The sequence below is a fragment of the Brienomyrus brachyistius genome, chromosome 15 (genome assembly GCF_023856365.1).
Source record: "Brienomyrus brachyistius isolate T26 chromosome 15, BBRACH_0.4, whole genome shotgun sequence".
Taxonomy (NCBI): Eukaryota; Metazoa; Chordata; class Actinopteri; order Osteoglossiformes; family Mormyridae; genus Brienomyrus; species Brienomyrus brachyistius.
The window spans coordinates 18,100,103-18,388,460 of NC_064547.1; the positions used below are offsets into that span (position 1 = coordinate 18,100,103).

General features: G+C 46.8%; 7 protein-coding genes and 1 long non-coding RNA gene across 14 annotated transcripts; 4 read left to right on the forward strand and 4 right to left on the reverse strand.

Moving 5' to 3' along the window:
- Positions 1-387: 387 nt before the first annotated feature.
- Positions 388-5,353, forward strand: akr1a1b (aldo-keto reductase family 1, member A1b (aldehyde reductase)). 2 transcript variants are annotated; one of them, XM_048976672.1, is made up of 10 exons: positions 388-550; positions 633-688; positions 1,509-1,595; positions 2,451-2,567; positions 2,787-2,938; positions 3,088-3,283; positions 3,920-4,119; positions 4,393-4,465; positions 4,647-4,733; positions 5,144-5,353. In XM_048976672.1, the coding sequence occupies exons 1-10, from the start codon at positions 403-405 to the stop codon at positions 5,207-5,209; spliced, it is 1,182 nt and encodes a 393-aa protein (XP_048832629.1). In that variant the 5' UTR covers positions 388-402; the 3' UTR covers positions 5,210-5,353. The 2 variants fall into 2 exon arrangements, with proteins under 2 accessions (XP_048832629.1, XP_048832630.1); XM_048976673.1 differs by lacking the exon at positions 633-688 and having other exon boundaries at positions 447-550.
- A 291-nt stretch (positions 5,354-5,644) lies between these two features.
- LOC125708832 (nuclear autoantigenic sperm protein-like) lies at positions 5,645-11,024 on the forward strand. Of its 3 annotated transcripts, none has more exons than XM_048976669.1 (14): positions 5,645-5,783; positions 6,270-6,311; positions 6,515-6,628; positions 6,856-6,936; positions 7,012-7,121; positions 8,112-8,432; positions 8,754-8,800; positions 8,907-8,980; positions 9,277-9,350; positions 9,489-9,677; positions 9,800-9,969; positions 10,061-10,120; positions 10,213-10,275; positions 10,858-11,024. In XM_048976669.1, exons 1-14 carry the CDS (start codon positions 5,746-5,748, stop codon positions 10,882-10,884), a joined length of 1,410 nt encoding a protein of 469 aa, XP_048832626.1. In that variant the 5' UTR covers positions 5,645-5,745; the 3' UTR covers positions 10,885-11,024. The 3 variants fall into 3 exon arrangements, with proteins under 3 accessions (XP_048832626.1, XP_048832627.1, XP_048832628.1); XM_048976670.1 differs by having other exon boundaries at positions 6,521-6,628; XM_048976671.1 differs by lacking the exon at positions 8,112-8,432.
- A 4,642-nt stretch (positions 11,025-15,666) lies between these two features.
- On the reverse strand, positions 15,667-26,651 carry LOC125708801 (vasculin-like protein 1). 4 transcript variants are annotated; one of them, XM_048976620.1, is made up of 12 exons: positions 26,536-26,651; positions 21,133-22,259; positions 20,799-20,913; positions 20,258-20,366; positions 19,654-19,991; positions 19,287-19,362; positions 19,003-19,199; positions 18,699-18,839; positions 18,200-18,358; positions 17,990-18,114; positions 17,791-17,893; positions 15,667-17,611 (listed from the first exon to the last, which is right to left on the reverse strand). In XM_048976620.1, the coding sequence occupies exons 3-12, from the start codon at positions 20,856-20,858 to the stop codon at positions 17,456-17,458; spliced, it is 1,464 nt and encodes a 487-aa protein (XP_048832577.1). In that variant the 5' UTR covers positions 20,859-20,913; positions 21,133-22,259; positions 26,536-26,651; the 3' UTR covers positions 15,667-17,455. The 4 variants fall into 4 exon arrangements, with proteins under 4 accessions (XP_048832577.1, XP_048832576.1, XP_048832575.1 ...); XM_048976619.1 differs by having other exon boundaries at positions 26,358-26,574; XM_048976618.1 differs by having other exon boundaries at positions 26,301-26,574.
- An 825-nt stretch (positions 26,652-27,476) lies between these two features.
- LOC125708802 (riboflavin-binding protein-like) lies at positions 27,477-31,288 on the reverse strand. The gene is made up of 6 exons (XM_048976622.1): positions 31,135-31,288; positions 30,490-30,635; positions 29,919-30,015; positions 29,423-29,551; positions 29,225-29,333; positions 27,477-27,928 (listed from the first exon to the last, which is right to left on the reverse strand). The coding sequence occupies exons 1-6, from the start codon at positions 31,164-31,166 to the stop codon at positions 27,707-27,709; spliced, it is 735 nt and encodes a 244-aa protein (XP_048832579.1). The 5' UTR covers positions 31,167-31,288; the 3' UTR covers positions 27,477-27,706.
- A 3,856-nt stretch (positions 31,289-35,144) lies between these two features.
- On the forward strand, positions 35,145-129,641 carry mast2 (microtubule associated serine/threonine kinase 2). Its single transcript, XM_048977594.1, is given in 31 exon segments — positions 35,145-35,975; positions 54,845-54,992; positions 55,749-55,891; positions 89,922-89,953; positions 104,094-104,185; positions 108,911-108,986; positions 109,581-109,601; positions 110,746-110,824; positions 111,266-111,420; positions 113,958-114,033; positions 114,241-114,450; positions 116,459-116,560; positions 117,233-117,365; positions 117,845-117,912; positions 117,998-118,092; positions 118,215-118,423; positions 118,570-118,708; positions 119,218-119,350; positions 119,435-119,600; positions 119,731-119,832; positions 119,945-120,067; positions 120,144-120,253; positions 120,436-120,590; positions 121,250-121,340; positions 121,342-121,561; positions 121,959-122,177; positions 122,530-122,756; positions 124,270-124,392; positions 124,486-124,622; positions 124,708-124,898; positions 125,093-129,641. Coding segments are annotated over 31 exon segments (5,760 nt in total). The 5' UTR covers positions 35,145-35,897; the 3' UTR covers positions 127,000-129,641.
- Positions 129,642-140,676: 11,035 nt separating this feature from the next.
- On the forward strand, positions 140,677-143,397 carry LOC125709324 (uncharacterized). The gene is made up of 3 exons (XR_007382677.1): positions 140,677-140,770; positions 143,059-143,139; positions 143,263-143,397. It is a non-coding gene; the product is annotated as an uncharacterized LOC125709324 (long non-coding RNA).
- An 18,898-nt stretch (positions 143,398-162,295) lies between these two features.
- Positions 162,296-230,665, reverse strand: LOC125709303 (phosphatidylinositol 3-kinase regulatory subunit gamma-like). Its single transcript, XM_048977603.1, is given in 16 exon segments — positions 162,296-162,536; positions 163,178-163,348; positions 163,750-163,824; positions 164,797-164,876; positions 164,878-164,974; positions 165,125-165,267; positions 165,452-165,577; positions 165,897-166,077; positions 166,186-166,284; positions 168,306-168,325; positions 168,327-168,418; positions 213,068-213,153; positions 214,255-214,450; positions 217,032-217,163; positions 229,836-229,913; positions 230,546-230,665. Coding segments are annotated over 16 exon segments (1,854 nt in total). The 5' UTR covers positions 230,625-230,665; the 3' UTR covers positions 162,296-162,337.
- A 12,260-nt stretch (positions 230,666-242,925) lies between these two features.
- On the reverse strand, positions 242,926-258,975 carry LOC125709359 (phosphatidylinositol 3-kinase regulatory subunit alpha-like). Its single transcript, XM_048977683.1, has 3 exons — positions 258,797-258,975; positions 257,587-258,412; positions 242,926-243,113 (listed from the first exon to the last, which is right to left on the reverse strand). Exons 2-3 carry the CDS (start codon positions 257,891-257,893, stop codon positions 242,926-242,928), a joined length of 495 nt encoding a protein of 164 aa, XP_048833640.1. The 5' UTR covers positions 257,894-258,412; positions 258,797-258,975.
- Positions 258,976-288,358: the final 29,383 nt, after the last annotated feature.

Sequence of the window (288,358 nt, forward strand, 5' to 3'; positions counted from 1 at the left end):
TTGTAATTCATGAATCTGACTGTAATATGTCTGGTTTTGAAGTTAAATAGCTCATGATTTTTTTGTTACCATGACAGTGACCTGGATAAGCCAAGATTGGATGGCTCCATAACACGTTACGTATACTTGATGCGCCCGTAACAAGTGTAAGTGAGGCTGTCACAATTTATCTCTCATGGCGCAATCTAATCCCTCTTTTTTATATTGATTGTCTGATAAGTGTATTCTCAGACACATGCATTGATACATTAAAAAAAAAAGTTTCGGGACGAAGTAACTGTGTGAATGAACAGACAGTAAAATAAACAAGTTTTTCCAACGACCTGCCTGGCGCTTATTTTCGTTCGTTCGCTACTAGTAAAGAAATAAAGTCAACAAGGACAACGTAGGAGAGCCTAAATAATGTGCAGATATAAAAATGCTGATACTTGTAGAATAGCCGGAAACGGAAATGGGGACGGAAAGCTCGGGTTTTCAAAAGCGCTTTCCCATTTTCAGACCGTCTCCTCGCTGGACGTTACGTTGTATGTTCGCAGCTCCAGGACAGTGAGTAAGTGCCGCATATTATTTCTTTAATAAATGACGACGGCTCTGAAGTGTATTTGCCAACTGAAACATAGTTACATCCGCAGTGCTGCGGTCTCTTTGGACTCGCACTTTTGTTTTTCGTCCTGTTCTTATAAGGCAGGTAAGTGAAGGATGTTGCTACGACGTTAAAACATGCAATTAAACGTAAGCCATGTTGTATCGGTGAAAGTGCTTTTCGGCTGTCAGTGGACGATGGGCTGATCAGTTTATAGAAACCAGGGCCAAAATATGCTTTTTAAACTCAACTAAAACTGAGACACCACCTCGTTTTCATATTTACACCCCTCTGCAAGTGTTTGTCATGCTACCGAGTGCTACATGCTGCCTCTTGAATACTGTGATTAAACGACTAATGACAATATTGTGCATTTCTGGGAGGTGGTTGCGTCTTGTGTATTATATGTATAATTTTCCGTGGGAGAATGATAAATACGACGCTGTTCAGATCCTTCTCGATATATCTTCCGGATTGGGGAAGTCAGCTGACACTCAGCAGTGTACACTTTCCATGAACCCTTTGCAACCACATTACTGCAGATCATAACTCTAATTACGTTGTCTAAAGGGTTCTCTTAAAGTATTTTTCACTCTTAGGAATTTTAAAAAGGAGATACTCATATAACTAATGAATACAACCTCTTAAGCCTGATTTTAAATAGAGATTAATATTTGAAATGGTTACGCCAAGTGTACGCAAAAATCATTGTGGGTAATATGCTTCTCTCTATGATTCACAAGAGAGAAGAGTATTTGACACCGAAGCACCGTGAAACTGTAATTTCACTTAACATTTTCAAACACCCTGCAAGTCTAACATTAGACTATAACCTCAGAATGATGCCGGTGTAATTTGAGAATGTAAAGTATCGGTAATAACGCAGGTGCTGTATTCGTTATTTTTTTTTTCTGTAATGAACCAGGCCAGAATGAATGACTTTGCCGTACTTCGCACGGGAAAGAAGATGCCGCTTCTTGGCCTGGGAACATGGAAAAGTGAACCAGGGAAGGTGGGCAGATTTAACCCTGATTACTGCGGGCGGGTAGCCATTTGTTGACATGTGATTGCTGACATGTGTTTGGTTTGCAAAGGATGTGTTTGGTTTGCAAACATTCTAATGGCCTGCTTGTTATAGCTCTTTGATAATGATGTACTATACTCCGCTAACAGTGCAGAGGTTGTTGGTTCAAATCCAGGGAACTGCCATAAAATGGTAACCTTTCCCTGCTGTAATTCAAAGTCATTTTGAATAAAAGCAATAGATGAATGAGTAAAAATGCATTAGTAATATTTCTTTAATTTTAAATACTGAACTCTCTCAGCTGATTATACTTTTTTATGGTTGATGCATTTAAATGACAGTCTTGACTAAAACAGACAGTATGGAGAATTTTATGTTGTATAAATATCTTTCGTAGTGCCGGAAGGCGTAATATTATTGTGCTTTTTTCCAAGTGCATTTTATATGTGATTGAATGACTGTTCGAATGACTACAGTGAAAGAAAGTATAGTCATGTTGTGTAATCTGACATCTTAATATGACTCATTGGGGCTGTTGTCATCTACGGTCATAATATGAATGCACATTTATTGTATATTGTACATATATTGTGTGTGTCTGTGTTTTTAAGACCCTTGTTATAGCCATAGTCCCGTATAAGCAATTATGGTGAAATAAAGGGCACTGCAGTAACCTCTGTGTTTCAGATATGTGGGAAGCCCAGGAGTATTTAATTTTCTGCAAAGTCAGTGTGAAAAAGAGCAGTGGCATTCATCGAAATGTACACTAATGAACCTCGCAGAATAGTGTTGGTGCTCACACAGTGGAATCCCCCCCAGACTGACTGCCTGTGTCTGTTGCAGGTGAAGCAGGCTGTGGTCTGGGCCCTGCAGGCTGGCTATCGCCACATAGATTGCGCTTCCATCTATGGTAATGAGGTAGAGGTTGGCCAGGCCTTGGAGGAGATGCTGGGGTCACAGGTACGCCGAAATATGTGGTTAAAGACCAGCAATTTTTTGTTCTTGTTTTAGGTATTTTACTTCCTTTTTGTGGGTATGGGGTACTTCATGTGTTCCGTAACTTATAAATATCGGTGGTCAGAGTGAGGATTAGGGTTTTGCTCATTGAAATGAATGGACGACAAAGATATGGATAGCTAATGTGTGTGTGTGTGTGTGTATCAATGTGTGACTGCATAGGGACTGAAACGGGAGGAGGTCTTCGTAACCTCAAAGCTCTGGAACACTCAGCACCACCCTGAGGATGTGGAACCAGCCTTGTTGAAGACCCTGAAGGAACTGCAGCTGGAATACCTTGATCTGTATCTCATCCACTGGCCATATGCTTTCCAGTACGTACCTGCAACTGGTGCTGAGACTCTTAATGCAGTAGGCAGTGTATATGTCATATGGAAAAGTGTTGAATATACGCACTGAGGAGCTTTGTGTGTATTTTACACTTGAGTAGTCCGGGATAGAGGATGCTGTTTCTGTCTTTCAGACGGGGTGGTGCTCTGTTTCCTAAGAAAGAGGATGGCACCATACTTTATGATGACATCGACTACAAACTGACGTGGGCGGCCATGGAGGGCTTGGTGGAGAAGGGGCTCGTGAAAGCTATCGGCCTCTCCAACTTCAACAGCCGGCAAATTGACGACATTCTTTCCGTTGCCAAAATCAAGCCGGCTGTGCTGCAGGTGAGGAGAGTACGGTGGTGTTCGTGTGTCTTCACGCGTAAACTCAACCTGCAGCGTGACAGTGATGAATAAGCTATCATGGAGCTTTTTAATGTAGACGCCAACGTTCTTCACTTAAACTGTAGGTATAGAAGGTCAACTCGTCTGGTGTATTGGGTACAGATTGGGCTTTGTGCCTTCAGATGCTAGTGCTAGCAGGTTAATACGTCATACCACCACATAATATTATAATTATACGTGAAACGTCTAAGTAGTCTGGTGGCAAGGACAAAAGGATTGGAGAGGGGACTTGTGCCTGAAATTGGTTTAAAAGCATTAGCTTTTTGATGTTGCTATTTATTTCAAATAATTCCATAAACATATATTGCTGCAGCTTCTAGTTTTATGTCTGCGTTGATGTTTTTTTTGAGTACTTTTGTTTTGCTTTGTGCTGTCTAATACTACTATATGTTACATGTTGCTAACTGGGTGGCGTGAGTAAGAATTCCTATGTCCTGATGTAAGAAGGCAAGTCAGGATGATCTAGGTCAGGGGCGGGGAACCTGATCCACGGAGAGCTGCTGTGGGTGATCTAGGTGCTGATCTAGGTGTTGGCTCTGTAACATGAAGCTCCGTGTGATGTCTCCTCTGGTGCAGGTGGAGAGCCACCCATACCTGGCACAGCCACAGCTGCTGGAGCACTGCCAGAAGCGCAGTCTGGTGATGACGGCATACAGCCCATTAGGGTCTCCAGACCGGGCATGGAAACACCCGGAGGAACCTGTACTTCTTGATGAGCCCGTGCTGGCAGAACTGGCTCAGAAGTATAATAAATCCCCTGCACAAATCATACTCCGGTAAGCACCAAGCTCTACAAACATGATCGCACCACATGGTTCTTAGTGGACAGCAAAGTAAGAATTTCATTTGCACAGAGAAATGCACTTTTCTACTGTACATATGACAATAAACGCTTTTGAATCTTGAAGCGCACAAAGGGAATGAAAACTAGGGAATGTTTATGTCCGGTGCTTGTAACATGATCAGTGTTTCATACAGCATTAACTTCCGTCGCATAGATTCCACAAACAACGTTTGTGTGTGTGTGTGTGTGTTTTTGTTTCTTTTAGGTGGCAGACCCAGAGAGGAGTGGTAACAATTCCCAAGAGTGTGACAGAGTCTCGCATTAAAGAGAACATACAGGTACTGGGATTACTGTCAATGCTGATAAGAGGCTAATAAGCCCAGCAATCTTTACCTGGTTTAGCCTGTTTGATGCCTAGTACTCAGCAGTGCTGGTCAATCCATCGGGTGACACAGACAACATATGCCAAGTCAGGAGCTTGATCCGGGTATCTAATGTGATTTATATGTCTGTGGCCAGGTATTTGATTTTATCTTGGAAGCAGAAGAGATGGACAAAGTGTCAGGCCTGAATAGAGGCTGGCGCTACATTGTGCCAACTATAACTGTGAGTACATTCAGGGCACTGTGCACATTACTGCCCTGATTTTTGAACCAATGGCTGATGATTTTGCATGTTTTTCCAAAGTAAATGTCTCGTAAATTTGAATGAGGATTGTTGTCATTTCCAATGATGAAATTTAGTTTTCAGGCAAATGTAAATTGAGACTGATAATAAGTACATGTATAAATAAGTATGCATATTAAACATAACACATAAGCTAAATTTAAAAAGTACTAAGTAATGAACCCTTCCACCGGCAGAAAAAGAGGCAAATTTTAAAAAGTTCTATGTGTGATCTTTGTCTATAGATCACAAGATGATGTAACACTGTAGTTTATTAAGCACTTTCATATTCAGTTTATTTATAACTGCAGTTACGGGTGGTGTGATTTAAGCTGGACTTTTCCTCATAGGTCAATGGAGAGCTCGTTCCCAGGGATGCTGGACACCCTCACTACCCTTTCAGTGAGCCCTACTGACCTCCGCTCATGTTATATCATATTTTGTACAACTTCTGCAGACTCCTCAGCCTTACACCCTACGCTGACTGGAGTGAACCCCGTTCTCAAAGTGTGCATTAAGTTGAATGTTGTGTGTTTATTAATAAATTGAAAGATGAGAAAGATGTTTGTCATTGTGTGTGAATAATGAGTTTCAGTACAGCACATATGCAGCCCTGCCAGTTCCTCCTGATTATGCGCCCCTGATTTAAAATTGTAAAGTCGAAATGAAAATCAATACAACTGTAGGGGCGACACAGCGCCACGTGCCCAGGGTGTGCCAGGTCTTACTAAGGCGAAAGCGTGGTCACGAGGGTTTGGCAGAGCGCGGGAACGGCCGAGGGGAGGGCGCAAGGTCACCGGAAGTGAGGTCGCTTCCGTATTTAATGGCGCCAAAATGCGAAAAAGTAAGTGCCAGGGGTGATTCAGGGATGTAATACAGAACGGCTTGCTGATTGTGGCTAAGTGTGAAACGTACAATTTCCACGAATAACGAGCAATAAGTTAGCGTTATCATGCCAGAAGACGCCCCAGCTACTTCCAGCCCTGAAAGGTAAAATCGACTTTATACACCTTCAGTTTTTTAGACTTTGTAGTAACGATGCCGCTGTCCAACATGTTATACCATAGACAGTTACGTGTGTAGGTTCTTTTGGCACCTCTTAATAATTTTAAATATACTTGCGGAGCTGCTTTCTGTTTCGCAATAACTAACATTAGTGCTCAGTCGGCATGTTGGAATGTTCCAGTCGTACGTCCGGGCGGCCGCCACGAGTGTTCGGCTTTGAGCTACTTTCTGAATGAATGAGCGTGTTTTATCGCTCAAGTTCACACTTACGCCTGTTCTGTTTTGGAGCTTTTGTCTGAAAGTAACAGCTAGTTACTTTCAGGTTAACACTACTAACGAGCGGTTTCTCAAAAGGTTTGCTGGTCTTTGGGCCCCCCTTTTAAACGGCAAGATATGATATTGCGGTGATGGCCCCGTTTTAACTACTGTTTGGGATTAGTCCGCGGTGTGTAACTGCACGTTTTCCTCCAGCATGGACGAAAAGCCGTGTTCATCCAGCCATGCGGCCGACAGGTGAGCTTGGCTGCTGCTCCTTTTCTACGATTTCTGGTTTGGTTATTGTGGGTTTTTTTTAGGAAGAAAAATCGCAGTGTGGCCGGTGGGTGGCTGCAAACTGCGCCCACATTAAGGCCATTTTCATTGAAAGGTATTTGCATGCTGCGGTTGGTATTTATGCAGCTTAACCTCAGTGTGTTTGAAGCTAAACCTCTTTGAAGCTGCAGCGATGTCACGGAGGAGGCGAAGAAGCTGCTCGGCGCGGGGAACCGACACCTGGTTATGGGGGACGTGGTGTCGGCCGTCAGTGTCTTTCAGGAGGCCTGTGCCATGCTGTGAGTATGGATGGAGGTATCCACCTTTGCAATGGCAAAAGCAGAAGCGTGTCTGATGGCGATGACCCACATCGTGGTGCCGGTTTGGTTACGTGGCTCCAGCCGCTGTTCGCTTAAGGCTGTAGGTTGAACTGAATCTGTCCAGCTGCTGTAGTAAACATTACTTGACCTCTTGCATTTAGCGCCAGTTTATGTATATGAATAATAACGTATCTTGCTTTTCTTAGTGCTGAGAAATACGGGGACACAGCTGATGAATGTGGTGAAGCCTTCTTTCTTTGTGGGAAGGCTTTGCTAGAGCTGGCCAGGTGAGAGATGAATCATTTTTGGGGTGTGCTTGTTCTTAAATGATTGGGTGGTGACGTTGGTTTGTATGTGTTCAGGATTGAGAATACAGTTCTAGGAAACGCACTGGAAGGTGTTCCTGAAGAGGATGGTGATGAAGGGGATAAGATTGACAGCAGCAGAATTGAGAGCGCTGACAACCTGGCCGGTCAGTACCCAGTGTCTCAGCTCGCCTCCTTTGGATTCTGGGAATAACATCTTCGGCAGTTCATATGGTTTCTATGTCATTGTTCCAAAAGCAATAGACTTTGTAGTTCTGGGTGCTGTGTGAAGCCACAGGCTAGTTGTGTATTTATGGTGAGTAAATTTAGTCCAATATCAGTTTTTGTCTATTGTCCGAGAATAATTTCTGCTAATTTTAACCTTAATGTTGTGTTTTTATGCATTTATGCCTGGGTACTTTGCTTTAAAATCAGAAATTTAAGAATCTTGGAATTTTGAGGATATGCATAATATACCTTTAGTGTTCATCTCGTCTTGATGGTGACTTTTTACATGAGGGACATATTTGAAGTCTTAAGTTTGAAGTATGTGGGTCGCAGGGCAAAGACACGGTTGCTCTTGGTATCTTATGGAAGTGTGGTGTTCAGAAGGAGATGTTAATGGCTTGTAGGGTGTGAAGTTTAGTGCAATTTCAGTACTGCAGGGAAATGGATTTTTTTATTAACTGCAAATATGCAGTTGGGGGGCTGTTTTAAGGCAATGGATCTGACATGTCTGAAATTCTGTGTTTAGCGCAAATTACCTTGGTTCAGTGTAACTGATGATGGACCTGCTCTCTGGTGTTGGCGTAATTTTATTTGGAAACCATGCCATTCCCAAACTGTGGATTTTGACTGTAACCAACGTTTAGCATAATGTTCTCCGTGTTGAACAACTACTTATGAATTTAAGTTCTGTCTGTCAAGAAATGTGTTAATTTCATTGTGCATTCCAAACCAAGAATGTGACCAAACAGCTCATGACAAATGTGCTTTGGCTTTTGTATAGAACTACGGCTCTCCCAAGGGGAATGAAACCAGTTAGCTAACCATGTGGCACATTTGGAATATCTTGATTCCCTGCCCCACCCTAGATGTTAAGAGCTGTGCCATGGGTCTTATACCGAGTGTTTGCTCCCTCTTTTACGGCTGGCCAGAGAGCACCCGGAATGAGCTCCGTGTTCTTGTGTATGATGCAATGGCTGAGAAAGACAGAACTGAAGGGAAAACTGAGCCTGAAGAGCAGGGAGTAGATGCTGCTGCAGAGGAAAGAACAGCAGAGAGCACTGCGAATGGCATGGAGGAGGGGGGTGTGTCCCGCGGGCTGGGTGAGAAGACTGAAAGTGGAGTAGTTGGCACTGAAGGGCAGAATCTAAAACGAAGTGAGGTCAGTGGTGTGGAGGTGGCGACTTCGTCAGAGGGAGCGGAAGAGGAGGAAGAGGAGGAGGAAGAGGAGGAGGAAGAGGAGGAGGCTCAAGGTATCTGTTTCATCCAAGCATGGAAGACACTACTGTGGATGGTGGCACCTCCTGGTAGCTGAATGTTTACTACACTCACGGTGTTTGTGGGACGTCTCTTGCAGTCTTGACAGGAATTTTCTTTCTGTGGTTTTATCTGCACATTTTGGGATGTTTGCTGCATCAGTGGTGCAAGTCTGCTACACAAGGTCAAGTGTTTGGGTTTTGACTCGTCCGGCATCGTAGACTCATCTGATTCACAGATTTTGGTAGGAACTACAGCAGCATAGGAGCATGTCTTCGATTTTATTGTGTGTAAGGAATGCTTTAATGGCTTTTCAGAGGAGGATGAGGATGGTGATGAAGAGGGGAGCACAGCTGATACCAAGGTAAGACTGATTTGGGAACATGATCGGCTTCCCTGCCAGTCCCCCTGTTAAATCAAGGTCGTGTGTGTGTGTGTGTGTGTTACATCGTACTATTCCTCTTCTGCAGGAAAGTGAGGAGGAGGTTGGAAACTTGCAGCTGGCGTGGGAAATGCTGGAGGTGGCCAAGGTGATCTACAGAAGGTAGTGTGAGTGCTGTTGCCACTGAAGTGGTGTGACTGGTTTTGTATGCATTTCAGACACAGAATGAGTCTCTCAAACTTGGCTCTCCAGTGATGAGTTTAGTTGTAAACAATAGGAAACTACGAATGTGTTGTGTTTTGGGGGGGGGGGTTTCTTTTCCCCTTCCCTTCCATCGTTCACCTTGACTACAAAAGCATGTACGACATGATTTGGCTTTTGATTATAGAAATCGTACTTCCTGAAATTCTTCCTATTGCTAAATGATCAGTGTTGAGTCCCTTTTTTTCTGCATAAAGGAAGCAGGACAAAGAGGACCAGCTGATGGCTGCACAGGCCTATCTGAAGCTGGGGGAAGTTGGAGTAGAATCAGGTAAAGTTTGTGTTGGTGGTCGGGCTAATCTATCTACCATATTGTAGATCTAGAGCACTATCTGATCGAGCTGCACTCCATCACAGACTTGCTGCCTATAACCGTCTGGCCATGACCGGTGGTGCCTGCTTCCCTTAGGTAACTATTCCCAGGCCCTGCAGGATTTCCAGCAGTGCCTGGAGCTGCAGCTGAAGTACCTGCCTCCGCACAGCCGCCTGCTGGCTGAGACGCACTATCAGCTGGGCGTGACCTTCGGCTATGCCTGCCAGTACCCTCAAGCTGTGCAGCACTTCAGCAGTTCCATAAAGGTCATCGAGAGTCGCATGGGTGAGGAAGCTCGCCGGGGAGCAGGTGTCTCCCAGCTACCCGAGTAAATCGGGGTGCTTTTGTCAGATGTAAACGATCTGAAGCCTGTTCTTCCGGCTTGTCATTGTGTTTGGGGTCCGCAGCTTTGCTACAGGAGGTCATTGACAAGGCTGAAGGGGCTGATGGGGCAGAAGAGAAGGAGGAAATGGAGGAGCTCATTCAGCTGCTGCCTGATATCAAGGAGAAGATTGAGGATGCCCAAGAGAGCCAGAGAAGTGGGGGAGTAGCATCTGAAGTCATTCACCAGACTCTGGTGAGTTCGAGGTGCTCTGTGACGCCCCTTGTATTCACGATTCATGTTGCCCTCAGCTTCTGAGTCACATTGGAAACCACATCTTCTACAGACAGGGGCTTCATCAGGACTCTCCAGCAGTAGTGGTGCTTCCTCCTCTCTAGGGAGTAAGGTAACTAATCTCTTTGGGATCCCCTTCCCTGTAAGTCTTGTGCTCTGATAAAATGGGGCCCATTCATATTACTGTACCCCCCCCCTCCCCAGGAGCCTTCAGATGGGGCTAATGCCAAGCCTGTTTCTGACATCTCCCACCTAGTCAGGAAGAAGGTACGTTCCGGCCCAGTCTGAGTCATTGGTCTGGTTTGATACCTTTTAGAGCACTATGGTACGTTGTGGAGCTTTGCCTACTGATGCAAGTCTAATCTGACTAGCAAATCTGCGTGGTTTTGCCTTTTACTCATTTACAGTTTGCGGTTCTCTTGCTCGAAATGGTGGTGCTGTAGCTGTCTGGTTTCAGTACACGTGGATGAGGTTTGGTTAGAAACCCATCTGTCTTCCTGGTTTATGTTCTGCACAGAGAAAGTCAGGGCAGTGCTGGCTTAGAGACAAACCGGAAACCAGTTAGAATAGCATAGTCCAGGAGAGGTGCGGCGGGACGACGATTGATGGGGTGGGCTGCTCATTCCCTTTAGGAACGGGTAGCCGGCAGCAAGTGCTGTGGTTTTCTCTGCGCCTCCTTGGATCCTCTCCAAAGAGCGCGTGACTCCTCAATACGTGCACGTGACTGACTGTGTGGGGAGCGGAGAGGGTTGGTGTGACCTCCTCGGTGCTGTGGGCTGAGGACGGAGCTGTTTGAAAGTGCAAGATCAAGGCGCTGATTTGCTCCATTTTTTTTTTTTGTTCTTCCAGCCAGAGAAACCGGCCGCCACTGTGTAAGCTACAGTGTGACGCTTCCACTGAGGACCACAGGATTCACTACCTACGTGACGTCTTCCCGCTTTAAGCACTTATTGTAAATAACATGCTTTTCAGTTATTGATTTTGTACTCTTTTTTTGAATAAAGGGTTTTTGCAGAGCTTTGTCTTTCCTGTAATCGATGTTGTACTGGGTCTCCTGTGGTCTTCGGGATTTACAGGGTGTTCGTGGGTCATTAGTCTTAACATGTCTTGCATAAAGTTGAACCGATTTAACGCTGGAGTCATTTAAGCTTATGTTCTAAGGGGAGGGGTGGCATGCTGGGGACAGTGGACCTCCACCCTCTTACTGAAGAATGGGCTGCGGATGTTGCTGTTTACATCGATCGCTGTAGAAACATCTGGGCCCACTGTAAGAGCACAGCCGTACAGGAGGAGACACTTACCACAAGTGAATAAATGACTCCTTCACTGCTACAGTCCCGAATCCAAAGGCTTTGATCTGTGTCATAGATAAGGTTTATTGTAGCATGTAGTTTTCCTGAGTCCGTCCGATAGGTCTGCCTGTCTGTTACATGAGCCACCATGCTCTCTGCACTCACTCGTGGTGGTTGAGGATGTACCCACTGACCTCGCTGATGGGGACGGCGACTGGCAGGAAGTGGGCACCATCAACACAGAGGTCCAAACCGTCGCCTGCCAGAAAGGACTCGGCAGGAGATGTAAAGTTCAAGTTAAGCCAGTTTAAATCAGGCGCCCTGTCCTGAGACATTGGACGTCCAGGAGTTTAGTAACTAAAATATTACCCTAATGTAAATTTGGACTGTCAGGTGGTTTCTTAGGAATGGTTTGAGGGAAAAAAAAACTGCGTTACAGTAAGTTTCTTCACGTCAAAGGACTCAAGTCCCATGGAACCAGGCAATCTCAGGCTACTTCTGTATATATGTACCTGAATTTCCTACTTTTTGATGAATTTTGTTTGAATCTGTTTTTGGGCACATTCTGTATTTTGCCTTTGCAGCTATTTGATCACTTTTCCTCTTGCCAACTGTGGCGAGCTGTCCTGAATACGAACAGGTGATTGGTCGAGTACAAGTCATTGCTGTGAATGCAAACAGATGATTGGTCAATCATGGTAAAACTTACTGAGGCCGTGACAGAGAGGGACATACCAAGGCTGTGAGGGCGATGGCAGGTGGCACCGGCACAGTCACATGACAGCAGGGGGTGGTTCTGTCACATTTACCCAGAAACGCAGGACGAGTGAGCCTGACCGCTTCCCAATTCTACAGACATCCGGGCAGTTTGTCCGCTCGAGACAAACCTCTGAGGCACCATCACCGCCTCCACATGAGTAACGGGAATCTGAGGGAAAAGGAAGTCGCCCCCCACTGAAAAATACTGAATCAACAACAGCGGCAGTTTGCTTACTGACAAATGAGTCACAATGTACAAAAAAATCACATGACATGAGGTGAAGTTTGTTTAGGCCAATCGGGCAACGCAACCACCCAAAGTGGAAAGGAAGGGAATTTTTTCTCACATTCAACCACAGGGTTGTACTAGCTGTGACTGTTCAGAACAGCTCATCCCATCGTAATATCGTAGTCCAATCAGCATCAAGCCATGTCCCGTGGAGCACCAGCCCTTCACTCTTACATCACTCTTTAGGCATTTTCTTCAAACTGCAGGATCTGAGGAAGCCAGCGATCTTGTCACATTCACCGGCAACATAGCTGAGGTTAACTAAGTTCAGAGCAACTCAATCGTGTCATTAAGAAAGATACCATTCAGTCATTGTATAATCAGGCCCGACTAGCAGCTGGAGACTCAGGACCCCCTAGACCAAAATTAAGCTTCATGCAAGTATCTACTAAGGGGGAGGCATCATTTAACTGGGGATACATGAAGAGCTGGTATGGTGGGAAATGTGGCCAGAAGGCTGCAATGAGGCTAATACCTCATTCTGCTACCCCTGCATTCTACATATAGATATAGATCGTAGATATAGAATGCTATAGTCTCATATTTTTGTTCTTAGCAAATAGGAAACATAGCATACTAGAAGCATAGCTCTTCTAGTATAGTCCATATTCTTATAACCCTTCACAACTTATTCAAAACTATCTTTCTGCACACGATTTACTGAGCGACGTGTAGCTTAAGGTGAGATCTTTGTGTTATGGACATCTAGTGGTGACTGGTGGTATTGCGGTATGTGACGTGACCACGGGCAATGCAATGTGACATCTGTCTAGTTAGGTAGCTGTTAATTTACCCACTGAAAGGGTCAACTTAGCCATCATTATTATGTGAAGGTGGAGCACAGCACCATGGAGCCTCTGTACGTCAGCACCTGACCTGACCAGAAGGAGGCAGCAGTGTGAGCTTCTTCTCATTCTGATCTTATTCTGCACTGGAGGGTAGAGGTGCCCTATATCTCTCTAGTGAGGTAGAGTCAGGTGTTGGGTTAGTGCTCTGCCCTGGGGCCAGCCCAATCCTTTCTGGAGCCCTAAGTGGAATTAGGGCTTCGGCGCCCCCTGGTGGTTCTTGGGCCCTAAGCAGCCGCTTTGTTTTCTTCAGTCGTGGGATGCCCATTAGTTTCACCTCTCTCTATTTACCCAAATAAGGGGGACATTGTTGTGTCCTGTTGCACTTTGACCCCCAGCAACCTAAATGATAGATAACCCAGAAACACCTTCCTGAAATATGTCCCATATCCTGGTGGGGGTCACAGGGAACCCTGGAGCCAATCACAGGCAGCACAGGCCACAAGGCGGGGGCACACCCTGGACGGGACAGCACACCCTCACAAGGTGATTTAGAGACACCAATTGGTCTAACTGCATGTCTTTGGACTGTGAGAGGGAACCGGAAACCCGCACAATGGGGGGAGGAGATGCCAACCCCAGATCCATGGAGCAGGGGTGGGATTCAAAGCCTGAACCGGGAGCTAAGGCAACAGTGCCACCCATAGAGCCTGTGAATGAGAGGCATTATTTCAGCAAGCTTAATATTATGGAATTATTCATTAAAATACACCTTTAAGCAACAAAAATATTTCAACTTTGCTGTGACCTGATTTGGGCAGAGAGGAGGCTGTTTCCAGGGGAAATACGGTCTAGGGCGACAAGAATTTCTCTCGACATGTTTTCAGGAGAGGTTGGATTTGATGGATCCTGATTCCTTCCGGCTTATTAATGTAAGAATCGGCCATTCTTCGTCAGCGTTCCTCATCTTCCTTTCCCCGCCTCAGCCCCTCATCCTCCATGGTTCTCACTCCTCCTGGTCCTCTAGCGCCTCCTCTTACCTCCCTTCGTGCTCCTGCAGCTGCAGAATCATCTCTCATTAACATGAGATCACTATGTAAATAGCACTTAGTTTGTGGTAAAAAAAAATACGTAAGTAATAGTGTAATACTATATTATTTGTGCCCCATCAAGTTGATACCAAGGGAACATACTGAAAAGACCGATTCAGACTATTAAAACCAGTTTATGTTCTAGAAAGCTGGCAGAAATACGGCTGTATTCCTTAACTCTGCATGTGTCCTAGGTCTCTGCTTCTCCCTTCACCCTGGATCAGCCAATTTCGGGGCCGAAGCAAATTTTGATTAACCTAGTTGTCATTTGTCATCTACCTTCCCATTCTGACAGGCTGATCAGATGGGGCCCCCTGGTGGCCGCCGGGCCCTAAGCAGCCACCTAAGAAGGTCTCTAATGCTGTGACCAGCCCTGCCTCACCCTCCCTCCGGTGCTCTAGCTGGCTGTTTAGAACTTTGAATGCCCATGACTCCTTAATGCTCAGCGGAGCCATGATTTGAGAAACGTCCAACATCCAGTATCTCATAGGGTCACATAAACACTGGTGGTGACCCCACTTACCTCTGGACAATGTATTTATTTCACCCGACATCCTAAGCTTGCAAAACTTAGAGAAACAGAATACGCTGTTTGGTTCTACTTGCAAATATCCATGTTGATCTTTTTGAAAAGCCACATGAAATCTGATAGCACAGAGCAGGTAGTGCATACATGATGGCAGAAACAGTAGCTAATGAATGGAATTTGAGTATTTCCTGAGGGCTATGGGCTGGCAGGAGTATTCCTGCATCCATTTAATTTCAATCGCGATCAGACTTTAACTGAACTGTCCACCGTAATTAAATCGGGTGTTTGTGTCCTGATGTCTCCCTTTTCCCCTTTGCGCTCCTGTTTATATTCAGTACTGTCGGACGGCGCCTCTACGGGGCTTCGGCCGCTGCATAATGGGCCACTGTGTTTGCGCAAGAACCCGAAAACTTCGCTACATTGTGGCCAGCGGGGATCCCCCGACTTCTCCATTAGTCAGACTCTCGGGGGACAAAGCGCGACACGTTCCCGAATTAGATCATTCACAACCTACCGTATAAAATAGCCTATTTCGAAAGTGCGGGAATGAATGCGGGACTGCAAAAGTGTGATGAGCGCTGAGAGGGGAATGATTAAAGGTGGTGCTTTAATCTAAGGAATATTTACTGTCTAGACAACAAAAAATTATAAATGAACCGGCCCTCTCATAGAACTCGTCATTTGTTGGTTTACGGTCACCGTGCCAGTAACCTATGGAGGCCATTAACTACAAACCACAGCACTTGGCAGGAACAATGAGCGTGTTCCGGAGTGAACTAGTTACCTTACTTATCCTTCCGATCTCTCGTGGTATTTGTATCGTTGCCGTATAAACGCATGCGCCGACATGAAACAAAGCAACAGGTAGATTAGACGTGGGGAAAAAATATACAGAAAAGCACATCAACACGTGTTTGGCAAACCGATGCAAAATATTTATTACAATTTATTTTAGATGCAGTAGTACGTTTTTTTTTACTTCTTAAATGTATAATTCCATACATGGCAACCTTTTGCTTTTCAAATCTGTAAATAATGTTATGAAAATAATCTTAATCTTCGAAGTCTTTTTAAAATTTTCAATATCTTACAATCCACCCTGAATATCAAGGCTGCAGAAACAGAACAAATGCAAAAACTGATTTTTTTAACAGCTGTAACAAAACAAACAAAAAAAAAATTTAAAAGAAACTTAGGTTTGCGATAAAGCCTTTTACATCTTGTGAGAAATCAAAGTACAAAATGAAACTGGCAATTAGCATAATTTAAAACAGCAGTCCCTCAATAACAATGATACATTGGAAGAAAAAAAAAAAGATTAGCATTGAGCTGCACTTTTAATCTTAGCAGCTGGAATTATTTTGACTCTGACGAGCATTAAGAGTCTACAACATCTTATTATTGTTGTGGTTTGTCGAAACGGCGCGACAGAAGCCAGTGGAGTGCCGGAGGAAATCAGGCGAGAGGAAGCCACTACGGTCACGGGCGGATCCCCATTCGCTCGGGTAAAGATCAGTCCGCAATGAGGAAGTGTTACTGCAGATCACATTCAACATCACAGACTCATTTGGACAGTGTTATAACGCGTGTAGTCTCTCTCTTTGGTTTTATAAGTCAAAAATTAAATTTTAAATTATTTATTATATCCACATCATTTCCAAACTGAAGGATTCAGGAATTTTTTTAGAACTGCTAGTAGCAGCATTTCAAGAAATTTCACCAGTTCCTAAAAGGATACATTCAAAATACACACACAGTTTTCTCCTTGCAGTGATCTCACTCAATGACCCCCCCCCCCCACTGCTCCACTACCACCAGGGCCTCCCTGCTGCTTAGCAGAACCTGCCAACAGGCCAGATTTAATGACTGGTCATCACAGTAATGATTGTTAGGCTACAGAACGAGAGATCAACTGCAGAATCTCAGTTACTTTCAGGAACCTGGAAATTCACAAAATGGCTGAATAAGAGCAGAGAACCTCTTGTTAAATGGGCAGCAAAAAGTACCCAAACACCCAAACACGTCACAAAGCAGTTTTATGATGAAAACCGAATAACAAAACAGGACTGAACGCAGCCTCAAGTAAATACCTGGCAGGCAAACAGACAGCAAAAATTCTCATTCGTTAGCTGCCATACTGTACGGAACAGCATGATGTGGGGTGGGGGTGGCCCTGCCATTGATTACCACAGCCAGAAACATCCTTAGGCAGTGACGTGTCTGAAACGAGTACCACAGGGCAGCAACGTCAATATATTAATAAATCAAAAGTATGATTGTGCATCTGGTCACAGGCACTAGGAAGTTTTTCCCCAAAATAAAAATAAAAGATGCAGGAGCCAGATACTGCGGCCAACGTTTCGGTTCTTGGGGATCCCACATCATTCGTGTTTATTTGTCACATGACTTATGTTTCAGTTGTACGGGAGCTTACGTCTGCGGCCGTTTTCCAAATAAGAAAAAGAAAAAAAAAAAAAACTCATTAAGCAGAAGTACGGAACTACTGAAAGCAAAAGTAAAGGATGAACAGCTACACAAGCTGGTATTCTGTTTTTCTTTGCTGAGATATGATTGGATTTCCCTTGTGTGAAGGGCGGGGGGGGGGGGGGGGGGAGACACGCGCGCACCCACACACTCGTGCACGCATGCGCACACAAATGCAGATTGTGTACTAAACGGAGGAGGCGCCGCCCGGAGCTCCGTCAGGTGTCGTCGTCAGAAGTCTGGCTGCTGCTGGTCTCCGACTCCGAGCTCTCGGTTAAGCCGGCATTTCTGGGACTCTTCCAGGGACAGAAGGACAGGGAAGGGGCCACGGGCTTCACCAGCGCCCCGTTCTTCTCCAGGCCGTTCCTCTTCAGCTGCAGGAGGATGGAGCCCACCGTGCGGTTAGGATGTGAGAACGAGGAATGGAGAACTACAGAATGAACTGTCAACATGCTCCTGGCTGAAAATTTTAAAACCCACAGTTTGCTTCTAAAAATACCAAACCTGCTGCCTTCCACTTATAACAAACCATGAAAAAAAACATTCCCTTTACCTGCTCTGTTCTAGCCTTAAATTCCTTTAGTTCTTCCTCAGTCAGGGGCTGGAAGTTGTCATCATTCTCTGGGTACTCCTGCCAGCCCATAGCCTTCAATAACCTGCCAAGAGCATCAGGGGGAGTCACAGTGAGAAGAAATTACGTCAGAGAGGGTTCCTAAGCCCCAGAGATGTGCAGAGGCGTTGAAGTGGCTTACCTGTGCTCCGCTTCCAGAGAGCTGGACAGGTGCTCTGTGTCCGAGTCGCTGAAGGAGTGAGCGATTCCATTCTCCTGGCAGAACTCTTCGCTCTGCTCCTTGGGCTCTGGAGTTCCACCGTCACTCTGGAAAAGGGGGGCAGGATGAGCATCCGGGTGTGTGTGCGTGTTTGATTCATCCTCAAATGTAACTTGGCTGCAGCGCACTCACCTCTGCAGAGACTCCAGGACCATAGCAGGTGGCCTCTTCTCCGTTCGACTCGTCCTTCAACGCTCGCAAGAACTCACTCTTGCGGTCGGTGCCGCCGCGTCGCATCAGCTTGAGGCGTGAGGGGGTGCTGTCTGCCAGGGGTGTGATGCTGGAGGGAGGCTGCGGGGGGGGTGCAATGGCACATGAAAAGGGCCCCCATGCCATACACACTCTGACAGAACCTGGTGGGTACCAACCTGCACTGTATTTACCAAGCTTTTTTGCACAGTACTCTCATATATTCTTTAGAATCAATGCCTTTTATTTTATTAATGATTTTCCTTTACATGTTTGTCTATTTTCACTCTTTGTTTACTTCCTGTTTGTGTTACTGGATGGAGAAATTTCCCATTCAATAAAGTTCTACCATAATTTACCCATCAGACCCCAGAAGTTAGATGTGCCTCCCTCACACAGTCTGTTTATTATTAACATACAAGATCTTCTCTAAGGGGTTCACCTCCTTGGTTGCTGTATGGACCGGGGTGCTGACTGGGGTCATGGGTTTGGTCACAAGGACAGGGCTAGTGAAGGCAGAGTCCCGGCCTGAGAAATGTAAACCCGATTTGGTGTCTCTTCCATTGGGTTTCCATGGGCCAGTCTGTATGTATGAAGGGGTAGATTGAAGGACATTACAAGAGAAGCCACCAACCTACATAGCCATTCCTACCAGCCTCAGTCACACCAATGCGTGCTTGTGTTCTCTGACTGCAGTGTCAGCCACATCCAGAGGGAGGCGAACTATTCATCCGTGCAGGTCTCACCTTGCTAGGGGCTGCTGCTGGTTTGGGAACCAGGGTCTTGTAAACGCTCTGGGTTGCACCGGGAGCCTTGGAGCCGTTGACAGGAAAGGGTCCGGTGCTGGCGAACCCGGCGGAGAAGGCTGCGCCAGGGTCCTCCTTCGAAACCTTCTTAATGACCAGCATCTTGGAGACCGTCTGCTTGGCGCTGGGCGGGTTCTCTGCAGAGGGAGCCGGGTCCGTCATCACGGGGCACATGGCTCTTATCGGAGAACCACAGGGGCTCGGACGACAGACGAGGCACTAACCCCAGACTCCTGAGGGTGTCCCCGGCACGCGGGCCTGGCTCGTCTGCTTTCCGGCAGCTTCAGGATTCAGGGAGGGCTGCCAGAACAAAGAGTCACAGCTCATTTAAACTGACACAGAAGCCAGATCAGTGCCAGTATCTGCACCTGCGAAATGTTTGATTCGTATATTTATGCCCACGTGACTTACGAAATGCACCTCAATCAACAATCTTACGCCACCTGCTGCCAAACCAGCCTACATAATAACAATAATAATAATACAAAATCACCCATACATAGGTAACCCATAGCTTCTTCAAGAGAATGTGCAGTAAAATATCAGCTTTCAGCTGCTCTTTAAATCTGACGGATGTTTCACATTACTCACAAAGTCTTCCTCGACAAACTTCAGTCTGTCCTCCTTGTTCTCCTCATCTGAGACCTTCTCCTGGATGGAGTTGCCCTTGCGGGGGTTGAAGTTGCCATTGCGTTGCCGGTGTCCAGCAGCACGGTCTCTGTCCCGGTCCCGGTCCCTGTCCCGGTCCCCTCCTCCTCGTTTAGGGTGCCGGCCATGGTGGTGGTGATGAGACACAGACGCCTCCTGGGGCCACGCCGCCCCCTGCCAGACGGAGGCCGACGCGCCAGCCAGTCCGCTCTGACTGCCCTTCGACACACCGGAGTCCACAGAGTCGTGGCGCAGGAGTGACGGTTGGTGCCACCCATCACCTGCGAACCAGGGACAGCCAATGACCATCTAAAAACCCCCAACATCTGAGCTTCCAAAGACAAACCCACGTCCAAACAAAACATGGAGCTCCTATCTAAGCTGTCAAACATACAAAGGTAATCTGAGAGTTTCATAATGCAAGAGCTAATTTCAGGCACATTAGCAGTCAGACATATGGAAGGCCCAGTTTAAAGTTCATGAGGAACCAGGTTGTGAAACCAGCCCACAGACTGAGGCCTTCACAGGGACGCCACCCCGGACTGACCCGCCGTAGCCTTCAGTGGGTCGTTGTTGAAGAAGCCGTCAGAGGAGTTGTGGCGACGCCGACTGACTCGGTGCCTCCCATCTCCACGGCCGAGGGGCTCCCCATGTTTCTGAAACCGGGATGGAGGGGAGGGGCAGGTAAACTCAGGAGGGGCTACTTCGATATGCAAATCCCACTCAAGCGGCCCGCAGTCCCGGAGAGCCCAGTTTGCAGGTTGGCTACATTTTCTGTCCCACACAGCACCTCTTTAGGTACTTGGAGGTACTGTCATCAATGCAACCAGGAACCCAATGTGATTAACAAAAGCCTTAAGCAATGACGACCCTTGTGGCAAATTACAGCACTCAAAACTCACTGAAATATTACATAAACAACTTTCTGTATTGTTTAAATCAGCTTCTTCCAGTGCATAGAAGGAATATACATTTCTTTCCTTTGGAACGTCCCCTGGCCCAACCAACCAACCAACAGGCCATTTCCTTGTGAAACGTGGGGGTGCCCTCCCCCCCACCCAAACATTGTCCCCATCCATATGCCTCACCTTGGCTGATTGGGGCGTAGAAAAATTAAGCCAGGAAGGAACAAAGTCATGCTGCGCCATTTAGGTCCAGTGTCTCCAGTCAGACGATCGAGGCGTCAAACCTCATGGCCAGAATCTGGAAGTATGTGAAACAACAGAGGTTTTCCCACCGCTGGAGAAAAAGTTTTTTTACTACTTCAACTGTAGCTTATGGGCATCTGTTCAGCTGCCGAGGCTTGGACACTATCAGGCACCTTTATGCTGAAAATGTGGATGACAAGTCAGAGGGCGCCATTCCTTTGGGATCTGAACGGCACGTTTTCCGAAGTGCGTCAGAGCAGGACAGCCGTCTTACCCAGAGTTCCGGGCTCTGAGGTTCAGGGGCGTCCTCTTCCTTGTTCCCGGTCAGGTATCACGGGTCCAGCTGAGGTCCCAAAAGCAGGGGCCGCCGGGGCCCCAGCAAAATGCAGTGGCACGCACTGCGGTCCACGAGTGAGCAGTCTGTGGCGGCCAGCAGAAGGTAGGGGGTGCTGGACCGTCAACTGGATGACAGAGTCTTGCGTCTCGGGGCACAGTGTAGCAGTGGTGGGTGGGGGAGGGGACGAGGGGCGTGAAAACGGGATGAATGGCAGCCCTGCACAAAACGGCTGCTCAAAATGCCATTAGCGCTGGGTCTCCCGCTAAACCCTGACAGAAAAAGACTGCACTGTGCTTTGCTATATTCCTGGGCAACAGCAGAAATGGGACCACTGTATGATACGGCCCGCGGTGTCTGAGGGCACTGCTGCCCTCTAGTGCCCGTGGCAGGGAGCTGAAGCTCTGACAGCCGCACAGTGTGCTAGCTCTGAAGGCGTGACACTCTTTCACCGACTCATTTTAATCTCTGCCACCACACATGCAGAGGAAAAAAAAAAAATGAAAAAGAAAAAGGGGGAGGGGAGAAACCACTTACCCACTTGACAGAAACCACCGGAAAAAAAAACCTTCATTCACCTCATTTAAAAAAGTTGTGAAGCTGATGCGGGGCGAATGTGGGGAGCTACTTCCAGTCACATGGCAGCATCAGAAACACAAACTTAAGGCAATTACATCGTTCAGGGAACGTTTCCGGTTTAATGCAGAGGAAGCCTGAGTTATTTCATATCCAAAGACTGCGCTGGGCTGTAGTTATGCCAGGGACCAGCTGCTTTTAAAATGGTACAGGCAGAGCAAATGGTACATAACACAACAGACCCCTCAGGCCAATAGCAAATACTATACTTTGAAAAAAAGTTTAGTAGTTAGGAAAAGCACACTCGGCTGACCCTTCATATTGCTGCTCAAAGTAGCGGTTTACATCGAAAGTACAGGGGATAGTGTGAGCTGGGCACTATAATGCAAGGTTGGTTTCTTCAGAATAAATCTCGTCTTTAAAGAAAGAAATAATCCACTCTTCTCCAAAGCATTTTCACGGATGATTCACACCTGATTATGGCGAGATCCCTAGAAACAAAAAAAAAAGGAGGGGGGGGGGGGGGGTCAACAACACAAGCCTCAATGTAAAAAACAAAAAAAAACAAAACAAAATCACAAGAAAAAAAAAAACTGCTTGCTTTTTTTTTTTTTTTTTTTAAATCAAAATCAAAAGGCAGAGATCCCCCGACTCACAGGATAAGTACAGATCCATTGATCACACCAAAACCAAAATGGAAGGCTTAAAAAAAAACCCCACTAGTAAACCAATTCCCCTAACATACACCATTGTTATGAGTTTGCTGCATATTTGTAATAGACAATTATGTAAAATCCCTAGTTTATAAACAGAAAGCAACTCAGGAAGGCGGGGAAACTTGGGACAGATACCCATATGTAATGTCATGACTGTCCAGCAAAAAGCAATATGATCATTATAACAGTCACCTTGCTGACGGCTGTAGTAATGCTGCTTAGCATCTGCAACTCTTTATCAGCAAAACCACGTCACATGTGACGCTGCAAGTTACATAACACCATCAGTGGGATTTCAAAAAAGCTGACTGGCAGGTGTCTGATGAGACCTAATACTCCAAAATAAATTTCTCCAATCATGTCTGCAAGCCTTCACAACCGATTCAACTTGGCTACATCAGGCTCCTAAGTTTTGTTGAGATCATAATTAGATTATTGTCCACACATATTTGTCAATCAATCATAACTGCACAGGCCTATGCAACACCAGGACAAAATGCTGCAAACCCTCTAAACGTAGCGTCTGTGAAAATAATGTGTCAGCACAAATCTTCCATTATGTCATCCACAGTTTGGGTGACAGTCTCCTAATCAATCTTCTATTTCCCTCCCCTGCCGGAACTTCTTGTTTTCCACCTGCTACTAAGCCAGAAGACGGCCCCATGCCCTCCGGACCACATCCCCTCTCTGGCTCTCCAGATAACTCCCCCCCAACCCACCCCTTGTATCCTGCTGCACATCACCTTTGCTCAATGCCTTCCTGTGTGTTGGCCACATTTAATTTAACTTCTAAACACGTATATTCTAGGGCTGTGCAGTATTGCACAATGTAACATCGTGATTATAGGGCGCATGTGCAATAATAACCAGGGTATCTAATAATTAACACTTCTCCGGATGCCGTCGTTTCGGTACTGTATGGACGTTTACTTACGCCTGCAATTTGGTAAGCAGATTAGTAGCACGCCTAAAATATTGAGAGGCATATTGCGACGCCCAAAAGTTAGTTATCGGTATAAATTCAGTGTCTTCATTTAATACACGTATCTGACTTTACAGTAGTACCACATTCTTCAGTGCTACTTCAGCATTTATGCTTCCATGATTTACCAAAACAGTAGCATGCAGCATGTTCTGCTAACTGAATTTAATAAACCATAAACATACGGCTAATTTATACAGTTTACTAACTTTTTGGCATCACAATACGCCTCCCGTTAATATTTTGGATGTAGTACTAACCTGTTTTCCAAATTGTGGGCATAAGCAAACCTCTGTATAGTACTGAAAAGGTGGCGCCCACACAACCGTTTAACCTACTATCTAAAGCCCTTATGATTACTGTGAATGCGCGATATAATCAAGATTAAATCAAAATGTGATATCGTGCAGCCCTACTATATTCTTCAAATCCTTCCAGCAAGGCCTTCTCACCCAGCAATGTCTAGAGCTACTGCCCTTGATAGAAAGAGTGGTGGCAGACATGGAGTGGGCTGCTTTTCATGCGATGAGATAATGACCCTTATTAAGGTCATTATTACAACGGTGACATCATGCACTAAGGCAGCTAACAAAACCAGTAGGGATGTCTCTCTCAAGGACAGGAACAGTTACCCTCGGCCACTTTGCTGTCATAATGATCCTTGTTGCGTTTGATGATTCATGCACTTGGGAGGTTAAAGAACACTAAAAAGAACACAAGTTGAAATCCAAGTATATACACAGTGAGTGCCGACCGTCACCTACATAACTTACACCTCTACTTCCTCACGCATTTCTTTTACTCATAGATTTCTCTGTCTAGACGTCCACCTGTTAAAGATCTATCTTCAGGCAAGTCAGCACCTTGATTTATGTATCACTGCAAAGAATGCAATTTTCAAACTAAAAATCTGAGAATCATCACCAAGTGACAAACCCCATTTCTCCAAGTGAACAGAAGTGATTAAGAGTATACATGGCTATTGACAAGCCTATTCCACAGCTCCCATTTCGCCTACTTCAGCTGCTGGTTGATGGTCCTTTCCACCACCACACTTCCAGCTATATCTGCCGCCCATGCAACCGAAGGCAGCTAATCACCAAGTTTTCAGCCTCTCAAAGTGACTCCCTCCCTCGCCTTACGCTGAATGAATACTGCTGCTTCAATCATATTTAAACTACGAGCCAAAAGTATTTTCCTACTGCAGATAATGCCTTAGAAATTATCGGCATTTTATCCACCATCTGCCTATAACAAATTTAATCCTTTAGAGTTAGCAACTGTCAGACATGAAAATGTAATTAATATAGATACAATTGTATATTCTATACAATTATATATTATGATGTTGCCGCCCATGGAATCCCTCATGAAGGTGGTTTTGGTAGTTGCATTCAGTTGAATTTGTGTTGAGGGTCAGTTGCAGGAGTTTAGCAGATAAATGCAAATGAAATGAGAGTGAAATGTTTGCTTTTTAAAAAAAACTATTCAAAACACTGTAGATCCATTTTTTAAAAAAAGCCCGTGGATGGAGAGGTGTGGGTCAACTGCCAGGTCACATAAACAACTACAGTTCCTGTAATTACTCCGCTGAGGTCATAAGGCACTTCAGCTGGGTCTTCCTTCGCATAAAACAATGCATTCATTCATGAAACCCCCCAAATTTCGCCAGTTGTATTTCTTTTAAACCTCACATCAAACATGAATCATACCTAACATTCTCGTATATACTGCAGTTACGAGTATTATAATAAACGTCAGGATGAACAGAATTTCCGGTAGCCTAGCTTCATAAATAAAATAAAATTCAATAACACTCATGTCTGGGTAATTACGACCAATATACGTCAGAAGATTAAATGAACGCATTTTAAATCAATACATTTAACCCTAGTTGTATTTTGATTTTCCATTCAAACCTTCAAAGCACATGTACAGTTATTTTAACGAGTACACGTGAAGACATAAAAATACATTCGTTTGTTTTTCCACTGAACTACACAGCGAATGCAAGAAAACGCTTAGCTCCAGTCCGGCTCCAAATCATAGAGGAGCTTTATACGCGATCTTAGGCATATGTTCAGAACCTATATACAGTATAGTGTAAACACATTTAATAAAACCCGATTATTTTGAGAACCTATATTTTACAGTTAACCGAATACAGGCTACGAACGTAAAGCCTGAACCGCAGCTGCTGACAGTAAGTTTGTGTGGCACTTCAACACGTGTGAGGAGCTCGGCAACGTAGTACGTCCGCTTCCCTACGCCTCTAGAAATTCAACTAACCGTCAAAATCCTATTATTCCCAAGCAAACAAACCGTATTCACACACAGAAAAACGGAAGCGACTATTATTTTGTCGACGACACTATCTGTGAAGCCTTAGCGAGCACCGGGTTACCGTTTACTCAAGACACAGCTCCGCTTCGCAGCCTATTTAACGAACTGGCGCGGCCATAAACAATACCAGCTATCATAGTTAGATATTCACTTGACACAGCCGGCGCCTAGTCGGCGAACAATAGTGTTAAAAGCTATTAACGGGCAATAATTAGCGTGAATCTGGCGGTTATCCAAAACTTGTGAACTTGGTAACTTAGGTGACTAGCTAAGTGTCAAGTGTTGACATGTCATTCATGTAGCTAGGAGGATGGTTACGTGAACACGGAGCAAGTTAAACGCGCTTCACTTTGTTTTACATTTCCTTTTATCAAATGCCAGGCAGACTTCTTATTAATATTGCGCACGTTCATATGCGAGGCCGAATTTAGGTGTGCAGACCTTGGCGATATGTTAGCGACTCCACAACACACGGCGTTCAAAATGGCTACCTTCGTGTGAGCCCTAGACGCAGGAACTCAGAGTCCTCCTTTCGACGCAACACATACCTCCTTTATCAGGTAGGCAAAAACCGTCCCCCGGTAAATGTACAGTCCAGTACACGAGCTAAGAGAACAACTAAGAGACTTGGCGACCTTCCGACAGCAGTTACTTGTGCTAGTCGAGGCCGTCGTATTTTAAAATTCCGCTTTGTGGCAGCGCTCGCTCCGACTCGAGTCGATCTACCTCGATCCAGGCTGCCGCTGACAGACCCCGTTAATCGATGTCAGAGAGCGAGCGAGACGTCACAACATTCGCCGGGCTCGAGCGAACCCGCGCTAGTGCGCAGTGTCTTCTGGGTACGTGGGGTACTCCGCTGTCATGTCATCCTGTAACTAATTATGTCTTTATAATTTACTGCTGTTATAATTTACACCAGATATAGGTATAAATCTAATTTAGTCCAAGTGCAAACGTTTGAAACACGGGTTAATTTTACAGTTTCAGTTCAGTTTTATGTTAATATGCGGAACTATTGTGAATAATAATAACTGGGACTCGTGTAAAGATACGACAACATAAGATGCTTTATGCTGCCTTGGGGAAGTTTTAATGACCACATGGTTGTTACGTTGTGTTTGTAGGGATTTGAAAAAAATAATAGCTATCACTATGTCAATTTTGCAGTTCTTCCCGGTTTTAAAATGCAATAGAGATCTCATCTACAGGGACCAGACCTCGAGAAGTGATAATAAGGACGCAGTGACTGCACCCGTCTTTACTACTATGCCAGCCTTATATAATAAGTGTTCTTATGATTTAAGCATTATGATCTTTTTCAGTCTTTGGCGTTCTTTGGTGCTTCCTGATAATTTGACTGTGACGTTCAAGCAGCCCCACTTCTCCCTGTAGCAGAGTATTAATAGATTGGTGCCGTTCACAGTTAGCGATAAATGTACTGTACTAACACGAGGTACCACAGCAGTGCACAACTTACTGCACATTCTACTTTTTAAGGCACTGCTTGATTAACATCACAAAAACTTTAAATTAACTGCATTTGACACTTTAGGAAATACTTAATACTTCTGAGTAATTAAGGATTTTTAAAATGATATTGTGTTATATAAAAGAAATATTTTACATATGAATTTCCTCAGTATAGGATAAAATAAAATACACAGGTATTGTGGAAATTAATACATTTTATGACTATAAATTTATTCATGAATACATCTGTTTAAAGAGAAAATCTTTGATTGTATACATTTATTTTAAAAACCTACACAGGTCTATGTATGTCTGTTGAGACACGTTGAAGCAGATTATTTTGCTTGATGGTCAGTGCATTGAAAGCATAGGTGGTTGTTTGTGTGCAGTAAGTAGATTGCTCATTGCTCTTACTGCACACAAACAATCATTGCTCTTTCTTCCCTGAAGTTTTTTCATTACTCAGCGGTACATATTGGCAGGCCTTCTGGCTGGCTGCAGAGCTGCTAGACTCGGAATCTGAGTGTAGCATATGAGGCACAGCCACACTGTCCCGGGCATCCATCTGCAGGCAGGCACAATCTGATGAACTTGCTGTGAACGATGGGCCCCACATGGAGTTGCACAGGTCTGTCCCGTTGCTGTACATCTACGCAAATAGAAGAATAAGCATTATAAAGTTGTTTTCCCTACAAATGAGACTGAGCCCCCCCCCCCGTCCATGTGTACCTTATATCGTTATTAAAATGTTTTTTGGGGGGAAAGGGACCAAACTGGGACAGATGTGCAGCAGGTTAGGGTGATATAGGATAATGATGGACTTGTACTCACAAGTGAAGAGAGTGTATTGAGCAGATGGAAGAAGTATTTTTAAGGGTGATGGATGAAGAGAATGAGAGATAGAGAAGGTTAGGTGAGGTAGAGGTAGTGAATTAGGAAGTGCAGAGGGTTATCAAGGAGGAAGTAAGGAAACTATGACGAGGATGAAGAATGGAAAGGCTGTTGGGCCAGATAATATACCAGTGGAAGCATGGAGGTGTTTAGGAGAGGTGGCAGTGGAATTTTTAACCATATTGTTTAACACAATCTTGGAAAGTGAGAGAGAATGCCTGAGGAGTGGAGAAGGAGCGTATGGGTACCAATTTTCAAGAATAAGGGTGATGTGCAGAGCTGTAGTAAGGAAGCGTAGAAAAAGTCAGGAGCTGCATTGTGTCTTTGTGGACCTAGATAAAGCCTATGACAGGGTGAATAGAGAGGAGTTGTGGTATCGTATGAGGAAGTTGTGAGTGGCAGAAAATTATGTAAGAGTAGTAGAAGATGTGTATGAGGGCAGAGGGACAGTGATAAGGTTTGTGGTAGGAGTGACTGATGCATTCAAAGTAGAGGTTGGAGTACATCAAGGGTCAGTTCTGAGCCCTTTCTTGTTAGCTGTGGTGATGCAAATATTGACAATGAGACGGGAGTCCCTGTGGACTATGATGTTTGCAGATGACATCGTGATCAGTAGTGAGGGTAGGGAGCAGCTGGAGGAGACCCTGGAGAGGTGAAGAAATGCTCTAGAGTGGAGAGGTTAGGTTGGAGTTTGAGTTGGGAGTAACGAGGATGGACCGGATTAGGAATGAGTATATTATAGGGAGAGCTCAGGTTGGACAGTTTGGAGACCAGAGAGGCGAGACTGCAGTGGTTTGGATTTGTGTACAGGAGAGATGCAGAGTATGTTGGGAGAAGGATGAGAATAGAGCTGCAAGGCAAGAGGAAAAGAGGAAGGCCAAAGAGGAGCTTTATGGATGTGGTGAGAGAGGACATGCAGGTGGTTGGTGTGAAAGAGGAAGATGCAGAGGATGGGAAGAAATGGAAACAGATGCTCTGCTGTGGCGACCCCTAACAGGAGCAGCCAAAAGAAGAAGAATTTTTTAGTACATATTCACAAAAATGCATTCCATACTTTGCTGAATGGCACACAGTCATGCTGACAGTGGTTGCCATCAATATCCCATTTGAAATCTGTGAGCCAGTTTTTAGCACAGGTCAGGTCGTCCTTGCAGGCTTCAAACCTAAAGTCAGAAAGTAAGTGGTTAGACAACAAAAAAATCACAAGCTGGAATGTCCGGGTGGCAGCGGACAGCCTGGTGACGGTACGAACCAGGCATCACAGAAGCTCACACAAACTGGCACATTCCGGAAGCCTGCAGGATAGTCCTTGTTCACCCAATGGGCTGCGTGTGGAGAGCACTGATAGAAGCATTCAATCTTTTTCATGAATGCCTCACAGCTGAAAAACAAAACCCAGACATAAATTATGTGTATTTATAAGATGACAAATCTAGCAAACATTTTGTTATTTAAATGTCATAATGATCCCAAGAATTACAGTTTGATAAAAGAAAATAGATTAATATGGTTGTGACTTTATAATTAAGGACATTAGAATTTTTTTTAGCCATATTACTCACTTAGTCAACTGTAACAGTTAATGTCATGGGTTTTAATTAAATTAAGCCCCCCCCCCCCCCCATCTTCCTGCAGCAGTAATATGTAAAAACTGTAATGTTTACTGTGAGATGGGGAGGGGGGCCATGGTTGTTTATTTGCCTGACATCTCACATGTTCTTGTCTGTCTGATGCGACCTTGTACTTACCGATCGCTAAGATTTCCACAGGTAATCCAACTGGTATTGTCCACCTTCGTCACCGGGGAGACAAGCTTTTCCGTGAAGTTGGCATGACAGCAGGAAGCTTTAAGTGCAATATAACTTATGTAGGTTATACATTAATTGATATTTATGTGGAAAATGCTTAATTCTGTTCACTCCTTTGAAGTGAGGCTGCAATAGTCGGAGTTCCTGTTTTTTGACTCCAAATTCCTTTCATGGTAATACTATCATAGTAAAAGTATTTTTATTTTTTATTGTCATTTTATTTTTTTATTGCATTTTATTGTCTTCTTGACAACCATCTTCTGTAAATTTTTCATATTCTTATTTTTACACACAGTGTTCTGTGAAGTGTTTCTCCTGTATATCTTGTAATTTTGTTAGGTACTTCATGTTTTGCACTGTACCACCAATGCACCTGGTATAATGAACATGTGAAAACCATTATGTAGAATTAACAAGGAATAGAAAACTGCAAGCATTCGGAAAGTACACAAGTATAATAATATGGACCCATTTTAATTATAGTGTAGTGAAGATGCTGAAGGCTACGCACAGTTGGAGTATGTGAAACACTCCATCACGTTCCTCTCGGGGCCTGGGGCGTTTTTGTGATGTGGACCCCCCAGGCAGCTGTCCTCGAGAGCCAGGCTGACGCTCAGCAGCACTAATACCCCCAGCACAGTGACGCTCAGCCTCATCCTGAAAGCACAGTCACCAACCTTTTAGCCTTTACCGTATGTCACAGTATATTGCAGCATTTTATCACTTACCGCTCAGCGCAGTTTCCAGTGCGTGCGCGAAATCAAACACTAATGACTTTCTAGGCATGGAGGAATTCATCACAGGGTTGTTTGCACACAATGCCACTTACAATACACAAAAATTACTGGAATATAGCCCACTGTAGAAACGTTTCCACATGACGTAATTTGGAATTATCATCTTAAAAACATACTCTGATGACACGATGAACTGCATTGAACCCCATTATTTTCATAAATGTATGTTTTTTTTATTTTTATAAATAAATGAATATAACCCTAACACTGGTGTTGGTTCTTAGTTGGAATTTAAATGTTTATAAACATCTAATAGACTAAACATCTGATGTCTGCTTTCACAAAGAAAGGCATGGGCTAATACCGGAATGCATGTTAATGATCTTTTTTTAAAGTATTATTAGCCAATTAAAACTCACCTGAATAACTGGACCCAGCGGCGCCGCTGCATTAGTGCTGCAGATTCACTGAGAGCTCGGCTTTTGCTTTTATCATTAAATCAACAAGCAGGAACCCAGGAATCTGAATACAGACTTTGTCCATTTTGGTTAATAATAAAACAGTATCTATTTAATTATATTGAACCAGACTGTCTCAGCGTTTGGCTGCTTGTAATCCTTATCCATGAATCACATTAAAAAAACCAAGACCACGTAGAATGGTTTAAACTTGCCAATAACCTACATTACTCAATAGGTCCACGTCATCACTCTACAAATCCCAAAGTCCAAGAGTGGACATTGCAAAAATCACCCTGCAGTTTGCGAAGAGTCAATCAAATAAAAAGAACACAATTTTTAGCGTAGAGTGCATTTTGAGTGAAACCCCACATTGTCAATGCCTTCTTCGTTTTTCTACTTTTCGTTTATCATTTTCTATCATCTATTTATTCTTACCAGATTACTGAGATGAGTTTACTTTCAAAAATAAATATTTTGGCTTTTTCCGTCTTTGTTGCAGTGCCTATATTTAAACGAATGTTAATAAAAACAATTTCAATTTTCTCTGCACTTTTATGTATGCCGTATATAATAAGTTAAGTCAATAAAATCTGTATTCTCTACCAACAAGAATACTCACAACATAAATGCCACACCCATTTAAAAATAATGCAAAAGGCAAAAAGACCAAGTTAGACGTTGTCATGCTTAATCTTGTTACTAAGGTCATGGTCTTGCACCATTTTAGACATCAAAATGCATGTGTTTAAAACGGGCAAGGATAGAATTTGTTTTTTTTTTTGCTTGCAAACACTTTCAAGATCACCAGATGCTGACTTTCCACTTTCACGAATATGTTGGCACATTTTGGTTAGTAAAATGTTTGAGATTTAAGTATCTGGAAAATGGTCAAATCAACAGTTAGGATTTCGAGCCACCAATAAACCCTCCATAAAGACCGACAGTTATGTTATTTATGTTAATCAGCTGTCTAGAATTTTCCCCCTTATTCCGATTGATTTCGTCTCTTTTCATAACAGTGATTAAAAGAAATGCTTCAGGTGACATATTACTTTTACACTTGTCATGGAGAAGTGAAGATCTTCACTAAATCGTAAACTGTCGTATAACTTGTCCCTTTTGCAGACCCACGACGCCGCGAGAGTCAATTCCATGAGCCCGGTTGGCAAACCTGCCGTGATCCATACGCTGCGGTAGGGGGCAGCAGCACGATGCAATTACGTTTTGGCCCAGCTTAATCCACACAGTAACCGCTGGACGCAACACGCCTGGGCCCAGAATTCACTGCACAATAACTTTCCTAACAAAGTACAATTATGGCTTCGGGTTGAGCGTATTTCAGAAGTTTTATAGCATTTAATTCAGGATGCAATTAACATAAATTGACGGAAAATTTGATAGCTCAGACTCGAGTAAAGGACTAATTTAAATGAAAACCTATTAACTTTTAGATAAATTAAAGGATTTCTATTTTTGAAATTGTAATAAATCAAATAATTTAGGTAAAATGGCACTATTCAAAATTTATGAAAATCTGCAAAAACATAGAGACATATGCTTAACACAACAATTCCAGTATAATAACAGTGCTTGACATGAATATCGGTTGCTTTTGTAGTTTTACCATCTTACACTTGCTTTCCCACATTTATGTGATGATACACATAGCATGGTTTTATTCCCATTGATACAGCTGATTTCTCTGAGTGGCTGAACCGCTAAAGTTTTAAGTCGGCGGCTAGAATCTGATTACGAAACTATTTGGTTTTACGTCCTGCTCACTGTTCTTATAAGGCCACTTTAAAAAAATGGTTCTCGTCCCCTCCCGACCCGCCGAAATGCGTCCGGCCCGAATTATTTATTATTTTTTATTTCGTTAAAATCGCATGGAAAATGCCCAAGAATGACGAAATTTGAATTTCCCGCGCATTCCACATCGACGATTGATCCACATTGTGTAATCCTAGTCTTGGAATGGTTTCATGAACCAAAATTTGTCTCTACCTGAGATGGGCTGGTGCAAAGATTTAAATCTGGGGAAGTGATGTGGTACATGTCCTTAAGTACTTGTTTGTAGAGTTGCATTTCCTTGTTCAACCATTCAGGTTCCTGTATTTTGTAAATTCCTCGTGTTTTAACATGTTTTAATACACTTTCTTTCTAGATATATATTTTAAAATCTTGGTTGTTCATTTAGAATGGGAATGACAAACAGAATATTGGTTTCAAATAGTATCATTTTTATATTCACGAATGAAACATCAGCATAAAGTATCCAAATCCATAGTTGGGAAGGCATTTATGAGATACACATGGATCAAGGAATATACATTCTTGTATTTTCTTACATTTAATATATTTGAAACGCAACAAACTGGAAGAACTGAGGAGGCGTACTAAGTAGGTCTGCTCTATTCGGTATGTATTTTCAAATATGTATTTTCTTCAAAATTTGTAAAAAAAAATAAAAAATCCCTCCCCCCCTACCCACCCCCTCCAAAAAAAAGGACGAGAACCAATTTTTTTTTTTAAGTGGCCTAACATCCATCCATCCATTTTCCAAACCGCTTATCCTACTGGGTCGCGGGGGGTCCGGAGCCTATCCCGGAAACAATAGGCACGAGGCAGGGCACAACTGTGGATGGGGGGGGGGCAGCCCATCGCAGGGCACACTCACACACCATTCACTCACACATGCACTCCTACGGGCAATTTAGCAACTCCAATTAGCCTCAGCATGTTTTTGGACTGTGGGGGGAAACCGGAGTACCCGGAGGAAACCCCACGACGACATGGGGAGAACATGCAAACTCCACACACATGTGACCCGAGTCGAGAGGATGTTAGGAAAGGAAGCGGATTTTGCTGATTCTGCAGTGACCAGTACCACTATCACGATTAATGCAAGAAATAGTTTAAATATGTGCTACCCTTCAGAAAAACATACGCAGGAAGGACTATCAGGCTGAGGCACTGCTTCATTGAGATACATAGGCCTATCATATAAACACAGCATATTAATACATTCGCGGACTTGCAACAGATAGCGTTTATGTAAGTCTTTACTAAACAATAATGCATTTTTTCGAACCGAAGGTCAGTTATCAGCACAACACGGACACCTACAGCAAAATATATAATTGATCACATTTCACAATAACCTAAATACCAAACCAGTTCCAGTTTTTGAAACTAGTCTAGGCTTGTTTTCACCATATAAATAACCACAACGAACTCGGAAAATGAGAAACGACAATTCACAGCCAACATGTCCATAAAATACTCCATTTTATTTGTCGGTAGAATCAGTAGCTGTCCAGTGATTTACCGTTTTCCGGTTATTCGATTTAAGAGTACATAGAGTACTTATTCGCGGCATCGTCCGATTAATGACCAGCAGCACTAACCCGGTCTTGACTCTAGAGAAACATCTGGCGACCTTTGGTTTGACGTACAGAAAGATGTCTGCCTGTCTTTGGGGAGCATTTTCTGAGTAGGAACTTTCTGTGTCTATGAAAACGACCCTGTTGTCCGAACCCTGAATAGTATGTAAGGTTGAGGTTGCACCCAAATATGCCGCAGTCCTACGCAGTGTGCCTTATCCATAGAGAGATCCCCTTAAGTTGTGAAAATTCATGTAGTCAGATTGCTGCACTGCTACTCAACCAAATTATCTCTGTTGTATAATCTATTAAATAGCAAAGATTAATCGTCGATATAGAATTTCTAGGTGAGTACAGCCAAAACAAACAAATTTCGAATATAACGCTTTATACTGTTTGTAATATTTTATAAAAAATTTAATATGCAAACCTCGCCTTACAGGTATGGTCGCATTTACGGCAAAAGTAAAAGTCCATGTCAATCGTGTAGCCACATGAACTTGACAACACAACACCCTGTCTTACGGCAATATGGCGCCCGCCATAGGCTTGAGCGTGTAAAAGCAGCTGCAGGATGTTGTACGGCACGCCTCTGCACTGACAGCACAAACCGGGCGGTGTGCGTGGAAAAATCAGCCAGAGCGCCGCCACTGCATTTCATCTTGACACATGGAACTGAATTGAACTTTTAGTCTTGGTTTTTTGTATCAAAGGTGGTGGATGAGACGTGGCGCAGTGATACTGACTAAATAAATAAAATGACATAAGCTGGCGATTTGGGCTTTTTGGTGCAGCGAGGCCGATACGATTTGGGATCGCGAGGACGGCGAGACATGGGGTGCGCGAGCGCGGTCAAGTGAGGAGAGACGTGAGACGTTTTCAAGTCATTCAGGTGTAGATTTTAAAAATCTGCATTTTTTTTTCTTCTTCGAGCGGCGTTTTGTGGGAGGACAGGTGACTGATCCAACTGCTGGGGGGGAGGAGGAAAGACCGAGAATTATGCGGCATCCAAACTGACGCCAGCCCGCCCGTTAGCCGGCTAGCCGGTTAGCCGCTAGCACCGACCGCCCGGCTGACAGCCCGCCACGACTCAGTCTCTCTGCCGCCCCTCTCATCAAGCTTCAGTCGACGGTGCAAGATTAAAACATGCTTACCAGCGTTTGCATTTTTACCTGCGTGGCTAAAAAAGACACGGCTTTTAGTCGAAGTATCGTTTTAGAGGACTAGCTAAAACGTTAGCTGCCAGGTGTTCGTTTTTTTACCCTCCTGACAGGGGTGCTTCTCAGCATCGACTTCGAGATAAAATATTGTCTTTTTATTTCGTCTGATGGTGAAAACATGAAGAAGACTGAGAACAAAAATAAAAGAAAGCTGTGCACCGCGGAACAGGAGAGTGGAGTCGAAATGAAAGACGAGGTAGGTGTGGGGTGCACCCTCGGTTGACGATGGCTGCGGCTCGCCGCCGCTTCAACTTTCCCAGACGGTTAATGTCCGCTTCTGTTGGCCTTTTTTCTTACTGAACCACTAAAACAAACCTTTTATTAAATATTTGTATTGTGCTGGTAAAAGCAACCGCAAGATCGTAACTGTTGTCTACCCAGTCTTTTCATTATATAGTAATGAAAAAACATAAAGCCAAATATAAAGTGTAATTGAAAATAGCTTATTTTGTTGCATAATTAAGCCGTGCACTCGTGCCACTTCACACGAGACCGTGCTCCTGTAAACCCGTATTTTGAAAACAAAGTCGAAATTGCAACATGTTTGTACACAAAACATGCTTCATTGACAGTAACGAATATGGCGTTTTCAGGCACGACGCGAATGTGTTTAATTAGATGCTTCGAAAACCAAGCGTTCAGGTGCAGGTATTTAACAAGCGGGCTCTCCTGAAAGCTGACAGATTTAATTTGTGGCGCTGAAAGAGCGCTCGATTTGCCTTGAAGGATTTACGTTTTGTGTTTTTTTTAATGATGCATGTTGCTTGTGCAGAGGTAAGACGATGCCCGATTTGTGGCCCTGTGCATTTAGTATTGCTGTTACCCAGATTTAAAATGTTGTTGTTCTAAGGCATTTTGTGGTACAGACAGAAACCATAACAGAATTTGAATATATTAATTTCCTGTTTTTGGCTGGTTTTTATTCATTTATGTCCTTTCTGAATGTTTTACACTGGCATGTTTTAGGGGTGATATTCAATTGAAGTTGTTCAAAGCTATTTTGTGTCCCTGGAGTTGGTTTTAACCCAATGACCTTATGAGTCGGCATCTCTAATCGCTATACTGCTATTAGCCATGGATTGCTGCTTAAATGATGAGACCTTTTCATTTTTCCTTGGATAAAATAGGCTTAGCATTAATGTAGAATCTTAAATTCTGTCATAACCTTACAAAAGCCTGTCTGTGGGTGTGAGCCAGAGAACCCTGAGGTTGAGAGTGTTCATTGTGGAGATGTTGGTATCAGGTTTCTGGCTGCCTTGCTTTGGAGAAGTATGCACGTTGTTGAATGTGGTAGTGTAAATGTCATGGTGCTTGGCACTTACTAGTGCAGGGTAGTGCACTGGCAAAAGAGCTGAAGCTTTTCTGGATGCACTGGACAGGGGCACCAGGTGTGAAGTCTTGTATGTGCTGAGTTGGGATCTGTGCTCACCTGAACTCTCCTCTCTTTCTTGACGTGGCTAAAAATGACTACTGTGGGGCCGGAAAACATTGGTGCCAGGCGCCATTGATCTCTGTCCTTCATTGGTGTGCATTTTTATATGCTGAAGAAGAAATTGGCATGTTTGTTTCTTGTAGACACATTTGCATAAATTGGTAATGTATTAATACGGTTTTCAGCAGTATGAAGTCATGCTGTGTTGTAACTATTATTGGTTTAGCTTTGTGCTGCCTTGGTAACTCCAGCTGCTTCTTTATTTCCTTAATAAGGAACTAGGGGTTGCATGGAGCATATTGATATCGATGTATCGCAGGTGTGCATCTTCGTATGTAATTATCTGTAATGTTTATCTAATTTGGGGTGGGCAGTCATTTTTGGTTACTGTATTAATCAATCTGTGCTCTCACTGACCTTTTAAAAATAACATTTTGAAATCCGTTAATGAAATCTCCGGTCTTTTGAGGAGATTGTTCCTTCCTGCATAAAACTCTAAACTCCTCAATGTTAGAACTTTTCAGTGTAAAATGTTACACTGTATCGCCCCAGTCATATGCTTGCTGAGATAAATAGCCATATTAATGTTACTGCATTTAGAATAAACCTGCTAACCTTTTTTTTTCTTAATTGGGTTTTACGCCTGTTCTGCTGCAGCATTTTAAAAATGTTCTTATCAGGCTAAGCCTGGATCTTACCAGCAAATGTAATCACTGAAGCAAAATTAGATCTGACTAGAGAATATTACCCGTGGTCTTAATTTTGCACTTTGATTTGGGCCTGTAATGACTAAATGTGAAGTTCATGATTACAAAGTTACAAGCTGTCCAGTAGAATTTCTTGTGTTGCTGTCTGTCAGCTTTTCCTTACGTCTTATGTGTTATCGGCGTTTCTTCAAGGAGAAGTTGAGCTGAATTTGGTTTCATAGTCACTTCCTGTATTAGTACATGTTTTATATATATATATATATATATATAATGGGTAATTATTTTTGTCTCATTCAGTTATACTTAAAGATTGCTTTTCAGTGAAGTGTTTTCATTCGAAGTGCTTAAAATACATTCTCTATAAATTGAAAATCTTTCAAAGTGTGCTGCTTGTAAGAGTCTGGTCAGCACTGCATATTGACTTGGAATGATTTTGTCTGCAGTTAATGCTGAAACATTTGTGAGATACCTTATGGATATGGACACCGTCAGTGTTCCTTTATCTCCTTTCTTAGAGCCGCAACTTTTCACTTTATTTTCTGAAAATATTTATTGCTGGAATCAGCTATTTAATTCTTGCATAAGTCTTGTGACTCTAGCATAACTGGTAGAAAGATGGATGGATGGACATAGAAAGTGTGTTCCATGTATATGGCCATGGTTTAAAGTATTGAATATTTCTGGCCTGTGTTGAGAAGGGTGTTTGTATGCTTTAGATTCACTAATAAAAACTGGTGTGTTTGTCAATGTCCACTATGATTGTATGCAAGTCCATGTTGAATTTATGTGTGTTTATTTGTGCAGTGTTGAAAGATTAAAAATGCCACCCCCCCCAATCCTGTGACTCAGTGGTGGTTGAGGCTTGGTTTTTGTTCTGTGCGGGCTTGCAGATGAGCAATAAACAAGCTTTTTAATTTTTCTCTAGCCTAGGCTGATTCAAAGCAACCCATCAATTCAATGGCATACATAATTTATTCCGTTTAATGAGATGCTTTTCATTGCCTGCTTTGCATTTAAGCTGTGTTAAACCTGATAGATTAATGTGGCACGATCCAGATGTTACACTGTGACTGTGGAGATGCTCAGAAAATATATCTTGTTATTTATGCAGTTTTTCTGTGACTCGCTAGCCAGTAAATTTACCATCTTGTTTACTGCTCTGGCCTTCCAACATGAGTCACTGTTGGTAGAGGACAGTGTTGGGGACCCCCTTGCAGAAAACTAATTAGGTCTGCATTTTGGATCTTTAACATGTTATCCCTGTAATCTTTAATGGAAAAGTCTTTGACTGGTGGGGGTTTCCTCAGACAGATGCAGGGAATGGCAGGTCTGAAGTGGACTGTGGTTCAACACCGTTCAGCCCTGTGGTCTGGATGCCAGCCCCGCCCAGCTGGGGTGGGTGGTTTGCATTTTGTACTGTGGTGTAATATCTGGAACGGAGCCCTTCTGCTGTCTGAGGTGGCTGGTGGTCTTTGTGTTGTTCCTGGCAGTCAAGCAATCTCCTCTCCCAAGTGGGGTCGCTAGGGAGCATGCATCCAGCTTTAAGGCGGAGGCTGCTGACTTCAATTCCTGTAGCACAGAAAGCTGTGACTGTTAGAATTATGCGTTGAATGGTTCATGTAATCTTTTTTTTTTATTTTTTAAAAAATTTTTTTTTAAGGCTTTTAAAATCAACTTCAGTGTGCAGCAATTACTACAGAGCCTCAGAAGGGACATGGAGGGGGGGGGGGAATTGGTGATTGCAAAAGAAAAAGATGGACTTTTGTGAGATCTCGCAAAGGTGGCATGGCCTGTTTGCTGTGTTTATTTAAGGTACAGAAGAGAGAATTAATGGTCAAATAAGTATAAATCTAAATGATGCAGACATGTCCAGTTGAGTGCTTTATGCATTAAACTGTGATGGACAATGCACTCCATATGACTTTTGTATTATGTGTTTTTATACATTGCACTGTGTCCATTCACCACCAGTGACTAAGATAGGCTATTGAATGTGTCGTGCGCATACGAGCATTGTCATATTAATTAAAATTTGCCTGTAAAAACAAAAATCTGAAAGCTGGAAAACTAAGGGGTGGTGTTTGTTTTTGTTGGAAGATATTACTGCTGGAAAACTCAATATAAAGCTGACTTTACTGCTTCGTCATAGTTCAGGCATAGGCTCCAGATGAAAACTTTAGAAACCATTGGTTCCTAAACCCAAAGTATTTAGGACCCAAATGTTTTAGGAACCATAATCTCCATCATATACCAAATGTAAAGTAATAAATACTTGCATTAGACCTGATACTAGGCTTGGCACATCCCTAGTTTATGTTCTATGCTGTAAAGACTAGGAAATGTCTTTGTGCTTCAGGTCTTTGGGTATAGGAGAGGTCATTGGCCTGTTAGACTTAAGTCTCTCACTCACACACACAGGGGAGATCTTGATCTCTCTAACCTCTGTGTAATGTTGTTGTTAGGGCCTTTTTTACATGAATGAAACCTTGGTGAAAGCAAGGTTTTCTTTCTCTGTACCATGTATAACAAATTTTCCATTACTTACACTAAGAGCAGAAAACCATGAAGGAAAACTTGAGAAGCTCTAAAATGTCGTTTGTTTTTTTTCCCCAGCAGTATGAAAGTCACCCACTTTAGTTTGGGATGAGACCTTGTGTTCTCTGTTGGCAGTGCTGACTTTGAGTGCTTTCACATTGCAGGAACGTTTTTTTAGGAACCAGAACCTTTTTCCCGAATCAGGAAATCTTGTTCACTCTGCAAGAACTTGGCCTGATTTGTAGTTCCTCAGAGACCATTTCGGAACCCTTTTTTCCCCCTTCTCTATATTGGTTGCTTTTCATTTAAACACATTGAAGATTCAAAGCGTTTATTGTCATATGTACAGTAGAAAAATGCATTTCTCTGTGCAATGAAATTCTTACTTTGCTGTAGAATATAATAGAAAAAATAGAATAAATGATACACAATGACTTGTACCCCCCCCATTGTTTGACACAACGTCTGCTCCTATTACTTCAGAGGTTTATAATCTTCTGTAGTTCAGTATCTCCCTTTGAGTTAGTGTTCAGCAGGTATAATCAAAGTTGCAGTCAAACCTGAGGTGGTTGATTTCTAGAACAAGACTGCATGTGAGTAGCACCTTTTGATTGACAAGGTAAAATGACTTGCAGATTATGTCCTCAACAGCAATCAAAACTGCTGTTTTGACAGGTTTTAGCTATCAAAACATCTTCACACTTCGCTACCTGTTGCTTTGTCCCCTTACATATACAGAAAATGAGCAAGAGCTAAACATCTGGTGCAGCTGGATACAAAACACTGTTCAAAGCTAGATTGCAGCCTTTTGGTTTTTGCTGTTTTTTTTTTCTTCAAAAAAAGCTGAAGGAAAGAATTAAATAGTATCTTGCATTGATTGCTTCTTTGCTGGAATTTAACACCCTCTACCCAAGAGTAATGAACAAAAGACCCTTTGCAATAAAATAGTTTTCTGCCAGACCATAGAAAAACTGTCATCTCCATATGTGTGAGCTGTATTTTGCTAATAAATAACACTTGATGAGCATCTGAAAATACATTTTTCATGCTTTGGGTGAGCTCTTTAGTGCATTTGGCAGTGTTGTATACCTTGCTGAACTGTTTATGGGGGGTTGATGCCTGGTGGACAATTCAGTGGTAATAGAAAGAATGAAACCTGGTAGATGTCCAAAAGCTGTTTGTCACCCATTGTAGTGGTTGCACTGTAATATTTATTTGCTATCTGAGTTGGAAAACTCAGTTGCTTTTGTCCTTCCTGGTGTCATGCACAACTGTATAAAACCAAAAGAGAGCTGAAAGATCACTTTTACAAACGTGAACTACCTTACCTCACTGTGATTCTAAGTCGTGTAGGTAGCGTGTACTTCATTTGGGTTACATAAAACAGTTTTATCAGGATTACTGCAATCGGACATGAATAAAAATGCATTAGTAAAAAATATCAGTCTAGATTCCCCAGGATCTCAACGCGTGGACTGGAGTCAACTTGTAGTCATTTTTTGAGGCTGGATTAGATTAAATTTTTAATTTTAAAATTACTAGTTGGGTGTCTGCTACTTAAAATGTAATGGCATACATTACAAAATCTGATCTTGTTGGGTAATGTGGGTCAGGTTGACGTTCATAATGTAAAGGGATCATTGGACAGCTGCCTGCTCAGCATGTAGTTTGCTAGTTTTCAGTGGGAGTCAGGGAAGGGAGGCGAGAATCGAAGACTATCATGACTTTCTGACCTGGCTTCAGGAGATGAGCTGCTTTACCACAGCAGGCAGTGTTTTTGCCACCCCCACCACCCCCTTTCATTCAGGAATGTGAAGCCCCGTGGTGTGTCAGATTTGTGACATGACCTCCTCCTTGCCATGGCGACCTGTCATAGTTTTGGGGCATCATTGATATTCCGGCACAGCACCTGCACTACCTGTGGCATAAGATTAGTTTTATAGCCTATCTCATGGGCCTGTAGCCTCCAGCTGTGCTGTGCGTCTCTGGCAATGTAGCTAACATCAGGCAAAATTTGCATTTTGCTATGGAAGTGGGATACTGGGTTCTCTGGCCAACAAGACTCCATATATTGCCATTACCTGACACAAGCTTATCTTTTGGATGTCAGTGACAGAGATCAGTGTAGCGTGGGCTTGAACTTGATGCTTGCCATTTTCTGGTAAAAAAAAAAAAAAAAAATGGGTATTTTCCAGTTAATCGCTAAGCAAGAAGCAGTACATGTTGCCGCACATCTCATCTAGATCACTTCAGAGGAGGGGGTTACATTCCCTGCAGGTCTATGCCAGTGTTTTGTCTGTGCATGATAACTGCTGTCCTTGGCATCTTCCCTTTTATGTTTTCTGTCTGTTCAGATGGTTCTCAAAACCTGAGTGTGTCACCAAGGCTGTCGTGAGAGTGGAGAGATATAGGAAACAGGTTTGTCCAAGGGCTTCGCTGGAGTGAGTAATAGCTTTTGGGCATTGCCCAGAGGAATCTATCCATTAGGCAGTCTTCATCACAATAGGGCACACAACTAACTTGGATGCTGGTTGGCTGTGCATAGTTTTCTCTTCTGAGTGTTTGCTTTCTGTAAGCAGAATGACTAGTTGCGTTGCGTAACGCTAGGTTGCATCCTTCCTTTGGTATAAATCACATTTTGCTTGTACCAGCCCCAGATTAACTTGAACTCTTGTGTTACAGAAGGAGCTTGTTGGTAAGAACGTAGTTATATTCAGGTTCTTTCTGGCAAAACAAAAATTGATACATGCACCCAAGGAGAGGTTCCATGGAGAGCTTATATCAGTAACTTCATTTCGTACATGCTATCAATCAAACCCTTTGAGGCATCCTGAATGTATTGGTCTAATGGTTCCTGCAGTGGATTGCATGCAGAATTTTTGATCTGTTTTAATTTGGGTTTCAAAGGAAACAGAAAATCATTGGCAGTCGATTGTAAGATATTGAGGTTTTTTTTTTTTTTTCGTGTATGTGGTTCCATTCTTGAACTGGTATTTACAGATAAATATCTCTTTGGTTACACATAAATAATTACAAATGTTTGAACATTTTCGCCTATTTTCAGAATCTCCTGATTTGCTGATTAGTATTGTATCTGTGTGTTACATTTTATTGGTTAGCTCACCCTTTATTCTCCTGTATTTTCTATGACTTATGATTGTTTTTAGGTTACCACTCCACTTGCTAGCATTTCCACAGTATGTAAAACAAATTAAGCTTAATGGGGTTATGTGGATTATATGGTGTTTTGAGTATAATAATGGTTTTACTGCAGGATGTCAGAACAGTCATTTTGTACTATAAAAGCGGCGGTCAGTGTGATGGGGGTTAATGGCCACATTGTTCTGCGATTTGATGTCTGAGAATTTTCTCTTTAGCCTCATCTGTCCTCATTTCACTGCAGGCATGGGATCATGGGGATTAGCCTTGGTTTTACTGCATCCTGTCTTCCTCGTATTTTAAATGACTGACTAGGGAATGGGCTGTGCTCTGAATATTAAACTCCTCGCTTGATTTCTCATTTCTAAGCTTGATCTACATCTCCACCTGAATCAGGGAAGTTATAATAAAAATCAGAAGCTCCCACCGCAGTAGACATTTGTGTGATAATGGAGATGGCCTTTTGTGGATTCTTTAATGCATATTAAACTACATTTGTCATAGGGCTCAGATTCAGAGTAAACCAAAGGTAAATATTGGCTGCATATTCAGGAAATTTGATTATGGAGTTTTTGATTTCATTTTTGAATGTAGGATTTTTCCCAAAATTGTGCCATTACAGTGAGTTTCAGTTCCGAATGCCATTGTATCACTCCAGTCGAATTGACTTGGGCTTGTGAACATGCAGATGTTCAACTGGACACCCCCAAAGCTGGTCTGTCCTCTTGAATGCCTGCCCGTGTTCCTAACAGCTGTACTCATCCCCATGAGCAGAAATTTGCTGGCTGGCTTGCAAACTCATTGCTGTGGGATTACATGCTAGCAGCCGGCTCTGTCTGGGGATATCTTGTCCAGTCCCCCAATCCCCGCCCAAATAACGCCTTTACAAGCCTCTGCAGCACCATGTTTGCCTTATTTGCCCCAGGGCTGTTCAGTGAAGTGTCCCGGAGGTGAACAGAAACATCTTGGGGAGGAAATTGTCTTAGTGGGTAGGAATGTATTTGTTGAAGCTCGTATGAAGCAGGGAGTCTGGTCCAAGAGTTGGGGTTATGTCAACTTGGGGAGCTTTGCTCTGAATGGAAACCCAAGAAAGGCGTTTGGTTGGTCTGAACTGGACCAGCAGCATTGGCTTCTTTTCAGGCTTGACTCCCTTGTCCTCTGTAACCCACTGCAAAGTTCCTCCTGATGTTTTCTCTCCTATGACTGTATGGCCAGCAGCAGGGCCAAAGCTTAACAGGCTTTCATTTGCCAGGAAGTGTACAGTGGTTGCTTAATTTTTACTGACTTTACTAAAATTGTGTGTGTGTGTGTGTGTGTGTGTGTGTGTGTGTGTGTGTGTGGATTGTAGATTTGCTAAAACCAGTTTTATCCCTGGAATAGTTTTGTGGAAAATCTTTAAGCCAGGTGAGCACAGCATTTCTTCCTTAAAGTACTCTACATTTTTTAATTAGACTCAAGTGCATTCCTTATACGATACATGCTTGCAATGAAGGTTTATGTATGTGTTTTGCATTTTTGATACCTGCTGTGAATGTTCTTGCAGCATGGTCCCCAGACAGTAGCCCCTGCTGCAGTATTGAAGCTTAAAATTCATTTTGTTACTATAGTGAAATTTGTTAGGCAGTTGCATAAGTTTCTGGTGTGTCACACAAAACAGGTTTGCTCTCTTGTCACTCCTTCCCCAGGCCCTGTCTCATTCATCCTCACTCTTATTCCGAAGCCCTGATGTAGGCTAATGCAGTGTAATCCCAGCTGTGGGAAGTGAGATTCTGAGGAAACAAAGTCCCGACAGGAGACTGCTCCCATTCACATGAAACCTTCTTTTTGGTGTAAGGTATCATACGAGAGAAGAGATGAGTTTAGGAACTAAGCTTGGACTGTGTATTTTTTCCATACCATCATAGCTTCTAGACATTTCACCCCTGTATATGGCATATGACTGTATTATTAAAAAAAAGTGAATCACGTAGAGTACTGTAACCTCCCAAATCAGAGACGGCCCAAATGGACTCATTGACGTGAAAGCTGTGGCTCCAGTCACCGCTAATGCTGTGCACTACAGTACATTGCTTTATTACAGCATTTATATATCAGTTTGATCAAAAGATGAACGATACATATACATTTTTATTTTTTTTGCAGTATTAATAAATTTTACTTTTTATCTAACTGTAGACACTGCCTCATCCAAACATGCATGTACGTATACGCTGCTCTTATTTAATCCCCTACTGAATGTCATCTTATGCACACAGGTCTTCAACATGCCTTGTTCTGCTGTATCAAGTCACTTCTGCTCTATGAGGTTTATCAGGTTGATTTAGCTTTAGCTTGTCTACAGTGTGCACATCGCTACTACAATAGAGTGGCTTCCCTGGCCCAGACCTGCCATTTGTAGCCGCTGCTTGCAGAGCGGTTGGCTGCGGCCTTTCCCCAGGCCAAGCCCATCATGCGTGTATCGGTGAGTGACCTGTGTGATGCCTGGATATGGCAATGTAGGCAGTATATTATAAATGTTAAGAAGCTCTCCATACACAAGCCTCGCCTCTCTGCTCACTTTCCTATGTTGTAATTCCCTCACTGTAAGGAAGGTGTTATATGGGCCTTAACTGGCTGACTCAGATGTTTTTGTATGTCGTTGAAGATCCACCTGCATGTCCTACACGTAATACTAAGCTCACGCTACACATCTTGTCTTGAAATGTGGAGTTTATGCACTACATGACTGATCAATGACGGGGGTCTCTCACAACATGATCTGTCACCAGGAGGAATCCCTGACAAGAGGAATCCACTTGGTTTTGTCATGAAACACACAGAAGTGGCATGCATAAATGATGTTGGTATGTTGAAGAAAACTGGCAGTTTTTATCTACCTCTTCTCTTTCTCGAATCAGGTTTTTTTACAGGTCGTTATTGATCTTTTGCTGCAACCATTATTGTTGTATAGCAGTCTGACGACTTTAAAAGTTATGTAGTGTGAATTTAGCACGTGACTCTTCCTCCGGGTTTTCCCTCACCCTCTGTGTCTTCCTTTCTCATTGGCTGTAGCTCACCACTGCACTCATTACCAGTCAACACTTTTTTCACGCTATAGGATTTGGAGTTGCCGACCAAGTCTAGTTTTTTAGCCTTCTCCATATCTGACCGGCATCAGTCACCGAGTCTTGTCGCATCTCTGAATAGTTCACACATAGCAGTCGAGAGCTTTTGATGGGAATCGTGTAGCATAAAGCTCTATTAAACATGTTTTACTGTATTGCCTTCAGCTCCATTAGGTAGTCATGTCATGCCTGTCATGCCATCCACATTTCTGTTTCCAGATCACGAAGCTTGAGCTCTCTACGTTGGTCAATACGTACGTTAGCACTTTTTTTTTTTTTTTTTTTTTTTTTTTTTTACTTTTTCTTAATTTGTAATACTTTTTTTGCCCAAGACAGCATTTGTACTGCGTTTGAGGCAGGCTATTTGCATAACCAATTGACAATAAATATATTTGTAACCCCCCCCCCCCCCCCCCCCGAAGTACCAAAGAAATACCCCATGTGCTTTAGTACTTTGTGTACCGGAACTTTTGGTACTAGTACTTTATTGCAAGTCAATGGAAAAGGGGAAGTACAGAAAGTACCATTCCAAAAGTTTGGTGCCTGGTGCAGTGGAAAAAGCACCCTAATAGCGTTTCCTAGCGCCTCCCGGTGAAAGATCTTGTGTATGTGATCCCCTGTCGCTGATCAGTCATGTAGTAAACAACAATGATTTCAAGATTCCCATTTACAAGATAAGTTGTATGGTGTGAGCTGTACAGCGATCCGATGACTTTGTGTAGTGTGAAGTTAGCATTAAAAATCAAAGCAGCCAAAAATGGTATTCATCAGGCAGCGTCATGGCTTTGTGTCCTGGGTGGTTGGGGGGGTGACGAACTGAAAAACCATGTGTGATGTAGGTGCCCTTGTCGGGGGGGGGGGGGGGGGGGTGAAGCATGACTGCAGCGTTCTGGTGGGGAACTGAGCTCTGCTCTTCTATTTAACATCAAGGTATGATTTAAAACTGTTATTGCACAGACTCATCAACAAATCTGCCAAGACTTTAACCTCCACACAAACCTCTCACCAGACCCATCCCCTCACCCATTTTTTTTTCAGTGAAGGTATCAATTTACCACACCAGCAGCCTTTTTAATAAAAGAAGATGGAAACCTGTTTGTTTTATTTAGTTTGTGGAGATTGCACTCTACACCAATTTGACAATACAAAAAAAATGTACAAAAAAATAATTGCAGTATAAAACCTCTCAAAAGTCTAAATAATACATCTTTTTCCATAGGCAGTTCTCTTGTTTAATGTGTGTAAGATTTACCGGCCCCGCCTTTTTTAAATACAAAGAAGAGTTCTTCAGCTACCTATCAAATGCAGCACCATACAACTGGTTGTTTGCTGTAAAAAGCTAAAACGTTTTGTGCAGTTTTTGTGCCTAATAGACTGATTCACATGCCAGTGACCCAAAATATAAAAGTTGATTTTGGTTGGATTTGGGTGGAAATCCCCCCTCCAGCTGCTAACCTGTCTACTGCCCTCATTACGTTGAACGTGAATGTCTCTCTCTTTAGGATCTGTTCTGTTTTCCGCTGTTGTGCCAAAGAAGAAGGCACCAGCCCGGGTCAAGCTCAATCTGCTTTTTTCCCATTGCAATCAGTTGGGGCCGGCCCACTCATTGTAAGGTGGTGACGTGGTTTTTCAGGATGACTATTTGATGGTTAGCCTTATTAAAGTTATTAATTGCTGTCGTGCCAAATAATCTCGTGCAATATCTGCTAAGTACTATTGCATGAAACTGCAATAAATCTTCTTAGTAGAAGGAAATTAAAATCTGCAGCTGGATTTTGGCATTTTTTTTTAAATGGTTTTGGCTTGTTGCTTTGCTGAGCAGAGTTGGGTTGTTAATCCAGAACAGCACAGCTAGCTAGAAAGGGTGGAATGCCTTACTTTTTGCTTACGACTCTAGACCACTCTGATCTAATCAGTCCAGAAGAAACATTATAGATTAGAATAAAATATAAATCGTTGTTTCTGATCGTCATGTGGAAGCTGACCCTGGAGGGTGGGACGGACCTTCTTGGCATGATAGAACTTGACTTAAGAGTGGTACAAACAAGTCTTCTCGACTGGCTGGCTATCCCAGACTTATGGATAATAGCTCTGTTTATTAGGTATTCTAAGTGTTCTCTAGTACTCCCTGTGGTTTTCTGTGAGGTGAGTTGGCCTGTTCTCTCATGGGCCTCTGCTGAGTGCCTTGTTAGCTAAGCAGGTCTCCAGTAATGAAGTTCTTAGTCACGGTGGACGGCAGCACCATCTCCCTGGTGTAATGCTGCTGGGGTGAACTTTGCTTTCATTACTGACAGAAGAATGGGGCGTAAAGTGTCAGGTTGTCATCTAATATGGCTTTGGGTGGCTGAGCAGGGCTGTTAATGGGAAATTGCAGGGACCTTTGATTTCTTGAAGGGCTCTCCACCCTCCACCCATCTCGGCTTCAGCTGCAGCCCTCTGGTACATTTAAGCAGCTTACAGCTGCAGTTCACCTCATGGTTTGCTATGAGTGTTATGTGCCACAGGAAATGACACATCCTATGCTCCGCATTGCTGGGGCATTGGCTGCTGTCAGTCTTCCAGTGAAGGGCAAGTTTTAGTCTCTCTTTCCTGTGGCCTTTTATCTTGCCATACTGTGCTGCTTGGGGGGGGCGTTTCAGCATGGCACTGGGGGTGGGAGTGACCTCACACGGCTGCAGAAGGCAGATTAGAGCATGGGGACCTGTTAGGGGTCAGCTTGTGTGACATTTTGGGCAGGTCAATGCTGAGGACACCACACAATGTCCCTTTTTGACATACTAGGGCTGATTTATCATTTCAAGTCCCCAGCATAAGGATGCTAAGGTAGTGAACGCATGGCCCTTTAGCAAGGGGTCCTCTTTCTACATGTTTATTAACCTTTGTCCCTGAATACCCTCTGAGCTGTGTTAGGCAAAGTTGATTTGGGATGTCTCCTGCGATGAGGCCTTTAGCTTTCGTGCGTGTGCCAGGTTAAGAGTGCACATGTATGTGCGCACTAGGAGTGTAACGGTACACGCATTCATACCGGAAATTTTCGTCCATGCATATGTACCGAATGAACGCAGCAAATCTGGAACCTTTGTGTGTGTTTCTGTTTCTCCCCCAAGATTTTTTTTAATGCTAAAATACCATAATGGATATTTATTTTACTTTTATTTATGCAAGAGAATATTTTGAGTTATTTATAATGAAATTTCTTTGTTTTGTTAATGGGTTTCAGCAGTACTGACATGCAGTTTTTATTTAAGACAGTCATGCTTTGTTCAGTAAACCACTGTTTAATAAAGGAAAAAAGAAGCAATTTTTTTTGTTTAAAATCTTTGCTGTCCCAAAAACGTTCTGCATAAAAACTCTGTTCTGTTTTTGCAGGCTGGGTTAGTTTGATCGTGCAGCTGTCTGTAGCAGCTGGTTACGTAACTCTTTCTGCATTCTGTCTGTACTGTGGTAGATACGACCCTTTGGGATCCAGGGTCTGTTTGTGTGGTTACTTAGAACCTTGCCTTCTGTGCTCCTATTGCCCTCAGGGGTGGAAAAAAACGGTAAACTGACCTTGTGCTGGCTGCCTCTGCTATTCAGGCTGTTTGGGGGGAGTTTCCAGAGAACAGATGATGCTCCTACCTCGGCTGCTTGTGGTCCACAGCCCTTCTGTTATAGGATCCATCGCAAGGAACTATTCCATGCAAATCGATACACGTGCACAGACATGGGTGATGCGTGAAACTCTGTTTCCAAGGTGGCCTACCAAGAAGTGAGCTATAGACTTTTCCCCTGCTGGTCTTTACAGCACAGCTGTCTGGAAATGAGTTCTGTATCACCACTGGCCCAAACCTGCATAATCTGAGATCAGAACTTCTCAGGTTTTGCCGAGTGTTGGAATTGTTTAAACACTCTTGTTGCAGCAACGTTTTTCGCACATATTGTGGCAGTAGTGTGCTTGTAGACTTTTTGTGCCTCAGGATCATTCATCTGTAGTGTAGGTACTTGACAAGGCACTGGAAATCCTGTGCTTCACATGTTGTCAAAGGATAAGAAAGGAAAAATGGCAGCGATGAGTGACCACGAAGGAGGACTGGAATGTGTTGTCCGGGTAGGTAACGAGTGCTGAAAGACAACCCTATTTTATGATATCTGTAAATGCTGAGGGGGGGAAAGCAACATTTTAGTATTTGATCGAGGCTATGAAAGGAGGAGCAGTTATGAGTATGACCAGAAAATGCAAGAATCTATTTTAAAATGGCAGCAGGCAATGTTAGTTGAGGTTTGGGCAGAGCAAAGGCATTCACTTTTAGTAACATGGGATACAGTCTGCAGTATCCCTGTCCGAAATTAAATGAAGGTTTCAAGGGTCTTGTCATCAGCCATCAGCCCGGTTTGGCTGGGGCTTTACCCACTTTGTTGGACTGTAGGGAGCCCCTCAACCTGGCACACCTTGTCCTCAGGTAACAGTACTATGCATGGATTTGGTTGCTTTGTCTGCCAGCTTTTGAACCTTGAACGGTCATGCTCGCTTCACATGCGCTGTGTAAACAAAGGGCTATTCTCTTGGTAGCTCACTGTCATGGCTGCAGCATCTGCAGAGGAGATGCGCTTCAGTGAGCAGCCTTGCTGTTTGAGCTGTGGCTATGGGTTGCACAGGAGTTGAGATGAGGCAGTCGACGCACTATAGGGCTCCGTTTCCTAACACTCAGGAGGAGCCTGATGATTGCATTTGTGTACGAGAGAGTGTGTCACAAATGGTGCATAATGTGAAATTGGTGGGGGGGGTCTGGAGTCTGTGAGATATATAATTGTCTAGGGGTAGTCGTTTTTGGGGTAGGAATGTAAGTTGGGGGGTGGCGATATATAATAGAGGAAGGATGGATGAACTCTTCTGATGGTCGTGATGGGCTTCGGGTGGGGGGATGGAGCCTTGCTGTCCTGTGTAAGAGAAATGTGATGTAAATAACGGCAGGTGGTGGGGATGGAGTGTGTGTGTGTGTGTGAGGCATCATCAGCATTTTTTCGCATCCATGATTTACACTTTCCCTGGCTGTTAGTTGTTTGTTTATTAGTGTTGCAATATGAATATGCAGATGGCATATTAAGGTGCAGTGATGGCAGTTTGATAACTAGTTCTGATTTGTCTTGAATGATAGTAACAGATTACAGGCTAAAGTAAATTTAGTCACATTAAAATGAGTCCAGAATCTTATGGCAGATTGAGTACAGCAGAAGTCCGTGGAGTGAGCTGGCTCTGCTTGCTATAAATGGCTTGGAATGGAGCTGGACTTTGTGTCCCTGAGGTTGGGACTGATTCTCATCAGACAGGCCAAGGCAGCACTAGGGTGGTTTAGGGACTCTTACTGCAACTGACAATGCCAATGTCACGCTTAACGCCCAGGGGCTGGCATCTGGCCCAGCATATAAGCTTGCTGTTAAACCTGCGCTGTCGGCTGTAAGAAGGTGTGGACAGACACTCCTCCCTCACCCAGACTCCACCCTCCCCCCACCATACTGAGATCTTCAGCATAGTAACAGTTCTGTAATCAGTCCAGGGTGAGGTTGTTGAAAATGCAATAGACCTGCGCATTACTGTGTCACTTGCTGCGTTGTGCTATTCGTGCCAGAGGCTAGGTCACATTCAGAAGAGGTGAATCATTCTCATATGGGGAGGGGGATGCCTTTCAGTCAGTCAGGGTCACATCAGGCTGATCTCCACAGTACTAGTCTAGGGCTGGTCGATATGGCTGAAAAAACCGGTATCTCGATAATTTAGGTCACTATATCAATATTGAAATTTCTCAAGTATTTTTTAATAGATCAGAAAGTTAGAAAGAATTGTGGGTTTATTCATGTCAATATTATCCAACTGGAAAACAAAATGCATCTACTGAACATGTAATCACATAACGTAGAAAAAGCTAGTCTTAGGCAAAAGTACTAACTAACGAAATATCCAAGTTCCTGAAATGTAAACAGATATTTTAAGCATTTAAGAGTGATTATTCAAGTACATGCATATATTCAAAATAAGAAATTGTAAGGCATTTTTTCAGTAGTCGTCTTCCTCTGCTGAACTATTTTTCATGTGAACCACGAAGAAGAAGAATTACACACTGACTAAATACGTGCGGACCCAGTAGTGGTGTGAATAAACTGAGTTTTATTACCTGCATGTGTGTGGGGTATTATAACTTTTTGCCACAATTATTTTGGGATTAGTTACTGCAGGTTGGTTTCTTGTTCAGGTTTTATGTGGCCACAGAGCGGAGATGCAGTATAGGCCTATTGATTCAAGGTCCCCCCCCCCCCCCCACTGTTTTTGGGAATTAGGACCAAGACTCAGTCGAACTGTGTTTTGTTAAAGCAAATGGTGGGATGCAAACCCGCTGATTTGTGGGAGGATAGGAGGACCCCCTCCCCTGCTGCTATTCTGCTCTGTGCCAAGGTTGAATGATGAGACCACTATGAAAACATTTGTTAATAAAAGTCATGCAAAGCCACAGAGTGGAAATGTGAGCTTGCAGTGAACTTGAGAAGCAGGCGCCTGAGATGCTCTGCCCAAACTCCACCCCTAGGGACACTGGTGGCTCTTAAAATCTGTACTGCTTGAGGTGTTAATCCACACATGCTTATATTACTGCTGACTAGTAGCTTATAGTTAAAACAGCAGTCATCTTGTAAAGACCCCCCCCCGCTGCACTTGTTCGGAAAACCATAAACGAGGACATGAAATGCTTTTGGTAGCGCTCAAGCGTATTAAGATGTTTCCCTTTGATTAGGAACTGCTGTTGTCAGGGCTCATTGTACAGAATGACAGCGTTGGTGTAAGGCTGTGCGTTTTGTGTGTAAATGAAATGGTGATGGGTGGTCCAGGGCTGCACAGTATCTATTCCAGTTGCGTCTTTCATGAAATCTGAACCTCGGAAAGCTCTTCATTTGAGCACCAGACCTCCTAGCTGAAAATACAAGTTATTTCTCAGACCTGATTTTTGCAAACGAAAATGTATTGAAAAGCAAAATGTTGTATGATTTAAATAAGATTAATGATTCTTCAAAGATGTTTAAGGATCGTGTGGCTGCTTCAGGTTCCAGTCTACATATAATATTTTCTGCATAACTGTTCAGCTACTTTCACAAGATTCAGTATTTTGTGTGCCATATTTTTTTTTCTTCCTGAGCTTAATACAAAAGTGTGTGTGTGTGTGTGTGTGTGTGTGTGTGTGTACATTTGCGTAGTAAATTATAACTGATTCACATGTAATTTTTGTGGTATACCCAGGGTTGCTGGCAAAGGACTGTCTGTATTTGTTTAATAATCCCATATGACTAAGGATTAAGTCATCAGAACATACAGTCCTAAGAAAAGCTGTAACATCACTCAACACAGGCGTGTGGGGGGTAAACAAGGTGAACACTAATAACTTATAGCTGTGCAAGTGAGGGATGCATTCAGTTGCAGTGACTGGGAATCGAATATACAAAAGAAAGTAATGAAATCACAAATATCGTATAGAGAATTTAGGCTCATGATTTGCAAGTAAGTGATTGTAATCGACGAAAGTACTATCATAGTACAGGACTGTGAATTTCAACATGGAGTGCTTTATGTGAATTGAGAAGATCTCAGGGATTTTACAAATACAACAATCCTGCTTGGTGATGCATTTTCCCCTTGACCAGCAGAGAAAAGAGACATTTATACCATATGTTGTCCCTGGTGTAGAACATTGCTGCTGTCCCACTGTGTAAGATCCTTGTATAGAATAATTGCTATAGTGAAATATCCATCTGTGAAACTCTATAAAGGTGCTTTTGATAGTGACAGTCATGCTTTTTTGTGTACTCATGGTAAAGTAGCTCAATGGGTTAGTCTCCATCCCATGTCTGAAAGGCTGTGGCTTCAAATCCTATGACTAGCTGAGTAATCATGTCACAGCAGAGGGAAAGGCTTCGGCTCAATAATTATAAAGTGATGTCAGACGTTTCATTCTGCCGCGGGTTGGGGTCTACTTTATCGGCCCACCTGCTTTTCTGTGGCTAAGAGGCGGCTTAGCTGCAGGACAACTCCGGCTAAACGCCGGGTTCTCGAGCACGTCTCAGCTGTCTACTGTCAGTTCTTGCACTGTGCTCATTTCTTCCCTCACAGAAGGAGTTTGCGGTGCCCCCTCCTCTGCTGTTCCGGAAGCTCAGTAACCCAGACCTGTCGCCATCAGTGGGAAAGACGAAGCTGCAGAGGCAGCTGAGCCAGGATGATGGCCGTGCTCGGCGAGGGAGCATGGCAAGTGGCCTCACTGGTGAGAGATGGGGGTGACTTGTGCTGACTGCCATCTTACTTTATACCTGAATACCGATTTCTAAAATTTGTGGAACAAATGAACACTGATTCTAAAGAAAATCTATTTAAATGTTGTTGGGTGAAAATTTAGAGCCATTTCCCTGTTCATATTAGCAGAGGACCTGAGCTAAGAAAGCTGATGGCATGTTGATTTGTCAACAGCTTTGCTCAACTCAGTCCATGCTTAATGCACTGCTGAGTGTCTTTGAAGGTTTTGCACATCACCCATTAATGGTGTCATTATTCAGTTTAAGGACAGCTCCATTCATACCACCTGCAGGATAGGGTTCTTCATAACTGCAGTATGCAGTCATGGTAGTTTCATGGGGACTGGGGGATGTCCTCGCCAGCTGTGGCTGCAGCCTGCTTCAGCTTTGTGTCCGTATGTGCAGTCTGTGTGTTTTCAGGTTTTGAGTTCGTTAAACCAGTCTGTTTTGTTTTCAGCTGCAGCCTTGATGACTCTGAGCAGTTAAGTGAAATCCTGGCCAGGCTAGAACATGCTCTCATCTTCGCCTGCAGCTCTGGTCCATTAATTCCATCAGAGGCTCATACAGCCTGTTGCACGCAGGCTGCAGAACGAGCCCACAGGGCCAGATGCAGCTCGCTTTGTTTATTATCCTGATTTTTAGTTGTTGGCTTGGCGGACCTCCATGCAGTGAGGAGCCTGCGTGAGAAATGGCGGTTAAAATGCAACCGCTCTGGCCTCTTCCCCCAGGAAAGCAGCTCCTGCCTCTGTCCAGCAGCCTCCACGGCGGAGTCAGCCAGCTGGTTCTGCCGCAGCCTGGCGAGCCCAACAACCTTGTGCGCATGAGGAGTCAGTCGCTGGGCCAATCTGCCCCTGCGCTCACTGCAGGCCTGGTGAGTTCTGCCTCAATTTTAGGGTGGCTGGTGGCACCCCGGTTAAAAGCACTGGGGCATGTTACTACTGATGAGTTTTATGCTTAGGAGAAAAGGGCTGTGGTCAGATTTTTCCCTAAAAGCACTGGAGGGCATCAGTAGCAGTACTTGGTAGTATATCTACGAACTCTATGTCCTGATGGCTTAATCTTTGGTCATGCGGTATCCTTACAATGCTACAGAAAGAGTATCAAACTAGGGCGGTTGATTCCATCAGTTGATCTTGTATTGAGAGATTTAGTCGCCGTGTTCCAGCACACGCCATGTTAAAGCACAGTCAGGTATATTTCATCAGTAACCCTTAGCTTGTCTTCAGTTGGCCTACTTTAAACAGGAACGTAATGCTTATGCTTTGGTTGGGTCATCAAGATAGCAGAACTGGCTATATTACATCAGTACTTCCAGTATAAAGGCAGATTTTTACTTCTGTGTAGGATCTACACTGTTGGTAAGATGTGGGTATAACCTAGTCGCATAATCTGTCCTAGCATGTACCGTAAGCTGACGTGCACATCCATCCCCAGAAATGTAACTGCAGGCATCAGTCTGAAGTGTAGGGTATGTGGCTGCGTGCCTTCCAACAGTATTGATTCTATGCAGAATTATTAATCAACCTTGCGGTACTCATTTCCGGAATTGAGTTAATGCTTGTGGAACAGCACCCCCTTCTGGATTTGTGTTATTATGCAAGTTTGGCTTTGTCTCACACTATAGGCATTCAGTGGGTAGTACATTATTTGGATGAAAAGGTATTAATGGAGGGGGCGGCATGGTGGTGCAGTGGTTAGTACTGTTGCCTCACACCTCTGGGACCTGGGTTCGAGTCTCCACCTGGGTTACATGTGTGTGGAGTTTGCATGTTCTCCCCATGTCGTCGTGGGGTTTCCTCCGGGTACTCCGGTTTCCCCCCACAGTCCAAAGACATGCTGAGGCTAATTGGAGTTATTAAATTGCCCGTAGGTGTGCGTGTGTGAGTGACTGACTGGTGTGTGAGTGTGCTCTGCAATGGGCTGGCCCCCCATCCTGGGTTGTTCCCTGCCTCGTGCCCATTGCTTCCAGGATAGGCTTTGCACCCCCCGCGACCCAGTAGGATAAGCGGTTTGGAAAATGGATAGATGGATGGTATTAATGGAATATTTTGTGGTTTTGTTTTGAAGGGATGATCCATGCACAAACAAAAGTACTGCTTCATCATTGTCATTATTCATTGACAAATGGGATGAAATACTGCAGAAACTAACTATGCAATTTTAAGTGGTTAAAAGATGAGACTTGATAAATGTATGCTTTTCTGATAGATGCTGCATAACTGATATCTTATTGCCACCTACCGATTAGGGTTGGGTGATCTGTGCTTAGTGAAACACTAGATGGCAGTATCATTTTGAGATGGAAATCTTTCTCTTCAGACAGTAATGCTGGGTGTAGGTCAGTAAGTATCTTGATTTATTTTGATAACTGAACCATGCATAAAGTTTAAGGGAAATGGTCAGTGGCCCAAAATATAGTATTTGTAATGTGTAAAAAAATTATGTATGCAAGTTTGGTGGAAATAAAAATAAACAAAGGAATGTTTTCATCCTGTCATTCAGTGGTTTGACTGCCATAAAAGTGTATCTTTAGGCATTCTGCAGTGCCTGGAAAAACTATGTTATGTAGCTGTGGATTAGTGGGAATGAACACATGTTTTTCACAAATGGATTTCTGGGGGCCCATACCGATGCAATGACAGTCATTGGTGATTTTCTCTCTCTCTCTTTTTTTTTTTTTTTTTTCCCCCCCCTTTCCCAGCTCCGCCAAATGGTCTCATTTGATATTTTGAGAGAGAGAGAATTTGTGCCTGACCTTTGTAAAAGGAAGTTATTTTGGCTCCATTTGCCTCAGTCCTTATTTTAAGCTTCTGTGATATAAGGTGACGGACACTTTCAAAAGCTTGCTTAAGGAAGTTGGGATGTAATGCTTTGGTCATATTTTTGGTGCATTTCCAAATGTGTAAGGCGATGGTGGTAGTTATTTCAGACCGACATAAAATAACCCCTAAATGCTGCCGGGAACGTCAGCGTTCCGTCTTTGAAATTTTGTGTCCTCATTGAAATCCATCCAGCTGCCTGGAGGGAGCTTCATGTGTCGAGGTCAGTATGCTGCCTGTTCACCATTACACTTGTAATTTGCATTTTATTTCTCTTGCTAATCTTTTATTATTGTTTTTTAAATATATATATATATCTGGGTTACGCTTGGCAATACAGACAGAAAGGTCAGGCAGCACTCCAAACAAAACAAGCAGCCCCTTCCTGATTTGGGGGTTTCGCGTATTCGTTTGGGTCTTTCTTTGTGCGGCAGCGCGCAGATTCATTCTAAAGGCAGGATGAATGCTTGATGAGGGCATTCATCCTGCGTCCTTTGTCAGGCCGCTCGTTGGGAGGAAGCCGGCGGAGTGCAGCTGCCGTGAGCAGGAAGTGGAGAGCACTTGCGTGCAGGACGCCGCGGAGATGGAAGCGTTCGGCTGCATGGAAGCCAGAGACAGTCACGGCGGTTGCTTGTTCATATGCAGAGGAGCACGGGTGGGGCGGGCAGAGGGGGCTGCTGGAGGGGATGTGCTCGACTGTCTGCGTTTCATTATGCCTGAGGAAAGCGGCCGTTAATGAGAATTCAGAGTTTTTATGGTGAAAGGGCTGCGGGAGATGAAAATTAGAAGAGTACAGGTGCCCCCCCCCACCACACACACACACACACACTTTGTTTTGCTTTGATAGTAATGGATCAAATTATGATGACCAGCCCTTCATGGAATGTCAGTGAATAGCATTGTGCAGCCCTGAAAAGGATTAAGGTTTGAACACCCCAGGGTCTCTGCACTTACTCTTCTTAAATAAACACTGTTCTGTATTAAGGCTCCTGGTCTAATTGGATTGTCCAGTTCTTTGGTCCAGTATTTATTTATTTTTTTTGATAAATAGGAAGGAAACCTTGTCTTAAGTGTATCCTGTACCGAAGCAGTTTTGTTAATTCACACGTCTGTCTGGTTTTGCTCTGTGTGTCTTTGGAGCCATATGGCCCACTGAAATTTTCTTAATTAAAATTTTATAAACGTTGCTAATATAATTATGTGGCATGCAGTCGTCGCTATCACCTTTAATGGAAAATCAAATCACCAGAGACCTAATTTCTTTAAATATGCATGAATTGTGCCATTGCAAATCCAAACACCCTGTCATCCACAGGAACAGGAAATGCAATTGTCATAAATTTTTCTGAATTTTTAATGTTTAGCTTGACAGATATATATGCTTTTGCATTTCTTGTCAGTTTGAATTTTGGATCGAGAAATTTGTGTCGTTTGAAAGGCAAGAACTTGAAGCCCCCCGGGTCTAATGTCTTTGAAACAAATGTTGATGTAAATCCTTGAAATTATTCCCACAGTGTTCTGCAGGGCTGAATATGCCTGGAGAACAGTAGGTGCCACTATAGAGCATTTTGTGGAAAGCAGACACTGAGCCTTAGTCCATACAGTGGGATGCAGGCCATTACTTTGGGCCTGCTTGCCACAGGCACTATGAAAGATAGAATCTTATGCATTTTTATGCAGTATATTCTTTGAAATGTTGAGTAAAGACATTATAAATATTTACTTCTGGAACCCTTACATTATACAGCTCAGTAGGCTATTGCAAGCCTTGGGGGGGAAGGTTTTCCTTTTGTGTGGTGGTGTGTGCTTCCTGTGTGTAACACCCCTTGAGCTGTCAGTCTCCCCAGCCTCCCCTGTACACCTGGGTTCCCCGATTCCAGTCCTTGAGGGCCGGTGTGCAACAGGAAAACTGTGTCGCAGACTGGCCCTGAAGGACAGCGGAATGCTGTGAGTGAGTCTTGTGTCCCTCCCTTGATGACATTTTCCCCACCAGTTGAATCTCCTTGACGGACTTCACCTTGGTCTTGGCTGAGAAGGAGACATCATTGTTTCTGAAAGTTCTTCTATTCTTGTGCCTCGGTATAGCCTGTGCTTGGCTGGAACACGGACATTTAGGTAGCTGATTTGCCTTTTTTATACTGGTTGGATAGTGTAAACAGAAGTATTTCTCATAACATGACACCTCGGGTAGCAGTGCAGAGAGGTGCTGTCTGTCTAAATCTGATGGATCCAGTGTGTTGATGCTGCAGGTCAGCTTCCTACCTCGTACTACATGCAGCCTTTGCTTGGTTCCCCGCAGGGTTGCTTACTGCAAGCAACATGTTCTCTAATGAGCTCTTCCCACAGGCCCAGGTTCAGAACAGGCACCTGCTTCAGAAATACATTGATCAGCATTGCAGGGCTGCCATGACTAGTCAATGAAGTCAATGGCGTCGATGTTGAAAACGCATCAACACCAATATTTTAAATCGCATCCATTTTTTTTTTATTTTTTTTTTTAATAAAATTATCTTTATGATTTCTAAAACACTTCAGTTCATTATAACAAATGTTTTCCTTTAATATCACAATGTAATTATGGGAGTAGTTCAAATTATCACCAAATAAAAAGGTAGTGTTACACAGTACAAAGTGCGATGGCATACCAAGGCAGTACTAGCGCTATGAATGAGCAGCGGAAGAGAAAAGACGCTATTCTAGATCTCCAGAAAAGGCAAAACCACCGTATTGTTCATGTTTATTAAATTATCATTTCTACTGAGACTTTTTGATGTCTTATCTTTGTAGTTGCAAAATACCCTCATTATTAAAGCCATAAAGTTGTCTACCTGCTACATTGCTAAAATCTGGGCTTATTCTACGTTGATTGAAGGTGCCAGTGTGGGCATCCGTGTGCGTTGGACTTGCTGGTACCTGTGTCATTATCGTAAAAAGAAAACGGATGCTGAATAAGAGAACTTGTGAACTGAAATAAAAATTAAGACTTTTAATCTGCAAAAAGTACTGCCTCGCCACCAACATTTTTTTTACCTTGTTTAACCACAGTATCTCCTCCTTTTAAAAGATGCTGAGGCTGTTAATCTGTCCCTTCTTTCATCGCGACATCGCTTGTGCTGCAAATGGCGCGCTTCACCGACTTAATTTATTAAGAATGAGGATACGTAATCTATGAAGATTGCTAACTTTTTGGGCATAACAATATGCATCTCATTAATATTTTTAGCGATAGAACTAATCTGCTTTTCAAATTGTGGGCGAAAATAATGTTTATGTAGTGCGGAAAGGCCAGTGTACTGGTTTCAATTTCAGTTCATGCTCATCGGGAGTCTTTAGTGTTCTGACTTCATTGGCCATAGGACCATTCATATGGACCCTTTTTATAAGTTTGCTGTTTTTATGTATACCTAAGAAATGGCCCCACTAAAATTCTCAATTGTGCATCTTTGGTTCACCTCCATGGGCTAAAAAAATCCTGCAGTTTAATTGAACAGCATAAATTAAGCAAGCAGAATAATTAATTATGCTGCACGTACCTTCCTTGACTACTTATGGCTTTTTTTATGTTCATTTGTGTGCAGTCTTTTTATACATTCAGATAAGCCTCCTCTATAGACTGACTTTTCCATTTCGGGGAGAGAGAGAGAGAGACGTAGTTGTATGTGATCAGATTATAATGTCTGCTTCTTTCCATTGTCATTCTTGCACCTTTTCAGATTGGGCCATGGTAGGTTTTCCCGCAGCACGGCGCCACTGTACTGTGATTGGCTGACTCCAGCAGTTTTCTTGTATGGATGTTTCATGCCGATCCTGTGCTAATTGAGGAACGTTTCTGTGGCGTTTTCTCTTCCTCTCGGGTTACCCCGTAAGGTTCTACTAGGGTTTTGAGATGTGGCGCCGACCCATCATGCCCTTGGAAACTGTGCTCCTTCAAGTCCCAATACCAATTAAGATAGCGTGCGGGTGAGCTCACTTAGAACATGCCTTCAGGCTGCTCTCTTTTCTGCGCTAATTGGCTGCTGTGATTGGACTCTGCATGCATGATTTTTAAGGAACTACAAGACATGAAATGAGGTTGAGTTCCAGTTTGAGGGGGGAGGGTGGTTGTGGACTAGGAGGGGCTTATCACCTATAACAGTTCAAGGCTTTTTTTTGTCATGTTTTCCAAGAACAGTGAAATTCTGACATGGATGTTAACCTTTAGACATACAGAGAACAATAAGCAACAACCGTAAACACAAAATCTGTAGTCTGTGCACCATTGCAACATAAGACGAATGTGGCAGCAGTGGTTTGTGAGAGAATAGTAATATTAGTATTAAGGTTCACTGTCCCTGAATCTTGGTGTTTTGGCCTTTTTCTTCTTGAACTGCTTATCAGAAGAATGGGGTCAAGCAAAGTGCCCATGCACCTCCTTTAGGAGGTGATCTGGTTTTTGGAAGCGGCGTGTGACATCGATGTTCTGAACTGCTAAGTGCTAATGATGCTCTGTGCTGCTTCTGCTGCTCTCCGCAGTGCTTTATAGTCCAGTGCTGAGCACACATCACAATTGCTGTGTTTATGTGGAGAGGACCTGTTGCCTGTTTGTTGATGATGCACGGACAAGGATGTCAACCTAGTGGTTGCATGGGTTGGAAGGTCAGTAAAACGACGTTCCTCCTGTGCAGTGTTTATAAAAGCACACACACGCACATTAGGGGAGGGTGCCATTTTACTGACTCTTCAAAGGAGGATTTTAGTCATAGGATTATTTTAATATCAAAGCTAATCCTAGGCATCTTATTTAGCTTTTTTTTTTTTTTTTTTTTTTAAATGAAATCACATTATGCTGTATCCTTTGGGTTTCTTGATGCCGTTTTGATTTGCAGACATATCCAATCATTACCAGTTTAAACCCATGGCTTTCCAAATGAAGTTATGCATGCTTATGGCTGTATCTGGCACCGTGGTCTAACCGAGTGTTTCCATCATCGACACAGACAAAATACAGCGATTTACATGAGAACCAAGTGTCCCGAGACCACGAATGCTGGTGTAGCTAGAATTCCTGCCTTTTGCCGGAGCAATTAATGGCATTCATTAAAGGAATACTTTCTATATGCAAAACCATAGAGTATCAGCCTTAGAAGGGTAAAACACTTAAGTCTCTACCATACCCAAACCAGAGTGACTAATTAGGGTATATTTTTAATGGCCATCAACTTAATGGCTTCGGCATGTTATTGGCATGCTTAGTGCAAGTCCCCAGCCAGCTGCTAAACTGAAGGTGAAAGAGAGTTCTGATTGCTCTTATATTAATGTATAATTTTTACTGCCCTTAATGAACAAGCCATTTTGAAAATAAGCACTTAAAGGAAAGAAGATGCTTCACTGTGCTTTATTGCACTTGTTGGTAGCACAATGTATGTCCAGGGACTCATTAAACATTTAAAGCTTTTAAATATGTTAACATGTTAGCTGGCTATTCAAAATACTGAGTCGCTTGGTAGAGCTGAACGATGTCAAATCGTGATATAATCGCGGTACGTGTGTGTGTGTGTGTGTGTGTGTGTGCGCAATAATCAGCAGGGCTTTAGGCAACGGATGTAATAATTTTCCCAGTCTACTAATGTACTTTGAGAAGCAGATTAGCAGTACCTCTAAAATATTAATAATATGTGTATTGTGATACCCAAAAGTTGACAATCTGTAGTGTGGCTTCAGTTAAAGCTCTGATTATTGTCTTTATATCAGACCACGTCTGGTGAGAAGAAGTAGTATCAAGAACTTGAAGTGACGTTTGCCTAATGGTACCAGTACTGGCTAGAGGATGCCACTCTCATCCTCTCAGCAGCCTCTCTGTAACAGTATCCCTCCCCAATCTGGGACATAAATTTAGGTATTTTATGCATTGAGTACTAGGGGGTTCGCTTGTCCAGTTACAGAAATCGAGCCTACTGCATGATCTTCCTGCCTTTCCATCTGAATGTGGACAGAAAGAGGGGAAAAACTACATTATCATTGGCGACTGCTACAAGATATTCTATGGTTCCTCTGCCTTGAAACATTGGATGCCCCAGTGTTTTTCATTTCAAGTTGAATTTGAATTCTACCATATCTTTTGAGATCCGTGGCCTGAGACAAACATTTAAATTGAGACCAACACAGGTCCGTGAGCTCAGGAGATGTGTGCAGAGCAGCTGTGCATTGGACCAGCTGGGCAGTTTAGTGCCCGTGCAATCAGACACAGCATAATTCTTAATGTTGGCTCTGCTGTGTCAATCCAGCTCAATATACCCATGTGTTCCTTCAATAATGTGCACTGTTGGTTTTTTTTTGTGTTTGTCGAATCTTGAATAAAATGTCTTATGTCCTTGGCCTGGGAGACGTATCTAATAGCTTGCTGCCATGTTCCGCAAAAATGCCCAGGGGAGGGACCTTACTGTTCAGACCATCTGTCTGTGGCCGAAGGAGCTTGGGGGTTGGAGGGCGTTGAAGGAGAGGTTGAGCTGCGAGGCGAAAACACTCATGGTCGCAGGCAGTGCCGAGCTTTTGGCCAGCGGCCGTCCATCTGAACGCGTGATCCGCCAACATCAGAGACGCACAGCAGTTGTGCGAATTGGGGGGGCCTCCGGTGTTATGGAGGCCCTAGATTAGAAGGTACGGCTGGTTATACAGACTCATTGTTTCCCCCCCCCCCCCCCGCTACAAAAAAAAGCTGTCTGCTTATGGATCTGTGATGGTTCTCTATAATTGTGACTATAGGCACCTTTCACGTTCACTAAATAAGTGAAAAAGAATTATGAGAGCTTGTTATCACTGTTGCTGTCCTGCTTCAGCATCCCCGGTGCTTTTTTACTGATTGTGTCCGTGGGGAGTTGGTCTGTTACATTAATCTGTCACGTTTAATTTGCATTCTTGCAACAGAGGCATTACACAATGCTGGGCAGAGATTTTTCAGGCGAAATCCAATAATGGGCTTTAAAAAAAATAATAAATGCATGAACTCATTACATTTTGGAAATGATTTTTCTTCTGTAGTGTAATTCTAATGAAACTACAACCTGAGTGTATTATCAAGAGTAAATGCCAGTGGACGCATTGCTGTCAAATGTACTGCTTCATTTCTTGGCTCACCTTGAGTGACTAGTCGGTTCGTAATTTTGAAAGCTGAACGCACAAGGTTGTTTCAAGCCCAGCTGAAATGCCGGGTTACGGTGTTGCTGCGCCTGGCGGGATGTGGGTGAGGCTGGATGAAAGGTTCCCGTGTTCAGCACTCGTGGAGCTCCCTGGAGATTGATGAAGAGCAAAATCGGTCAGAAGGTGTAAGTGTTTGGAACGAGTTTCCGCCTCCTTGTCCAGAATGTATGGTCAAGGTGCCGCTCCTGTTATTTGTCCATGGAATACAAATGGCGGCAAAGAATGTAAGGTTTCCTTGGCAACAGTCACAGATGTTGTTAATGTCAGGTTCTTTAGAAGAGATTCACTCATATGTCTGTTATTTTGTGTGTATATACCTATTTATGCCAGTAAGAGTGCCGGTACTAATAATCAGACATGAATTGTTTTGCTGTTAAGGACGGCGGAGATTTTGTCACAGAAATGCATCAGCTTGTTTCTCTTACTCAGACCATAAAATTGAGGTTTATTTGACACTGTGTGATCCTGTGTTTACAGAAAATATTAAATCACATATTAAAGGTGCAAAAGGTATCTGCAAACAGACCTCGGGGAACAGCTTCTGTGCTCGCAGTTTACTCTCCTTCACCATTGTAGTGCTGAGGAGTCTTATCTCTGTACCTCTGTCTCCCCAATCACACACACACGCGCACACACATAAAGTGTGTGTGTGTATCTTCCCCCACCACATATTCTTCTGGGAATTCTCTGGATTTAATCATGGACATTGGGGTACACCAGCGGTGGCCAGTCTTATCTGCACAGGGCTGGCGTATATGCAGGTGTTTGGGATGACCTTTTGGTCAGATGTTCAAACCCAGGTGTGCAGACCCTTCCAGCATTCAGTCATCTAATTAGGGGGGTGCAGCGAAAACGTGGCCCTTTCTGGATAAGACTGGCCACCCCTGGGGTACGGTGTACCATTTATGGTGTGTCCTTGTTTGTATTTCCGTGTAGGAAAGATGGGACATTGTGATGTTATGTGGTCAGTGGTAGTGTAGAATTGGGACGCATCCACTGTGGGTGGAAGAGCAGTGGTTCAGTTCTGTTGATACTGATACGGATGCACTGATGGGCATTAACCTCACAGTCATTGACTGTTAATGGCTGTGTAGTGCGGGGAGAATACACAATCTGAATACCACATCAGCCTGTGTGTGCGTGTTTCCCCAGTCACATGTACTCTGGTTTGTTCAATACGGTTTCACTGAATAATCTGATATCAATTGCATTGAGATGGTGGTTTTTCCCCCTCATTAGTTTTATTTGCTCTTCATTTCCTGGGTCTCCTTGCCCTGTTGACTTTGCCTCCCTGGATACTTTCTGACCTGTGCTCTGCAGGAAGCCCTGCACCCATCAGTCTCTCTTCCCTGCGGCGCCGCTCGAGCCACACAAATGTAAAATTGCACTTCCTATCGTCCTGTCATTCAGTTTCACGGCTCTGAAGCTAGTGACACTTTCAATTTGCACCTGAAGGAAGTGGCAGTGGATTCTGTCAGTTGGTGTGTATATCTCTTCAGAGTGGGGGTGTTTACTCGGAGGAGTGTTGCTTGTGTGGGCATTGAGCTGGTTAAACTACGTGGACTTTCTGTATGTGGCCCCATTTCAGGAGCTTGCAGCTCCCCCTTCCGTGGGTGTAATTTGGTACTACAGACTGTTCCTGGCTTATCACCTGTGTCACTTATGACCCTTTGCACACTGTAATTTAAAAAAAAATGATAGATTCTAAAAATAAATTTTGGACGATTGTACTCCAGACAGTGCTAACTCTACCCAGTGCACGTTCCGTGCTGTACCATAGTTATCGCGGAATAGTACAGTTTATGGTGTAATTGGTCATTTTAAAAAATGAGATGACAATCATGTATAATATTTTCTAAAAAAACTGACTTGCAGTGGTATTACTAGACCACACTGCTCAGTTTTCTTTCATAACCAACCCAAAAGTCATTGTCTACCCTACATGTAGACTTAATGATGTGTGGGAGACTGACTTTTGGTTTCTTACACTATTTTAAGTTAAATACTGAAACACGATGTTTTTCATACCTTTTAATAACAAAATTAAGTTACATATAACCTAACTAGCTTTTTAGAAGCCTGGAAACCTATTTTTTTCCATGTTAGTAGCTGGTACTCTGTACCATATATATATACCAGTTTCGACATACCAGCTGTCAGTCAGAACCCAACCCAGTCATGATTCTGAGACAATCTGTACTTTTATCTGGCCTAAACCTTAATCACAAATCAGATAAGAGCATGCCTCTCAAAGGAGGAAACTAGTTAAGCAGTTAATTTATTTGAAGTTGCTATGACAATTAAGCATCTGCTACTAGCGATACCTCAGGTTAAACTAGTATATCCTGTCAGATTTTTAAATCTGACCCCATCGCTTGTGTACCTCTGCTTGTTCTGAAAATATGGTTCTTTCTCCTAAGCACATGTTCTCTTACAAGGAAATTTTATGCTCCTACAGTTGAGTCTATTAGTGAACCATTAGAAACCCAGGATTTGAGGGAGAGAACTTTATTAAAATAGGAGGTAAGTGCCTGGATGTCTGTGCACCATTATCAGGGGACCCTGATAAGGATCTACCATTGGAACTTCCTGATAATGGGAAACTGTAGAATCCTGCATCACTGTCAAGACGTGGCCCTGTTGAAGGAACAAACCTTCACTATGAAATCTGTATCGCCAGTGAGGGTGTGTCAGGTTTTCTTTATTTATTCTTTAGTAGGCCTGTCTTTTGTTTCCCGGCCTCAGCATAATGTCTGCCATCCGTCATGTTAAAAGGGTGAGGTCAGCCACCAAGCCACCCTGCATCCCGCGGGGAGTCTGCAGTCGGACTTTGTGTCCTCAGAGCGGCCCATCCCTCAGTCTGGCACATGGCCCCGGGGCCAGTCACACATCCGTGCACATGCAACAACACACAGCAATGGTAAAGCTAGGAGGGGTATGCGCGCACTGTGAGATTTGAACCGGCTTGTTGAAGACACCCACCCCCACGCCATTCCGTGCCGATTTCACTGCCAGCAGCACGTGCATCTGGGGTGTCTGACCTCGTGCAGCCAGGCTGTGCCCGCGTCATCTGTACGCTATCGATTGCGGGGCTTGCACGTCCCTCGCCTGCACGCCTCCGAGTGCTTCTTAGATGCAGCGAGCATCATGTTACAGTAAATCCATCACAAGCTCACCGTACTCTATTGATCGTTAGTGTCTTCATTGATCATTATTGAATCGGCATTACACTGATGCACTTTAATTAAGTGCATATATGCCTGGATTTTTTTTTCTTCACTGCTCTTAGACCTTCTTAGACATGCTGAGCTTCTATTACAGGGTATCTGGTTCTGTTGTGGTTGTTATCCTTACTGAAACATTATATCCAGACAGAGCTCTGACCCATTCGTAGGGGCCTCTGAAGAAGCGGAGAGAAACCTGTGTGGTCGAAGCCTTTGTTTGGAAGGCTGCTGAACTGAGATTGGCCTTGTAGCTGAAAGCCCAGGCTCGGCCGACATGCCACCCCCCTTTGTTGTAAGCTCTGTGGTTTTGGGCTCTGCAGGGGCTGCTCTGTTTGCCGTGAAGCCTGCTGGGGGCCCAAGGCAGTGACAGCTGTGATGTCGCTTTTGTTTCATGGTTGTCAAACTAGCTCTGCTGCAGAAAACAGCACATTGGGGTTTATTTCAACTTGAGGTACAGTATGTGCAGAGGGCTGTAAACATGTCTTACTAAGAGTTTAACAGTCAGTATTATTAATCCACGTGCCTCCAGCAGTAGATGTTTCCTTCCTTCCCCTGTTTTTTGGTGGCACTCCAGGCCAGGCTCTCGCAGGTGTTGTAAGCTGGGCTCAGAGCTGGGTATAGCGCCTTGCCAGCTGCTGCCACCCGTTAGCTTTCATGCGTTTGTCTCGTACGCATTTTTAGAAGAGCGTCAATTACACTTCAGCTCGTTTGTTCCGCAGGTCACCTTTTATTTGACTGCAGTTTTTGTCTGTCTGGTGTCCTGCTTGCCTGCTGCCTTCTCCATTCCACTAGAGCAGTGTGTCGCGTGTCATTTCCCTACTTTTTTCCTGCCATGTTGTTTTTTTTTTTCCCCCCTTCAGTAGGAGAGTAGGAGAGCAATTACCGGATGCTTCTTGTCATGCCGGTAACAGCAGGGGAAGTTCTTATTTTTATAACTCCCTTTAATGTACCTCAAATGCAGCTTGGAGCTGTGAGAAAAGTCCCATCCGTGTCGGAGAAGAAGCGTGACTCTGATGCCTGCCATTTGAACCCTGCTGAGTTCATGCTGCTGCAGACGGAATTGGAGAGAACCGTCCTGACAGGGCTGTCACCTGGTGTGGAGAAATGGCACAGGCTTTGAGGGGCTCAAAGCCCCCCCACGGCATGTGGTTACTCTCTCCAACCGCTGGTGTTGGGTATGACAGAATGGGGAGGCGCGAGGGGGGTGGCCGTTTAAGGGAGCTGATAGGTGGGGAAACTTCTGGATGAAGCAGTATAGGGAGTGCTTAGCAGAATACTATAACCGTCACCCTTTTCCGGTCACCCATAGGGTCTTTAAGCGCTCTCTAAAATTGCTGTTTATTTTGGCCTGTTTGCTTACTAGCCCCATTCTTTGAGAGAGAGTATTAAAATGTACTAAATAAACGGCTGTGAGTCTTAAAAATTTATCTCGAGCATTGCCAGATAAAAACTGTTAAGTTGTGCCAAGCAGTTATTTATTTTTTAACAAAGAGAAAATACACTGTTTCCCCGAAGAATCCGGATAAATGTGGAAATTAAAACAGGCCAATTCATTCTGAGCAGTTAAGTTGCTAATTATGTTACTGAAATGTTCATGAGCCTGAAATCACTGTGGTCCTCGCATTTAAGCCTGGGTGTATTAGATGCAATACGCAACTGTAGCTTTGTAAAACATCGAAGCTTTTGCAAACTGCATTTTTTCTTTGAGGATTGATCTTGTCTTCATCTGTCAGGTGTGTGTTTGCTGTGCCCATGCCCGGGTTATATCTTATTGATGGAAGGAGTAAAGAACAGTTCAGTGTGCAAAGCCTTATTGACTGGTGGCTACATCAGTATGTTCGTGCTGGCTGTCTATTTGAGAATACCTGCTAATTCATTTACAGCTGAAAAGCCCCCCATAATTACAAGACACGCCAGTCCTTCCAGGACTAGAGACAGCACAGCCTCCACAATATGGATGAGGTAATTCGCCAAGAGTGTTTTAGGAAGCATCCCCTGATTACAAGCAGAGAATTGAATTGGCTCCCAAGTCCACCTTCGCCTGTTTTCCACCCTTAGTTCTGCAGTCATTAATACTGTTTTGCCACAGCGAGATGCAGTCTGTCTTTCTGTTTCTCCTCCTCCACATCCCTCGTCTGGTGCCTCTTGATTAATCGCACATAGCTTTTCACCTCTGAAATCTTTTTTTCTAAATGGACAGTTGCGGAGGGGACCTGTTATTCCCCGTCGCCTTTCCAAAGAGCGAGAGTTTTGCACAGAGTCAAGTCCACCTTTTTTGCGATGAAGATGTTGCCATCTTCCACTGGTTCAGAAACTGGCTCCTTGATCATGTGTCATCAGTTGCCTCTTGGTTTTTTGTGCTGCAGATTTTGAATCTGTTGTCATCGCCTTATATCTGTATCCTTACTGTTTAAAAACTGTTTTTTTCCCCCCCTTGTAACACTTTTATAACCTATTAAGTAACTTGTAAAAATTCCAATATCTCTTCTGGTGTAAGATGTGCTGTCCTGAAGGTTTCTGAAACATTCTGGTATTATACTTCAGATTTTATTACAGCATACTAATTTAGAATATCCTCAAGGTGATCTGTCTGATTCATTTGTCTGAATGACGCTTCCTCCTGCTCTTCTCCCCTGCATTTTTTGTGCAGGTACCAGCTGTCAGGCATGGGCTTTTACAGGTATTTTATTTTCTCTTGTCCATTTTGCAAGATATAATCATATGGAATGTATAATTCTAATGTGCTTTTCCTTACCGTGAAAGGACTGGAAACATTTAATTGGTTCTCTGGACTCCTCTCTCTTTGTCGGGTGTCCTTGTCCTACTTTCAGATCTGGAACAGAAGACTGATTTTATTGGCCTGAGGGTGAAACACAAGCTTTTATTGATGGTGAAATGTGGATGGTTCCCTTAAACCTGAAACTGCGAGCAGCATCTTCTGATTTCTGTGAGGTTGATTGGTTGTCAATGAAATGTGTAGTAGCAGTAAGGAATGTCAGGGCAGCAGATGGCAAAGTGGTTAAAGACATGGACCCATATTTTGGAGGCCGCTGGTTAGAATAAGGGAAGGTCTTACAAAAGAAACTGAGTCAAAGTGGTTTAAGCTGACCTGCGGAAGCAGGATGTTTGCCTCTTTAAATGTGGGTCGTAATGTGTCTCTGAAACTGACTGGAATAATGTCTAAGTTTTAAAAGAAAACCACAACTAGGGGTGTGTGGTAAACCAGTACTGAAAAACAACCACTGTGCTTGAGTTTTGAAAACGTGGTACAATACCAGCATCTTGCCAAAGTCAGTACTTTTATTATGTGAATGGCTATTTGATATGGCTGAAAGGAATCCGTGTCTCTCAGCTAAATGCTGACAGAGGAGAGGTTGCTCAAGTGGCGCGTGTGACATTGCAGGAAACTACTGAGAGCAACGACAGAGAGAGCGGTGTACTATTTCACTTCGTTCAGAAGTTACACATGACGAGATGGCAGTGGCTTCAGCAAAACCTGAACTCCTTTTTAGGAGGGTTTCCGAAGTGAAATATGGAGTTATTTCGGCTATAAAACAATGGCGAGCCCCTAAACACAGCCGCTCCGTTCTTCAAGCCCTGTTTTAAAAGCTTCTCTCAAAGGGTGGCAACATGTCAAACCTGGCCAGACATCAATCAAAAATCCCGTTATTTTCAAGAAATTCAAATGCTAACAGGTGAGAGTCGATTAGTTTACGCCCTTATTATGTCTGTGAAAGAAATTAGTGATGGAAAAAGCCTCTGTAGTGATGCGTGGGTCTGTTTCATGAGTGACCTGAACTCTGCAGTTAATTCAACCCGACAAACTAAATGTTGCACGACCTGCTTTTTTTTGAGTACCAATTTTTGGTACCGATACCAGTTTTTCCCGTTTATGATTGTTGTAAAGCACAATAATGACATTTGAGAGTTTTCCCTTTTTATGAAAAATGGCAAAAAATTACTGAAAATAATGAAGGCATGTTTTCCTAGTTTGGAGACCTTTCATTCTGGTGTCTTGCATGCAGTGTTTTTATAATAATGTTTTGTGACAAAAGACTAATGGAAAACCAGGGCTTTTTTGGTATGCTGTAGTAAGAGCTGGAAAGTCGGGGAACGGGGAAGAAGCCATTGGGTACCTGAGTGGCCCAGCTAGCAGTGGGGTTTTTATCTGGAGTGTCAGCAGATGGGGAGCAGCTGACAGAGTCCGAGCCGCTATTAGTAGCTGATACCACGGCTGCCATAGAAGTGACGAAGGCGTAAATCTGCCAAGCTTGTCAGAGTCTTTGGGTACTGCCGGCTTTTTGGGCAGCTAAGTGCCATTTGTTGGTTCCAGGTTTGACACTGTGACCTAAAGTGAGCAAGGAAAGCAACTTCAGTGTATTGGATGAGTGGGAGTTCGGTAGCATCAAAGTAGATATACAAGGTGTGTGTGATGTTCGTCGAGATGGTAATTCTCAGAGGCAGTTTGTGGGATGTTTCGGGCAGTGGGGCTGTTGACACAGCTAACAGCATAATGGACTGTGTGGGAGTCGCCTTCTGGAAACATGTCTTCCTTATCGTTCTTAGCGTTTCTTTTTCTGGAGGTTATCCTGCAATAAGACCTTTTTTTTTTTTTTTCCTCTCCCTGAGCATTGAACTGGCAATTGCAGGTACCCGGGGATCTCATCACTGCCCTCAGCAGATGAATCACCTTATTAGAAAAACAGAAGGATGTTACCACTGGTCCTTGCTTGAAAAATGACCGTGATGTAAGATCATCGCATATCCCTTGTTCCCCGTGGAGTTTCATCCCATCCATAACTGGTGCTGTTGTTATAAGGGTCTGGTTTCTGTGGGCTCTGGCAAGGAAGCGGCCATTGCGTGGGCCTAAATGCTATTTATCAAGCAGTGCTGTTTTGGGTGGTGCTTGTCTGGGTGGTCAGCAATCCTCTGCCCTGTTCCATGCTTAATCTGCTCCCTGATATGTATTTCTTGTAGACCGCCTCTATCCCTTCTGTCTCGCTCCTCTCCCTTTCTTTGTCTGAGTGGAGACCCTCTGAACCGTTGCTCCAGGTGCTGATTGTTGACTGCCATTTCATGCCAGCCTATGGAAGTCCTGCGCTGGGGTGTCGCTCTGCGTTTGGCCATTTTTGCCCCGTTATTTTGAATAACTGCACATTCCTGCATTATTTTTTTTTTTCTCCATCGTTGATCATAATTTCCATATTATGTACATTGGCAAACATATGGCTAAATGGAGGACTAGGTCAGGATTTCGGTCAAATTCCTGTCATTGGATTGGATTGTATTACTCTTTGTGTAAGTTAAGAATTTTGAATTATGAGAATTAGTGTCTTATGAGCAGATGTATGTTGACCAGTAACTGTGCTTTGCCTCACGTAGCATCCTAGGTCCTGTTTCTGCTCAGCCCTGCTCACTTGCTTTGTGCTTCTGCCAGGTGACAGCTCCGAGCCACTCAGTTTTGGATTTTTTCCCTTAGACAAAGGCTGCCTTTCATAGTTATTTGCATTGCATTTGTTTATTTCCCTGAAAGATGCATGCAGATTCCTGCTCAGATAAGTTTCAGGGTTGCAGAAAGGAGACTATTTTGTACAGACAGTGCAAGAAATAATAAACAATCAGCAATGTGGCAAGAAAACCGGAACCGCAACATTTCTAATGACTGCTGATCAAATAAGTAGCAGCATTTTTTAACAAACAAGTGAAGCATGAATAAGCCAATCAGGCAGTAGAATTTAGAAGTAGGTTTAATACGTAGCTCTTAACTTATCAGTATAACACTGATTTCAGTTTTAAGGGAAACCAGCTTCAGTTGTTGTCCCTACCTGCCTGCTGAATATTGTCCAGCTGGCTTAGTGCTGCGCCCATATTGGCCAAATGTGAAGTGGTCTAAGAAGAATGGGTACCTGATGGAGGTGTTTCTGAGGCATAAGCCCCACAGATAGTGCCCTCAAAAAGATCAGGGAGTCTCTCACTCACATTAAGGTTTAGTACGTTATGCTGCTTATTTTGCCGCATTAGTTTCCTGTTACCTTTTGCTGGCCTGTTCGCAGCCCGTAAATCTCTCGGCTGCTTGCGCTGCATCAGATGAACAGCGTATCTGTGTGCTGCGGGGCATGCTGCACCGGCGGTCGCCTCAGCCTTGGCAGTTGGATGCATGTCTGCTTATGCCAGATAATTCCTGTCTTTGGTTTCTCCGATTCTGAGTCATTTTTCACTTCTGCCTTTTGGGAGCATAGCTTCACATGATGAGCAATATCAGGATTCACTGATTAGGGTGCAGTAGTCATCTGTAACTCATGAGGCTATGAAGCACTCTCTTAAAATAGATTACAAGCTAAACCTCTCTTTGTATAGTTTGGGACTAACATTCCCTGTAGTGACTCTCCCCTGGACTCTATTCTTCTGTTACGGAGCTGTGTGTGTGTGTGTGAGACTGCACAGTGTCCTTTAATTGCAGATTGGCAGATCACAATCCTTTTAGCCCTGAGGCTTCAGCCTGGAGTGCAGGCCTGCTTATTTTTACCATGCCAGCTGGTCTTGCCGTGCCCTTCATCGCTCCCGCACCATGCAAGGCTTCCTGAGTCTCCTTGGGGCACGAGGGCATTCACTGTGGGCAGGAAACTTAAACTTCGGCTGCCAGGTGTATGGCCGGCCGGCTCGATGCCGCGAGCCATCTCATGATCATCGGCCCGTGGTATCTGCCCGCAGTGCAGCCAGCGCGTCAACACCTTGGTGTAAAACGCAGCGGGACAGCAGGACCACTAACTGAGACAGAAATGGGTGCCGTAGACAGCGTGCCATTAGCGAGGCTGACGGACGCGTGTAATTAACCTCTTAATAAAGCGCAGCCATAAAACGGAATGGAACACATCTCTTAATTAAACCCCTGAGCCTAGGGCAAGCGATGGCGCGGTGTTCCTGGGTGTCATTCACAGCTGGATTGCATCTTCACCTCTCAGGGGAATAGCCACATGTCTCTTCCATGGGGTGGCCCTCAGGCACTAGTTCTTGTCTGTCCTTGTGCATTTACATTATCCCAGGCAGCCAGGGGCTTCAGGTCTTTCACCCTCCCCAATTCTGGGAGCCAGAATAGAGAACATCTTTCTTTTTGGGAAGCAGTTATGTTTCTATCACCTGTTTTACTATATCAGTAGATTCTGCCACCCACCGTACCAGATGCTGCAAAGGAAAGCTCTCTCCCCCCTGCTCTGGCCAGGGCAAGCCCCAACCCCTGGAGCAGAGTGCCAGCTTTAACAAGCAGCCTGGCTGTCTGTTTGTGCTCTCGCTAATGCCCCTAATCCCCCTTAGCCTAGGGGCAGCTTGTTGCTTCAAGAAACAAGAACAAAGCAGTCGAGAAAACAATGGGTGAATTATAAAAATACATTAGCCAATAAACACTGCTGCTAAAAGGAAATTAAACCATAATTTAGGTCACTCAAATGTACAGAACACAGATGAGATGTTACATCTGACAGCTTTAAATCCATGCAGTAGTCCGCGCCTTTTATCTCCTCAGATATTGGTGATAAATTTTTAATCAGCCGAGGCTCTTGTCGGTGAAGTCATGACTAATTCATTGCAGCACGATAAGGAAGCGTCAGCCAGCAATTCGCAGGGGGAAGCCGACCGCTGTGTGTTCTCGCCTGGCTGAGAGCACACGCACACGCACATGCACACGCAGAATGGGCCCCCGGCTGGGCTGTAGGTAAAGCATGAAAGAGCTGCGGCCATCGGAGGAAAGGCTCTGCTGCTCGCCCATTCATTTCATGCAAGTGTGGCCCCACCTCCCTCGCGTGCGATTGGCTGCTCAGCTTCATAGTTCCACTGACAGGAGACCGAGGCAGCAACACTGGCCCTGTGATCAGCTCGCTAGAGGAAATAAGAGGGAGGGCACATGTTGGAGAGGGGGAGAGAGCGAGGGGTAGAGCGCTGTGGAAAAACGGCTTCCAAGGGCCAGTCGCTCACACAGGCTGTTCCTTCAGCTCCCTCCTTGTGAATGTAAAGGCGAGAGAGGAACTGAAAGCCTGAGGAAAAACGTGGCCTTTGTGTGGCTTTCGAAGCAGCTCCCCATTCAAGCGCCCGGCCGCGGGAGCTGCTCGGGGACCGCTGGAAGAGAAGAAAGGTTGGCGGTGTCCGTGCAGCCCCGTGCACACCCTCGGGCTGAACCCTCAGTGCCTGGTCGGGAACCTGCAGGACAGAATCTCTTACAGGAAGTTACACTGTTGGCGGAACGGAATCTGGTAGTGCTACTCTGTTGGACTGTTTCCTTTACCTTTCCTGAGCTGCTGCCGAGATGTATAGAGCCTAGGAGAGAACGGCTGATAGTGACAAAAACAAGCAGTCATTTGCTGGTGGACTCTGCTCGATGATCCAGTGTGTGTCCCTGGGGGAGCTATAGCACCCGCTATCAGATGCCTACTGGATTCATAGCCTGTGTTTGCTGTGGAGTGCTTGGTCTGCATTCATTATGATTCTGTGTCTGTTTCAGGGCAGAACAGTCACTCTCTCTTCACTTATTATGGCACCTATTTAATCTCTATGATGGTGTCTGGCTGGTAAATGGAATAGTTCTTTCAAAACTCTTTTTCGTGGTTTATAGTTGTCATTAAGGAAAATTGCTTATAAATTATGCAGTAACTGTGGTCTCCGTAGGATTTATGTGTGTAGACTTGCGGTTTATGTACGGGTTTGAAAAAGAGGAACCGCAGTACATGCGAAACGGTGATGCTAAAGTGGTGCACCGAGGCTGTGCTTGGTGAGAGCGACACCTTGGTACTGAATGGGACAGCTGCTCGGTCGGCCAGGTCGCCTCCGTGTAAGGTTGTTGGTGGAGAGCACGGAGCATGCTTGCTGCTGGAAAAGAGCAAAGGACACTGTTTCCTCCTCCATATTCTGCGTGCTGGGAGAGGAGACCCACTTTTGAGTCTTTCTGAGGGATGCCCTGTTTTGACCCTTGGTGGACTCTGCTGAGAAGAGAATAAATGTGATATGCGATCCAAAAACGAAGACAATCTGAGTAGGAGTAAAAAAATAACTCCTCTGCGAGTGTTTAGTACCAAGATTTTTTTCTTTTCTTAAGAACGTTTTAAGACTCACTAGCATCTTGGGAATGAATATGCTGATTGCATAGTGACATACAGGAAGGCAGCAGGAGAGCGACTGAATTGGCCTGGTAGCCGGGATCACCAAGGTGGCTGCTGACTGTGGGACTGGGACGGGTGCAGAGCCAGCCGGCTGCCCCACAGGCCCTGATAGCTGCGGCCACGACGCCCTGGAGTCCGCCAGTGTACGCACACTGGCCCATGTGACAAGTACTGTACATCAGCCCATAGGGCAGGGAGGGACTGGCGGGATCTGCCTTCACTAGAGGGGTAGACTGAGGGCGGGAGAAGTTGGTCTGACGCTGGCAGCATGGACGACTCCAGCATCTTGAGACGTCGAGGCCTACAGGTAAGGGCACCAGCGGGTGGTCAGTCAGTGACCTGAGCATCTTGTGCAGAGGCTGCCGAGCTGCATCAAGAAGCCCTACTACATGGCAGTCTACTCTGATACCTCTGCAGTGTTTTAGCACTGTGTGTGTCTGTATCGTCCAGGTATACATTACATTGTGGGGACTAGGGCTATGTCATTTGACGATTTATATCGGATGACAAAATAAAAATCTTTCATTTCATATTATGCGCTATCGTTTATTTCGTGGTGTTGCAAAATTCACTGTTTATGGCAATATTTTTCGTCGATTGCAAGGATACTTACACATGGGATGTGGCACTTGTATGGAAATTTTTATTGGACTTTATTATTTTTAAGCCACAGAAGACAATCGAGAAATGTACCAAGCTCCACAAATATTTTACTGTCTACGAATATGTATTTTTAAATTTGTGTTGTGTAACATCTCATCCGCAAAAATGCGGACTGATTTATAGACACGTATTATATGAAACGTATTATACACATCTGTGGATCACGTCCCGTTTGTGGATTGTGTTATTTGTGACTTCCCTCCTTTTGATATGTGGATTTTGTCCAGTTTGTACCACTACGGAGCCCCTTAGAGGTGGGTGGGGAAATATTTTTTTAAATAGTTATATCTTTGAAATGTCTTCCAGATAGCTTTAAGGGTGAATTTTAAACAGCATTTCAAACTTTGTGTGCACTTCACCTTCGACAGCCCTTCTGTCCTGCTTGGAGTCACTGGCTGTGAATGGACACAGTGCAATTAAGAAATAAATGCGTTTAAGAATACATTATGTTAAAGATGCATGGTGTGCATTGTCTCCCATAATTTAATGCATAACGCACACTTTACGGGACATGTCTCTATCACTTATACTTATTAGTCCATTAATTCTAAGTCTTTTGTACTTTAAAGGGACACAGTACAGTTATTAGTAATGGAAAAGTATATTCCACCCAGACCATTTAGGGGCTCCACAAACCGCAGCTTTTTATGGAAAAAAAAATCACAAATGCATCACTATCCACAAATATGAATTTTTGTGTTCATATCCACAAAAATGCAGAGAAATTTCTGTACCTGAAAAGGATTTTGCACATTTGTGGATCATTTCTTGTCTATTTGTGGATCCTGTTACATCTGTGACTTTGCTCATTTTTATTGGATCTTTGTCTAATTCCTAATGCAGCTGATCTGTAGAAAAATCCGTAAATGAGGTGCAGCCCTGCTTTACATTGTTATTGTGGATATGAGGATAATTATACCCTCATTCACCATTTTTTTCAGTCCTCACAATTGAAAATTCAATTTTATAAAAATCTGCAACCAAAAAACTAAAAATGCCAAATGACTTGTATTTTGTTTTATTACTTATGGTTAACATTAATATAGAGGTTATGGTTCTCATTGTTGGGGTTAGGGTTTTGTCCATAGAAGTGAATGGATTCCACAATGATGTGTGTGTATAAAAATCAACACGTCAAGTGCAGTGTGTGAATGGATTTTACACCCCCGCTCTAGGAGAGGTGCGTCTGACCTTCCTGTGGTTTCGTGTTTTCCCTTTGTCATGTGGTTCGGCTGTGGAAAATCAAGGAAAGAGCAAAAAGTTGTCGGATGGGTTTTAATGCATCAGACGGAGGGTGAGGCATTGCTGAGAAACCTTCTGCCGGATTTTGTCTCCTTCCTTTCCTGCTGGGGTTAATAGACCCATCCCAGACCCATCCCCTAATCGGCAGCTGTCATACTGAGCTCCATTTGTCTGAAAATCCCCTTACTTTAAGTAAGCTTTAAGTAAAATAAGCTCTTTGATTCACGGTTGTGGTGCATTTGAAAACACATTCGTTTGGAGGATGTAAATCATGCTGTCACTGTGTTGTCTGTCACGCAACACTCACCTCTGATGCTGTGTGATATTTGCTGACTGTGATTGTCATTTAAAAACAAAAGGAAACATGGCTACGCTAATGAGGTTTGCCGTCTGCCATTTAAGGAAATGACATGCATTCTTTTCATTGTCTTTTGTTGTGGGATTTTGTTGTTTGGGGGGGGAATGTGGTGGAAAAACCTCTGAGACGCCATGTGGGGTTAATGACCAGAAGATTCCTGTAGGTGTGGGTGGACGAGAAAGTGTGAACAGGCCATAGAGTCACTCCAGGTCATCTGGCCAGTCAGCTGTGTAGGCGTTTTGTGTCTTTTAATCCCTGCACTGTGCTGTTGCCGGCACCCCTATAGCCTTGGCCCTGCAGCCTTTCTGGCTCCTTGTGGGCCCCATGAGAGCTCTGGGACGATGGGGTAGCCTTTAGACCTTGCGCAGACGCACGTTTCCTATGAAAGACCCCTATTGGGGAGCTGTCTTCAGTTTGCATTTTAGCCAAATCCAGTGTAAAATGCAGACTCAAGTTTGAGGTTTATCTTCCGTGATTTAGTATGGTTCTTGTTGGGGGATGGATATATTTTCTTACCCTCCTCTTATTTTTCAAGAAGTGATAAGTTGGTTGTATCTCTTTTTGGTCGTGCCCTATGTTCTCTCTGATTGACGTCGTGTTGGAGGAGCACCGTTTCATTCCAGTATTGAACTATCAAGTTCTATGCAGCTCCCTGGAAATGTTAATTTAGCTTTTTCGTCTCTTAGTCTCTCCCCAGTGTACAGTTTTGAGTGACTGCTGCTGAGCGTACAGTGTCCCCTCCAGCTAGTAATCCAGTTAATCAAGGCCCAGTGGCTCTGTGGGTTCTGGGCTTTAATGCGGACTCATTTCTGCTGGTCCCTTTTGTTCTCAGACAATAGTGGGTCTGTGGCTGTCAGAATTTGGCTCAGCAGCTCTTGCTGATTTTCAGCAGTGTGATACACCTCCGGTTTTCTCTCCAGTTCAAGCAATTTTATCGGTGGTTGTTATTGGTTTATTAAGCTTATTTTTGGTTTAATGGCAGACTTCTCCCCCCCCCGCTTAGTAGTGCTGAACAGACAAAAGCGCCTGAAATTATTTTGGAAATGACAGCTAACGGCTGAAAGGTTTACAAAACTATATCTGGCTGACTTCTGTAGCACTGAGTGGTCCTAAGGTGGCCTTTTACACCCTACAAGCCATCAAGCCATGAAATGGCTTTATTTATACTGTAATTTGCTGTCAGGCCATTGTTATATATGATGGAGTTATGGTCAGAGTGGAGATATGCAATGTTACCATTCTGGACATTACCTTGTCATGCTGTTCGACAGGTTTGGTTGCTAAGGAACAAGTGCCTCAATCTTAATTTTCTGAACATGGAATGTTTTACATTTTTTGTGACTTGCCAAGGCATATACTATCTTTGTTAGTCATGAAGGACAACTGCTATGTGTATGAATTTGAATATTTAATTTCTCGTTAACAGAATGAGAAGTCGTTTATTAATGTACTTTGGAGAAATTACATTGTGTTGTTTGCCTCAGAGGGCTTCTTGGGGGGGAAATGACATGTTCATTGGGGCATTTTGAACAGATCTAGTCTAGTTTATATACAAAAGGCTAATGTGTATTAAAATGAAGGTCTGTGTGTCTTGGTGCTCGGCATCTAACAGCAACATGCCCCAAGGCCACTGTATCTGCTGAGAGTGTAAACATCCATACGTTTGACGGACCTAGCGGCAAGAATTTTGATGATGGCCCCCTTGATGACACTGAGTGGCCGTGGCCGGTACTGATTTTGCAGAATCTGTCTGCTTTACCCTGAGTGTGTGTCTGTGGACTCCTTTAGATCTACCTCTTGCACCGGTTGATCGTGCCTGCAGCTGTCACCATCTCGAGCTTCCGCAGCTGACGTGTCCCCCACCCCGGCAGAGTGAATAGCCGTGGTTAATGAAGGAGGAAATCGTTTATCATGACCAGCAGATGCTGCTCATTTGAGCCCAAACGAACATGCTGCTCGTGTGCTCTGAGGAATGCCTGCCTTCCCCAAAGGTGTGTTAAGCACCCCATTTTTTATTTTTGCTATCACAGCCTAGTTCCCAGCTGAATTTGTATTCTTCACCACTCCCTGCCCCCATTATCTTTGTCAGCGTTGATGTCGCACGTCCCCCCAAAGTGGCCCAGCCCACAATTTTCGCTCTGCCTGAGCTCGGCATATCAGAGACGCACGCATCCTTTCGTCTGTCAGCGTCTTTGTCTCGTGATAGGAGCAGAAGCTGCCCCGGCCCAGGTTCTGCGAGATGTGAAAGCAAGTGTGATCGCTTTGTCACTTAGCGAATTCCTTGCAGGGGACTCCTAAGGGCCTTCAGCTGTGGGGAGAAAGGTTTAACTGGAATATGCAATGAATATGTTCAGGGCCCTAGTGAAAAGAGATGACTGCGCAGTCCCTCTTTTAATAGCTGAATTTGTAGGACTAACAGCTGTTTTGAAAAGGTATTGTGTAGTTTGCGGACATGCTGATGCTGCAGTAATAGCCTGTGGAAATGAGGGGCTCAAAACCCTGCATGTCATACAGGAGGTCTGTGCAGAGGTGGTCCAGCTCTGTCCTGTGAGGTGGATGAGGCACAGGAGTTCCAGATATATCATCAGCTGTCTTGAGAGGGGTCCCTATGTTCTCACAGTGCCTCCCCCTTCCCCGTGCTGCGTCTTGGTCACATCTCGGCCATTTGCTGTGTGCCAGTTTTGTGGACTGGCGAGCAAGCGGGCCGGCGGGCGGGCGAGCGAGCAGCCAGCCATGAGCTCACTCGGTGTCCTTTGGCAGGCACCCACGGAACGCCCCACAGGCCATGACCTCATCATTGTGCCTGGGAGAGGCGGGACTAGCACGCAGCTGTGTGGGCTTGGAACGTGACCCGTCAGTCTCACGGCCCCTTTCCCTATCGAGGCACTCCAGTCTCCAGACAGGACATTTACACATATGAGGAACTCTTCATCCATGTGGCTTGTTTTGACCATCTAGAGTCAAATGTAACATTTTAACCAGTTTGAACTACATGGATTTGTGCTAAATGTCATGAGGGAGTTCGATGTTTGATTTCATGTAATTTAAATAGGCTTGCTAAATGGGCTAGGCAGTAAATAGAGGGTTTCTATGGTTAATCTCAAAGCATTTTTCTGTCAGAATGGTGGTTCTTGTTTAAGCCCCACCCTTTGCATCTCATTGGTTGGATTTGAAGTCTGGTCCCTCCCACTCAGGTCATTGCGACCTTTAGTAGCATCTGCAGTTTGTAGGCAGCACTGCCGCTAGTCTCTCTTCCCTCCAGCTCACTAGGGCCTTCTATTTACTGTGTTGTTCTTTTTGCCCCTTCACCTAAAGCTGCTCGCTCGAAGTACATCTCATTGGGAATTAATCAGAGCACAGCAGCAATGGAAGCCCACTTCCAGCCACTGCATGTACTGGGGGGTGAGCTTTGATCGCTTCCCATCCTCCCCCCATCTGGGAATGTCAGTCTGCATTCTTGGCTTTGAGTGAAATTTGGCGCGATGCACGTCCGACCGTATTAGGATGTCCTAGAGCCAGGTTTTGCTAGCATGGTGGGGGATGCGGGGGGGGGGGGGGTGCTTGTCCAGTGGCTGCTGGCCCAGCTCAAGCAGTATAATAGTTACACGCATGGTGTGAATTGGGGTTTGTGTGTGATGGACACCTGTAGTGAAGGGGGGCGGGGGGGGGGGGGGTGGGTTACCTTGACTTCCAGTGGCTAGGGGGCACAACAAAGCAACCTCTGTTTTTAATTTCAGATAGAAGTTGCTTGCCTGATTAGCTAATGAATGTTCAGGAGGAGTAAGGGCAGGTTAGAAGGTAACTTCTATGTGGCAATTGGAAGCATATTTTCAACTTATGAAAAGTGGCTTACTGTTACAGTCTTAAACCTGTCACTATTTCCTGGTAGATCTTTGGACACTTGCTGTAATAAACATCCAGTGGGCTCCCTTGCAGTATCTGGCGTGGGGCAGAGCTGGTTCTCCCAGCTGTTATATTATTCTGTTATTGTTCTGGCCCATGTGGACCTGCCATCCACAAGCATGTGGGAGCTGCAGGTGGCTTAGAAACTTGCATTTTATTTTTATAGCAGGACACCAAAGTGCTGCTGTTTTAAGAGAATTAATCCTGCCGAGTATAATATGGGAGGTGGGTAATACATCAGTTAAGGGCAATAGGATCGTATCCTGAATTCCCTGAAGGGATCTTCTGTTGCATTTTTAAACAAGGTACTTAACCTGAATTACTCCAGTGAGCTGTCAGTACCTTGTTTTACTCATGATTGTCTCCAGCACCTTTGTACCCCTGTGTTCCTGGTTACAGCTCCCAGTTTTCCGCACCGTCCCTGAGATCAGTTTTATGCTGATCCTTCTCTTTGGACTTTTGCTGCCTTCTGCCCCATGACCTCTGTCTACTGTGGTCTCAGTTGGATGAGGTTAGGGTTGGGTAAGGGTTTAGTAATTGGAATGGGCTTTTGATGGTTAGGCAGCTTCTGGTTTTTATAGAAGTTCCTGGATGAAGGCATTTTCTCTTAGTGACACCATTGTTAGATGTTTAGGGTAGGCCTGTTCTGAAAACCTTACTGGCATATTTGGAACAGTCCTTTCCAATAAGGTCCATCTGAAGCACGTCATGAAGGACGTAAACATTAACTGGCTCAGGTGGCCCTGTCGCCTGAATAATCTCCTTTGCTGCCTGGAGCGCAGCAGTATCCTAATGCTTTTTAATTATCTAAAGACTGCTTTGCCTGCTGGTTCTCCTGCAAGCCTTTGTCCTTAACCTCACACAAAGAGGCTTGTGCGTCTCTTTTGAAGGTATGCATTCTGATGAGGGTTCGGTTTGGTAGTGTGTGGGACTTGGTGCCGAGAGGGGATATGAATCGGGATATCGAAGGTGCTGATGATCTTGAAGCAAGAGCAGTTTTGGCATGAAGCACTTGACGCTCCCCTCTTGGTTAAGTGCTACAGCAGTCTGGTAACCATCATGTCCAGTCAGGAGTGGGATGAGTCGTAGTGCCATCTGCTGTGATCTGGGGGAATTACTCCCATGGATAAAGACTATACCACTCACACTTGAAGTTCACATTGCACAGTGTCTTGTTTTGGTGCCCACATTGACTCGTATCCCATAGCCGATATCGAAATGTTACAGGAGGAAGTTAAATGAGAAGTGGGGCTTGGCCTTTGTCACTGTGCAGTGTGCAGGCATGCTGTGTTGTCTCTGGGTCTTAAAGGGCTCTGCTCATTTACTTACCACTCAGACCAGCTTGATTGTGGCTCCTATTTTATCTCTGTCTCTCTCCCACGTTCCTTACCTCTGACTATCCGTTCAGGTACAGCTAATTGCTCCCAGAGGGCTTCATCGTCCTCGTCCTCCTGTTTCCGTAGGTTTAATGGTTTTTCCACGCATGTGAGTTTGCCTAATGGTGTCTTTAATAACACGGGGGCTTCGTTAAGCTGCGAGGCGGTCGTGTCCCTCCAGATGGGAGAGGGTTTGTTCCACGCTGGCTCATGATGGATGGCAAATGCCTGCTTAGCCTTCCCCCTGCTCGAAGGAAAGGTGACCTCACAGGCTACTTATGTGGTTGGCTCGATGTATGGCTCCATATCGATCCTGCTGGATCCGTAAGTCTCGTTGTTTGTGGTAAAGGCACAGAGAGGCTGCTTTTTTAACCCAAAGACAGACACGCGGGAAAGAGGCTGAGGTACACTGAACTCTTCCCCCAAGTCAGGTGCTCTATCCAGATCTGTTTATGCATGCTGCGGTCATGTTTGCAACTCTGATGTTTATATCCGAGTTTCCCTCAGCCTGATCATCTACCACAGCACAGAGACATGATCTGGGTCTTGGCGAGAAGACCTTCAACTCTGTCGTGTTCCGTTTGTTTAATACAGTGCCGGGTTCTGGGTTTGGGATGGAATATTAATAGGCGGATGAGCACTGAGGAAACAAAAGCACCACTCCTGTACCCCCCAGGGATATTAATCTCCTACAAGCCAGTTAGGAGAGTGGAGCTCGCATCAGCATGCATGTGTCCATGCCCACTCAGCATTCCCCATCCCTTACGTAGTTTAGGGTCGACTTGCTTGTTCTCCTCTAGGAAATCTACCCAATTTGCAGCTGAAAGCCGTGAATGCTCTGTTAGCTTCACGGGTGCCTGGCTGTTGCCTGTATAAATCCAATGGGAAAATCCTAAAAGCCCTGACTGCACCACCTTGAACCAAGACCCAGGCTGGGTGCGCTTTTGACCTGATAGTTCGTGCCCCAAGTGTGTTAGGCACTAATGGCATAATGGTTTTCATTGTTATTGCACCTTTGCATTAATTCTAAAAAGGCGTGATGAGGAACATTGAAGGTGGTGTATGGTATAGCGTTCTCCCCTGCTTCATTCCCTTAATGGTTCTTTTTGTATGTAGTCAATTAATCATAACTGACTGAATTGGATGAGGGAGTCATACACTGCAGAGTGATGCTCTCAGCAGTGATTAAAAGCCTGCAGAAACTGGGATCCCAGTGCGGCTCCACAGTCTGGACCATTAATGGAGTGTTACAGCTTCAGTGTGTGGAGTTTCAAGGGTTGTGTCAGCGTACTGTCCCAGTGGCTTTACTTTTGTAGTACCGGAAGGTGGTTTGTTTACGGGGGTTAGATGACTGGGCGTGCAAGTTTTGAATTGTTTAGGTCCCCCTTGCTTTTGGCTATGATGAATATCAGATCCCACTTCTGTTCTGTCACCATGAGATTTTAAAATTCTGCCGTATTTTTTTTTTTTCTCTCCTACATTGCTTTGACCTCATTCCTGTCCTATTTCTGTATCCCTAGAAAAATCAGTCCAATAGAAAGAAAATTAATGGTGGTGATTCAAAATATATATATTTTTTTCTTTGCAATAAAAATGTTTGGCAGGTTTGTTTTTGCATTCTGACAGCGGTAGTGTGGTTTGTGGTGTCCACCTGTGTTCCCTGGTTCTCGTATGATTGGCTTGTCCTCCTCGGAATGTTCAGCCTTTTCTGGAAGTTTTTGAGTGGCATGGTGAAACCAGTGCCTGCCCTTGTGTGTTGAGTGTTTATTATAGTTGGTTTTAGGGGTTAACTGCACAAGCTGCTTTTCATTCTGTGATGTTCACATTGTGGTGTCTGCTGTTGCCCAGTTTGAATGCTGTCTGTGTTCAGTCAGGCTCACGCTGTCCATTCATTGCCGTCTATGAGAATAATGATCGCTAAGGTTATAATTGTAGTTCATTTATATGCTTGGCTTGTTAATTGCAGACTGTGTCTGTCTCTGAAGCCGTAATTATCACTTTGCTCTGGAAAAAAAGGATGATTTAAATTATGTACATATTTAAAATCCCCCTGCGTTTGCATTGCCACATAAGATCTATGTGTGCACATCTGTGCATGTGTGTGTGCTTTTGATTAAAAAATAAAGAAGAAGCCATTGCTGGGTCGCTCATTTCGAGGTCCTTAGGCTGTTCCGTGCACCCCCTGCTGCTGTAATCTGGCTGTTGGGCCTCACTCCCCCTTGGCTCTAAATGTAGTTTGATTTGTAATGCAGTTTTTCTTCTTCAGTAGGCTGCTTATCTAATGGTTGCTCCTCTAGCCTTTCCATACCCTCCCAGCAATTCGGAAGAAGTCTTCCTTGCCCATTCTTTCCTGAACTCCATTACACAGCAAAGCCTTGTGCAGGTGGCACTGTGCCCCCCGGGAAGGGTGCTGATTTTGGCACAGCCTGACTGGTGTGCTGCATACAGCAGCCTGCTTGTTATCCTTTCGCAGTGCAGGCTGGCATTGGCAGCGGCGTGTGCGGCCCTTGCTCTCTGCAGCCCGTCTCTAATTGCATTTCCCTGCACTTTGGCTGCCTGTCAGCTGAGATGCACTTTGGGAATATTGATGCACCCATCAGGGAGATTGCTTTCACACATGGCCCCGCCTGAGCAGTACGAGGCTTACTTCATTGTACGGCACTGCGGACGGGTGGGGCTAGGTGCTTTGGTCAAGTCTCACTGATGATTGTGGGTAGGGGTGGAGTCTGGGCCACTGTTTTTGCTGGGGAATCAGCACTGCCCTGTCTGTCTCACACAGTACCCTTTGTACCAGTATTTCTGTATATGTAGCCTTTTTACACCCTGCCTGAAACAGATTGACAACTCACTGGGCTTTCATAAGTAGCCCTGAATCTAAAACTCGCAGCGAGCTTTACATGGGAATGCCGGTAGAACCATTTTAAAATGAGTCATTATGTTTGTTATCATATGCACATGATGTGACCTTTTCAGGGAAGGTCCAGTGGGGAAGAAGTGTGTGCAAATGTGTGTGGGATGTGTTTGCCCTTGGAGCCTGTCCCTCCCTGCCAGCGTGAAGGCTGGCCTGGGACAGTGAGGATTTCAGTGCCTTGAATTCTTGGCTCTATGCTGGCCTTTTTTTGGGTCACGGCCCTCTGAGGGAAACCTCCCGCTGCACTCTGCCCTTCCTGCAGGCTTAAATCAGACCATTACCTACTTTATGCTCCTGGGTCAGGGGTACTGCTGTGCTGGCCAGGGGCAGACTGGGACACACTGGGGCTGCTTTTGCTAGGTCTCCTTGAAACTTGGGCTGGCTTTCACTGCGGGGCAGTGCGGAGGCTCAGCCGCATGGTGTTTTCATGGTGGCCAGCCTCCAGGGGTGGTGGAACTCTTCGAAGTAGGCGTAGTAACAGCGCCAATTCTCAGTGGTAAATGGGGGAGCCAGACAGTAACATTGGACCTTTCCGTGGCGTTTGTAAATGTCTGGTAATCAGACGTGCCACAGTGGCCTGGCACACAGCTGCTCAGTCAGGTACCGATGGACCAAGAGTCTGATTGGACATCTCGGCATGCTTTACAGTTCACTGGTGTGTAACATTAGCTTGGATCACTAGTTCTGTTACATGAATTTTTAGCATTAAATGTTAGGATGTCCGCAGCTTCGCACTGTTTGTCTGTGCCAGGAAAGCCCTCTGAGGAAGCTCCTGCAGCATGCTGGTGTTGGTGGCATTTTCCAGGCAAGACTCCTGTAGCACCATTGCATGGCCACTGTTATAAAATGCCTCTTGGTTACCTACATGCCAGGCACTCGGGTCAATCTCCAGCTAAATGTTTTTTTTTTGTGATGGCATGATGTTCTGTTTGGGTTAGCAATCTGTGCTGACAGAATTAGGTGGCTGGCGGGGCGTCGTTAGGCTTTGGTGTTTTGTGTTGTATTTAAAGAGTTGCTGTGTACAGAGAGGGGCCTCGTGTGTAATGGAAGGCCTAAGTGGACCCACTGCGCTCTGTGTGGTAGCTAATCGACACACTAATGGAAGCAAATGGCTCTTGATTGGAGTCAGTGCCTAGTTGCTGGTTTGCACGGGTGCTATGATGATAGGCTCCATCACACCTCATGCCATGTATCATGTTTGTGCAGCTGTCTTTGGTGTTTATTTATTAAATTAATGACCCGTGAGAGCCCCTGAGTGCTATAATGGCTCTGCAGGTCGTCATATGACCCACGTTGTTAAGGGCCACCCACCGGAAGGACAATAGTTCACCTACAGCCCACCCACCCCTGGTGGGCTCTGCTTGTCCACACCGCTTACAGCCCCCTGCCTTGGAGTTTAATTCTTTCCCATATTCTACTCCTCTGTCGTAATGGTTCAGGATCCAAAAACTGTAAGCACTATTTTCTTTGGTCAGTGTAAGAGGATGGCCTTTTCTTATTTTCAGTGGAACTCTCCTTCCCTCTAGTGGTTGCCTTTGGTATTTATCAGCTGATGGTTTCGGTTGTAAATGTGGTGTTTTGAAAATGACATTTCACTGCTGCCTTTGTTCAAAGTGATCTACACATGAGGCAGATAATTCATCACAAACCGTTTTCGTAGTTTTGAGCACTTGTCATATGAGTTTGCACATATTTCGTGACATTAAAATATCTGCTCTGTTGAACTGTAACATGAATTGTTTTTGGTTGGACTGACAGGTGCATTTTTCTCCAATTTTATTCTTTATTCTGCATCTTGGGTTTGACACACTTTTTCTGGCCTAATAATCTGTTCTGAGAGGAAACATTGCTGCCTGTGTTGTGGTCCCCTCTAGTGCTTTTTCTGTTTATTGCATAAATTTATTCCACCACTCTCACGCCATTTCAAACAAGCATCTATGCTAAAATTGCTCGTCTATTTGTTCTTTATAAAGGAGCCATTAATTATTTTTTAAATTCCATTTCTTTTGAGGCAACCTTCAAAACACACGTTTTCATTGTTTCAGTTCTGTACACTGATAGACTTTTTTTTTTTCTCTTTCAGAAGGAACTGAGCCTTCCAAGAAGAGGCAGCTTGTAAGTACATTTTTAATATAAATTTTGCACTTGCCAAACTCTTAATTGACTAATGGACTGGTTCTGTCATTGAATAAAACCCGACAGAGAACTCAGAATGGCAAAACTCCTTTTTTATCTATTGAAATATGAAGAATTAAAAACCGTGAGGGTGAAGAACGTGAAGAAATGCCAAGGATACGGTCTCCTTTCACGCCTGGTTTGCCACTCAGATCTGCTGAAACGTCCACCTATTATTAAGACTTGGAATCTAATTCCTAGTTTCAGATGCCTTTCCTACCCTGCTGTTGTCGAAGACCTTCATCTCTTCCTGTTGCGTAGTTTACCATCTCCAGGCGGACTGGGCATTGTAAACGTCTGCGGTTTTGCACCTCGAGGCCCGTTTTGACTCTTGGCAGCCCCCAGGTGGTGGTCCTGAGACCTTTGTCTGGAATGACAAACCACAGCTGAAAAATCTGGGCCGTTGCCCTGAGCGATTTGTAGGTTTTACCTTACAAACCGCAGATGTCTGAGCACTAAGTATCGCTGTCTGTGCTGTGTTACCTGAATCGTCAGCTGGGGTCTGACTGAGTGACATTAACTCTGAGTGCGGACATCAGAGAAACCCTCCATAGGCCTGACAGTGTGTGCCGCTGAGCTGTGCGGCTTGGGTCAAGAGGATTCCGCTCTTCCCTGAATTTAGCTTTACTCGGATGGGGGGTGTTTGGGGGGGGGGGTGAGCGGCAGAGTGGTGGTGGCTCCCACCACAACACCTGTCAGACTGTGAATAGGCCAGCAGGACATGGCTGCTCTGGGGACTGGTCTTGGTTCCTACTTTGTTCTCAGATAAGCTCTGTAAAGCCACCATTTGATATGCCGAGATGTGGGAGATCTGTGAACCTCCAGTGTCCCAGCACTACTGCAGATGAAGGAACTTCACAGAACCAAATAGTAATATGTCAATTACAGATTCACTATGTTCACTCTTCTCAGGGTAGGTTACATACGTTGTGTACTGCGACTGGGGTCAGACGTTATTGTGCAAAAACCCAAACCAGCCTTCTGCTCTCGTGTGTGTGTGTGTGTGTGTGTGTGTGTGTGTGTGTGTGTGTGTGTGTGTGTGTGTGTGTGTGTGTGTGTGTGTGTGTGTGTGTGTGTGTGTGTGTGTGTGTGTGTGTGTGCATGAGCACGCGGTGACTTCAGGACCTGGAAAAAGAGCCAAGCGTTTCAGCAAAATCCTCACTGTGGGTGTCCTAAATCTTCTGCTTGTAGCCATGCAATCTAAAATACAACTCATTTTGAACCCTTCAGAGTTGTCCAAGGCAGCCTGGATTTTTGAAAGCGTATTCCCATGCGTAACTCCAGCCGTCTGGCATATCAAGACGGGTCATGCGTGGATCGTCATGCTGCTCAGGTTTTGCTCCTGTAGGCGCTTTCCACGGTGTGGCCTCTAGAGGGCAAAGTGCTGATTATCATAACATCCGTCTCGTTTAGTGAATCGCGGATGTTTCTGGACGTGGCACAGAGCGTTTTCACGTGTGTTACGCAATCGCTGGCAATACCCTAATTGCGTTCTTGACCCTGTGGCTGTGCGTGTCAGTGCTGTAAGCACAGTGGATTAGCCTGGTGTTTATTATGGTCTGTGCCCCCATGCCTCGGCCTCTGCCAAGGTATTGTTTTTCCTTCCACTTGTGTGAACGTGGGGGGTGGGGGCTTCACTGTTCCCATGATTCTCAGAACGGTGCCTGAGTCATGGAGGGGGCTATAGTGAACCTGACGTGCTGGTAACAGCTGAACTGCTCTCTGGGGTCTTGTGACATCACAAGAATGCTCACCGGCCTCACGGCAGGTCTGGGGGTCTTGGCCGAGGTGAAAGTCTGTGCTATAGCTCTCCCCCCAGCTGCTGCTCCTCGTATCTCCATGCTGGATGCTGCTGTCGTTTCCTGCTTCAGTCGTCACTGATGCCCAGCCTAGGCCGGTTCATGCTGGTGTTGACGTAGGCGGGCCCCTTTTGCACTTCGTCCCTCTGGGATTGGCTCGCCTGGGCAGGAGGACAGCTCTGCAGTTCCACCTGACCTCAGACTGCACCCGTCCTTCCCCAGCTGTCCCAGTTCTGACAGAGGATCCGAGGAGTGAGGCCGTAACCACGCTTGTCCTCGTCAGCACCTTCCCGAGAGAGTCCGTTTAGCCTCTTTGCTGGTCGTAGCTCGTAGTCACTGGTCTCTGCGCAGGGTCGCAGGGTGCCACAGGAGAGCCCTGAAGAGCAGCCGTGATGCCGTCGCACCAGAAGGTCTGTTTCCCAGTGCCCTTCTGGCTTCCAGTGGTTGTTTTTGGCTTTGGGGCTCTAAGAACAGCATCAGCTAGCATTTTAAATTCGCATACATGGGGAATATTGTCAGATGAACAGGGAAGGTGTATGAAGTGTACGTTAAGGCAAGTTCCTAAACACACTGTAATGCGATGATCACTTTCGAACTCTGCTAAACGTGGCAGCATCCGTTATCCTGCAAACATGGGTCGCATTGCTTTGTCACGGTGGAATAAATGATGTTGGTTTTTTTCTGTCACTGGTGTTATGCCCATTTGGCTATGAGTCAGGTAGTTCGATTTTAATTTTTTTTTTTTTTTTTTTATTGCTGATATCGGTTGTTCCTTAAGTACCCTGTTAGCCTATTTTTGTGGTGATTTCTAGTTTTGCTGCCGATGGCTCAGTCATTGGAGCCTGTGAGTTTGGGGCTGGTCCTGGGGTGAAGATGAGCGAGCCTTTCATCCTCCTGCAGACATGAAGAAGAGGGAGAAACCTGGAGCGCCCCACCTGCGCATCCAGTAAGCCTGGAGCCCGTGGCGGAGCGCATGCGAGGACGCGCGTGACCTTATGCCAATCTGCGTGTGTATGCGTGAGAGAGGGTACACGGCGTCTGCAAGGGACTCTGGGGAAGTTATCTTCGTACTCACACAGCATGTAATTTCCAAGGTTCGTAGGCTTGACTGATGACACGGTGGGGCCTTCGCAGTGTGCCAGTGGGGGTCTGTTTTCAGTGAATGTCAGAGACAGCTGCAGGCTCAGCTTACATCTCCTCTAACCTGACCTGATGCTGTGGAAACAGTTCGCCCTCAGCCAAGGTCTCCCAGTTAGTTTGGGGGTGGGTGGGGAAACAGAGGGAAATCCTTTGTCAGCAAAACAGTGTGGCAAGACATGCCCCAAAGTGCCTCTTCCGCAGTGAGGTGGTGACGCAATACTGGGCCACCTTGGCTGGTCCTTGGTCTTCGCTTGGTGTCAGCAGTCTCCTCTGTCTTGCTGTCTTTGGTCTAGTTCTGTCCCCGTTTTGACTGGGCCGGCGGGTGGCCCGTCTGGCTGAATGTAGGCACAGCCCGTATGGCTCCCTCCCATATATGCGCACAGGTGCGGCTGGTTATCAGGGTCCCCGGGCCAGTCTGGCTGCAGGCGCCCACAGTCTGTGCATCAGCGTCGCTTCCTCATGTCTGATCGCCGTCGTCGTTTCCCAAGCCAGAGCTGGCATGCGACATCATTCCACGTCTTGACAGAATGAGAGCTTAGTTTTTTTGGGTGGGGGAGGGATCCCTGACAGAGCTGAGCATCCTCCCACGTCCCATCCATCCCAGCTCTGCCTGACAGGTTGTCTGCGTTCCTCTTCGAATCCATCAGGCCCATGACTGTCACTCCTTACAGTTACTGCTGGCTCTTATTATGCACGAAACTTCCAAAATAATTACCTTAAGGCACCTTGTATTTACAAGACGAAATGTGGCTGGCGGTTCAAGTGTGGCCAGACGGGTTGCTGTCATCGCACACTGGGGTACTTAAGCCAGACCGCTTCAGTAAAAGATCCAGCTGGGTGAACTGTTGGCGCTGAGTTGTGAGCATGAGCCAAGCAGCTAATAACAAGAATATACATTCATTTCTGGAAATGGGTTTGTAATGTGAATTTGGCCCAGTGCTCTTGCCACAGCTGTAGGGCCAGTGGTCTGGGCTTTTTCCGAGGAACCCATCTTAGATGGAGAAAGACAATCGGAGCTCATATAACCAAAGGCTCCACAGTCATGGTCCTATGTGAAGCTCTCAGTAAGTTCACTCTCATTCTCTCTGGCATTGACCAATTTGTTGCTCGTGGAATGCTTGGCATCTCAGAGCTAGAGGGAGTAGTAGGATACAGAGGCTGACATGCTCATACGTCATAAATATAGCTAGTTGACCGGTTTTGCTTTTTTGCTGCCGTTGACTGGGGGAGGCTCACAAACACTCTCAGCTCCACCCTTAGCGAGCATTGCTATGATACGGCGGAATTTCCTGAGGGGTGTCTCTTTACTCCATGCACTCGCGCACACACACGTCCCTGATCTCTGCACTGTCACTGGGAGACCCAGTTTAGGTGGGGCCTCCCTTGGCCCCCAAGCTCCAATACGACCCCCAAGGCAGACGGCCGCGGGCTGGCCCTGAGTGAGGGATATCGGTTGTGTTTGTGAATTTGATCCACTGCATTTCTGGCTATGACCGCTATGGTGTGATTGGGTGACCTACTATTTCCTTATACAGGCATTGCCTCCGGAGCACCCCTCTGATTGGCTCTGCTTGTATAGCTGTCTTAGGGATAAAATAAACAAGGCAGTCTGTAGGAGCTGGTAGCTGTTTTTAGGCACGTATACAAGTGCTGGTGCCGTGCCCTGACTGTCACCATGCCTCCATTTCCTCTCTTTCACCCTTCACCTCCCTCTGGTTCCCTACCTAGAATCTGGCCAGCCACGCAGCACCGCTGTCATGGCAACAGCCTCCTCCAGCAGCTGCTCTCTCCCACCTTCTTCCCCGGCTCTCTGCAATCTCATTATGCGGGGACCCTTGAGGGGCCCATGTCTGCCCCCATTCTAGGCCCCTGCAGCCCCCTGGCCAGTCCCTTCCACTGGAGGTAAGGCTGCTGTGTTTGGACCTGTGGCCTCCTCCATAACCCCATGTGATGATGCTTCTTGACCGAGCCACAGCACATTTTGTGATCCCCAGCACCATATCTAACCTCCATGACTGCATTTCAGCCTTGCTAACAGTGCTCAGTGTTGATTGGTTCTTCTAGACAAATTTGAGATGATTGCTTCAGTAAAGGACACGTATCTTAGAGTTGCCTGCTAATGCACATCATCTGGTTTAAAGTGGGTGACTTTCCGCCTGCCCAGCTAATAGTGGATGCCTGCTATACCCGAGACAAGCCCTAAAAACATTAACTGGCTGGCTTGTCTGGAACTATTCAAGAGGGGAAGAAGTCTTCAGCCACAAATACCTACCTGAGCACGGCTGCATGTGATGACTGCTGATTGGTTGACATGAGCGTATGAGCCTTTTACAATCCTGCAAAATGTCAATTCTCTGCTGTTATTGATCCAAGGAAATTAATGAGCATGGCTAGCTTCACTTGCTTCCTCTCTCTAACCTGTCATAGCCCAGCTGGTGATACGAGGGTTCCGTTCAACGGATGAGAACCAGCTGTGCGTTGTCAGCATGACTGGAAATGATCGTTCTGTTTTTGCGCAAGAATCGGTAGAAAACTGTCCCGTGTCTCCCACTGTCTGCGAATCAGCCCGTCACTGTTTATTAGCTGTTTATGCAGGACAGATAATGCACCATCTGGTGCCTCTTCAACTTGATGCTGGTTTTGTGCCTTGGTACTGGAGGGCATTGCCAAGAAGGGCAAGCACTGAGGTTTTTCGCTGATGTGCTGGATGAGCGGGAAGAAGGCGTTCCCTCTTTACTGTGTGAGGGGGGTCTTGTCTCAGGACTGTAATCTCCCCACAGCTGGCTGTGGTCCACTCACTGAGCCAAGATGTTTGATTTAATTCCTCCCTGCCTACAGGAATGTACTGATCACCACAGCCGGCTGTATTGCATACTTTGAATGCGATGCAATTGCTCATGGTTTCGACGTGCTTCTGTTCGCTCGCCTCCGCCTCTGATGCAAGCACCAGACCTCGCCTCTCCTGTGTTCCTCACATGACAGCCACTGGAGAGGGAGGGCACCCACACCCCCAGCAAGCCTCCCTCACTGCTTTTTGTGGAGTTAATCCGTCTGTGTTCTGCAAGGCAGATTGTCAGGTCACGCTGCCTGTAAACAATTATGCCATTTACCTGTCATCTAGATGTGTTTTCCAGTGCATTTCACCATTGAATGTTGTAAATGTCTGTTAAGGGACTGGGGTTGGAGGGGACCTGCTTGATAGCAATAAATAGCAATGGATGATCTGTGAGATTCCTGTGTGTGTCGTCTGACGAATTCTCAGGCTGGAGTGACAGAGCACTGATTTTACTAACAAGCTGGTGAGAAAGCGCATGAAGCTGGACGCAAGCTGTCCCTGCTGGAGTGTGCAGCTGTGAAACCGTGCCTCCTCCTCTCAGCATGGTAGCACGTTTCCTCTCGCTCTCACCCAGTCCGTGTGGCCGTGTGTCTGTTCTCCATGCAGTCAGGCTCAGTGCTAAAGATCCCACTGCCTGCTTGCCTCTGCTTCTGAAGCTCGGCACGATTCTCATGGATGCACTATCTGGCCCCAAGCTCCACTCACCCACAAACGCGTGTGATAATGTGTAGGTCTTGTTTCACTCACATGTGATCTTTGAAACATAATGAGCGAAATGGAAGTATGTGCACTATAGTGTAGATGTTTTGATGCTACAAAATAGCTTGAGCTCTGGACTTCCCTTTACACGCTCTTGCCCTGTTCCACAGCCCTGTAAAGGAGAACCCCTGCGGTAGCACAAACAGACCCTCAGTGACTTGCGTCTTGTGTAATGCAGGGATCACATCAGACTGTAATGTTCCTGCGAGGATAAGCTCGGTACCTTGTTGTTCAATCGGGGGGAAATAAATGGGTTGTTCCCTCATACTGTAAAAAAAACACGAAGAGTATGAAGTTATGGAGCTCCTAGCATGTGATTCATGACGACCTCTAACTTTAAGCCCTCTGGCTTGGCGCCGATCCACCTGCTTGGTTGTTGCTCCATGGAGAATCCTCTGATTGGACTTAATCCCCATAGACCTTCCCTGTACTATCAGCTCCTGTCTGAGGCCGCCTCCTGCTGTTATGATCAGCTGTTTGCGGCTGGCTGTTATGAAACATGCACCTTTTGAAATCAAACCGTAAAATAGAAACCTCTGGGTTTTCACACCCTAAATGAGAAGCTGTGAAGTACCGCCTACAGAAACTGGTTTCTGTGGCTTTCAGCAAATAGAAGCTGAAATGGCCTGCAGCTGGCCTTTTTCTTCAATGGAGGGTTTTTCTCTCTCTCTACCACTCGCTGAAATGCAGGCACGCTGCTCGATGCGAACCTGCGTGACCCAGCTGTGATTCCGAGCCGCCGCCCAGTGGCGTGTTGCGCTCTCACCCATCTGCTAGCTTCTTTCTGCTCTTTGTGTGTGTTTGTTTTCTTCTCAGCTGCTTCACTCCTGTGTGCTCCTCCTGCTTCAGCTTCGGGAAGCGCTCTTTGGTTTGCCCGTAGCCCCCAACGAAAGCGTCTGGAGTCCTTTTGATGTCCGTGACGGAGCTAGCCGCACGCCTGCCGGGCTTTTCATCTCGTGAGCAGCGTGCGATGGGAGATGTGCCCAGGCAGGAGGTGGAACGGTGCAGATCGATTTTGTGGTGGACTCTCATCCAGCTAGCGTTTATTTTCCTTGGGATTTCTTAAAGACCGGCTCTCCCCCCGTCGCCTATACCTCGCGCTGCCTCATAGAGTACATTGTTAGCAGAGAATTCTGGGTAATGGAAGGTGGTATTACCAGCAGGCACCCCGCAGGGGAGAACTTGGACGCAAAGCACTTGCACGTCATTCGCCAGTGAGACGTGACTGAGATATTATCGTCTGATGCGCTCGCGCGCCTGTGAGTGCTGTAGTCGCAGTGCCATGTCCGTCCCGCCCAGCCTGACCCAGATTGAATGAAAACGACAGCATTCTGCCGGCCGTCTTAAATCGTAAGCGAAACCAGTCACACGGGGCCTGACATCACTTCTGTATGGCTGTTGATCCACCTCTGGTGAGACTAACAGCTGGACACGAGGAGCTGAAATGTGCAGCTGGCTGGGTCCAGCTTCTGGAAGATCATTTGGTTACAGAACTGTGGTTTAAACCGTTTGCAATGCACTCCCTCAGCGTGTGAGTGGGGTCTGGGAAGGCGGGGTAGAGAAAGGGGGGGGTGAGAGAGAGAGAGAGAGAGAGGAAGCGTCCACACGGATGTTCATCGTTCGAACGGCAGGCTGGCAGCAGCGGTGCTGTGTCCCTTGCTCTCGCTCGCCTCGTCCCCCCGCTCGCCTCGTCCCCCCGTCTCCCGTGACAGCCATGCAGTTGGCTCCCCGGGACCATGTCTGACTCCTTCTGGACAGTACTCTCTAATTTCTCCCTGCCTGAGAGGAGCATGCTCCGCCGATCCAAGAGGTAAGGAGGGTTGTCTCCAGCTCGCGCCGCTCTGCCTGTCTGAGCTCGTTTGCTGTGGTATGTGTGTCTGGCTGTGTGGAAAATCGAAAGGCAGGCTTGGCACGTGCTAGTATTTGTGTCTCCGTCTGAGATGTCACGTAACAGCTTAGTGCTCTTAATTCTTTTCAGTGTTTCTGTAAAATCTAAGTAGCCTTCCCCCTAATATGCACGGTCAGAACAGAGATGCAATTGGTGTTGGCCAAGGTATTTTTACTGGAGGGCTGTTTCTCCATACTGGGATGCGTGGAGAAGCTGCCTGCCTACTGCAGCCTGAACTGGCTTTTCTCTTCTCTCGGATCGGTATCTGTCCTCTCCATGTCTCCCGTTTTTGATTCCATCTCGTTTTTGCTCCGTACGTGTGCTCCCCACTTATGAGCGGGGCTGTCTGAGGACCCGCAGCCATCCGGCGCATCTCGCATCGCTCCCTTGCTGTGCGCCTTTATTGCTTCGGTCCGTCGGCGGCATGGATGCGGCCAGCATAGCGCAATCTGTCACTGCCTGCTGCTGATTTCTCGCATGGCGTCGATCGGGCTGCCGGTGGAAAGTGCTCCGCCGTCGAAGGGGACTGGAAGGGCTGTCAGAATCGGTGTGTTTATGAATGACAGCGCCCCCCCCGTGGACCCTGAACACTGCCGTGAGCTACAGGGAGGGGTTTGAGGGGAAACCCAGCTGGCCTACAAGGCCCTACCCAGCATATAGTGCACATCATAGTGCCTGTTTTTGGTTTGGGCTTTTTATAAAAAAAAATTTTTAAGTTAAATATTTAGTTCAGCTGGCTCCTTTTTGTAACCATGACCACTAGATGTGTGGTGAACATGGCAGTGTGTGGGTGCTCATTTTTTCCCCCCCCGTTGACGTTTTAGCAGGTCGAGCCCATCTGTGTGAAGATTCTGTGCCAGTTCCTACCACCTTGGGCGGTTGAGCGCTGGGCTGCGGTATCCACCCGCCCCTCAGAGCGAGGCGGGCCCCCATGCTGCCCTGCCGGAGCTTGATCTGCCCCTGGTGTCGCTGCCAGCCCTACTCTGCTCCCTGGCTGGCTTTGAACCCCGAGGCCCACGAGGCATCTGTTGTCCCCGTGGTAGTTGCAGGCTCTCATGCCGTTTCGCTCCAGGCCTTCAGTTTCAGCTTCTGCAGTGTTGTGGGTCTGGTGCTTGGAGCCATGAGTGAATCAACGTGCAGAACTCACTGGGAATTTACACATTCAGGGCCTTTCAAAGGTAGCACACAAGCTTCCCCTCCGAGTGTGTATGGGAGTTGTTGATGGGGGAATACCCTGGGGCGTCACAAGCCCCAAATGTCACACTCTTTAGCAGTCGTCCTCATTTCCTTTGTTCTTTCAGTCCCGTGTATCATTTTGTGGCTGGGGTGGGGGGCACTGGGCCAGTGCTAAGGCTTTAAGACCCCCACCGTTGCTGCACCTGTTGACGTTACATGCTGAATGCCTCTCCGTTAGAGTGCTGTGATCTATATTTAAGTGGAAGCAAGCATCCCGGCAGTATGCACTGTTATGGATGGAGATTGTTAGTGTGACAGAACGGAAGGTTAAGCAGGTCTTAGTGGGTCTTTAACGCTAGAGCTTCCAGGGCGCTGTTTCCAGAAATCGTAGAGGTTGTATTTTGTTACCATGCATTCCTGCCCCAGGGCAGCCAGTGCCAATGTTGACGGGCGTTCACCCCCTCGAACGGTTATCTTTGGTGTCACATATGACCAAGATATCCTTTCAGCAGAATCTGCAGAAGCACCAGTAGCAAATAAGCTGACGAGTGGACACACTTTTTCCCCTCGTTACCAGAAGGAAAACTTGAGCTCTGCCGGTTCTCTGTGGTACCCAGTGTGTGAAGCGTACAGAGCCACAGTGGGCACTCTGTGTGCTTCAGAGGGACCTGTGTGCTCATCTCCATGCCTCAGAGTGCATTTGGAGTGCTTCTGGAATCCCTGTGGCCCTGCTTACTCCTTAAGTAGATGAGACTGGTTGAATTATTAATGGCCCTCAGCAAGACAAAGCACGCTGTCTTGTTGCGGCGAACACACATCAACATCTCGCTGATTTTTGACTAGGGAATATATGGCCATACTGTAGATGTCTCTAGCAGAAGCTTCATGAACACCCATGTGGGAAGTTCTACCAGCTGGAGGTAGAATCTGCTGTAAACTGGTGAGAACATGTATCTGCTAGTATTGGATAAGAATCATTTTGCTTTGGGGTCCAGTTGGTCACCTGGGTTTTCAGTCTATAGGACAAAGCCTGTATTGAGGCTGAGCTCTGAAATTTCGCTGGTTTTGTTGCATTCTGAAGACAATGTTGCAAGCTGTGTGTCTCTTACAGGCTTATCTCGGCCTCCTTCATTAACTGGGAGTATGTTTGGATGATGTCGCTCATCGTTGACCCACCTGCTGGTTCTGCTCCCCAGCCGACACACATAAAGGTCAAAGCGTGACAAACTAATTCTCAGCCTTCATTTAGTGCCTTTGCGGTATCGACGCTAGGCTGTCCTGCTGTCTGCTGCGCACATTGATGATGGAAAAAGGTCACCCGGTAAACAGCATTTGATAGATATGGATTTCATGTAATTTCCTTGGCTTTCAACTCGAAGTGCCAATGAGACGACATTAACCGATAAAGCTCCTGCCTGGGGATGAAGTCACCTTATCTGTCCCGTGTAGCTTGTAATATTTAATGGTACACTCGCACGGAGCCTCCTGTTCATCAGTCGGAGCGGAAATCAAGAAGTTCCTTCTGAATAGATCCTGGATTTCTTGTCCATCTTTTTGTTGATCTTTTATTTGTGGAGAATACAAGTGCTTTTGTTGGCAGCTGTAATTATAGAAGATACAGCATTCAGGTTACCTTTCCATGTGGTGTTTTTCCCAGGTGCTCTGGGTGGTGGAGGATGGTAGTCTGTGTCTCATCTTCTGCCTTAATATGTCGGCTGTAAATGGAGGTGGAGAGAGACTCAGTTTTTATAGTTCGGTTGGATTAGGAAATCGGTCTCAAGGAGTTTTCTAGGTTTATTTTTCCCTGTGGCTTTGTCAAGCAACTTCAGGAGACAAAGGATCCATTTTCTTTTTAGTGTTTCAAGAGAGACTGTGTCATTGCTCTAAATTCAACTTATTCTCTTCATTTTTACGCACGCACGCACACACACACACTCACACACACGAGAGAAAGAACCAAATAGAAAACAGTAACCCCCTCAAAGCCAAATCAGGGGAGTGAATCACCCCTGAGAAGTAAGGTGCTTTCCAAGGCAGTCAGTTGCATGGCTTGCTGGGCTGTCCATGGCTGCTGTGAGTTTACTTGCTGGAATCGTTCACCAGTAAGCTCTATGCCTCGATAGCCCATGAGCACTGGACCAAGACCACCTCTGTTAGTGTCGTGGTCGTTGACACTGGTGCAAGTCATCGTGGTTTTATTTAAGGCTTCAAGTGTTCATTGTACCTCAAAACGGGTCAACCTCTAAGCCGGTTGTAACATCTGCTGGTGGTTAATAGCCTGCTTACTATTTACCCGTACATCTTCCTTCCTGGATAAGGTCAGGTGGGGCTTGGAGCATGTCTCGGGGCCAAGAAGGCAGGGGCATAACCTGGACAGGACCAATCCATCACAGAGAACATACACAAATGCCATACCCTCAATTTAGAGATGCCAGTTGGGCAAACTGCGTGTCTTTGGACTGAAATAGCTGGGGGAAACTCACGTGACACATGGAGAACATGCACAGTCCACACAACCACAGTGGAGGATTCAAACCCTCAATATGCTGAACACGCCTCACTAAAAGTGATTATTATCCCGTCTTGACTGCTGTATGTTTTCCGGGAGACGTCACACACAGAAACATGGGCGTTAATGTCGTTAAGCCTGTTATTTGTGCAGATGAGCAGGGAGACAGTGAAGCAAACCCACAACTGTGGAGAGCAGCCGCTGCTGTGAGCTTAACATAGCAGCAGGGAGCCGAACCCAGGCTCATGCTGGCAGATGGAGGAGGAACGTCCTCCTGCCGTGTCCCAGACTCCTTTGCTTGTGGGTAGCTTGATGTTATGGCAGAAAGTGTCATTCCTCGCTCCTGGCTACTCCTGTGTGTTTTGGCGCATCTGTCTCTGCCCAGAGAAGCGGTGCCTCTGGGCTGCGTCGGAATCCAAACGAAGCCGATCCGTTGAGCTGTTGGAACCTCCCAGCTGCAGTGCCTGGGCCGATTACCGGAGCTGGGGGTGATCCTGAAATTCGGCTAAATGCGGAAACCAGAGCTAATTAGCATGCCACTCCTTGGCATCACATGCAGAGTGAGGAAAGCACAATTCTTCCCTCGATTACCGTAATTAAGGCATAACTTTCATTTCGCACAAGTGACTCCACACAGCTGCCCTTATCATTAATATGCAAATGAGCCTCCTCTGTGACAGTTGTTTCTTTGCTTGTGCTCACCTTGGCATGCTATTCTGATGCATTAACACCGCCGGCATCCACCCCCAGTCTTTGCAGAGTGGGGTCTTGCTGCCATTGTGAGTCTTGTCCAATTTCCTGTATCATGTCATTACTGCAACCTCTGACAAAATTGAAAATGGCCTCATTTTTTCATTTCAATCTCTGTGTCATAAACTGGAGAAAATAAAAGCTGATAGATTAAATTCCTTCTTTAGACCCATATCTCCTGGATGGTATTGACCAAATCTGCAGCCTGCAGTGGATTCAGCCTTTGGCACCCAGTGGGAGACCTGGCAGGTTTGGGGGAGCCGCTCCCACTCACCCAGGGCTGTACAGCATGGTCTCGGCACCTGACAGGACTGTCACCTCCTCCCCAGTGTCAGACCCCCCTCCAAAGCACACATCTGCGGCTGTAAACAAGTCCCCCACGGTCCCACTGCTGTTATAATACAAGCTGAATACTGATATTTGTGTAATGAACTGGAGAGGAGTGCTGAAGAAGCCACTTAGTGACCATCTGTGGTCGGTTGCGTCGGCTCGGCCCCGGTGCCCTCGTTGCAACTCCCAGCTCGTGCAGAGGGTCACAGAGCCACTGCACACCCAAACCCATGTGACCAGGCCATTTCCTGTACCTCTGTGTGTGAGAACAGTGCCTTGAGGTGGCGTCTGTAGTGCTGCCTTTCTTGCATCGGTCCTCCTGTCATTTTAGAGGAGCTTATGTGGTCGAGTGAGGTTGGCTTTGCGGCTTGTCTACCAGAGGATGAACTGAAGCATTAGATATAGCAGTGTTTTTCTGGGGGGTGGGGGTGGGACAGAGATGTGGGGGGGGTGGTGTAATGAAGGGTTTCTGAGGAACGTGGCATCTGCTGGAGAATTATTCTGTGACGTCGTGTCAATGGTAGAACTGGAACTCAATCGACCCCCGTTTCACACAGGTGGGTTTGTGTCTGCAAATTACCCTGCTTTGTTTATTTTGTTTTTAGCGACCGTGTGTCTGGCAGGATTGGATCCGTCTTAATGAGCTTCGCAGGTCATTAAGTCACAGTCGCAGCAGGATGTGCTTTGTTTCTGACATGGGGTTTTATCTTTTTGAATGAATGGCAAAATGGTCCGGGAAGGTCTGCAAAGAAGGTTAAATGCCCTGCTTTTGGGGCTGTTAATGTGGTTCTCTGTAGTGCTGCAGATGGTCTATACAGTGTTTTAGTGTTCTGTGAGTCTCCATGCCCATCCTAGTCCTTTACATCTGTCTAAAGCTGTTTCTCCACCCCCAGCTGCCGGACAAGCAACAGGAAGAGTCTCATAGTGACGTCAAGCACGTCCCCCACGCTGCCCAGGCCGCACTCCCCCCTTCATGGCCACACAGGTAAGCAGGATGTCGGCATCGAGCGGTGATGATGGACGTGGGCACTGAGATGTGGGTGATCGGGGAGCATCGAGAGCTGTGGATAGTAACTACCTTTTAAGGCTGTCTTAGAGGAGAGGCTGTGTGCTGCATTACAGATTAAATCGTATTCAAGGTTGGCATCAGTCCTTATTAAATGTTGAGACCCATACAGGAGATTGAGATGGTGCCAGAAAAGAGGGTTTTATGTCTGTGTGCTGCCCTGTATGGTGTATACTGCAAAAACACTATGTTTAACACACAAATCATGTCATATTCCCACTCGATGCCACTACTGCAACCACAGAAAGTGGGTGGAATACTGAAATAGTCCAGCATGTCATTAAAACTGAAATCACACCAAACTGCAAGTCTGTAGCATTTCCGGTCTCATCTGTTCAACAGTAATAAACTGTCTGATAAGTTTCTGTTCAGTATTAAAATATACCACTGCTTCCTAGCATTATTGGAACTCGGGTGATGATGTTTTATTACCTTTCCATAGCGCCAGTCATTTGAGGGAAGAACAGGAATTTTGGTGTTTTATTAGAAATAGGTCTTCTTGCAGTGTTGAATTATGTGCACTGATTCGTGAGAAACGTGTCAGTTTATGCAGTAGTACTGTTGCTTTTTGATCACTTTAGAATCATTAGTCTGTTGCAAATGCCTGAAACCTGTGGTATCAAATTTCCCATGCATGAATGCTTAGTATTATTGGAAAGGTGACATTTTTTTTTTTTTTGGTTAATTGCTAATCATTGCAGAAATGTTTCATATTTTTCCAGAAAGGCACGATCCTGCTCTTGAATGTTTTGGGGCTGGCAATGGGGTCTGGTTGAAGGACGTGCTGTTTACTGGGCCTGTTCTGGGCACTGTGCCTTTCTGGGGGGGGGGGGGGGGGCTGTTTATCTGGCTATGCTTCAGATGGTGTGAGGTGGGGACTGTTTTGTTCCCTTGCTTACTGAGGTGTTTTTTTTTTTTTGGGTGGGTGGTTGTGGTGGTAATGAAACCTTGCAGGCTTTCCAACACCTCTGTCAGCTGGTAGCACCTCACAGCCAATGCCCCCCCCGCCCGCGCCCCTCCATGCAGCCCTCCATTTGGTTCCTTTTTTTCTTCAGTGGTGACAGGATGGAGTAAAACTGAAGCTTGTTCTATCCAAAGCAGCAGAGCTTCATCCCTGTGTGTCTGCTGAGCAACCTACGTGTGTTTGGGTTTGGGGATGATGGGAGTTTACAGCTGTCTGGGCTCCGGGTGTCTAGGCCGGGACCGAGCTGTTCCTTTGCTTTTTGTTTTAAAAATGGTCAAACCATAGTAGCATGTTAATTCAGTGACAGTTATTTCACATTTGTGACTTTAAAGATGTCAGGGACGGGCGGTTTTATAAGTAGTCTCACTCCATAGAAAACATGCACTGAAATTTACCTACGACCACACGCTACACCAAAGTAATGTATTGTAATTCAAATAGATGTGTGTGAATGACACACCCGACCAATGTGTGTGTTATGCTCACTGTTTGTAGTGCAGTTGGTCAGTCATCATCTAGGCCAGATTAGCAAATTTTCCTGTTCTAAGGGCCTGTTTGCGATGTTTGGAAGTCAGTTCTTTTGTTTAATACCACTGGGTGATTATCCCTTCGTTAGCGAGCTTCTGCCCCATGCAGCACACGACCTGTCCCTGTGTTGGTGGGGCTCTCTGGCGGGGGATGGGAGTCGGTGGCAGAGGGGGGCAGTGGGAGGCGTCTGTGGTCATTGCACCGTGAAAACAGCCATGGCGTTCCAGTCTGAGCACTGGGATCCTATTGGATGCGTCCGCACCGAGTGTCACGGGGCCGCAAGGCCTGTGAGCCAGGGGCTCCACTGAGTGTGATGCGTATGTGGCCAACTGCATTAATGGAACCAGAGCCGCTGCTGATGCGGGGGACAGAATTCCCCCATCCTGCGCCTCGACGGCTCCGCCGTCACAGCTGACTGACTGACGCACCGTCCCAGCGGGGCAGGGTGACGGCTTATCCTAAGCCTGAAGGACGTGGCTGAGGTGAAAGACGGGGTGATTTGTGCCCATCTGGTGCCGCGTTCACTGCCCTTCCAAAGTCAGGGACACGTTTTCCCCCTCCAGTCAAGGAGAGAGCCGGGACTCGTTATTACAGCTGAGCTTTTAGAATGGGGATTTTGGCTCGGCCACCAAAGGCAGACCACTCACCCGCTGATGGCGAGAGGCAGCTTAGTGACCGCGAGGTCAGCCATTTTCCCGCGCCGACAGTTCATGGCCACTGCCGTTGTCCTGCCTGCAAACCAACCAGAGAAAAGCCTCAGTGAGATGATGACCCTCAAGTCACAGCTGGCTGGGTCTTCATCTCAGGCTGCAGTTTCCATCTCGCTGGGGGGTGAGTAAGCTGTATGTGATGGATCTGAGACGGCCTCGACCCCCTTCCAGCGTGCTCTCTCAAATGGTGAGAATCTCATTATGCTCCGTAAATGAGATCCCTTCTCCTAACGACCCCAGTAATGATATGGACTTTTCCCTCCATAATATCCTGCAAGAAATTAAGTTTAATTGTGGATGGAAGAAGCTGAATCTTTTTATTTAGATCTAGTTAGACATGAATCTGTCAGAGGCACCCTGAACTATCGCTCCCTCTGGTGGCTGCAGTTGCACGATGCCTATCTCTGCCCATTTCAGAATGGGGCACTGGGTCTGAGAGGTGTTGCTGGGCAGCAACCTTTCTCTTCATCATGACTGTGTTTGCACAGGGGTGCAGAAACGATGGAGTTGTGTGTGTCTGCTTCGCTCAAAGGTGTTGCGTAGCTGGAGAAATTCCCTAATCGACTTCCTCTCAGTGCTCCTCGCTGTAAGATTGGGAGGCCGCTTCCTGCCTGGTGGCCTGGCAGACCTCAGCTGCAGGCTACCTGAGTGCGTGCAGTGAATTCAGATGAGGGGCCCGGAATGTTCCAGATGTCTCCGTGAGCATCACCTTAATCCATGGTTCCTGTTCAACTCGAAATGATGGCTGACCATATTGTTGGTCATTATTATGAATTTATCAGTTTTTAATTTTTAATGATGAAATAGTCGAGTTTCACTTTTAATTAACGGGCATAATCTGAACTGCCACCATTACTGTGATACATTTCTCTGTCATGTAAGCTCTACATTCGCTCACACATACTTGGGTTAAACAGATTTCTTTCTATTAATAGGAATGTAATTTGCTCAAAACATGCAGGAATCTTTTTATCGACAGCCGGTTTTTGTGGCAGTTTTGCACTAGTTTTGTGGTACATCCAGTGCCTTTAACGCTTACTGGAGATAGATTTGACCAAATCTATCATTAGTTTTTAAAGAACTAATTTATGGATGTTATGCTTCTTCATTTTCATGTAATTATGCATGATGTGTGCGACACCTGATGGGAGGTTACAGCAGATGAAACTGATGAGCTGGCTGATTAAGGTTGCATGTCACTTTATTGGAGTGCTGCCCCCTCCTGTGCAGCAGGGGTTATGACATTTTAATGCATACTTGTCTGAGAAGCTGTAGACTTGTTTAAATTTTATTCATCTACAGCAGCCTCCTGGCAGCTTAATGTATTAATTTATTCCGCCGTTCCCAGTTCGTCTCACCTCCGTGGCTGGTTTGATTGATCTCCGGTTTGTATAATCTCTGCTTACTCAGTTAAGAGTTGCAGGGAGCCCTGGATGGCAGTTTGGCCCATAGCTCTGATGCGCGCGGTTGTCTTAATGGCCCTTCAGCGGCTTCGCTCTCATTTACGCGCCCGTCTCTGACAGCATTCGCCGCTTCCCGCGTCCCGGCCAAGCTGCGTGTAGCGATGCTGAGTGAGCCAGAGGCCGCGCCTTACTTTGTGACAGCCAATCAGAGGCTCATGAATATTCAGTCGGCTTGCTGCAGCCATCGGGAGAACGCGACATCAGCTTCGGCCTGTAGCCCCGCCTCCGTTTGCCGCACTAGTTTTTGCATGCCTCCGTACGGCTGGTGTTAATGCAGGGAGCTACAAGCCTAGAAGGCTAAAACAGACCTTCAGATCGATGCGTCTCACCTACGGCACCGTGATGCGTCCCGACATCGTCACATTAAAGGCGTGTTTATGTATGGCACAGAAGAATGGAGGGGATGGCGGTGTCTTGTTGGGGAATGATGTCAGAAGAGCAAACACAACAAGACGGGCATGTCCGCAGAGCGGTCAGAGGCTCCCCACGGCCCCCACTCAAGTCACAACCTACTCCTTGCCTGCTTACATTTTAACGTGTTTCACGAGTCAGAAATGCACCCTTTGCCAATGTGGGATGCCTGTTTCCCTGGCAACACTCTCCCTCTGTCCTAATGTGTTTTTCCAGTGGATTTTTCTGTAAGTCTCACAATAAGATTGACTTAGTCCAGGAACAGTATTTTTGTTTATATACACCAACTGATGACTTTGAAGGTGGTGTTACAGGCCACATATTTCTGAATCTCGGGTAATTTAGGGGAAATCAAAAGAAATTGTCCAAAAGCTCCTCTGGAATTCATAGTTACCTCAGATCCTGCAAACCCTGGTGGAAGCAAGAGGATTTTAACACCTAGGGTGGGTTTTTGGAAGTGCTCCTCTCAGTCTTTGTTAATGTGGAGGTTTATTTCTTTGATGCTAATGAGGGGGGGATTATTTTTGTAATCCTCTCCGCTTCTATGTCCTTTTTCTCCATCTTGCAGGGACCAGTCCCCTGGATAGTCCAAGAAACTTTTCCCCAAACACTGCAGCCCATTTCTCCTTTGTGCCGGCACGCAGGTGAGAGGAGTCAGCCAGTTCGGAGGCTTGTGGTCATGTGACACAGACCTGCCCAGAACAACTCGTGCACCCACATCTCACAAGCAGTAGAGGGCACCCTTCTGACTACAATCTGCTCTGATCCTTTTTACCTTCCCATGAAACATGTTGGGGCTGCAGTATTTGTTTGAAATGTAATTAACTATAATCCAAGTTAATGATCAGCAGAGGATTATAAGACACAATCCTTTTATCTTTCACTGGAGGTGCTTTGCCAACTAACTGCATTTGATGGAGGGTGAATTTGTAATTAAAAGGAAGAAAGATTAAAAGGATTTTCCGAATTTTATAAATTCACATGGATTAAAATGATTTCGGTGTTTCGTGCGTTTTTACAATGAGACGTCTTGTCCTGGCTTAGCTGAATAAAAGTAGCGACACGCAATGTGAGGTTTTGGCGCCATCTCATGGCCGTTGGTATATCTGCAGGTCGTTACTTTTATCAGCGCGTGGGTCTGATGTGTGGCTTGCCTGTCTGTGCGCCTCTCTGTGTTGCTGCTGGTCACTAAAGGTCTGCTATGCTGACACTCTCTCCTCCGTTTTCCCCCCCCACAGTCATGGGCACAGGGCTGACAGGTAAATTCTACCCCGTCACGTCCTCATCTCCTAACCGCTACGCCCCCCCCAATCTGCATGACTGGCTTCATTAATATCCCCCCCCCACCATTACAACTGACCGAATGCATGTCAGTGTGGTCATGAGATGAGCTGAGCGGAGACCTCACCTTAGATACGAGTCTTCTGATTGAACGGCATACAGTTTACACCCATCAAACCCGGTGGTGTGAAACTGCCATCCCGCGCTGATTCCTTCGCAGGCACATAGTTGAGTCAGTGGAGCATTGTCATAGAAAGCAGTGAACAGAACGATTCATCGGTAATGAGCCGTAAGGGTCAGATGGCGTTCTGCACGTTCCTGCCTTTGCAGTAATGGCAATAGCGCAAAGTGCCAATGAACGTATTGGACGACTCCTGCGTGTCAGTGAGAGCCGTTCCATGGCACGAGGCTTCCTGCTCGTCATTCCATGCGTGTCTCAAGTGCTCTGACATTTCCGCTGAGCTGCTTCAGATGCGATTTTTGACGCCGCCTGTGAAGATTCTACATTGCTGAAGCTCCCTAGAGTAGCTGAATTGATTATGCTGAAATAGACTGCATTTTTTAGAAGGTCAGTCCTCTAATCCTCAGCCCTGCTAATCCAAATGTAAAATTTTGCAGTTTCTTTTTCACGGTTCTCCTTGAATCCAAGCTAACTTGCGTAGCCAGCTGACTGCATCGATTTTTAAAAGCACTTCATTCTGTTAAAGCTGTTGTGATGTTGTTGCCTGTCCTGTTTGGATGTCTGTTGCCATGGATATATGCTTTCAGCCATGCTGTGTTGTCATTTCTGTGTGGTGTTTCCTCTGGCCGGCCGAACTCATGACAGGTCTCGACACGGAAAGGTCAGGGCTGGTCGAAGGAATTAGCAGGACTGAAGAGAGGCTTTTTCTTTTTTCTTTTTTAATTCGGTCACTTGTGTACCCTGAGAATTGTGGAAGCCGAGGGTGACTGTGCCTTTAAAGTAGAGATCTGTTCTTGTTATGCTAAGGTCTGTAGTCCTTCACTGGCTAGACAAACGGAGCGTCCTTGGGCTCCTCCACACCCTCGGTACACCATTCCATCCGCGTGCCATTTTCACCTTGAGGCCTCCCCCCCCCCCCCCCCCTTGTACTTTTCTCTCAGGACCGACGGTCGAAGGTGGTCACTGGCCTCGCTGCCTTCCTCTGGCTATGGCACCAACACTCCCAGCTCCACAGTCTCGGTGAGTTGGCCCTTGATTTTTTTTTCCCCCAACCCTCCCTCCTCTGTCTGTCTCTCATGGCCAGCTTCCTGCTTCTCCCCTCCTCCTTTCAGTCATTTCCGCCTGTACAGAAAGCCTCGTTTTAAAGCCAGAGCCCAGCATCCTGCACCTGACTCTTAATACCAGTGAAACACTGAAAACGTCCAGCTGTAGATTTGGGATTATTTTTGTAGAGCAGGAAATATTAACCAATGTATGGTTGTAAATAATAAAGAAATGTCATGGTGGAAATTGACTGCGGGGTTATTAGGCACCTCTGTCCTGTCTCTCCATCTGCTTGTTGAGTCCACAGTAGTGCTGTGTTTCAGTCTCCATAGACTTAGTGGCATGGTAGTGTGTAGGGGGGCTGAGTGCTCCACCTGCTCCCCGTGTAATCCCTCCCTCCCTCTCTGCCTCTCACAGTCGTCCTGTTCATCCCAGGAGAGGCTGCACCAGCTGCCCTTCCAGCCCACGGCCGACGAGCTGCACTTCCTCACCAAGCACTTCAGCTCTGAGAGCGTTACGGACGAAGAGGGCCGCCACTCGCCCGCCCTGAGGCCACGTTCCCGGAGCCTCAGGTCAGACCCTGCCAATTGCTGCCTAGACTCTGCCCCCATCACTGCACTCATCAGCTCTGACCAGGCTTCTGCTATGTGCCAGTCATCAGGCCACACCCTTCGCTTTGACGTCAGACAACAGGCCTCTGTCATCAAATGCCAAGCATGATGGCCGACAGACGGCCCTCGACCTTTGAAACCTGCCCGTTCCTTGCAGAATGGCCTTAGCCATCAAAGTATTGCCGGCAGTGAAAGGTTACCTTTTTTATTTTTGGGTCAGTTGGTGCCTTTGAATGACGTGCTGCTTCAGCTTGTCAGTCATCATTCCTTTCAACCTTCGCCTGGCAGTCAAAACTCTAAATTATGGACTCAAAGTCTTTGCCTGAACAAATGTTCTCTTTGCCTCTCCAAGGTGGAGGTTTACCTTTTCATTTGCCTTGACTATGTCTGGTGCAAAAAGCAATGAATACGTTTTATGTCTGTTATTGGTACGTGTCCTTTCTTGAACTAAATAGAAATACATTTGAGTGGGTAGCGGTAATTGGTTTTCACCATGGCTGTCTGAATGAGGCTGGTGCCAGTCTAGCCTAAGTAGCCTTGGGTCTGAGAATGAGAACTATTAAATGGGTGAAGTAGGAGGACATTACCATATTTACCGAGCGCGGCACATTAGTCAACATCACAAAGTGGAATTATTCATGTTCTCCTGTGAGAGGGGAGCAGATGGGGACAGGAGAGGGAGCCCAAACACTAATTAGAATTATGAAAATGAAGCTTGGAGAGGGTGATTTCAGTGCCCTCGTATCACTCGTCATGGACGCGGCTAGGAGTCGTGCTCTTCTGCTCTTTCGCTCTTTGCCGACACACCGTTCTAGCGAGCGACTAGGATGCTGTCCTGACCTCCTGCAGTGACTGTTAGTTAACAGCCTTTAAAGGTCTCGCATTGAGAGACACACCCCCCTCCCTCCCTATTGTGTGATGTGTGCCAGTGTTTTCTGTACTGCTTCACTTTACTTCACTTGGTATAGCTCCATCTGTGGGTTGTGGGAGTTAAATTTCTCCCCTGCAGTCTGTGTAGGCCTTGACACCTGGGCCGAAAGGCTTTTCCTGTTCGCAGTCTGGGAGAGACACAGATTGCCGTCTTTTTCGATAATGAGTTCCTCTGTCAGGCCCCACTGTGCCCACCCCCCCCCCAACCAGCTGCTTTGGGGTCTGCTCCCAAAGTTAATTGTCCATTCTGCTGCTCATAGGAAAGGCCTGGGCTGAGACCTCCATGCCAGCTAGCTTCCTTGTTGTGGTCAATTAGGCCTGTAATTTCCCCAGGTGTCCACCTCGTATGGTGGAGGTTCGAATGGCTCGCGAATGATCGCCCTGGTATTCGCTGGGCAGTCGGCCAAAGCGGCATCTCCCAGATTCACTTGTTTTTATTCTCTTAACTAGATACTGCGGTGTTTGTCTGTTGTTGGCTTTCGTGTTGCACACGTGCTCACTCACGCTTACTTACTCCGCTAGTGAGCAATCACAGGCAGAATATATACTCAGATTAAGCTTTTCCTCGCTGATCCCACCTGCACTGTGAACAGGATGGAGAGATTGTAATTAAATAATTCTGGTCCAGAAATACGTTTGTAAATGTTGATAGATTTTCTAGGCATTGTTCAGGTACCTGCAGTACATTTCATTTTTAATATTTCATAATGAATGTGTAAGATTATGTATGTATGTATATAATGATTAAAACCACCCTTTTAAATAAACCCTAACGTAACATTCCTTTGCATCCCTGTTAGCATCCCTGTTTGTGCACCAGCAGTTTGTTTGGTAATTGAATTGAGAACAGAACGCCCCCTGTTTTTCTGCACCTAGCCTCCTGTCATTCTGCATTAGGCTCACTTTAGCCTTGGACGATGAGCCGTGGTCCGTCTCCATGGATACGCATGGGACCAGCAAAGTTGACATAGTCTTTCCTCAATCAATTAAGCGGGTAATTGCTTTGGCGGGCTGTTTGCGATGACCTAATGCATTACCTCATGTGGCGGTCGTGTGCGGTGTGAGTCACGCAGCAAATGCGGTTCATCATTCTCCCCAGATCACGGAAAGGCCCGTCCTCCGGTTTTATAGCTGCACACTATCGTTCTTTGTTCTGGCTGCTCGATGTGACAAATGGCTCAAGCCTGATGCCTTTTTGTTCACACCTTACATTCATACTCTGACGCATAGCTGTGTAAAGCAGGGGCTGAAGTCTCACCTCGCCAAGACAGACCTGTTCTCCTAGCCTCCTGAGTCCCAACCAGCAGCTGCTCTCCAAAGGTCTTGGTCTGACTAGGAGAAAACCCCCAGCTTCCTGGTCCCATGTGGTTGCATGTAACTGAACAGTGAATGATCTTCCTTAGGTCACAGGTTTCATATGCTCTCATCTTGCCGAAATCTGCCCTCACAGTAGAGGAGCTCTGGGGTCCCAGGTCAACTCTGAGATGTGGTCCAGTCTGTTGCCTGGCAGCTGGCAGACATGCTGTGGTTCTCTCGGTGCTCACTGACCTGTCTATGCTCTGTTACAGTCCTGGCCGGTCGCCCATCTCCTTTGACCATGAGATCGTCATGATGAACCATGTGTACAAGGAGCGGTTCCCCAAGGTGAGCACAGCTATGTTACTGCTCTGTTGTGTCATTTAAAGAACCACACAGGTGCTTGTGGCACACTTCAAAAGAGGAAGGCCCAGGGTGGTGGATTTATAGGAGTGTTGCATCCAGTGCAGTGAAGTTTGCAAAGCATAAACTCAGCCAGTAGGCTTCATAGAGCTGGCCATTGTTGATCCAGCACTGTCTGCCTCTGCTCCACAGGCTACCGCTCAGATGGAGGAGCGCCTGGCGGATTTCCTATCCTCTTCGGCCCCGGGAAAGGTGGAGCCCCTGGCCGATGGCGTGTTGAGCTTCATTTACCACCAGGTGATAGAGCTGACGCGAGACTGCCTGGACAAGTCCCGCGAGGGCCTCATCACCTCCCGCTACTTCTACGAGCTGCAGGAGAACCTGGAGAAGCTGCTGCAGGATGTGAGTGTGTGAACGTTTGCTTCATTTGATTTTTTTTGTTTACTTTTTTCTTCGTTTGTTTTTGTTTGACTTTTGTTGGGATATGTTAAGCTATGCTATAGGTTCTGACGTCCCAGTCATATTTATATTTAATGGTGTAACCTGTTAAATTCATGTGTTTGGAATTAAATGACACTTGATGTGTTTTGTATTATTTGTGTTTGCTGATGAGAAAGGGCTCTTCGTGCTGCTGGAAGCTGGGCTGGTGCTGTAGGGGTGGAGGGAGGGGATTGTGCTGCTGCATGTTTGTGTCCCGTCTCCGGGAAACGGCACCTTTTGCTCTCTGACACCCAGCTTGCTGATCAGATCATCCAGCTTCAGGTCCCTGGACCTTGTATCGGCTAAGGTGGGGGGTTGTCCTGATTTTAATTTCACGCCCCAGTGCCCCGCGCCAGTGACGGATGTTTTTGGTGACGACCTGGAGGAAATGGTGGGGGCCATGTTGGGTGGGGGAACAAGGGCGGGGGGAGCAGCGCACTCGCTGATTGGCTGATTGGTCGCTCAGACGCTCCCCTAGCATCTGCACCCTCCGTGTGCTTAGAGCCCTGGCTGATAGCGCAGCACGCCGTCTGGCATGCAGCAAAAGCACGGTGAGGTCGTTAGGCAGCGGTGACATCACCTGTGGCCTGCTAATTGGCTGGCGCGTTTCGGCCGCCGGCGTTATAAAAACGCGGTGTGGATCCAGCGGCTGCCTGACGTGGCCCGCTGGAAGATGTCCCACCTCTCCTGGCAGAGGAAGGTGGAGGAAGAGGAGATTTGGCGGTTGGCGCTGGACAGTTGCAGGTGGAGCACTTTGGCAGTGGATGCTCAAGCAGTTGAGTTGTTTTCCTCTTATTACCACGGTAACCAGCCCAGGTGTTCACAGGTCCTCATGGCTCTTTGGACCTGATCAGGTAACATCGTTCTGGGACTGTCAGTTGTGTAATGTAATGGGAAAGGCCAGCCTAGAGGTTGCATGTCATTCAGATTCTCGTTTTGATTTTGAAGTTTTTCTGTCTCCTGGTTTTAAAGACCTGGGGCCTGTTTCTCTAATCAGGATTTCTTGCTTAGCTCTAACTTGTTGGTTTTTAAGTACCCCAGTTTAAATGGACTTTATCTTAGCCGACTTTCACTTAGCCTGGATTACCATAAATCTGACAAGTTATCTGGCTAAGCAAAAAAATCCCACTTTGTGAAACAAGCCCCAGGTGACCAACAACTTTTTTTTTTCTCTTTTTTTTGTGGTCCATTGTTAACATGCTGATGTTCTCCAAGTTCAGGTGGGACTCTTGTCCATTGTCTGCTGACCCATTGCTCATTGTAGCAGCCTCAGCTGGCCCTGTATCAGTGACCGTCTCCTTTATCTGACGTGTCCATTGCTAAAACATGCTGTTAAGGACCCAGGAGGGTGACACACTTATCGCTTCTACGTAACCCTGCCGACGCCACCACGAAGTTCCAGCACATTCTGACCGCAGAATACCGACTCAGCAGGTGCGACGGGTGGAAACCACTCAATTATCCATGGATGGGAGGGTCCCGCAGCCGGCTATTACTCACAGAGAAGTGGGGTCTCCCTTCTTTGGCTTCTCTGTGGGTCTCATTACCCCTATCAATTATTCACGGGCTGCTGAGGACCCCAAGGCGTCGCCGTCACTCACCAATGTTTCTATTAACACGTCTGGCTTCTGGATCATTTATCCACACGTGGAGCTGATGCGTTTTTTTCACACGGCTGTGCGTTTACGCGGCTCTTTATTTGGCCTACATCCCATGCTTCCTGGTGATGCTGTAGTCACAGCAACAAGGTTTCGTGTTGGATCAACATAAGCTAGGCATCTCCTAAAGATTTATCAACACCATGGAACCTCAGCATGTAACAAAACAAGTATATGATGTATAGTACTTGGCTGTTCTGTGCTCCTATTAGATACTAAGGCACCGTGCCATGTAGCGAAGATTGCTTAACGCTCAAACCCTCCCCGAACAGGCTCACGAGCGATCAGAAAGCGCGGAAGTGACCTTCGTCACCCAGCTGGTGAAGAAGCTGATGATCATCATCGCCCGGCCTGCACGCCTGCTGGAGTGTTTGGTGAGGGCTGATCCGTCGGGGGGGGGGGGGGGGGTATGACGATGGAGTATTGTTTCCACGTATGGTGGTAGATAATCCATTTCTTTCTTTCATCCAAATTCTTCTTGCTTGCTTTAAACAAGGGTATCGTTCATTCATTATTTATTAATCATACCTTCATAGATCATTTTGCTTACAGTCCTGCTGTGGTATTTTTTATTCAGTCAGAAGGATAAGGCTTTGCACCCTTAAAATGCTATTTCAGGGTGTTCAATGTATGAAGAGTTGTAACTGTATTGCGGTTGTACTATAGCATCTACTTTCCTGAGACACGCCACCTCAGCATCCCTTCTGTCTTTCCCAAACCTGTATCTCTCTTCGCTCCTGTCCTGTAGTCTTCAGGGGGTTCTGGGTCCTGCGTTTGTAGTTTCATTTACTCATATGCCTTGTCCCTAGAGTGCTGTGACTCCCCCTGATATGAACAGGGCAAACGCGGCACATGCAGAGGAATAAGGCTGCCTGCCTCTGTCTGTGCTGCATTAAAAAGGCGTCATCTTGCAGTGATCTGAGCCCAAGGCTGATGAATCACTGTGTGAGGCCCTAATATGGGGCCTTAATACTAGACTTTGCTGCATCCGAGCTGTTTCGCCGTTAGGTATTCTGTTAAACGTATTCCATCTCCCTTTCCTTCAGGAGTTCGACCCGGAGGAGTTTTACCACCTGCTGGAAGCTGCTGAAGGCCATGCCAAAGAGGGCCAGGGCATCAAGTCAGATATCCCCCGCTACATCATCAGCCAGCTGGGCCTCACCAGGGATCCCCTGGAGGGTGAGAGTCTGCGATCGCTCTGCTCAGGCACTCTGTGCTTTGCTGGCCTCGCATCTCACTGCTGTTTACGGTTCATTAGGAGCTCATTTTGAGTGACGAAGTCGTAATAAGTTATCTTAGTTATAAAACATCTTCCGCGTCTGCGTTGAGTATATTTGAAGAAGCTGGGCTTCCTGTACAGGAATTATTTTTAGGTACAAATTTTCCAGATTTATTTACAGTTACTAATTAAAGTGATCAGAGTGTAGTTGGCGCACTGGGAATCACCTTAACCCATCAGGGATACACAAAAGCCTGGCAGATGTTCAAGGCCAAGCTGCATTATTCAGGAGGTATTTTACGTCTCAGGCTCTAAAATTAAACACTGATGAATAACTGCTTATCAGTCACCTTCTCCTCTGAAGCTTGTTGTAAATACCATTGCCATCAATTCTTTCCACCCAGCCTGTCTTTTTTTTTTTTTACCTTAATTCCTGCAGAAATGGCCCAGCTGAGCAGCTATGACAGTGGCAACCCAGACACTCCCGAGACGGATGACTCCACGGAGGTGAGTGACGTGCGCTTAGGCCGCGTGTCTCTGGCCGGTGGTCTTGGTCCTCATTTGCCCTTCCTCTACCCTGGCTGCCTTCCAGAATCGTGGTGCTGTGGTACAGCCGCAGTCCAAGATGAAGACCCCATGTGAGGAAGACTTTGAGAACATTAAGCTCATCAGCAATGGGGCATATGGGTAAAGGATCCTTTTTACAGATAAAGTGGACTGTTATTTTCTGCTTATAGCAGTCTATGGATGCCAAGGCCTCCAGCGCTGAGCTACCCTTCAGTTTTCTGTTCCCTTGTCACGCTCTTCAGGGCTGTCTTCTTGGTGCGGCACAAGGAGACCCGTCAGCGCTTTGCTATGAAGAAGATCAACAAGCAGAACCTGATTCTTAGGAATCAGATCCAGCAGGCCTTCGTGGAGCGGGACATCCTGACCTTCGCTGAGAACCCCTTCGTGGTCAGCATGTTCTGCTCCTTCGAAACGCGCCGGCACCTGTGCATGGTCATGGAGTACGTTGAAGGTGCGTCTTGACCCCCGTCATGCACTGATGGTCCGGATTCATCCTGGGCATTTTCATTGGATTTATGAAAAGAGCCGCCTTAGGTTGGCGTTTATGGTTTGGGCCAAGGGTAGAGAGGTGACGACCTTGATCTGGCTGTCCTACAGGGGGAGACTGTGCTACCCTGCTGAAGAACATTGGGGCTCTCCCCGTAGACATGGCCAGGATGTACTTCGCCGAGACGGTCCTAGCACTGGAGTACCTGCACAACTATGGCATTGTGCACAGAGACCTCAAGCCCGACAAGTGAGCACTGATAGGGTCCCTCACCGCGCCTGCTGACCGGGTCCTTTCTTTGAGGCAGGCCTAGTTCACCGTCCCCTGGGACGTCTGCTGCTTGTCCAAAACCCCTGTGACTGGTTTAACAGTTGACTGTGAAAAATGACAGAACACCACACATTGTCAGGAAAAACAAATCCTTCAGGCTAGACATATTCCGATCTAAGAAACAGTATGGAAATAAAAGCTGTTTGCGTATTTTGTCTGGCTGTCTAACGACACTAAAATGAGCAGACGGGGAGAGAGGTGTGAAGGAGAACCAGTAAGAGTTAAACTCTTACTTTAAGCAATCATATGTGTTCAGATTGTCAACAGTTACTGAACATTCACTGCTTCCCGAGAAATGGTCTGCATTCTTAATTATGTGAGAACTTTGTTCACGAAACTCGCCTGTCAGGTGAAGCAGCCTTTCGTGATTGACTGAATAGCTTTTGTAGAATAGTGTTAAGCTCTGTCCTCCGGATCGTGCTCCACAGTCTCCTGATTACCTCACTGGGACACATCAAGCTGACTGATTTTGGGCTGTCCAAGATCGGCCTGATGAGTCTCACCACCAACCTGTACGAGGGGCACATAGAGAAGGACGCTCGTGAGTTTCTGGACAAGCAGGTGAGGCCCCCCTTCACTGGCCCGGTTCTGGTGTGTCCTGCGCTATCGGAGCAGAGTCCTCCCTAACACGCCGCCTGTCGCCAGGTGTGTGGGACCCCCGAATACATCGCCCCGGAAGTGATCCTCCGACAGGGCTATGGCAAGCCGGTGGATTGGTGGGCCATGGGTGTGATCCTCTATGAGTTCCTGGTGGGCTGCGCGCCCTTCTTCGGGGACACGCCTGAGGAGCTCTTCGGACAGGTCATCAGCGGTCAGTACCGAGCAAAGGGAACCTGCAGGATTGGCCCTGACTGACTGGCATGGCTCACACGAGCTCTGCGTGATCGTAGATGCACCCGTAACGGAGATGCACCCGTAACGGAGATGCACTTGTCCCGTAGATGAGATCATCTGGCCCGAGGAGGAAGAGGCCTTGCCGTCAGAAGCCCAGGACCTCATCTCCAAGCTGCTGTATCAGAATCCCCTGGAGCGTCTGGGGACAGGTAGGGTGGGGCTCCAGGTCCTTCATCTTCATACAACCCCCCCCCCCCCCCCCCCCCCCCCCCCCAGGAGACCTCTCTTTGTAAATGTCTCCTCCATCTGTGCTCTCGGCAGGTGGAGCCTTCGAGGTGAAGCAGCACCGCTTCTTCTCGGTCCTGGACTGGAACAGCCTCCTGAGGCAGAAGGCTGAGTTCATCCCCCAGTTGGAATCGGAGGACGATACCAGCTACTTCGACAGTGAGCCACCGTGGACTTAGGCGGTATTTACGTCTGAATGGCAGGCGGATTAAGAGCCCTTCTCTGTCTCCTGCAGCCCGATCCGACAGGTATCACCATTTGGACTCCGAGGAGGAGGACGACACCAATGACGATGAGCACCTGGAGATCCGCCAGTTCTCCTCTTGCTCCCCTCGCTTTAGCAAGGTGAGCATTGCCCTTCTCTGGCCTGACCTGGTGTGTGTAAGGCAGCCGGAGGCCAGCGGGCTGAACATGACCCGACCTGCTCAGCCCAGTGCCATTCTGGCCCTGGTCCATGTTCTGCTTTTAGGTGTCCCCTCATCCCCAGAGCTGAACTGTACCCCCCCCCCCCTCCTGCTGTCCTTCAGGTATACAGCAGCATGGAGCGCCTCTCGCTCCACGAAGAGAAGAGGACGCCTCCGCCCACCAAACGCAGCCTGAGCGAGGAGGGTGGGGACCGAATCGACAGCCTGGGTGGCCTCAAGTCACGTGACCGCAGCTGGATGGTCGGATCCCCAGAAATGTGCGTGAGACGTTCATCCATCAGATTGGGTCTGCCACTCACGCTGTGGAGTTGGGGTGTAACTGCCTGCCTGACGGGAAGATCGGGGGGTGGGGGGGTCGGTGGGGACGTTTGCAGCCAGACACAAACTAAAGGGCTGATTCATGGTGAATCAGCTGTAATTCTAGCAGTAGCTGTATTTCATAAGTGAGTAGACTGATTAAGTTTAAGTTGTAACACCGTGTTGTCTAGTCGTGTGCCAACTCGGTATGTGTGTTAACCAGCGCGAGCACGTGCTGTAGTGGTGCTGTGTGAAGTGAGGCGAAAACTGCACTATTGGTATCAGTAGTGGTGAAAATGAGTCTCTAATCAGATTTTTAATATTGATTAGTATCCGAGATGCAAATTATAATTTTTTTTTTTCTTCAATTCCAGCGTGAGCGATATCTTCCGTTTCTGTTCTTTCGCGGTACATTTTTAGCGGTGCAGCAGTGGAAGAAGGTCCCCCCTTAAACAGTTTCCAGCTGCGCCACTTTCCGACCCTTGCGTGGGCTTTTTAAACCAGAATTGCGGTTTAAGAAAAATTCACATCATAACGATGATGATGATAATGACGTTTTTCGGTCTGAACCGGTGTACCGCCCAACACTACTCACAGTATGTGCACGCATGTGTTGCAGCCTGCGGAAGCGGCTGTCTGTGTCGGAGTCCTCGCATACGGAGAGCGACTCCAGCCCCCCGCTGACTGTGCGCCGGCGCTGTTGTTCGGCCCATCATTGAGATGCCCCGCTTCGCCATCTCCACTGAAGACGAGACTGCTGGCGCCCGGAGGAGCCCCTCGCTGCTGCCGCAGACCCCGGCTCGCGGGCCCCGGGGCGAGGAGCTGCCCCTGTCCATCCCGGAGCTGCCCCTGGAGAGGGAGCTGAAGCTGGATGAGTGGCCCACCACCCCGGGCTCCACCGGCAGCCAGCTGAGCAGGGCCACTCTCACCCGTGAGTCCTGCCTCGGTCGCCTCGCAGAGCCCGGCTTCCGGTACCGGTCCGTGACTCCAGGGCTTTCAGTGCCCTACCCACGGTACTTCCAACTCCAGCCTGAACTTGTGAGCTTCAGGAATACACCCCTCTCCTCATCTATCGACCGAGTTCAGTTCCAGCAACTAGGTCATTAAGTGACAATCTCGGTAGCCTGCTGCTTATGGTCTTACTCCCCTTTCCTACTCAATATCTTTTATCCTTAATTAAAATTTGGACATGAACATGCTTATTGGTCAAAGAATTTATTACCGTCATATCTATAAACAGTCGTTAACTTAGTTGCTAAACGAGGAATGTAGCAGGAGTTGCGTGGGTACAGTAGACCCTTGTTGACTCCATCTCCCTATTGTCACAGCGGGTGGCTCAAGTGACGTGTGGGACCGGTCCTCTCCACGTGGGCCCTCCGCGGAGGGAGTGGACAGCTCCACCCCCAGGGCCATCAGCGACCTGGCAGCCCGCCGTGCCCGCCACCGGCTGCTCTCAGGAGAGTCCCTGGAGAAGCACACCTCCCGTCCCCTCAACAAGGTCATCAAGTCGGCCTCGGCCACCACGCTTTCGCTGCTCATCCCCGCAGGTGTGTGGGGGGGGGGCGGGGAATCGGCCGCTGGCCCTTGGACCTCTCTGTGAACAGCGTTTACCCAGATTTAACTGCGTTTAAGTGGCTCCTGAGAGCAGCTGCAGCAGCTGGTCCTGCAGCCTCTGCCTGAGCTTCCCTGTCTTTAAAGATCAGCTGTGGTGTTTTTATTCAAAACACAGCAGGTTGCTGTACAGCAGTATTTACCTTGTAGTGGTGGGGGGGTCGACATGGGGACTCCACTTGCTGTAAATAGTGATGTTAGTTACCGCAGTATGGCTGTGGTTTGTCTGAACTGGCCTTGGATACACAACATTTAACGTGACCTGGTTTCCGTTTGCCCCTCCAACAGAGCACCACGTCGCCTCCCCATTGGCCAGCCCCATGTCGCCACGCTCACTGTCCTCCAACCCCTCATCGAGGGACTCCTCCCCCAGCCGTGACCTCTCTCCTGCCGTGTGCAACATCAAGCCCGCTATCGTCATCCATCGCTCCGGCAAGAAGTATGGCTTCACCCTGCGCGCCATCCGCGTCTACATGGGTGACACAGACATCTACACCGTGCACCACATGGTCTGGGTGAGTGCAAAGAGGGCTCAAGAACATCCTGCAGCAGCTGCTGCAGAACCGGTCTGAGCAGATGTCCCTAGATCAGTGTTTCCCAATCCGGTCCTTGGGGACCCACAGCCGGTCCACGTTTTCGCTCCCTCCAAGCTCTTTGCCAGACAGTCCACTTTTTTGCTTAGAGGGAGCAAAAATGTGGTCTGTTTGGCAGGGAGCTCAGAGGGAGCAAAAACATGGACTGTCTGTGACCCTCTCCTGAGAGTCGGTTACCCTGCGTGAAGACAGCAACTTCTCTGTGAGTCTCTGTAAGTTAAGGTCAAACTATGTCTGGACAAAACTAAATGAAACACGTCGGTGAGAACAATTTGCTGCGCACTTGCTGTAAAATGCTGCTGCCACCTTCATTCTAAATCACACCGCAACCCCAGATGGCACAGAATGTTTTCGATGTAGCAGACCTACCTACAGAGCGCAAATGAGTGTAATGTGCTGAGTGCACAAGTCACTTTATTAAAGGGGATGATGGCTCTTTTAATATGAAAATTGCTCTGTTTATTAACAACTACTATTGGTTTAATACTCAAGTAGCACAGACATTGAAGCCAACAATTTAAACACGCTAACAAAACACATTCCACGGCAAACATTACATGGTTCTGACATTTAGCAGAAATACACAAATACACATTAATTTAATCTAAAGTGTGGTGCAGTGTGAAGCGCATCTGTAACTGTGTAATTAGTCCTGCTGACCGACCCGGTTGTGTCACATTTCTTGTCAGCAAGTTGTGGACACTGGGTGGGATCAGAACAAATGAAAAAGTCGCTGCGCGGAAGTGATGATCACTGCGGTGATTCCACATCATACAAAGTTGTATTAGCAGAACGACGTTGATCCTCTTGATTTTGTTTGCGGTGTATGAGCAGCTTTTCCCTGCTAGAAGACAGCTCCGCCGTGAGTGTCAGTTACCCTGTGAGATGACGACTCCTCTGTGAGGCCGCGTCAGTTGAGGGTGTACTTTGGCAATATGGAACAGGGGCACTGTGACCCCAACCATCTTCATAGGCTTAATTTGGCGGAAAGCTAGATTTTCAGGCTCAGTAATAGAAAGGGCAGTTATTTTACTGCATTAGCAGCACCGCGGCCGCCTCTGACCTCTCTTCTACCCATGCTGCCAACTCGTCTCCCTCCTATTTTAAATCTGACAGCTTTACACTAATTCCTACTCATCGTAAGTGGAATGTGCTTGTGGTTTGCTAGAGATAATATTTGTGGGATTAAATAGTTGGGGAGGCTTTGGTCCCTTTGTCTTCCCCAGCCCAAGCCGGTGATACCCATGGATTTATCCCCATGTGATGCTAATGCTCTTTACGGTACCCTGCGCATAATTTTTTAAAGATGGCTAGTTGAATGTTACTTAAAAAAAATTTAGGCTACTAAAGACAAAGTAGTTATTTAGTAGTGTGCTGTCTGCACTTGTGAGGAGATCCAGTCTCAATGTCTTCTCCTTCCTTCTGGGGGTGTCAGCATGTGGAGGATGGTGGTCCTGCCCATGAGGCCGGCCTGAGGGAGAGGGATCTCATCACACATGTCAACGGGGAGCCCGTGCACGGCCTGGTGCACACCGAGGTGGTGGAGCTGATCCTTAAGGTACGAGCACAGGCTCACACTCCGTCTTCTGTCCTTGATAGCACTCTGAGCATCCCGGCTCAATCCTCCATCTTCTCTCCCTTGCACTACTAGAGTGGTAACAAGGTGTCCATCTCTGCCACGCCCTTCGAGAACACCTCCATTAAGGTGGGCCCTGCCCGCAAGGCCAGCCGGAAAGCCAAGATGGCCCGGCGTAACAAGAAGACCAAGACCAAGGAGAGCCAGGACAGGTGATCCTCCCGCTCTTAGGCATTCTGAGCCGCAGTGAGCTGCTTAGTCCGTCATGTGACCTTGGGGATGTGTGACACGTTTCAGTACCAAGAAGCGGACGTCGCTGTTCCGCCGCATCACCAAGCAGGCTTCGCTCCTGCACACCAGCCGCAGCCTGTCCTCCCTGAACCGCTCACTGTCGTCCGGGGAGAGTGTCCCCGGCTCCCCCACACACAACCTGTCCCCCCGTTCGCCCACGCCGGGCTACCGCTCAACGCCGGACTCTGCACACTCTGGTAGGCCCCCCCCCCGCCCCCTCGGAGCACCGCCCCCTTCAGTGTGTGTCGGTGTCACCTTTGACATGGTCACGCGATGTTACAATGCTAAAAAATTAGCTGTTCGTTTTTGTTTAGGCTTGTAAGTAACTTTTCCGAGTGAGACAATTCAGTACTGATTTGTTTTTGGCATTTCGCTTCCTCCTCCCATCCAGTAGGGGGCACGTCCTCGCAGAGCAGCTCCCCCAGCTCCAGCGTCCCCAACTCCCCAGCCAGCTCTGGCCATATCCGGCCCAGCTCCCTGCACGGCCTGGGTCCCAAGCTGCAGAGGCAGTACCGCTCGCCCCGCCGCAAATCGGCCGGCAACATCCCGCTGTCACCGCTAGCACGTACGCCCTCACCGACGCCACAGAGCACCTCCCCCCAGCGCTCGCCCTCTCCCCTGGCTGGCCACAACCTGGGCCCCTCCTTCCCTGTGAAGCTGCACTCATCGCCGCCCCTGGTGCGGCAGATCTCACGGCCCAAGAGCGCCGAGCCGCCGCGGTCACCGCTGCTGAAGCGTGTGCAGTCGGCAGAGAAGCTGGCTGCCTCCCTGTCCTCCTCCTCCTCCTCGCCCTCTCCCTCCTCTGCCGCCGACAAGAAGCTGCCTACAGCCTCCCGCAAGCACAGTCTGGATGTCTCACACTCTGACTTCAAGAAGGAAATGCTACAGCGGGACCCCAGCCTGCAGAGCCTGCAGGAATCGGCCAGCGAGACCCTCCTGGGGGGCAGGGCGGCCCCCGTCGAGAAGGGGAGCCTGCAGAAGCCCTCCCCGTCCCGGAAGCCTGGCCGGCAGGAGGCCCCTGAAATGGGGGCCACCCCTCTGGGCCTATCGCCTGGGAAGAGCAAGCTAAAGGACAAGCTGTCGGCCATTCGGCAGGACCGTGCAGGCCGGCGGGAGTCACTGCAGAAGCAGGATGCCATACACGAGGTGGACTCCTCTGAGGATGAGACGGATGAGGGCTCTGAGGACAGCCAGGACGGCCGCCGGCTGGGCAGCTGGGGGGATGGGCGGCACAGGAGCAAGGAGGAGGTGCCCTTCGTGCCCCCGGCCTCCGTGCTCAGGCCCGCAACTGTAATGGGTGCTCCTTCTGTAAAGGCGGTCCCTACAGCGGCCCCGAGCTTATCCGTTCCAATCCCTGCTCCGGCTTCTGCAGCCCCCCTTCAGCCAGGGAAACTGCCGCAGACTCGGACTGAAGGTGTGGCTGCGGAGCGGACCCTGGTCCCAGTCGTCCCAGACAGTGGCCCGGTGGCGGCAGTGGCGCTGGAGGCCGTGTCCGCCCCCAGAGCCAGCTCGCTTCCCCAGGGGCCCGTGAACAAGCTGCCAGGCCCGTTTCCCACCCCTGGCAGCGCATTTACTTCTATCACTAAGGAGAGCCCTGAGAAGCCAGCTCCTATCTCAACAGTGCCCCCACAGGACTGGAGGACCAGCTGTCCTGCTGCTGAAGCCAAGCCAAACGATATTACCCCGAAGGGGCTTCTGTCGCCCAAGCCTCAGCCCTGTACCCCAGTCGCGGACTCCAGAGACCCCCCTGCACCTGTCACTGGGACGAGTAAGGAGAAGAAGGAGGCGGAGAATCGGCGGCAGGCCTTGCATGTTGCGGCCATTGCTGCCGCTGCCGCTCCACTAGCTGAAAGCGGGGTTGACAAGGTCGTGTCCCAGCTGGCCACCGTGGCTAAAAGCGTTCTGGGTCCGGTCAGACTCAGCCTCCCCGCTGCCAGGGAGGCCTTCGACAGGGCCCGTGACCTGCGGCCAGTGAATCCTCTTCAGCCCCCCTGCAGGGAGCAGGAGACTCCGCCGTCGGGCACGCCCCCCAGACAGGCCAGCCCTCAGATCTCGCGTCGGCCTGGGGTATCCACTCCCAAGCAGGCTGCCGCCTCTCCGAGTCTCGTGGAGCCTATCGGAGATCGAGGGAGGCTCTCGCCTAGCAGGACCTCTGCCCAAACCCCTGAGGGGTCCCAAGAGCGAGCAGGCTCCCTGCCCCAGGACAGCCCAGCGCACCAGCAGCTCAGGCAGGGTCAGGTGGGCAGCGCTCCGCAGAAACCTGCGACACCGCAGGACAAAACCGGCAGGAAGACGTAGCAGCGACTGCCAACTGATATGGACTAGCGACAAGGCATGCTGGGATAGCAGTACGTTCGACACACTAACCTGAGAAGCACTAGCTGTTAAGATGAAAGAAAAACAGGAATAAATGACAAGCTCTGTTCGGGATTGTTTCCGCCGTATGTCTAGTGTCTGACACTTGGATTGTTAGCTTTTCCTCCCGTTTGACTGACATTTGCATAGAGTCTGTTCCGCTCCGCGAAACGAACGGCTTGCAGTCGCTGGGATGGACTTTGAAAGCAGATCTTTCCTTTTCCATTATGGATGTTCTCCAGCTGAAAGGCAGCAGTCTGTATTCCAATCTGTTCTCGGGTCACTCGCACTAACTGGTCGTGCCTTAGAGGAAAACATTTCATTTTCATAATTCGTTTTTTTTTCTTTTTCTCCAAGAGCAGCTTTATTGGGGGAAGCAAGTATGTATCTCAGCAATAAAATGGCTTTCGTTTAGCAAATTAAATACACCTATGACATCGATTTTTAAAAAGATAGAAAAAGCGAGCAGTTTGGCTGTTTCATAGCCAGACTCCAACCTGCTGCTTCCCCATTATTACCACTTGGCTTTTACTGATGTTTCGAGCAGCACTGAAGCCAGATTGTAGATTAAGTGCATGTAACCGGGCTGCAGGGTGTTGTCGCTGCTTTCTTTGCATGCACTCAGTGCTGTGCTCCTGCTCCTATGCCAGAGGCCTGTCCCACCGCCTGTTAGCCTGCTGAACTTCATATCTGAGTGGAGATTTTTGCCAAATTGTTGGAGTTCTGCTCCAATCTGGGACTTCTGGTTCTGGCACAATCACGCAGGTTCATGGCAGCATGGGTGATGGAACCGAGAGGGACTTGAGCTGTCTGATAGCTGGAGAATGGGGGGGGGGGGGTAGGGTAAACTGTCGATTTAGTCTGCTACTGCTACAGTGGCTATTGGGTGTTTTCAAGCCTCCAATTGACCCCATCCTACAATCATGGTTATTGTCACTGTTGGTTGTAAGTTTGTACAGAGGACCAGCATGCCGTGTTTTGTGCTTGGGGTTTGTTTGATTTCCTGAGTGGTTCCCTCTTTATAAGTGTGAGTGTGAGAGAGAGAGAGAGAGAGAGAGGTGTGTTGTGTTTGGAGAGTGTGTTCATATCGGGACAGCTAGAGCTGTAGACAGCAGTCCTTCACTTACCTGGGGGCTGCAGTACGTTTGCACATATGCGTTAAGGCCGGTGCACAGATCTGGCACCATTCTGAACCCCACTGCAGGGGTCTGTGACCGAATCCCTTTCAGACTGACCTCAGATCAGCAGTGGACTCCCAGGGCCAGCAGTTTGCGTGGTGTGTTTACAGCGTGTAACCCTTCATGCTCACCTACCATCATCCCTAAGATCCCGTAGAGCCCTCCCCCTCTTGTTCTGCTGTGAATTCAGCAGTGTATTTCCCCACCATGTCACAGTGGCATGTCCTGACAGGCCTGCGAATGCACCTTCGATTATACCATAAGGCAAGATCGCTTGCAGGTTAGTCTTGCTCGCTGAAGTGCCCTGGCTGATCTCATGGAAGCATGACGTTTACTGGCAAACACCCAAAGATCTGAGCTGATTAGGAGACAGGTGTTGTGTGCTTTGTGCATTTAGAGGATTCCTGACTTATTAGGAAGAAATCATTTTACAGAAATGACAGTCTTGTGTGCAGAGTATGGAGCTTATGTGCATAATGCAGCAGAGTGTCAATATTCTGCATCAGGAAATCCACAGTGACACATTCCCTCACTACAGTAATACACAGGAGTTATCCAGCTTGCCAGACCAAAGTCTTTCTAAAACAGACCTGCAGTCCCTGTTAAACCCCCAAATAGCCTTTGGAAAAAAAAAAAAAGTTTACAGTTATAGAAGGGGTGGAAAAAATGTGAGTTGTAAATAAAGTGATCTGTTCTATTTAATCTATTTGTGAGAGTGTTGTGTTTAGGTGACAGTTGTACTGGCCTTAATGTTGTAGGGGCTCCCGCTTACTGGAAGTGCATCTTGGGAGTGACATAGCCACAATGGCCTTCTGGGTCTTGTAGTTCTGTAGCTGAAAGTCTCTGTTCTATTCAAGGACCACTTGTCTTCAGTGTGAGAAATGTGTGTTACTCGCCATGACGCTTGTGGCTGGAGGGAGGGTACGTGTATGTCTGGGGTGCGGCAGGGTCACCTGACCACCTGAGAGAAGTGCAACCGTCTGCTTTTATCTCTCCTTGCCATTTCTCTCATTCACACAGTTTCTCTAATCTCTATGACACACATTGACTGTGGAAGGAGCTCTCTTAGATGTCTTGTGTGTTTTTTAACAGAGAGATAATAAATAATTTTAAAAATTTTATATATGCAGGATCTGTGTAATCCTTAGCAGTGTTAATGTTGTCCTGCGTGTAGAGACCAGTGCCATAGACAGTCCAGCCCTGCTGGGGATGGGGCCCCCTTTTGGCGGTGGCGGGGGGGGGGCAGAGTGCTTCTGTCTGTTAGTGTGGGAGGGGTTACCGCAGCTTACGTGGAATGGGGTTCAGGGTATGACAAACTGCTAGAGTAAAACCAGTGCAATATCTTTTTCATTTTGTGTTAATTGCATGTTGTTATTCCTTATAAATAAAGTTTTTATACTAAAAAGATTTGCGCTGTCCTGTCATGATGTGATGCACGACTCATTTTTCAGTTAAAATGGGTGGGAGGACGTCTGAGTTCCAAAGGACATATTCTGGTCATTGGGTCTGCACGTTGTTATGGGATGTAGAGTGCTACCTCACACTGTACCCAGCTTTTTAGCATATGGGTGCGCCGTTCTATCCCTAATGCCTGACAGGTGGCGAGTCACTGCATGAATCCAGGGAGCCCCCCCCCCCCCAGCTGCACGTCGTGGACGACTCCTGCTGGCACCTTGCGTGACCTCACAGCTGTGACCCAGATGTACTCTTGGTCATGAGGGCCTGTGATGGACTGTCCGTCTAGGTTGAACTTCCTGCAACCCTAACTAGGTAAGTGGTTACTGCTGGCTGGCTGGCTATTATGCCACTTTGAACCAAATAATCTGGCTGTCTTGCTTGCCAACTAATGACAGGATTCTTGCACCCTGCTCATACCATTGTGAAGAGCTTTGTGCCAATGTCCTACCAAAGTGGCCAGTTAGACAGGAAATGTCAGATCTTGAGAGAAAGTGAGTGGCTGCCAGTGTTGGGCCTGCGAGACGATTCTCCCCTAATGGGCACTGGGGGCTGTTTGTTGAGCAGTGCTCTGCTTTTTCTGGGCCCAAGCTGTGCAGTGTCTGGCTGTAATGGAAGGCCATTACTGTAGCTCCTCGCCTGTGATTCCACTGCACTGCTGTGCCCCCCCCCCCCCCAACAGGACTGCCTGCACGCCTGCTGTCCGCTTCACAGGGTCAGAGTGCAGCCCCGCCTAATTTAAACTCCTCGCTCTGATTCCACAGCACAAAGTAATTGATCTCGCATCCTTGGGCTCTGACCTGTCTGGATAGACACCCCGGGGGCTACAAGCAGTGGAATGTGCCCACCCCCCCCCCCAGAATGACAGCCTGCCGCTGTGGTGATGAATTGCCAGCCTCGGCCTGACGCATGCTCTGCACGGACGAGCAGCCTCATTCCACCTAGCGCCAGGCGGCCACCCCCCCTACGCTGCCATCAGGAGGCCCCTGCAAAAAGCAGCCGTCCTGACAACTGATGGAGCATAATAGGGGAGACCAGGGCAAATAGTTTGGGGGGTGGGGGGGCACGCAAGGCAAGGCAAGCACTCCTTTGTCTTTGAGGCGGACTGCCTTTTCATACGCCTGCCTGTTGTCTCCACTATGATCAAATGAGACAGGGAGCAGTTTTTTTCTGACGTGTCCTACCTGCAGCTGATGGAACCCTGCCCCCCCCCCAACCCTCTTCATCAGTATATCATGTTGTATTTTTTTACTTGTCCACTAATTTGCCTAATTTTCTCTGCCCAGTAATTGGTGCATTTGCTACATCAGATTATTCGATATGTTTTTACGAGCACACAAACACAAGGGCTCAGATTGCAACTGGAGCGTGTGATTAATCACCGCTCGGCCCCTCCTCGCCGGGCCCTCGTGCCGGTGCACCCGTGACACGCCGCCAAGTGCCATACTGCCGCTTTCTAATTGCTCCCGTAGCCCCAGGTGTCAGGTGCCTAATGAACCCAGGTCGGCTTGATAGATGTGTGTCTCTCCATCGTGTGAAAGCTAATGATGGCTGTGAGGGTAATGGTAAGTGAAACGATGGCGGTTGGCTGGGGTTACGGGAGCGGGAAGGTGGGGGGGGGGGGGGGCGCGTGCTGTCTTCACCTGCGTAGTAGAGGCGTGTCGCTAATCCTCGTGATTAACTCGTTTATCCGGATGCACTACTATCGTTACAATGCTCCCAAGCCCCTCGGCACCACAAACTAATTTTCTGATGAATCCGGGAGTTAAAAGGTTGGAGGGAGGTTACTATGATGGATGGGAGTAGCTCCCTGTACCTCTGTTAGGGATGGCTCTCACTTGCCGGGACCTCCCTCGCTGTCTCCCTGATTGATTGGGATATCAGCCAAGATAAAGGGTCTTGTCCTCACTGCATCCTGCTTTGAGGCGGGGGGCTCCTCGATCCTCCGACCCCTCCCCTCGTCGCTCCTGTTCTTCCCAGCCGCCCATCCCATCCCTCCCCCCGGACCGCTGTGCCCGCCTCTCAATGGGCAACAGCCCAACGAGGCCGGTGGGAGGTTGGCTTCCTGCGCTCTCGTGGACGGCTTAATCAGCGCGCGCCGCCCCCTCGGCCTCGGGGGGGTTGGGGTCAGCCTGGATCTGGCTCCCCGTCAGTGCCATGCAAGGCATTAATTACACAGTGCCCGAATCATCCTGCCCAAACCTTTTTACAGAGCTTACTGTCTGCTCCTTTGCTGACCTGAAGAAAAAAAACAGCTTTGCAGCCAAAGCCATGGTTCTGTTTCGGCACGTGTTCCTGTAACTCTGTGTCTTGTGCTTTCAAGTTTAATTGGTGATTTTAATTCACTCCACCAATGCAGTTGTTTCTGTCATGAGTTTCTTTCTGCAGCACCATGATGCAGAGAGCATAAACCCATTACTGCAAACATGGAAGCTTTTTGTCATTGTCACTTACTAATACATTAATAAATAAATAGATCTAATTACTAACATGAGCTATAATGCTGTGAGGGGAAAAGATTACTTTGAGTTTCTCCTCCGTTTATGTCCATGATACGCGATATAACCACTGGGGGGCACTGTCTCACCAAGCAAATTGCTATAGAGCAAAAATTAAATTGGCCCGAAGGGGCGTTTTATAATTCCATAGTGACAGTCAAATGCATTTAGTATGAATAAATCCACTTTCTTTTTCATATATATGTTTATCAAGAGAACTTGGAGTATAATTTAATAATGGCCTAAGTACGCTTACAGAAAGACTGGGATGGCGATTATGCTGAGAGAGCACTTATGATACTGTTATTGGGTGGGTGGGGGTTCTGGAGGAAATCCAGGTACAGCTTGGGGGCAATTCAGACTAATACATTCACTGTGTTTCCAGTTTTTAAAAGTTCATGGACTTGGGTGTTTTGTTTACCCGCGATTTGCCGACAAGAATCACAATCACAAACTTGGTTGATTCGACTCAGTTTGGTGAAAAATGCAGTAAACAGCGGGAGAGAAAAGCGGCTCTCTATACCGTATATCGTGAAGAAACTGTACGCTCACTGACAACTTGGACAAATGAAGATCTTACGAAGTCTAATGGGATTTAATGACAAAGAGGAGAAGAAAAACAACATTTTTAGAGTTTCTTTTCCCTGCCAGAAATGCATAATTGTGTGCCAGTTAGGAAACCCTCAGCTCTATTCTGGAAGATGATACGGAATATTTGATAGTCTCAGTACTCAAACTCAGAGAGATTTCGAAATGTCTTCATCTTCAAAGGCGGCGGCTGGGGAAAGTGAGCGGGACAGACTCTTCGCTGCGGCGCTCGCTTTGCTACGAGGAGGACCAGCGTGACTCGAAACGCAGAAATAAAGTTTTACAGCCAACCGGCAATAATGAAGTGAGACTCTTATCGCTTCGGTTTTTAAACTCCACAGCAACTTGTTTAATTCCGACCTTTCCTCTGCGAGGAAATCGATAAGGCGGTTTGCCTTGGCCATTAAGGGGACCCTGCTGGCCATTAACTTCTTGCGTGCAGCGCAGCTCACCTTCCCAGGCGCTGGAGGGTCATGGACGCAACACAGCCTGTATTTTCAATAGGAAAATAATCACGCCCCATGTGCTTTTTTAATGCAACAGATTGTATGTATAACGTTGTTGCACTGTAGCTCGGCTTCGGCTGTCCCACAAATTCCGCTGGACTAAATTCTCGCTTCCTGCTGAACTCCGAGTTACGACAATGAATACATGGGATGGGCAGACGGCGTCTGCCTGAGCTTATGAGGATCAGTCCCTCTTGGTTCTCCCTGGGGTTTTTGGTTTTTATCGTCAGAGGCGTAGGGACAGGACAGCCATGGCAGGGCTGATTACACAGTATATTGCAAAGACAAATCTTCTTTATTTGTATATTCTGCTTTTCACAATAAAGTGAAAATAGTGGAATTGTGTATGAATTAATATCAAAGAATTTAATAGCCTTCATGCTAAAATAATTCTCATAAATTTTACCATGTTGGGCGGGTTGCCTTGCAAGGGCCCCCGTGTCCCTAGAATCGCCTGTTTGTCTCACATTGATATTCATGGCCATCAAGGACGTTACAGCGCTCCGTTTCACAGTGACCCATGGCTGAGTAAAACATAAGAAAAAAGTGTTAAAACGCTTAAAAAAATAAAAAGCCACATATAGATCCTGAAAAATGTTAACTTGTGAAAAAGGTATTTTACTTGAGAGCCGCGTACAGCGTTCTGGGAAGTGTTTGGCGCCCTGTATGTCTCGTTGAGTCATCATGATAGTCATGATGATCGTATGATGAAGTAATGTGCCATGATACTCTGTGTTCTGTCCGTATGTGTCTGCTGTGAAAACGCACTCGGCTTTGCCGTGATCGGGTGCATGTCGTGTTTCGGCTTCCCCGATATGTCACGCACACATTTTAATTTATTCCCTTTCTCGTGTATCCTTCCCTCCCCAGACCGGTGCTATTGTTGTACTGCCCTTTTCGTCCAGCGTCCTCTGAAATAAGACCGCCTTCGGTGATGTCCGGCTGCTCTGCGTAAAATTCAGCGCACATTTCCTGATGTTCCACTGCCGTAGACAAAACACACTCAGACAATCGCTGTAATGCCGTCGTCGTTTCCAGACAAACGGTCCCCCATGAGCCTGTGCTCATTGTAATGCAACCCGTAGCCGTCTTCCATCCCTCCCCGCAACCCAACAGCAAAACATCAGTTATCAGGGTCCAGGAAGCCCGTGCACGTGCCCTCCTGTTAACGGGGTACTTCAGGGAGGATTCCTCAACTAGTGCTGGGTACCGTTTGCTTATCGTACGTCAGACGCAAACGCTAGGATATTAAAAATAGCACGGAGTTCATTTTGGGACGGACCACTTCCTTCGCGAGCAGCTCGATGGACTGCGACAGGAAAAATGGATGTTAATTATCGGTGTGCAGCATATGTGTATCTGTGCTAGAATAGGCCCCATCCTTACGGGCGTTGCTCATATTGTGATTGCGGTTAGTATTGTTGGAGCTCAGTGAAGCCGTATGAAACATTCACAAGGCTGGCTGCTTTCCTGCCCATTATCAGGCAGCCCGTGTGGATTATTCTTAATTAAATGCAGCTCGAGGTTATTAGTATTCACTACGTGAATGGGGAGGAGAATGGGAGTGCATGATCCTGATTACAGCTGAGCTTATGTGTTGTTCTCTAAGGAAGGTGTGTCCAGAAACCACTGAGACCTGCGATCAAGAGGATGACGACATCGCTGATTCTTTTGTGTAGTTTGAAATAGTTTTCTTCGGTGCCGAGCCACGTTTCAGGCCTGAAATCCCTCCCGCTGTATTGCCTGATAGTAGCACATGTCGGTGGTATAAGTTTTGATCAGGGCAGCATAGATTTGAATACAGTAGTGGATGGCCGACTGTACCGCGCGGCCTGTGGAGAGCTGCCCGTCTCCCCATCTCTTCCTGCCTGTGCTGAACCTGTAACTGTACAGTGTGCTGGGAGGGTCCGTCGGCCAAGCCAGCGGCAGTACCAGTCGGTGCTTGGTGACGATCCCTCGCTAAAGCACATGGACGGTTCCCTAGTTCTGAGATGTGAGTCTCACGCCGTGGGCCCGGTGTTGGGTATCAAAGGCTTGGGCTGGCGACCGTGTTGTTTTAAAATCCCCGGCTGGCTGCAGCTATGGCTCATTAGGTGATGATGTGAGTGAGGGGCTCAGCTGGCTGCTCCCTGGGTGTTGTTTGATTAAGGTGTGCAGTGCTGGCTGGAGGCCCTTTACCCGTCAGGTGACTGACAGCTGGGTCATTTATTGGCAGGATTTTATTTTTTTTAATAAAAAAAAAACAAAACTGCTCCGAGCTCCAGAGTCAGTCTAAAAGCCTGAGAAAGTTTCCCGGAAGTGTCGACTGTGTGACAGTCCGAAGTTTGCCTTATTCAGATTGATAACTGTGTTCTTCTCTCGCGTGTAAGGACAGCCAACTTATGCGGCTGTAACTTTAAATGACCTCCCCAGGGACGAAATCAGAGGACATCGGCTGAGCACCCTTTAAAATCTATCCTTCTCTCCTCTTTTTTTTTTTTGAGCAATAAAGCCTCCATGTCACCCATGTGGGAAAGTCGTGAGCCGTGGTTATACGAGGAGGAGGTGGGTGAGAGAGCGATGTTAACACCCGAAAGTGGGACACACGCGGCCATGGTTTAATGCTCGTGGTAACCATGGTAACAGGTGCCACTCGATTTCGTGGGACAACATAGCTACCTGGCCAGCCTGTAAATGTTTAATATCTGTCCTGTTATAATAACATACAATACAAGATGAGAAAGTAACCTGTATTTTTCCATACGGGGGAGAATGCAAAGCTAATTTTCATTATGCCAGTTCCTCTAATGCAAAGCGTGACTTAGCCAGAGGGGTTATTTTTATAATTGCGCAGTGACAGTTGGATAAATTTAGCTGCATTTTTTCATATATATGTTTATCAGGAGAACTTAGCCTGCGTGTTTCTTAATGACTCCAGGGATATTTCACTGAATTATCAGGCCCATTCTAAGCCTCGCGGTCCACAGTACCATAGACCCCATGTAAAGATTAAAGGCGCTGAGTATTAGATCATGCAAACTTTAATATGCCTTAAAAGTGAAGGTCACCGCATTAGTTATGGTGGATTACCTTCACTGAGGTGGCATATTGAAGTTTATGTTTCCAAAGGAAAAGCGTGGATCCTGAAATTAATCCATTAACTGGTATTACAGTATCGGGGTCACACGCTACCTGCGAATGTGCCACAAAATTACTCTATAACCCAGAAGGTAAAGCCATCCGGGAAGTGGCCTGTCGCAGGTTTACTCCGTTCTCGCTTTTACTTATTTATTTTTTAACCATTTGGTGTCCAAGCTGTGGCGTTGCTGAATGTGCCCCCAGAGCGTGTGCGTGTAAAGACGTCTGACTCACTAATCATAACTGAATCAGCTGAATCCAGATGTGACAATGGAGGGATTTTGGTCCTATTTCATGGTTTTCTTTGTCGATATTTCAGGGAAATTCCCTCCAAAATTTGCCAGCTCCATTATTAGTACATGCTGAAGGCTGTTAGCTTGATGGCTAATGCTCGGCCATTTTGCATTGTGGGGACTTGTGTCCTGTGCTGCCTGGGACGGACTACAGACCCACTGTGACCCTGACACTGGGATAAGCTGTCCGAGGATGAATGAATGGATCTTGTTACGCTTTTTTTATTGTTAACTCTTAAGTCTGAGGCCATACGTTCTTGTTAAACACTTGGCTAAGCCTTGAGTAGGTCGCTGGCCAATTCATTATGGCGAAAGTGCAGCTTTCCTGGGGCTGATTTGCCGATTTGTGACTCTGGGGCAGTTCCAGCTGCATTGATAGTTGTCTGTACCTGGTTCAGCTGTGGTTCCTGCTCTGGCTTTTCATGGCAGAAGGGGAGGGAAGGCAGATGAAAGGGTGCCACTTTTCTTAGACTTTCCGCTCTGCACGTGTGCAGCTTTCCTTTAACCCTATGAACAACCTTCCCCCCCACAAAAGAAAAAAAAAAAAAAAAAGTCAGTCGTCTGCCCTGGAAGATGATCTTCTCCTTAACTATGGCTCCTCTTGGGCCACACTTCTTGTGCTGGGAACAGGATGGCGTGAAGTTTGTTTGGAGTTCTGCACTTCCTGTAAGAATGTTTCCACTTGGTCCTCGGCACAAGTGAGATCCAGGCATCTCTGGAATGAAAATAAAATAATGAGAGCCCCTCGTATATTTTAGATTTTACAGCTCTGGGCTCCCCTTATTATCCAAAGATTTTTACAGCTCTGTGTCCCTCTTATAAGAGATTTTACAGCCAGCATGTAATTTAATGTCACATCACATGATACTATCTAAGCCTAAGCAAAAAGCCAAACAATGGGGGAAGTCGGAATGTTTAGGTATAACTGTGTTTTGTGATCTGTTATGAATGTGACTTAAGCCACTGGTTAGAGTCGGTTTGAATTATTCATAGTCTGCAGATTTTACATGTATGTGAGTTTGATTGTATTGTAATGAGTGTGTTGCATGAAATCACAGATGCGAGTTGTATCGTCGCTGCGACAGTTCAGCTGACTTAAATCTGGCTCTTCCACCAAACCAGAAGCTTTATTCCCCTGTCATGTGAAAATGCTCGCTGCCATTATAGTGTCCCAGCCGGGTGGGAGCCGAACCCAGGAGTGTTATAATAAGATGCACTGAAAGGGGGAGAAAAAAATCTATCCTCCTTGAGTCTTTCAAAAAAGGAATAAATCTAGTGTCTCTCTGGAATGAAGACTCGGAAAGTAAAATTAAACCCATATGTAGAGACTCTTTGGTTAATGTAAATTACGTCACCATAAGCCAGAAAACAAATATTTATTTATGGAAGCCCTGGTAAAGACGCGTTAAACGTTCATGGCAGCAGATCTGTGGTTTTTTTCAGTGTCCTTCAAAGTGTGCGAATCTCCCATATTACTGCCACTGTTGAGTTTCCCATCACCTCTGTGCGATGTCTGTCATCCTCTCTGTAAGGTCTCTCCAGAGTCTGTCGTCCTGGTGACACAGAAATGAAATTACACTTAAGATGAAAGCTTAAGTGGGTATGGGTTCAGAAATGTCTTAATTAACACTGCAGTTCTGCTGCCTGCGCGTAGTATAGCAGTTAATTAGCTGTGGTATAGCATATAGACTGATAGCAGAGTGCTTGATCTCTCCCCAAATCCTGTTTAATTATTAAATAGTTAGACATGGTTTCTTAGTGCTTTGCTTGTGAAGCCAGATGTTCCAGGCGATAGCCCAGTCTCCCAAACCACAGGCTAGCATGTGCTAATGGATGACTGCTGATCTCCAACTTGGTCAGCTGTCAAAGGCGGGCAGTCTCTCCCAGTGGGGAATGTCAGGATGAGTCTGGAGGCTGGTTCATACTTGCTGGGGATGCGGAAACGCTGCCGCATGGGTAGCAGTCGTGATGTGATTTCTGTCCCAGAGGTACCAGTGTGGAAGCTGAACGTGGCTGGTCTGTTCAGTGACGCAAATGAGACTCGGTTGTTCATTGGCCAGAGGGAAAGTAGCAGGAAGTCAGAAAGGAGATCAGGACATAGATGGTAAACAAACACCTTTTCTACCCTTTATGGTCAGATTGGAAATAAATCCATCCATCCATCTTCCAAACCGCTTATCCTTCTGGGTTGTGGGGGGTCCGGAGCCTATCCCGGAAGCAATGGGCACGAGGGAGGGAACAACCCAGGATGGGGGACCAGCCCATCGCAGGGCACACTCACACACCATCCACTCACACATGCACACCTACGGGCAATTTAGTAACTCCAATTAGCCTCAGCATGTCTTTGGACTGTGGGGGGGAGACCGGAGTACCCGGAGGAAACCCCACGACGATATGGGGAGAACATGCAAACTCCACACACATGTGACCCAGGCGGAGACTCGAACCCGGGTCCCAGAGGTGTGAGGCAATAGTGCTAACCACTGCACCACCATGCTGCCCCCCTCACGATAGCTACAAACTTAAAAAAAATAAATAAATAAAATTTTGTAACTGAAATCCCATATACCTGTCTGTCCTTGCCTTCTGCATGTACGTAATGCACCACTAGCTTTACAGAAATACGGATTTTCAACACAACATCCATACCACGCTTTATAAACCTGACTATTAAGAGCATGTTTGCTCAAAAGCACCACCCCAGTCCTGGCATCAAAGTTTATGGTTGTCTTGGTGTGAGAAGTTCCAGCATTGCAGATGGTCTGCAGCTATGGCACGTCTGCAGCATGAACCCTGCATGACGACCATACACTGGGTTGCCATTTCCGGAACTTTTGTATCTGAATTTCTGTAAATATCCATAAGACGACCAGGATGAGGGGTTGTTATTTTTGGGGGCTCCCTCAGTCTCCCATCCCCCGCCCCCCCTCAAGGCCCATTTCATATTTCATGTATTGACTGTATGTGACCAACAGGGGGCCCCCAAACCTCAAGGGGCCCATGCAAACACATAGTTTAAATGGTGGTAAACACCAGCACTGAGGAAGACTGGACAATGTGCATTTCGGAGTAGTTTTTCAATAGTGATCATAATGAAATGCTGCTCTGCTGGGAAAAGAAGCAGCAAAATATAGTTTTGTGCATTAAAAAAATACTGAGAACGCGGAATCCTGTAAGGTATTGGTGTAAAACATGGTAGCTTAAGCACCTTTCATGTCCGATTCTCCGTTTTAGATCCTTAAAGAGGGTTTAAATTTTCACGTTTCCCAATATTTGAATTTTGCATTTATGAGCTCGTGTCTTTTCAGCGGGAGTTCAAAGGCAGATTGTGACCTGGGGGTGAGTCTGTAGCAATGGGCTTCGTGGTTCTGTCCCAAGCCGGTGCCGCCCTGTGGTGGGAGGTTTCCAGTCTGCGCTTGGCTCACCGGCAGCAGCATCGAGTTACAAACCAGTTACACATTTCAGCTTTAGTTCAGCAGGAACCGAAGCGTTTTCTTGTTAAGTGGATTGGCCGCAGGGAAGCAACATTAACATACTTCAGAAGGTAATGAGCCTGTCCGGGGTGAGGAGAAGAGCATGCCTCTGATAGACTGTCCTTTTCCCTCGGCGTCAACTTGATGGCATAGTTACGAAGTCAGAGGAGTCGAAATGTGCCTGCCAAGTGACAGGAAATACCCCCCCCCTCCATTCCCCCCCCATATGAACTTTTTGAGACTGAAAGGATGAAACTTTAATAAGCGTTTTTGGATATTCTGCTCCTGTCAATTTCAGATGATGCAAGTGGTCTAGTGACCGGAGTTTGACTCGGGGATCAACGGTCTGTTTATATGAGAGGTTCACGGGGAAAAAAAAGGGCGAGGGGACAGTGGAGAAACAGCAGGAGAGAGACCAGGGCGGGGGGGCTTACCCAGCATCCCAGGGGAATTGTTAATGAGTCAGTGACAAGCAGGTATGGTCTCTAAGGGGATAATTAAAATGATAAAGTAAGATAGAGGCTGTTGCTATGGCGAAGATGGAACACGCCAGCCGCCACTCTTCGGCTAAAACACCGGCAATCTTGGCGGTTTTTGATGAAAGTAAGTGTGTTTCTGTGAGTTTCTGACCTTGCATGAACTCATGGCCGACTCCTGCATGGCCTCTGTGTGTGATGATCTCTAGCTGATTTCTGCGGTTTTCAAGTTTGGCGAGTCTGCACGCTCGTCCCACAGAACAATTACCCTTTATTATAGCATCTACACACAAGGGATGGGGGCCGGGGGGGGGGGGGGATGAGCAAGGTCCTTAATTTAAATTTTTTTTTTTTTTTTGAAGCTACGCCGAACGTGGCTGCAAAAATACTTTATAAATATTAGGTTGTCTCCTGCCTTTTTGAAGGGACATAATTAGATATTTTTGGGCTTGAGCATCATTAGAAGGCAAGTTGGCTTCTGTTAATGTGGAACAGGTGCTTTGTTCAAACTAAAGGTTAATCGGAGGAATGAAGTATTACCCCGTGACCCCAAACTACACCGACGCGTGAATCATAAAACACTTTACACACCGGTGCATCAAAACCTTTAATGCAGGGACTTTTTTTAAATTTTTTATTTGGTACATATAGGTTTTTAATCAACTCATTTAAGTAATTATTCAGCGGCGGTCATATACTCAAGGCGGCTTTAAATTCAGAAGGTGTTTTCCTGTTTTATCAAAGTAAGAGCTGGTTTATTTATAGTATGAAACAACTTGTCTTCTCTCAGGTAGGAGAGACTGGTCTAGCTTCTGAATTGCACTGGAAAAATCTTGCCCTGCTCATAAACCACACTGTAATTCACTCTTAATTATTTTTTTTTCTCCTCATTGATTGTCTGTGGCTCACAGCTTTACCATAACCTGTTAAATTACTGCATTTTCTGTTAACAAAGAGACACATCAAGCTGTGGGATTTAAGTATCAGTTTCCTAATATCAGCTGATGCCAAACGCATCTCCTGTATTTGATGACTGCGGACGGTGGATTTATAATAATATCCACCTTCTTAATGTTGCTATATTTCTTTTGAATGCTTTTTTATGCCTAACAAATTATGTACCGCAAAGTGTTGGGATGCTGCCTTTCCTTCCGCCAGATAGTATTTTAACAGTAAGTCTCCCAGTGAATTGGAAACATTGTAACGAAATTGCACTTGTGATAATTTACGGTCTGCCTGGCGACGCTCACCAAAAGCGCAGCCCGGTCCAGGACGGCGCCACCTGGTGTTCATGCGAGGGACGGTGGGTGGGCGGCACCTTGGATCTCAGAGCCTCTGCCGGGGTCATTGGCTGAGGATAATTTTATCTACTTGTTGCTGTTATCTGAGTGCTGGGTTCGGTTAATTTTTGCTTTTCGCCGATTGCAACATACACACAAGATGCATGAAAAGGTGTCGTTTTAAGGAATTATACTTGTAATTAAAATAAAAAGGAAAGCATTTACCTTTGGTTCTGTGGGACCTTCCCCCAAGTGGGAATGCTGAGAAGTCGCTCCCTGGGAAATACGGCACCGTGATTTCCACACTGCTGGGAATTGTGTGTTGGAAACACACACGCGCACACACACACACACACGCACACGCGCACACGCACACGCACACGCGCACACACACACGCACACGCGCGCGCACACACACACACACACACACGCACACGCGCACACACACACGCACACGCACACGCGCACACACACACGCACACGCGCGCGCACACACACACACACACACACACACACACACACACACACACACACACACACACACACACACACACACACACACACACACACACACAATCCTTTGGTAACTGCTCTAGCTGGCTCCTCCTGGAGGTCAAAGAGCTGTACTGCCCCATTTTCAATATTGTCAGTGCCGAGCCACCTTGCCCTTGGCTGTGGATTCCGTATCCTGGCATTTCCTCTGGTCTTTGTGGGAGGGTGGAGGAACCTGGACCAGGCCGGCTGGAGTGAGACTGAGGGCCCCCCTGGGATTTACAGACCTGACTTGTGGGGACTCGGACACATGCATCCTGGAGAGCCTGGTGTTGCGCCCGCCCCTCTGGCACGTGGCCCCGAGTTTGGGCGTCCTGGTGTGTTTGGGGCAGGCTTTGAAGTGCTTCAGAAGCGTTCTACCTTCTACGCATTTTTAAAGCTGACCCAGAGCTGGCTCTGGAGCCGTCGGGGCCCCCAGCAGGATCTGCAGCTTCCTGCCTGCCACTCAACGGTGGAGAACCTCGCCAAAGCAAGCAGGCCACTCGTATTGCTCTCGCTTTGAGATTAATATTTAACGAGGGAGAGGGAGGGCGGGAGAGGCCCAGATTGAAATTAGTTTCTGTCTCCCGCGTTTCTTCAAAAGCTCGTCTCATGAAGAGGGGGCATTGAAGGGCCACCTGTCCCCCCGCCCCTCCAGTTCCCCACCAGGCTCAGAAACGTGCTGGTGAGTCAAGGAAAAAAAAATTAAACACACAGTTTCTTGCTTTGCTTATTTTATTATTTTTTTTTTTTTGCGATGCGGCTTTCATAAATCTTTCATGTTTTGACTCGGTCGTCTGGGGGACAGGCGGAGGCAGTGGAGAGCTAATGAGAGCCACTCCTCGGTCCGGGCCACCAGGGGGCGCTGGTGAGTGAGACATACCCTCGTCATGAACTCACCCAGGGAGCTGTGGGCTGGCACTGCTCTGCCTCTTTCATTCTCTGTGTTAACACTTTCTTTGTGTGTTACTGTCTCATCAAGCCCTGTTTAGTGATTACCAGCAAAACTCTTATTAAATTTCAATGTCAGTCAAAAAAAATTCTTTTTCGCTCCTGCAGCAGAATACTACCCGTATGCAAGTCTTTGACTGACAGAAGTAACCCTCCAGATTTAACTTTTCAAAATTGTAATTTATATTCCAAGCATGCTGTTTTGTTGATAACATTTGAACAACCTTGATTAACTCTGAAATATATTTGAGAGCTAAATAAATTTGGTCCTAAGTAGAGTTTTTTCTTTTTTTTGTTACCATTTTGTTATATAACCAAATCAAAAGCAGACGGACACAAAAAGCTTGAGGATGGTTTTTCAATTCTTTTGCCTTTTTAAAATACTTTGACAAGTCTGCTTTTTTCTGAACTCCTAAAGTTGTTCTAGGGTTGTTCCCATCCCTACTGACCTGAATGCTTCTGGCTCACCATTCCACCGTAAGAGAAACAGCCTTTGAAGGAGGAACATTTAAAACTACGGAGATTGTGTCCTTCAACACTTTGCCGCCTAGCAATAATTTGGGTAATGCAGAAGGAAGTTGGCCTCATGGAGATGGATCAGCTGGCCTTCCTAGCTACAGCCGACTTGATCGTACCTCAGTATTCACATGCATGCTGTGGAGTTCATGGAAGTAGAAAATCATAATCTTCACATTGGTGCTTGATTTAAATATCGATCTGAGTGATCTAGTAGATTTCTCTGTAAATGTTCTTTGGATGGTTAAGTCATGTTTCAGGCCTCAACAAAAAAAACGTTTTGTGCGGATGTTACCTTCATTTGTTGACTTTTGTTAGGACAGTTAAGCGTGTCTCTGTACCTTGGTGTTCTAGTTCGATACTGATTTCCAACCTTGTAGACCGGGATGATTCAGAGAAACGCTGGAATATTCTGGAAGGCAGTGTCCTGGTGACCCTAAAGAGGGCTTGTGTTTCATAATGGCTGACACCTCCACTCAGCAGAGAAGACCTGTGGTGTGATCACTGTGAGACGCAGCCCGCAGACGCAGAGCAGCTGAGGGGGAATAGCAAAGAACGCTCTGGAAGTCTTCAGAGGAGAGGGGATAGGCTGGCTGGTGACAGCTAGGGCTGTTTGATTCAGCCGCACGATAAACGTTTATATACCACAGCGTGCGTCTGTTATTATTGGAGTCCCGCTATATTTTGAGACTATTTATATAGGATATGAACACAGTGTCCATGCCCTGTCAGCTGACACTTTGTGCGTGACAAAGTAACTCACCTCAGATGTGCAAAAGTGTCCGAGTCTGTGATTTAGTATGAATTTTAAAATCCACCCTTTGCGATATGTGCCGTCTGCCGTCTGACTGCGAGGGGCGCACTCGAGTCCTTCCCTCGCTTCATGCCTCACTTTTTCTCCTTCCCGAGCTTCTGACCAGCAGCCGCTGTCCCGCTGCTGTGCCGTCTAAGTCGCCGAGGGTGAAGGTGGCGATTCGTTAGCGGCCCGCTGCAAAACGCTAATTGAGACGGACCCGTTAGCTGAACATTTAAATGCGCTGCCTTGTTTCTCTGGAGGGGGGTGGGGGGTCCTCTGTTTGTGTTTTTTGATGCATGATTTTGGAGGAGGGCAAAAAAAAAGACTGGCTGTGACGTCGGGTGGAACACGGACAGGATGTAGACGCACTTCCAACATAGCAACCAGGCCCTGATTGGTTGGGAGTCTGGCAGCTCCCTGCATGCCATTGGTGGGCTGGGCTGGTGTGAGATGGGGATCTGTCGGGAAAAGCACTCGGAGACAGAGAAGGGCCATGTGACTGGGGCCAGATAGGCTGTAAAAGTCGGCCTGCAGAGCGGGTGGCGGGTGCGAGGGGGCGGGGCCAGTGCCGCAGTGCTCTGATAGAGGTTCGGAGGGAGCTGGTTTTAAGGGGGACGCCAAGAAAAGCACAGGGGCTGGGGCGTGAGTTAAAAACAATCTTCACAGAGACACAACTCTGGAAGTCTGGGGCTGGGGGGGGCCGGGGGGGGGCGGAGAATTCCCTCAGAGGAAGCCAGGCTGCCCCTGTTTCTGTGTCTCAGAGGCCAGGAACACATGCCCAAAGCTGGGGGCGGGGGTTGGTTCTGACCATCGCGCAGCCCCATTACGTAACGGTGCGGCGTTCGGAGAATTCCGGTGTGTCGGAAGCAGGAATAAGCCACACAGCCGTTCCCCGGGGTGAAATGTCCACTGTGTCTCTCTAAATATAACACTCTAGTGTGTCCGTATGGCCTTCCAGTAGTCCTGTGTCACCCCCATCTCAGGTGGCACTCTGCCCTATATAACCACAGGGATCGATGATGTCATTCACATTCACTTTCTGCTGGCTGCTATGCCAGGCTTTCGCACTCGCAAGCAGCACCAGGGCCAGCAGGGGGCGCTCTCTCACCCCCTCACCGGCCTGGCTGCCGCTCTGTGAGCCTCTCTCAGCCTGCTCCTCTCCTCTCTCCGTCCCCATGGCAGGTACCCCGGGATTGTTAATCCACTGCCCTGGATTCGAGTGGAACTCTCCCTGGGAACATCCCCAACTCCGTGGCCTTAATCTCCACTAAACATGAGCACACCTAATGTGATAGGGCGCCGGCCGTTACCCTATCAGCCAATGGCGTGCAGAGGCCAGTGGGCATCAGACAGGGGGGCGGGGCTCGTTAACTGTGCCGCCAGTGGCAGGAGAATGGCCCGCTGTCCTTTGTCATTGCTCTAGAGAGTCTGCCGCAAGGGTCCTGCCTGGGAAAACAGTACAGGCGCTATGGTAACAGGTCACATGATGCAGCGTCGTCACGGAGACACAGCCATGCTTCCTGAAGGCAACCGAGTAACAGTTCATAGGATGTTAGAAGTGTGTTTTTCTACCTGTGACACAAAGGCAGATGACAGTGAACCTTAAAAGACAAGCCTGTTATGTGCACCATAAGAGACCGTAATGAGGTTTCCTTCTAGAAATTACCACGCTGGCAAATTTATTCAGATTTCTTTTTCCTTTTTAATCACTACTGCAAACTAATTTCTCCCCACAGCTGACATATACATCATCCATCCATCCATCCATATATATATATACCTTTTTTTGATATATTTAATAGTGTTTCACATGGCAGCAAAAGTGTGTGTGTGTGTGTGTGTAACCGTGTTGTGCGACGTCCCCCCTCCATGCATGACTGGGGAGGGACGTCGCACATTTCGGCTGCGATCCGCCAGGCGTCCGAGATTTATGGCCGAGTAAGACATGGGGACGTGAACAAAATGTATAAACACGCAAAACATTTCGCAAACACAAGCGACACACTAAATAACGGTGTATAAAGGCTAAATGCTAATTACCACATATAAACGTTAAATACGTGCTGAACACAATGGATAAGCATAAATTACAGGACTGAACGCTGTCACTGAGTACGGTATGTCACTTTAATCTCTCCCATCGTGCAGCCTGCACTGTGCCGTGCCAACCAGTGGAGGCGCTCTTCCTGCCAGCTTTCGTTGCATGGAAACGACAGATCTGGTGCTCCCCCCTCTCCCGGGGGAGCCGGTGCTGACTCACAGAGGCCAGCTCATGCCCAGTTAAAACATTTTTTTTTTCTTTATCTATTTTTGCTCCCAAACATGGCGGGTCAACTCTAGGTGGCTGCCTAGAGCATCAGCTTCTGAGGGGGTGCCGACTTATCAAAACAGTTTCACTCTCTCTCACATGGGGGGCGTCGTGGGTGCATATTGGTGCTACTTAGTGAACTGAACAGCGTGTACCTGCGCCCAGGGCCAGATTAAGGAGGGCGGGGGCTCCTGCGCTAGAGATATTTTTGGGGCCCTACCTACACAAAATATTGTGAAGTATACAAAACACAAACTGCTATACATATCGCCTTCAAGGTTTCAGAGTCAACCGGCGTAAAGCGAATGACTAATGCAGTGTTTTAGCTTTAAAATGAACGAACTCCGAAGCACAGAAGAATGCAGGTTTACTAACCGAAAGTATGAGAGAGAAAGTATGCTGAGGGCTGCCAACCTCGGTCAGCCGGCTGCAGTCAGGTTCTCAGTTTGCATGCCTGCACACGCATGCACAATCGTTTACATGTATGTAACAGTTTCATTACCTTGTAAATAGTCTGTAGGGTTTTGCAAAGTACCTCAACGCTTTCGACGTAGCTAATTTTAGTTTTATAATGGAGTAACATAGATTTGCCGTGACATTTCTCGTGTGAGCGTGAGACTCAGAAAGTGTGTCACGCCAGATGCGTGAGAGTTGGTAACGCTGAGTATGATTTATCAAAGCTTGTGGCTTTAATTAGCCAAGGCTGCACAGACCACAAGTGGACCTCAGCTGTTAAAGCATTACAAAGCTAAAAACAACGTGTGTGTGTGTGTGTGTGTGTGTGTGTGTGTGTGTGTTTGCCATTAACCATGTATTGTGGGAGCGACATGATGATGAGGGACCAAGCTGAAAAGGCAGCATAATGACAAGACGGAAAACAGCAACAATCTTCATAAAGCCAGCATGAAAGACGCCTGCATCAGACAGCATCTCAGCGCTGTGTGGTACCGTCACTAGTTCTGAAAACAATCAACTATAGGATCTTATTGCAGAAGCCTACAAGAGCAAGAACAAATACTTCAAACTGTATATTAATATTTTCACTTGAGAAGGTTCCTGATTTGAGACGCCTGGATTAGTCCATATAATTACTGTAAACATAATGTGCGTCCTGGAAGGACACGCATTATATTATTCTCCAGTTAATTTACCTCAGTGGTTCTGAAATAAATGGAAACTAGTGATAATGGTTTACAAATCTGAGCTGTGAAAATGAGCAGTATTGTCTGCAGTGTTAAATGTCACTGTACCAAAGGAATAATGCAGTGAAAAAGACTGTGCAGTGCTAACAAAAAAAATATGTAAATCAAATGAGTTACGGTCAACTTGTGTTACAATGGAAAAACCTGCCCGATTTGACACTGGACACTTTTAAAGTTACTCAGAATATGTGCTGTAATGCAAACCAAGTTGAATTTGTATGTTTTCTGTGCGCAACCTTGATCAAGGACACAGTGATGGACTAACAGCTTAGTGTCTGTGAAGTCATATGTGCCGAGTCCTCACCAGTTCTCCCCAGCATCAGTCCTCACCACTTAAACCACATATTTGTGGGGCCCCTGTGGGTTGGGGGTCACAAACAATCACTACACCGAATATTAAATTGATGCGTTCCTTCCTTAGGAGCTGCTGAAGTAGCCAGCCAGCTACGCACTTCTAACTCCACTCGCTAGCTATTTATTTCGTTTTTTGAAACCTATAGGGGGCCCGAATTGACTTTTTAAGTGGAACCTCGGAAACGACAAAGCAACCCCTGTGCGGTGTGACTTACAGACCTTGGCTAATGACCTCACAACCAGGCCCCTTCGTTAGGATGGCATAGAGTCCGTCCCTTTTTCTGCCGGGGAAAATGGGGCCCTCCTGCTTTGTATAGCCCTGCTGGGTAATGTTTGTGGGAATAGCCGGTCGTAAACAGTGCTTTGGCGAGCTCTGCTGTTAAGCCCGTGTTTAATAGCAGGCTGTATCTGTGAATGAGGGATTTACTTCCCGCCCTAGATGGGAGACAGCAGACTTTGTTTACCCAGCAGCCAGATTAAGACATTTCAAATATGTTTACATCAGCGGAGGCCCTGCCTTTCACATGGTGCCTTTAAATGCCGATCTCATTTTTTGTAACATGACAAAAGAGAAACAAAAGCAATGAATACGATAACGTAAATGTGTGAAGGGTACAAGGGGAAAACCATTACCTGCTTTTTCGTAACACCTACTAGCATCTGGGCAAAAACTGAGAGGTCCGCAGAGTCTGTAGTTCATGTCACGATTCATGTAGCTTCACGGCAAAAGAGCTACATTCAGAATGAAAGTGGAGATGTATCGTGATAACGGTTCCTCTTCCAGGCGCTTGTGATTGCTTTCAGATGTGAGGGGAGCCTTGTCACCAGCCCTGGCAAAGGCCTGAAAACTGTAATAATTTATGAATTACATGGTTATAGCATGCGACTGATGTTGCTAGGGGACCTTACAGCAGGGTCCATACTAACACATGAAAGCTGTTATTATGGGATGACCTCCTGTTCTCCTCTGTGCGGTTATAAATGGACGGTTTTTCATTACAGAAACCATCCTTCCTTATACGTCGCCTGTGAGCTTTCGTTATAATCTCACTCATTTGTCAGCAGAATGCCTTCCGAACGGTAGCTGCTCCTTTGTGCCACAAAATTAAGGAAAAATAATTAGGAAAAAAAAAAAGGAAATCGGAGACCAGTGACGTTCCAAAGAGCCACCGTTTGCATAAATTGAGCAAACCTGTAGGATGAAGATGAGTTTCCCGTCAAAAAGCAAGCAAACTCCCCTCCATGGCTGAGATGATAAATCTCGGCTCGACGTGCACGTTTGCACTCTGCTTTTTCATTTGTAGTTTAATCAAATAGGGATTAGAAGCAAACAGGATCTGAAGGAGCCCAACTACAGCGAAAAGAGACCCCTTCCTCAGAAGACACGTCCCAGACAAAGGCGGCCTTGTTCGGGGCTCACAGCTTGTTTACGCTGCTCTGCACTCCAAACGAATCACAGGCCAGTCGGCCGGGAGGAAGCGGCTGGCAGTGTCAGCGGGCATGAAGTCTCAGGTGGTGTGTTGGGTGGGTGGGTGTGTGTGTGTGTGTGTGTGTAGGTGCAGTGTCAGCCATTTTCCAGGATAACTGCATAGGCCCCCACCCCCACCCTGAGTCCACAGAGAACCAAACGCAGAGTCACCAGTGAGGATCCTGCTGCACTTACTCATTCTAGCCATGCTAATTACAAACCTGCCCCCAGACTGCCACCACACACACACACACACACACACACACTTAATGGGGACTTTCCTTTAACTTCTATGGGGAAACCATAACCCCAGCCCTAACCTTAACCATAAGTAACCATTTTTAGTTTCTTGATTGCATTCATTGATTTTTATAAAATTGAATTTCCCCTTGTGGGGGGTAAAAAACCTTTGTCAAAATAAAACATCTGGTCCCCACAATGCGATATATACATGACTAGACAGACAGACAGACAGACAGACAGACACCCACTCGCACATCTTGGTGCCTTTTAGTTCCGGCTACGTTCCGCCGGACGCCTGGGAGACGACGCGGACGGGAAAAGCTGTCCTGGCACTTTAAGGGGCTGCGGTCAGGGACAGGCTGGACTGCGCCAAAGGAGAGCCGATTACACCGCGTTTAGGTGTCCTATCTCAGGCAATTCCTGTGCCATAGACGCTGCCTACAGCCACCGGACAGCCATTCGCACCCCCCGCTTCCCTGTGCACTGCTCTGTCTGGGGGGTGCACACATGTCCGGGCTTTAGCAAAGGCTTACCGTGGCGGGGGGGGGGGGGGGGAGGCAAAATAATGTTACTTTTTACATGTAAATACTTTATATTATTTCTGCTCTGCAAGGGCCTGAATTGAAAAATCTGAATGTAAAGTTTTTTTTGTTTCATCATTTGTTTACATGTATATCTGTCACACTTGCTTATCGTTAACTGGTTTTAAATTAATGTTTTTCAGTGAGGAAGGTTACAAGGTTGTGCGGGGGAGGGTCCTTCAATGTTGTCAGGAGATTTTATCATTGTTTTAGGGTCATCTATTTGCTGAAAAAGTACTCGGTTGCCAGCATCGGGAACGTGGTAAAGTCTCTGCGTTTTTCACTTAAGTTCCGTGTTTGTAAACTGAGCTCTAACAAAAACCTTCTTTTTCTCATAATTTCTTCTGCCTCAGTCAGAATCACTTATAATGTCACTGAAACATTAGACGATTGGTCATATTGACCTTCTCTTACTCTTTTTACCCCCACTGCCACTCTCTGTCCCTAAAGTGCAAGGTGTGAATTATCGATTTGCAGTTTTTGTAATGTTTGGCCATTTTAGCTTGTTTTGTGGATAAAGAACAATAATGGGTTTTGATCACTGGACGCCTATGGAGGGGCCATTATGGAACATAATACAATAATATTCATTTTGTAAGTCGTTATTTTGATCAGGAATTATATAAAATTGATATGTTTTATATGTTCATAATATTAATATTTTCAAACAGTTTTTCCTTTAAAGTTCACAAAGTTTCAATATGCAGAATGTGGAAAGAAAACCGGTGCTTGAGATGGAGATGGAATTATTTTTAAAATGGTGTAAAAAGTTCAGTTTGTTTAGAAACTCTTCCTAGTGTTTGGGGAAGATGTATTAAAAGTTTGCACAGCTGCGGTTGTTTGTAGCCTGATTTTTATATTTAAATACATATATGACAGGTCACTAAAGACTCAAGGTATGTAAAGGTGTTTCCTGAAAGGCCCATGCATGCAAAGGTTAATTGTGCGCAAACTGTCTGATTATACTGATGCATTGATGATGCATCTATGTGGACACTCTGAGGCTGCTCCATAGACCTCCAAGGATGCCGGCATGACCCTGCTGTACCCCTGCTCCATGTACCCTGAGCCTTGTACCCTGATCCCTGTCCTGTGTACTTCCTCAAGTCTCCAAAGAAGCATCCAGGCCCAGGGTAATGTGTTCCCTGTAGTCTGCTGTTCACGTGTCCAGAGAAGGACTTTGGCAAGCTTTCTGCTGGACCAGGTATGTCCAAGAAGAGCTTCTACTTCTACACTAAGGTGAGCTTCTACTGTGGTACGTGCTGACAGAACATGCATTGCTTTTTAGAATACTAGCACTGCTGCTTTGCACTTAGACTATAAATCAATTTGTAAGCCAATGCAATTAAGCAATAAGTAGTTAAAACTGTATTGGGTTGCGCTGAATTTGTTAATCTGCACGTTCCATGCGATATTAAGGCATCTTGGCATGAGGATGCTTCATGCTTAATGTATCAGTGCCCTGGCAGCGCTTAACGTGAGCACAAATGAACAAACTCACACCCTTTGCAGCTTCTTTTGAAGTTTAGTGGCTGAGAACGAGACTTAAAATTTCGGCAATTAGCGCCACTAATGTGCCGTGGTTGCATGCGGTGAAGAAGTGCTTGAGTGGGTGGGTCATGGTCACGAGGGCTTTTGGGGGGGGGGGGCAGGGGATGGGCTTTCCTCACTGTTGTGAATGCAAGAACTGTACTCATAGGAAAACGCATTACATTGCCATTTAGCAAGGTCGCATTTTAGCCTGGAAGTGTACAAGAGAACCCAGACTTACATGAGTTAGCTATACGGCTGAAGTGGCTAATGCTGTCTCAATTTTAGCTACTCTGGCGTCCCAGTTCAGGGTTTGGTACTGTGATAATATTCAGTGGGCCAAGCAGTAAATAAGCGGCCAGAACCCACTGTTACCTAGCTTAATTTCTCCTTAAATTCTCCACTGCCATGTGTAATAATGCTTACAGTCAGGGTGCAGCACCATGTCGCAGGGGGTATCGATTTTGCTGTTATTGCCTTTCTTGACGTCTTGACTGAGGGCTGCGACTCGCCATGACCCGAGCGTGTCCCACTGGAGAGATGGAGTTGATGAAGACTGTAAAGATCAGGTGACCCCTGCCTGGTTAGATCACGCTGGCCGCGAGCCGTCGGCGGCCCAGATTTCCAGCCCCGTCGCAAGCGCCTTGATGAAGTGAAGTGTGGTGGTGCGGAGCAGCCGATAAATCACTCGGGGAAACACATCAGGGTCTGCGCTTCCATCCCGGTGTGCTTAGGTGCACCTGTGAGGGTCAGTCCATGAGGGTGACCACAGTACCCAAAAATGTCGGCTGCAGCGATGCCTGTCACACATCCTCTTAGTCAAGTATGGCGGAAATGAGCAAGAGGAATAGGAATTTTGCGAATTTCTCCTTTCCATATTTTTGTATTTATACACGTGCATGACCTCCGTATTATCAGGTGCATTTCATTACCGAAACAATGATCAAAAACTAAAAATGAATATTATGAAGGCGGTCTAATACTGTAGTTGCGTGTCTTTAAGTGGGTCAAGTGAATAAAAGTTTAAATGATTTTCTGCTGAAGTATATGAAAGTCCATTTAAGACATTTCAAAAGGAATACCTCAAATGAGGACGATTTCACAAGCAGGCACCCTGGCTACGAGAAATGATTAATGCATGTTTAGGGTTGATTTTTGGGATTTTAGAATCTATTTACTGTTCAGAGTGATTCTAGACAGATTTTCATACTGCATACTCTACTGTGATGCGGATGTATCAGTAAATATTATTCTCCAAATATCTGTGCTTTAGCAGAGAGTAAGTTGCATACCATGGTGTGGCAAATTCATTAGTTTTCTGTCATTTTTGGCATCCATACATCCGACAGTCACCTGCATGGGTCAGTCTGTTTGGCATGAACATTGAGGTCCATGCAGGATACCTTGGTGCATTATGGACCACCATGGTTAGAATGTACGGAGGACAGGTGTGCTGCCGGAATGCACGTGTGTCCCGGAGCATTTTGAGAACGCCGGGAAGTAGTGGTGAAATCTGCTTTGTGCTGCTGCCCCCCCTACATCTGGGTTCCCAGTGATGGAGGTGCCCCATGCTTCCTGCCTTCATTCATTGTTTTTGTTTTCGTATGCTTTCTTGTCGAGGCCGGTTGTGGCAGGAGCGCTGATTTAATGCGGGCACTCATTAGAGGGTGATAAATTTTCTCGGGGCTATGCCCAGGGTTGGCACACCGGGCAGCTATGCGCTCATTATGACATTATTAAGCTCTGTCTGGCTTTAATTTATTCCTCGGTGGCTGCAGCTGTTGCTGCCTGGTGCTCGTCCTTCCTCTTCTCAGGAGCCGCCTGGACTTCAGGGGTCTAATTAAGGGCTGCACAGACAAGAAAAAGCAGGAATAGAGATATCTTTGCACGAGGCTCCTGATTAAAGTCGGTCCGGGCTCCTCTGGACCAAATTAGAGGTGATAAACCTTGAAACAGAATTCTGTTTTCAGGGCCGAAAGTTACATTGAATTCTAGATTGATTTGGCCTAGTTCACTTGATTTGTATTGGGGCGACTGGTAGTTTCTAGAGTGAAACGCAACTTAGTGGTGTAAATTGGTCGCAATATTTTGTTGCAAATATTATTTATTTTTTTTTTTTAAGGACACCTCATGCAGCTGTACAACATCATTTCGTGATGACCCTGCTCAAGATGTAAATGTGACTGAGATCATTTGTCTCAAAGATTTTTTTACCATCTTAACTATTGTATTTCAGTCCTCATCCATCCATCCATCCATCCATCCATCAATCCATCCATACAATTAAAGATAGACAGAATTAAAACCAGAAAATGATTCCCTGACCATTTCAAAAATCATTTACCTCTCTGCCTGCCTAATTTATTCCTCAGTGAATTTGCCGTTATTGAGTGGTCCTCCACGAAAATAGATTCCAAGGAAAGTACAAATAAATGAGTGTGGGATTGCAAATGTCTTTATGATGGAAGGTGGGGGGTGACCATGGCCTTGTTGTCCAGCTTTTGGGGTCAGTGGGCCAATGGAGGTCAAAGGGGGGGGTGTGCTCTGGATCACAGGCACACAGATCCTTTGTCTATATGTTGTGTGGTGGTGGTCTGAGCCCAGCTGGTGATCTCTGAGCTCAGAGGCAAATGGCCCAAAGTAGGGGAGCAGAGAAAAGGGTCTAGGCTTGAAGTTGATAACTTTTCTTCTGGATCAATTATTTATCCAGGTACAGAGGTACTGTAGGTACTTGACTATAGCTGCGTAAGAAAAACATACAAGATGGGGAGATGTACACATCCGCAGGTGATAAGCAGCAAAATGAGGATTGGTTAATAGGGCAATTGTGTGTGATATTGACTTGACAGACCACTTGCGTGCCTATTGCATAAATTGCCGCTAATCAGTATATGGAAATAAGGTAAATGAACTGTCATTGTACATTTTGAGGCTGTTAAGTCCTTAGAGATTAATGATCAGCAGTGTATCAGATCCTTGCATGATAACATGAGCTATATGTCAGATGAATAGTAACTGTGATTAGAAGGTCTTCAGTTGAAGGATCTTTGGTTTATATGCTACTGAACTAATTCTCTCAAGGTTAACTGCGATTCTTACGTCACTCCCTCCCAGGCAACAATAGGCCGCGGCACGAAGATGCCCGGTTTAATATTGACATTGACTCACTCAAGGCCAGTCTGGGTTGTGCAATGCATGCTGGGAAGTGAGGCATGTCAGTGCCGCGGCGTCAATATAAAACTCATCTTACAAACAACCCGGCTTTTAATGAGTACATAAATCATGTTGAGCTTGGGTCTTTGATGTTGTTGAACATTGTTTAAAAAAAGGGAGCGGGGAGTGGGGCTTTCTGCAAAGAAAAATGTTGTCATTTGCATAATTAAAGGTCTCATGGGAAAAACAAGGGACATGAATTATGACCGTCCCTGGTAGGCTGCAGAAACTTAATGTCTTGTCCCCAGTTGCTCAGAATTATTTCATTATTCTAATACCAGTGTGGAGACCACACAGCTTACTGAGGGCAGGACCTGGACAAAGGGTCTGATCTGTGCAGCTCCTGTTAATTGGAAATACGGCGAATGGCCACATGAATAATGTTTATTAAGAACTTGGGTCTTTGTACCTGTAGAAACCATGAGAAATATGTCCCGCTGTAAATAATCCTGCTCTGGAATTAATCGATTTACTCAGGAAGCATTTTGTAGCAGAAGCAAGTACAAGACGGTTCTCAACTGCCCAAGTAACTCTTACGATCGTCAGATTTTATTCAGATCTTATCCCAGGCATTATCCTTGTAGCACAAGCACATTTAATCCAAAAATGTACCAGTAATACGTACCAAAGAAGACATATTTAATTCAATGAAAGATTGCGAACATTTACTTACAGGCATATGTCACTTTCTTGCGTTTGCATTTTCATAAACTCTGTCTCGGGTATTTTTTGCGTAACTGTAGATTTACCTTGTTGGCAGTGGAAAGCTGCCTGTATTTTGTAGTATTAGAAGCTGGTACTGAGGGATTGAAAGGAATGACATCTCTCATCCACTACTTGCCCCCCCCCCAAATGTGCCTTTACGTTTCAGGTCATTGTGTATCACTGTCTCCTTTGTCCAGTACTTGGGTTGATCCAAGATGCGATTTTCCTGAGGATCTCAGTGATCAGTGATCTGATGACCCTGCTGTTTGAGAGTCACAGGTGTGCAAACGTGGGCGGGGGCTCGTGGACGGAGCCGAAGGTGTTTAGAGATACGCAATCTGCCCAAGGTAATTGCTGTGGACTCAATGGCCATTAGCTGATACAGCTGGTCAAATATGGCCCAAAGGGTCTCCTTGAAAAATAAGTCAGTTTGTTTACCTATTCTGACCATAGGCTACCCTATGTGGGGGGGGGGGGTGTATAATGTTAAGCAGAAATGCATACTTTTGACTTTCAAAGCATTTGGGAGCGGTAGCAGAAACGACGTTTAACCAGAGTGATCGTGGGCCTGAATGTCACTCGATGTCCCCAAAGCCACATCTTAATTAGGGCAGCCCCCATATCTCCACGTTAGGGCGGCGGACCGCTGCCGAGGGCCGTTAGGGCCTGTCGTCGTGGTGACATAATGAGCTGTGCGTTACACGTGCCACTCGGTACAGGAAGCCGATCAGCCGGCCGAGGGACCACGGGGGGCTTGTGCCATTCATTAACCGTGATAATGAGTTGTCAGCTCAGTGGGGGTGGGGGCTGGGGGCTCCATTCGTCGCTCATTTATGGAGTCTGTGATCTTTTCCAGCCGGCTGATCGCTCAGATTGACTGTGTTCTCATAACGACTCTTTTGGCCTGCCTGTGTCAGGGCGCTGTGTGGTTCGGCACAGAGCTCGGTGACTGTGGCTCCCTGAAGACGGAATGGTTCAGCCTGCTGTATCAGTGCTGTGATTGGCTGGGAGCAGACACAGATGGCTCCCTGTACCAGCTGTGTGTGAGGGGGGTGTCTTAGCAAATGCACGCTGAATTTACTAATTACTTCAAAGCAAACATACACAAGTACAGCTGGTACGATTTCTCACCTTAACTTAAGGATAAATCACAAACTGCGTTTGAAAGTAGCTCTTAGCGACTATGCTAATGTTTCAGTAATGAAATGCCCAAACCCCCAGCACTGTTCATGGTGCCATCCAACACAGTTTTTACTGTGTTGTGTACTGCTAAGAATAACTTAATAATCAGATATCACTTTTTCAATGAAGGAACAAACAAATCTGAACAAAATATTCTTTATTCTGCAAGAGAAATGAATATTGTGGAGCTTGGTTGGTAATATACATCAGTTTCATAACAAATGGAGTCTACAACCAATACAAACTATTGCAACAGGTACACAAATAACTGTACTGTGGTGAAGAGTGTAACTGAAGGTTAACTATATGCCTGAAGCAAAGATACTTTAATACTGAAAAAGAGGACATTTCTGCCTGTAAGAAGGAGCCAGAAGTCAGATATGTACGAATACAACCATTTTGTTGTCAAATGGATGTACAACAAGAGGTCACCTACTGGTGACCAATCAGGGTAGGTTATTTTTAAAAAAAAATTGATTATGTCAACTCTCCTGGTGAAACTTGGCAGGTCACTGAGCCAGCTTGTGTTATATTGCTTGTATGAAGATAGAAAGCATACAAAATGGTTTCTAAAAAGGGCAGGTGTAAAATTACCAACATTTCGTGTAAAAAGTTTGTTTAAATACATTGCAAATGTCCATTTTATCTCGTGTTCACATGGCCCTCACAGGCCGCGATGCCTTACCGGCCACTACAGGCACGCACACTGTGCCAAACAGCCATTTAAAGGAGAAGGGTTTCCCGTGGGTCGAGCGTGTTGGCTGTTGCTGCGTTGGTCCTCTTTCTCAGTATTTACAGCGTTTTTCTTTTCCAGTTGTATTGTGACCACTGTAGTTGTACAGATTTACAGGCCTCTAATGCATTTTAACAGAAAGCTGTGATTTGTTCTGTTAACTATATTAAATTCAGATTGGAATACACCATAAACAGACACAGAACTGTTCTTAACTTTTTTCTGTTTTTTATTATTATTATTATTTCACAAAAAACAACAGTCAAGAGTACCAAAGATGCATGCTGGGATTCAGTATGTACGCCAAAAAGGGGGGACAACGTGATTTTAAAATTATTATTTTTTCTTTTTAAAGATGCTATATTCAAGAAACGTCAAGGTCCGGGGCCCTGATGTCAGCCCTCGGAACACTAGAGAAACTCTGTGAGAATCACATTTTAAACCCAACTGCAAATAGAACTTTGCAGGGCTGTGTGAGGACAGGATTGGGGTGCAGTAACAGTCCAGGAGATACCCCCCCCCCCCCCCCCCAGTCTGTCTCCTGATCTGCCTTTGTTCCCCCAGCAAACCCCAAACTTTCACAAGACTGAGTGAACACACACATGGCAGTTTGGGAACGTAACAGCTTTTACACTTTAATAATAATAATAATAATAATCTGATGAATACGGATTCACTCCCCCCAGCCCCAAATGATCATTCTGGAAGGCGACTTCCTTAAATGAATCCCCAAGCAATGCTCTTTTGTCCCTGAAGCATAAAAACAGGAATATTGCAGGCCTGCTGGAATGAGCGAATGAGAGCCCCCCCCTCTCCCCACCGGTAAACCGGAGATAGCGCGTGCCAGGCCTGTTCTGCCCTGCAGATAATGACAATCACGTTACCGTTAAAGACGAACCACGAAAACGAGCAGGGCAGGACAGGCGAGGACACATGCATTCGATACAGGACAACGGCGCCACCCAAGTCTCCAGATCGGAGTGTGCAAATCGTAGAGCAGAGGGTGATATCTTGGGGAGATACAAAGCTGAGTTCCTGAAGAATGGAGGAGGCATTTTTTTATATATATATATAATAATATATATATATCTGGAGAACCTTAAGAGCATCCCTCTCTGTTTGGTTGTAGGCAACCAAAGATGTCAAACCTAAGACAAGTGAGATTTAACATTTTTCAAATCTGTCCCAGCAGTTTTAGGAGGGAGTTTGCCACTGGTTGACCTAAGTCCCCCCACCCACCCCCCACGGTGATGGATCCTACAGCCTTCCCATGGTCCTTTGCCTCAAGCACTATGAAACAGCGTCTGAGGGAAAGTCTGTCAGCACCAACGCAGCTTTCTTCAATGCCCCGGCAACTCAAGTACGGAGAGTCAAAAAAGAAATGAACCGAAAAGCTCTCTATCCCTCTGTAACTATCTAACAAACTGAGTAAACTTAAATCTTTGGTCTCAATGCCTCGGGAAACGGGGGTGTGATGAAGAAAAATGGTTAGAGAAACCCCCCCCCCCCCCCAAACAATCCCTCACACAGGCAACAGGGGTTTCTATAGCACAAGCCCAGTGCCCTGGAGGTGGGCAAAACCACGCAAAAGTCACAGTTTTAAATACGAGCTCCACATCAAACCCCGCCCCCCCCCCCAATTTCTTCAGAACTAAAACTCCCCCTCTCCTTGCAACAAACTTCAAGACTCCCAAACGTTTCCAAATGCCATTAAAAATCAAGACTTCGAATCAAGTATCGCTTGGCATCACTTTTTTTTTTTTTTGTCCTTTTCTCAATAAAATGTATATTTATATATGTATATCTCTATATAGATCATATAAAAACATTCAACAGTGACCAATGCCATTGTTCAAGTAAGACACAGGGCCCTTCGGAGGTCCTAGATTTAGGAGAAAAACAATAAAAATGGCGTTAAGATGCACGACCTTCATGAACGACGAGCGAGAGCCTGTTTTCCAGAGGAGTGGGAGGATTTCAGCATCCAGGAACGATCGCCGGTCAGAGCACTGACACCAGTGTCCCGAGAAACAGGCCTTTGGCGGAGTCTGAGAAGCCGGACTGCGTCTAACACAACGACGAAAGCAAAAGGCGACCAGATAACGGCAGCCGATGGGTTTGCGTAGCCTGCTCTGGACACGAGGTGAGGTCCGTAACCTGGTACCAACCTGGTGCAGAGGCTAAAGGACAAGAATCCTGGGGGGGGGTCGGCTCACGCCTCACCTCCCTCCCCCTCCTTACGGCTATAAAATATCCCGTGGGCAGATTTTTTAAGAGCGGGGGGCTTCAAAGGGGCCGCACTTCTGCTCCAGCTCCTCCACACAACCACCTAACCAACGGCATGAGCCTGCAACAACTCCCCCTTGCCGACATCACGGCGAGTCGAACCCCCGACCTTGAGCATAACGGTGGACAGCTACTGACACCACATGGCACAATGACCTCCAATCAGTACGCGAGCAAGTGGGGGGGGTACTTGTGAAGTTAAACACAAGGTCAAAATGTCTGAATTACTTGGGAGACAACTGTCCAAACATCAGTTGGGGGAGAGGGGTTCAATCCCCCTCTCCTCAGCACCTACATTTACATTTGGTCTGATTTTAAAAGCACTCTGTTCTGCAGAACCAAGGTTTTCCCTAATGTCCCAGCTTTCCACAATGGGCCTGCACCAGAGCTTCAAAAGAAGGAAAGGTCCCACTACGGTAAATTTCTGTTCTGCAACATGACTAGTTACCAAGATTTCAGGATCGGCTGGCCCACACTGAGACTCTAACTGGTAAATCTCACCACAGGCCTGAAGAAGCTCACCAGCATTCAGGCTAAACTAGCGACGGGATGTGGGTGCTTTGAGGAAGGTCACTGTGCCAGCGATCACTGTCGAATGCTTCCATAAGCACAGTCCTCCATCTCGCCGGTCTCTTCCTGCCAAGGTCGAGCCTGATTATCTGACATCCCTCCCTCAGGGTTAGTGCAGCGTTCTGGTAGACGTCTACCCTACTATCAATACGTGTTGGATTGCACTTTATTCAAGTCTTCTTCAGTCTTCTAAAGCCTGTGTCTTCAGTCGTTGTTCCAGCTTCATGTACGTTGAATAATTCAAAGTTTCACATAGGTGCAAAGTAGATATAAACAAGCGAAAAAGCTTTGCTGCTCAGAAGACTAGCATATGTATACACTTTTCAAACACAATGACTAGGATCCCCCCCCCCACAATTCTAAGATTTGGTGTAAAAATTGTGCAGCTGCAGGTGTTTCTGGTAAATAAGTGCTTCAAACCAAGGATCTCTGTGCATACAATTTGGTCAGTTAAGTACAGAGCAGTAATCTAAGAGCACCAACTCAAACTGTGTGGGACAAGCTGGAGAATATTGCCGTGAACCGAAGCTGCATGTATTCCTGACAAAACGTCACTGAAGCCTTGTCTCTCTGCCGGAGTGACGCGGGACGAGAGAAAAGCGGCATTGAAAATGCAGGCTAAAAGAGCGGGGACAACCCAACTGTGCTCTTATTGGTATAAAAAAAATCTCTCACACACACACACACACACACACATACACACACACACACACCTCCCACTGAGACCCTCGTCCCGCCAGACATCCGGAAATGTGAAACGTCTTGTCCGTACTGCTACATTTATTTTAGCTTTGTGTTTCTAAGCAGGAAGAGATGGCGTCCTTCGCAGTCAGGCGAGGAAGTGAACGAGGACGACGACGTCAGGAGGGTGAGCTAACAGGACGACACCTTAACGAGTCTCAGGTGGAGCGCGGCGGAATCTCCCAGAACGCCGTTGCTCTCGTTCCCCCTGCTTCACATTCACGAAACATTATAGCTTCCTTGTGCAAATCAAGCGATCGTTATAAAGAATGCCCTCCAAATGTCCTAGTAAAAATACATGTTTATATATATATATATATATATAGATATATATAGATATATATATATAACATAACTCCAAGGTGGCAGACACGAGTGTGCTGCAGCGAAGGGTTAATGTTGAAATGGTCCTCCTCGTCCGAGAGGTGTCCCTCCCCCTCCCTGTCCCCCCCCCCACCCCGCGCTTTTCTTCCTGACTGTGCGTGCATGTGTCTGGACCCAAGCTCATCTGTGGTGGGATGGCATCTGTGCGTAGACGGGGTAAGCCAGCCGTACGTTCAGGGAGTCATTGTGCTGGACCAGTGACGTCTGGTGATAGTGAAGCACCAGCTCCTTCAGGCTGCCGTACAGGTTGTAGGGCTCGGCGAAGCCGAATCCGCGCGTTGTGCTGTAGATCACACAGTGCTTCACCTCCCCATCCACCCTGCGGAGGTGAACATAAGGCCATTTAATACCCCGCCTGCCTCAAAGAGACGCATCGGTCTTCCTACTCAGGTTGCCTTCGACAGACATCAATGAGGCTCGACGCCTGGTTTCTATTTACGAGTCGCTCAGCCAACTGGTCGGCAATTTAACACCTTCCTTACTAAAAACTGCACCTGTTTCCTTTTAGCTTGATATCACTCCTTCTCTGGTTAATTTGCTTTGCATAAAAATCGTAGGTGGCTAATCAGCACCATAGTGTACACCAGGGATCTCAAAGCACCGGCCTGCGACATGATTTTTAATTTGGCCTGCCTGACGAATAATCGACTGTATAGTCGAATAATCGATCGACTAATATTCGCATACTGCGTATCTTTTTTTGGAGACTCGTCTTTCTCAAGTGGCTTTGCTCCAGCACAGCGCCACCTAGTCAGGACCCGCTGGGTTACCCGAGTTTGATACCCCTAGTGTACATGACGGCTATGTTTACTAGAAGAGTCGAGTTTGGGTTATAGTTTGTCCCAGACACCACAATAAAGTAGCTTTTCTACCTCCATCTGCCTGGAGATTTACTGAGGTAGGACTTTGCGACTGTGCGTTCGGTTGCTGTGGTGATGGTGGGCGCGCGCGTATACTCACACCACAGAACAGGCATAGCAGCCCTTCTTGCTGCTCTCGCGGATGAGGAAGGCGCCGTCCGGTTTGCCCAGCAGAAGGTCCTCGGCCTGCGTGCGGTTTAGATCACCCACGAACCAGCTCTTCTCGTCATGGTGTGGCAGATTCTCGTCCTCCTCCGTCGAAAAATAAGCCCTGCGGGAAAATGAGGGAGGGACACGGTGAGTTTCCGGACGGCACTGACAATTACGCAGCCCAGAGTCAAAGCTTAATCATATCTTGAAAGAGAACTGGCAATTTAGAGACTTATTACTATAAAAGAGAGCAGGCAGAACGTTTACCCCCCATCAGAAACATGCACCCCATCTCCAGCTACATTTGCACCTTGGTAAAATAACACCTTTAAGAAACTTAATTTTAATGAACCGCCGTGTTCAATCCACACTGTAGTCTATGGTGCCCATGCAGGGACAAAAAGCACTGAAACGTCATATGAAATAGACAACTTAATTAGCAATAACCGAAGTACTGCGAATTCAAATGTGGTCATGGCAACGTTATATCACGAGTCACACAGCACGAAACAATTTACTTACTCTTCAGCATTTTCGTTCTTGATGCCGAGCCAGTCGTTGATGCGCTTCTGACGCACACCTTTGTGGTTCAGCCAGCTGGGGAAGCAGGCAGAGTGTGTTATACTACATGGCTTTCCCAGGCAGAGTGTGTTATACTACATGGCTTTCCCAAGCAGAGTGTGTTATACTACATGGCTTTCCCAAGCAGAGTGTGTTATACTACATGGCTTTCCCAAGCAGAGTGTGTTGTATTCCGTGACTTTACCGAACACAAAACGTACATGTGGTTGGTTCAACAACTGAACTTTTATCACACTAATACCTGAAGGGCAAAGGCACAAGAGGGGTGTATCAGCAGGATGACGGCAGCAGTGGTCTAAAATTCATGCCACTTGTCAGAAAGTTCCCATAATGCCACTGGGCTAATTTCCCCGAATTAATTCTGAATTCTCCCAATGTGGCGGCAGAATGTAAAGCTGAAAGGCTGTTAATGACGACCCTTTGGGATATTTTCGGCACAAACTAATGTTTGGAGGGAGAAACTCAAAAGTAAGAAAATGTCACCACGGTCCGCGCGTAGAGATAAGTGGGGAAAAAACCGCCGGCTGATGGAGCGAAGTTGAAAAAGGGTTTAAATCCGTCTGAGCGGAGACATTAGACCCTGCATGGCGGTGACTACAGGCAAGTTTCCAAGCCTTTGCATGATGAAGTAAAAGCTATATCCCCCCAGAGAAGTCATCATCTTCACAGTGTGATCAGCCGCTTTAAACCGGAACCGTGTGATCGGTGTGAATTCCTTACGAAACACGTACTGCTGAATACTGGACCAGGTCCAGCATAGTGGACAGAACCACGCAGAGACCCTTTGGTACATCAAGGTACCAACTCAACTGACACCCAGCTGCTAGCCCGAAATAATTAAAGGGGGGAAAAAGCTCCACCTCAAACGGTATAATGTTGCGTGACATGAATGGTCAGTGTTTACGTGGAGAAGTAACTGGGGAGCTGTTCCAGCTTGGCCCTACTGAATCATAGTGAAGAAACCAAGTGTTGGAAGATGGCACTCACACAAGGTACTGGTCCCTGATCTTGCGCAGCTGAATGAGATCTGGCTTCAGGCTGTTCATCTTCTTGTCCGTCTCCCTGTTTGTCCAACGCCTGCGTCTTCAGGTCCTGCTCCAGGCGGACTTTGCTGTCATGGATTTCGCCCAGGCGTGACTTGAGCTTCTCATAGTTCATCATGATTCTATGGAACAAGTGTACGGCATCTGTGTTTAGATGGCTGCTGGCCAGTTACCTTAATATCTCCAGACCAACTCCACTGGCAACTTCCTGGAAAGACTGATTGATAGACGGCAGCTTGGCAGTCGGGACCGAGGTGAGTTAAAGGACCTACCTCTCAATCTCTTTGTCGTTCCCCTCCCTTCGGAAGCGCTCGATGTACTCTTTGCTGTAGCGCTCCTGCGTGTGACACTGCTCCTCGAAGATCTTGATGGTCTCGTTGAAGGCCTCAATTGCGGTCCTTTTCATCTGGATTTCCTGAATTACGGAATGGTTATTGCGTGGGGTTAACACAGAACCCAGCTCAGTTGTTCCAAACATCTCAGCTGTACTGCATATCCCTGCAGCTGATGTGTTCAGATAACACCAGAAGTCAACATTTGTTGACATGTTTGTGTATTCCGCTAACACCACTGTTGCTCTTTATTGCATTAATACTCACCTGGGAGGTCTTTGTGTACTCCTCGTATAGTCTGTCGTACTCCTTGCTCTTCTCCTGATACTGACTATGATATTCCTGAAGCTTCTTCCCAACAGCATCGATATTGTCTTCTTTCACCAGCTGATCCTGGAATGCAACAGGGGAACCACGTCGACATTTATAGGCAACCTGTTCTTGAGAGATCAGCGGGTAAGAGGCTCACAGGCATGCTTTTGTGCAAGTATAACTTCAGACTTTCCCGCTACTTCTGCTAGAATGCTTCCGAACAATCTGTCACCACACATCCTTTGGCAATGAAGGCTAAAAATAAAACGAATGTCTAGGCGGTGTCTGATGTTGCAGGTCTTTGGTTTCGGATGACGCACGCTGGCTTGGTAAATTAGCAGCACATTTCATGGTACTAATGCACCTCAGAGGTGGAGGTGAGTGCACCATTGTCATATACCTGCTGGTAGCGGGATATAGGGTACATGAGCTTTACGTCCAGCTTGGTGTTGTACTGGGCCAAGGACTCATGGCGATAGTGGCTGATCAGCTCCACCACGGAGCTGAAGGTCAATGGGTCGGAGAAGCCATATTTTCCGTCCCGATGGTAGATCTTTATCAGCTTATTGTTGCCACCTTTCCTGGTGAGGTCAAGAGATTAGAGAAGGTCAAACAAATCCACTAAACCCATACACCAATGGCGCTAGAGAAATTACACACGACTCTTTCCTCATTTACCCAATATTTACCTCAGTGTTAGTGTGTAGTCCCCCTGCATTTTGGTGGAGGCGTCACGAACCAGGAAGGTGCCGTCTGGCATGTCCCGGAGCTTATCATTGACCTCCTCCCTGTAGGCAAGGTAGACAACCCACAGGGTTTTGAGCCCTTTAGATAATTGGATAGGAAGGGGCACCTCCATTCCATAACCACATAGACAATAGCATTTTTACTAGTGTCTGGGCCTCGGGAAGTTCAGTATGTAGGTTGAGAAACCTTAACCATACCGAGTTGATGGCTACCAGGGTAGAATCACTCCATCCTCTTTATCAGACCTCAGAAGGACTTTCTGAATTCTCCACTCACACTTTTACCACATATTTATGAGAATTAGCTCTGGAAATAGTCTGGTCGGTTTGTCTGGGAACCAGCTTGAAATTCTAGGCAACCCTCGCAAGTTGCAAGGCAGCGGTCACCTGAAAGCTGACCACCCATCAATGGCAATGGAATAAAATTAGCAGCATGAAGAGCTGAGGTAAGCAGGAGGGACGCTGGTGACTCCCTAGCATAGTGGTGCCTCACCCAAACATCGATGATCAGCTGGATTCTTATTTGCTACTCCAGGTAGCAAACATTCAGCTCAACTCCGCAGCTAAGTGAACACTACCCCCATTTTATATCCAATCAAACAACTTCGATTAATTTGAACAAAAGGAGCATGAAGCAGAACCACAGGCCGACGCCGAGTGAGCACACAAAAGCATCTTGTTGGGGGATGTTCCCGTCACGCTGAGATTGTGACAGATCGGCCTCGGCCTTGGCCACTGCCTGGGATCTACAGCCCAGTGGAACATTAACATCCCTCATTATGCAACCAGGGCTGCTCCCTGAACACACAAGGATCAGGATTTGAAAGCAGGCCATTAATTCATCCGGATACTTGATGAACTGCAGAAAAAGTACCATGAATTAAGCAAAGCTGACTGCCAGTAGATCCTGCAGCCAGGAAATCCTCCTATATTTTATCCACCATCGGACCGGCTTCAATGTTAAACAGTTCTTCGTCCTACAGATCTGTCTCGCATACACACGCTAGGCCTACTGCTCTTTGTTTTCATTCCTTCGTTCATCTCCTTATTCATGAGCATCCATACCTCCTCCTTTCCTACCCACAAGACTCAATGCATATAAAACATGCATAAATGCAAAAGCTTTATTTCCAATCCGATTCCAGAATCTAAACGTCCTTCATAACTGTTTCCATAAGCAGGCCGACTGCAAGGTCCCCAACGGACAGCATACATTTACGGTGCCTCAGGGTTGGAAATATGCAGAGAGGAGCATTTTCATGATTCTCGCTCAGAGCCTTTACCCATCTTTAACCGCCTGGGGGGGCTAGACTGGAGATTTAGTGACTGATGTTGACCCAGAGACCACAGAGCAATAGCAAACGGATTACACCCCCCCACCCCCCATCCAAGATGTGTTAAATCTCCTCAAAGACCTTAACTCCCCCAAGCCCCAATTCTGCTGTTGCCTCTAGGTACCAGAGTCCTTGGATTCCTGCATCAGCTCTAGGAAACTCCTACCTGTACTTTAGAAAAAGTCTACATCAGAGGCCTTAAGCCACCCTGTAAGTACTGGCTCACTTAAAAACGGCGCCTAATGGTTTACATGCCTGGATTTTAGACAATCATTTTTTTCCCATTCATTTAAAGCACAAACTCATGTGCTTTCAAACAGTGAACACTGGCGTCAGTGGGGAGAAAAGGCCAGACAGTCATTAAAAACCACCACCGTAGGGTAGGGCGTCATTGTCTTCAGGGGGACGATGGCCTGTGCTTAGTCAGCCAGGCTCAGATGTGACCAGAGAAGCTACCTCAGATATGAAACAGAGGGTCAGTGAGGGAGGAAAGGGCAGAGACTCTGACTTGCTGGGTTGATACAACAGCTCTTCTGTTCTGCGAAGGGATCTCATGACCAAGCTGAATGTGGGACACGCACAGACGCTTGTCTCTGCGGAGACTTCCATGGAATGTTTTTTTTTTATGCAGTGAATCCTAAAACCCTTCAGAGAACACTGGAATGGGGGGTATCTTCTGGGGATAACTCCATGGGATGCTTCCCCTGCGTAGCGACATTACACACTCACCTCGATATGTCACCCCAGTACCCACCTCGGCGTCCTGAGTGAACTGCTGGGGGCGTCCTTCACGCCGTTGCTGTTGATGGGTGTCATGGGCTTGGTCGCTTTGGGGGGAAGAGCTGGAGGAGGACAGAGGGGGCAAACTTAGAACTGGTAGCTCTGAAACACGGAGATAAAGGTCAGGAAAAGATGTCGAGTGAGTGAAACAGCAGTAAGGGAGAAGGTATTTGGAGGAAGTCGTCCAACGCAACCGTCGGTCAACTTCCCGAAGTTCAGAAGGGCAATAAATGTCTTCCTTCAAAAACAGGTCAATCGAATAGCCAATCAGAGCCAGGCAAAGTAGTATTCATATGACGAATGTGGCGAGCAATTCTGAACGAAAAGGTGCTGTGACACTACTTGCCTCTGGTTTACATACCTCACAATATGACTTCACCAAATCTTATTTTAAGAAGCAAAAGAACTATGGCATTCAACCAGGATGAAACCGAGTAGCTGGATGAGCAAGAATGGTCAATAAAATCCATTGCTTAAATAAAAGCAGACTTCTTACAGTGCAGCCTTCAGAGAAACTCGGCACGCCTGCTCTGGTGTTTTCTGGTAGGGGTGTGGCTTTAAGTGTTAAAATAGCTTAACAAAGGCCAGTCCCCCACTCAATGACTTCCCTCTTGAGTACACACTTTGCATATTCACAGCTGGCAACAGCCAATCGATTGAAAGGCGCTGCGAAGTCCGATCCCTACACTGTCTCCGACAACAGAGGGATTAACTCGGCCCGACCTGTCCAGACTCTCCCATGATCAATTCCCTCTAAAACCGAGAACAAATAAAGTAGAGGGACGGGGCAGAGAGCCCTTTAACACCACCCGACGAATTCTCCATTAGCCAAGAGGAGTGGGTCCACAGTACCCGGAGCCGTAGAGGCAGTGGACCTGCTTCCCTTTGAAGAGGAACACCCCCCAGCGAAGCCTATCACTGCCTGGCTGCCTCGAGGCTCCGCTGCTCAGGGGGTTGGGGCAGACACAGAGCCAGGTGCAGCTGTAAAATAACTTGCTCCCCCACAGTCTCACAGCAGCTCCTTTATATAATCTACACGCCCCGCGACGGCGGAGCCAAACCACACCATCCGCTGCCCAAGCGCCCGGCGAGCCCTACACTAACTTCCGCACTGCTGCGCCCCACAAAAGAGGGGCCCTTTTTGGGGCATACACGCTTTGGCTCAGGGGTAACCAGCTACCCCACCCCCTCCAGGTTCAGGGCATTTTAATCAAAGCCTCTGGCAGGCCCCAGCAAACCACAAATACTCTCCCCTGCAGATTCAATACACTCTTTATACTTCACAGGGCTGTTTTCCACAGGAAATATGGTCTCAGGAAAGTGGATTTTTGAAATGCCATTTCAAGCCCCCCCTCCCCCCCCCCCCCGCTCGCTCGAGGAAGCCAGCTACGCAGCTGGACAGCTTCAGAAACCCAGCCAGAGTGGAGACCGGCCTGCTTCTCTTTGAGCTGTCATGAGGACGCCTTCATGCAGCAGGCTGGTGATCCACAACCACCCCCCGGAAGCCGAGACGGCGACCAGACCCTTGGAGCCGTTTCTCCATGACGCCGTGGCTTAAGCAGGAGGCAGATAACGGCAAACAAATGAGTCTGGCCTCTGCGTCGGGCCAGAATAACGTGATTCCGAAATGCGGCATCGATGAGTCACCGATGCCACTTATTATATGAGTGGTGTACCGTTGCATATAATGCGGAATTCGAGTCACACTGGTCAAGTGGCCGCTACAATAGGAACAGAGAGCGCCCACACTATCCCAGTCACTGAAAAGGCACCACCCCCGGGACACCAGCAGCTGACGTCCCCAGACGGTGTCACATGGTCACTGCCTCGCATTGAATGCCGTCACTGTAAAGATGCCATGCCATGCATCGCTCGAGGGGGCGTCCAGACACTGGGGGCGATTCGGATCACACAAACCTCCACTTGCCATGTCTCACCCGGCCCCTGGTCAGCCCACCCTGGACTTTCCCCCGGAATCCCCCACCTCTCACGCCATGGCAAGCCAGGACATGTCACAGCGGCTGATGTGGGGGCGGGGGGGGGGGGGGGGGGGGGGGGTCATTCATCTCCTGACAGCAGTTAATCTCCCCAGGACATGAAGATCCACCCTCCTTTCACTTTCATGCTGATGCGATTCCCCAGCGTTTACTTAAGGTACGTGTACTTTTCTGCAGTAGGAAGCAGACTGGACAAAGTCACCTGGCACACTTTCGCAGCGAGGTCACTCTCAGAAGCGCGGCTTCTCACTGCAGTTTAAGGTACGCCGCCCTCTGTGCTGCCCATGCCTGCACGGTAATTGCGGGGATTGATGATACATCTACAGCACTGGGACCCGACAACGCACCAGAAAACACACACATGCACTCGCGCACACATGCACCTCGCCATGTCACAAAGCGCCATCAGAAACCCGGGAGGCAGGACGCAGAGCCCCCCCACCCCCACCAAAAGGCAGGTGCAGGAGACCGACCTCAAGCTGCAGTTTCCTGCTGTCAGCTTCTTTTTCTTTTTTTTTTTTTAGAGTTTGTAACCGCATAACCAAAAGTGGAGAGACCTGGGGGGGGGGTGGATGAATACACAGAGCAAGCAGCTTTATTGGCCTCCACTCTACCCCCCCACCCACAAAACGCAGTAGCAGGGACTTAAAACAAGTGTGCAGGAGGAGCTACACTCCCAAGGCCGTAGGACTGACCAATCAGCAGGCCCAGGGGGGGGGCTGACCTGTCTAACTCATATATATACATATATATTTATTTTAAGGATATGAGCCCAAAATGGGGGGAGGGACTCAATGGGGGGGGGGGGTCAACTTCTTGCAGGTCTCAGGCAGGCAATGTGAACTTCAGCCCAGGGAATAAAAGACCCAGGGGGAACTGTGGATCCTCTACCTCAGCATCTGAACCTCCTGAGAACAAAAGGCAGGTCTTGGCTGCAGGCTGCATGCGAGAGCGATGGAGGCAGGAGTAGGTGCTTTCAGAGGGATTCCTGGTGCTCTGTGTGTGCGTGGCCGAGGGACACGGGGGCCAGTTATGAAGAGCCAATCCAAGCCTGCATGGCGATCAAGCGTTCAACAGCAAACTCAGTGGGGGGGCTGAATGGCACATGTCACCCCACCATGAGGTGTGAATGGAGAACACCATGTCAGCTGTAGTAGTATAAACCTGCACCCCCACCTCAGGGTTCAGACACACAGCCTGACGTGAGGAATGGCGGTGGGGGGGCAGTAACAATAAATAAAAGATCAGCGCTGTGCCGACGTGCAGGATGCAGCTGGCTGTGCATACGTGGGGGCTGCAAGCGCTTGCTAAAGCCCCCCCCCTCCTGTATCTGGCTGGACCTGGAGCCTCAGGCCTCTGAACATGCTGAATTACTGCTGGACACGTTGAAGGTGCGCGGGCCGTCCGAGGCCAGAGATGCAGAGAGGACAGGGGTGGACTGAGCTTCCGACAGTCTGGAGAGTCTGATTATGATCCGCTGGGTAGACAGACTGTGGTAACAAAAAAAAAAAAAACAATCCATCCATCCTTCTTCTAACCATTCATTTTGGTCAGGGTCATAGAGTAAAAAAAAAAAACATAACAATAAAGATGATCTCCTAAATGTGTTTTGAGAGATTTAACGTAGATAAATGAAAATGCGAATCGCGAGCTACCTGAGGGACGACTTATTAGACCCCAAGGGAAGGTGGGTGCTCTCGATCCAGCTCCGCGGCTGGCCCTTTACGCACACAGTACCAAGGGTAGGGAGTCCTGACCACCGCAGAGTCAAAACCGGAGATCAGGCAAGATGGACGGAACAGACACCCCAGTGTCGTCATTGTAATGAGTAATTATAAAACTGTGGTCTGTTTGCATTTAAAGTGCACCCAAAATCTCTAACAGAAGCCACCCATCATCTGTGCAGTCACCTTCACATCTATGCTCCACAGTGAGGAGCACGAGATAAGACAAGACTTTATACTTATCTTAATACATTAACACCCTGCGAACGAGCACCTGCCCCAGCCATTCACCAGGTGGGGGTGGGGGGATGTTGTCAGGGCCACGGCCTGAGGGTGTCACAGTGTCACAGACCCACGTTCCGCATGCTAGGCGACGTGAGGGATAAAACTATTAAATTAACCGCTTCTGATCAGTGCGGTGAGGAAGAACGGGGAGGAAGACAACGTAGCGGCTGGAGATGGACCGTGATGTACCGATACTCCTAAGAAAGACTCCTGTTAAAATCCCTCAGATTTACCAACGAGTTAATAACTAGCTCTCCAAAAAACATCCCAGCCGCCATATAGTGCAGAGCACCGGCTACATACAGCGCACCACGTTTCTCAGCCATGTAAAAAACCTCTAAGTCATGCTGCAGCCCACAAAGCAGATCAACAGGAACTCCACAGGTCTCCACAACCGGGCACGGATGCAGCCCAGCTGAGTGCAGACCACACAGCAGACACTGACTGGCATCCTGCTCATTAAGGCTTGCACTTCACTGCCATTTTGTGCCTAAGAACCTAACACCACAAACTACCTTCTGTGAACCACAGAGCAGGTAGAAGGTGTCACAAAGGCAGCCATTCAGAAGCTCTTGTTTGAATTGATACATAAAACTGTTGGAGAAACATACCAGGGTGAGGTTTATTTGCACATTTTGCTGTTTAATCTAAAGGCTTAAAACTGCCCTCGAATCACCACACACACACACACACACACACCACACCACACACACACACACACACACACACACTCCGGGCACTTTGAGAGTCAAGTGGCCGGGAAACGATACAGGACATGTGGGGTTTGCGGTGAGTATAGGGAAAGAGGGTTCACTCAAAGGCCAGCCTAAGAGGCCAAATATTAAATATCATTATTGCCGACGGCATATAAAGGAAACTCTGCTTTAGACGCAGATCAGCGGAGCTCACGGCGGTCACGCAAAATGCATGAACGCCAAAACTTAATTTTGCTTGTTAACATATCTAGGCTTCGTTTCAGTGCCAAATACAACTTTTACGGCTGTTGGTATATAACCCCTCTACTTCCAGTTCTGGAAAGTAATGCAATTAACTTTTTCCATATATTAATAAAAAACGAATGCGAAATTATTACCGGACGGAGCACACAGATGAAGAAATCAAGATATCTGAAATAGCGAAAACAGGAGAGAAACAGTATCCATATGAATGCGGCCGGAGTGCGCCTCACACTTGGCTGCACAGGCTGATGCCTGTAACCCAAACTTGCCATCAATCCACGAAGGAGGCCGATCAGAGAGCTGTCAAGCCGGCAGCGCTGAGTGTTTATTCTGAAAACTGTAAGGATGCCCTTTGCGGAGGGGGTGCATTACTGCACCAAGCAGGATGCTTGAAGCCTTAACGACCCGTCCGAGTCGGAAAAGCCAAGGGAATGATCCGCAAAACTGCGATCGGAGGCCCGATAAATTATTATGCACACATAAACGTTACACGCACACGTATAGTACATGTATGGCTTGTATATATTCCTGCATAGATGTTTTTGAATGTTTATAAGAAAAGAAAGTCGCCTGACTTTTTGCTTCCTTACGTTTTAGAAGATGGTTTCTGCGAAATAATCAAGCGACAAGTGCATGAGCCCCGTACTTTAGTATTGCATAAGAGGACTTGACAGAAAAGAAAATTAGACGGACGGACAGCGACGGAAGCGAGACATGCAAAGACACGGAGACACACAAAGACAAAGACACAAACTGTCGGACGATTACATGCAACAGCTCCGGGCCGCTCCTCTATACGCTTTAGCGCAAATAAAGCAAAAAAGAAAGCGGGTGATAGCGGGCGATACCTGGCGGGCTGGTCCATCTCAATGTAAAAATTAATTCTGTGGAATACGGCATCATCACGTCCCTCCAGTCATCTTCTTCCTTCCCCGTACTCCAAACTGTGTTGTACATTGTTTAACTATACTGAGAATAAGTACAGAATGTCTCCTTTTCTCTCCAAAATGAAAGAAAAAAAAAACTGCAGACCAACACTGTACAAAGGACTGTGGGTTTAATGCAACCAGCTGAATGCACGTACAGCAACCCAGGTGTCTTCAACAGCCTTCAATGCAAATTCCTGCTTTACAATAAATAAGATTGCAATAATCAATTTACATATATATATATTAAAAAACAACAACAAAGCGCCAGGCTTCACTGCTGCACTTGTCCAGACATGTAGAAAACTGTAACAGTCCCGCAGAACAGAAAGTAGATACCAGCTCTACTGTCCAATCCGTTCTCCAAAGAACTGGCTGTAGCCTTCATTTTTAAGGCTCCAGGGCCAGCGGAGCAACCTTTCACAGCATCCCGAAAAGACCACTCCGTGCCCAGCTGTTGGGGGAGGGACACTTAACCACTAAGGCACAATTTGGAAGAGAAAAGTCCAACGGCACCAGAAATATTACTAAATTCACCCGTAATAGAATGATTTGCGTATAGACATTACAATATCTTTGAATCGTCTAGAAATTTAAATGTTTAAATTTGGTTTTGTTCTGAAAATCAATGACATCACTGTAAAATCCCCCTTTCCACTAAATGAAATGGTACGTCTCGGTCTACCGTGACTAAGTGCTGCGCAGCACGCAAGCTCCAGATACAGGAGCCAATGGGAGCAGAGCTCGTGCTTCAGCTCCGCCGCCAAAGTTGGAGCCGCACGTCTTTGTCTTTCCATTTTTTGCAGGGGGCGGGGGTAAGGCAAGTGGACGGGGAGACGGGCGCTGGGTGACCGCGTGCTTTTCGCGGACCAATGGGAAACCCAGAACGGCGGACGACGGGGCTAGATTGGCCGAAACGGTTACTATGAGAGACAAAGGGACCGCGCTCTCATGAAAAGCGCCGATGCGTGCATAGGAGAGGTGCAGTGTCCACCTCAGTACACGGCAGTCAGTTTTCCACTGTTTTAAGCAGAAAATACAACGACAAATGTTATAATTTTGTATCAGGTGCAAAACACCTAGTGCAAAAACAATGTTCTTATATTTCAGTATTTCTGTATATTTCAGTAGCTATTCTTGTCACGCACATCACATTCCCATAGCTTGTCTTAGATAATGGTAAGACGCTCCTCACAGGTATACATTTACTTTTATTTACTTTCTGCTATATTAATATATTAAAATACATTTGGTTGTAAATATTATGTTGAATATTTATACTACTTAACTGATAACACATGCATATAGTTCCCAGAAAATATTCTGACACTGATTGATAAAGTTCTGTCAAGAACCATTAACCGGAAAAAAAGGCTATATCCCAGCTCCCAGATTATTCAAATTAACTGCATACATTATTCTGTTATACAAACAGAATAGACACAGAAACATTTTATTTCCGATGATAGCCCCCTAATTCCTCAGAAGCATGACGCCCTACATCAGAGCACTGTAACGGTCCAGCCGCCGATCTGCTGTTCCAGGCGGCTCAAACAATTCCCCTGGCGTCATTTTCATTCCCGTCTGTCTCGTCTGTCCATCAAAATGGGAAGATCCCCCCTTGCATAGCCTATATGGCTCCACATAGTCCATGCCCAATGCACCTATTAACCAGCGCAAGACAACCAGCCCCCCCCCCCCCCCCCCAGATGGCCTGTGGGTGACACAGACACGCTGTTACGAGTTTTAACTGCTCGCATTGTCTGTGGTGTGACATAATGCAAAATGGACAGAAGGATCCATAACAATGACCCACAGAACCGACTGAAGACTTAATCATAACCAACAGGAACCCCCCCCCCCCCCCCCCCGCCCTCTAAAGAAACAAATAAAAACTCAAAAATACAAACATAAGGTATGTGATGCATGCAAAAAATTGACAGCATTATATGCCACAGTGGTTAAAAAAAAAATTGCAAGACTAATAAAGGTCCATGCAAACTCCAAGCATATTGAGACTGACACAAAAGCGCCGAGAACCAAAGCGAAAAGGACATAACATGGGCTGCAGGGTTAGGAAATGAATACATTGGTTAATATGGAATCTGTCATTTCCTAACAGGGAATATATGACAGATCTACTACATTTTACAAGTGTCCCTGAAATCAAGTTTACAGAAACTAAGTTTTAATGGCTATATTAATTACACGCTAGACATTTTACCGATTTGAACAGTAGATGTCTACTGAAACAAGTGCATTCCCTTAAGGGAACTTTTAAGTAACTGTTCCACTCCGAGTCTCGAGTTTCCGCTTCCTGGCTTATCTCCACATTTTTACGAAATGCAAAAAAGCCCTGTTTCACACCCTTTGGCAGAAAGAGTGCTTGACAGAGATTAATGAGAATATGCATTCTCAAACTCGTGCCATATCTGTGAGCTTGCAGATGTTCATCCCCCCCCCCCCCTTCCTGTCTCACAGTCCTTTTTCAATAACAACAGAAACAAGACATTGATTCTGAATAATAGATGCTGTGGAGGGCGGCCCGCCCGCAAGACGGCTTAATGTATGCAATCCTCAAAAACGGAAAGATTACTCTCTTCATTACTGACTGCGAGGGTTGAGCTAGTGGGTCGACCACACAGCCCAGCACCAACTGAGAGTGGCCAAAACAGAGGTTCTAATCTGCCCAGCTACAAGACTGAGCTAAATGATGCCCGAATCATATTGAACAGGGGGGGGGGGGCTGGTTAAGTTCTTCAGATTCCGTACAATATTGAGCTGTTGCTTTGAAGCCCACAAGTGGGGAACATTTCTGCTGTATACTTCTTGCTCTCTCTCCCACCTGACAAGCCCTAGAGTAAAGCGATGATTACATAAAGCTCTCAGCCTCCATCTTTTCCACATGTTGCCTTGTATAATAGCTGCAGTGGGTAATATATATCTGCAGGATGGGCCAGCTGAGAGCTTCTGGAGCGACTTGGGCAATTCTGTTGCCAGGCGTAGCTTGACACCTTCATGACTTGAGCTGAGACGTGAGATTTCGCCAAGTCGTGCAGTGGAAATTCAGCCCTGCGGGCTTCAACAAACCTATATGAGGTAAGCATACAAATAATTGCTTCCATGCATAAATGAAGAGATGGGGCAGATAGTACCCCTGCCCTGAGGAGACAGTAGTCCCTGACCTCTCTGCCAGTGAGTGCTGTGATGTTCCTTCATGTCCTTCATATCACCTGGTTCAGACCTATGGATTTTCAAGGTTCTTGTATTTGAAGTGTTAATAACTGAGTGATACCAAGCAACAATCCCCCTGACACACACACTATGCCCGTCATTGGTTCTTTCCCCGTCCATCTCAGTGCATCAGCCAATGAGAGTGGCATGATGGCGAGTCCCGCCCCACTATCTCCAAGCAGGTGGGCACTCACTGCTCCTGCGCGCACAGCCAGCTGGGTGATGTCATCCTGCAACGTGAGCGACCCCTTCAGACTGATGCAATACTCTGGTGACACTCTGTAATGAGCTGGTAACACGCCCCCTCCCCTCGGCGCGGAACTGCGTTGCATAGCGCACCTTGTCTTACAGCCGCCGCTTCTGCCGTTTTCCAACTTTGTGTCGCCTTGCTTTTTTCATCCCGTCTTTCGTCTCTGTCCGCATCCTCTCTCTTTCCCCTGCAGCCTCGCTGCCGCTCTCTGCTCCTGGGTACCGTGGCTCAGCATTATTCAAATAACAATGGAAACAGGAGCGATTCGGTTAACCCATTCCTCTCCGCGGTGGATGAGCACAGACGACTCGGAAGATGGAAAGTGTCTCAGGTCGGTAGGAACAAAGGAGTTGGTGACACTGCAGCGATGGTGCAGAGACCGTGATACGAGTACGGGACAGAAATGTGTGCGTGCACACGCACACGCACACGCACAGCAGGGTATACCTATCCTTATGGGGCCCGCTCATTCACTTCTATGGGAAAAATGCTAACGCTAACTATGACAACCTTAACCCTCACACAGTCTGCAGCCTGATAAAACAATCAGTTGGCCAGTTGTTCTCCAATGTTTGTCAAAGATAAACAGAGAAGTTCCAGAGCCTTCACCGAGGCAATTCACACGCCGTCAAGATCCGAAGAACAAATCTAATCCGAGTTCAATGCAGAGGCGGCCAGCCTTGGGAGATCGGCCCCCCTGGCCACCGCGGGCCGCGGTCGCTGATTTCTCTCTTCTGAGAGTAAGCGCTTTCGGGCGGCACGATTATGGCTGTGGCGAGTGCGCGTGTGGGGAATGGAGATTAAAGGGGCACAGAAGGAACCAGAATACAGATTAGCGGCCTGATAGACAGAAACAGAGACAAAGAAGGCAGATTTTTGTTTGTCAGGACAGTAACAGAGCAGGTAAAAGGGCAAATAGTCCGACTCCATCTGATTTTTGCATGTTCACAGCCCCAGGGTTTATCCTCCCCGCATGCCAACTAGGTCACATGGTTTCAGTGACCGGCTGGCATGAAGTCATACACCCTCGCTGTGCTTCAATATGTCACCTTAATGCGCCGCTTTCACACGAATGCCCTCAGTGACAATGAGAGACTGCCAGACATTAAAGGCAGGACTTTAACTGAAAACGCAAAATTTTTCTCTGACCAATGATCTCCTTATCACACCTTCTAGAACTTTGTCAGTTCATGCAACACAATCAAAGCAGCAGTAGATAAATTATGAAAGCAATGAAGAAGAATTATTAAGAAGTGCAGCCTCTGCTCCGATGGGATAATCGCAGTTTCCAGACATATATTATACAAGCAAAAACCAGGTCTTGAAATGTCCCAGTGGTCCCACTTTATTGCTATTTATCGCTCTTTTTATTGCTATTACTTTTCAGATATTTCTCTGTTTTGTTACATGTTTTTAAGGGGACATACATACTTTGCTTTCCTCCATTTTGCGAAGCAAGAATTATATTTGTGGTTTGTAGCTCAGGACCAAGAAAAACCTGTAATTTCAAGCAGAAGGCCTGCTTCCCCCCCCCCCCCCGACAAGACGTCACAGACAATAAGGTAATAGGTGTAGCTCTGGGGGGGGGGTCTATGCTCATTAAAATAATCCCTGTTTGTCACAGACACTTATATTCACAGTGCATGTGGCGAAAGGCCCAGGTACGAAAGCCTGTGGAAGGGGACAACTGCTAAAACAACTAAATGGACCAGCAATATTCAGTTACGCTCCGGATGAAAGCTAGCATTAGCATTAGCATGTTAGGAGTGAGAAAATGCACGTCCCTTATTGACGGTGAGTTCTTCTTCAGACAAATGTGCTGGGATTTAAAAAGAAAAGAAAAGAAAACACTGCCAACCTCTTGACCCCAACAGCTTCCCCTGGGACAGAACAGTCCAGGACCCAAACAAATGGAACAAAGCGGACGCACACATATGCTCTGTTAGCAGCCAGTGGCGCCTTGAAGCATCTTGGGGCCCCGGTTTACTCCAGCATTGGTTATGGGGCCCCCCGGGGGCCCACAGCTGCTCGTCACACACTCAAAAGTAGACATCTTGCAACCGCAAAAACTATTTATAGCCAAGGCCTGACTATGAGGCCTACGCAGCGATAGACAAGTGATTTACAGTCGCCGATGGCGGAACTTCATGAAATGCCACCGAAGAACAGAGAGGGAGAGAATCTGCGATCCGGTTTGAGCTGCCTTTAAATCCACAGCTGAGCTGGGGAGTTTCCTGGAAGGCCCCGCTGTCAGCTGAGATTAATGAACTGCCGTTGCCGAGCACAAATTAACTGCTGTAAGGGAGGCAGCGAATAGCAAGGCAAGGGAGGGGCCTCGATTCGGGCGAGCAGATGTTGCCTGCGGGAGGGGTGTAGTGACTGGGCATGGGGCTTCTGCTATGTGCCCACCACAAGGGGGCAGCACCTCGGATCGACGCCACCATGAAAGGCCAAGATAAGCTGTGAGTGACGCTGAATGGGAGGTTTGAGGAAAAACTCCCCATTATGCAGCAAATGAAGGCCTCTGAGGCGTGCAAACTGTACAGCGATTATTTAGCTACCGAAAGCGGACAGGCTGAGTTATCGTCACGCTCCGGGCGATCGCTAGAAAGATCATCCCATCTCAGGGCCGAGTTGCATTCTACGCATAAAACATCTTTAAGAGAAAACGCGGGGTCGGCTGGGGGGGGTATGAGGCAGCAGGAGAGGGAGGGCACCCCGAAGGACAACCTGGAATCAGAAAAATAAAGCCGTCTGCTTTGATGTGTAACAATAACGCGACGGACTCTCCGGCATTTCGGCTATTGGCTCAGGAGGAAAGCTGATAATTCTACAACACAAAGAACAATAGGAAACAATATGGGCAGATTCAAACAGCCACCTGTTTTCACCCTAATTATGCAGGATGCATCGTGTTGCTAAGCAAAGATCAAGCTTCATTTACCAGGTATAGTATTCCTGCACTAGATGTATACCTTTTTTTTTGCAGTCCAGACAAGTCCGCCAGAACCCCCGACACCAACCACATGGGCCTGAGCGAGTATGGGGGTCCAGTCTTTCTGGAGGATTGCAGAGTATGTCAGCACACAGCACGGAAGCTACTGAACACCCCCCTACACACACACACACACACACACACACACTTTCTGTCCGCCACATCAACCACAGACTCAGATCGCAGAAGATGCGGACCTCACCGGCAAGTCGTGTTTGCAGAAAGGGGCTGAGTTTGGGCCTCAAAGTGCCTGAGCGCCTGCAGCCTTGCGTAGATTTTATTGATTTTGCTTTTCAGAGTTTTTTCCTTTGGTACAATGAGGGAATTTCGCAAAACACTAAATTAATCCGAAACTAAACTCAAACTGAAGGAAAGTCATTTCTTCATTGGCAAGACATAAATAATGTGAAAACACTTAATTTGCATTGATTAGAAGATCCTAATAACATCTTAGGTCTCCCCTTTATGTCTTTGGTGACTAAATCCAACAAACACTTGACATTTAAAGCAGGTAAACAGTAACATCAGTACTGTTTGTGTTTCTTGACGCGCGTATATTACACACTGCTGAGGTATAAAATGCTAAAGTGCTACATATTAATTTAATGGTTACTTTGATACAACATAGTAGTTATTTTGCATTGGCGGTGTGATTCAGCAGGTCTGACAGATGTTAGGAAGATGTTTCACGGGCGGGAGGGTGTTTGTGAATCGTATGCAAGCTCTGGAGGTGTGATTGTGGGTGTTGGGGCTATTAAATGGCAGCCTCTGCTTTGCTGTAGCTGTCAGCCTGGGGTGTGTGAGAGCCTGCAGATAATGAGGTCCTGAAGCTATCAGAAGTGGGCTGAGAAACGCATTCGCTTTGGGGGTCTCCGGTCACCGAGAGGAGGAACAGCCCAAAGGGATACAGCACAGCGGAGCACAGGGGCCGGAACAGCCCGAAAAGATACAGCACAGCGGAGCACAGGGGCCGGAACAGCCCGAAAAGATACAGCACAGCGGAGCACAGGTGCAGGAACAGCACTAAGGCATAAAGCACAGCAGAACACAGGTCCCGGAACAGCCCGAAAAGATAAAGCACAGTGGAGCACAGGTGCAGGAACAGCCCGAAGGGCTACAAAACAGTGGAGCACAGGTGCGTAGAACAGCACTAAGGCATATAGCACAGCGGAGCACAGGTGCAGGAACAGCCCAAAAAGATAAAGCACAGCGGAGCACAGGTGCCGCACAGTTTTATTAGCTGAGTCACGCTTTCACCCAGCAAAGATGTCTAACATTTCACTCCAAACAAATCAGATCCCCTTGCATCTAATCAAATACCTCTTGTTTTCTAGCAAATGTTTAATTTACCTTGTGACAGAAAAAAAATACAATTTAACTCCATTAAAGAATGATTGGGACTTTCACAAGCCAGTTGTGTAAGTGCTTTGCATCCGGACTTAACCAAATCCTCAAACAGCTAGGAATAACCGCTTTCATGATTTCAGAGTCCGTTCCACTGTAGCGTCATCTTGGTTCCTAATCCTGTTCAACAATCTAGCATTGGTTATGTATTGGTTAAGCAGCAATACGGGGCTTCTGAGAAGAGAAAAAAAAAACTAGTCTATCGTTAATTTAAGAACTGCTTTCTTTCTGTCTTGCTCTCTCTTTATGCAAAGTACTTCCTAATGGAAGCTCTTAGAAGAACTTGGGACACATGGCTAATGAGTGTGGTGTTAAATACGTGACTCTGTCACGACCCAGCCTCCGGGGGATACACACCGGCCTTCCCTCACGGCACCAACGCGGCACATGTGGGACCGTCACATGAAATCTGACCTGCTTACACATCCGGATGTACACGGCAGTGTGCTGGCGGTCCCATCATCCGCCATATATGATTTTTGAAGGTACGGTAATACTGCTGATTCTGTAAAGGCACGCCAAACAGGAGGGAGGAGAAAAATTGGAGAGCACTGTGGTGTTAAAGTGAGATTTCTACATCACTGGTGGCTCTTAGATGTTTATGCGAGAAAAAGCAACCTTGAAAAATCTCCCTGAAACCTCCGACATGTCTGAATGAATCGAAGTCACCCCATTCCAAATATCCATCACGTTAATGACAAGCCTTTGGCTACAAGGCGATGTTCGCGCCCAAAGCCTTTGTGCATGTGCTACAGGTGACTGTGCACTTCATGGAGCCCCAAGCATGCTACATGTCATAATGACCTGAAGGTTAACCAGAAGGTCGAATGGAACTGGTGACTTCGCTCTTCTTTCTGTGTTTAATTGTACTCTTCATGCCCCCACCGATACCAAATAATAGAATTGTGATTCTGATTGAATGGAAGGATTTATCAAGACTTCATCAATCTGCGTTTCACTTTGGCTTATTCGCTGTGCGCAATGAAGCGAAGTACAAAATAGGTCAACTTTGTAGCAGCCCTAGATATTTTATATAAAGAAGGTCATGCCCAGCAGACAGGGGACAGGGTCTCCCCACGCGAGCTGTAAGATTTACATGCAGATGGAGAAGCGGGAAACACATTCATTCATCTTCCAACCGTTTATCATGGGCGGGGTCATGCAGCCTGGGAACCAATCACAGAAAGCTTGGTGCACAAGGAATGGGTGCATCCTGGGTAGATGCCAGTCCACTGCAGGGCATGCACACACACACACAAACCAGACAATTTACAAGTAATATATCACATAATTGCTTGTCACTGGACTCCAGCAGAAAACCCAACATGAGAGACAGAACATGCAGACGTCACAGACGCAGAACAGAGCCGGGATTCAAACCTCTGACCTACTGGGAAAATGCAAAAGCAAATAATAAACCTGTTAGATCCTCAGATGAACAGTCTTCCGACATAAATGAACAGATTTTGCCCACAGTCCTGGAGGGACTCTGTCACTCTGTTCCTGTATACAAATAATATCACAGTAAAGCTTGACTTGGAAGTCAATGGGCCAGAAGACATCGATCTTCTGGGTGCCTTAAGCTTCTTACAGTTTAGCTTGTATTTTAATATGAATCGTGTTTTATAGTATTATAAATATTTATAGTATTTATAATAATATTAAGTTTAAATTGAATATTAGAAAGTTGTGGGTCAGTATGACAGAACGGTTATCATGGATAGTTGGTACCACAGCTCTGCTGCTTCACGTCTTATTTTCGCTGAACGTCTCCGGCAGCCGAAGCCTTTTGTTTCCGCGCTGAACAGCTAACGCACATCGGGATGTGACAGATGGAGATGTGTAGGTGAAGGAGAAAGCACACTCCCGTCCCGCGGCACTGCGGGCTCCTGCCTGTCATGGGGTCGCGGGGTTTGGGCGAGTCAGCTGGGCCCTCGCCTGGGTGCCATTCGGACACGGGCCCTGACGGAAAGGCGTAAACGCGGCCCAGCTGTGTAGAGCGGGGGAAGGAAGTCCGGCTGCCATCCAGCTTTGCAGCAATAGTCCTGCCACCATCCAGTCTGGGAAGGTGTCAGAGCCCAGTGCCACTTTGTCAATGTCTCACGTCTGAAACCATAGTAATTGGGTGATTAAAGAGGGCAATGGGACAGATCGCTTTTAATGGGATCTCTGGGGTAATTCTCTGTCCCTCCGCACCGCACAGGGTGCTAATTTTCCAGGACCAGGACAGGGACCAGAGCCCCGCATCTGCAATCGTCTCCCTCCCTCTCCTGTCACCCCCCCCCCCCAGGGTTTGACCCCGAGACGCAGGTGACCGTGTGCAGATGACATCGTGTGTGGTGGCACCTGCCGGATGAGCATCTGAAAGGCCACGCTTGTGCGAGGGGAGGGGCAACAAATGCTGTCAGCGGGGCTATCCTTTTCATCTGGCTTTGACCTCGCGGCTGACCCCCCCCCCCCCCCCCCCCCTCCCCCCCCTGCAGGACAATGGGTGACTCAATCTTCAGGAAGTCACAGAGACCAGCCTCAGCTGGGGGAGAATACTGCAGATCGGCTGACACGTATAAGCACCACATGCACTTGTTGTTTTATGAATAACAGGAATATCTGAATACTTCAAATCATTCCAAAGAACGTTACAGACACAATGCCTGGGTCAGATGATGAAAAACGTGCAATATCTCAATTGATGCTTCTATGGGGTAAGAGAGTCTCCATCCCCCACTATCACACACGCATTTATCAGCATGCAGGCAAAGAGGCTGCGGAGAGCAGCCTACTGTAAATTCAGCCACGTGGATGTAGCCATCAGTGACCTCCCGCTTCGGAGGGAAACACACTCTGACCGTCTCACACCAGTATAAGCAATCTGAGAGCTGCACGCAAATTAACGACATCGCACTTGTGACAGTTATGGGTGGACAAAAAAAAACACAAATAATCATTTTTGAAATTCTGCCCGTTACGGTCACACATACTATATCATAAAAAATACAAAGAAGAGCTTTGATTCTGTTAATGTGTACAAGAAAAGTAGGAAGCAAGACATTGATTTACCTGCGGTGGGAGTACTTTAATTTAAGAAGTCATAACCGAGATCATTACAATGCAGAAACAGGACTTACCACTCTGACTGAAAAGGGAACGGCGAGGAAAGTTGGGAGAAGAAGGACAAGTGCGGACAGACAGCACTTTTCCATGAGGGACCCAGGGGTCTTATACCTGCACGACGACGGCCAGCTGTCAACGGCGCTGATTGGCTAATCGCTTATCACAGAGCGCCAGTTCACCCCCCACACCCAGACCGAGGGCCTGAAAGGACCCTCATTCGAGACAAGCCTCTGTCATGGCCTGCATCATCATTTGACAGTAATGACATGGGGGCATGTGGAGGGCATGTAGGGGACACCTCCCCCCACCCCACCCCCCGTAACACCCCCTCTCTCTTCTGTGATACCATAAAGCAGGGATACATTGTTGCTCCATGTTTCAGACCAGACAAAAGCTCAGAGTCCAGGGAAAAAGGGGGGGGCTTCCCAGATGGACTCAGCTGATTGGTGTTAATGGCGCTGGATGTGTGCGTGTGTGTGGGGGGGCTGTTTGTCAAAGAATGACGACAGCCGGCTAATAACAGCCCTCTTACACCCCCCACCCCACCCCCAGCATCTTCTCAAGTTCAGACAGAAATGTTCACGCATCTGTATAAACCTTCAGGCCAGGATATTGTCACCCGGCGCCTGGACATGTATGTGCCCCCACCGTCGGCCGCCTTGGGGGAAAATGGAAGTTCTTACTCAGGTATGACACCAATGTGATTTTATTTAATGAAGCCATCACACGGAATCCGATCAAGCCGCGCTCCTTTGCAATTAGGGGGCTACTTCCTCCGAAGGCATCAGAAAGCTTCAGAAAGTCATAGCAGGCTCTCCAGGGTGGGATAAAGCGGCTACCGGCTGCACCTTAAGGGCAAATCCACGTTTTATGTCTCTGTAAAAGCATGTCTCTTCATTCACAGGACGCCGTCCGAAGCCGACACTCCGGCACCTGAAATGGGTTAATGCAGCAGATTTTTCACACCTGTGTCCCATGTAATCACTCACAATTTCATCTGTGGCTATTTCCTCCCTAAGTGTCACCCTTCCAGAGAAAAATGTGAAATCCTGCGATCTTTATCATTTATGCTTTTCTCTATATCAGCAGAATATGTGCGCTGATTGGATATAAAGAAAAACAAAATCTATAAACTATAAATCTATATTCTGAAAGAAGGGCATTTTAATGTCAGCGAGAGAGACAAAGGCGTCGGCAGAGACAGTCAGCGGCGCAGCCTGGATGCTGATGGCCTCACGCGGGGGTTATTTAGGGGGGGGTGATGTTGTAGAGCAGTGACCATCATCGTTATCTCATTACGCTTCGTTCTAACATCACGATGGAGCCGGAGGTGGGCAGTCACAGCTCCCACTCTTTGTGTTGAAAGGTGGTGGTAGTCGGGGGTGTGTGGGGGGGGGGGGGTGTTCAGGGCTTCCCCCCCCCCAAACCTCTCCTTTTCAATGACTCAATCTGTCCCTCGAGACAACAGAGGAAACTTCTGTTTGGGGTCCCTGCCCTTCCTGTCTTTACAGGGGACATGTGTGCCCAGGCAGTAATCCCCCACTCCCAACCCCCCCCCCCCCCAAAGGGCCACCTCTCCCAGGAAGCTGGATCCAGAGGAGGAGTGGGTGGGAACGGTTCACCCTCCCCACACATCGGCCAATCCCAAACGTGCATAAACTCCACATGCCCACAGAGGCTCCCCAGACAGGTTGTTTTTTATTATTAAGGACACAATTACGACCCCCTGACAGGAATCTCACACAGCAGCGGAAAGCCTAGCAGACTGATAGGACCCGGTCCGGCTCTGTGTCTCCTGCTGCATCTCAGGGGGTCCACAGGGAGCAGTAATCAGGTAACAATAATCAATCCCGTTGAAGACGTGCTTTGTTCCGAGGGGGTCGGGATATGACGCCTCTGAGATACAGCGAAATAAATGGAACGAAAGAGGCCTGCTTTTTTTATTTTTATTTTTTAAACCCGGGTTGCCTTAATTGGTGGCTGGCGAGCAGCAGGGCAAACTTACGGGTCCTAACAAGGAAAAACATCTCCTTGTCCTGACACTTCAAAGCCTTGCGTGACCTTTGACCCCACTTCCATTTGCTGGGGACTGCACCATGTTAGCACGTACACAGTGCTCTCCCTCATCTTTTCTTAAATCACTGCCCCCCCCCCCCCCCCGCCCCCACTCCCCAGTTGCCACCCTCATATTATCACTCACACGTAAAATGCCAAGATGTACTCAAATGTAAGATGTTTTTTTTTTTGCCTTCACTTTGGACCTTCTCACTCATTTTCACCCCCCCAGTCATCTCGCTCCCGCAGCTGGAGTATTCCGGCGCTACACCCCCTCAGCCCGTGGTAATGACAGTAAGGGAAGGCCCAATGGCAGCTGTGTCATTGTCACCGGGAGATAGAGGGACCCCCCCCGGGACCAGCCCCCACGTACGTCTCCGACGTGACTACAGTTAGCGCGCCGCGATGCTACCGTTAGCCCTCTGTGAATTATACTGTATATCTTGCCTTAAGTGTATAAGCTTTCCACTTAAGAGGGTTAATTAACCAAAATCCCAGTTCTTACGCCGCAGTAATACCCCAGGTACTTGTCCTGGAAAAGCCTTGGGAATCACGCATACCGACACCTTTCAGAACAAATTCTCTTTCTATTCTGGATAGACACATGCATCTTCAAATATAACTGAGGGCGTACAGGTAGTCATGAAGCAAAAATGTTAAACCACGCTGGTGATTAGGCAGCAATATCCTAGTTTCAGCTACGCCACTTTCACTTGTAGCCTGTTAACGTCACGTCAGCCAACGGTCTGAAAATCTGAGGTAACATCCACATCGCTGTCTGGTTCGATGGTCTCCCTATAGATTGGATTTTTCTAGCCCTTTATATGTTGTTTTTATACTTAATACATCAAAATAAGAACTTCAAAATGCATGCGATCATAACTCTTAATTCAAAGCGGTCTTTTTTACCCTGCTTATCTTCGAAAAAACGATTAAAAAAAAAACTGATTAATTGCACTGTGTATATTTAGACCCATTCGGGACCTTATTAGCTACAATATATAACGAGATGGTATCTGCAGGGACTGCGCTATTTGCTTTCTGCTGTAAAGCAGCTTGCCCTAGATTACCTTCCCTTTGTAGCTGGCACAGCATAAGCCAAAAGCAGACTGCCGATTCCTAAATGTCAGGGCTCTCGGGTGAGATGCAATCGGAGATGTTTTAGAAGTATACAGGAAACAACACACTGCTGAGTAGATTAAGAGCGGGAACGAAGTCCAATAATTAGTACATCCATTCTAGGGGCCCCTGATTTCTGGAGCAGCCAAACCCAAGGGCCTTGTATCGCCGTGATGGACTGATGGGGTAATTAATCTACAAGGGTCATAGTCGTAGATTCCTCTCCAGTCACCCTTAACTATTGACTTCGAGGAGAAAGAAGTGAGGTTATAAAATCATAGAAGATTTATGGGCCACATTCAATGGCTCCCTCCGGTGGCCAGGCCAGGCGTTCACGGGCTTCTAATTCGTTACCGGCGTCGAGGGGAGAAGAAACCATTGTCAGAATGTTATTGGCTGCCCAGGGTCAAAGGTCAGAGTCACCATCGAGTGGTCCTCCAAGGTCATGTCCTGGAGACTCCACAAAGATCTCCTTCGGAGAAAAGAATATTAACCAGAGGTTTCCCGGTGAATGGCCATGGGTCAGGCTGGCACTGTGAGGGAAACAAGGCAGAGGTTGATAGAATCGGGTCCAGCTGAGCGGCTTGAAAGCCATGACTGGACATTCGTTATCCTGTCAAGTCCATTTTAGCACACAGAGGTCTCTATCCCCCTGCTAGGGGTGTCATCCATCAAGGCCAGTGTAGCCTGTGGAAGACAGAGCCGTGCGACCAGGTCCAATGTGCTCTAGATGGGCTGCTAGATCATCCTGAATAAGATGCATGAATTACACCACGGCTGACTGACATCTGTCTCAGCACCGGCGTCCAGCGTTGGGTTCAGTCGGCACTACGCCCCTCGTAGTGAGTACTTTCGCCTTGGGCACAAGCGATGCATCGCAATCATTTGGACTGAAGAAATGGTTCCCAAAACAGGTCTCAGCATCTCAAGCACCTCTGTCCCGTCTTCTGAATTGTTTAATTAACTTAGTCGCTTGTAAGATCTCATAAATGCTGGTATTCCAACACAGAGTAAATTACGAAACGCTGACTATTCATGAACAACATTTTTTTTATGTTCGCTGTCACATATACACTGATATTTATGCTTTTGTCCACATTGTCTGCATAGTATGGAGGTCATTTTCGCACGGGCAGTGGTGAGTCTAGCTGACTGTACCGTTGCAATCGGCTGCACACATCGTTTTATTGATGATCTCCTCATTCGTCTCATTTTTGCAGGGTTACTGTCACTCTGAAGCACTGAGACCCCACTCGCCACAGAGATTCATCATTATTCAATCCAAATAGAGCTACATTTAACGAAAAACTGGACTTCTCATGCTGTCTTCTGAAATGTCAGTACTTCTCGTACCAGCTGCACGTTCTCCTTCTCGTGCAGAGGAGAGAGGAGCAGGAAGTGAGACAGAGGTAACATCTATATCTGCCAAGACAGCAGTCTGGAGTGAGACGCGACCTCAGCGCACTCAGCCGGCGGCCTGAGACTCATCTCCGTAACGGGAAGCTGTCGGCGCCCACGCTTCAAGCCGGGCACTGGGCGCCGGGCGCCTGGCCCTCGCTGACTCAGTCTGTTTAATCCGATATCGCCGAGACTGCTGGGACTGGTGATTACACTCCAGAAGATCAATGATAAACACGCCAAATATAAATATCACCACCAAATGTGTGCGAGTCCCTGAAGAGTTGAGGCTCATCTTTCGGTGGCAACTGTGAGTCAGATCTCCATCCTTACCCCTTACATCAGGCTTGGATAGATGATCAGCATTGGTCTACAAGCCTAACCACTCTCGGCATGTTTGACTAAAAGCAAACCGCATAAAAGCACCGATAGCCTGTCTGAGACAAGGTGCCCCTTGAAGAGTACTATCACCCTTGTGAAGACTATGACATGACACTTTATCACAGAAAAAGTCAGATTAAACAAAAATCTCTGTGGTCTAGAGACCAGATCCAAACAAAGGAAATGGGGAACAACATGTAAGAACGAAAATTATTCCACGACACAAAACATGGCGTAAATAAAGTCCCATATAACCTATTCACCCAGAGAAGTGTAATATATTCAGAAACAATATATAACCGTCATGATCAGCAGGTGATAAAAGCTCATTAGAACCAGCCAGATCGAGGAGCCACAAGTTAATCTATGGGGCCACGCGATTCACAGCTGTACCCTGCCTATGCAAACTCACTCCCTGCCAAGAAACACTCTCAGCATCCCCCACTGCATGGAAAGACAGGAGAGCGTGACACTTTGGGAATCCCCAAGGGAAGAGAGCAAGCTGGACTTTAACTACTGGTCTAATTAAATCAGGGAGACGTTGTCAGCGGATAACGGAAGAGGGGATCACATGACATAGACTGCTGAAACCTGTAAGGGGGTGTCGCATCCCAGCACTCCCAGGGTGAGGTGCCGTGCCCCCCCCCCCCCCACAGTTCCACGTCTATGGCCACAACTCAAGGGTAAAATAGACTTTTGTGCACAGAAAATCAGCCCATCAACTGCCTCCCACCATCTGCCAGAGTGAAATGAAGGTAAAAAAAAGGAAATGCAATACAAACAGTTTAGGAGCCTTTTTGTACACAGAAGGGGCCTGTCAACAAAAACGAAACCACAACGAAAGGTGATGCGTGGAAGAATTATTCTGATTTGGTGACGACACCTTTTAGGCAGAGCAGGATTTCACTAAGCTGAGAAGGAAGGACGTCACTTTTCTGCTGTTTATTGCCACTGGGCTCTTCCTCTATGAATTATGCAGCAGGTCAGGCGTGAGTAACCTTGCCCCTTCTGGTATGTTCCACCGCGAGATAGATAAAACGGACTAGAGAGATACCAGCAAATAAATTAACTCATTGATGCCCGCTGGCGCTCATAACAGTTTACTTAAGCAAATTTACCTACTGCTGGCTGAAAACCCTTTGCTTGACTGCCCTGCATTGAGCTGTAATATCCTTGAGGAACACACCGTATTAATATTAAAATATTAATGACTGGCCACTGAATGACTTAGACCTGGGAATACAGAGTGTTACTGTCATAATTTAATTGGAGAAAGGATCGTGCGTGTGGTGCACCTCCCACAACCTCCCAGGCTCCAAGGCCCACAGTTTTAGTGTTTTATAAATGCGCATTAATTGTGCATTCCATCTGATATAAAATTCAGTCTTATTCTCTATGATAAAAGGTCATAGAGAGAGTGAGCGATGTTAGTTTGGGAGAAAAGGTGTATACTTCATTGAGAATCCCCTCGATTGCAATGCTACGCGTGGACACATAAGTGGAAGGATTTCATTTTATTTATTTTAATTTAATTTATTATGGCATCCGGGGGGGGGGGGGGGGGGGGGAGGCAAGTGGTAAGTAAAAAAGGCCTTTTTGGGCGGGTGAACAAACAAACGAAAAACATAAACTCGGGTGAGAAATTATGGTTTGAAAGTCTGACTCCTAATCGTTACGATTTTATAGCGTCATCTCCCGCTTATGCATTCTCTCAGGGACCAGGCACCATGACCTACCCTACGCCCCAATGTTGTGTAGCCTGTATAGACACCAAAAATCCATAATATGGATAAGATGGAACACGCCAGCTAATTAACGATCACCTACGTCTGTCCCTCCAATCCCAGTGACAGGCCTACTTAGCGCGGATTTAGCTCGTTTGGACTCATTCCTGATACGACATCACGCCAACTCTGAGCGGTTTCCGAACACAGCTGGCTCTGCTTGGCAGGATTACGGCGGAAGGTGTGAGCGTAACCGAAACCGCGTCTCACCCAGGTGCTGTTAACTTGCAGACTTAATTCTTCCAGTTCCTGTCCACCCTCCACAGGCACCTGGCACAGGCCTGTTAAGCCCCCGGAGGTTATTGCAGATTTGCTGGGGATGCATCGGCACAGTGGCCGTTGGAGTTTGTATCATCCAATTACAGAGAGCCCAGAAGAAAGCACTGGAACCGCGATGACTTGCATTTTCCAGGCAGGCAAATTAGAGTATTCATAAAAGACACAGATTCCGATATCAGCAAATCTCTACATTATTAACAAAATCCATTTCAGATATATTGCACCTCCATGAAAGCACTGCTCATTTAAATTTCAAACACGAGTGGAATATTGATGTGTCCATTAGTCGAAACCTTTAATATACCAGGGCAATAAAGACCGAATATACAGCTATCATGGTCAAATCAGAACGTACCCTAAGGGCGGTACGGTAGTGAATGGGAGAACAGAAGGACCTGGTGGGTCTTTGTTAACATGCCTCTAAGGCAAGAGGCCACTCCTAATCTCATGGACAGCCTTAAGGGGGTAAACTGGAGACCGGGCTGCCTCTGACCCTGCCTCCATCTGAGGCACGTGATCAGCCTGTTATTTTGCTGCGTGCAGGCCAGGAACCTGCCGCAGTGTTAACTGATGCAGAAGAACTTCTGCGTAGAAGATGAAAACGCACGACAGGTCGACGTGTGGTTTACAGAAACATCAACAAACATCCGTCTATCTTCTAACCTCTTCTCCTGGTCAGGGTCACGTCAACCAACCTGTCAATATTACGTTTTCCAATGTGGTAACATTTCCAAATGTCAAAAATGCTGCCCAGCTTATTTGGTCTGGAGGATCTTATCGATGTGGCGAGGAAATGCTCACACGACTCATGCAAAGGCTTTTCTCCTCCTGGAAATGGCCTCAAATAACCCGGGCGGCAGAGACGCACGGAAATCCTCAGCAATTCCAGAGCCCGATCTCGTTAGAAATGAGATAGATTAAAATTATGATTCATTATAAACGAACAAGCTTAAGCGATTAGCTGTCCTTGGGGGTCGCAACTACAGCTGTGGTTCTGGATTTCTTTCTAAGCGGGTCAATCCCTTTTGGCTGGGCCGATGTGGATTACCATTACCAACACCTGAGCAGCCAGGGAGCAGAGCAGGCGTGGGACGGCGACGGGAGTCAGGAGCTGAGGTGAGCCCAAGAACCGCGGTCTTGCTTGGGAAGTCCGGCACATCTGAATTCTGGAGGGTTCCATATGTAAAGTGAGATTATACATCTCTTAATTGCAGGTCTCTCATCAGTCTCGCTTACACCCTCCCCCGCTGGCTCTCACCACCAACCATTTGGTTTCCATCAGATGTGTCGGCAATAGACCAGACTCTTACCCTACAACTGTTATGATATTATTAGTAACTGGCACTGAAGTCGGCAGAAGAATTATTAACTGTAACTCCTTCGCATCACCTTTGGTTATTTTTCTAAAGCAGGTGATGGCAGTGGCTGTGTTATCTTACATAACTGCCCATCAAGCACCAGCTAAACCAGCTACTGCCGCATTTATGCCCATTTAAGTCGCTATTTCGCTTCTTCTTTTTTTGCTCACACACACATGACGCTTAACTGCAACGTACCTCCTTAGGCCCCGCCCACCGGCCAGTTGTGGCCAGCGCTGGTCCACTCCAATAAACCGGCGACTCGCAATTTATAATTCCACATCTGTTTTGCCCATTCACTCAAAATGCTGCAATATTTAACTGGACAACATAAATGGACAGAGAGAATCTGTAACCATATCTATAATTAGTCCATATGCATTACAGAGGGAAACTGTATAGAAGTAACCAGTGGAGAATGACTACAGGAGCTAATTAAATATCATCAAATTTGTGTTTCAGCGGCAGGCTGTTTGCATAAACAATCGACAGCAAATACTTTTGCAAGTCCCACCCCAAAGTACTGCAGTACCAAAGAAGTACCCCAGCTGGTTTGGTACTTTCGGTACTGGTACTCGACCGGAAGTCAACGGAAAAGCGTTCCGAAGTTCCGAAAGTACCGTACTTTGTGCGGTGGACAAGCGGCATAAGTATCTCAATATCTAGCAAGGTTACAAGAGCTGAAACATATATGAGCATTAAACTTTCTGGGTTTGTGGTCATCTGTACCGTGAGCTAACTAGATAGCTAATTTACCCATAACATCAGCTGGCAAATTGCTACCATCTGACAACCAGTAACACTGCACTTTTCTCACTGTTGCTACCAGCTTTGAGGTAGCAGCAAACATATTACTCTGTAAATACCGAGACAAAAGTCCACGGGAAATGAGCCAAGAAATTGTAACAAATAAAAGCCTACATATGGACGCGCTTTTAAGATCAATATCACGACGTGCCTGCAAGGTAAAGACTTAGCAGGAAGCTTCTCAACAACAAATTTATTTGTAATTTTACACAACAAAATTCCACAACTCCACGGGCAAACGCACACCACATTTGCACTAGATCGATTTTAAGGATAGAAACAAGCGATTTATCTAATGAAGATGGCTGACGTGTGCAAATGGCAGCACAGTCGTCATGTTTTAAATCCCAAATCTGGATTCGTGGATGCTAACCTGGAACAGACGCTGACCTTCGATTTGTATGTGGTTTTAAAATAGTTGCACTTTTTAATTTGCTTTACCCATGAGCGTGGGAGCAGGCAGTGGGCGTGCACAGGATAATCAGAGGCTTTCCCAGCCAGATTGAAACTTGGAACACAAACGGCAAGGATTCCACTGTGCAAATCCGCCTCATTTGTCAGCGGGGACTGTGGAAGAGGGGGCATCGGGACACAGCCTTAGGGTGTGCCTGCAGCTCCGAAAGAGCCTACTGCAGCGGGCAAAGTTGGCGAGTTCAGTGAAATACATCTGCTAAACAATACAATTCAAATTAAACACACACAACCATGAACATTATTTGCAGAAGTGTTTCCAAAGCCGTCTCCCTTAAACTTAAACTTACATGGCAAAAATCCATTTCAAACATTAAACAAACCCATTTTTTTTTTGACTCCCTATTATGTTAAAAAAAAAAAGTCATAAAAAGGCCAGTGCGCACTCAGCAAAAAGGGCTTTCTGAAATCACATTCCTCTTTAATGGCATCATTAGGCCGGCCAAACCGGCCGAGGGATGGTTTCTATCAATAAGAAAAACTGCAGCTTCCTGCCAAAACCAAGCCGGAGAGGGTGGCGGTCCCATGGGTGCGAGCGGTTTTTGGGTCCTGGCCACGTGGGCTTCGCCGTGCGACATGCGCACGCGGATTTCATTCAGCTCCTCGGTACGGCAAACAGAGCCTATGGGTGGGGAAATGCACAAGCAGACCTGGGGCTGCGAGCGCGTCTGGGGGAGGCACAGCACCTGGCGTTATTGAACAAGAACTCCTTTGTGCCAGATCATGCTTCGGGGTACGGTTGTGGGGTTCCCCACACCATCACAAATTCACAAATGAACCGCGGCTCAGGGGCCTCCTAGAGACGATCTCGAGGGTCCCATCTGATGACGGCTTTGACGGCAAAACCAGTGGAAGTGTCCCCTTTAACCACTTCTAGTAAAGTTCGAGAGTAGGCTGAATGTGTAAGGTCACGCGTCCCTAGGCCAGAACTTACTTTTGCTGTCATCTGCGGTTATGTAATTGATACACAATTTGTGCAGAAGTTCAACTGCGTACCATTTTAGCCATAGACAGGTGGTTTAGTGGGTCATGCCTTCTGTGTTAAGAATTTAAATCCCACCTCTGATCTTTGAGTCTGGTGCGAGTTGCCTAATGCCCCAAGGACATGTAGCTAAATAAATAATGCATAAATAATGTAAATAACGCATGCTAAATAGTGCCTATGATTGTCTGTTATGCACACCTTGGTGGTGGGGGGGGGGGCGAAAGCCAGCATTAACCCAGAGGAAAAAAAAATGACAAGTCATTGACCATGAGCAGATTTTTGCCCACGCTTTCATTCATAATTAATATATGCATCAATAATTAATATATATTATATGCTAAAATCTAACAAGTCGACCAATGGGGCCTTCATGGGACATGAACATGAAACTGGCCCCTGGTGATGTGGTGGTGTCTGGATTTGCCCCCCCCCTCCCACCCCAACCTCAGAAAATAATCACCCAGGCCTGACAGACGCCATAATGGTTGTCTTGTCCTACTGCCTGCCTGTACATACAGCCCATGTTACGATGAATATCCAAGCCCCGTTCTTCATGTTGTCTTTCAGGGACTCTACCTTCCCCATGCCGACCAACATGAGTAGGAGCAACATCGCCATGAAAACACCGATTGCTCGCTTTCCTAAAAAAGCCTGACACTCATTCAAACATCGGGGAATTAAAATAATCTACACACGAAATCATGATAGCTGCTGAGCGGTAAATATAATAGTGTGTGCATTCATCTCCGTGTACTCATGGCTGGGAGTTCTCTGCCTTCCCTTGTGAGCAGGATGCCGTGGCTAATTCTGTTGGTTATTGCTGAGGGTTTTTAAAGGTTCTGCCATTGCTTTCTGATCTCCTAAACAAACCAGCACACTGCTCACCAAAACCACAAGCCCAGATGGAAGATCAGAGCAGCTCCGATGTGAGTCTTGTGGTCGACTTCAGCACCTGCTTTCAGTGGCCTCTGACTGCCAATGGTCCACATCAAGGTAAGGAACACATTAAAAAGGAACCTTCACTGGATGACGGAAAGAAGGGCGTGTGATTGTGTAACCGAACAGTACACAGGGTGTTTGGCCGCTGGGTGAGGTACAACAGAACCACCAGGCGGAACTTCAATAAGTTTTAAGTCTTATTTGTAGTCTTGTTCGTGGTCTTGTTTGTTTGTGGTCTTGTTCGTCTGTGGTCTTGTTCGTCTGTGGTCTTGTTCGTTTGTGGTCTTGTTTGTTTGTGGTCTTGTTCGTTTGTGGTCTTGTTCGTTTGTGGTCTTGTTCGTTTGTGGTCTTGTTTGTGGTCTTGTTTGTTTGTGGTATACATCCACAACAAACACTGAGACCGGGGGGGGGGGGGGGGGGGGGGGGGCGTGTTAAACTCCCTGGACGATCACAGCTCCACTTCTCATACCGATGCACCGAATCACTCAGGGTTCTCAGCCGTATCTCTCACCTTCCAAGGAAGCACATGCCTCTTTCATCTTTAATGTTGTTAAATCGCATCTCGGAGCGGGTCGTGGATTCCAAAACTGCCCGGACCATTCCGAAGGCATCACCCTTGGAATTCCCGTTACCATGGCAGCTGCGCATGATCAATTATTTGCGAGTAATACAATGATGATTAAGAAATGGATTTATGACCTGAGGGTACTTCGCAAATCCCGTTACTACTCAAATATACAAAATAACATCTTGGCGGATTTAAGTTCTACTTCACTTGCAGGAACGTTTTCCTTTGCGTAAAAATGGCAATGTATCACAGCTCAGCTTCACGCTAAAGCCTTTCATTTTGACTTCTGGGCTGTTCCACAACAGCTGGCTAACAGATAACTGCTTTTTCCGGAGTAATATTCAGTAAAAATGCATTGTGTGGAAATATGCGAGTCGTGTGTGAAAACATGTTTCACAAAAACTCATGGGGTGCTGTAAATGTCAGCGGTACAAACATACGGCGCTTGAGTGTGAGTTTGCGACTTGCGAAATGTCGTACGGTATCGCGCCGCTGATTAGCGGAATTTCTATGAGGGAATTCACGGGCGATGGAGACAGTGGAGGCGCCGGTAATAAGGACCACAGTGCCCATGGAGGAGCGTGGGGGGGGGGGGGGGGGGGGTAGGTGAGCATCGCAATTAAGCAGAGTCCCAATGCGTTCATCACGGCCAGTCCGTACCTCAAGGCTGTTTTCACAATTACACAGCAATGATCGGGGATTTACAGTAATCACCAAAACATAAAGATTCTCACAGCAGCTATTTGGTCTAATTAAAGGGCATTGCTGGTCATGTCCGTGAAAGAGCAAGGTGTACCAGTCTCCATGCGTATCACACGGGAGGTGGGGCTGACCACCGTGAACAATGCAGAACATGCTTGATGCATCGTGCTGTTTAGCAAAGCTCACTCACACAGTACACGTCACATGCTATATATGAATGCGGTTGTAAAAATACAAGCTCATCCATCTTCTAACCACTTATCCCGGTCAGTGTTGCCTGGAGCATATTCCAGGCAGCACGGGCCACAAGGCTGAGGTGCAGCCTGGATGGGGTGTCCGTCCATCACTGGGCTGTCGTGCACACACACACATACACACACATACACACGCACACACATACACACACACACACACACACACACACACACACACACACACACACACACACATACGCACACACATACGCACACACATACGCACACACATACACGCACACGCACATGCACACACGCGCACACACACACACGCACACACACGCACTATGGGCAACTTAGGGAGGCCATATAGTCTAATGGCATGTTTTTAGACCCCAGTAGCAAACATGTGCAACACAGGCAAATATGGAACACTGCGGAATATGGAGCACTGCGGATTATGGAGCACTGGGAACAGAAGCCGGATCAAGGTTCCAATCCAAGAGGTGAGACCACAGAGCTGCCCCTCTATCGCTATCAAACATACCGGCTATAGTGATTATCAAGACATACATACAAGCATACGTATGAACACATATATGACCGTTATAGTCCGTGTCCACATGAAACAGTCAAACACAAACAGAATTTGAAGAGTTCACACATCATCGTGTGTGTGTGTGTGTGTGTGTGTGTGTGTGTGTGTGTGTGTATACATACATTTCCTGCTGTTACCAGTAACATCTGCTTTGGACATCAAACAGCAGCAGAATATGGAACGACGCAAACATATGGCTATTTGGTTTGGTTTGGTTTGAGGTAAAACCAAGACAATGAAGGTCTGATTCACAGATCTGGAAAAATACAAATCCTTGTTTCAAACGGACGTTCAACAAAGAGAATGCAGTCATGGCTTTTTTTCCCAGAACCTAGAACCTCCGATCAGGAGTGAATGTCGTTGTGTGGGCCTGCCCCCCCCAGCCTCTACGATCCCACTGACTTCACCCTCCGAGCATCGACTAAAAGTCAGGGACCGTCAGCCTTTGTTCTGCCACCAATTAGGGCGTAAAATAAAGGTCAGGTGTGTAACATTACAAGCAGACACAGCGAGTGCCGCGGGGAGTCGGCGTTATCAGTGCCACCCAGAAACTCAAGGTGGCGCCGAGGGGAGCCCCAGTCTCTGCCGAGGGGAGCGTTTTAATGAGCCTAGTCAGCGTCAGGGCGCACGCATTATCTCGGGAAGGCTTCTGAGTCCTGGAGCCCAGCGTATCTTTCCTCCAACCACGACGCGCTCCCTGACGGCACTATCCACAGATGACAGCTGACTGGCCCTCGGAGTGCCCCCTCCCCCATCACTCACCGATTTCAAATCACGTCATTGGCTAATGATAACGTGTGACCCTCTGCACAAATTATGGCACCTTTCAAGCTCTTCAAAAAAATCCTAAAACTGGCTACTGGTGGCTGGCCGTCTCTTTTGTGGTTAATGATGCCTTGACTGCCACCGAGATCTGGCTTTCTGTGACGGTACACATCCATCCAGAGAGGGGTGGCAGGGGTCCGTAATTTGTCCAGGATGTAAGGAAATGTAGCATCATGTTAGTGAAGCAAAGGCGAGGGGAGGGGTGTAAGACCTGCAGGCTGCCTCACATCACTTTTAAGGTTCTCTGTGCTCCAGCTTATCGCTGTACTTAAGGCGGTGACACATATTTAACCTTGCTTCAAACGAACCTCTTTAGCGCTGTTAGCAGGTTAAAAGTGTGAACTGAGGGTGGGAGCAGGTGTGTCACAAGGGGAGATTAATACCTTTCAGAGAATGGATCTGTGGCACAGAATCGTTACTTAACTCTAGTTAACTGTAAATATGCACGTTGGGCTCTCTGAAGAGTCTGTTCTTCTTGCGACAGTCACCTGAGCAGGAATGGTAAAGGAAGCCGCATGACCTGGGTGTGGAAGCATGGACCGAGGCTACGAATTTTTTTAAAAACGACGGGACTATGTTTTTGCATAGGGAAACCGAAGGGGCCCCGAGAGTGGGAAAGGACTACAGCTGGCCGTTAGATCAGGCAGGAAGGTCTAAGCGTCCACTGTGGGATCACAAGAGAATAGTGAATTTGATAATATCAGTAATTAGGCACAGGTGACTGAATACGGTCGTCATAACGCCTACCGCCATCGTCGGACTCCAAACTAATTTCATTTGAAGATTGGATTCAATGCTGGTGAATTCACTCCTTTGACAAGACTCAAGCAAGCTGGCTGCATTTCGAAACATGGCTAACAGCCTTTTCCGCAGATTAAATGCTCTTCCAAACTTGTGTTCTCCGCCACCCTTACACTGACCCCTTTTAGATCTGTGTGTCAGCTCTAGTCGCGATTAATGTATCCCAAAAGAGATTTGCGGGATTAAATCTCTAATACGCCCGTACGTCACAAATTCAAAAAAGTACCGATAAACGTTTTGATACACTGCCCAGCCATGTCACATTCCCTCATTCGTACCTCATTCGAGAACGTGGGACCCCCCCACTCATATGCCACGTCAGGTTTAGAGGTCACTGTGTGGTATATCCAGGGGCCCCTGCGCTGAGTGGCAGAGAATCAGCTACATGAAGATCATATCCACCACCTGGGATCTTCAAACAACAGCAGAAGTATCTGCCTGACACAGTAAACAAAGCTGGGCATCTGCATATGCCTTCATATCTCCATGACGGGGACGGCTGCGCTTGTAGCTGCATTCATATCTGCCACTTAGGGCACAAATATGCTGCTTAGGCACAAATATAACTCCGCCATTCTCCACTCTAGTCAACAAACTTTCATTCCTGCCAGTGAAGCCGGTGTGAAAGTTGTTCAGTCTTCACAGAATACACAATATGTTTGTAGCGTCTCTCTTCTTCTGCCTGCCATGACTTCAGGCCAAATACTGCCCAATCTGAGGCTCGAAAGCTGCACACTCGTAGATATAAGCACAAAGCAACTGGTTCTCAAAGAATAGGATTTTAGAGAGAGCTGTCCGCATTTTGTTTAATATTTAATGTTAAAATATGAAGCGGAATAAACAAGCCCCCTGGAGAGACTTACGGTGCCTTGTGATGCCATGGGTCTGTTTCTGGACGGGCTACATGAGTCCTCGACTGAGAGCTGTGGTATGATCGCGTGCCTAGAGAGAGAGGGGCTGTGAACTGCAAGGTTGCGGGTTCGATTCGGGGGCTGAAGCATCGTGCCTTTGTAAAGTTCTTATCCCGCTGGGCCCCTCCTGAGCACTCAAGGTATAAATGGGTAATAGTGAAGGAAACTGTAAATGATGCCAGTAGCTCCGGATGACAGTCGGCTGAGCTGCATTATAACAATAATAATGCCTGAATGGGTCTGAAATGGGCACTTTGGGTTAAAGTATAAGCCAGTGAAACATAGGATCTGTCAGCAGCGTGGCAAGTTCTGATGGGGTGTCATCACTCCCGGGTCGTGCATCAATGCGTGCCCCCGCTGTGCTATTGTTATGGGGCTAGCTGGTTATAAAGCCCGATAGCACAAAATGGAAATGAGGAAGGGGGGAGGTGGGGTGGGTCATTTAACTCCTTCATATAAATTGAACCTGACCTACGGTTTCCTGCTAGAATCAGCCAGTTATGTGATGCTTGGCTTTCATTGGGAGGCGGAGACTCGCTGGTAAACCGCATGGCTGTAACCTGCAGAACTTATAAAACACATTTCGGGCGCCGGAGTCTTTAAATCACCAGGATGGGCTGGGAGGCTGCCGTCCCCGCAGCCCCTTACACGCGCCATTAGGCATACAGTATCACGTCTCCAGACTGGATCTCGCACGGGCGTCTCCTGCTGCCGTTCGCTGCGACTGGAACGTGACGCCGTTCAGGGTCCTGCTTTCCATTTAGCTCCAGTTCCTCTGCTCTTGCTGATTTTTTTTCCTCATTTATACAGTGAGAAAACCTCACTCCAGTGAATTAGGTTAAGCGACTCACTCAACCCCCAATGTTCCTCATGGGGCCCGAATCCAAGGGGGGTGGGGGGTCTGTGGTACTTCCAGTGACGTCTACGAATGCAAAGAGACGCCAAAAATGCATCCATTGCAGACCCCGTCAAAAAAAGTCTAATTCTCATATTTGAATGCGATCACTGGCAAATTGGATACATTTAAAAAAAAAATCATGTATAGCTATTCCGGGATTATATAAATGCTGTCTTGAGAAGTCTGCAAAGTTTTTTGCAGAATAAGGCAACGTTGTATTGTATCCCAATCCTTCCCAATCCATGTGACAGGCGCTCCTGGGAATCCGTCCATGCATATCTGAGGAATTAATTTCATTCATCTAATTCCCTGAGACTGGTGAACAATGGATCTGAGCTGAGCAGCGCAGAGAAGCCAGTGTCTTGCCCCCTTTCTGGCACGCGGCAGAGGAGATGGGAGATGGGCCTTCGATTCGGATCAGACAATCGTGTTATGCTCTATCACTTCTAATCTTTCAGCAGAGAGACGAGATTCACGGCTGATTCTGCTAGTGTTGCTCTGAGGGCCTCCTGGGGGGGGGGGGGGGGGGGGTTAGTAGTGGGGAGGGTGGGGAGCTAAGCCCTGAGATTAATTATCCACTGAGCAGCCACCCCCCTCACTCGGCATCTTGGTTTGGCTTAGTGTCAGCTGCCAGCCACCCCCAGGGGACTGGATGGTATCGCCCAATGCCTCTCCCCACTCCCTGGACAGCACCCAAGATGCTAAATGTCAACCCCCCACACCCCCCTGCCCTTCCTGGACCGGTACCCAGGAGGTCCAGTCACTACCCCTTCTGCCAAGAGGTCTCCTTCATTTGTCCAACCGCATTATGACTTTTGTGCTCTCAGCCACATACATCCTAAAGCATTCTACCCCGGGAAGAGACCCATTTACACTTCAACAGCAATATTGACGGGATGATCTAAAGTATCCTTCATCCTTCCCTGAACAGACTCCTCCACATCATTTGCCCGTACATATATATTTTAAATGAACACACCATAGCTGCTCTATAGGTCCGGAAGATGCATGAAGTATGGGAAGGTAAATGGGGACCAGGTCCCAGAGAGTTGCTCCGCTCGCTACCCCCATCGGTGATTGGTCCATTTCACAGCAGATTTACTGACGCAGGACAGACAATGTCCTGGGCTTCTTGATAAGTCCCTCACACGCGTGTCTGAAATGCCTTCAGGCTATTCGATATTACTCACTCCTAGCCTACTAGCTCCCATATCACTAAATGGAACGTGTCTTGCCTTAAACTCGATTTATTTTGAGAAACATTCTTGATACCAATTTTAACTGCTTTTAATGTTTGGCCTGTGCCATATATTCCCATTTCGGGGCAAAGTGAAGCTTTGGGTAGCACCTGTCATGTGACAGGTTTGCTTCTGCAAGGATTTTATCAAATTAATTGCGCGATGCTCCAACGCTGAGCTTCCAGAGAGACCTTATCGTTTCTGTGCAGGCTTCTTTATATTTACATAAGACCCAGGTGTAGGATGGGAAGATCACAGTTCACACATGGGTCATTTTCACCTCCGGGGGTAATATCACAGTTAATTAGTCCACTGTCCATATTTTTGTTCCACATAAGCTTCTCATTTTAGTGTTACTTGTGTTATGAATTGATAATACAGGACAGAACAAAATAACCGCACATCGCGCTCTTAGATGACTCACATCATGTTCTGCAGAAAAACTGACTGATGCAGAAAGCTAATTGTTTAAGCCTAACATCCAGAGTGTTAGACAAAACAGAGATTTAGCCTTATTAAGCTTACGCAGATACACAGCTAACATACCTCAATGTTTTATTTTAATTTTTTTTTTATTGGCCGTGTCATTCTTGGACATAGAGGCTTTTGACAGGTTACAGAAAAGTAATTACTTTGATAAGAATATGTTGCCATGAGCAAAGTACATCACTGAAGCCATACTGATAAACATGAACGATTTATACACAAGAACAGAGAAGCTGGAAACAGAGACTAGAGGCATTTCTCGCAGGGCATAAAATCACCGGTCACTGAAAATGAGGCAACATGCAAAACAAATATCGAATGATTCACAGATTCTTTTGAGGATAACTGCCATCTCCAAGCCTGGCCAAACAAATACAGTGTCTACACTGCATTGACTTCAGTTCACGGGTGGAAACTGCAGCAGTGAAAATGGGAAACTGACTATTTCCTTCACAGAGAATTTCACAGCAGGAGAGATGTTCTATAGTGTTCTGTCCTGCCACAGGTGTCTTCTTTTCAATTCAGAAGCGGAATATCAACCGTAAACCCATAGAGAAAGTCAAAGGCCACAGAAAGCGTGAAACACGTCCATTATTAATCCGCGACAACACCTTACGAGTACAGCTCTCTTGGCAAAGTTAGCGTAGAAAGACCACACTGAGAAACACATAGAGGAGATGGCTTCCTCTGGCATCGTAAGACGCGCACGCAGACATGCACACAAACTCCTCTCCACAACAGCCAGAAAGCACACAGGGATCCCTGACGAGTCTTTTAAAAATATCAAGCATTATGGAGCTGTGGCTCGCCGGACCTTCAAAGCTCCGCGGTGCAGGCGGGGAACCTTTTCAAGTCTGTTTGAACCGGGTTCTTCAAGGGAAGCCGCGAGAGAGGGACACTGAGGGGAGGAGTGGAGGGGGAGCAGAGGATGGATAGATGGATGGTGTGGGAGGGGAAGAGGGAAGCAGGCTGGGTCAGGGGTGAAGGGGCCTAATCTCCACCCCCCTCCACACCGGCATCACAACTTCATCAGCGGCGAGCAGAGCAGGCCGAAACACGGTCGGCTGTCAGGCGGAGAGAGAGAGAGATTGGGAGAGAATAGCAGGCTCCCAAATCTATCCAGCCATCCATCCATTTTCTGTAACCGCTTATCCCCACCATTCAAATCTGGCCCTCGATTCCAAAACCAGGCCTTGTTTTCAGCTCTCCCAGGTAGTTAGTAGATTAATTACTGATTCTGATTGGCCAGAGGCTTCACACCTGGCTCACAGGTAAAGGAAGGCTGGAAAATCAGCAGGACTATGGTTCTTAACTCAGGCTTTTGAAATAGAACAACCAGTTTTTCCCTCAAGATCTGCAACTTACGCCTTTAGCTCATCATACCTGGAAACACTGAACCAGGAAAACACTCTTTAAACCTATTCAGCATGATCAATTTAGATGGATGGATTTAGTAATATTAAGCACAAAATGCTATTGGACAATATATGGTTCAAAAATAGTATGTAATAATTACCATTAGTATGCTCTCTCTCTCTCTCTCTCATTCTCATCTCTCTGCAACCCACTGCCCCCAATATTTGTCGGTAACAATCAAGGGCAGTGTGTGTGTGTGTGTGTGTGTGTGTGTGTGTTCATCCAAGTCAGCCAATGTTTACTGTCACACTTCAGGCATAAGATGGAGTGCAGTCTCCCCCCCAAGATACTGCAGATATCTGGAAGCTCTCTGACTCTCACCTTTCCCTTGAAACTTTTACTTTCTCCACCGTTTTCTCTGGTACTCTAGCTGCCTTCCAGCCTCCCTCTATCAGGACAGTCACACCTACCGCTCTGAAGTCCGGCCTGCCCCGAGAGGCTGCTTGGTCTTGGGGATCTACGTGGATGCAGGTTACTGTAGATGAAGGGGCTGGATGGGGGGGCGGGGGGGTATGTTTGTTAATGTTCATGAGCTGCCAGCGCGGATGATTGGGCTAGACCTTCGAGGTGGAGAGGTCAGCCCTAACCAAGGCCTCGCAGGCACTGACACTGACATAAGGGATTATACATGCAGTGTAATGTGTATGCATGTAAACAAGAAGGAATGCAGCAGCGAAATGGGGGTGGGCACAGGGGTGCAGCTGGAATGTCTCACCTTGCCCACCCCCCCACTCAAATTTTATAATTTACATATTTAAGGACCCCTGTAAAGAGCTTGGCCCCCTGAATCTGCCAGGGTATTCATGCCTCTGCTGCACCCCCAGGGTGGATATAACATGAATCTCATACTCCCCCCATCTTACTGTGCAATATCCACCTGCGCATTTTTCCATGCTAGAAGAGGGATCCATGCATGTGGCAGGTGCGGTAACACGCTGCACCAACGCATGCTCCCCAGCGTGATCCCCAATAACACACATGGGGTTTGCGTTTCCTCCCAAACAGGTGTCTGCACGGCCCTCGGTGTGTAACTCTGTGACCACAAGCCCGGCCTCGTGGCCCCCCCCGCTCATCAGAATGAGCTTCATGCTCACTGCCACGCCATGGGTAAGTGCTTATGAAAGGCAGGCTGGACAGACTTCACACCTTAAACAGTGAGCGGAGGTGTTTTCTGCGCCCTGCTACATCGCTCTAATTCACTTACATCGCCGGAGACTCCTTTCAAGGTGAGAATTGGCCGTTTCTGAGCAGGACAGCTGAACGGTGACAGGAGGAGAGACACGACCACCGGTCAGGATGGAGCTGGGCTGCTTAGGCCTTTACTGGAACGACATCCGTTTATTTCACAGCTGGAAGGAATGTCTTCACCATCACAACTACTCCGACCAGAGTCTTCATCTGGACCCTGAGCTGACGGGACCACGCAAGATAATTCTTGGAGGCCCCATGATTTTTAAGGCCTCATTTACAAGGTTTTGACAAGAAGACCCATTAAATGTATCTGATTGATGACCTTGACTGGTACCATACCCTAAAAAGACTGCAGGAGTCACTACGCTAAATCGGACTGGTGGACGAGGTAAATCCAAAGCGAGCACGTTTCTCGTGACAGCCCGAAACATCAGCAGCACTCGAGGGAGCCCGACACGGCAGTGCCGCTAATCCAGAATTTCTGCTGTCGGCCTTGGCCACGTTGATCCGCGCTGACATGTGACACGGCGCTATCATCGGTTTAATCTGTTTCCGCTCGCTGGCCTGTCACGGCGATTAGTAAGCCGCGCTCGGGGTCTGAGCAATGTGTAGTATCTGCTTCGATCTTCATTCACGCTGCAGCCAGAGCCAAGGCCCCATCATCGGCCTGCTACATCTAGGCCTATTCGGAAAGCTCTGCGGTTTGAGGCTCATATCTGTTAAACCGCTGTTCGATCAAACTGGACAAACTGTACACGCCCTTAATCTCCGGGGACTTAGTGCTGACGGCACCCCAGGCTCCATCATAGCCACCCCCTTCCACACACATAGTTTAATTCAAATCACTGAATGGAAACTCTATGGTAAGAGGCATCACTGTGGGTAACACTGGGCCTCATGTTCCCAGGGTTAGGGGTTCGAATTCTGCTCTCTGTGTATAGTGGGTTTCCTTCCATAGTCAGGGGCGGGTTTGTCGTTTCTGGGGTCCCACCCAAAAAGTCACCCCAGGCCCCCTAGTGTAGTGACTGTTTGCTGCCAACAGGGGGCCCCAAACCTCAGGGGCCCCACTTAAATTCATGGTTTGAGTGGTGATATGCACTGCTGCTGCCCACAGTCAGGCCATGCAGTTAGGTCAATTAGTGTCTTTAAGATGTGTGTGTGTGTGTGTGGGGGGGGGGGATTGTGTGCATTATGGTCTTCCTTGTTTTGTACACACAGGGACCAGCCTTTAGATAATCAAAGCATACACATCTTCGCGAAGATCTCTCACAAAAATATATATATTTTTAACCGTGTTCAATGTTCACCTCAAAATATTACCTCAAGAGTCGGATGCATTCAGTGTATCTGAGCTAATGAGTTCTGTTGACTCTCTGCAGCCTGGCTAAAACGAAGAATTTTAATTACCCAGATCAATCCCCACGCCGCTGATTTCCTGCTTATCCTGGGAGCGAGTCATGCTGACATCATCACGCTAAACGCCGGTTTATCTTAACAGCACCATGCTGCCAAGTCCATCTCAGACAGTTCAATAAATGTGCTGAACTCCGTAAACTCCTTAAGATTAAGGACATCCCATTACGCAGGGATTTGTTTGCAATTTAGCGAGGAAGTCAGGTTCCTCTTGTATAACTGATTAAAAAGATTAACAGCTGTTTCCAATCGGCCTGATGCTTTCGGGGGTGTGACGCGCACAGTGCCACCCATTCGCTTCCCCCTAGCACTCCTGGGCAAATCACACCTTAAGCCAGAACCGGCCCGGACCTGTGCGGGACTGAACACACCTGCCGTTTGTTTCCCATCGGCTAGGTGGCACTCAGTGGAGCAGGCGCCCATTGCGGTGGCAGTGTGTAGGCCAGAGACAGGACCCTATTCTTTTCTCTGTAACCACATTTTTTCCCGGTTTAATGCATTTTCCCGGCTAAAATCTATGTTTGTTTCTCCAATAATCAAAAGGCGTCACGGTCTTTTTGCCAAAAGTTACATGCCAGGGTAAGATTACCAAGCTCTGCTAGGAACCTCCCCACCCACCAACCTCCTGATGCCGCAGCTAAAATTCACCCGACAATCTGCGTCATGATTGGTAGAGAGAGACAGAGACCAGAGAGAGAGACCAGAGATCTGTCATTCATGGAGGACAATTTCAGGGCCAGACAAGCACCTACACCATCACACTTAATTTTCCCATTGTAAAAGTAAATGTTTTCCCTTGGACTGACATTGTAGTGGGGCCGCTAGATTAAAAGTCAAAAAAGGCGAAAATCAATATCACGATTATTTTAGCGAATATTGAGATTGCGATTATTTAACATGATTACACTTTAACTTTGGAAATATCATGTATTTATTGAACGTTTTAAAAACTTGTCTTTTTAACAGTGGATGTCCTTGAACCCTAAATGTAATTCAACTGAGAAACAAACGAAAAGGGGGCTGGAACGGGGGGCTGCACTGGATTTATAACACAAGACAAAATGGGAGCATCACTGCAAAACAAAATGCGGCACAATGATCGTTTTACCTCAGTTATTTTGTTTTGATAATCATTGGAAGCTAAAATCGTAATTGAAATTAAAATTTGATTAATTTTGATTTTGATTAATAGCCCCAGGTTGCATAGTCAGTGAGTGAACTGACTAAAACGACTTATAGCTAGTGGTTTCTCAATATTAATTCAATTTCCCTAACATCCGGATATAATTTCAGGTAATTATCAGGTAAACCATCTTCTTCATGAGATGACTTATTATCGACATAAAATCCTCATCCAAGGTAATATACACAACGAAATGTTTCAGTTAAACTGCTATACGTTACATCGTAGCTTAATACTTTCATCAGCCTTTATGTACTGCGCAAAAACATGAGCATAAAAGCAGCAAACATGATTTTTCTAAATGTATGAGTGAGGAAGACATGCAAGAAACGTTAAAAATACTAATCTTGTTTGTACTAGAAGTGCTCTCTTAAACTGAGGGATTTATATTCCACAACACTGCATCTATTTTGGCTGTCAGCATTCCCCAGACTGACCAAGACATACATATGTTAAGGCTGGGCAAGGGAGGCTGCTATTAGCTTGCTGCTGGTACTTTCTGAGCCCTGAGGCATTCCGTAGCTCCTCTGGGCTTCTACAGAAGAGCCGTCTGAAGGTACCGGCATACTGCACTCTGGCATGTACTTCATAACGAAGGCATTTGAGATTAATACCTTCTTTCACATGCAGCCTTAAGGCTATTTTATAGGTTAACGAAGATGGCTGTTTATTTTTTGGGTAGATGGTGCGATAAAAAGTAAAAAAACCCAAAGCCTTTCTCTGTGCAGTGCACTGAAATAAGTCACCGGCCACGAAAGAGAGTGGGCACGGCCCGTCAGTGGGGCAGGACTGAAGGGAGGCAGGTGAGGAATTCCAAGAGGATTTAGCTCAACGTTGGGGATTAAATCCAGGCATTTTTGGACCGATCTCCATCATCTCGCTGCATCGTTTCCTTCTTATCTTCGTCGTTATTACGGGGGGAACTGAATCTCTGGGGGTGACCTCACCCTTAACAATCTGCTCTCCTGACATTTTCCTCAATTAGCTGTTCCTCTACCTCGCTCTTCCTCCCCAAATGCATGGTTAACCGTCGATCACACGTTACAGGACGGTACATTTGGGTTAGTTCGCTCAGGGCAGCGTCGACCTCCTCGAAGCTGAGGCTGGAAACAGTGACCAGCATCCGTTACTGCCCCCCAAAGATATAGTTTCACATCGCCCCCAGCAGAGCAGGGCCGCTAACTAGCACAGCTCCGATCACAGGCAAAGAATGCAGATGGGATACATCTTACTCCCACGTACTTTCCACATATACAGAGTCTGTCCTTCAACAACAGTTAAACAACATGATTCAAATGCAGCCCTTCTAACTGATTTAAAGCTGTTTTATCTACTGTCTAATAGGCTGTCCACCATGCAAAGACGAAGATGCACTTCGCCAAACGAAACTAAAGTGCCGTCGTGACCACGCCGGAATCTGCGAAGATGAGTGACAGTCCGCGGATGTGTGACACCGGCAGAGATTGCAGGCGCAAATCGAAAGGGGCTGATTCACATTGCAGAGGCAGAAGAAGAGAGAGCGAGTGAAAGTGAGCAACAGAGAGAGAGACACACACACACACACGCAACCTGTGACTTCATGGAAGCAAGATAAATGACCCCATTTAACATCTGAGGCTTTTTTAAGCCACAACATTACCCGCAAATGAATGAATCGTGCCTTAATCGTTTGTTTCTCAGATTCGTTCGAGCATCTATTTGAATGAAACCCGATCGCCTTGTTCCTCTCTCTCGCCATAACGCGGGTCCCTGATAGTGAGCGGGCCCAGAATAGACCGAGAGAAAGAGGGTGATGTCATTGCAGTCTCTGCTCTTTAATCCGGAGAGGTTCTGCTCCCCCCCCACTTGCTGGCTGGCAGCCTGACGGATCCATGAGATGCTGAGAGTCCGAGGCAGACTGCTAAAGGACATGCTTATAAATGGCCCCAAGGCTGACTTCTCGCTCAAAATGAAGCGCATTAACGGGAATTAAATGTCCAGGGGCTACAGAATGAATATATGTACTGTGTGCCTCTTTGGGAAAAGGGGGGGGGGGGGGGGGTGATGATGGCAAGGGCCTGCGGTGTGGGCACACTGGTGGGTGAGTGTGTGAGTGCCCGAGTAATTTATAGCACATTGCGTCGGACTGAGTCACCCGAACGGGTGACACATCAGCTGTGGGAAGTGCATGCTGTTCATCTTGGGGGAGGCATTTGAGGAAGCAGTTTCCCTCCTGGTCTTGCCTGCGCCTTAATGCCCTTGGGGCATAGTGACGGACGCTCGTGGCCCTGCGGCCTGCCCTTGGTGGCGCAGTGGCATATAGAGGGGCTGTTGACCGGCTTTTACTTACTAATTCGTTTGCTAATTCATTCACGCAATTAGCCGGTAGCCTCCAGCTGTCTTTCTGTCAGCGCAGGGCGATATTAAAAACGGGGCCGGAAGCCAATGTGTGGCAGCATTTCTATGCCAACCGCTAAGCCCAGCGACGCACGGACACAGACCCAAAAGTCTTTTTAATGTTTAATGGAAGCTGCAGGCAGGTTTTAACTGCAGAGTAGAGGCATGTTTACACGCGGGATTCGTAACTCACAGTCAGCTCTCACCTCTCATTCATACTCCTGCTCAGCCTCAATTCTGTAAACCCCCCCCCCCCCACCCCCCACCACAACCGGCCGATCCTACTGATAAAATCCATTCCTCCACAGAGGGACTGCGTTACCAGCTGCCGTCCTGACCTGCTGACTCACAGCATTAATATGAGATTCTGCAGACTGTTACAGCGGCTTGTAATGCCTGATTAAGGTGACTGGACTCAGTCCAGTCCGGCCCTGGGTGAACAGAACCCCGTGTTCTGATTTACTGCCAGAGAAGGCAATTTGCCCACCTGCCCAACCCCAAACATGTGAATCGTACACAGGCTATCATACTAACTTTGCAGTGCAGTGATCTGATTTGTTGGCAGCTGCAGAGCTGATATGTAGGAATGACTTTGTAGCAGAGGAGCATCATGTCGTCCTCAAACATCACGTAAGGCACAGCAGGCCCATCTAGCCGTACTTATGCAGATACCGGTGATAACATCTTCCTCAGAAAGAAAGAGTCACAGGTTTTCCCACGGAGACATACTGGTGGTTCACAGCTTTGGGTCGACTCAGTTCATTAAGCCCCGGAGCCGAGCTGTGGTGGAGCTCCCCAGTGCAGCAAGGACTCATTATCTCAGAAGGAGAAATGCAGGAGTGCTATAAATGACAGCTGTCCTTGGGCGCTATCTCCGAGTCGCCCCCATCCACTTTCCCCAGAAACGCAGCCCACTAACTGCTGGCCTGTTTTGATCTGGGTGCTGATGGGAAGCTGATCTCCCAGCCTCACGGCCGTCTGTGGCTTCGGAATCACAGATAAGATTCTGTCGGTAAATTTGGCAGAGATAGCACCCTGTCCCATCACCTCTCCTTACCATATGCTCCGCCCCCTCCTCCAGTTAACATGCCTTGCGAGTTCAGGGCGTGCACATTTACGTAAGAAGCGACCCTCACAATCGAGTCAAAACCAAGCAGTGTTTCCAAACACGGAAAGTAAAAGCCCATAAAATATACAATATACTGTAACGAAACAAATGGACCAATCAAAAAGCTCGCTCAGGTCAAATGTACCAGGCCTGGCTGGACATTGAGATCCTGAAATGGGTGACATGTGGCTCAGTGATTTAGTGCCAGTTAACGTTACATGGTCGGTAAAATAGCCTTTGGGCCCTTGAGCGAGGCCCTTAACCCCCTGACATACTCAAGAGGCAGGGAGTTACTGCTGTTAGCAGTGGAGAAGCAGATGGTAGAGAAGCAAACGGCCTTACCTGGGGCAGCCAGCATCTCCACCAGGCCCCCGGCCACCAGCAGGGCCTCGACGATCTTCACGTGGTGCTCTGGGTTCATGTCGGTGCTGCGGACAGCGAGAAGCTGGGTCAATGTGGGCTGGAAATGTTAAAGACGTGGATGATACCATTTCAGGGCATGTTTGCAGGGCGGGGGGGGGGGGGGGCGGGGGGGGGGGGGGCGGGGGGGGGCGTGCTTCCACTGAGCAGATCACGGGCCTGTGTGAGACAATTAAAAGTATTCATGTATTGTATGAAAAACAAAGAAAAATGAGCTCAGGAGACAGATGAGCTTCATTGAAACACCCCACACTAAGGCTGTGCATCATGTGATAAGCGTTAGCATGCCTAGAGCAGGATGAGGCCTAACACTCCACTCCTCAGATCATCAATAACGGCTCCCCCGCTCTTCTTTCCAGCCTCTGGCGGCTGTGAGCACATCTTCCACCAGACTTATTAACCATGAAATATTTTCACACAACAGAGTAAATACCGTTATCTTCGGTTGGTCCACATTGCTGCTCCTCAGCCTATCTCTGCTAATGAAAATGCGTTAAAAAGGTTACATGGCGCACGGCAGATTTAATACTCAAACTGCCCTTTAACTTCGGCTGTACAGCTTTCGAGGATTCACTCGCTGTTTGGAAGAAAGGACACGGTCTTTGTCGGTTTCTACTGCAAAGTTCAAGATAAACCGAAGGACGGGGAATGTTAAGAATGTTTAGGGCAACCGATATGCCAAGACCAGGAACAAACAGTTTCATATGGTACATATACTGCTGTAACAGGGCTTTATATAGCTTCACTCGAAATAGCTTTTTTGTAGTGTAATCTTACAAATAACCGTGTGTAGTAATATTAACCATGACTAGTTAAGGGACAGTTTCAAATTTTCCAAATTTAGAGCAAATTGTAATGAAGTATTTTGCTTTATAAAGCACTGAGGGGCAGAGTTAGAGACCGCGGTGACCCCTAACCTCAGAAAACAGCCCCCACGTTTCCAGCGTTAGGGGGGAGTCACGCACCGGACTCATAAAATCTCACAGTTGAGGGCTGCCCTGAATTCAAAGGCTTGTTTATTAATGCTGACCGCCCCCCTGACACCCCCCACCAGCCCCCCCCCTTCAGGTCTCGCCTCTCATCCCACACAAACAGGGGGTGCCGGTTACCTTGAGACGCAACGTCGGAAGAGCAGGTCGCCGAAGGCGTGTCCCAGCAGCCGTGGCCCGGCGGCACCGGGGGCCTGCGCCACCTTGCACAGATGCCGTGTCAGGTGCAGCAGGAGCTGCTGGTTGGCGTGAGGGATGCTGGGGGAGTAGAGGATCCTACGGAGCTGCTGGCCGCACTCCTCGACGGCCGGGGTCTCTGAAGGGAGCGCACAAGGACAGCGATCTCAGCGGAGGGTCCGACTGAGAGCCAGGGGAACGAGGACCGTGCTGAAGGAGAGAGAAGCCGGAAAACGGCCTGCTGATCTCGGTACAGGGGTGTGAAAGTTTGATATTGGGGAGGACACAATTTAATTGTTTAAATGCAAAGGCCTATTTGGGGGGGGGGGGTGAATGACATCAAAATAAACATGCACGCTCCACCATCCCAATGGTTCCTAATTGCCTTTATGCTCAAATGGACCACAAACCTTCAACACAACACATTGAAACATAATACACACTCAGGGGTTTCTGTGGGGAGCTACTTGGGGGGTGGGGTGGTGATGGTATAATCAACGTGTTGGTGATCACTGCTCTACACTGGGTGTTTGTCAATATGCATATTTGTGTTCTTGTGAACCCGTTTTATGTCACCCTTCCATTGCCGAACTAAGAGCAGAAGTACAGAGGACAGTAAAAAAAAAAAAATCCCCGGATGTCGTTTTAGCCCCGCCCCAAATATTAAGGGCACATCGGTTGCATCCTCACCAACCAAGACCAATCCCATCATTCACTGCGCCCCAACTTCGTCTTGGGAGGCACAATAGCAAGAACGCTCTGGGAAAGACCATAAGTACGATCTGTGTGTTCTTGGTATTGAGAACCACCCACTGCTCTTACACCTGCTATACTCAAATGCTGACACACTTCTGGTGCCTCTAGGTCATGTCTAGGTCATGTCTGTCTAGGTCAGTTACACAATAGGTTATATTTCATGTGCGTTTATATTTGCCATGTTATTTCAGAGGACCTCTGTTGTTCTAAAATCCAGGCTCCAGTCATGGATACTGGATGTGCTGCAAATTGGGTGAGAAACATCGAAACCCTCCACCAAAGAACCATCATTCAGGTACTTCCATTTTCAGCAAGATACATCAAATTCAGCTCACTTTGTTTGCACACAAGCAGGCACTGCACTTGCATCTTCAGCTCTCTAATGACAAACTGCATTCGTGACTCAAGGCTTGAAGGGGAGGCTGGTTTTTATTTGGGAGACAAGTGTCCCGGGGCTGGAGGTCACGACCAGCCAGGCACCGAGCTACCGAGTGACGGATGGATAATCTCCTGCTTTGATAGGGGTCAGACCCCTGACCTTCGTCTGGTTGCCAGTAACCAATGCCGGGGCCCTGCCTTCGATTGTCTAGGCCCCCGCCTGCCCCTAACCCCCACAGCAAACTCCTGCCTGGTATTGATAAAGCCTGACCCCTGTTCAATTGACCAGAGCGTGAAACTTGGCCAAGACCAGCTGTCGACGGACCAGAAGCCCTTTGGGAAGATGGCGTCTGTGAGCTAGCCGATCTTCCGAATGGATCATGCAGGATAATGGAATTAGGAGTCCGTGCAGGAGCTGGAAAAGCGGCCGACTAAATCCAAGAAGTCTTAGCAAGCCCTGATGCTTTCTGAAGGTAGACCTTCACAGAGACACGTTAACTAATGCGAGTAGGCGAGATGGCGTCAAACGGAAGAGCAGAACATGGGATTATAGTGAACAGCCAGGATTAATAATTAAATTAGATAATTAATCTTTCAAGGTAAAGAGCTGTACCAGTGTAGAAATCAGATTTAGCGAGCGGCTTAGCGAACACAGTGAGATCTCCTGACAGATCCTGGCCAGACCTGGTCTACTAAAAGCTAAACCACATGCTCAATGCTCTCCACGGGCGAGGAGGGGAGTAACACTACGTTAATCAGATTTCACCTCCCGCTTGACCACCGAAGACCAGGAATTACAACCGTGAACCAAGAGCCATGGCCTTTGCCTCGAACATGGGGGTGCCACTCCTTTGAAGACGATGACAGATGGAGCGCGGCCGTCACAGGACGGCACCAGGCGTGAAGGTCTGGGCGAAATCAGGCAGATGCCGGGTCTTTCTGGAGGGTTCAAAGGAGGTCAGGGCTTGGCTAAGCTTAGCTGCGCTTGCTATGGGTTGCAAGGTTGGCTAGTAAAGAGGACGGTATTAGCAGCTCTTTAAAAAGGAAAGAAGCAGCATGCATAGGGACATGAATAATAATAAAAGAAAAAGTAATAATAAAACCAAAATAATAATAAAATAAATATCAAAAGTGTTAAAGAGGGGAAATCGACCTTAAACTGAGAAATGTGGCCAGAGACATGGAAGCAAAACACCATGAAACAGGAATTGATGCCGTTGGCACTAAGTGTCACTACTAATAATTCGGACAGGATTACTACCACTAATAATGCTAATTTTAGAAAAGTAATAATTTTGCGTTTGGCCATGTCATTATTCCTGGTAGCATGAAGACTTTTTGTTGTTTTTTCGTACCTTAAAATTGTGTTTAAATTCAACCAATGACTTTAGGTAAAATCTTAGATCAGTCAAATCAACATGAATCAAGCTGGATGTGCATGTTATACCGGGTGAAAACCAGGCTAAAGTGCAGCAGAAATGTCGGAATAGCGATTAGCGATAATTTGGCTGGCCTGCGGCGCCTGTGCTCGTCACCTCTGTGCTTGAGCTCTTCGATGTTGCCCTTGGCCTTCCCAGGAGTCTCACCTTGAGCCGCATAGACCAGCTCGCTGTAGATGGTAGCTGGGACGACCGGGGATGGAAGATCTTGCAGGTATCCCCTCAACGTGTCGGCCAGAACGGGAAGCTCATACTGCATGAGGTCCACCAAGGCGGGATCTGGAATGAAAAAGACACCTTGGTTAGAGTTCAGCTTGGTGGCAAAAATACCATCAGATTGGCAACCAAACCTACAGACCTACAGGTGGACAACTATACTACAGCATCTGCTCTACTGTCCAACAGCAGGATCTGCCTTGGAGAAACAAACCAAAGCAAAATACTATACAGAAGGCCTTCCTCAACAACTGCACAACCCTTGTATGCTTTGGAATCAATGGGATACACTGCAAACCAACAGCATGAAAAAAAAAAAACACAGGAAACCTTCACTTTCACAAGTGCTTTCAAAACAAAAAGATATTCAGCTATTGGCTGGAATCTGCTTTACGTACAAGAAAACGTCAGCGGCTCGGAGTCATGTTATATTTCTGTTTATTCCCGAAGTCGAAAGAAAGCCTGTTTAAGGTCCAGGGCCAGGCGGTAAAAGAAAAACCAGACACTATCTCTAGACAGCCAAATATATCCCAGCTTACTGCCCAAAACTGAATCCCGTAGACAAAACAGACTGAGGCAGCCATGCCAGCTGATAGAATGCAGAGAAGGCCATGATATGCTGCCTCGAGTGAGCAGAGTGAGCTCTTACCACCTCCCCCCCCAAATTTTCCACACACCACCATTCTCCTTCTTCACCCCTGGAGACCAATCCCGGCACATAAAGCAGATGTTTCAACACCTTCGATTCGCTCCAGATTTGCTGCCATATTAACTCTCGAATGACCGAGTCAGAATCTCGCAAGGTTCTGCCAGTGCCCCGGGCCACTCCTGGGACGGCCCGCTCTCAGGTCAAGGTGACCAGTGCTGCCTCTGCTTCCAAACCCAAGGACGGAACAGAAAAAGATGAGGAACAGATCTCTGAACTTCCCCCGAAAGTGACAGAAGCATTCCACCCTTTGTAATGTAGTGTGTGGCTTAGTGAACCATGATACCTGTGATCGGAAGGCTGCAGGTTCAAATCCCTCAAAGATGTACGTCGCTTTGGATGCAAGAGTCTGCTGAATAAGTAAGTGATGCAGTCTTGACCTACTGGGACTCCAGCTGCATCCAGTTTCAGGTGTGTAACACATGATAATGTTGATTTATAGATCAATGTCCTCGAAGACTTCCACAGCCTCATCTGAGATGAGCACGGACTGGTATTCGATGTTCCTTTCCCATACATTACGGACCTTCTTGTCAAACGTTGCCGCTATACCATTCATGTCCGAGCAGGACGGCAGGGAAGAGACTGGGAAGTGAAGCCGTCCCTTTGATGGAAGTGGAAATCAAAGCCATGAAAGGCAAAGAATCCCACACAGAGTCACTTCTCCCCCCCACTATGAATCTCGAGAGTAGGTCATTCAGTGGGGATTGTAGCTTAGGGACAAAACAACAATGACACCGGAACAGGACGCACACTAATTATAACATTTACTGTTCAATTTTTTTTTTCTATTCAGCAAAGTTTATGATATAATATGATTCAACTTAAAAAGCCAGACTGGGCTAATAGTTCTTGAAATATCAAACTGCACATCAAAAGCTACATTGCTGCAGAGAGCGCAGTATCTGGCAGGTGCATGGCGCATTTAAAAGAAATGCTACGCATGGCCTGAAAGGGATGGGGTTAGGGTAGGGGTGGGCAGCGTGGCAAAATCCATTACGGGATTACCGGGGCCAGCGTGAAGCCAACTTCCTTGAAATCGATGCTCATTCCGGACTGGACTTCATGCAGTCCATCTAAATGTAGTGGGATCCCACCAGCGGGCTTATTGAGGATGGCGTGGAAACGCCCGCTGAGTTTCAATCTCTCCCAGCGCTTGGGTTCGTGGCACTGGAGTCAGACAAGTTACTCCAAGACCAATCAGAGCTGCTGCGGCAAGGAGGTCCAGGACACGAGGTCTTCTCTGAGACACCGTGGCGATCTTCCCGCATCGCATCACTGCCAGCCATTTTTAATCGCTTTCCGTGTCCTCTGTGCCCCGTGCTTATTCCAATCTACTGAACAGAAAGCTTTTCTGCCCATCTGAGGGCATGATGACTTCGCTCCCCCCTCCCATGTCTGCTCCACCAAGGAGGAGGCTAATGCTATCAATTAGCATTTTCCGCTACACCAGAAGGGTGTGCATTCATGGCAGCCAACCCCCTCTCTATCCAACCATCAATTTCGCTGGTTCAGTCCACAGCTCACCGAGACTGCACATCGATAATTAATCAACCCTCGCTGATCCATCCTAGGGGGATTCGTTACAGTCATTTAGAGAGCCGTCAAATTAATTCATTACTAAATTCTGCTGAAATCTGTCAAATCACAACACTGATGTCCATTCCCGGTCTATTTTAATATGTAATGTACATTTCAGATGCTTAAAATAGAAGACAAATGAGCTGGACAACTGGACACATCTGACAACAGCTGGACACGTCACTTAATCAGTTTTATAATCAGTGACAGATGACTGGATCTAAGTCGCAGCTGCTCATTGACTGTCGAGGGTTTGAGTTTGAGATGCGTGATGTTCTACGAGCAGATCAGGACGTGCTGTAACACATCTAGTGAGGGGCTTTCGTCAGATAGAACCACCTTCACAGACACTACAGGTACTAATGCAGGTTCTTTATTGCCTACACAAAAATAATTATAAATACATTGCAAATTATTGTCCTCCTTCAACGTAATCTTGCTTACCAATGACGGCTTCAAAATATCAGTTGCTATTAAAGCACATATTACATTACGCATACATCATGGGGTCGTGCCTGGCTGAGCAGACGGAGACACTGTACGTGTGAGTGGAAGGTATCAGGTTCAAATCCTAGGGTTGTTAGAGTGATTTCACCGGTGGGTCCTTAACCTTCGATTGCTCCAGGGAGTGATTGAACCAGCTGTTTGAACTGAGTGTCACTTTGATTAAAAGTGCCTCTATTAACCTGGTATAACGGCTCTTCCCAATATCTGTGTTTTTGTGCTCTGAGTCCTATAGAATTTGATGGGTCTCTTCATGTATTATTTATTCCGTTATGCCCGATAACATTAGACAGGAAGCTGGAGTTTAAGAAACAAATTAAACTCACTAAAGTTTAAATAAGTGATCGGTGTTAACTAGCCTAGCAGAGTGACTATACTGCTGTTCATCCCAGTGGTCTGTAGTAGGAAGGCAGCAGAATCATGGACCGCGGGGTGTTTCATGAAACAGGATTTCTTAGCTAGCTGGGTTAACTTAAGCCTGATGTCACGATTGTCCAATAGGAATGTTCCTTAGCTAAACTCTTACTGGACGATCATGACTGTGGAACACCCCCCCAGGGCCTGTTTCACAAAGGATTTCTTGCTTAACCGGATAGCTTGTCAGATTTAAAGGAGTCTGGGCTACATGGACTTTATCTTCTTTCACTTACATTTAAGCCCAGACTACCTTAAATCTGCCAAGTTATCTGGCTAAGCCAGAAATCCTGCTTTGTGAAACAGGCCCCAGGATAGCGTTTGGGTGAGATCATGTGTTGCCATTCCTAGTTATCAAAAGCCCTGGGACTCCAGGTAGCGCCGTTAATGACACCCAGTGGACTTGTTAAGGTTACGGTTATTTAGAGGACTGACTGGTTGACTAGTAGAGGAGAGGATGTCTAACTGATCAAATGAAAAAATCATTACATATTACCTCTGAGAAGGTCTCAGACACCAAATATCACACGCGCTGCCGTATTCGGGCTTGATCAGTGACCAAAGACTCTGTCTGCCAGAGATTTGTAGAACCCAACTGCTGTAAATCACCCTCAGTTATTTCCGGGCTGTTTGGCAGAGGTCATGGTGCAAATTGTCAAAAAGGGAGCCATTTTCCTGGTTGCATTTGCCCAGAATGCGGTTTTACAGAACATCGGTTTCGAATCATACAGTTCTGCTGCCGGACTCCAGCTTTAAGAAGAGGAAAATGCTTCTTAAACATTATATGTTATAGCTGTTTCTTAGAATTCCTGTCCTGTCTGAATTCTTGGAAACAGTCATTTCGTTTGTTATTTCTCTTTTATGTAGTTTCACCCTTAATGAATCCTTATAAAATACTGATATTGGGGAAAATTACCTAAGACCTGTGAGGAATGAATGAATTTAAAATGAAGTTTGCGTTCTGTCAGGGTTATCCCAAGTAAGTAACGGAGGATTAATAACCGGCTAAAGACAGACAAATACCATCACACAGACTTGGGCTCCAGTTTAGCTGCTGAACCAGAAGGCTGTCTCCTACTGCTCTGAGTGACCTGACCTGCTTCATTCAAGGCTTTAATCTTCCATTTCTAATGGAGACCTTCACAGTTGGGTTTTGTTAATGGCACAGAAGCACAGATTCATAGGCTGCCAGCAGCAAGACACAGTTATGGTCATGGGGGGGGGGGATACTGTAGGCCAACCATCTCAGACAGTACCATGACCAGACCTGAAGTTAATGCCCTTATTTCCACACGGGCTGCCTGCTCTTCTCAATATGGAAGCGTTGGATCTTTTCAACCTGATTATTCCGGTTCCCACTGACTCAACGGCGGAGACGTAATGTGTAATTTAGCGGTTCCCGGCTAAAGCCGTAGCTTTCTGTCACATTTGCTCCCAGGAAAATTTCCCCCTTCTTTCATATTCTAACTGTTCCAAGTAGAAATGATAGTGAAGTATGGAGGCTCATGGGAGTTTCACTTATACAAAAAAGGAAAAATGGTTGTTTCAGAGAGATAACCAATCAGATTGTAGAAGAGGGTGGGGGCCAACCAATCAGAAAGTCCTGCCTTCAATATTTGCTTGGACCCACCTTCTCTACAATCTCATTAGTTACCTCTCTCAACCAATCATTTTTCATTCTGTCGTCAGAACATTTTTGTGTAAGTACAACTCCCACAAGCTGTTTGGAGCTCTGAAATAACTGCTGAGTAACTGTTTTGGTTATACTGTGCTACCTAAACGGCTCGTACCTGCATTTATACACCTTATCGCCCTATCTCTTATTTGGCATATTTAGTGCTCGTGTTATCCAGACGTTCGCTGCTAAGAGTTGGAGGTGGTGTCTTTGGCTGACATGCTACGCTGTACCTGGAACAATGTAGTACTGGTATGAATTCGCTCCGTGATTAAGGTTAAGGTTTCCACAGGCCTCCCATATCCGTCACGGAGACGTGCAAAGAGCACTGACCCCTCAGGTGTGATTTTCTGTAAGCTGTCTGGCTGCATTGTTATTACAGAATCAGCTGAACATGCTGCACCATGTTCAACTTTCCCTTGCACCCTGAACCCTATACGTTGTGTTTTTTTTTTTTTTATTATTATTATTATTATTTTTACTGGAATAATTTTGGTTAAGCGGCTGGCCCAGTTTAATTCCCTTCAGTTCGATATTATAGCGTTTAGTGTTCCGTGTGCTCTAATTCCTAGAGGATCCAAGCATTAAGGAGGTCATTGAATCTCAAAGGTCATCTGATTTTTTTCCTCCATTGACTGGCTCAGCAGGCAATGTAGCTGCTTCATGACCCCCCGCCCCGCCCCCCCCCCCCCCCCCGTGAGTATGCACTTTGCATATTCCCACTATTTGGTCTGACTTGTTTACATGCGTCCAGGGGACCAGTTTTGTGTTTTAGAGGCCCCGCCCCCAGTTATTTTGAAAACTAAATAGCTAGCGAGTAAAGTCAGATCATAAGATCATAGCTCCACACGAAAGTGTGGCTCTTAGTGGCAGTAAATGCCGATGCACACAGAACAAAGTGTGATGAAGCGTGGACTGGTGTGAGGAGCCGCCTTCCTGGACACCTTTTCCCAAGATCCACGCTTTCTGCAATGCTGCAGCCCTAATTGAGAAAGCGGTTATCGAAGGCGAAAAAAGAGACGCCTCGATAGCTGGATGGATGCTTTCACAATTTCAATTTAATTGACTAGGGAACAAGCCCAGGTCTAATGAAAAAATACAGGTTATAACAGAATTTCATAAGGAGTATTAGAATGAGTGATGCAAAGGAAAATTGATGTGGTTTTGGTCAAACAGCCCACAGAGCATTTCCAAGAGAGACAGAGGTACCACGCCGGAGTAATTTGGGTGGGTGCAGGTGGCCCCTCCTCCCTGTAATCAAATCGATTTCATCTCTCGCTGAAGCCCTCCACTCTCCCACCATCTCACGCCGCCTCATGGATCAATAGCCGCCTGCTTCAAATGTCACCACGTCACTGAGCCCCGGGTTCCTCGTCGCCGTACAGCGGTCACACTTCTGCGAGTCTAATAACTGCTCTTTCTGTGGGACGGCCGTATCGCAGGGAACGCGGAGTAGCTGATTCTCCAAACTAGATCATTGAGGTCTTTCGCTCTGGTGCTGATCCTCATCCACCGTGACTGATGTTGTCCTTTAAAGGGAGGCACGCCATGACACCATGTACACATATCGGGGATTTTACTGCTCTGGTGCTTTTGATTAATTAGCATTCTGCTCAGAAAGAAGAAAGACGATCAGTTTTTTTTTTATGCTCTGTATTGAGACCCGCATGCAGATTAACAAACCCTCTTATGACAAGACGACTGTTGTGAACAGCTAAAAGACATAAAACGCATAAAACACGAAGAATAAGAAACGAAAAAGCAATAAAAACGACGCAGCCCTCTGTAGGACAGAGTGAGCAAAGAGCAGGACAGAACAGGTCATAATCACATGACACAATAGGAACGAGTTACATGGTATCAGACAGAACAAAACAACATAACATGACAGGAGAGGATAGAACAGAATCACGTGACAAAGGACACAATGGGGGGAGAGCTTGTGAAAGGAGCTGGGTCTCTGTTTTAGGGGATATATGATGGCGGGGGGGGGTTATAACAATAACAAGAATCTGTCTTAGATAAAGAACAACACACGCAGTGTTTCTGCTGGGCCACAGTTTAGAACCTCTGGGTTTACTAGCGGAAAGGAGACTGAATGAGAATAAGGAGCTGGTGAGAAGAATGAGTGCTATCAGGGACAGTCACATGAGTCAGGCCCACGTTACAGCCTCCTAAACCCCCCCCGCCCCCCCCACCATCACACATCTGGTGGTTCACAGCAACAGAGCCCACATGTTAGTCTGCTGTTGGCCTGAATGGGCTCACAGCACCGGGCTTTAACCGGGCCGGCTTCATTATCACAATGCTCTGACTGTCACCAACTCCGGCACACACAACGTCAGCTATTGTCGAAATGTGCTTGGCCCTGTTCCGCGGGCAGCACAGACACTCGTTTCCCTCGTTTCAGCAGGGATTAGCATATAGGACAGCTGTGCCTCATCTGACCAGCGAGAATCTGCAGGAGCTGGGAACCTGGCTGTGCCCCGTGCTGAATCACTCAAAATCCGCCCGCTGGGTAAGTCCCTCCCCACCAACTCCCCCAACCGCCGGCCATCCGTGCCCAGTGCGTGACCTCTGTGTGCCCAAACTGCGCTGTTTCTGCTCCTTCTCTTATTTTCCAGGAGGTCCTTCACCACCGGCTAGAAGCCGACCACAGATCCTGAGTCAGGCCAGCATTTACCATTTCTGCCCAGTACAGCCCGCCTGCTGCTGTAAATGTAGGGCAAATTAAGTGAGACTGGTCATTTGAGCTATCAGTTCATCCATGCACGTCAGGGTCACGGGCTCATGTGAGCAGGGGCGGGTTTGTTATTTCTGGGGGCCCCAATCAAACAGTCACTTTGGAGCCCCCCCATCCTCGGAACCAGAAGATCGTGGCCAGCTAGCTGCTCGGCAGAACATGCTGCTTCAGCATCTCAATGAGCAGTGGCCAGCTGGTGGCCCCCCTAAACCTCAGGGGTCCCACTCAAATGTGTGTTTTAAGTGGGGGGTGAACACTGCTGCATGTGCGGCCATGTTCCGGCAAAAACATCAAAAAAGCCCTGGGGGGGGGGGGGGCATCGATACAGCAGCTCTGGATCAGGGCTGGGAGATCATACCCCAGTCAAGTCTGCATATAATAAAAAATACAAGTTAAAAGGCATCGGATGGGAATAAATTATAATCATCATGACCACAGCTTCTTCAAAGAGAAGGGAAACACACTGATAAATCCCTCAGTATTACACTCTTTTATTCAAGGGTTCAGCTTCACTGATTTTTTTAATTTCCAACTAAAAACAATGACTAAGTGACCATGGGTGGTCCTTGGTTATCCATGAGAAACGCAGGAGAGGGGCGGCCCGCACACCCTGCGGACGCCTCAGCTGCCGGCCGGACTTTTTAAGTTGGGGGGGAGGGCATAAGAGTGGCCGTAATTTACATGGATGGTACCGACCTCAGTAGCCAATGGGATGCTTTGAATCGATGAGTGACAGGGGAAAGGGCCACTCCAGAGGTCAGTCAGCTTTCAGCTGGGGCCAGTGACACCACTTGTAAAGGTAGGGGGTGGGGGATTTTGCAGAGACAGGAGGACTGAAAATGGGCAGCTTAAATGCAGGCCGTGGTTCACTCAGGCCCGGTCGGTTCTGAATTCACGTGCTGTCAGCAGTATTTATTCGTGGCCCCGCCGGCTGCGTCAGTGGCACCGAGCGGTTTTTACCCAGAAGCCCGCTGGAGCCACACGGCCGCCCCCGGCGCATGCGACGGACCAATTTCTCCCCTCAGGGTATTTTTGCAGGCGGTCTCACTGTCCCCGGGACGGGCGGAAGGGAAATGAACTTTACGAGATGACAGGCTTCATTCCTGGGTGACTGCATGGTCCACCTCCTGCTGGTGATCTGAACCCTCCAGAACTCTGTCAACCCCCTGCCACTCCCGCCCACCCCCCCCCAAGCTAGGGTGTTCTGGGCCTGTATTCTTTCTTTCCATCTGGATGGATAACTTTTTTTTAAAAAAGTGCTATATGGGAAATATTGTGACATTTTGCGGGGAAGTTTGCAGAAGCCGGTAATTAACAGCAAGATGGGAAAGACCCTGGACGGCCGGCGATTCCAAGGGGTGGGAAAAGGCGGAATTCCAACTAGCGAGAGTATCTCAGCAAAATGGAGGCATTGGAAAGTCTGGAGTGGAGAACCGGCAGCAGATTTCAGGCGCAGAAAACAGTAGCGGTCGAGTGTCTCACAACTACCAAGGTGGAGGGAGGGAAGTGCTCACTCCCGCAAAGATACACCTAGACAAGTGAGAAGCGCACGCTATTGGTGCTGTATCACATGTGGTCTGATCATGTGACTTGCAGCCACAAAATTACAGGCTAATGAGTAACTGAATGGGAAGACTAGGAATTGCTTAGGACTGCTGTTTCGTCACCCCCCCACAGAGGAGGGGTGGGGGCTCTCTGTACACCTGGGTGTACATGTGACACGCCCGGTTATCCCAGTCACCATATAGCACTGGGTTACACCACCTTCTGCCACCCTCAGTACCCTTATGTGTGGTTTGCTGATGGCGGAATGAGCTGGCAGGTAAGGTGACATTCGGTCATTATTTGCCCTCCACCTCGAGCCCCATCTATTCCACGAGCGCCTCTACTATCCTGACACCACTCCATGCTCCCTGAATGCTGCACTTTCTGCTCATTTCAATAGTCGTCTTATTAGGTTCTTGCTTCATTAATAGTCGTGTGGTTATTGCGTAGCTCCTGCTCCAGTGCTGCTTACACTCATACCTGAGGAATCACTGGAAGCTCAGCTGAACTGCACTCAGACCTGGTCGTCGCCTTGACAGCTGTATGTCTGCAAAGTGCCATTTTCCTTACATGTACATCGCTTTGAATGAATGTGGATAAATACGAAGGCGAATTTTTGGGTTCTACTCTCCCCCCCCCCACTTCTGCCGACCCCATCCCGACTCCCGACTCCCAATCCCAGCCCCCTGTCCCCAAGCTCGCCATCTCTCTCTTGGAGTGATAACCTTCCAGAGAGGTTGTTGGAGCGCATCCTCCGGCCCGATATTCAGGAGTGTTCTTCAGGGACAGCAGGACAGGAAACCCGGCGGAGAGTAAGCTGCTCCCAGCGCAGCGGGGCCCCCAACGCGGGAGTGACGGAAGGCCTGGAACATGCCGGATGGGGAGGGTGCGGGAAGGAGGCCGGGCGGGGGGGCAGGCAGAAGGAGATGCGATTACGCAATCCACACATGCTGACCTCTGGGACAGGAAGTGGAGCTTCTGCTGCAGGGCAGCGAAACGCAGCCCCCCCCTCACACACACGCAGAACAGCACCAACACGATGCAGCAGAGGCTGCTGGGAAAATTCAACAGGTGGCTTGTGGTACGTCGTGCTGGGTGCAGGGCCGGGACTTCCCCTGCCCCCTATCCTCCCATGATCCTCCTCGTAAACAGGAGCAGAAACAGGAGCTTCGGGTTTTCAGGAGTAGCTCTACCACCCCACCTTCCCCCTCCCCAAGTAATACAAGTCCCCAAATCGCCTTAGCTTTGTAACAATTAACCATGTGTCTGTTAATCACACAGGATGCCGATTACAGTAATAAAATATATAACTACTTCAGCAGCCAGGGAGAGGGTTTAACCCGCTTGCTGACAGTAAAACGCATAACTTTAATGGGTTATCGACTATCGCGTATGATGACATCACTTGTAGCCAATCAGAAGTGTCCATTCATGAAGAATGACAGCTGCATTTTTTTCCCCCTTTCTTGCTGATCCAAGCAATTATTCCCAAACCGGAGAACAAAGGAGAAGGCTGAGTAAATAAACAGACGGCTCTATTTTAACGGAGGAACGGCGATGGGGTCCCCGGGGGCCCTTGGATAAGCACGCTCCACATCGAAGGAGTCCATCTCTCCGCAGCGGCTGAGCACAGCAGTCGAGGAGAGGGATGGTTCAGGAATGAGTCCTGGGATGCGGCGTGGCTCCGGGCGGGAATGGCTAACAGAGCCGGATCGGGAGGGGCTGGGGGGTGATCACATTATCTGGGTAGCGGGGATGGGGGCTGCTTTAAGGAAAATGACAATCGACACGAATGACGTGCTGTGGAACCTCAGTGTAGGGAAGACAGACGGGAAAAGGAGGGGCCACACCAGGGCAGTGCTAGGACTGTCCTTTGCCCTCCCCAAATAAATGTACACTAATAAGTTTAAATAGTGTGGGCTTTTTCTGTCAGACCCCTCAAGGAAATGCTTACCTCCCCCTTTATATTGCGGGGTGAGGGAGAGGTGTAAACATTAACTCAGCAGTAACTTTAGCGGTCAGCAGGGGGCGCTGGCAATGAAGCTGACCTAGGCTGCCACATGGACTTCAGCTGGGCTCGGCTCCATCACCAGGGTCATGAGCTCTGGACCCGAATGAAAAAGCTGGAGCCAGCCCTCCCAAGGCCCAGGAACCTGCCCACCCCCAACATTTTACAGCGAGTTAAACCATATATACATGTTCATGGTTATTCCGGCATGTTCTTTCCGTCTTGTCAGGAATAAGATTATGCAACATTCTCATGGTAATATTATCATGCTATTATTAGCATTTCTGTTTGGCAGCTGGGTGGCTACCCCCTCCCTCTTTCTGCTGCCAAGTGCCAGCACAACACTGTTATTTGGGGGGGAAAAAACAGAGAAAATGGAAAACATCGGCTTAACTACAACGCAAGCTGTCAGGCCGCATGACTACAGAGAGCGGGAGACGTGAGGTGGGATTTTTCTCCGGGTTCCTGAACTTTTTAACTGGATGCAACCTTGGAAATGAAACAGCTGGCACCTTCCATCTGCTTCCAGGAAGTAGGGAATATGTAATTAGCCATGCAGGTCCCTGCATTCGGATCCTTTAGTTACATAACAAGGGGAACCACAGATCCAAAATTAAAAAAAAATCAACTAAAATTAAAACGACATCCATGAAAGAGAAGTCTGTTCCTGCTTCAACTTTGACCCGTGGGACGGACAGTGAGCTCCGCAGGACTGCCAAAGCCCATTTGTGGGAATCGCTTCCGAAGCTTCCTTCTCTGCAAGCCGAATTCCCGATCCCGTAACAGTCCGGGGTGATCAGAAATGCAGTACGTGATATGAAACTTCACATGACCCGGAGCCCAGGCCTACTCCGACTGGGTGTCAGATTATATTGTGCAGAGTTTTCATTTCCACGAGGGACACCAAGGTTCAACAGCTTGCCCGTATCCTCATTCAGATTCATGCGTAGCAGATGTCTAGCAGACCCTTGGCAGCACAAGTCACTTCTAATTACACGCGTTGGACCGTAAACAGAGCAGAGTAGCTCCGCTCATGTGAATTTAGGTTGAACTCGGCCCAATGTCACGGTCTTTCCTTCCACCTGAGCCTGTAACCTTGATGCTGTTGTGGTTACCAAGCTCCATAAATGCAATGGGGGATCTACACATAAACAGGAAATGGATTGGTGATTCAGTACATTTCACAGCAGAAGCCTGTTCCACCGCTTGGTTAACTGTACAGCACAGAATTCATCGGTGCAAAGTCAATCCTGGTGGCTTTAGTGGTGCCATTCCTCACCATAAAAATCGGAAGAGTTCTGCTTTTAGACCCAAAAAGTTAAGCTTGCCTACTGTCAGCTGAACTGCAGCGCCCCCTTGTGGTGGTTATGTGAACGCCAACACAAAACTTTACTTCCAATCTTGCAATTTTGGACCGTCAGATGTACTGCTGTCATGTCTTCAGTCCATTCACCTGCACTGTGCAGCTGCCCCTTTCACATTTAGACCTTGGCGTGTAAACTGTAGGCCTTTGCTTGAATTACAACAAAATATTTAGGCACATGAGGGCAGGCACAAACCTGTGTCTAAGGCTTGCCGTAGCTCTGGGGGTCCGGAGGAGGCAGGGGGGGCTCTGTAGAGGGCCTCGCTCTCCCATCCTGTCACGGAGGGAGAACAAACAAGATTAACGGGACTCAACAGAAGACAAAGTGTCCACCTGGGAGTGGTGAAGTGCTGCCTTTATAACGTTCGATTCAGTGGGTTATGCCTCTGTGTCTGTAATCAGAAGGTTGCCGGTTCAAATCTCATCTTTAGCAGAATAGCCGCATCTCCCCTGGGCCCCTAACCCCCTGAAAAATGCACCAGGGGAGCCAGATAAATGTCTTCCTATGTTCTTGGCCCCCAAGCGTCATTCTCAGCTCTGTGTGTGTGTCAAAGCAGAGCATGATGGGATATGCTAAAAGCTGCATTCCAGTGTACCTGTACTCACACTTGTACAAATGACACTTCAACAAATAAAGCATTATTTTTTTTGATGTTTATGATTTATGCACATAACTGAGAACTAAACTGGTTGTCCTTCTGGGTCGTGGGGGGGGGGGGGGTCCGGAGCCTATCCCGGAAGCTATGGGCACGAGGCAGGGAACAACCCAGGACAGGGGGGTCAGCCCATCGCGGGGCACACTCACACGCCGTAGCTTTCGTTCCGATTATGAGTAATAAGCATGAGGGTGAGTGGTGAGGCTCACGCAATGCTGCGGGCTCATCCTGGCTGACGGGAAAGACTCACCATTTCTCTCCAGAGACTCGGTGAGTCTCTGCACCACCAGCGGGGGCCACGTCCGGAAGGGCCGGTGCCTCGGAACCATCCACCTGGCTGGGGGGGTCCTGTCAGAGGACAGAGCGACCGTTCACGGTTAGTGGCTGCACCGCTTGTTGCCGTCATTCTGTTATTAAGCTTCTAGTCACCGGCGTCTGTGCCCACAAACATGCACACAAACATGCACACAAACACATGCAGGCGCAACTGCGCCGAGAGCTGAATTGCAGGTGGGTCCTGGCAGTCTAGTTAGCATGCGATGCTAACCAGCTGGGGACCGTCGGTGGATCCACGGGTCGCTCATTTGCATGCGGACATTTAGCACGCGAGGCTGCCGTGAATCTCCCCTCCGGCGTGAGAAACGGCAGGTTGACTGGGGGCCAGGCGGCTCCACACCTGTCACGAGTGCTGATAACAATCTGCCTCCAGGAAGAGTAGACAGAGACCTTTCATTTCCCGGGGATTATGGGAAAAAAAAGCTTGGGAGAGCCATTTTACAGCTGCATGTGTTAACATTCCTAAAGCGATCATAATCAGGGTAATTCACCTTCTGATACGAGCGGAGTGTCCTGGCCTTGAACTGTAGCACCAGATGAGGTGAGTCTTTACTCTAAGGTGATGAAACGCAACATCTGCTAGCGGGTGGATTTCAGAATGGAATTTTTCCAGGAATAATCTCAGAAGACGAAGGGAGGGGAGACACACGTCCTGTGGTGGTGGTGGTGGGGGGGGGGGATATGTGACAGCCTGGTGAGGCAGAAACTTTTTGCTCCAGTCAAACCAGAGAGGAACATGTTCAATGGTGCGACAAGAACACGGCTTCCCAGGACACCGTTATCCTTCGTGCAGGAAGTGGGGCAAGGCTGAGAGTCACGGAAGACACTGTCACACGCAAGTCTGTGTAACGAAAGCTGAGCACCATATTTACGACAGACACATGGAAGATGCAGAGAAGACACGCTAAAGACACGCATGAGACATATGCCAGACATACGGACGATGTGTAAGAGACACGGAAGATATTTGTAAGACACACGAAAGACACATAGAAGACGTATCCAAGACATATATAAGACACATGTAAAACACACGGAATACACAGAAGACACACATAAGGCACACGGAAGACATATTCAAACATGTCACGTTTTACAGGGACCCACGTAAAAAGCTCTAGGGTGCCCCTTTCAGAACAGTGGAGATAAACCTGCATAAGCTTTCAAACGGGTCCACCTTGGATCTAGACAAGGAAGTGGCAGACTGGTACTCAGAAAGACAACAGCTGGGGGGAAATTTTCATTGAAAAAGGCAGTGAGGAGGGGGGGGGGTTTTAATAAGAGAGCAAATTAGGCAGGAGGGTGTGAGACAGAGAGCCTGTGACTGGCACACAGAGAGGCACACGCGTGTACCGACAACACGCTGGTGCCCAAACACCCCTGCCTGCCGTATGCGTTTGCCAACAGTGGGGGGCAGTTTACAGCATTTTAATTTGCCCACCCCCCCCACGCCTGCCATCCTTGGTTGAGCGACATTAAATTCCTGGAAATGCTGCAATGGAAACGAACAGCAAGCTCTGGTGGGTCGCTTTGGGAAAAGGCATCAATCATTGGAGCGAGTAGAGAGAATGCCAGAATGTGGAGGGGCACACTGTAGGACTGGGGGGGGCGGGGGGGGGGGGGGGGGGCATATTCGGACAGCGGCATTTCCAGCGTCAAACGGAGACATACAGCTCATTTGTGTACAGTGGCTCGATTACAGCCTCTGTCAGAAGCGATCGCTGAGGTAATTACTCACTCGGTGCACTGCATGATGGGGCGGAGGGGGGGGCAGCGATTTAGCACAAGAGAATACATGGGGGGGGGGGGGGGCTCTGAGCTAATTTATGATTAGGTCTACAGCCAACCGGTCTGAAAAGCTCAACCCCCATGTTGAGTGGGTATTTAAGATAGTGGGGGGGGGTGTCCCACCACCACCACCACCTAGCAGGGAGAATTGGATTGTGGGATGAGTGACAAAGCCCTCAGTACAAAGAACCGCCACTCATCTGAGCCCGAAGTGAATGAAGGGCCCCATGTAAACCTCTGGGGCCCCGTGTACCCCATGCCAGTGGACAGACAGCCCCAGCCCCCAAGTCCAGCCCCCCTTCACATCCGAGGGGCAGTATCTAATCTCTCTGTTTGTCCAGAAGGCCTCGGACGGCTGCGTCTGGGAGGATGGGAGTCATTTAGTGATTGGCGGGGGGGCTGGTCAGCATTGCAGGCACGTTCCTCGTCCTGAGTCCTTTTACAACAACAGCATGACTTTGGAAATTATTTATTGATCAGGGCCTCCAGAGGGCCCCGGGTTTATCAAGTGTGTGGCCCGCCTGCTTAATATGCAACTGACTTCTCCGAGCTCGCAATTTATGATGTGTGACCTTTGGCCGCATCTACGCCCTCGACGGCGTTGGACGCGACAGAGGCACGCAGAAAAGAAACAGAGCGATGTCCTCAATGCAGAGAGCCCCCAAATGCAAGGACCTGTCAGAAATTTGCTGGGCTTCACAGACACAAATAGTTTCAGTTGTTAGTCGAGATCTTTTTCCAGGGAAACAAAGGATGTTTTGTCTTGCTCTTTGTGCCCAGCAGAAAATGCAGCTGCTGAACACAAGCGTGACGCCTTCCCATCCCACTAGAGGGAGCCCTCGGCCTGACTGGACATCACAGCAGCCGCGCAGGGCTCTTGAGTTGATGTAGCTGCCAGGATTTTTCATTTCACTTTGTCTGAAGCCGTGAACATTCTGACGCGCGAAAGCAAACCCCTCATACTGAATTGATAGCTCTGTCAATACCTGGGTTTAACAAAACTGACTGATCCTCTCTTTCTGTCTTTCTCTCTCTCTCCTCCTCTCCCACTCTGCACACCAAACTCGCCCTCATTTTTTCACCCGCCTGCCAATACCTCGATGTGGGCGCTAAGAGGTCCACTCCAGAGGTCGGAAGCACAGCCGCGGTGACGACACGTGCGGCCAATTGAGGGAAGGAGACCGTAACGCCCCCGTGCAGGTAAATCAGTAGCCGCAGAGTGGGGTGGGGGTGGGGCGGGGGGGGAGGCATCGGCAAGGGGCGAGCAAAGACGGGTCAGAGGCACGCGCTGGGGGTCGGAGGTCACAGAGATGACACCCACCCGGCACCCAGAAGCAGCTGGAGACTACAAACAGATGCAGTGTCCCATGGGACGTCATTGATAATGTTGCGTGAGCCTTTCATCCATGGCACGTGGCCATCAGGAACGTTGGGGCTTTTCCGCAGGGAACCCGGGCCTCCTCTGAGGCCAGCATGGATGCATTGAACGCAGCCACGGTCGCCCAGACGTCACAATGGAACAAGAAGGCGGACAAAAGAAAGGTCAAAGGTAAAGTTCTGTGTCATTTGACCTGGGTTGGGTGTCTCGCAGACCCCCTCCGATCCCAGACACTTAAAAAGCCTGAGTCCCATTTCTGTACATGTTTGTCGAGTCTCTTCCATCCCCCACGTGAACCAGCCTCACACGGCCGTTGTGTCGATTACCACGAGTGTGAGCCGCCTGAAAAGCCCCCGGCCCCCACTTCAAAGGCTCTCCCTCCACCAAGCAGATCTGGAGTCCCCCCCCCCCCCCCCCCCCAGTGGATCGATCAGCCATCCTTTGTTCTGAGCTCCTGTCCAGGACCGGCACAGATTAATGGGCACACGCTGGGCAGGGGCTCCTTTCCGTGCCTGGGGGAAATCGGAGAATCCCCCCACCCCCACTGCCAGCCATCCAGCTCATATTTCTTGTCAATAAGCGTCCTGTGGCCCCATGCCCCCCCCCCCCCCACGGGGGGGCCGTGTTCGGGCCGAGTCGCCCACACATCAGGTTTGTGGTAAAGACAGCTCTGCCTTTGCCGACCTACAAATTAAATCCATTGCTGAAGGGGGATGGGGGCAGATTCAGAAGCCCCCCCCCCCCAAAGCCCTCACCCAGTCCAGGACTGTGAATGGAGCAGGAATACTTACCAAGGACCACCTTGTCACAACCATGTCACATTCGGAGCCTGACGGCACTTTTGGGGGACAAATATCAGCCTGACGTGCTGATCGATCAAACTCTGCACCCAAAATCTGGGCAGGACCACACGAGGTAGCGAGGGGTTGGGACTGGAGCCTGTCCCAGGCAGGGGTGAACCTGGGACGAAATACCACTTCATCGCAGGGCTACATAAGCAATTTAGAGGCAACAGTTGGCTGAATGTGAAGTCGACGTGTACAGTAAGCCGAACAAGCAGACTCAGACATAGGGGGCAGCTGAGATTTGAATTAAAAATGTGACAAAAAAATTAATGACTATGGATAAACTGGAAGACGCCTTGAGAGCAGCTGCCTGAGGATATCTTGGCCAAACAACCCTAACACTCAGGAGTTGGTCAAATGGACAAAAAAACCACCAACACTCATGTGTCTTGTACCATCCCTGCGTGTTCCAGGAGACAACATGAGACAAGGGGCATTCGGAAGGACAAATAAACAAGTGACACGTGAAATATTTCGCACCCAAGCGGGGTATCAGAAAATGGCCTGAAAACCCGAACACCGTTCCCGGGTTCGGCCAAGCTCGCAGTGCCGGGCCCGGCCAGCTGGCGTCCCGCTGAGACCAGATCAGTGCTAGAGCCTCTGGCTGAACCTTACTGGGGAAAAAAAAACAACATCTCATTTGGGTTTACTCTTGGACCGGACAGCTACGCTCCACATAAAGTCGGTGGTTCATTAGGGGAGAAAACGGGCCGGCTGTCACAGGCCGATTCACGAGGATGAGGGGCAATGGGGGGGGGGGGGGGGGGGCAACGGGGATCGAAAGTTAAAGGGAGGGCATGATATTAGGGTGGGGGTTCCCACGGAGAGAGTACTAATCCAGAACTTGAAAGTCGTGCAGCTGCAAAACAAACCCAACAACAGCTGATTCAAACACAGCAGAGATTCTAACCCAGACAGGTGCGCAAATGTCCGACATACAGGATTTAAGGCAGAGTTTCCATAAAACAGCCACCTGGCAAAGATGGCTCTGCCCCGACAGTCACATGCTCCCCATCAGCCAGTGGCGGAAGCCGGCCAGAGGGGTGGAGGAGAGTGAGGGGGGGGATGGGGACAGAACACATGCCTCTTAATTCAGGGCTACATACCCGACCTCAGCAAGTGCTCCAGGATCACCTCCACATGAGCTCCACATCTGCAAAAATGTCTTTGGATTTAGCAGGCAGGGGCAGACTAATGCATGGGCTATTCGAAGCTACAGCCCAAGGCCCCGGCAAGCATCAGGGGCCCCGGCAAGCATCAGGGGCCCCGGCAAGCATCAGGGGCCCCGGCAAGCATCAGGGGCCCCGGCAAGCATCAGGGGCCGCAGATGGCAAGACCTGGTGCTGACTGTGCAATATTCTCCCTCGACTGGACGTTTTACTGCCAGCACCCCCCACCCATCAGTAAACTTTACCGCTGGCACACCCCCCAACCATGCACCCCACACACTAATTAGCGAATTATTGACATTGGTTTTAATTCTCTCTCAATTTTCTTTCGGCTCAGAAAATAACTAAAGTGCCCTGCTGGGGGGCCCAGAGAAGTTAATCAGCTAATCCACCCCTGGAGGACGGAGGAGTAGGGACAGCGTTACAAACAACCACAGCGTAACAAGGCAGCAGAACAATGCTGCGTAACAAGATGACATAATGAGGCTCCATAATGAGATGGCAGGCCTGAGACTGTGTAACCAGACACCTTAATGAAGCCATGTAACAAGGCTCTGTAACAAGACAACATAACATGGCTGCGTAACGGGGCTGAGTAAGGAGACCGCGTAACAAGATAGCATAATGAGACTGCTTAGTGAAGCAGTCTGACACGCTGATATAACGAGGCAATGTAACAAGACGGCGTAACAGGGCTGAGTAAAAAGGCCATGTACTGTAACAAGACAACATTACGAGATTGCTTAATGAAGTGGTCTAACGTGGTAATGTAATGAGGCTCTGTAACGAGGTGGCATAGCAGGGCTGAGTGAGGAGACCATGTAACAAGACAGCATGACAAGACTGCATAAGGAGGCGATGTATCGAGGCAGCATAAGGAGGCGATGTATCGAGGCTGCATAAGGAGGCGATGTATCGAGGCTGCATAAGGAGGCGATGTATCGAGGCTGCATAAGGAGGCGATGAATCGAGGCTGCATAAGGAGGCGATGTATCGAGGCTGCATAACGAGCCGATGTATCGAGGCTGCATAAGGAGGCGATGTATCGAGGCTGCATAACGACGTGATGTATCGAGGCTGCATAACGACGTGATGTATCGAGGCTGCATAACGACGTGATGTATCGAGGCTGCATAACGACGTGATGTATCGAGGCTGCATAACGAGCCGATGTATCGAGGCTGCATAACGAGCCGATGTATCGAGGCAGCGTAACGAGGTTATGTGGCAAGGCGGCGTAGTGATACTCCATAACAAAACTGTGTCACAAAGCTGTATAGTGATGCTGCATAAAGAGAAAGCACTCCCCTCCTCTCCTCTGTAACATCAGTGCCCCACTCTGATCACGACACCACAAACAAACCCAAGTGAGCTCACAGCAGAACCCACAGCAGGAAGCGCCTTTAATCATCACGAGACACGGTGACGTTCCCCCCCTGACAAACGCACTGGGCCTGAGACAAAAGGAAGAGCCTCATTAGGTGTCCACGCCCCCTGCTGTCCCAGATAAAAACTGCACTTTCATACTGCCTACATTAATTACCACTCCAAAATGAGCACAAGTATACAGAAAGCAGAGTGATGGCGCTCTCATGTTCTTCTGAATTTACCAGAACCATCAGCCCCCCCCTTCCCCAGCGCGAGCACAGGACCCCTTATGTCTGCCTGCCGCCACGGGTACCGAATTCATCTGGCGGTGTAACGAGGGACGCAAGAACAAAGGAGTTTGCTTTCCTGAGTCCTCCACGTCAGGGGTATGCCCCTCTAGGAGGCGATGGAGGTGTTGGGGGTGAGGAGAGATGTCAATCCCCAACTCATCACGCTGTATGCCACAGCCCTTAGCCAGATAAACCTTAAAAAAAAGAAAACGAGTGGATTTCGAAAGGAAACAGGGAAACATTTCTAAGGAGACAAAAAAGCTGAAAGCTGTCCCATCCAAGCATCTCCAGGCAGAACTAGGGCGTTCGAGAGATGCAGCAGGATTGGAATATGCCTCGGCCTGAGCTGGAGACCTTGTCCTCTCGCCGAGGGTCACGTACGCGTCCGGAGAGATTGGTGACATTGGTCTACATGAACGTTAGGAGTCACAATGCAGGCGGCTGGTACCGTGTTTGGAATTCGGAAAACATACGGTATGCTTAAACTGAGCCCCCCCTCATAGTGCCTGATTCTGGAACATTCTATGGTACAAACCCCCCCCCCCCCCCCCCCCCCCCCCAATCAATCAGCCTGAAGAAAGCCGAAATCTCAGAGAGGCCTGTGATCCCCTTGGGCTCTGATAGAGCCGCGGTACAACAACCCAGCGAGAGGCTCCCACGCCAAAGCAGATCCCGTATCTTTACATCTCGGGCTGATCCACAGTCTGAGATGGAGCGGGGGGGTGGGGAAGGGGGGCTAGGCGGCGCCGTGCTCTTCATCTGACAGCTCTGAGACGTGGCCCCCGCATGCGGGAAAAAGCGACGCCATCCTAATTATATAAATAGGTCACAGTTTGAGAAACCAGGTTAAAGTGAGGAGGCTTGGTAGGTAGCGGCACACGGGAACAGCGGCGCTGGGGTGTAAAACACGGTAAATCGGCCGAGAGGGAAAAGGGGACAGGCTCCTTAATGACCCATAAGTCTTTGCTGTAAAATCGTCCTGCCCACTGGAATCCTACGATTCTCTGGGAACAAACAAACCCGCCTGCACATTACACGTATTATTCTGAGAAAGGCTCCTGCCACATACTCTGATATGTGTATAGCCCCCCCCCCCGCCCCCCCCCCCCACAACCTACCAAAATCTGGGTCACTGGAGCCTTTATAGTATTTTTTTGAGCCTCGCTGGGGAGGTGGTGGGGGGGCAGCATACATCAGGGTTCAAGGGAGAATGTTAAAAATGTACCAGTGATATGGTCGGTAAACAATAACAACGAGAAAGTCACGCTCCCAAAGCGGAGTGCCCACAATGCACTGGGGCGCACACCTCAGGGGTGAGCGAGTCTGATTCCCACACACAGGAAAACAGCCTTTCTCCATCAGCCCTGGTGTCACGAGACAGCTGTTCAGAATGCGCTTTTCAGGAAAAACCTATCGTGGAATGATCAGGGGCCAATAAAGGAGAGATTAACACTCGTCCCAATCGGAAAGTAACACTTGATAAACATTCTAATGTTTTTCTGTCCTTCACTCTTAGAGGCCAGTTTGTATCCCAGCAGGGTGGGGATCTGTAGGTTGTGGGTTTAAATCTGACAGCTGGCAGAGTAATCATATCCCCGTTGGACCTTAACCCCAGCACTGGCTGACCCAGCTCACTGACCCAATGCTTTCGTAACTTGTACGATTCTTTATACAAAAAACATCTGCTAAATAAATAAATGTAAAGACACACAAGGTAACATCAGCTCCCTTTCCCAGCCTGTCAGAGACTGATGGTCCCCGGCCCCCGTTTCCAAAGAGGAGCATGGTTCTGATCCAGCCACCCCACCCCCGACAGCCGTGGCTAAGAAACCAAAGCTGAAAATAATCGTCCGCCTCTATCTTGGTGTGAGTCACCGTGGCCACATGCAGACTCCGTCATCTTAATCACACACTCAACCGCGGTGTCGCTAAGAGGCAAGGCGAGCAACGCTTATGGAGGCAGCAAGATTGAGGTCAATCCCGATATTCTGCTGCGAGCATCTAGGATCTGGATGGTGGAAAGGACTCAGAGCGAGAGCTCTGGAACTGAACCGTGGTGAGGTGGCTCAGCCTGTAGGGGTTTGGCTAAAAATTCTGTCACCACTAAAGTTACACTTCATGTTTCTGCCCCCCACACTAAATAAATAGCTAGCGAGTAACGTCAGAAGACTGTAGCTAGCTTGTTAGCAGAACATGCAGCGTCGGCATCTCCTAAATAAGGAATACGGTTATTTAATATTCTGCGAAGTGACTCCTTGTGGCCAACGGGGGGCCCTCAAACCTCGGGGGCCCCCAACACAAAAAGCACGTGATTTCAGTGGTGGGGAAACACCACCGCTGGTCAGACTGACCCCAGGCTGACCCTGAGTTACTGCAACGCCGGCAATGTAAAACAGTGCCGAGTATAGCGATGCTTGGTACACTGTACCTAACTTTGTTAACCAAGACCGATGAGCGACTGCTAATTGTTACAAGAGTCCGACATTAGCATAAGTGCAAATTCAGCAAGTGCAATCAACACTATGGCTAAAATGGTCTCTAAAGAGCTGAGCGGGCAGGAAATACGTACAGCTGAATATCAGCGTATGCTCTGACCAAGGTGGCTTTTTAATCTATTGCAGGGCAGAAAGTCACTCTTTACAAAATTACACTCTGCATGAACATGGCGGTAGCTGCCTTGAGTTTCACGTTTGCCATTAGGTTTATTGGTGTAAAAAGACAAATTTATTTTTTAATTGCTCATTCATTTATTTAAAAAAAAACCATTGGACAAGACTTTAACGGACAATGGATCATTACGAGGAAAAAAAAAATAACCGTAAATTAGTGATAATTATTTCGCAATGCTTGCCATTTCTAGACAAGCTCCTTAGAGCAGACATGTACGCTTAGAAAGTTGTTTGCTACCTGAAATTTTACAGCACAAGTCAACCTGCAGCGAGACTCTTATCTGTTAGAGACATTCCACTTTGGGAAGGAATGCAGCTAAAATCATGTTCGGATCTCTGGGAAACTTTGACGTGGACTTTGAGATGTGAGTCCTCCCCCCCTCGTTATCACAAAGACAGGCACCCCCCCCCCCCCCCCCATGCCCTCCTCACAGCCTCCTCTCCATCCGCCTCCTTCCTCCACACAAACGACACCTGCAGAGAAATGGTAGCAGGCAATCGGAGCTGCCTTCCTTCACAGCGAGGGATTAATCGCCATCGAGGACAGGCGAAGGAGAGGAGGAGCTTAATGCCGATTTATCTCCCCTCTCCCCACACCTTTCCCAGGAGATGCTCCTCTCCGGACACACCTTAACATCCTGAGTCCTGCGGATTTCCTCGGGAGAATCGCGGCTGATTACGGCGCTGCCCAGGTTGATTTGGATTAACTGGAGCATAAGGCTCTTACTGTATATTGGCAATTACATGCCTGATATGATTCATAATCCACAGACTTAGAGGTGTCTGGTCCCAGATTCATTTAAGTCATCTTGCATTATTTTTCCTTTGCTTATCTGCCGGTATAAGAATGGCATTTAATAAAACACACATAAATTACAAGCGGAGCCTGTGTAACCCTATTCAGTCAGGAAATATCATTTAAATACGAACCACCAGCTGAAGGAATGCATGGCTGCCTCTTCCAACAGTACGCATAAAAAAAATGGAAAAATGAGTAATCTAATAAAAGGACAATCTCATTTTCCCTCTCACTAAACAAAAAAAGCGCTCTATTTCACTGCTTTCCTGTAACCCTTCTCCCCATGCAGGGGGACGCACACATGCGTCGCATTAAATCAGAAACAGGAGAGGAAAAGGCTAGGAGTGGGAGGCCACTGACATCTTCCAGAAGGATGGTTTAGAAGGCAGACAGGCCACATGACCAGATTCACTTAGGGCAGATTCACAGGGCACCTGATCGAGGTCCACATTACAGACCGTTTCTCAGTTTTGAGGCCACTGGGAGGCCGACATAGTATAAGCAAATGAAAACATGACTGGTGAGCAAGCAGCCAGAATAGCGCCTCCTAGTGAAAAGGCTGCACTACCTCAAGAACACCGACTTCATCGCACAGATCGTGGGTAGCAAACTACTGTATTGCACCTATACTTCTTAGGTTCTACTCTATACTGCACCTATACTTCTTAGGTTCTACTCTATCTATGGGCGACGTGTAACATACTATGACCAGTAGGTGACTTGCTGGTTAGGTTCGCTTGTAACCCAGTAGCAGAGTACTCAGCTTGAAAGTCTGCTGTAAACAAATATAATTATAATTATATTAAAATATATTAAAACAGCTAAGCAAATAAAATGATATAGGCAAATAAAAATTAGAAATCCTACCTTTTGGGGGTCGTCGTCATACGCTCAGTTCTTTGGGATGTGGGCAGGTATATCGGCACTAACCGTAAAATCAGTAATATATGCACACTTTATTCGGGCTCAATTACTCACAGTCCGTAATGCTCATACACCTAATATATTTCACTGTCAGTTTGATTGGGACAATTTCTATAAGACCCACTGCTCTGAGATATAAATCACGTACGAGGAATGTGGCGACGGACGGCAAACAAAGCAGGCGAGGAGGGATTTATTTTTCCAGAACACCTTTCGTAGGGGTTATTAATGGGACGTACACCTCACTCATCATCACTCATGCCGACAACGCCGCCATCAGACTCCCGCCAAGCCTGCAGAAATTCGGGGGGGGGGGGGTGGGTTGACGTGATATTACAGGGGCCCCTCTTTGTTTTTTGGCCCCCCGCACTGAAATAGGAGATATAAAAGAAAATAAAATCAATAGAAAATTGATTTGTGTGATGCTTCTCTCAGGCTACCCATCTACCTGTGTTTTTAAACGTACTCATTTATTTAATTTGGGAGGGAAAATATCGGAAAGGTGGCGTATGGGGATTCTCTCACCCGCTGCGACCCGCTGTGGTGACTCTTGCCATGACCTGGCTCCACGATGTTATTGTGCCGGTTATTAAATGGTAGCTCGAGGGCGTGAGATGGCCATCCATTAACCTTGGACCCTAACCCCCCCAACCAACGTGTCGCTGAGGGGACAACCTGCATTATCAGGGTCAACGGTACCTGCCCCGTCCACATCACTGGCAAGGTGTCCTGTTTTATCTTCATTTTCTTCCACTTACTTGTTTGGCATGGGCTTTGTTCTTAATGTAAGGGCAGAGGGCTTGGAAAAGATTCCAAACAAGAGGTGGGAGAGGCGCATTAAAACCAAGGGCTTCAGGTGGGCATCAGTGGCAAACTGAACAATAAAAATTAAAATAACAATGGAGCATTCAATCGGACCAGCCACCACAACGGTGAGCCATGAACTCTGTTTCCAGAACAGAGAATAAGCTTGGTTCTGTGATAATTATCAAGAATCGATGTACATCTGTGGCAGAAGAAATAATCAGGTCATGAAAAATACAGGTGTTGAATGAGGACCTGGTCTATTTCGAGACGGAAAGAGGGGGCACAGCGAAGCCTTGGGAATGAAGAGCGATGGAAGATTCTGGCATCTGCGACCAATCCTGGAGCCGACAGAGGCCAGTGCGATAAAGAGGAGCTGATGTAGCATCAGGGTGGAGTGACCTCCTCAGACCTCGACTGCAGGCAGCTACGAGACACTGATTCTGCTCTGCGGGGGAAAACCAGGAAATAAATGGGAAAATTTGAATTGCTAATTTTCTATCCCCGGCATATATTATCACATAGCTTGGGGTTTCATCCATGACTGGGTGTGCCGCTGGGGGGGGGGGGGGGGGGGGACCAACACGGAGAAGAAACAATTAATCAGGGCCGCTGGAGATTCCCGGGGCCCGAGCGGAAGCAGAAATCCTCCAAGCCCATCCCTTCCCGTTGAGGTCCCGCAGCACGAGCTTTCCAAGCATCAAGCGAGGCTGGACCAGCTCGGGTTTGGGGGCGTTTCAAGGAGTCCTCATATAGATGACAGCATTTTCCTGAATAGCTCACAGCTACCAGAGCTAAAGAATCGCTACATAAATGCAGGACACGGTCACTAACATGGCTACTGCTAATAGCTAACAAAGCTAAATTATCGCTACATAAACACAGGACACAGTTACTAACATAGCTACTGCTAATGGCTGTTAGCCGCTAACAACCCCAGACTTATGTACTGATTACACTGGGCTGCAGCCCAGGACACCAAACCTTAGCCCCCTAAATTAGGTCCTGGTAACAGGGAACAGGGAAGGCTATGGGCTTTTACTGGAAATATTCTCTGAGAAGAACAAATGTTAAGTGTAGTTTAGTTTCAAAAAGCTTTTACATTGTACCTACATGATAGGAGTGTCACAGCTGGACAATACTGGGCACCGTAAAGACAGCTGGTGGTGACGAGACCACTTCCCCCCCTGCCCCCCCTTCGTCATGCTTCATTAAGGGCCTTGTCCCCTGCATTGCATCCTGGGAGCGGGCCCGCGCCACACACCGTCATCTCCGACGCCGTGGCAGAAGGCTTGGGGGCAGCTGTTGTTTTTGACGAGATGTTCTGCCAGGATTGGTTTTACAGCTCGGGTGTGTGCGATGTGTGCTGTTTACGTAACTCCACCATTGCGAGTGTGTGTGTGTGTTTCTGTATGCGATCGCCTGTGTCAGTTTTATTTAGATGGCATGGTGATTCATGCTGCCCAGTAAAGACAAACTACTGGGAACAGCAAAGGCAAACGTTTTGTTTTTTTTTGTGTAGACCAGACCCTCTTAAACGCTCAGCAAAAATATCACAACATGGATATAAACAATGATAATGCTCATAATCTCCCAGCAGTCGCCCATCTAAAAAAAAAAAAACTGAATTAAGTGGAAGATGAAATATAAAATCCCACTTCAGATACGTCGGAGGGTTTAAGGTGGTGAAAGAGACTGTGGAAAGCCATGAGTATCAAAGACAAGTACGTCACACGAGAGAGGCACTGGTGATAATTCAGGATGGCTCTCCGCTCCTGGATGTCCTCCAAGTTCAGGCTAACACAGCAGAGTCACCATACATCACTGAGTTAAGGCAACGTCCCACTAAACTCTAACCCCGGTGACATGCTGAGGAAGGTTGGCACATTAAAGGCACTGAAGGAATTGCAGTTACTGCATGATTAATAAGAAAATGGAAGATATTCTTAGCGATTTCCTATGAAACCCACAAATACATATACTTTTTTAATGTTCTTTAGTATTTTTAAGGATGTCCCGTGTGGGTTCAATGCATTTCTCCTTAACGTAATCTAGTCATACTGTACAGATAACACTACCAGCTATTATACTGCAATATATGCATTAAATTTCAAGAAATGAACTGAAGAGTACATTTACGCAACAATTACCATTCTGAAGAGAACAGTGACGTAAGACATTTGGCTTTTGGACAATGCCTGGCTTCTTCAGTGGAGGTAGAGAGGTCTTCTCCTCAAAAATGTGTGAGGCCGTCTTGCTCCAGGAGAATATGGGTGTTGAGCTCATTCATGTCTTTGGCCTTGTTGGCCCAGTACAGGCTCAGGTTCTGCTCGAGGGTCGAGAACGGGTTAAAGACGGTTGGTTGTCATGGAAAACTGATGTTTAAAGCAGATGTGACAGTTTTTTTTGGGGGGGGGGGTCACTGCAAGTCCCTCAAGGTGAGGGAACAGCTTAACCGGGTTAACTACGAAGGCAAGAGAACCAGTTAGCCGGGTTAACTGGGACACGTGTTGTTGAGCAGCCCAGTCATGCTGGCTTGTGTCAGTCTGTTTTTCACTCTCCCTCACGCACAGGTAGTGACCGCAGTGCGTATTTCTCGGAGTGGCCATCCAAAACGTTCTGCTCCGCCGCCTCGGTTGCCACGGGACACCGGCATCAGTCACGGCGTAAACTCGCAGTACTGCTGAGCGGGCGCGGGAACGAGCTCCATCGTACGGATGGCTGAGCACCCTCCCGTGACCCTCCTGAAAGTGCCCACAAATCTCGCAGATTCTAATCAAGCCGAAAGGCTCGGAGAATGTGGCGGCGACGGCAGATTGAAAACATTAACGCAAAACGCTGCTCAGAGGTCACTGGGGGGGGGTAAGCGGGGGCCCGTGTCGGCCGTCATCTGAAACTGTACGTGGTGAGGAGGTGTAAGATTAGCTATATGAAAGACAAAAAACCTGCTCAATAATCACAGTGCAGATATCGGGGGTGTGCGGGGGGGGGGGGGGGCAATTTGTGGCTCAGACCCAAAGCTTCTCCCTCCCCCGAATGTGTACGTTTATGTCATAAGGACGGCAAGATGGCGTATGCGGAAGTGAAGGAGCTCCTACGTACTTGTGCAAATAAAACGCAATTTTATCTCGGCACATAAGTGCGCGCCGTTTGTTCTCCGCCGCCGAGGCAGATACGTAATTACTGATGCTACGATGCTAAGCTAAGCCGACGCGTATGTGCAAGGCTCCGAACACGAGAAGCCAGATCCGAGGCAGAGCGGGGCGGCTTTCTGGGCGGCACTCGGGGCAATTACACGAAACAAATAAGCCTGAGCAGAGGCAGAACGCATCTGACGGCCGGCTGGTGAGATCACCGACCAAACCCCCCCCCACCCAATCTGAGCCTCCAGCATCGCCAGCCCCCGCACTGAGGAAGCTCAGGACAAATCCCACAGATATACATTTTTTTGAATCATTATTATTGGCAGACGCAGACACACCTGCGGGAGCGCTGGCCTCCCTATTCACACACAATCTAACGGGGGGGGGGGTCTATGCACGAGCGGCCTTTCAGGCAGCTCACTTATTCTGGGGGTGGGGGGCTCTGTGCATATTTTAAGAATGGCTCCAGGTGCGGGGGCTCAAGAGAGGCTTCCGGAACTGACTGCACCTCCGTCACATATCTGCTTATTGGCTTCATTAGACTCCAACGCTCCACCATGCCTGATCCTCCACCCAGCAGACCCTGACTGACCATCGATATGCAGGTTCTTCAGATCTTCCCATCTCCTTAGATCTTCTCCACAAAGATCAAACTGCTTCCAGCTATTGACAGATCTCCATAAGCTACCCATTTATCCATCCATTTATGCATCTAATCATCAGCAAACATAAAACAGCCTAAGGGGACAAGACAGCAGACACCCTGGATGGGATTCCAATCCATCACAGGTCACACACACAATCGCCACACAATTGGAAGCTCTGAAACATAAACTCACCAGCCTGTCTGTTTTTAGACTGCAAGATGCAACCGGCATGTCACTGGGAGATCATGCAAACTGTACATATGCAGAGCAGAGGCGGGATTCAAACTCTCAACGCGGGAGGTGTGAGATATCAGGTGTACCCACTGAGCCACCTTCCAAACCATCTGTGACAAAGTGGAAAAAAAAGAAACCCCACACAGGTACCACCTGAAATGGGCCACAAAACCGACCGGAGAGGTAAGAGGGTCCATGTCCCCCTCTTCAGTCTGGGATGCAAAGCTTCTTCCTACAAGGACCTTTGCTTACCTGTCCCAAAAACAAAAGATCTCCAGCACTTCTCTAAGGATGAGTGGGGGGGGGGGGCTTATTTCGGTATCCCCTGACGGCTGGCACATGAAGACACACGGGGGACATGCAGATGGGTGGGTGCTTGGGGCCCCACACCATCATGGCAAGAAGCCAGTAAGCCAAACGCCCTCCCACAGACGCAAAGAACAGCGTGATAGTGAGAGCTGACGGCAGATTCCATCCGAGGGCTGATCCCCATGTGCCGCTGGCATGGCGTGGTCAAGCAGCGGGAAAGACGCTTCACAGACTGATGTTAGAGACCCCCAACCTGCAGCCGTTGGAAGACAAGGTCCTCAAAAAGCACCGATAATCATTAAACCAGCAGGCTGTTCGCCTTCATCTCGTCCCCAGAACCAGCACTAGAGGGGGGAACTGCTTCAGGCAACGGTCATGGAGCCAATTAAAACGGCATCATCGAACCACTGCATGGATCTCACGTTTGTGCCGTCTCGGTCTTCAAAGCTCACGTCTCCTTCCAGTCGATGCCTTTCATTCCGTCTCCGTGAACAGCGTGCGTTCACGTCACAGCGGCGTAAATATTTTACGAGAAACCTTTAAAATATCGACGGGAACTAACAATCAATTTCGTACTGAAGATGCGCCATGCTGGCGGCTGGGGAACTGACCTCTTTTGTACGGAATAATCTGGGCCCGTAAGACCAGTTTTGTCTAAAAACACAAAAATTAAGCCCCATGACAACTTTGATCTTACCTGCTTCTACCTCATCACCCATAGAATCACCACATAAAACGAAATCCTTCCAAAAAAAAAAAAAAGCCTAATCCGGATTATGTCTTAATAAAAACGATAATGTCTAAGCCACAGGACTGGCGGAATTCCCGAAATCTCATTGCAGTCGCATTTATCACCCAAGCACATAAAAAACATTTAAAGATCTTGTCACCAGCGTGGGAGATGATGATGGAAAAAAAAAAAACACTCATCTGTTAATATACTTCAGTAGCTAGTAAAAAGCCTTATGTGTGAATTTGTGAAGACCTCTGTGGGGTAGGGAGAAGACTGCTCGTTAGTGAGGTGAGCGTAGGAGAGCAGTCAATACTTTAGAAGGTGCCATCAGTGTGGAACAAAGTCTCTAAGTCTAGTGAAGCTGAAAAGCCGCACCTGTGCACCAGACATGAAAGGGTGTCAGACTGGAAGCGTCGATCGAACCAAAAGGGAGAACCAACTCCTGATGTTTCACGGCTACCAGAGCGAGGGATTTTAGTTCAAAGATGTAACTGGACTATGCAAAAATCCTGCTACGACACCCAGAATCCGCAGAAACATCTAGACGGTTGACGTGGATCAGCCACCCCACCTGACACATTCAACCATGTAGCTATGGACACCCTAGTTAAGAGAATCACTTGCTCATAACTACCTGAACCACCAGCTGACGTGAGCTCTGGTCATATATTTTGTATGGTGGCTCATTAGGGACATTTACAGTAACGTTTCCACATGAAACTCGGCTTCCTGCATGCTTACCGTTTCTCGTCAGCATCTATTTATAAATAATCTGTATCAAATTATTAAACTTTAAACTCAAGGCAGTGCTGGGGATAAATTATGAATGTCAGTGGCATTTACATAATTTCATACTCAAAACAAAGTAGCGTGAAACAGCACCTGATTGGTACTATTGAAAGGTTAATTCATTGTTAGCCCAGAGTGAGAAGGAATGAAATCTATTCACTGCAAGCTTTGAGCGAAATCATTCATGAGTTGGTGATGGGCTTCACCATTGTTTGTATGATTTTTTATACATGACCTTTCCTTGTAGAGTTTTATATACACAAAACCAGTCCACTGTGTAGCAGATTTTAAAGCGTTTGCAGTCCTACTCTTGACAACAGAAGTGCATCAAAATTACAGCGCGACCCCAGTGTATGATTTCCTGCAGTAAAGAAGATCCCAGTAATAAAAAAAGGTTGCATTTATGACAGAAAACAAATTATTGTTTGTCACCCATTATAATGATCAATAATTTAACAGTTCAGTTTTGTTCAGAGTACAAAAAACCATCTTGTGTTTAAACAAAATGAAATGACTAAGCAATTCAGTTTAACGAGGTCAACACTAACAACGGAGAGAACACACATCTAATGGTAGTAATATTTTTCAATGTTTTAAATTGTACTCTTTTCATGTGGTGAATTTTGAAGGTCCCGATGACCAGTCTCTTGCCAAACAGAACATTATCAGTCAAATCTCTCTGACCCAAAGTATTTTTCCTCTGAAAAGTTACGAACTTTCACACGCATTCTTGTCAAACTTTATGATTTGCGTTTTGCTATCTGATGGCCCGTAATTCCCAGAAGCACTGGGCCCACATGAAGCTCACATTCTGCCGACGGCCGACATCCAGGAATCAGTGGGGCCTGAAGTCGCTGCAGCTGAGTTGCTTTTCTGTTTCTTCAATCAATCCATCCATCCATCCATCCATCCATCAATCCATCCATCCGTCCGTCCGTCGCCTTATTTTGGTCAGTGTCACGTGGGGACTGAAGCCTAACCCTGGCAGCACTGGGCACAAAGCTCGAGTCCACCCTGGATGAGATGCCAGGGTACAGAAACACATGCGAACAACCACAGCCCAACTTAAAGTCTCCAAACTGTGGGAGGAAACCCACCAAACCAGAGGAACACAAGCGAACTCCACACGCAGAGCGAAGATGCGATTTGTACCCCCAACCCTAGAGAAGTGAGACAGCAGGACAACAGACATGCTTACACTGCACAGATTACATTTCTGTGATATTACTCACATTATGATGCCATTACAATAAGATACACCAGAACTTTGACCTCATATTTTCATGGTCTGGCCACTCATGCCATCTTACACTGCATGGAAGGCCTTCCAGCCGCAGAACCCAAACAAAGAGAGATCCAACCTGGCTTCAGGGACAAGATAAGTTCTAATCCAGGTGGAATAATAAGCATGTTATGTGGAACGTGATGGAAAAAAACTTTCCTTATCTCAGCAATGGGACCTTAGCTGACTTAGCATATGCTACCACGCGATAAACAATGGGGTATAAACAAGAAGGTCACGGACAGTGTGTAAAACCCGTGGAGGTGCTCCGGTGTACTGAGAGCGCTGCCTAACTGGCTCCTGCACAAAAGAACCGGTACAGATGACTTTATGCAACATGACACTGTTTCCCGCTAGAGCAGCACTTTTGACACATCGCGATGTCCAAAACAAACAGAATGACAGCGGAAAACGACCAGCCTGAGTTCTAGCACGTCTCGGAGTTTGCCTCGGTAGGTTAGTCAAAATGTAGTCATTTTCAAAAAGAAGATCGATATGTGGAAGAGTTTGTATGCTTAGGCATATGTGGACTTTTGTACGCATATAGACAGTCTGTCACTCAAAATAATTATCTCAGTTGGGTCAAGATAGTACTGCGATTTGGCATCTTATGCATTTTTGATTGGGGGGGGGAGGCGGGCATCAAGAGCTACATCTCCCCCATCCACGGTGGTCTTACTGTCATGACCCTGAATACAATCCCCAATTACCCAGAATGCACTAGGAAAGGGAGAATGCATTCCATGACACAGTGCCAGTCGATGCCCATGTGGCACCCTACGGAAGCTTCACTGCAGGCGCCCCCTGTCTGTGACAAAGTCAAATCGACTTGCTATGTTGTCACCCACTCAGAAGATGACGTGCTAGATGGCTGCTTATGTTACCTAATGACCGATGCTGCTATGATGCAAGGTCACAACCCGTGCCACTGTCCTCTTAATTAAGGGCCACTGCTGGTATAGACTCTCCAGCATCATCAGAACTAGGCCACTTCTGGATTCTAGGTAGAGGTCCTCGGGGAATGTGGAGACTGAGACCCAGCTGTTGGATCTGGGAATAGCAGGATGTGTCACAGGAGATGATGGGTGTTACACTGATACAGAATGTTTCCTTCCAGACGATCAAAACCTTCAACCAGGAGATGGAGGAGAACCTCATGCTTGGAGCAGGCATGGAAGAATGGGCTCAGAACATAGGGCCATGTCCATCTTGGAAATGACAAAATATTTTAAGAAAAACGTCTACCTCATGGATAAAAATGCATTCTTTTCTCAAGAGGGGCCTTATTCTCAAATTTACCTGGTCAGTTCATAGTCACTATGAGGACGCCATTTTGTTTCCTCCGTTATATCCCAGATGAAGGGCTCCCAAGCCAAAGCTGAGCACACAAACAAACACAGATGGATGGAAAGGACATGACAGGACACTCGAGGCACAAATTTGGGTCAGTTCAGTCCCCAAAAGGGGACTAGAATTCTTTTTTCCTACAGTATTCGTTCCCAAATTAAACATCGGACACAGAGTAACCTTCCAGTTCCACGTCAAACAAATGAAACCACCATAAAAGCAACATTAAAATGAAAGCATGGAACTGCCCTCGTTTCCTTTAATTAAACCCTGAAGAATTTGCAGGGCATCAAGGTTCTTGAGAAGTAAACAAAGGCATTTTTGATCCTTTCGGTCTCTGCTTCCCCAAAATAGTTCATGTTTATGCCGAACGCTCCAAGATCGCAGGCATCTAAATGCTAATTATTAAATACTTGTGGCATGCAAATAGAGCCGATTAAAGGGGACTTTTTTTTCAAAGACGCCCCGGAATCCAACCTCCTGCTCTGCAACCACATTTGACTTTAAGTGAACTTCCAAAGCAAGTACAGTAAACGGCGTCAGCACCCCCACCTGCCCTCGCTGAACACTCGCCGCACACAAGCGTCGTAAAACACCAGCTATTGTGCCTTGGCGTGTTTCCGATACTTTGCGTTTTATATATCCAAACGCTCTGTAGACGTTCTTTGATCAAATTCTATATAGAAATACAAGAAAATCCCTTAAACCTCGATTCCCTCCTGTAAAAGAGCTAATACCCCATGCGTGCCACACTCCTCACCCCCGCACTCTGGTTTCCACCAAAAAGCGTAAATAAATAAAGTGAGCCAGTGGGGAAAATGCACCAGCAGCACTCTCCCTTTTATCTGCCTTATCCTCTGAGGGAGCGCAGGCTCTATTTTGGGATGTGCCTGGGCTAAAGTGTTCATTTCCTGCTCCCCGGAAAAGTTTGCCGAAATGTCAGTGGTGACAGCTGAGCCCCCCCATCACCTTCACTGGGAAATAAGCGAAGTGGGTGAAGTGGAGGACAGGCAAGCAGTCAGGGAACCGAGCCAGTAGCTATTAAATCGCCGTTTAACTGCGGGGCAGTGCAGCCCTCTGCATTCCCTACTTTCAACTCTACACACCCTGCTAGGGCGCAAATCCATCTTTTTTTGTCGTATGTGCTCAGTTTCCGTGCCTCTGCTGCGCAATACTGCAGCTATACAGACCACAACTGATCTCGAAATGCGATATTATGACATCTTTTTAAAAAAACGTCGAGTCCATCGGTTTTGTCCTCGATCGTTTGGAAACAGGCAGAAGTCGTGCAGAAAAACAAGTACATAAATCAGCACGATGTGCAGACTCCCGGGGCGACTCAGGAAGCAGATGATAAGCGTTTCAGGGGACTCCAGAGCTGAGAATACGAGCAGGCATGCAGGAATGAGCCTAAGAGGACCACCAGTGCCATATGGAGGCAGAGACCTTGTGTACTGAGGGATTTTGTCTAGTCTTTGAGCCAGAGCCACAGACACAGAAGGATCCCAGCGGCCTGGCTTGGTCATGCAGGGATCTGGGAGAGCCTGCACAGCTATGCTCCTGCCCCCCACACACAGAGTACTGAGAACATTTTGGCATCTCCACAAAATCATTAGAATGTTTACGTTGCATGAACCTACCAGCGTCTGGGATGGTTTACATCTAAATATGTTCAAACACACTCATCCATTGGTATTCCCGAAAACATCACTCTCAAGCTTGAAAATCCAGCCTCAGTCGTCCTGCAGTCGCTAAGGCCGCCGCTGAGGTAACGTGACAGCCAATGAAAACCTCCGGCTGACAGCCACGAGACTTCCTCTGATGAACAGTCAGCCGAATGATGAGTGTGTGCAGAGAAGAGATCACGGTCTGTTCCACCCAGAGGCTACATGCTTAAGGATGATCAGAAACAGATACTATATGTTGCACGGCTTTTTCCAATATTCCCCTTTTTAAAACAACTATTTATCTGATTCAAATCATCTTATACTCAAAAACTGACCTTCAGTAACTGACAGCGCATCACGGGAACATCTGTTGAATTTCACAAATCAAACATGTTTGTTAAAGAAATGTTTCAGAAGATCTTTGACAGACTGGGAGTCCCTCTCCAGTCAGGATATTCCTTGGAAACACATGGAAGGAATCCAGAGAGCGAAAGGTCGATGGCTTCTGGCTCACGGACGACAAAAAAAGAAAAAGAAGCCCCCCCCTGTAGTGCCACCCCCCTGTGGGATGGGTAAAAATAGCAGAAAGAAGGGCAAGGGCAGAAGCACGAAACACATCACCGCAGGATTCAAAGGGGAAGCGGACAATCACCCTTCCTGAACGCTCTTCACCTTCAAACTGTCTTCATCTTTCTTCTGTGATGATCAGGCTTGTTTACTTAAGGTCCACTGCTGGGGTGCCACGCAGGTCATTCACACAAGTCATGATATGTGAGCGATAAACCGGGTAAGGTCTATAATGTGACTTTCACACCCAGGTACACGGGAGGCTAGGTGTTGTGGACAGCCAATCACATGACCCAAAATTGCTAATTTAATGCGTCATTTCATAGCGTTGCATTGTGGGTCTTCATACATTTTTTTTTAGAAAACACCGTGCATTTTTACATTACTTCCCATCTGCTCCTCACCTTCTAGGGCAGTACATCCCAGACCTATCCTCACATATGCTTACAGGTTCTAAGGATGATGCTGCGATGAATAAACCTTATTTGTTGAAAGGGACCATCTACCCAAAAGCGGTGGTCCCTGAGGAGTAAATACTCAGAGTGGGGATCACAGGGTTTCTAGGGTTACAATAAGCAGACCCATAGGGAGGCGCTAGCCAGACATAAGGGCAGCAGATGTAGCTTGTGTCCCTGGAGACTTGAGCCTCTCTGGCAAACAGAAGATCGCCTCTCTCACTGACCATGGACAGTTGGCACCATTTAACCACAACTGGTACCCTGACCATCAGACGACACCGTACTCCGCACGCTCGCGACTCAGCGCTGACCCACGGCAGACGGCCGAGCACAACGACCCCATTCAGGAGGGGATTGGGGTGGGCGGGGGTGCTATGTGCTGGGGGGGGGGGGGTGGACACAGTCTAGCAAAGCCAGACTCCTGATATTGCTTTGACTTTAAACCCAGTTTAACCGGGACTCCTTGAATAACAAACTTGCATATTATGTCAAATTTATAATGACCTTTACATTTATTTATTAGTCTTATCCAAAGCGATGTACATTTTTTTTAAGACAGTCTCTGAAACAAGTGGGGGTTAAGGGTCTCGCTCAAGGGCCCAATGGTGAAATCGCTCTGCCAGCCCTGGGATCTGAACCGACGACCTTCCGCTCGCGGGCACGCATATCATCGAAATCATACAGCGTGGCAGCTCTCCGTCTGCCAACGGAAATGAAATTCCACTGAAGCTTGCAGGAAGCCACATACTGTAGGAAAGAAAAGAAAAACCAGGTGGAAGCTTCACCACGTTTAGACCATTTCGACAGTCTGTGTCGTGGTGCCAGAGAGCTGCATAGGGTAGGAGCTCCCATAGGTGACCACAAAGCCGGGATGCAGGATCTCACCGGCTTTCACGAAACGCCACAGAGCCGCTGCTGGAACCCAAGATGAGGCAGATTAATAAGAAAAGCCGATCCCAGCAACAGGGCGCTTGTTGCCCCACGGATTAAGCAAAGCCACGATGTCGACCGCAAACATGACGGGCAGCCGGTGTCCTCCTGGCCCAGCAAAGACGATGAACCGTGCTGCGTATCACAAAGGCAATCAGGGGAATGTACGTGTCTCCCAGATTAGACAGAAAATGAAGATGAGAGATGAGGCACCCGACAGCTCTGCAGCAATCACAGCCTGTTATACCCGACAGGGCAGAATATTGTCAGACTAACCCTTATGTTTCACCCTGTTTCACCCTGCTCCACATCGGAACAGTCGGCCAGTAGTCGGCCAGTTCGTTTCAGATTGTGGAAATAACACCATTTTATCTTATGTTTTTCTACTATTTCAGGCCAAATTCAGTTTTAGGACTAAGAAAGATTTGGTGTGAGAGAGTAAAATTGCTGGGTAGCTAAATAATGCACCACTAATGTGTCGGACTCAATTCCCACCACTTAAGGGGGCAATTTTAGTGGGAAACTTTTGCATGTGGCCGAAATCTCACACGCTAATCCTATTGCTAAAAGGTTAAATATGTGAAATTCCTCAAACATATTTTCAGCCACACAATGGTGCGTCTGTGAACCAGCTGAGTGTCCTGCCAGGGTGGTGGGGGTGGGGGCGTTTAGGAGAGGGCAGGGGGCTCTGGGGGGCCAGCAGACCAGGGCCGTGACATCGCATGCTGTGTTTTTTCTATTGTAGCCACGTGGCAAATCGATCCCCCCCACCACAAAATTCCAGGGTGGTCTCCCCCCCCAGCCTGCCCTGAACTGTTTACTGAGTTCTTTGTAATTTTCAACACCGTGCTGAGGGTTACAAAATTCCAACCCCCCCCAACAGCACAGTTACAAAGATTTGTTAGCCCCACAGGTATTAGCGGTTAGCCTTTCGCAATTACCTGGTTCAGGAGAGAGCCGCCTGCAGAGAATGTTCTAGACCGACTTTCCTGCTGCTTTTGTAAACACTCCACACCCTTAGTTGGGATTCATCATCTTCATATTTTAGCTACATTATAAATAAACCATTAAAAGCCACAGAAACAAAAGCATCACGCGTATGTATGCAAACGTGATTTCAGAGCCGAGCCATACTGCGAACAATCAGTAAAAATGCAGCAAATTTATTCAGGCTCATTGTATAACATTTCCTACATGCATGTCTCCCCCGATGGATGAAGGAAAGGAAGTAATAATAGGTCGTGGGGGGGGGGGGTGCCTCATCCGCCCACAGTCAGGGTTCGAGTCCCGCCCTGTGTGTGCAGTCTGTTTCTCTTGCCTGTGTCCGTGGCAGTTTCCTGTGCAAAAGCTGCTTTTCTCCCAAAGTTCAAAGATGTGCACTTAGTCTCTAATTTGTGTGTGTATATGAACTGGCATCCTACCCAGACTGAACCCCAGCCTCGTACCCTATGGGAGGGTGACCCTAAGCAGGACCGGTCAAAGTGACACCTACGCACTCTGTCACTGACACCCAGAAAAGATCACAAATGATCATCTCACCCACGCAATAACCATGGAGGGGATGTAGCTCAGTCGCATCCTTTGCATGCACGAGGCCTGGGGTTCAATCCCCGGCATCCGCACTCTAGGTTTTTAAGAATTTCCATCAGGAATTAATGACGTTTCTCTTGCCCCATGCAAGGGAACACAACTCCACAAAAGGTGGCCTTTCAGATGGCTAAACCATAAACGAACGAGTGGCACTTCTGATCCGACATTTAACAGAAGCGTGCTGTGTTTATAACCACTGGCCTCATTCCTGTCATTGGATAAAGAGCAGGGTTTAGTTATTAATAATTAACGGAGACACGGATGAGGATTCGTGATGGGAGAGGTCTGGGAGGCAGCAGGCGTAAACCCCAGAAAGACGATGGTGTCACACTCAGCCGAAGTGCTCTGACATTCGGGGCCCTGCGTCAGCAAGGCGCTCATCTGCATTAACGGCCAAGGCCTGGGAAGCGAGGGCCAGGGACACTCAGATGTACAGTGCCCCCTACACGACCCTTAGAGATACGGAAAGTATTAAATATGGTAGATGACTGCAGGAGTCTGCAGTTCTGTGTCACAGAATTTAACCCAGGAGACAGCAGACATCCCCTCAAATCATCAGGTAATGAATATTTATATTGAAAATAAACAGGTTTAGAGGAACACAGAAGCCTAAAACTTGTCATAAACTATATCTATCAGCTATAAACATCTCACATTCATCAGCTACTGTTTAGTAAAGCTTTGGTTTTAGGAAAATAGTTATAAATACCCTTGCGTTGTTTTACAAACAACCTGTACTCCAACTCTCACCAGCTGCACTGATTATACATAAAGAAGGAATATTCATGAAGAGAGGGGGGAAAAAATTGCAAATTCTCCGGAAACTTTCCATGACCTTCAAGCTAAGCTGCAAATAAAAAACATTTCTTGAAGGATGTATCAAGAGTTTTAAAAGGGTCCTATCGTTTCCAATTATGCTTGTAGAAAGAGAAGACAATGTAGAGAAGTGGGAAGTAGGTTTTGGTATAAGTGACTGTGTCCTGTTTCCATTTGCCTGGGATTCGAACCCAGGGTAATTAGCTCGAGGTCAGACAGCCAATCATCGCAGTGCTTATTCCTGTCTGTGACATTCACCATCGTGGCAGACTGAGTTTATACAGTCGGCTGTGAACTTCAATCAATACACGGAGTTAATTACACACAGTGACATACACACACGCACAACACCCATTCGGGGGTGTGTGTGGGGGGGGGGAGGGTTTGGCTGACTAACATGAAAACTCACCTGCCCCGGCCACTGCCCCGGGGGTCGGCGGTACGGGTCTGAGCCACGGTTTTGTGACGGGGGGGGCCATCCTCACCAGGCCGACGTACTCCACGAAAGTGCCTGGGAAATCCCCTTTCTCTTTGGTTCGTTCATTGGTGCCCTGCAGCCACCCCTTGGGGACCTTCTCGTCCCCGTCCTGGTAGTCGGCTGTCAGCACAGACACCTTGTTCACAATGAGGGTGTCGCCAGGCTGCAGGGAGATGTCATCTTCCCTCTCCTTCTTATACTCAAAAAGCGCACGGTACTGAAAGCCTTCAGACGCCATTATTTTAATTATGAAGCACACGGCAGCGGGCTGTCTAACTTTTCCTGCTTCAGAACTGAAAAAGCTAATCAGTCTTGGGGTGCATCTATTTACTGCAGGACGGTCAGCAATCAGCTGGAAGGCTGAAAGTCACCATGTGAGCAGGAACTGAAGGCTTCAGACTCTCCTTGAAAGTGCAAGCGGTTAATGCATCTGGGGCATTTAAGACTCCTGAAGACTCCTGAAGGCTGCATTTAAAACTCAGGCAGCAGAATGAGCAGGCGGCCGACGAGAAGGAGAAGTTAGAAGAGCAGACGAGATGAGAGAGCGGCCCAGACAAGAGACTTCGATTCAGCGTCCGGGGGATCCGGATTGACGGCACCGCCACATATATCAGCGGGTCCAGTCACAGATGTGGCCGCACAAACTGACAGATCCGTCTCAGCTACGCGTATCCACCGCAGACTGGAGGCTGGAGTCTGATCCACTTTTCTCTCATGCAGCTCATGTGCTGAGGTCCCGAAACACCCACGCCGGAAACTGAAGGGTACATATTATCATTAGAATGAGCAACGTTATAATTGCATAACAGACGCATAGAAGTTATTACGACTGAATACCGGGCAACTGCGGCAATTATAACGACATTAAACTGGCATAAATTACACACATAAAGCTTTTACCATTAATTTTAGCAGACTCAGTCCTGACTCCCGACATTTTATCATCCAGTGGATCTTAGATACGTCTTAAGTTTTAGGACCAATCGTGGATCGTCTGTGGTGTTAAGAGTGTAACATTTTAAGGTGCACCATACAAAACATAATAATAGAATAATAATAACATAATAACAGAAAATGTACGCGATCCAGTTTGTTAGCTGCACGCATTGAAAGGTACTGTAAAATTGTGCAGAAAACTTACCCCGCTTTAAGGACACGATCTTTCCCCCAGTGTTGCGACGGGTAAAATCAGCACAGATATGACGATGTAAGTTTGTGACCCATGGGATATGTATCGCTGTATATATATATATGTAAATGAGACCGGCGCTGTGTTTAAAGCGGACAGGCAGCCGTGATTGAGGTGCAATCGCCTCTCACATCAGAAGTACTCCGTTAATAGGGTGACGTCGACGGTCACGCCCCCGACCGCGTGAGTGACAGCGGATGCGGGGGGGGGGGGGGGGGTTGCATTGACGTCTTAAATCAGCACTGTACAGGATACAGTACAGTGTACATATTAATACTGTACATACTGTATAAAATAATAATCAGTCACACTAAATAAGATGTAAAAATTGTATATAATAATCAGGACTAAATAAGATGAAAACACTATATAATAATTAGGGCTAAATAAGATGTGAACACTGTATATAATAATCAGGACTAAATAAGATGAAAAGACTGTATATAATAATTAGGGCTAAATAAGATGTGAACACTGTATATGAAAATCAGGACTAAATAAGATGTAATCATTGTATATAATAATCAGGACTAAATAAGATGAAAACACTATATAATAATTAGGGCTAAATAAGATGTGAACATTGTATATAATAATTAGGGTTAAATAAGATATGAACACTGTATATAATAATCAGGACTAAATAAGATGTAAACATTGTATATAATAATTAGGGTTAAATAAGATATGAACACTGTATATAATAATCAGCACTAAATAAGATGCAAACGTTGTACATAATAATTAGGGTAAAATAACATATGAACACTGTATATAATAATCAGGACTAAATAAGATGTAAACATTGTATATAATAATTAGGGTAAAATAACATATGAACACTGTATATAATAATCAGGACTAAATAAGATGCAAACGTTGTACATAATAATTAGGGTAAAATAACATATGAACACTGTATATAATAATCAGGACTAAATAAGATGAAAAGACTGTATATAATAATTAGGACTAAATAAGATGTAAACATTGTATATAATAATTATGGTTAAATAATATATGAACACTGTATATAATAATCAGGACTACATAAGATGTAAACATTGTATATAATAATTATGGTTAAATAATATATGAACACTGTATACAATAATCAGGACTAAATAAGATGTAAACATTGTATATAATATTCAGGACATGGAAAAACAGCAGGAATCTAAAAAGCACAGAGTGCTAACATGGAAAACTATTAATCACCTGAGACTTCTTAATGTGACCTAAAAGTAATGGTGTTTGGCTGGAGACAAGGCTAGAGTTCATTCATTTATACTATTATGACGTGTGTAATTTATAATTTAAATTCTGTGTGTTTTAGGTAGGGGCGGCATGGTGGTGCAGTGGTTAGCACTGTTGCCTCACACCTCTGACCCTTAGGTACCATGGGATGGGGGTTTTTCCCAAATGTGTGGGAAGTAACAGCGTGACATTACTGGTTTTTAAATAGCACAGGCAACACCATTATCTAAAATATTAACATGGTCTTTTTCTGTAGTAGTGACACTCAGCCTTGACATACCTGTATATGTGTATGTATACATGACCCAAAGCATGATGGGATGTTATTTGTTAAGTTGTACTGCTATGCAAAACACACTGAATCCTTCATTTACTGAAGTAGCGTTTTAGCTTACTTTGGCTGTTGCCAGTAGTTTGTGAGCTGAGCTGAATAATCTATGCATTTTTGTTTAAATTAATATGTGTTTCGTCCATTGTAGGGCATATACACATATCAACACAATTATACAGTAGGGACAATTGAGAAACACAAATCCACATAGTTATGTGTCTTTGGACTGCAGGCCTCCATACACACACACACACACACACACAATAACTGGTTTTTATCACCTTGTGGGGACATCTGATCTGCACAATGTAACGCATACCTGGACCACACACACACACACATACAGGGTGGGGTTTAAACCCTCAAACCTGGAGGTGGAGTTCACACCACCTGTTCATCTCTGGACCTGCAGGTCTGACATGCCTGTTTGTCCGTCCGTCCGTCCATGCGTTGTCTGTTCTTCCTGTGATTATGTGCGTATACAGTATTTCTACATTCAGTTATAAAAACTGCAGAAATAAAATGCAATTTTGCCAAATAAATATGACCAGAACATTACTGTAGTATGAATATATTTCATACAGGAAAAGAACTAGGTAAATCTGAAGACAATGAACAATATTTGAGTGTTTATTCCCAGGTGGCTCAGTGGGTGGTGCTGTTGCCTGAGACCTCCAGGGTTGGGGGTTCGAATGCTGACCCAGCTCAGTGTGTGGGCTTCACATGTTCTCCCTGTGCTATGCGGCCCTCCCTGACTTCTCCTGGAGTCTATAATGGGCCGTGGTGTCTGTGAGTTCCCTGTAATGGACCAGAACCCCGTCCAGAGGTTTTTCCCTGAGCGACAGCACAGCACAGCACAGCACAGCACAGCACAGCACAGACTCAGGAGCTTCGCTACAGCTTTTGAGCCCCATGAAAGAATATTATATTGGGCCCCTAACCCAAGCAAATCCAGTTATGTTTAACAGTTTTTGAGGCCCTCGGGATCATCCTAACTTTCCTCCCTTTACGTTGCCCCTGCGCAGAGTAATACCATGTAACCCCCTCCGCCCAGCTGCCCAAAGAGAAGTGTAGGGATTGTACTGCTAGCTGTGCTTTTCTCTCAGACGCCTCTTGAAGATGGTTGCCATCGCCTTACACCCCCTGCTATGGGCCAGTCCTGCTGGGACGCCAGGGTTCCATCCACAAGGACCACCTCGAATGCTTTTGTTCTTGTTGTAAATATAACATCTTGCACCTGAGCGCCCCCCCCCCCTTCTTTGACCAGTTTCCTGTTCCAGCACACCTGCCCTGTGCAGCCTGGGATAGGTTTTAGACTCCACCAGCCCCATACTGGATGAGTGGTTGAAAGATGGACAGATGATCGTACCTAAGGCAAAGTAGTTCGATTTAACTGAAGGGTGTCAGAAAATTCCTATTAATTTCATTTTCCGGCACATGAAAGTGGAAACTCTCGCACTGGGCTACTTTCTGACTTTCTCCCGTCCCCTGACAGGCAGGATCTTAGGGCGAGCGATTGCTGCGGAGGCGTACGTGCCGACGGCTCTGAAGTAGGGCGACGTCCCGTCACCGACGCCGCAGAATCGCGGGAGAAGTTGCTGCAGATCTAACATTTAACCGGCAGCATTAAAAACATCTTCAAAGCTGTCCCATTTGCATTCCTTTGAAAGTGTCAGCAGATCCGTTCATTTTCACAGCATGCGGCTTGGGTCTGGATCAAAAGACGGAAGATGACAATTTTTGGGTGGGAAACTCACAGACCTTTCCTAGGTTACTGATGAAATTCCGTCAGAAAGTATTAAAAAAAGCCACAGGAAGTATTTTGGGCTCATTACAGGCTCCTGCCTCCACACTGTTTCCATATCTAGCTCCTAGAATGATGTCTTAATGTGGGAAGCAGCACTCTCACCATATCAGAAATTTATAACTCATGTCTGCAAGAGTCCAAGTCATAGCATATCTATCACCAACCACAAAAAATTTCCTGCTCTTCCGCCACCAAACCATTTACGTCAAAAATCAAATTCTACCTGCTGAAATTTAAGCTATAAATGGCACCAGGGTGACAGAACTGAGGCTTCAGATCCCATTGTAGGCAAGAACCAGTGGGAACCAACAAATTACCCGGTGGGATATGGGTTATACAGTCCCACCCACAATGGATCCCTAAGGCCAATGTTCCCTGCAGAGTTGAGATGCAGACAATGTAAGATATTTCTGATGTATCGTACGCGGAGCATCGTGAAACCAGGAGATGATGCTTCTGCATTTGACAGACACGTCATCGTTAGAGCCTCGTAAGCAGAATGGTGAAGTTCTTGGACAATATCAGATCGTCAGGAAGCCTTCTTCTCACCAGACAGCTGAGGGACCTTCTATAGACTGCTTCTACAAACCAGTAAACTCAGACCTTGGGAGCCGGTCTACACGTCAACCTGAGTAAGGCTGCCACCAGAAAATGAAGTTGGTCCATTCGTCTGAGTTGAGTCATTTACACCAGTGGTCCTCAAACTCGGTCCTCGGGACCCACTGTCCTGCTTGTTTTCCAGCTATCCCTGCCCGAGGACCGACTTTGAGGACCACTGATTTAGACGGTGGGCGAGTACATAATACTGAACACCAGTCCAATGACTCGTAAAAAATGACATTTTATACTGACTAGTCCAATTGACTGGTAGCAAAAATTCTTCCTTTCTGTCATATTCAGCTTCTTGTTCCATCTTACTAAGCATTAGTGAGAACCGGGAACAAATGTACCCATCAAATGTACCCACCCCTCTTTTCACAGGTTTAATTAAAACACCTCTTGACTGCCACGCCACTTTGTAAAAGCTTTCTCTCCTGTTAGGCTTTCCATGTAGATGCCATTGTGCTAGATTTAATGTTAGCAAAGACACTGACTGTGTGTTACTCTGCTCAGGAAACCCACGCCCCATCTTCTAGTGTTTTCTGTTTCGCTCTCCGTCCCACAGTATTAACCGGATGATGTTAAATGATGCGGAAGATCGAGCTTTTTGGCACCGAACCCTCCAACACTTACGCCCCACCCACCACCACGTCCGGCACGTTCTCGGCCAACGACCCGCGACAGGAACATTTCCCGAAGCTTAGTACGGCCAGGGCCATCCAAGGTCGCCCCGGGTTCCCTCCTAACGAACGTGCGACTCAACAAAGACCGTGGATTTGCGGGATGGACGCCCGGTTTTGGGGATCTCTGCTTAAGAACAAGGGGAACCCAAGAATACAGGATGAAGGGTCACATGATACCAGCAGCAGGGCGTCGGAGGAGCTGTTATCAGCTTGGGCGATTATTTCAGTAAATGGTACACTTGGGGGGGGTGGGGGGGTGGCGATGGGCTGTCTGCCCAATGCTGGATGGATTGGGCAGGACAGTCTGTGTTTGGCAGTGATGTCACTGCCTTGCCAGGTGGGGGGGTATGCAGAGAACAGGAACACTACTCACCACCGTCTTCTCAATCCACCCACGCGGGCTGGTGCTTCTTCTCAGGAAAATACGGATTTTCTGCATAAATTGTATATTTAGGCTACTGCAGCAAGGCAGAGAAAAGCGCATAGACTGCGGTGCACAGTTAAGCTGCATCGGGAGACTTTTCACATGCAAATTATTGAACCTCGTTTTTCTCATAATGGCTGAAATCCATCCAAAATCCACGAAGGTGTAGCACAGATCCAGGCTCTTACAGTTTACCATAACCATATGGTTTCTCAGCATGGGGGTGGGGGGGATTAACCCTGGCAAGCTCAGTCACCCTACAGAGGAAAGATCTGGGAAATTCATGGGCGATGCGCACTGGATAGTGTGAAGCTGTGCTTTGGAGTTTGTGTGCAGTGAGTGACTTTGGAGACACGCAGTCTAACAGCAGTTACGCGAAGCGGCCGCAGACATGCAGAGCTTTAATTACCGACGCTGAATGTGTTACGGCAGTGAGGTGAAGCTGAATGCCCACTGACCAGAGTAGAGAACAGAGGCTGACATTTAGATGGACAGGGATTTAGACAGACACCCGCAGTCCCTGTGATTTCTTGGCCATGTGTATGGGGTTGGTGTGGTCTGACGGTGCAGTGGTTAGCACTTTCACCTCACACCTTTGGGACCTGGGTTTGAGTCTTTGCCAGGGGTCCCTGTGTGTGCATGTTCTCCCTGCATAGTTGTGGTGTCCCCCACCCCAGTCCAAAAACATGCTGAGGTTAATTGGAGTTACCCAATTGTCTGTAGGAGTGAGTGTGCCCTGTGATGGGTTGTTCCCTGCTTTGTGCCCACAGGCTTTGGACCCCTTGTGACACTGAACAGGATAAGCAGTTTCAGGAAATGGATGGATGGCACGTTGGCCCTTTCTTCAGAGCTGTGGTGTTCACCGTTTTCCTGCAACAGACATGCAGCATCTCACTGGCAATCTGGTCATGTGACATCACTTAGGCCTCATGCACTTTCACCTGAAACAGCAGATGAACGGGATCAAGAGAAAAAATTAGATCTGAAAACTTCGTCTGCTCATTTTGCCTGTGAATGTGACCCAGGCCTCTCAGAGTACATATGTGGGGTTTATCACGGGGTGAGGCATGCCCCAAGCCTTGTCGAAAGCAGGATCGTGTTCAGCTGTAGCCTGAGAGGTCTAGCGCTGCCCTGCATCAGTGTTTACTGATTTATATAAAGAATTAATTGCATGAGCCAAGCAGCAGGTCACCCTGTCAAGGATTATTAGGGAAATCTTTACCCCTCAGGGACCAAGGGAGCAGATCTGCGAGCAAGAAACCCCCCACTCTTTATCCACGACTCACCATTTATTGCTGCCACCTGTCCCATAAAAACGTAAATGAGTGCATTTGATTCTGTTACCTGGCAATGTCACGCTCATTCTGATGTAATATTCCGGCTTAAGCGATGCTCGGTAAAAGCTGTACCGTGACTTTCATAAGACAAGGTCCTTTTACAATCAATAACGGGGGAAAGCTAACTGGAGTTTAACAGGCTGCACGATCCCACTGGCAATGCAAGGTTCAGAGGTGCAGTGTAAGGCTCCGAGATGCAGTGTAAGGCTCAGAGGTGCAGTGCAAGGCTCCCGGGACGGTGTGCATATTGCTGGCTAACAGGGAGGCCTCAACGATACCAGGACAGGGAAAGGGCCCAGCCTGCAGATTAGGGCTATGGCTCAAGGGCTTTATCTTCCCCAGCCGCTGGTCCTCACCTCCATCTCCTCTTACTTGCTGCTCGATATCAGGAGACCTCAGCAATGTTTCCATTCAATAAAGCAGCACACAAGTGGGATAGGCATTATTAATTAGGTTTTTAATATAATTGTAATGTAATTATGGTATTTAAATATATTTGGGATAAATATTGTAAGGAAAACCACCCACTCCTTATAATTCAGAGAATTATCACTTTAAAATTTGAAACCTAAACCTGTTTCATTTTTACTCTAAATTATTTTAATTAAAGATATCACTATGTAATTTAGGTTTACTCCGATTACCCATAAACTTTCACCTAAACTTGTTCATCGATGCCACACAGGAGTCAGTTTGGCCAGTTCAGTGCGAAACCAGCGGGAAGTGTGTTCAGGAACAGCAGAACGGCTAGGCTGACACGCCATCATGGTGTTTGGTCAGTTCCGGGATTGATGCCCTGAGTGTGTCTGATTGATTCAGCTCGGAGGCTGAAAGGTAGTTTATTGCTGGGTGATTTTATGCCATCACTCACCTCCAGCTTAATCAACCCAGGCTAGAATCACTGGAGCGTAATGCCCCAAACTCCAATGCTCTTAGAGTTGTGCTCAATGTGCACTAATCCTGAACTGCGGTAACGTCACCGCTGAGGAATCTACCAGAAAAGTAATTTCAGAAAAGCCAGTATCAATCAAAACATATTCTGCCGGGCAGAAATATCACAAATCAATTGCAATTCAAAGAAAATAGAGTGATCTATCTCAAGTGGCCACTTGACTATGTAACATAACTATGCTGCAGAATGCAAAACAATATATAAAATGTCAGAGCCAAACATACCCAGCAGAACACAGGAAGCGTGAGAGAAACCTGATTACAGACACTAATGGTGCGTTCGATTATCTCTCGGAACTCGGAAACTCCGACTTGAGTGACATCACGTCCGTCTCCCGTTCAAGCTACCAGGACTCGGAACAAACATGGCTGCCTCCATGAACACGCTGCCGTGTGTTGTTTTTTTTTTATATTTTAGCAGTTTTGGAGTAAGATTATTTTTTCAGAGAGACAAACAAACAAGAAACACGAACTAGTCAAACCACATTAAAAGCTTTATAAAATATTTTAGTACATTCATAGCGAAATTCTTTTTTCGAGAGGCAAACAAAGTACAAACAAACCAAAGACATTAACACCACCCTTAAGGGTGGTTGGAGGATGGATGGCGGTGCAATACCCTGAGTGCCCATGCCTGCGATCAAGGAGGTTCCCGATTCAAACCTCAGAAGAGTAGTATCTTTTATTGCCGTCAGGTCAACCGGCAGATCATTATCTTGAACCCTTAAGGGCAGTTGATCTGAGGTTGGGTAGTGGCACAACATGCTAATCAACGGGGCCTGCAATCAGAAGCTCGCTGGTTCAAGCCTCAGGCAGAGTGGTATCTGTTTTTGCGTCACGTCACCCGGCAGATCATTATCTTGAACCCTTAAGAGAGGTTAGTTGGAGGATGGCACGACACCCTGAGCGACCGTGCCTGCGATCAAGGAGGTCCCTGGTTTGAGCCTCGGCAGAGCAGCATCCATTATTTAGCCTTGGCAGAATAGTCACAGCACAGACCCTAGAGCAACAGCCTTAACTCTAACACACCGAGATAGGTGGTACATGTGTGTGAATCCTTTTTTTGGCAAGATAGGGAAAAAAACATATATAAGAAAAACAGAGAGCACACAAGCAGGGTTGGCAAGTAGTACTGCAGCCTAAGCCTCTGTATCTGTGATCAGAAGGTTGCTGTTTCAAGCCCAGCCTTGGCAAAAGAGATAGGTGGTACATATGTGTAAACCCTTTATTTGGCAAGATAGGGAAAAAAAACATATATACGAAAACCAGCATGCAAGCAGGTGTGGTGTGTGGTGCCGCAGGCTAAACCTCTGTATTTGTAATCAGAAGGTTGCTGGTTCAAGCCCAGCCTCAGCAGAGTAGTCACAGCGCAGACCCTAGAGGAAGGGCCACAGAGACAGGTGTGTGTAATGCACAGAGACAGGTGGTACGTGTGTGAATCTTTTATTTGCATTTTTTTTTATCAAAAAAAGGGGTGGTGAGTGGCTAATCTCTGTGCTTGTGATCAGGTCAGTGTGCTCAAGCCTGCCCTCAGCAGAATAGTTACAGGACAGGTCCTCGAGCACACTGACTGATCCTACATGCTCTCTCTCTCTCACACACACACACACACACACTGCAGGATCACTCAGGGCATTCAAGGACCCACCCTGTAACCATCCTGCTGAGGGTGGGCTTGTATCACCAACCTCAACTTTCCGATCACAAGCACAGCGACTTAAGCCCACTGAGCCACTCACCACTCCCATTTGGTGCTGATCTTTTCAGAAGTTTGACTCTCGAACACCTGGATCCGGTTCAGACTCAACTTGCCACGTGGCCCCTCAGAATTGGGACACCTGCCTTTATACACCATGGACTTTAATGACGTCCCATTCTTAATACATAGGCTTTAATATGGAGTTGGCCCACACTTTGCAGATATAACAGCTTCAACTCTTCTGGGTTCACAAGGTTTAGGAACGTGTTTATGGGAATTTTTGACCATTCTTCCAGGAGAGCATTTGTGAGGTCAGGCACTGATGTTGGACGAGAAGGCCTGGCTCGCAGTCTCTGCACTGATTCATCCCAAAGGTGTTCTGTCGGGTTGAGGTCAGGGCTCTGTGCAGGTCAGTCAAGTTCCTCCACACCAGACTCGCTCATCTATGTCCTTATGGACCTTGCTTTGTGTACTGGTGCGCAGTCAATGTTGGATTAGGAAGGAGCCTTCCCCAAACTGTTCCCACAATGTTGGGAGCATGAAATTGTCCAGAATGGCTTGGAATGCTGCAGCATTAAGAGTTCCTATCACTGGAACTAAGGGGCCAAGCCCAACCTCTGAGAAACAACCACATAGCAGCGTGTTTTCCATCACTGCATCCGACGCTTTGTGTTGCACTTGGTGATGTAAGGCTTGGATGCAGCTGCTTGGCCATGGAAACCCATTCCATGAAGTTCTCTATGCACTGTTCTTCAGCTAATCTGAAGGCTGCATGAAGTTTGTAGGTCTGCAGCTACTGACTCTGCAGACGGTTGGCGACTTCTGCACACTGTGTGCCTCAGCATGCGTTGTCCCCGCTCTGTGATGTTAGTGACCTACCACTTTGTGGCTGAGTTGCTGTTATTCTTCCACTTTGTTATAATGCCACTAATAGTTCACCATGGAATATTTAGTAGCAAAATTTCACAAATGGACTTATTGCACTGATGGTATCCTATCACGGTACCACGCTTGAGTTCACTGAGCTCCTGTTCGACATTCCACCGTCCGATACCATGCCCCCCCCCCCTTACTGGCCAGGCACCTCATCCTTTTAAAATAGATACATGCCAGCCCCTCCAGCACATGAGGAGCGTATACAAGAAGTTTACGATCTATACATCTTGAAATGCTACGTATTTCATTGCAGGGGTGAACCCATCTAGTACTTAAACAGCAACGGTCTCCTCTGGTGTAAGAACCTGGTCTTTGATAAACCTCAGGACAGGGCCTCCGAGTCTTATAAAAGGTCTTTAAGGACCATCCAATTCTAGTGGCCGTTAGGGAAATGAGGAAACAACTTTTGCACAAAGTGTCTGCTTTGAAATAAATGAAACGAGATGTTTCTTTGGCAGGTTATGCTTGACTGATAGGATTGTGACTGTTGCAAACACCCCATCCTCATATAAACTATTAATAGTGTTGAGCCAGTTTCTTTTCTGGCCATTTAAGGCAGCTAAAGTTTTTTTTTATACCTTTAAACATTAACAAAAGCCATTAATGTCTTTTCTTTAAAATTTACAAGTCTATTTTGTTTGGTTTTTCGCAATAAGACTCGTGAACGACTGAGTTAGTATGTTTTGGGGTCTGACTACACATCATGGTCCTATACTTTGGTGCAGTGGTTAGCACTGTTGCTAAGCGGTTTGGAAAATAGATGGATGGATGGATTTATATCACACTCGTACTAATTTAAAATTTCGCTATCACAAAACAATCCTTATACAATTTTAATAATAAACTATATATGTCTGGTGTTTTTTTGACTGAGTAACGTAATTAAAAGAAACACATAAATAAATACATGTAATGTGTTTTTATTCTATTAAAGTTTAATGCCAAGCCTTATCTCCCAAGCCATATGGCCCCCTATCGGCAATACGTGGCATAAGCATGTATACCATATATGGACATAACCCCTCAACCAATCAGAATAAGGGACACGCCCCTGCTTATAACATCAGAAGCAGAACCAAATTAAGCTCCGCCCAAGGTACCACGTAGCATCTCTCTCTCCCATTATGCTATGTGGGGGCTTTTTGAGACAGAGTGACTCCCCCACTATCTCATGGATCCTCCTTAAATAACAGACCGAATGAAAGAGTCCCATTGAATAGGGTAATAAACCGATTAATGACCAGGTGTAAAAACTGATTTTCAGGGAATATGGGCCTAAAGCCACAAACACCCAGCCATCCATCTTCCGGCTGCTTATCGCTTATAAACAGCCAGATAGCTAACAGGAAAATTAACGATGGGGAGTCAAGGTCCTTTGTGCACCAAGGGGACAGAGCCGCTCAACAAGGCAAGATCTGCCGAACTTTCTATGACTTCATAATGAGATAACATAGTGTTTAAAGGTCGACCATTCGGATGTCACATCTAAGCTTTCTAGGTGGACTTTGTCTGACCTGGGTCTAAAAAAAAACCTAATAAGACCAAGAGAGAAGATGGGATGAGATTTATGATCTGAAGGCGTGTCAGAACAGCACAGTGATCTGCTGCTCGCTCAGGGGGAGGTTAGGTGGGTCTGATAGATATGCCAGGGTGAATTTGGGAAGCTGGTTTTGCTCGGAGCTGACCTGACAGCTCTTCTTGAGGGGAGACGAGACTCAGTCCCACAGGAGTCCTGATCCACAGCTTTCTGCCTGAGCCAGCAGCCGCACAACATGAAAACCAATCATATAACAGTATTCTCCATGCTACATTATTTATGCTTATAATAATATGACAACTGTAAATTAGTGTTTGATCTACCTTCACTAATTAAATGCTTTGTTCTTCGAGGATTGCTGGGTGAACATTTAATTATCGATCCTGCATTTTTTTTTCCCTTTGTGGTTCACTTCTGAAAACAGGGGGAGGAGAGTTATGCTAGAAGATACTTTGTGATACCTTCCCCTTCAAAACACCAAACTCTGTAGGGTTTCACATACTAAATAAGCATAAACCCCCTACAAGGAAAGCCTGAAATGTATGGATTTTAAAGCTGGCATTGGTTCGGGGAGACATTGATAACCCACACAAGAAGCAAAACGCGCACGCAGGGAACAGGGTGCATAGCAGCTAATAGGCAACAAAGAGGACAGCTGGGGAGGGAAACTGGGAAGCAGGGAGCTTCAGAGGGAAACGTGGTGGTGAGAAGCAGCTTGATGGGACAGGAAAGCCCCAGAAAGTATGTCTAAAGGAACCTGAGAGCAGACAGTCAGGGCGACCTGCGGACTGCGCTCTCACAGACGCCGACCTATTTGCGGCTTCTCTCCGGGTGCTCCGCTAACAAGCGGAAGTGTGACAGGCCGTTCTCGAGTAGCCAGCTGGCTTCGTGTTCGCAAACGGCACCCGCTCAGGCCTTGAAGGGGCTTCAGCAGAAGATCGGCCCTCCAGTCAGGGGCCTCTGTTTCAATAAGGAACGCCCAACACGGAGCGAGTATCTTCATATCTAAGTCCCCGCAGAGACACCCAGATTCCTTGCAGCAGCTTCCCTTTGTTCCAGCGGACCGTCCTCGTGACGTGCCGTTCGGATCCTCAGAAAAGCCGGACAAGGGGCAGGAGGAGTACAGCTCCAGGAACAGAAGCGTCTTCGTTTAAAATCACGATTAAACGTTAACGTGGAAAATGGATACGTTTTACTGCTATTGAAATTTATCACATTTGTGAAGACAGTAATTTAGTGAGGAAGATATTACATTTTTATGACTTGACTGAAATGATTCCTCCATGCTGTGCTCTTCTTGACGTTCGAATTGTCAGACTCTGAATATTTAATTAAATGGGATCTTTATAAGGTTTCCTAACATCTGCCAAAGACAGAAGAACATAAATGTGGTCAGCATCTGGAAGGTTCTACATTGTAACACTAGAAAAGCAGATACTGGATGTATCTCCAGATATACCATGTATTTAACATGTTATTCGTTATAATTAATGGTCATATAAGTGCAGAGGAGCAAGACGAGCATGAAGCATCTGCAGCTCCCTGCTCTTGCAGAGAAGCAGGAGAGCAGCAGCACCAAAGACTCTCAAATGTGAAGTTCGGGTTAGAGAGCTTAATAAATCCTGCACCTTTATATACTGATGCTTGGATTCTCTGAAGGCCGATTATACAGACAGTGACATGTTAAGAGAAGCAGTGTGATCATTATTTTTCGGTAGATTCCTGAGCAACAGCAGGAGTGCTTTCCTATCTGTGGTGTTGTACACTGTGGGAAATGGCCAAGACACCGAGGAATGCACAGGAATGCACAGAGGAATGCACAGAGGAATGCACAGGAATACACACAGGTTATGCACAGAGGAATGCACAGGAATACACACAGGAATGCACAGAGGAATGCACAGAGGAATGCACAGGAATACACACAGGTTATGCACAGAGGAATGCACAGAGGAATGCACAGGAATACACACAGGTTATGCACAGAGGAATGCACAGGAATACACACAGGAATGCACAGAGGAATGCACAGAGGAATGCACAGGAATACACACAGGTTATGCACAGAGGAATGCACAGAGGAATGCACAGGAATACACACAGGTTATGCACAGAGGAATGCGCAGGAATGCACAGGACAGTGTGCTTCAACTTACCGCGGTATAAAGAATGACGCTTTATCACGTCATGTGCTACAACTGACAGTATATTTTAATAAAAATAAACTTCAGATACGCCCTGTCAACCCCCGAAAGCTGCCCAGCCCAATAACAGAAATCAGCCTGTTTCCTTTTGCCCTCTGTCCCGTATCTCAGTGGTAATGTGACCCCTGACCAGCTCTTCTCCACCAAACTATTATTCATTAACCATTAATGTTTCATCCGGCTGAGAAGTCGCTTCACTCTGGTTCGCACTGCTGCGCAACCCGGCGGGGTTATCAAATATTTAAATATCCGGCTGCCGGAGAGTGTGGGAGGGGGGAGGGGGGTGGGGGCGCCACATCTACTGCGCCAACGCGGTGTCACGCCACTGAAGGATGCTGGGAATGCTGCGGATGAAAGAGCTGACTTGAGGCACCTGGCAGGCAGCCGTGAACACAGGTCTGCAGAAGGACATAACTGGGGAAACCAGGGTCACAACAGGAAGACCTAAACTGCCCCTCCTTCTTAATGGCTTTTCAATCAATCAGCCAATCAAATAATCAGCCAATCAAATAATCAGCCAATCAAATAATCAGCCAATCAAATAATCAGCCAATCATCAATCAGCCAAGAAGAGCACATAACCCAAAAAATAAGCTACCTCGCTGGCTATGCTGCAGTAGCTCAAACAGATGGTCTAACAATGAAAAGGTTGTGGGCTCAAATCCTTAGAAAAACATACACTGTAAGCCTTCCTGTTACTGAAAGTCACCTTGAATAAAGACAGACTGAGGAATCTACCACTTTCCCAATAATACTGAAGAATCTTCTCTTTTAGACAATAATTACAGAGTATGGTCCGACAGAAATGTCCATATTAGCCTGTAATGAATCTGCCCCTTTCCTAACGCCTCTTTGAGCAGCTCGGAATCAGCCGCAACATAGCTGTTTCAGATAGTGTATTTTTTTTGTGAGCAATTGCTTTCAAAAGCACTTTTGGAAGGAGGCTTCAGATGCAAATCAGACCTCAGCTCACATTTCCACTGCGCCCCCCCCAAGGAAAGTGGCTGAGGAGAACACACTTCCCGTAAGCTGAGCAAGCCACTCCTGCTGGAAGCCTGCCCCACACAGCATTAAACAGCCCATGAAGAGGAACCTGATTAAAGCTACATTTCTTATCAGCCACTTCATCAGGCCGCCCCTGCACACACCAAATCATAACCCCCCCCGAAGCTAAATGACTGCCAGGCCAAACGTGTGTCGGCGCCGCACTCATAACATTCCCGATGCTCCCCCAAGGACGTTCGAGCTGCTACCGAGCTTCCGGGCCAGCTTTAATTAACTCCCCAGGAGTCACTCATTGGAAGCGGACAGGCACTTCTCCGACAAATCTGCCGTTTGATATTCCAATCAGGAAACCGTTAATGAGATGCAGGATCCATAAGAGGGGGCAGCATGGTGGTGCAGTGGTTTGCACTGTCGCCTCCCACCTCTGGGACCTGCGTTTGAGTCTCTGCCCAAGCTCCATATATGGAGTGTGCATCATGTTCTCCCCATGTCATCGTGGGGTTTCCTCCAGGTACTCTGGTTTCCCCCCACAGTCCAAAAACATGCTGAGGTTAATTGGAGTTACCAATAGGGGTGCGTGTGTGAATGTCCCCTGCAATAGGTTGATGCCCCATTCTGGGTTGTTCTCTGCCTTGTGCTCTTAGACTCCAGCCCACCCCCCCACCACCCCTCCACCTCTGAATAAGACAAATGGTTACAGAACTTTGATGGATGGATAAATGGATGGAGGACCCATATGAACAGCAATAATGCACGATTTTGATTTAGATGACTGGTGAGTGCATTGATTTGAGGATGCTGGAGGAGTAGAGGAACAACCACAAGCTGCCTCATCTTCCACATTTATTATGCCGCCTGTTGGCCACAAACAGTCACTACACTAAATATTGAATACAGTAAATATCAAATAAAACACATTCTTTATTTAGAAGACGTTGAAGCTGCATGTTCTTCTGATGAGCTACGATCTGACTCTACTCACTAGCTATTTATTTAGTGTGTGAAACATCCAAGGCCGGGCTTTTCCCAGTCCTCAAGGGCCAAGCACTGCTCAGATTCCAGCCTTCCTTTACCTGTGAGTCTCTGGCCAATCAGAATCGGTAATTATTAAGCTAACTACCTGGGAGAACTGAAAACGAGACCTGGTCTGATCTAAGGTGACTTTTTCCATGGGGGTCCAGGAGCTATAAAATCGCCACTGTTTGTTTTGTCCAGAAACCCTGAAGTCAATCTTGCGTCTGAAGATGTCTGCAGGGCAGCAGGTGGATGGTGTTGGGGGGGGGGGGCATGCTGACCAAGTTATGCCCATCACAGCATCACCTCAGGCTGCCGCTCCCTCCTCATGGTTCCTGGGTCTAAAGGCCGATTCTCTTCCACATAATACATGTGTTAAGGTCACCGTTTTGAAAACTGACACTCCACACATCTGAGTGTCCTGAGGCTGAAAAACATGGAAGGGCTACCTGAAAGAGACCACCACCTTCAACGCAAACCTTGCCAGTCGCCCGTCACTCAGTAAAACATCACTGGGTAATGGCTGAAGGATTTTCAACTAAACTCAATTTAAATGAATGAATTTCCAATTAATAAAATGGTGCATGATTCTGGTCAAAAAATCTTCAAAGATGTGAGAGGGTCCTAAACTGCTTTTTTTAAAACTCCGAAGCCCCTGTAATAACTGCAATTATGCTTGATTTGGCGAGCTTGCACTCACTGATTATGCTAACTGTTTAAAACCCCTAGGAAAATCAGTACATTGTGCCTGCATTGTGACATCATCATGACTTGGATTATTAATGGATGTAACAATGTAACAATCAATTTTGTTGGTCTCCTAACTTATTTGTGTTTAAGTTCAAGCTTAAGGTAATCTTTCTTTCAATGCCCTCTAAATATATTGGACATAATATACAGATAAACATACGTTACAATCAAAATTCATGTAACTGAAACATCACTGCCATTCCTGATGACTGGAATAGTTCAATCTCTTTACCAATGGAGTAAGTTACATTTCCTCACAATTTACTAAGTGAATGACCTTAACCTATAAGAAACGAATGCAGCAGTTTATACACAGGTTGGCATTTCTGTTGCCTTCACAAATAGCTGAGTAGGTTAAATAACTTATAAGAATCGCAATCAGCAGGCAAAAACTTTTCCTCCGTTATAGGAAGGTTGTATTCTTTCTCTCTGGCAAAGTTCGAAGAAGGTGAGCATGAAATATTTAGATTTAGTGCAAGACCAATTTTCCCCCAAGTAAGAGACAATTCCAGAAGCACTCAAAATCTCATGTTTTTATAATTAAGCCCGTTCTAAGTACATTCAAGAGAAAGACAACCTCAGGTCATTGAGAAGAAACTGGAAACTCAGATAAAGGTCTACATCACCTCTCATGACCTCAGTCAGGGGGGTAGGGGGAATTAGCGCATGTATAAGAAGAAAATCATTAAAAATTGAGATTCCTCAAGTTGTCCTCACACCATTAGACCCACATCACACCGTAGCGTCTACTTTGTGACAACCAGACCTTAAGGAGTCATTTGACAATCTGTGAGTCACCACTGGGTCCTGGAAAGGATTCTGACTGATGACCACATTCCTCCTGTCTTATTGTTGGTCATTACATTATAACTACCGATCTACACGTTTGATTGATCTACACGTTTGAGCCAAACACCGAACTGACCGTCTGTTGACTGAAGACATGGCTTCTTCTACAACATTGTGGAAGCCATGGATTTCTTAACCACCCAAACCAAACTTGTCTTCCTTTGTACATGTACTGTAACATCTGCCACCACTATCCATCCATCCATCCATCCATCCATCCATCCATCAAACCTCCAAATACTGGGCTGTTGTGAGCCTTAATATTAATTTGTTCATACAATAATGTAGCTCATCAAACCGCCAACATACCACACAAAAGCCTCTGGGGTGACACTCACTTATTATTTTGTGACATATTTGGAATAATTATTTATTAATTGTGCTCCAAAGTGGAATGCTTCATAGCCAGCTAGATGTAATCTCATTATTAATATGCCTTAATAAAAATGTAAATGTGGAAGCCATTTAATTTATTGAGAAATTAAATGTTCAGGCCCAGTAGGTTTTTTAACTAAGACCACAACTGCACGTTTATGCACCACGCAGCCACAACTGCACGTTTATGCACCACGCAGCTGTCATGTATGAATGCGTCCTGGAATTTGATCAATTCACCACGTAGCAGAAAATATTACCCATCATGTGCATCTCCACATGATCTGGGGTCTATTTATCTGAGACGGCACTCAGGAAGCTTCACCTGTGAGACTTCCTGCCAAAATAAATGACATCATGTACCCCCTGACCAAACTACTGCTTGAATATTCACATTTGTAGATTTTGTTGTCAATTTGTACAGCCTGATTTTAGATGTTTTGCTCTTTGGTTACGATATGGCTGCTTTGCAGTGGTTGTTCTTCTCTATTGTCATGATCTTCCTGCTCTTTTGCAGAACTTTACCCTGCCCTCTTCCTTGCCCAGCTCTCTGGATGATACTATTGTCTATCGTACCTAATGTTGGTATCGTTTGCTGGTGCAGTGTTGTTAATTTTTTTTTCCCTTTTAACTACACTGACCTACCAGACCAAATTCCTCTTACTTGTACTTGGTGATAATAGAGCTGATTCTGATTTGTGGGATTTGTATTTTCAAATCACAAGCGAGCTGATAAAATTGCGCTTTGGATTGTCTGGTCGTCTGCTCCTTCACCGAGACGCCGCGTGATGTCCATGAGACGGATCAGCCGGGTGCGAAATGTCACGTTGTTATCTAGGAAGCGCTCTGCCTTCATGGTCCAATTACTTCAGTGTGGCCCTCGAATCAAACGTCGTCTGAGGATTCTGGACTCAAGCCTGGCACGGGGACCTCGTTAACCGCTTCACGCCACTGGGCCAATTTGGTTCCAGCCCTTTAATGATCTTACCGAAAGGAGTGGCATGAAACAGCGGCCCAGAGCGCTGTGCCACGGGCAGGCCTGGCCCCTTTACGCAAGGCTTGGTGCTCTCCAGTAAGAATATCTCATTATCCTACAGGACAGGGCACCCAACCCTTTCACAATAGCACAATCAGTGCAATTAATTCACGGGCATCCAGACAGACAACCTGAGGACATCAAAGGGGCCTCATTTACCACCTTTTTCGTACTACGTTCTCCAAGGAAGATGGAGTTAAACTATCCGGCCATTATCTAGTCGAGGGTCACAGTGATCCTGAAGCACAGGGATCACTGTGACTATATATCAGTTCATCGCAGGGCAATTGAGATGCACCAGTTCACCTAATTGCGTGTCTGTGGACACCTCGCACACTTCGCACAGGCAGGGGAGGGTGTGTGGTTTGGAGTGTTAGGATGCAACACCTGTAATCAGAAGGTCACCGGTCCAAATCCCAGGGTAGGCAGAGTGATTCTGCTGTTGGACCCTTGAGCAAGTCTCCCAACCCCACACTGCTCCAGTCTGGCCCATTCTCTAAAGAAAGGGCATCGGCTAAATATATAATGTGTTATATAAAAATGGTGGGGGGGGGGGGGGGGAATTGAACCCACAATGCTGGAGGTGCACAGTGCTACCCACCAAGCTGCCATGTAGACCACAGCTAACTTGTAAATCAGTTGTGTACAGGTAATTAACTTATATCAAGCATGTGCATGAGAATGCAGATAGAGTCTCAAGTCGCACCTCAGATCCAACCGTTGATGGCTTCCCAGATCAGAGTCAGTGCACTGTGGAAGAGGCAGATTTGTCGTGGTCTCTGTGGGCTGGCGATGGCTGTGGATGTGCACACCGCACCATATTCAGAGCGGGGATGATAAAACGGTCTGTCTGGCTGCTGGTGATGCCAGAATCAATGGGATCCGTGGCACAGCCTCCCTGTCTGCCTACTGGCCCAGCCAAGGAACACATATTTCTCCAGGGGGGTGTTGCGGGAGAATGAATTATTACAGGCCTTAGCAGAACTGGTTAAGTAATACCTCACGCCGTGCTATAAATTACACCGATACCCCACATCGATCCTGTCGACGTACAGGACGCGCATTACGGATGACGGCAGACGGCAGGTTCAGGGTATAAATCCAAATGGAGCTCAGGCCCCGTTATCGAGGCTGGTCACTCGTGCCGGATTCCCACTACGCAGGTTACCAGTCGCATGGGGAGGGAGTTCGGACACTCCTGCGTAACGCACAGGCAGAGTTCTGGGGTGTTAAATACATTAATGGTGAGTCACGCTGAAAACTGGCAGTGTTTTCCTTGCCCTCACACCGTAAACGTGATTAAATGCGCTGCTTAATTACATTTTCACGTCGTTTCGCTGCCAAACAAGCGTACACGCAGGTAATGTTTCATTATTGCCAAACCCTGGTGCTGCTTGGAAAATTCTGCTCGTCCATTTCCGTAGCAACGGGCAGTGTAGGTGGCACCAGGGCAAGGAGAGTTCTGCCACCTTACGGTGATCTCAGCGCTCGATGGTAGAATTCGCAAAGGGTGGGTGGAGGTTCTGTGCCCTTTTCAGGACTAAAATGACTCCCTTCAGAGCGATTCTAATAAAAGTTTAAGTCCGGATGCTGTCCCTGTTGACTGAACTTCCCGGTTGCCATTTCCAGCCAGCAGAAATTCCGTGCCAGAGCTCATGGGCGAAACCCCATGAGACGTATCCCAGGCATCTTTGGAGATCGTTACCCTGCAGAGAGTGACCTTCCAACAAGATCTCACATGGTTTCGTTTACACCAATCAGAGCTCCTTTACTCTTTCAGTTGTGATCCACTAATTCAATATCAAAGATGCCAAACCTTAATGCCAGCTAGGGTTGACTTTTGGGGTTGACAAGCAGCTGTGGAGTGAAAACTAAGGCAACAGCATAAAGAACCCAGGAGATTAGCATCAGAAATCACCTCTGACACCAACTTCTCTTTCCTTAGCTCCACCCCCCCAGACAGTAACAAACGATCAGGCCGCTAACAGAAATCACGCTGCCAGGATGGATGGCCTTTTCCATCACAAGGTCCCATCCTAGCATGTAACCATTCCTTGTTTGGAGGTAATGATCTCTCTCATCCTTGTCGGCTTCAAAGCTCCCTCTCGGAAAATTCCCCTTAAAGGACTCGGAGGGACGCCATTCCGTTAAGAAAACAACCATCCATGCCATTATTCTAACGACGTATGGATCAGCGGCGCCCCATTAGTGTTTGATGCTCATTACGGGACCGAGAGAACCAGCCTGGATCCGCTGCGTGGCTCTGCACTCTCCTGGGGGGGCTGGCGTCAGATCCTTTGATATTATTAATTACAGAACAATCTCTAGCCACAGTGCTAACCCCAGCATGCACTGCTGAGGCTAACCCCCCCATATCGCTGCAGGCGGGACGGAACAGCGTGAGGTCACTCAGATACTCCAGTAATTCTCACGCCTCTTCCTCGGGGGCCAGACCTTCTCTGGTTTCCTTAGATTATTTAGTAATTAATGACTATCTTGTCTGAGACCATATCGTACTCTTTTCCCCCCTCTATACTGTATAGACTGGCCACCCTAATATATTTAATGATACAAAGAATTCCTAAAGTCTAAAAGTATTATAAAAAGAGATTCACTAAGACGGTGTTGTTAGATGGCGAGGTCCTGCAGAACAGAGGCCAGGGATGGATTTTACATGGTTTATTTTCAGACTCAGAAGGTCCATCTCCTGGTCCATTTCTTTAAGGTCTTACAGGTCATAGTGGAGTGTGTGAATCTCATTTTAGAACCGTCTTTCTTTAATTCTACCCATTACACGGTACATATTATTACGCTACTTTATTCCTGTTTCTATGCAATAAAGCGGCATACATTTTTCTTCTCCTTTTCTTGAGCTGGTGAGATACACTTCAGGCATGATCGTAACATTTATAACTTGTTTTGTCAAGGCTAAGAAATGCAAACCAATATATATTTTTTTCCAGATCTTAACCTGTAGGCCTCGTCTTTCAGTGAAGGGCGCGTCTGAAATTTGCTCTCCAGCAAAGCCTCAGTAAAACCCATTCAATTATGCTGATAACAATTCATGGGAAAAATTACTACATTCAGTAATAAGACAAAGGTCTTATAGTGCTTTTTGTGCCATTAACATGTGAAAGGACATTTTGCAAGGACATAATCAGATGATTTATTCCAATAACCTGGTGTTAAGTCACGACTGTAGCCTTTACTAGCATATTGTTCTCAAATATTAATGGTGATATTTATAAAAGCTGAAATGTAGTTTCAGCTACAAGAAATAACTTCAGAATACCAGTCTAAATTGGAGGGGGGGGGGGGGCTGTTAAATTCATCCTAAAATGGCAGCCGTCCCCGCCTCTCCCCCTTCAAGGACGCTGAGGTTTACACGAGACCTCCGAAGCACAAACTATCGGAAAAGTGTTGAAGGAGCTGAGGGACAGGGGGTAACTCCGGGACGGGCTGACGGCAGCGAGCTTTCTCCTTCACGGGGTGGCACAGCGATTGGCACCAAGCCCCCACACCCCCACAGACATCTGTGCAGTACAGTCAGTCCTCAAGATGGCTGAAGGAACGCAGTGCCCCCCCTGGCTTAATCAAGGACTTCTGTTCCCAAAGAAGCCAGCGATTAATGACATATTAATATGCATCATACTGTGGATATAACACGCAATATGTCATTCGTTACACTGACATACTGTCAAATTATTATTATAACCTTAATATTGCTTTGGTCTCCATAATCTTATTTGATTTAGTATGATTTCAAATTTTTCATTCTAGTACATTTTTGTTGTTGTACAAATAAAATATAACATTCCCACTCATGATGAAATGGCACAGTCTTCTTAGATCAGACACATTAAGCACTTAAATAGACAGATTATAACCAGCGTAATAGTAAGTCTGGCCTTGAAATTCCTGTTTCTTTAAGCATTGCTAAGAATGACAGTATTTACTTACAGCTTTAATCATTTAAAATGGTCCTGCACTGAGGACCCAGCCAATGGAGGCCTCCCAAACATGCTAACATACCATGGAGGCCTCCCAAACATGCTAACATACCATGGAGGCCTCCCAAACATGCTAATATACCATGGAGGCCTCCCAAACATGCTAATATACCAGGTTCACCTTGTGCTCCTTGGTCGGATTTAGATCCCACCAACTTTATTTCCACTTTTTATGGCTGTAATCAAAAGAATGTGACTTAAATAATAATAATAATAATAATAATGCATTTTATTTATAACGCCCTTTACATTACAAGATCTCAAAGGGCTACAAGGTAAAATAAAAGAGACGAAATAAACAGTTTAAATATAAATATAATTTAAATAGTTTGATATGTTACTGCAAAATAATTTTTGAGCTCATTCTCAGTAGTGGACCAACCTTTTCTTAAAATCGTTTACTAATTTACAATGTCATTCAGACTATCCATCCATCCATAAATCCATAAATCCATCCATCCATCCATCCATCCTTAAATTGCTTATGCTGCTCAGGCTTGTCATTCAGACTATTTTTAATGAAAATACTTAAAATTCATAGTAATACGGTATTCAGTAGAAAATAACAGTAATTGTAATAAGAATTATGTATATCTCTTTAATTATCTATTTAATAAACAGACCATTCTTGGTATCATCGCTGCAAATGAAAATGTCGTTTCACTTTTCTTCGGCTCTCCTGCCATGTCTTCTCCCCACATCCAAAGCTCTACCCAGCTCCCTCTCTCCATCCCCACATCTGTTTTTCCTCAGCTATCGGGCTGTTATCCGTAACCCACGGCGATTCAGTTACAGCACACCCTTAAATTAGGCCTGGCCCGCGTCATGTAGCCCAGACCTTGCCAGCGGAGCGAGCCGTCGAATCCTCGCCAGCGTCTCCAAAGTGCTCGTTTTATTGTCATGGCCAGTAGAATTCCCAGACGGAGAGCCAGCGAGGTGCTGCTAGCTGTGCGTGTCACGGCATCCAGTGTCTAATTTCCAGAGCCGAACCACGAAGGCCGTTTCTACAGGCTGGGTACGTTCTAAGAGGTCTGATGTGCCTGCTGTTCTGTAATGTGATGAAGCAGAATAAGGTTTGGCTCAGTGTCAGTGGACACGTCCCTAGTGATGGTCATCCTGCTGAGGTTCCTTGTGAGAGGATGTTCCGCTATTCCTCTGCCTAGATTCTCTGCTGCTATACGTTAACTTTAACAGGATAACGTGCCGAGGGTTGGCGCCTTTAACGATGCCCCGAGACAACATCCCACCCTGTGAGATCATCTCACCTTGTAACGACAAATCTTGAACTAAACAGGTTACATGATTAGCTAAATATATGTTTTTTTTAATATATATGGAAAGTTATTCAGAAAATTCAGGTGGGCTCTTAGTCCGCCTGAAGTAGAATGGAGGGCAGGCAGAAACATGCGTCTTGCAGTGAAACTCCAGTTACACACAATAACGATACGCTAAACCACCAAGAATAATATTAATTACTCATAGTTCTCATTTAGAGGTGTGAGTTTGCTAGTTAAATGCAGAATAATGAGCACAGATGTTATAATTTACCATGTCTAGAAAAATTTCCATCCATCCATCCATCCATCCATCCATCCATCCATCCAATGAGCAGTACAGGATTGCAATGGAGATAGAGCAGTTCTCAGCTAAGTAGGTCCCAGCTAAAAAACGTACAGGAGAACTAGATTAGACCAAAGCTGGTGAGCATGAAAGCACAAGGATCAAGCAGGAACTCCAACACTGCAATCTGTCATTCCAGTGCCAAGTCTGTTCATCACTGGATACTTCGGCTGGAGCTGCTGTTTCAGGTTCCTGGCGGGATATGACCTCTTCCGGTATTTAGGTGCAATACAGTGGATGCAAGCTGTGCCGTCAAGCTGCAGTGTTCTAGCAAGAGGGATTGATGTCGTCTTTTAGGTGCTTAATAAGAAGTGCAAGGCAATCTAACGCTTAGTAATTCATCCATCCATCCAGCTTCTAGAAGCTCATCCTGGCCAGGGTGAAGGAGGGCGGGGGTATTCTGGCCAGCATACGGCACACCCTGGTTGGGATGCCAGTCCATCACAGAGCTACAAAATTTAATCCAAGATTTTTTTATAACTAACTTAATCAGATAATGGAAGTCATAGAGGGTCTGTAGTAATAACCTCTTAATTCTGCTTAAATTAAATTTACTATGGTACACTCTGACTGCCTCTGTAAAATGACTGTATACATATGTTCACATGACCTTTCATGGATTCTCGTAGCACATGTAAGGATAATTTATATCATTATGCAGTTACTTCTCCCTGTGTACTGACAACGTCCCTTGGAATGGATATGTAAACCAACCCCCACTCCGACACAACTGAGTCACACAGCATATGATAACAGGCCATAACTGTCTATTTGATCAACCTTGGGAAGGGGGGGGGGGGGTTAGTCAGGTGACGGTGATTTATTGTGCTGATTAATTCCACCTGTAATTTACCCTCCACAAAATGGATTATGCGGCGTGCGACATTGTTATGTTCCCCACCTCAACCACAGCTGTAACTTTTGAGGCAGGAGCTGCAGCGCGCATCTCAATAACCATTCCTCCAGAAACATGTAAACAAAGAGAGGTTCCTGACACCGCGTACAATGGAAAATCATACTATATGAATAATTACGTGCTTCACGTGTACTTTTATGAGCATGACATTAATACTTAAATTCCTGAGGGGGAGGAAGACAGCAGCAAGTTTAACAAGAGTAGAACCTCTGCTCTGGACTTACTTAATGTTCAGCTGAACCTCTACCTGGGATTTGTTTAATCCTTAAGGAATTATCTATCTCCTGCACAAAGGATCTTACCGCTGTCAACTGAGAAGAGCGTTAATGATCTTTCAGGGGGGGTTAAAACCCAACACCAGCGTTAATAATGCTGTGCGGCAGGGGAATCCAAGCAGGTACTGAACCCTCTCTCTGCGCGCAGAAAAATCTCCACCGCCCCCCCCCCCCCAAAGATTACATCACATTCCACCGATCTCTCCCAAGCCGTTAAAGTCGCTTGGCCTGTTCGTGATTTCGACAGAAGGCCCAGATATAAGCCCGGCCACATTCAGGCTGCTTAATTGCTTTCAGTGGGTTTGACAAAGAGCTCGTCGTCTAGACAATGTGATGCACAAGGAACTGGGAAGTGGCGGCCAGTGGGTCTGGGAATTTGGCACTAGATGAAGTAATCCTTGTAGGGGGGCTTGTACCGTCATTCTAGCCTTCACCATTTTCTGCGCTAGACCGGTGTCAGGGAGATACATTGCTCTTCAGTAAACACTATGAACAATGCAAACACTGCTAAGGCGGAGGGCACTACTGCAGCAGGTAGATCTAGCTCCTGTGTTTTCATTCTGAAATGGTTTTACAGGGCTCTCAGGCACTCCTGCTCATGTCTGTGCCTGTGTCTGTGCCCGCGACTGTGTTTGTGTCCGCGTCTGTGTCCACGTCTGTGTTTGTGCCCGCGTCTGTGCCTGCTTCTATGCCCTCGTCTGTGCCCATGTCTGTGCCCTAGTCTGTGCTTGTGCCTGTGTCTGTGCCCACGACTGTGCCCATGTCTGTGCCCTAGTCTGTGCTTGTGCCCGCGTCTGTGTCCGCATCTGTGCCCTAGTCTGTGCCTGCTTCTATGCCCTCGTCTGTGCCCATGTCTGTGTCCGCGAATGTGCCGTAGTCTGTGCCTGCTTCTATGCCCTCGTCTGTGCCCATGTCTGTGCCCTAGTCTGTGATTGTGCCCATGTCTGTGCCCATGTCTGTGCCCTAGTCTGTGATTGTGCCCATGTCTGTGCCCATGTCTGTACCCGCGACTGTAACTGTGTTTGCTGAAATTCTTTCCCTGCTATCTAACAAAGACCCCCCACACTGGATCTGCTATGGATTTGCTGGGAGGGGTGAATGTCTGCTGGGAACATCATCAGCAGCATCTCAACGCTCTCTGGTAACGAGCGCTTAATAATTACTGATAGACTGCCTGCAGATACATTAAGCAGATTGGCCAGCTGTCACGCGCTAACCACATGGCGCGCTGCGTTGACTGCCAGCGTAGCGCCCCCCTGTCCCCTGGGGGCAGCCAGAGGACTGGGAAGGGGATTGCAGGTGTACTGGAAGTTTCCTTTTCTGGGTTTCTAGAAAAACAGTTTATAGAGTGGGAATGGCTCAGCATGGAAGGGAAAAAGTTATAAACAAAAAAATCATGAATAAAATAAAATTGAAAATTCTCCGAAAAAAAACTGGAATATGTGCATTTGGGGCAGAAAAAAAAGTTTTAATTTTTTAATCAAAAATTAATTAGTTAATCAACAGATACCCAACCCTATGCATATAGCTCACAGGCGTCTACATTATTATAAGTATAATATCTTAGTAAATGAACTAGTTACAGTTATAAAAAGCCTTTCTCTGGAGATTACACAGCAACGGCCTGTGGGCTCCGGTCCAGCCTGTTCACCACCTTCACTCACTCAGCGTGTTTCCTAACGACAGTGTGACACGGCAGCAGTGCGGCGTCTGCGTGCTGCCTATTTTTACCGGGGGTGTCAGGGTATAAATATGCAGAAGGCGTTTCGGCAAACATGGCAAAGAAAACTCTTCCAAAATAATCCAATAAATGGCCCGTCGATGTTACCTTTTTTCACATTTCAGCAGTCGGAAGCTATTAACGCCCAACCACCACCCCCCCACCCCCCCAAAATAAATTCAATGACCCAGCTTCCCTGTGCCGGATAGAGGTTTAGAGAGTGTAAGAAGGTCCGTACCAAAAGCATAGTGAGGGCCCCTGTATCGCCGACAGGCCTGAGCCAAGTTCAAGTCATAGATATCTTTAAAACATCATTTACTATAAACCATGTGGAAGAGCACAGCATTTAGAAACATGTCGGAAATTATTGGAGCTACCAAGCCATTAAGAGTGTAGCAAATGTTACTAATTTCACTGTAAAATCAAACATTCCAACAGGTGGCAGTATGTTACGCATGGCCAAGAAAAACCCAATACTTATAACAGTAGAAGAAAACAATATAATTGCGTATGTTATAGCCAAAGCGCATCCCTGGGGTATTGTAACTGAGGCAGGACTATAAAAGGATATTTCTTCGCCAGCTGAAGCAAAGGTGAACAAAACACATTTATAACCACCCAGATGGAATCAGGGGAGATTTTCCTTTATCCCAGAGCAGTTTTTTTCTGTTTCTCCCACACTGTAAGAAAACATTTACTTTTTATTGCCTTTAAAAAGGGTTAGTACAATTAAAAGACAGGAATGTACACATGAAGCATTTATGTGCTTATTATGAAATGCTTATAGCTCGTCTGACTGTAGGAAAGCTGTTTTCCAACAGGCTTTAGAAGTGTGGTTGAATTTGAAAGCTCTCGTCTAGCGTAATCTTTAATGTCCTCTTTGTCTTACTGGCTCCTATTTCACTTGACAGAATGTGTCTACGGTGTTCTGCTATATTTCATTGGCTGGTGTCATTCTGGAGATAGTATATTGGTATATATTGTTAATATTTTAAGCCATTTGTGTCAACATCATTCCTCTTCTCAAGTCTTTTTAGGCATTTTGTCTGGGTTCAAGGCCTGAAAATTTCCATCTATCTTCCGCCCTCTTATCCTGGACGGGCTCTCGGGGGTCTGAAATTTAGCACCGTGATAATTGCTGTCAAATTGACATCGGAGTCGCGGAGCAGGTGGGTCTAGTTCCCGAATATGACGCTCAGTAATGGAAAACGTTGAAGTAACCTCACTACACTCGACAACGAAACAAAAAGTATAATCGCTTTCCCGCACAGGGTTTTTGTAGAGTATTCTGGCATCCAAACTCTATGCCCGTTCTGCTGATGAATTTGTTCCTCTGAGCGGTGGACTAACCGTATCCAACCGTGCTCCCTTCCCCTCCGCACCACTGACAGCCCAGCCCAGGTGAGGGGAAATTGAGCCGTAACTCACACATCCCGCCCCCGCAAGCGCCGACGAGCGGATATTTCATGCCATCCTCTTCCAGTACCGTCTCTCAGCTGATTAAAAAAAGCCAATAAAACAAGCTGGGACCGAACCGCCGTGTGCACTCTCAGATTAGTTCTGGGTGATCTTGCTTCATTTCCCTACCGAAAACTCACAATTATACTTGTATCCTGGAAATAGCAGCCTTCTGAAATAGAGACCCAATAACACTAAGTATAGGCTGATGAAATGGGTTTGCTGTAACCGGTGACACATTTGCTGAATAAGAAACTACATTTTTATGCTGATGGTGGGGAAAAAATACGAGGAATACAAAAAGCATTCCGGTTGCTTTGCGGCAAGCAGTGAAATCTTGACTTACATATGATGAACAATTAATACATATACATATATATACTGTTCAGTGTCATTCCGTACTGCTATACTGCGTTATACTACCTGCAAACTGATCGTAGTTTTATACGTACAGGACTTTTAACCAAGTAAATATAATGTTTTTAGGAAAATGTTATTTAAACTTGTAACAAATGAACCTCAAAGACACACACACACACACACACACACAATACATGAGCCTGGACCTCGGTAATTTGTACTAACTAAATATAAAATTTGATCTAAATATTAACCTAAATAGAACATTAGGGTAACGGTATCAATAATGCGCTTGACGAGAACCACCCCCCCCCCTCCCGGACCTCAGTATTTTTCAAACCCTGCATGCCTACGGCCCTG

Coding starts and splice junctions, on each gene's coding strand:
- akr1a1b (XM_048976672.1), top strand. CDS start 403: ATGTGCAGATATAAAAATGCTGATACTTGTAGAATAGCCGGAAACGGA. Junction 551..632: donor TCGCAGCTCCAGGACAGTGA/GTAAGTGCCGCA, acceptor TTACATCCGCAG/TGCTGCGGTCTCTTTGGACT. Junction 1,596..2,450: donor GGAAAAGTGAACCAGGGAAG/GTGGGCAGATTT, acceptor TGTCTGTTGCAG/GTGAAGCAGGCTGTGGTCTG.
- LOC125708802 (XM_048976622.1), bottom strand. CDS start 31,166: ATGCAGCGGCGCCGCTGGGTCCAGTTATTCAG. Junction 30,016..30,489: donor GTGTTTCACATACTCCAACT/GTGCGTAGCCTT, acceptor TTGCACTTAAAG/CTTCCTGCTGTCATGCCAAC. Junction 29,552..29,918: donor TGTGGAAATCTTAGCGATCG/GTAAGTACAAGG, acceptor TTTGTTTTTCAG/CTGTGAGGCATTCATGAAAA.
- LOC125708832 (XM_048976669.1), top strand. CDS start 5,746: ATGCCAGAAGACGCCCCAGCTACTTCCAGCCCTGAAAG. Junction 6,312..6,514: donor TCCAGCCATGCGGCCGACAG/GTGAGCTTGGCT, acceptor ACCTCTTTGAAG/CTGCAGCGATGTCACGGAGG. Junction 10,276..10,857: donor CCCACCTAGTCAGGAAGAAG/GTACGTTCCGGC, acceptor TTGTTCTTCCAG/CCAGAGAAACCGGCCGCCAC.
- LOC125708801 (XM_048976620.1), bottom strand. CDS start 20,858: ATGGCGCAGCATGACTTTGTTCCTTCCTGGCTTAATTTTTCTACGCCC. Junction 19,992..20,257: donor CCCACTGAAGGCTACGGCGG/GTCAGTCCGGGG, acceptor CCTGGTTCGCAG/GTGATGGGTGGCACCAACCG. Junction 18,840..19,002: donor CAGCAGCAGCCCCTAGCAAG/GTGAGACCTGCA, acceptor TCATACATACAG/ACTGGCCCATGGAAACCCAA.
- LOC125709359 (XM_048977683.1), bottom strand. CDS start 257,893: ATGGCGTCTGAAGGCTTTCAGTACCGTGCGCTTTTTGAGTATAAGAAG. Junction 243,114..257,586: donor CGGGGCAGTGGCCGGGGCAG/GTGAGTTTTCAT, acceptor TTTCCCCCGCAG/AGCAGAATCAGTGTCTCGTA.